The sequence below is a fragment of the Chiloscyllium plagiosum genome, unplaced genomic scaffold, assembly GCF_037043375.1.
Source record: "Chiloscyllium plagiosum isolate Xiang-an unplaced genomic scaffold, Cpla_swu_hap1 HiC_scaffold_32, whole genome shotgun sequence".
NCBI lineage: Eukaryota > Metazoa > Chordata > Chondrichthyes > Orectolobiformes > Hemiscylliidae > Chiloscyllium > Chiloscyllium plagiosum.
In genome coordinates, this window is record NW_028270170.1 from 379,204 (window position 1) to 667,561 (window position 288,358).

Below are 288,358 nucleotides of genomic sequence, written 5' to 3' on the forward strand. Positions count from 1 at the left end.
CAGCAGGTCTGGCAGCGTCTGTAAGGAGAGAAAAGAGCTGATGTTTTGAGTCTAACTGGCCCTTTGTCAGTTTTGTTACTCTTGTTGTAGAAGGTGGTCACGAGAAGGGGTAGATATGGTGTTGGTGTGGGAATGTGCTCCTTAACACTGTTTTTGTCTGGCCTCTGCTTTTTTCTGACTGCAAGTCTCAAGTTGCTTGGTGACTTCCCAGATGTTCCTCTTCCACTTTGGACGTTCTTGAACCAGTGATCCCCAGATGTCTGCAGGAATGCCACACTTCACCACTGAGGCCTTAAGGGTATCACTGAAGTACTTTCTCTGTCCACCTGAGGCTTGCCTGTCATTTCAAAAAGCTGGGAGTAGAGCATCTGCTTGAGGAGTTGTGTTTCGATCATGTGGGTAATGTGCCCAGTCCATCATAGTCAGTGCATCGATGCTGGGGCAGTTGGCCTTGTCAATGATGCTGGCATTTGTGTGACTTTCTTCCCAGTGGTTTTGCAAGATTTTGCGCAGGCATCATTGGTGGTACTGCTCCAGTGCCTTGAGGTGTCGTTTCTCAGAACCATATAGGAGGTGGGAAACATCACAGCTCTATATACCATGTGTGAGAAACAAAACTCATATTAATAAATTTCAGTCCAAGTCAAATTCTGAAGCAGTGAATTTTATTGATACGTACTTGCAAGAACGGGTGCCTAATGAGTAAGTACCCCAATCTGAGGGTTACATTCTGATTTATGCTGTTCAGCTGCATCTCTCGGTCCTCCCCTTTCACCCCATTGGTTACTTTTGCTGTAGCGCGTAGCCTATCACAAGCTTTAGCTTCACTCCACCTTTGTCTAGTTTCTCTCCGCCTCTGCTTACTTCTCCCATTACTCTAAGCCTGTCGCCCCTTACTCTTATTTATCTCATCACTTATATGTGACTATCCTGGCATAGTTTGCTGTCTTCGTGCGATCATCCTGCCAAACTAAATTCCATCAGTTGGTCACATTCTTCCTGCGACTGGCACACTATTCTCCTGTTACTGGTACACCCCGCTACAAGGTTGCTCTGCCCTATTAGTCATAGATAATGCTACCTGTTTTCGCTTATTCTGTTCTCCTATGCCTGGTACATCCCGCTACACGGTCGCTCTGCCCTATTAGTCGTAGATAATTCTACCTGTTTTCGCTTCTCACTGTTTAGTTTTGACATGCACAGCCTAATTTTATAATGTAAACTTTTGCAGAAGCAACACCTGTTCCCTTATTCTGCACAATTTTAACCCTATACCTTACAATCCCCTCCTTTTCTTCTTGGCTACTAAGTGTTGTCTTCTTCATTTGTCTCATACGTTGCCTTCCAGTTCGCTAGCATCATCCCTGAGACTTCATTTATAGTGGCTAATTCCTTAAGGTCAACCATCCCCTCATTGTTCAAGAGGTTGAGTTCCTCTGCCTGATTACCTTTTAGAGGCATTTGTTTTGCTAAGGCCATCTCAATTAGCCACTGGGTTAACCTTTGTACACAAGGTATGATACAACAGCCAATTGCTGTCAGTACCCCTGCTATCACTATCAGAGAGGTGAGGATGGAGACTCCCTTCCATTTCCCAAACCATGATTCCAGCCATCTCTTGAGTGATGTGTCCACTCCTGAATTCTCAGCCAATTCTTCCGCCAAGATGGTCAATCCTCGCAAGGCACGAGAGATTGACCGATCAGGTGCTGTATTATTTGGAATAAAGGTACAACAGCTATCTCCTAACATCACACATACACCCCCTTTTTCAGCTAGGATCATATCTAGGGCCAGTCTATTTTCCCAGGCCATGCTGCTGGTTACATTAAGTTGCTCGGAAATACCCTTGACTGCATCTCTAGTGTAATTGATGAATCTTTGCTGGTTGTAAAAATTATCGTTTATCCAATCCACATTCTTGTTGACCGTTACCCACCAAAATAGGGTCGATTCAAATCTGATTGCGGGCCTTGAACTCATCGGGGACCACTCGAGGAGCTCCTATAGAGTCGAGATAAATCCTATCATCAAAGGAAGTATCTAATAATGACCTTTTACTCCTCTCATTCTTTGTTACTACCACCTTCTCCTTCTCAAATGCCAAGGTGAATGGAATTGCCAATTGCACAATTGCACATATCCCTCTCCAGTCAGGAAGTAGGGTAGGTCACAATATTCTGCCTCCACAGTACCACCAGAGATCCGCCCGGGAAACCCTGAGTGCTGAGTAGTTCCCTCCTTTGTCTGTTTCGGTGTCATTCTGAGTTTCTATACATAACCTCAGCTTCCCCAAGTCTCTAGACCAATTTGTACCCTGTCGGCTTATACACGATGTGTGATTCCCGACCGTGGTCAAAAACAAGGGAAGGGAGCTTTCAAATCTGTCTTCTCCAAGGGAGGGAACATTAGAGATAGGGATGTACAATTCCTATCATTCCATGCAGTCTTATCCTGATACCCCACTCGGGGTATTATACATTCCATGCCCTTCCTGTTTCGGTTCCACCCGAGCGGAAAGGGGACTATGTGGGCAACCGATCTACCGGAGGCACATGCATAGCAATTGTTTTTATTCAGAGTTTTAACAGTGTACTTTACCCATTCAACCCAGGCATTTGCGTCCCCATATCCAGTTTCTATTTCAATGGTCTGCTTCAAGTCCTTCACCTCCATAATTTTTACCACCTTTGGGTCGTTGGCAGGGGCAAAAGGTTGATGAATCTTATTATCAAGTTGTTTGGCTCATTTTCCGTTTCCTATGGCTATTCGGAAACAGCAGCCCGAAAAACATTCCCCAGTGGCTTCCATTACTATCTTTAAATCGTTAGTAAGGAGTCGAGACCCGTTTTTACGGGGAAAGGAGTCTTCAGAGGAGGTATTTTTAATGGTGAGATATATCGGGTGGCACTTTCTGTCAGGACAGTCTAGTGCTGGACGAAAGGGGGCTCTATGGATAGTGATGCCAGGTGACAGTTTTTGTGAACCATACCCTGTGCCGGTTGGGTCTTAAGAAGGATTTTGGAGGAAATATACTCTCTCTGATACTTTACATCTGTGCATTTTACTAGGATGCAAGCATCAACCTCTATTACTTGCGGATATCCAGACTCAGGGACCGTTAATAACAAATATGGAGATGACAGCATAATTTGACAAAATCCCAATACTAAGAAAGCTAATATGGTAACCCTAAGCGTCCCCAGCATCCTACAATAGTATTGAAGGACCGAGAGATTTAACATGCAATACAATATATAGGTATCAAAAAGAAACTATCCCGCATCCGCATAAAAATCACTTACTTAAAGTCTTTTGAATCTGAGTTTCAGTGGTTCTTCTGTTGATTCGGCCGTCCAGACTTCTTTCTTAACCGGGGATTCCATCAGTCCTTTAATCCTGGTGTAGTGAGTCCAGCCTTTCTTTGCCGTGCGTATCGCCGTTTCAGTCGTCAAAAGAGCCTGGTACTGTCCCTTCCAATCCGGCTGCAATTTAGTTTCTATCTATGACTTAATTAGGACCCAACCTCCCGGCCGGATGGGATAAACGGCAAATTCAAAGGGCGGAGTCTGTGCCAGTAATCCTTGTCTCCTAAGAAAAGACAAAGAGGAGGACAAGCCCAGTATATACTTCTTTAAGAACAGAGCTTTAGTCTCCAGGGTTGGCAATACTCCTTTCGTTCCCAGATAGGGCAGGCCAAACAATGTTCCCTAAGGGGACAGCCCCATATCTTTCATTGGAGCTGTTCATACTTGCAAAAGGGCTTTGGTAAACACTTAGTCCAAGGGAGTCTTGTTTCTACTATTAATTTAGATAACTGCTTCTTGAGTGTCTGGTTCATTCTCTCAACTTTTCCTGATGAAGGTGGGTGCCAAGGGGTGTGGAAATCCCAGGAGATTCCTAACCCCTTCATCACTCCCTGGAGTATCTTGGAAGTAAAATGAGTTCCCTGATCCAAATCTATACATTCGTGTATCTGGGGATTAAGTGTTCAAGTATTATCTTGGACACCCCACTTGCGGTGGCAGTGGCTAAAGGGTATGCCTCCACCCATCCAGATAGGTGATCAACTATTACCAGCATATACCTCAGTCTTCCCACTCGGGGTAATTCGGTATAATCTACCTGAATGCTCTGAAATGTTCGGAGCCCAGGTTCTTTACCCCTACTGTTTATCAGTCCCCTCTCCTGCCACATCTTCCCAAATGTGCGTGCCATCCTGATGGCATACTTAGAATCTGTATATACAGTTCCTTCTTTGCCTTCCAAGGTCTTAACGGTCCTTCCTAGTGCATAAAGTTCGCAAGTCTGTGCCGACCAATCGTTGGGTAGTCAACTAGCCTCAATAACACTCCCCTCTATTTCATCCACTACTGCATATCCATTGTGTCTTTTACCTTCAATCACTTTGGAGGACCCATGCATGTAGAGGTATATTTCTAAGGTACATTCTTACTTTAGTCTGATATTCTATAATGTCGAGGCAGTCATGTTCTGGGTCTGAGGGAGCTTCATCCTCCCCTTTGCAGAGAAAGGTAGCTGGATTCAGACAAATATCTGTGATCAATGTAAGATCATCCCTCTCTATTAGAATTACTTCATATTTTAGAATTCTAGAGTCCGTAAGCCACCGCCCTGCTTTCTGATTTAATATGGTCCGTACCTGATGTGGGGTTCTGACTATTAAGGCTCCCCCAAAAGTAAGTTTCCAACTTTCTTCTACCAATAAGGCTGTTGCTGCCACTGCCTGCACACACTCTGGCCAGTAATGTAGCTTTCCATTCTTTAATTAACAATGAATTAATGCTAGGAGAAAGTGAGGACTGCAGATGCTGGAGATCAGAGCTTAAAAATGTGTTGCTGGAAATGCGCAGCAGGTCAGGCAGCATCAAAAGAACAGGAGAATCAACGTTTCGGACAAGCCCTTCTTCAGGAATGAGGAGGGTGTGCCAAGCAGGCTAAGATAGTAGGGCGGAGGGACTTGGGGGAGGGGCATTGGGAATACGATAGATGGAAGGAGGTTAAGGTGAGGGTGATAGGCCGGAGAGGGGGTGGGGGCGGAGAGGTCGGGAAGAAGATTGCAGGTCAAGAAGGCGGTGCTGAGTCTGAGGGTTGGGACTGAGAAAAGGTGGGGGGAGGGGAAATGAGAAAGCTGGAGAAATCTGCATTCATCCCTTGTGGTTGGAGGGTTCCTAGGCGGAAGATGAGCCGCTCTTCCTCCAGCCGTCGTGTTGCCATGGTCTGGCGATGGAGGAGGCCAAAGACCTGCATGTCCTTGGCGGAGTGGGAGGGGGAGTTAAGTGTTCAGCCATGGGGCGGTTGGGTTGGTTGGTGCGGGTGTCCCAGAGGTGTTCTCTGAAATGTTCCGCAAGTAGGCGGCCTGTCTCCCCAATGTATAGGAGGCCACATCGGGTGCAGCGGATACAGTAAATGATGTGTGTGGAGGTGCAGGTGAATTTCTGATGGATATGGAAGGATCCCTTGGGGCCTTGGAGGAAAGTGAAGGGGGAAGTGTGGGTGCAAGTTTTGCATTTCTTGCGGATGCAGGGGAAGGTGCCGGGAGTTGAGATTGGGTTGGTTGGGGGTGTGTGGATCTGACGAGGGAGTCGCGGAGGGAGTGGTCTCTCCAGAACGCTGATAGGGGTGGGGAGGGAAATATATCCTTGGTGGTGGGGTCTGTTTGGAGGTGGTGGAAATGACGAAGGATGATACGATGTATCTGGAGGTTGGTGGGGTGGTAGGTTAGGACCAGTGGGGTTCTGTCCTGGTGGTGATTGGAGGGGCGGGGGTTCAAGGGCGGAGGAGCGGGAAGTGGAGGAGATGTGGTGGAGAGCATCGTCAACCACGTCTGAGGGGAAATTGCGGTCTTTGAAGAAGGAGGCCATCTAGGTTGTTCGGTATTGGAATTGGTCCTCCTGGGAGCAGATGCCGCGAAGGCGAAGGAATTGGGAATATGGGATGGCGTTTTTACAGGGGGCAGGGTGGGAGGAGGTGTAATCTAGGTAGCTGTGGGAGTCAGTCGGGTTTATAGTAAACGTCCGTGTTGAGTCGGTAATCTGAGATAGAAATGGAAAGGTCTAGGAAGGGGAGGGAGGAGTCTGAGACGGTCCAGGTAAATTTGAGGTCGGGGTGGAAGGTGTTAGTAAAGTGGATGAACTGTTCAACCTCCTCGTGGGAACACGAGGTAGCGCCGATACAGTCATCAATGTAGCTGAGGAAAAGGTGGGGGATGGTGCCAGTGTAGCTGCGGAAGATGGACTGTTCCACATATCCAACGAAGAGGCAGGCATAGTTGGGGCCCATGCGGGTGCCCATGGATACTCCTTTGGTTTGGAGGAAGTGGGAGGATTGGAAAGAGAGATTGTTCAGAGTGAGGACCAGTTCAGTCAGTCGAAGTCCCAACCCTCAGACTCAGCACCGCCCTCTTGACCTACAATCTTCTTCCTGACCTCTCCGCCCCCACCCCTCTCCGGCCTATCACCCTCACCTTAACCTCCTTCAACCTAACCATCACAAAACCGTGCTGACTATCCCTAATCAAATTATTATTTTCTAGTTGATTATAAATCCTATCTCTTATAACCTTTTCCAATACTTTACCAAAACTGAAGTAAGGCTCACTGATCTATAATTACCAGGATTGTCTCTACTCCCCTTCTTAAACAGGGGAACCACATTTGCTATCCTTCAGTCTTCTGGCACTATTCCTGTACACAATGACGATTTAAAGATCAATGCCAAAGGCTCAGCAATCTCCTCCCTGGCTTCCCATAGGATCCTAGGATAAATCCCATCCGGCCCAGGGGACTTATCTATTTTCACACTCTGCAGGATTTCTAATACCTCTTCCTTGTGAACCTCAATCACACGTAGTCTAGTAGCCTGTATCTCAGTATTCTCCTCGACAACATTGTCGTTTTCTAGAGTGAATACTGACAAAAAATATTCATTTAGTGCTACCCCTATCTCCTCTGACTCCACACACAACTTCCCACTACTATCCTTGATTGGATCTAATCTTACTCTTGTCATTCTTTTATTCCTTAAATACCCATAGAAAGCCTCAGGGTTTACCCTGATCCTCTCCCAACTTCTCATGTCTCCTCCTGGCTCTTCTGAGCTCTCTCTTTAGGTCTTTCCTGGCTACCTTGTAACCCTCAAGGGCCCTAACTGAGTCTTCACATTTCATCCTAACATAAGCCTTTTTCTTCCTCTTGACCAGAGATCCCATTTCCTTCATAAACCACGGCTCCCACGCTCTACAGCTTCCTCCCTGCCTGACAGATACATACTTCTCTACGACACAAAGGAGCTTTTCCTTGAATAAGCTCCACATTTCTAATGTGCCTGTTCCCTGCAGTTTCCTTCCCCATCCTATGCTTTCTAAATAGAATATAGAACATAGAACAATACAGCACAGAACAGGCCCTTCGGCCCACGATGTTGTGCCGAACATTTGTCCTAACTTAAGCACCCATCCATGTACCTATCCAATTGCCGCTTAAAGGTCACCAAAGATTCTGACTCTACCACTCCCACAGGCAGCGCATTCCATGCCCCCACCACTCTCTGGGTAAAGAACCGACCCCTTACATCTCCCCTATACCTTCCACCCTTCACCTTAAATTTATGTCCCCTTGTAACACTCTGTTGTACCCGGGGAAAAAGTTTCTGACTGTCTACTCTATCTATTCCTCTGATCATCTTATAAACCTCTATCAAGTCACCCCTCATCCTTCGCCGTTCCAATGAGAAAAGGCCTAGCACTCTCAACCTATCCTCGTACGACCTATTCTCCATTCCAGGCAACATCCTGGTAAATCTTCTCTGCACCCTCTCCAAAGCTTCCACATCTTTCCTAAAGTGAGGCGACCAGAACTGCACACAGTACTCCAAATGTGGCCTAACCAAAGTCCTGTACAGTTGCAACATCACTTCACGACTCTTGAATTCAATCTCTCTGCTAATGAACGCTAATACACCATAGGCCTTCTTACAAGCTCTATCCACCTGAGTGGCAACTTTCAAAGACCTATGAACATAGACCCCAAGATCCCTCTGTTCCTCCACCTCACTAAGAACCCTACCGTTAACCCTGTATTCCGCATTCTTATTTGTCTTTCCAAAATGGACAACCTCACACTTGGCAGGGTTGAACTCCATCTGCCACTCCTCAGCCCAGCTCTGCATCATATCCAAGTCCCTTTGCAGCCGACAAGAGCCCTCCTCACTATCCACAACTCCACCAATCTTCGTATCATCTGCAAATTTACTGACCCACCCTTCGACTCCCTCATCCAAGTCATTAATAAAATTTACGAACAGCAGAGGACCCAGAACTGATCCCTGCGGAACTCCACTTGTAACTGGGCTCCAGGCTGAATATTTACCATCTACCACCACTCTCTGACTTTGACCGGTTAGCCAGTTTTCTATCCAATTGGCAAAATTTCCCTCTATCCCATGCCTCCTGACTTTCCGCATAAGTCTACCATGGGGAACCTTATCAAATGCCTTACTAAAATCCATGTATACTACATCCACTGCTCTACCCTCATCCACATGCTTGGTCACCTCCTCAAAGAATTCAATCAGACTTGTAAGGCAAGACCTACCCTTCACAAATCCGTGCTGGCTGTCCCTAATCAAGCAGTGCCTTTCCAGATACTCATAAATCCTATCCCTCAGTACCCTTTCCATTACTTTACCTACCACCGAAGTAAGACTAACTGGCCTGTAATTCCCGGGGTTATCCCTATTCCCTTTTTTGAACAGGGGCACAACATTCGCCACTCTCCAGTCCCCTGGTACCACCCCCGTTGACAGTGAAGATGATAAGATCATTGCCAACAGTACTGCAATTTCCTCTCTTGCTTCCCACATAATCCTAGGATATATCCCATCAGGCCCGGGGGACTTGTCTATCCTCAAATTGTTCAAAATATCCAACACATCTTCCTTCCTAACATGTATCTCCTCTAGCTTACCACTCCGTAAATCTTGCCTAATCACATCGTAATTGCCTTTCCCCCAGCTGTAATTCTTGCTCAGTGGTATACTCCTATCCCTTTCTATTACTAAAGAAAACATAACAGAATTGTGATCACTATCACCAAAGTGCTCACTTACTTCCAAGTCTAACACCTGGCCAGGCTCATTACCCAGTACCAAATATAATGTGGCTTCGCCCCTTGTTGGCCTGTCTACATACTGTGGAGGAGAAAGTGAGGACTACAGATGCTGGAGATCAGAGCTGAAAATGTGTTGCTGTGTTTCTATAGGCCTCAGAATAGTTCCAGAGATGTAGAGGAAAGGATAGCAATGATGATTCTCAATAGGAGTGAGAGAGACAGGGTAGTTGTCATGGGGAGAATCGACATTTCGGGCATAAGCCCTTCTTCAGGATTCCTGAAGAAGGGCTTATGCCCGAAACGTCGATTCTCCTTTTCCTTTGATGCTGCCTGACCTGCTGCGCTTTTCCAGCAACACATTTTCAGCTCTGTCTACATATTGTGTCAGGAAACCCTCCTGCACACGCTGGACAAAAACTGACCCATCTATAGTACTCGTACTATAGTGTTTCCAGTCAATATTTGGAAAGTTGAAGTCCCCCATGACAACTACCCTGTCTCTCTCACTCCTATTGAGAATCATCATTGCTATCCTTTCCTCTACATCTCTGGAACTATTCTGAGGCCTATAGAAAACTCCCAACAGGGTGACCTCTCCTTTCCTGTTTCTAACTTCAGCCCATACTACCTCAGTTGACGAGCCCCCAAACATCCTTTCTGCAACTGTAATACTGTCCTTGACCAACAATGCCACACCTCCCACTCTTTTACCATCTTCTCTGTTCTTACTGAAACATCTAAATCCTGGAACCTGCAACAACCATTCCTGTCCCTGCTCTAACCATGTCTCTGAAATGGCCAAAGCATTGAAGTCCCAGGTACCACCCCATGCTGCAAGTTCACCCACCTTATTCCGGATACTCCTGGCGTTGAAGTAGACACACTTCAAACCAACGTCTTGCTTGCCGGGGCCATCTTGCCTCCCTGAAACTTGATTTTGAACCTCCCTACTCTCAACCTTTTCTATACTCGAACTACAATTTTGGTTCCCATCCCCCTGCTGGATTAGTTTAAACCCACCCCAATAGCCTTAGCGAATTTCCCTCCCAGGCTATTGGTACCCCTCTGGTTCAGATGAAGACCATCCTGCTTGTAGAGGTCCCACCTACCCCCAGAAAGAGCCCCAATTATCCAAGAATCCAAAACCTTCCCTTCTGCACCATCCCTGTAGCCACCTTTTCAACTCCTCTCTCTCCCTATTCCTTGCCTCACTAGCACATGACACGGGCAACAAAGCAGAGACAACAACTCTGTTCGTCCTAGCTCTAAGCTTCCATCCTAGCTCCCTGAATTTCTGCCTTAAATCCCCATCTGTCTTCCTACCTCTGTCGTTGGTGCAAATGATAACCACGACTTGGGGCTGCTCCCCCTCCCCCTTAAGGATCCCAAAAACACGATCAGAGACATCATGAACCCTGGCACCTGGGAGGCAACACACCAACCGTGACTCTCTCTCGTCCCCACAGAACCTTCTATCTGTCTCCCTAACTATGGAGTCCCCAATGACTACTGCTCTGCTCCTCTTCCCCTTTCCCTTCTGAGCAGCAGGGACAGACTCTGTGCCAGAGCCCTGTACCCCACTGCTTTCCCCTAGAAAGTGGTCCCCCCAACAGTATCCAAAATGGTATACTTCTTGTTGAGGGGAATGGCCACAGGGGATCCCTGCACTGCCTGCCGGTTCCTTTTCCGTCCCCTGACTGTAACCCATCTGCCTTTTTCTTGTACCTTAGGAGTGACTACCTCCCTGTAACTCCTCTCAATAACCCCCTCTGCCTCCCGAATGATCCGAAGTTCATCCAGTTCCAGCTCCAGTTCCCTAACGCAATTTTCGAGGAGCTGGAATTGGGTGCATTTCCCGCAGATGTAGTCAGCAGGGACACTAGTGGTGACCCTTACCTCCCACATTCTGCAGGAGGAACATTCAACTGCCCTAACCTCCATTCCCACTATTCTAAATTCCCAAAGAGACTGTTGAAAAAATAAGGAATAAAAAAAATAAACTCATTACCTTCCCAAGCTGGTGCACAGATCCTGTTTTTTTTGGTTAGAGGAGGAGGATGGGTGGGAGACACTACCCGAGTAGTGTTTCGGGTAACGCAACCACACAAATATGTGACTTCCCAGAAGTCCTTCGCTCCTCCCTTGCAACTCTCGGCAAATGGAGGCCCAACTCCCGAGGTAAGTCCCTTTTAATGCAGGAAAACCCAGCCTTCCCGGCAGCCCTCGCTTCACCATTCCTTCTCTCCTCGCCGCTCTGGCAAAATGGAAGAAAGTGAACTCACAGAAGAAACCCAGCAAACCATTAGACAGACAGTTGCACCAAAATTAAGCAGGAAAAAGGATGGAATCACACTCAATACACAAGAAAGGAAAGCACTAGAAGGACCAAAAAAGATAAATACATTGTTATCCTACTGCAGGCAAAGAATGCTTGACAGTCATTTTAAACCAAACAAACTACATTGAAAAAGCAAATGCATTGCTTGCAGATACTGACATTTACCAACAGATGGTGATAGATTGACCCCCCCCCCCCCCCCCCCCCCACAACTAGAAAACCGAATCTCAACCCTACTGAAAAAAACTTCAGAAATCTGGAGAATTAAGTAAGACAGACTTCCAAAAAATGAAACCAAATGGGTCCAACATACCATGCTTCTACAGATTACCCAAAATTCATAAACCAGGAGCTCCCCTCAGACTCATAGTCTTGCTACCTGGAACATCAACTTACAAATTAGCCAAGGAGCTACACAAAAGACTAAAAAACTTAGTAGGAGACTCACGCCACTCCACCAACTCCACCCAAGAATTCCTGAAAACCATCAAAGACACCAAGAAAGAAGAGGATGAAATAATGGTCTGTTTTGACGTAACAGCCCTGTTCACATCCATCAACATTAATCTGGCCAAGGAAACACTGATGATACTATTAGAAGACCCAAAGACACATACACCAAACAGACCAACTTCATCAACAAGCAATACCATCAAGCTAGTGGACCTATGCCTTTCCACCCACTTCACTTTCAATAATGAAACCTACAGACAAACCAATGGAACGCCCATGGGGTCTCCAATATCAGGGTTCTTAGCAGAGACAGTAATGCAGAGACTTGAACAAACTGCTCTGCCAACCATCCAACCCAAACTTTGGGCCGCTACGTAGGTGATACCTTTGTCATTGCTAAATGAAACAAATTAGAGGAAACCTTCAAGACCATCAATAATATCCTTGCTGGCATAAAATTTGCTGAAGAGGAGGAAAACAGCAACAAACTGCCATTCTGGGTGTCACAGTAGAGAGAACAGCCGATGGGGAATTTCAAACCAGCATTCACAGGAAAACAACATATACAGACCAAATACTGAACCACCGAAGCAATCATCCCAACGCCCAAAAACAAAGCTGCATTAGAACATTCTTTCAACAAGCCACCATACACTACAGCACAGAGGAACTATGAGGAGCAGAGGAAAATCAATTATACAGCGTATTCAAAATGAACGGGTACCCAATGAACGCAGTCCGCCGATTTCTCAGCAACAAACCCAAACAAGTAAACAAAATGCATCCAGAAACCCTAGCCACTCTCCCCCAAATCAAAGACATCTCAGAAATGACAGCCAGATTACTCAGACGTCTTGGCATCATGGTAGCCCACAAACCCACCAACACACTAACACAGCAGCTAATGAACTTGAAAGACCCTATACAGACAACAAGCGAAACTAATGTATTTTAGGAAATATCTTGCAAGAACTGTAACAAACACTACATTGGACAAACAGGCAAAAAAACTAGCCACCAAGATACATGAACATCAACTAGCCATAAAAAGACATGACCCACTCTCACTAGTATCCTTACATACAGATGAGGAAGGACACCACTTTGACTGGGACTACACATCCATCCTGGGACAAGCCAAACAGAGAGACGCACGAGAATTCCTAGAAGCATGGCATTCCAACCGGAACTCTATCAACAAACACATCGACTTGGATCCCATTTACCATCCCCTGAGAATAAAAACAGGAAATGACATAACCACAGAAAATGACATCACCAACCCAAGGAAACCTAAACACATAAATAGAAAGCGGGTCATAACACTAGTGCTTCACCGGAGGTTCACTGATGATGTTATCTAATATGGTAACAAAATATCTGAAAACAAACCTTCCAGCTCAGCGAGCAAACTTACATCCAGAAAAGGAGGTCTCATTGAATATAGTAAAGATAGTTTATCACAGGATAAAAAGGAAATCCATGAGGGGAGAAGAGAAGTAAAAAACCTCAAGTGTTTTCACTGCAGTTAAGTAGGACACATGAAGTCACAGTGTTGGCTGTTTAAGAAAAGCACTGGAAAAATGGATGCTGTAAAACAAGATAAGTCAATGGGTATTATTAAAGTGGTAAAGGAGATCCCAATGGAAGCCAAAAAGCTACCAAAGAAAGTACAACCTGGTCAGGGGTTGGTTAATAAGACAGTACCACACCTCTTTAAAGAATTTACCTGTGCAAATAAGGTTTACTTATGTACCAGGAAATTAGATTATATATATTAGATTATATTACTTACAGCGTGGGAACAGGCCCCTCGGCCCAACAAGTCCACACCGACGCGCAAACCCACCCAGACCCATTCCCCTACATTTTACCCCTGCCCCTTACACTACGGGCAATTTAGCATGGTCAATTCACCTAACCTGCACATTTTTGGACTGTGGGAGGAAACCGGAGCACCCGGAGGAAACCCACGCAGACACGGGGAGAATGTGCAAACTCCACACACTCAGTCACCTGAGGCGGGAATTGAACCCAGGTCTCTGGCGCTGTGAGGCAGTAGTGCTAACCACTGTGCCACCATGCCGCCCATGAGAAATGTAGGTAAAGAAATTAAAATTTTAAGAGATACAGGAGCAAGTCAATCTTTGATGGTGAGAGATGATTAGGATGGTGTGATCGAAAAGGAGTTTTGTCAGACTAGGTGATAATATATGGAAATCACATTGAGTATTCCATTGTAATAGGTGAGATTGAATGTCTGGTGAAAAGTGGTGAAGTAGTGATAGGAGTAATAGAAAAATTGTCTGCTCTGGAGATAGTTTATCGTTGGAAATGACACAACTGGATCACAAGTGGTAGTGATGCCTATTATGTGAAAAGCCAGTGAAAAATTAATCAACTGAAATGTTACAGGAAGTATATCCTGGGAATTTTCCTGACTATAGGGTGACAAGGTCACAAAGTCACACGTTGAAACTGGAGGAGAAATCAAAGAGTAAAGATAAGGAAGTTGTCTTATATTTAATAAGATTGTTTGATCAAATGTTTGAGGAAAAACAAGTACAGGTGAAGGACAAAATGGATACTTTTAGTTCAGATAGGTTAGTTGAATTACAACAAAAAGATGAAAAGAAATACAGCAGTTGTATCAAAACGCATACACAGAACAAGAATCTGAGTATACACTGTATCCTAGGATATTACCTCCTTAAAAATGAAGTCTTGATGAGGAAATGGAGAACACCACATATTCAGGCAGATGAAAAATAGACAGAAGCTCATCAAGTTGAATTAATGGTGAGTTACAGAGAAGAGGTTGCGATGCTGCTGCTCTTTTAACAAGAATATGTTGTCCATGGCTTTTATTTTCAGAGAGGTCATAAAATATACTCTGAAAAGTCCAAGTTTGAAGGGTTTTAGGGCTAATTTGATTAAGGCTAACAGATACTGCCTCAGGAAAAAGGCTTTCAAGTTAAAACAAACTTGTACAATGAAAGGGGGGTGGACAGTTCTCCCAGCTCAGCTTTATCCTGGTTTACAAAGTTAAAAATCACACAATACCAGGTTATAGTCCAACAGGTTTAATTGGAAGCACTACCTTTCGGAGTGCCGCTCCTTCATCAGATGATTGTGGAGGACAAAATTGTAAGGCACAGAATTTATAGCAAAAACTTACAGTGTGATGTAACTGAAATTATACATTGAAAAATATCTTGAAATACCACCAACACTCTCAAACAAAAACTAACAAACTTAAAAGACCCAGTACAACCCATGGACAACACCAACGTCATCTATAAAATTCCATGCAAGGACTGCCACAAACACTACGTAGGACAAACAGGAAGAAAGTTAGCCACCAGGATACATGAACACCAGCTAGCGACAAAAAGGCAAGACCCCCTCTCCCTCATAGCCCTACACACGGATGAAAAAAACCACCACTTCGACTGGGACAACACATCTATCCTGGGACAGGCTAAGCAAAGACATGCCAGAGAATTCCTAGAGGCCTGGCACTCCAACCATAACGCCATAAACAAGCACATAGATCTAGATGCTATCTATCAACCCCTCAGAAAACGAACAGGAAATGACATCACCACAAACCCCAGGAACCCCATCCAGGAGAAAGATATAAATAGAAAGAAGGAGACAACAGCTTCACTTCACTTGGAGGTTGCCACTGATGATGTTACCTAGCCAGGTAATGAAACATCTGGATATCAAACCTACAGCTCAGCGAGCAAACCTACACCCTAAATCACATGGTGAGATATGTGGGAATAAACTGGGAAATACTAACATGATTATGCAAGATATTGGAAATGTTGTTCCAATCAAGCAACATCCTTGTTGACTTAACCCTCAAAAATTGGCACAGGTTCAAATAGAGATTAAAAAACATGTTCAGAGACGACATAATTGAAGTGAATTGCAGTGACTGGTGTTCACCCATAGTAATGGTGCTAAAAATTAGATGGTACTCAACAGTTATGTGGGGACTATCACAAAGTCAATGCATTACAAAATCTGATTCAAATCCTATTCCACAAACAGAAGAATATATTGAGAAGGTAGGACATGCAACTTACGTTTCAAAATTGGATTTACTCAGTGGATACTGGAGGTACTTTTATCCAAAAGAACAAAGGAAGTTGCAGCTTTTGTGACACAGAATGGACTTAACCAGCTTGAGGTCTTGCTATTTAGTATGCCATATTTCAAAGGCTAACCAATGAGGTCATTTTGGGATTACCCAATCACAAGATAATCTTGTGATTTATAGTCACACATGAAAGGAACGTTTGAAGCATGTAGCAGATTTATTTGCTTGACTTTGGGAGACAGGCTTGGTGATAAACCTGGCTAAGAGTGAGTTTGCTTAAGCTGAAGTCACATTTGTAGGCCATAGCATTGGACATGGATAGATGGCCCCATGGGATGTAAAACAAAGGTTACTGGGAAGTTTCTCATACCATGGGTGAAAAGGGAAGTGTTAGTATTCCTGGGACTGAGTGATTTTTATTGAAAATTCATACTAAATTTTAGTAGCATGGTTGCTCCACTGACTGAAGTGCAGAAAATTTCAGTAGACAGAAGAATGTCAGAAGGCATTTGACAGCCTGAAAGCTGTGCTAACCACTGTTCCAGTGTTAGCCACACATAATTACGCAAAGCTATTCAAGGTGGCTATCGATGTGAATGACATGGGTGTTGATGCTGTAGTCTTACAAGAAATCGATGAGAAGATAGAAAGACCTATTGGGTATTTTTCCAGAAAGTTGAATATTCATCAACAAAAAAAATCCACAATTGATAAAGAAACCTTGAGCTTGGTGTTGTCAGTAATGTATCTGAGATAATTGCATACACAGATCATAACCCTTAACGTTTTGGAAAAATTTAAAGATAAAAATACCAGACTGTTTAGATAGAGTTTATTATTGCAGCTATTCAATTTGTAAATTATAAATGTAGTAGTATGAGAGAACATAATTTCCAATGCGTTGTCACAACTTTGATGACCGATGGTGAAGGTGTTTGGTGGCAGAACATATGGATTGAATTGCTCTGTAGTATTGAATGTTTGCATGCTTGGAGTCAGTGTAATGTACTCACAGTGTAAGATGAAAGGGTTTTAAAAATGAAGCTGCTACATCTTTCTCTCTGGTACAGCTAAAAGCTTGAGTTGTCTTCCTGCTGCCAGAATCGCACGTGACAAAATCTATTTTACTGAATTTGTTTTCACAAAGGATATGTTTATGGGATGTTGCTATATTGGAACAGTTGCTGATTAGTAGTTAAATAATCTATTATTCTGTTATGTATTCCAATAGAGTTAAGGTTAGACCAATTCTTCTTTAATCTGGTCCACTAACCCAATCACAAGGACAGGGATAACATTAATCCTGAATCCAACAATGACCTCTAAGTCTCACACTGAGCCTAAAATCAACAATAATCCTAACTTTATCACAAGGACAGGGATAACAACCTAATAATAACACTAACCTTAACCCTTCTCAGGGACAGCGATAACAGTAACCTTAACCCTAACCCGACACTAATCCTATCACATGCACAGATATAATGCTAACACTACCCTACTGCAAGGTCAATGATAACATTGACCCTAAACCCAACACTAACCCTAAACCCCACAGTGACCCTAAACCTCACACTAACACTAACCCTATTAGAATCATCGAACCATAGAAATGATACAGCACAGAAGGGACCCATTAGGCTCATCTTGACCATGACAACCCAGATGCCCTTTCTAATCCTATTTTCCTGCAAACAGCCTACAGCCCTGCAGTTAACAGCACTTAAGGTACTTTTCAAAAGAGTTTAAGATCTCTGCCTTCACCACCAACTGAGGCAGTGAATTCCAGACACCACCACCCTCTGCATAAAAAACCTTTTGCTGATGTCCCCTCTAATCCTTCTACCATTTTGCTTGAATCTATAACCCATGGATTTCAACTCTCTGTCACACAAGTTCTTTCTTCTTCACTTCTAACAGTTCCCACTTTTTCATGAACTATCCTTTTGCTGTTTACTTTTTAAAATTCATTCATAAAACATGGGCTTCTCTAGCTAGACCAGCATTTATTGCCCATCCTGAATTGCCAAGTGGGCATTTAACAGCCAACCACATTGCTGTGGGTCTGGAGTCATATGTAGGCCAACCAGGTAAGGACCTTTCCTAAAGGACATCAGTGACCCAGATGAGTTTTTCTTGAAACCTGGACTAGGACTCCCAAGTCCCTTTACACTTCAGATTTCTGAATTTTCTCCCCATTTAGAAAATAGTCCATACCTCTATTCTTTCTATCAAAGTGCATGACCTCACATTTCCCATGTTGTATTTCATTTGCCACTTCTTTGCCCACTCTCCTGATCTGTCTAAATCTTTCTGCAGCCTTCTCGCCTCCTCAATACTACCTGTCCCTCCACCTATCTTTGTATCATCTCCCGTGTGGCACCTTGTCAAAGGCCTTCTGGAACTCCAGGTCGATAACATCTGTTGGCTCTTCTTGGTCTAATCTGCTCATTACTTTCCCAAAGAATTCTAACATATTTGTCAGGCATGACTTCCCCTTGATGAAATCATGCTGACTTTGCCCTATTTATCATGCACTTCCAAGTATTCAGAAATCTTATCCTTCACAATGGACTCAAATCGTACCAATGACTGAGGTCAGGCTAATTGGCATGTAATTTCCCATCTTTTGCCTTACTCCCTTCTTATATAGAGGCTTACATTAGCGATTTTCCAGTCCTCTGGGAACCTCCCTGATTCAGTGATGGCTGAAAGATCACTACTAAAGGCTCCACTATGTCTTCAACTGTCTCCTTCCGAACTCTAGAGTGTAGCTCATCTGGTCCAGGCGATTTATCCATTTTCTGAACTCTCTGAGCCTGTCCAAGTCTTTCCAAGCCTCCCCACTTCCTCAACACTATGTCCCTCCACCTATCTTTGTGTCATCTGCAAGCTTAGCAAACATGTCAGTTAGAGTCATAGAAATATACAGCACAGAAACAGAACCTTTGGTCCAACTCGTCCATGCCAAACAGATATCCGAATCTAATCTAGTCCCATTTGCCAGCACTTGGCCCATATCCCTAGAAACCCTTCCCCCTATTCATATATCCATCCAGATGCCTTTTAAATATGGTAATTGTACCAGCCTCCACCACTTCCTCAGGTAGCCTATTCCATACACGCGGCACCCTCTGCGTGAAAAAGTTGCCCCTTAGGTGCCTTTAAAATTTTTCCCTTCTCACTCTAAACCTATGCCCTCTAATTATTGACTTCACATCCCAGGGAAAAGACCTTGTCTATTTACCCTATACACACCCCACATGATTTTATAAACCTCTACAAGGTCACCCCTCAGCCTCCAATGCTCCAGGGAAAATATCCCCAGCCTATTCAGCCTCTCCCTATAGCTCAAATCCTCCAACACTGGCAGCATCCTTGTAAATCCTTTCTGAACCCTTTCAAGTTTTACAACATCCTTTCTATAGGAGGGAGACCAGAATTGCACACAATATTCCAAAAGTGGCTTAACCAATATCCTGTACAGTCATAACATGATCTCCCAACTCCTATATTCAATGCTCTGACCAATAAAGGAAAGCATACCAAATGCCCTTTTCACTATCCTATCTACCTGCAACTCCACTTTCAAGAAACTATGAACCTGCACTCCAAGGTCTCTTTGTTCAGCAACATTCACTCGGACCTTACCATTAAGTGTATAAGTGCTGCTATGATTTGCCTTTCCAAAATGCTGCACCTTACATTTATCTAAATTAAACTTCATCTGCCACTCCTCAGATCAAGATCCCATTATATTGTGAGGTAACCTTCTTCGCTGTCCACTGCTCCTCCAATAGTTTTTTTTCTGGATGGCAAGATATAACTAATAAGATGCCACAGGGTTCAGTCCTTGGACCCCAGCTATTTACAATCTACCTTAACGACTTGGATATTGGGACAGAAGGCTCCATAGCCAAATGTGTGGATGACACAAAAATAGGTAGGATGGTAAATTGCAATGAGAAAATAAGAACCTGACTGATGGATATAGATAGGTTAGGAGAGTGACCCAAAATGTGGCAAAAGGAGTTTAATGTGTTTAAGTGTGAGGTTATGCATTTGGGTTGTAAAAATGGGAAGGGTTATGGAGAGAAGCCATGAAAATGGAGGTGAAGAATGTATCAGTCGTGATCAAATGGCAGAGCAGACGCTATATATATCTTGCTCCTATACCTTAGGAACTTAAGTACATGTAACTACAATAAAAATTTGGGTCAGAGCCTTTGTAACATCTACCCTCACCTCCCACAGTAGCCTGTAATAAACTCATCCAGATCTGGGAATCTGTCCACTTAAGCTTCCAAAATTTCCAATAGCTCCTCATTCCATGTGTCAATCTGCTCAAGAAGTTCAACTACATCTTCCTTCACCCCACTGATATTTAGTTTTTAAAACTTTAAAATGATCTAGACTAAGTGTGGATTAAGGGAAGCCAGCACAGACTTGTCTAAGGAAAATTATGTTTCTCTAATTTGATCCAAGACTTCAATGAGGTACTGTGGTTGAATGTAGTATCTGTGCACTTTACCCTGGTTGGGGGGGGGGAGGTCTAAGACTAGAGCTCACAGTCTCAGAGTATGAACTGACTGAGCTTCCGCAGCCCTCTGTGGCAGAGAATTCCAAAGGTACACAATCCTTTGAATGAAAAAAAACCTCATCTTGTTTCTAAATCGCATCTGCTTATTTTTAAAGAAGGTGCCTCCTGGTTCTAGATTCCCCAACCTATGGAAACATATCACCTAATCTACCCTGTCAATCACTAAGTAATTTCTAAGTTTCAATGAGTTCAACCGTCTTTCTTCAAGATTCTAATGAATCCAAGTGCAGTTTGCCCAATCTCTCTTTGTGAGACGGTCTCACTTTCCCAGAAATAAGTCTGGTGAACATTTGTTGTGCTCCCTCTATGGCAAGAATATCATTCCTGAGATAAGGAGATCAAAACTACATTATTCCAGGCACAGTCTAACCTAGATTCTGTACAATTGAAGCAAGATTCCTGAACTCAAAAGTTTCTTACAATAAAGGCTATCATTCCATTAGCCTTCCTAATAGCTTGTTGCACCTGAATGTTAGTCTTCAATGACTTATTGACAAGAATATCCAGGTCCCTTTGTAGATCTGCACTATCCATCCTCTCAGCATTTAATAAATACTCTGCATATCTGTTTCTCCTAAAGTAGATAATCTCTTATTTTTCAATATTATTCTCTATTTGCCTTGTTCTAGCCCATTCACTAAATTTGTCCAAATTCCCCTAAAGCCACTTTACATCTTCATCACACACACTTAGTTTTTGTTCTCTACAAACTTGTAATTACTTTTAGAACCCACCACAAAATTGTTGATATATGCTGTGAGCAGCTGGGGCCCAAGTACTAATCCTTACTGATGTCACAAAGCTAGTCCTTTTGTTTCTAAAATCTGTTCCTTGGCTCAAGGATACTCTGTCATTGATTTTTTTTTTCAGAAAAGTAATTAGATTAGATTACTAGATTAGATTAGATTACTTACAGTGTGGAAACAGGCCATTCGGCCCAACAAGTCCACACCGACCCGCCGAAGCGCAACCCACCCATACCCCTACATTTACCCCTTTTAACCTAACACTACGGGCAATTTAGCATGGCCAATTCACCTAACCCGCACATCTTTGTGACTGTGGGAGGAAACCGGAGCACCCGGTGGAAACCCACGCAGACACGGGGAGAATGTGCAAACTCCACACAGTCAGTCGCCTGAGTCGGGAATTGAACCCGGGTCTCTGGCGCTGTGAGGCAGCAGTGCTAACCACTGTGCCACCGTGCCACCCACTAATAAACCAGGCCGGGCTCCAATCAGACTGGTTTGGTACAGGGATGAAAAAGATTTTGAGAGGCCTTTTGTTTATATGTAAACAGATGAGACTTCAGGTCAAAAAGGTCATGTTTTAGAAGTGACCTGTAGAACGAAGGGGGAGTGGTCAGCTCTCTAGCTGAGCATTTAGTTCAGTCCAGAACTGGTTGGGAGTTCAACAGTGAGCTGTGTGGAAACTCTCTCTTCTGCCCTTCTAATTTCAACCTGTAAGCAGCTGACCCTTTTTTTGTCCTGTGTTTTAAAGGGGGTTTGCTTATTGGGACTGTTGTGTATATTCGGAACAGCATAATTAAGTCTAGTTTGGATAGACTGAGATCTGTAGGGGTTCTTTATTCTGTTCTTTGTGTTTCATTGTGTAACTTTGTGAATCAATTTTTGTCTGTTTTAAAACCTGGTAGTCAACCTCGCTAACTTACTCCGGGTAATTTTCACTGTACACTTATCGAAACAAATTGCAGAGTTATGGTCTGGGCTGCCTGCTTAAGAATGTTTAAAGTGGTCTGGCCTCGTTCATAACAGGTTGGGGGCTCTTTGCGGGATTTTAAACAGCGAGTGGTAGATGCTAGTGTCTTTATTTCGGGTGTTGGTTTGGTTGGGTCGACAAAGCTTGGAATAGTAATGGTTCTTTCAGTCACCACAAGGTTTCTGGAAGTGGATGCGGTGCCTTTGGAAGTTTTGCAAAAAGTGAATAAGATCAAGCTGCGGGAATTCACAGAGAAGCTGGCTAATTCTGTGAGGAAAGCAGAGATAATTACAGCAGTAGCTCAGCATGTAAACCTGCTGGAGAAACCATCAGAAATTATAAAGATGGCAAAAAATTCAATTACAAATGAAGCAGCTTGAGATAGAGGCAAGAGATAAGGAAAGGGCAGCAGAAATTAAACAGTTTGAATTATGATTGGAAGCAGAAGAGAGGGAAAAAGAGAGAACAAAGAAAGAAAAAGAGCTTTTGAACTTCAAAAACTGAAACTTAAAAAAGAAAGTCAGCTTAAACAGGTGGCGATAACACGGGGATCGAGTTTAAGAGCCGCGAGGTTTTGCTGCAGCTCTACAAGTCCCTGGTGAGACCACACTTGGAATATTGTGTCCAGTTCTGGTTGCCCTACTATAGGAAAGATACAGAGGTTTTGGAGAGGGTGCAAAGAAGGTTTACCAGGATGCCGCCTGGACTGGAGGGCTTGCCTTATGAAGAAAGGTTGAATAAACTCGGACATTTCTCTCTGGAGAGAAGGAGTAAGAGAGGAGACCTGATTGAGTTATACAAGATAATGAGAGGAATAGATAGAGTTAATAGTCAGAGACTTTTCCCCAGGGCAGGATTGACTGGTACGAGGGGTCATAGTTTTAAGATAATTGGGAGAAAGGTATAGAGGAGACATCAGAGGTAGGTTCTTTACGCAGAGAGTTGTGATTACATGGAATGCATTGCCAGTGGTGGTGGTGGAAGCAGAGTCATTAGGGACATTTAAGTGACTACTGGATGTGCACATGGATAGCAGTGTGTTGAGTGGTGTGTAGGTTAAGTTATTATATTTTACATTATGGTGTATTAGTGTTCATTAGCAGAGGGATTGAATTCAAGAGTCGTGAAGTGATGTTGCAACTGTACAGGACTTTGGTTAGGCCACATTTGGAGTACTGTGTGCAGTACTTTAGGAAAGATGTGGAAGCTTTGGAGAGGGTGCAGAGGAGATTTAACAGGATGTTGCCTGGAATGGAGAATAGGTCGTACGAGGATAGGTTGAGAGTGCTAGGCCTTTTCTCGTTGGAACGGCGAAGGATGAGTGGTGACTTGATAGAGGTTTATAAGATGATCAGAGGAATAGATAGAGTAGACAGTCAGAAACTTTTTCCCCGGGTACAACAGAGTGTTACAAGGGGACATAAATTTAAGGTGAAGGGTGGAAGGTATAGGGGAGATGTAAGGGGTGGGTTCTTTACCCAGAGAGTGGTGGGGGCATGGAATGCGCTGCCTGTGGGAGTGGTAGAGTCAGAATCTTTGGTGACCTTTAAGCGGCAATTGGATAGGTACATGGATGGGTGCTTAAGTTAGGACAAATGTTCGGCACAACATCATGGGCCGAAGGGCCTGTTCTGTGCTGTATTGTTCTATGTTCTATGTTCTATTAGGATTAAACCCTGGCACAACATCGTGGGCCAAAGGGCCTGTTCTGTGCTGTACTTTTCTATGTCCTATGTCCTATAAAAGCTGAGGATAGGTTCAGTGAGGAAGAGAGTGAGGATGAGCAAGCCCCTGGTAGTTAGAAGCCTAGTGAGAAACTGTTTAGGTGTGTTCTAGTATTGCCTAAATTTGATGAGAAGGATGTGGAAGCCTTTTTCATCTCATTTGAAAAGGTGGCAATGTGGGTTTTGTTGATCCAAAGCAAACCTGTAGGTAGGGCTAGTGAGGTATTCGCATCACTATCAGAGAAGGTACCTGGGGAGTATGAGGAGGCGAAAAAAGCCATTTTAAGTGCACATGAGCTTGTAACAGCAGCGTACAGACAGCATTTAAGGAATCTAAGGAGGGACCCAGGTCAAACCTATATTGAGTTTGAAAGGATCAAAGAGTAATTTCAATAGATAGATAAGAGCTTTAAAAATTGAGCAAACTTATGATGCCCTTAGAGAGGTAATTATTTTGGAGGAATTCAAAACTTCACTGCTTGAAGTAGTGCGAACTCATGTGGAAGAGCAGAGAGTTAAAACAGCGAGGATAGCAGCTGAAGGGGCTGATGATTATGAGCTGGTCCATAAACCACAGTTTGGCTTCCAGAAACAATTTCAGAGAATGAGGGATAGAAATGGGAGCAAAGAGAAATCCTCATGTGGAAAGGGAAAGGTAGATCTCAGTGAAGATCATAAGGATAACCTATTACAGGGTAAAAAAGAAACCCTTGATGGGGACAAAGAAGTTAAAAAGTGCCGGTGTTTTCATTGTAATAAAGTGGGCCACACGAAATCACAGACTTGTTGGGCTAAGAGAAAGCCAGAGGTAGGAAAATCAGACAAGCCTGGGAGTTTTGTTGGACTAGTAACAAAAAGCATAAGGGAAGTTGGACAACTGCCTCACAGAATACAAGATGATCAGAGGTTGATTAAGCAGGAAATGCCAGATCTGCTTAAAAATATACTTGCAAGGGTAAAGTTTATTCACATAGGCCAGGAGCAGTAGGTAAGGAGGTTACAATATTAAAGGACATGGGATCCTGTAATGCTGAAGGATGAGGAGATATGTACTCCTGAGGGACTATTGCCAGAAAAGTTACAGGTAACAGGAATTCATGGTGAGACAAAAAAAATGCTCAAATACGTAAAGTGAGGCTAGAGAGTCCAGAGAAGAGTGGAGAATTTGTGGTAGGAGTACTGGACAAACTCTCAGCTCCAGGAATACAATTTGTCATTGCAAATGATAAAGCTGATTCATTGGTAGGCGTGCTGCCTACTCTAGTTGAAAAGCCAGTGGAGACATAGTCAACTGAAGACATGAAGAACATTTTTCCAGGAATTTTCCCTGATTTTCCCTGAAACAGGAGAGATCAAAAGGCACAGATAAGGAAGCTGACAGAGTTATCTGAAACTTTCTTTGATCAGATAAGTGGAACAGAGAAGGAGCAAATAGGTAACATGCCAGTATCTTTAGCTCTGCTAAGCTGATTGAGTTACCGCAGAAAGATGATGAGTTAAAACAGTTGTATCAAAAGGCATTTACAGACGAGAGTGAATGCATTCCTGTGTGTTATTACTAAACAAATGATGTCTTAATGAGGAAATGGAGACCATCACACATTCAAGCAGATGAGAAATGGGCAGAGATACATCAAATTGTTTTGCCCGTATGGTATAGAAAGTAAGTGCTGTGAGTGGTGCATGAGCTACCACTTGGTGGTCATTTAGGGGTGAGGAAAACACAGGTTAAAATACAAAGATGTTTTTACTGGCCTGGCCTACACCAAGATTTGGTTGAATTTTGCCAGACGTGTCAGCTAATCAGAAAACCACAGGCAGTAATAAACTCTACACCTTTAATACCTATTCCAGCATTTGAGGAACCTTTCACAAGAGTCTTGATTGATTGTGTAGGTCCTCCACGTCAAACAAAAAGTGGGAATAAGTATTTATTAACAATTATGGATGTGTCGACTTGATTTCCAGAGGCAATCCCATTACACAACATCATAGCTAACTGGGTTGTAGAAGAATTACTTAAGTTTTTTTTTAACGAGGTATGGACTACCAAGAGATATCCAATCAGATCAAGGATCAAACTTCACATCCAAATTATTCAAGGAAGTTAACTTGTGAATAAAGCAATTCAAATCTACTGCGTACCATCCAGAATCGCACAAAGCACTAGAGAGATGTCATCAAACACTAAAGACCATGTTACGGGCTTATGGTCAGGATTATCCAGATGATTGGGATAAGGGAGTTCCGTTTGTACTTCTTGTGATCAGAGATGCACCGAATGAATCGACCAAATTCAGTCCATTTGAATTAATTTTTGGGCATGAAGTAAGAGGACTGTTAAAATTCATTAAGGAGAAATTAATAAGTCAGAATTCAGAGATCACCCATTTGGACTATCTGTCAAATTTTAGAGAATGATTAAATAGAGCTGGAGAGTTGGCTAGACAGCACTTAAAACTATCACAGCATACAATGAAACAAGATGCGGATAAGAAATCACAAATTCACAATTTTGCAACTGGGGATAAGCTATTGGTGTTACTTCCAGCAACAGGTGAGCCTTTAAAAGCAATGTTTAGTGAATTGTATCAAATTGAGAAGAAATTGAGTTACCTTCCACAACAAAATTGAAATGACCTGAAAGAGTTATTCCTATCACATGAGGAGGTATTCAGAAATAAATGGGGCAGCACTGACCTAATTGTGCATGATGTAGATATAGGAGATATAGGAGATGCTGTTCCAATTAAGCAACATCCTTATAGGCATGATCCTCTAAAGTTGGCACAGGTTCAGGTGAAGATAGAGCACATTCTCCAAGATGGCATAATCGAAGTGAATTACAGTGAGTGGAGCCCGCCCATTTTCATGGTGCCAAAGGCAGATGGTACCCAATGGTAATGTATGGACTATCGCAAAGTCAATGCCGTTACAAAGACTGATGCATATCAATTCCAAGGTTGGAGGACTGTGTCAAAAAAGTGGGACAAGCAACTTTCGTTTCTAAGTTGGACCTCTGTCAGAGAGAGCAAAAGCAAATTCGCCTTTTGTAATGCCAAATGGACTATATCAGCTTAAAGTTATGTTATTTGGTATGAAAACGCTCCAGCCACATTTCAGAGACTGACTAATAAGGTTATTGCCAGAACACCCAACTGTGTGGTGTATATCGATGACCTGGTGATTTCTAGTCACTCATGGAAGAAACATTTACAGTATTTATCGGACTTGTTCGATTGACTTCGGAAGGCAGGCTTGGTGGTAAACCTGGCTAAAAGTGAATTTGCCAAAGCCCAAGTCACCTTCCTGGGCCATGTTATTGGACACGGATAAATGGCCCCAAGGGATGTGAAAATGAAAATAATTGAGGAAGTTCCTACGCTTTCGATGAAAAAAAGCAGGACTACGGTTCCTGGGATTGAGTGGATTTTACCTAAAGTTTGTGTCGAACTTTAGCAGTGTGGCTGCTCCATTCACCAAATTGTTAAAAAAAGGGCGAAAAGTTTCAGTGGACAGTGGTTGTCAAAAGGCATTTGACAGCCTAAAAACAGAAGAAGGGACTCGTGCCTGAAACGTCGATTCTCCTGCTCCTTGGATGCTGCCTGATCTGTTGTGCTTTTCCAGCCATACATTTTCAGCTCTTGATCTCCAGCATCTGCAGTCCTCACTTTCCCCTCTAATCTCCAGCACCTGAAATCCTCACTTTCACCTAGCCTAAAAACTGTGTTAACCACTGCCCAGTATTAGCCACACCGGATTACACAACGCCTTTCAAGGTGGCTGTCAAAGCCAGTGATGTTGGTGTCGGTGGAGTGCTCCTGCAGGAGAGTGATGAGGGAATAGAAATACCCATTTGGTACTTTTCCCAGAAGTTGAACGTTCATCACCAGAAATTCAACAGTAGCGAAAGACACTTTGAGCTTGGTGTTAGCATTACAACATTTCAGTGTTTATATTACCAGCAATGCATCTGAGACAATCGTATACACTGATCACAACCCATTGACATTTGTGCAAAAATTTAAGGACAAAAATGCCAGACTGTTTAGATGGAACTCGTTGTTTCAGCCATTCAATTTGACAATTGTGTGTTTGACAGGTCGCAAAAATGTGATTGTCGATGTGTTATCAAGACTCGAATGAGATATGGGGGCATTTGGTGGCAGGTCTGCTGAGGCCTGAAATTGCATGTAGTTGTGCATGTTTGCATGTTTATAGTTAGTATAGTGTAGATATGTGTTTAGACTACTAACCGGACTTTTGTAAGGTTAAAAATGAAGCCATCTATTGGTATTGATGGTGGGAGGGGGTGGGGGGAGTGGAAGTGTCATGAAGCTAGTCCTTTTGTTTCTAAAAGCTGTTCCTTAGCTCAAGGATACTCGGTCTTGATTTTTTTCAGCGATGTAATAAACAAGGCCGGGCTCTGATCAGACTGGTTTGGTACAGAAAGGAAAGGGATTTTGAGAGGCCTTTTGTTTATGTGTAAACAGATGAGACTTCAGGTCAAAGAGGTCATGTTTTAGAAGTGACCTGTAGAACGAAGGGGGAGTGGTCAACTCTCTAGCTGAGCATTTAGTTCAGTCCAGAACTGGTTGGGAGTTCAACAGTGAGCTGTGTGGAAACTCTCTCTTCTGCCCTTCTAATTTCAACCTGTAAGCAGCTGACCCTTTTTTTGTACTGTGTTTTAAAGGGGGTTTGCTTATTGGGACTATTGTGTATATTCAGAACAGTATAATTAAGTCTAGTTTGGATAGACTGAGATCTGTAGGGGTTCTTTATTCTGTTCTTTGGTGTTTCATTGTGTAACTTTGTGAATCAATTTTTGTCTGTTTAAAAACCTGGTAGTCAACCTCGCTAACGTACTCCGGGTAATTTTCACTGTACACTTATCGAAGCAAATTGCAAAGTTATGGTCTGTCTTCTTAAGAATGTTTCAAGTGTTTTGGAAAATATAGGGGTTGATGGATTCTCAGGCACGGACAGCCAAGTTTCTGCTATTGAGACTGGCTGTAACGTAATGAGAGGGACATTAGTTTCCAAGCGATCGATTGTGTTAGGGGACTCTGTAGTCCGAGGCACAGATAGACATTTCCGTGGCCAGCAGTGAAAAAAATCAGACTGGCGTGTTGCTTCCCTGGTGCCAGGATCAAGGATGTCTCAGAGAGGGTGCAGAATGTTCTCAAGGGGGAGAGGGACCAGCAAGAGGTCATTGGAACCAACGACATAAGAAGAAAAAAGGTTGAGATTCTGAAGGGAGATTACAGAGAGTTAGGCAGGAATTTAAAAAAGGTCCTCGAGAGTAGTAAAATCTGGATTACTCCTGTGCTACAAGCTAGTGAGGGCAGGAATAGGAGGATAGAGCAGATGAATATATGGACTTCAGTAAGGTGTTTGACAAGGTTCCCCACGGGAGACTGATTAGCAAGGTTAGATCTTATGGAATACAGGGAGAACTTGCTATTTGGATACAGAACTGGCTCAAAGGTAGAAGACAGAGGGTGGTGGTGGAGGGTTGTTTTTCAGACTGGAGGCCTGTGACCAGTGGTCACAAGTAGAGCTGGATCCACTATCTTTCATCATTTATATAAATGATTTGTAGGTGAGCATAAGAGGTACAATTAGTAAGTTTGCTGATGACACCAAAATTGGAGGTGTAGTGGACAGGGAAGAAGGTTACCTCATATTACAATGGGATCTTGATCAGATGGGCCAATGGGCTGAGAAGTGGCAGATGGAGTTTAATTTAGATAAATGTGAGGTGCTGCATTTTGGGAAAGCAAATCTTGGCAGGACTTATACACTTAATGGTAAGACCCTGTGGAGTGTTGCTGAACAAAGAGACCTTGGAATGGAGGTTCATAACTCCTTGAAAGTGGAGTCACAGGTAGATAGGATAGTGAAGGCAGCGTTTGGTATGCTTTCCTTTATTGATCAGAGTATGGAGTACAGGAGTTGGGAGGTCATGTTACGACTGTACAGGACATTGGTTAGGCCACTGTTGGAATATTGCGTGCAATTCTGGTCTCCTTTCTATCAGAAAGATGTTGTGAAACTTGGAAGGGTTCAGAAAAGATTTACAAGGATGTTGCCAGGATTTGAGCTATACAGAGGTGGAACAGGCTGGGGCTGTTTTCCCTGGAGCGTCGGAGGCTAAGGGGTGACCTTACAGAGATTTATAAAATCATGAGAGGCATGGTTAGGATAAATAGACAGTCTTTTCCCGGGGTGGCGGTGTCCAGAACTAGACAGCATAGATTTAGGGTGAGGGGGGAAAGATATAAAGGAGACCTAAGGGACAACATTTTCACTCAGTGGGTGGTATGTGCATGGAATGAGTTGCCAGAGGAAGTGGTGGAGTCTAGTACAATTGCAACATTTAAGAGGCATATGGGTGGGTATATGAATACAAAGAGTTTGGAGGGATATGGGCCAGGTGCTGGCAGGTGGGAATAGATTGGGTTGGGATATCTGGTCGGTATGGATGAGTTGAACTGAAGGGTCTGTTTCCATGCTGTACATCTCTATGACTCTGAGTGGTCTTTACTTTAGATTACTAGATTACTTACTTACACTTTGGAAACAGGCCCTTCGGCCCAACAAGTCCACACTGACCCTCCGAAGAGCAACCCACCCAGACCCATTCCTCTATATTTACCCCTTCACCTAACACTATGGGCAATTTAGCATGGCCAATTCACCTAACCTGCACATTTTTTGGATTGTGGGAGAAAGCCGGAGCACCCGGAGGAAACCCACGCAGACACGGGGAGAATATGCAAACTCCACACAGTTGCCTGAGTCGGGAATTGAACCCGGTCTGGTCTAGTCCATAATACTGGTCATTGCCTGCCAATGTAAGAATGTCCAGTCATGTGTTAACTAATCATTAATCCAGACCAGCATATTAGCTCCTATCCTGTGTGCTTTAATATTTCCAAGCAGCCTCCTGAGGGAAATTTTATCAAAAACTTTCTCAAAATTTAAGTTTACATCGACAATCCACTCCTGTATCCAGTCTTGGCAACCATGTAATATTCTGCAGTGGCAATTCAATCATACTCAATTTTCTCTGTTTGTCTTTCTCAACCATTTTGCAAATACTATATTCATTCAGGTAGAATGCCCTTAACTTTGTAATTTTGACATCATTCCCTTGGTTGTGTTTTTCCCATCTTCTAGTCTCCCTAGCATCTTTTCAAATCATGTTATCAACTTTAGCTCCTTCCAATTTGAGTTCTCTCTCATGTTTCTAACCCCTGACCTGCTAGTTTAAACCCACCCCAAAAGCACGAGTAAATCTCTCTGCAAGGATCTAATTCCTAATCCCATCAAGGTTTAACCAATCAAGTTTGTATCATACCTGACCAGAATTAGTCCCAATTACTCAGAAATCTGATTCCCCCTCTCAAACTAGTTCTCTAGTCATATATTAATTCTGCTTCATTACCAGGTTATTGGTACTGTAGACCATGCCTTCTGACTGATCTCCCACCCCAGAAGGTTGTCCTGCAGCTGTTCTGTAACATCTTTGATCCTAGCACCAGATAAGCAACACCATCGCATATCACATTTACTGCCACACCTGTCTGATCACCTGAAATGTTTCCTATAACTGTTGCCTTTGCATTCTTCCCCCAACCCCACACAGCTGTGTAACCATGGTGCATGGTCTTGGCTCTGAGGGGTCCAAAAGAAATACTGATTAGCAGATTTCCTTCCCTAAAGGATATTAGTGAAACAGATGGGTACTTAGCAACAAATAATGATGGTTTCATAATCACCATTAAACGAGACTAACTTTTTAAAATTCCAGATTTTAATTACATTTAAATGCCACAGTTGGAATTGAATCCATGCCCCTAGGGTATTAGCATGGTTGTCTGGATTACTAGCCCAGTGGCATTTCCACTACATCACTATCTCTCTGGCATTCTATCATGAAGATTGGTAGATACGGTAAAGATAGAAATCAGCCAAAATCTAATTGATGGATGAACAAGCACAAGAAGCTAATAGCCTTATTCCAGTTCTTGGATTCTATGTCGCATTGAATGTCCAGTTATGATCCCAGCTAAAATTACAACTGAAAAATTCAGATCCTAGCTGGATAGATTTGTTTTTAAAAAAGTCAACAAGGTAGCCTTTCACTAGAGTGGAGTAGATTTGGTTACAACAAATGAAAAGGTATAATGCAAAAGAAAATATAAGAGAACAATCAAGCTGTTCACTTAATTTCAAATGGTTCAAAACACAGGAACAGTCCAATTCTAACAGCATCATTTTACAGATCTGAAAGAGAGAATGTTCACTTCTCTCTCACATCTATAGATTTAATTTAAATGTTTCTTTCAATTTCTGGTCTTGAGGGTTTGCTGGCCTCATCCTTAATTCATCACACACTTGAGTTTAGACTCTCAATTTCAAATGACCCCTTTGGGGTTCTAACCGAATACTATCTGGAACTTTCAAAACTAAATTCCCTACACTGAAGTAACGTATTCCCTTAATGATTCTAAACTGACTCTTTAGGAGAAATAGTTTCATATGTCTAACTTCAACCACAACTTCTGAGAACTTACAAACAAAAACTTTCAAAGCAGAATATTTTCCTTGAGTAATATAAAAAATTGCTAATCATTCCAAAACAGAAAGCAAACTAATGCTAGTCAATGTTTACTCCGTCCGCTTCTAAATCTTTTGCAATACAAGCAAATCCCCATCATCACTCTAGAGAAGAGTCCTTTCACTCTGGTTTCAAAGAAATTCATGGCTCCAGAAATACTTACAAATTAATCATTATACTTCCTCATCCACAGATTCAATCAATAAGCACATCGACCTGGACCCAATATACCGACCACTGCAGTGGACAGCTGGAACTGACAACCGGAAGTGGCAGATTCAAACCACTACAAATGCCGGAGGAAAGATCACAGAAGCGCTTCACAGGAGGGTCCCAAGCACTGAGGATGTCACCTAGACAGGGGACGAAACGTCTGCAACACAAACTCCCAGTGCGGCGAACAGAACCACAACAACTATTCCAGTTTCATCCATATATTTATTCATTGATCATTTAAATGCCCTTAAAGTTGGTGAGTCTACTACTGTTGCAGGCATTGCGTTCCACACCTCTACTACTGAGTGAAGAAACTACCTCTGACATCTGTCCTATATCTACCACCCCTCAATTTAAATCTATGTCCCCTCGTGCTAGCCATCACCATCCGAGGAAAAATACTCTCACTGTCCACCCTATCTAACCCTCTGATTATCTTGTATGTCTCAATTAGGTCACCTCTCAACCTTCTTCTAACGAAAACAACCTCAATTCCCTCAGCCTTTCATTATAATACCAGCCCTCCATACCATACCATACATCCAAGTAAATCTCCTCTTCCAAAGCCTCCACATCCTTCCTATAATGAGGTGACCAGAACTGTATGCATTACTCCAATTGTGGCTGCACTAGAGTTTAGTACAGCTGCAGCATGACCTCATGGCTCTGAAACTCAATCCCTCCACCAATAAAAGATAACACACCATAGGCCTTCTTAACAGTCCTATCAACCTCGGTGGCAACTTTCAGGGATCTATGTACCTAGATGTAGAGATCTCTGCTCATCTACACTACAAGAATCTTACCATTAGCTCAGTACTCTGTATTCCTGTTGCTTCTTCCAAAAAGTGAATCAACTCTCACTTTTCTGCTTTAAACTCCATTTGCCACCTCTCAGCCCAGCTCTGTAGCTTATCTATGCCCCTCTGTAACCTGCAACATCCTTCAGCACTATCTACAATTCTATTGACTTTAGTGTCATCCGCAAATTTATTAACCCATCCTTCTACGTCCTCCGGGTCATTTATAAAAATGACAAACAGCAGTGTCCCTGTAACAGATCCAAAGTGGTACACCACAAGTAACTGAACTCCAGGATGAACACTTCCCATCAACCACACTCTCTGTCTTCTTCCAGCTAGCCAATTTCTGATCCAAACTGCTAAATCACCCTCAATCCCATGCCTCCATATTTTGTGCAGTAGCCTACCATGGGGAACCTTATCAAACGCCTTACTGAAATCCATATACACATCAACCACTTTACCCTCATCCACCTTTTTGGTCACCATCTCAAAGAACTCAATAATTAACTTATTCCTCTTTTATAATCTTTTCCAATACCTTACCCACAACTGAAGACTCACCGGTCTATAATTACCAGGGTTGTCTTGATACCCCTTCTTGAACAAGGGACAACATTGTTGTCCAGTCTTCTGGCACTATTCCTGTAGACAATGTAGGGACGGTATGGTGGCTCAGTGGTTAGCACTGCTGCCTCACAGTGCCAGGGACCAGGGTTCAATTCCAACCTCGGGCCACTGTGTACGTGTGTGGAGTTTGCATGTTCTCCCTGTGACTGCGTAGGTTTGCTCCAGTTTCCTTCCATAATCTAAAGATGTGTAGGTTAGATGAATTGGCCATGCTAAATTGCCCATTGTTTAGGGGTAAATAAGATAATAGGGTAGGGGAACACGGCTGGGTGGGTTATTCTGCAGAGGGTTGGTGTGGACTTGTTGAGCCGAAGGGCCTGTTTCCACACTATCATCATTCATAGAATCCCTATAAAGATCAAAGGCTATGCAATCTCCTCCCTAGCTTCCTAGAAAATCCTAAAATAAATCCCAGCTGGCCCATGGGACTTATCTATTTTCACACCACCTCCTTGAGAACATAGAACATAGAAGAATACAGTACAGTACAGGCCCTTCGGCCCTCGATGTTGCGCCGATCCAAGCCCACCTAACCTACACTAGCCCACTATCCTCCATTTGCCTATCCAATGCCCGCTTAAATGCCTATAATGAGGGAGAGTCCACCACTGCTACTGGCAGGGCATTCCATGAACTCACGACTCGCTGAGTAAAGAACCTACCCCTAACATCTGTCCTATACCTACCCCCCCCTTAATTTAAAGCTATGCCCCCTTGTAATAGCTGACTCCATACGTGGAAAAAGATTCTCACTGTCGACCCTATCTAAACCCCTAATCATCTTGTACACCTCTATCAAGTCACCCCTAAACCTTCTTTTCTCCAATGAAAACAACCCCAAGTGCCTCAGCCATTCCTCATACGATCTTTCTACCATACTAGGCAACATCCTGGTAAACCTCCTCTGCACCCGTTCCAGTGCCTCCACATCCTTCCTATAGTATGGCGACCAAAACTGCACACAATACTCCAGATGCGGCCGCACCAGAGTCTTATACAACTGCAACATGACCTCAGTACTCCGGAACTCAATTCCTCTACCAATAAAAGCCAGTACGCCATATGCCTTCTTCACCGCACTATTTACCTGGGTGGCAACTTTCAAAGATCTGTGTACATGGACACCAAGATCCCTCTGCTCATCCACACTACCAAGTATCCGACCATTAGCCCAGTACCCTATCGAGAAGAGAACCTCAATCCCTTCTCGTCTAGTAGCCTGTATCCCAATATTATCCTATACAACATTGTCTTTTTCCAGTGCGAATACTGACAAAAAATATTAATTTAGTGCATCCCCTATCTCGTTGGGCCTCCACACACACAACTCCTCACTAATATCCTTGATTGACCCTAATCTTTCTCTAGTCATTCTTATATTCCTGATATACCTATAGGAAGCTTTAGGGTTTTCCTTGATTGTACCTGCTAACAACTTCTCTTATCCCCTCCTGGTCTTAGCTCTCCCTTTAGGCCCTTCCTGGCTAACTTGTAACTCTGAAGTGCCCTAGCTGCGCTTTCACATCTGATCCAACACAAGCCGCCTTCTTCCTCTTGACAAGTGATTCAACTTCTTTAGTAAACCATTGCCCCCTCACTTGACCACTTCCTCCCTGCCTGACAGGTACATACTTATCAAGGAGAAAGTGAGTCTGCAGATGCTGGAGATCAAAGTTGAAACTTTATTGCTGGAACAGCACAGCAGGTCAGGCAGCATCCAGGGAACAGGAGATTCGACGTTTCGGGCACAGGCCCTTCTTCAGGAAATCATACTTATCAAGGACATGCAGTTGCTGCTCCTTGAATCAGCTCATTTCAATTGTGTCCATCCCCTGCAGTTTCCTTCCCCATCCTATGCATCCTAAATTCTAATAGGCCATGGGTGTGGGGTCTGATGAATGTGAAAGGAAGGTAGATCTTAAAATAAAAGTGGGCAGCATGGTGACTCAGTGGTTAGCACGATTACCTCAGAGTGCCAGGGACCAATTCCAGCCTTGGGCAACTGTCTGTGTGGAGTTTACATGTTCTCCTGGTGTCTGCATGGGTTTCCTCTGGGTGCTCCAGTTTCCTCCCACAATCCAAAAGATGTGCAGATTAGGTGAACTGGCTGTGCTAAATTGCCCATCGTGTTCAGGGATGTACAGGTTAGGTACATTAGTCAGGGGGTTAAAAAGGATAGGGGAATGGGTCTGGGTGGATTTGTTGGGCCGAAGGGTCTGTTTCCACACTGTAGAGATTCTAGTTTTTAAATCTTGCCTAATCATATCGTAATTGCCTTTCCCCCAGCAATAACTCTTGCCCTGCATTATATACCTACCTATTTCTACTGTTAAAGTAAACATAACCGAACTGTGGTCACTATCACCAAAGTGCTCACCTACCTCCAACTCTAACACTTGGCCGAGTTCATTACCAAGTACCAAATCCAATGTGGCCTCGCCCTTTGTTGGCTGGTCTACATACTGTGTTAGAAACCATCCTGCACACATTGGACAAAAACTGACCCATCTAAAGTACTCAAACTATAGTATTTCCAGTCAATATTTGGAAAGTGAAAGTCCCCCATAACAACTACCCTGTTACTCTTGCTCCTGCCCAGAATTATATGAATTAGAATTTCTACACAGTGTGGAAACAGGCCCTTCAGCCCACACCGACCCTCGAAAGAGTAACCTACCCAGACCATTTCCCTACCGTATATTTACCCTTGACCAATGCACCTAACCTACACACCCCTGAACACTATGGACAATTTAGCATGGCCAACTCATCTAACCTGCGCATCTTTGGATTGAGGGGGAAACCGGAGCACCCAGAGGAAATCCACACAGACATGGGGAGAATGTGCAAACTCCACACAGACAGTTGCCAGAAGCTGGATCGAACCGGTGAGGCAGCAGTGCTAACCACTGAGCCACGATGCCACCCTATCTTTGCTATCATTTCCTCTACATCTCTGAAACTATTCGGAGGCCTATAGAAAATTCCAAACAAGGTGACCTCTCCTTTACTGTTTCTAACCTCCGTCCATACTACCTTAGTGGACGAGTCCTCAAACGTTCTTTCTGCAGGTGTAAGACAGTCCTTGACTAACAATGCCATACTTCCACCTCTTTTACCATCTTCTCTGTTCTTACTGAAACATCTAAACCCCAGAACCTGCAACAACCATTCCTGTCCCTAGCTCTATCCAGGTTTCCGAAATGGCCTCCACATTGAAGTATCAGGTACCAACCAATGCTGCAAGTTTACTCACCTTATTCCGGATGCTCCTGGCATTGAAGTACACACACTTCAAACCACCTTCCTGTTTGCCAGTGAACACTTGCGACCTTGAACCATATTTCTGACCTCATTACTCTCAACCTCCTGGACAGTGAAACTACAATTTAAGTTCCCATCCCTCTGCTGAATTAGTTTAAACCCTCCTGAATAGCATTAGCAAATTTCTCCCCTTGGATATTGGTACACTTCTGGTTCAGTTGTAGACCATCCTGTTTATAGAGGTCCAGAATGAGGCCCAATTATCCAGAAATCAGAGACCCTTCCTCCTGCACCATCCCTGTAGCCACATGTTCAACTCCTCTCTCTCCCTATTCCTCGATGCTGGAAACTTAAAGTGAAATCTGAAATTACTCGAAGTATCTAGGTCAGATATCATTGATGGAGAATTAAATTAACCCCTTTTTCTTCCCACAGCTGTTGCTGACCCGCAAAGCATATCAAACGATTTCTGGTTTTTATTTTGGGGAGGCATTGGCCCAATTATATTATTGCTCGACTATCAGTCCTGATAACCAGGCAGTGCTCTAGGGTCCCAGGTTCAAATCGCATTATGGTAGATGGAATCTGAATTCAATATAAATCTGGAATTGAGAGTCTAACGATAACCATTAAATCATTGTTGATTGTCAGAAAAACCCATCTGGTACACAAATGTCTTTTAGGGAAAGAAACTGCTATCCTTACCTCGTTTGTGACTCTGGATCTGCAGCAATGTGACTGACTTCTCTCTGGGCAAATATGGATGGGCAGTAAATGCTAGACTAGCCAGTAAATCTTCATATTTTGAAATAGCAACAGTAATTTCATGTTATTTTGATCTTACATGAAGCCACAAATCAGAAACCTCTAGGTCAAGCAACACTCCTTACTATCCCTACATCTCCACTTTAGCATCATTGCAACCCGTGATGTGTGGTATACAAAGATATGGAATAGGATTTTTGGATGTTGGCTGATTGACATGAGTGAAAACATATACAGTAGTTGTTTTTCATTCAGTTACCCAATGCAATTCAGGTAGCTCATACATCTACACACAGGAAGACAATGATGAATGGTAAATCTTATTTGTAGCCAGTTACGGAGGAGCAATGACAGATACTGGCAGATGCAGGATTATGGAAAAACCATAAAACTAGAAAGCAATACCTGAAATAAAACAATACAGGTATATGGAGTGGCCAGAATTCAGTTTAGAAATAAATAAGACATACAACCAAAAATTAGCAACAAAATTCCATTCTAATTTTTAGAAATTTGTTTTAATGAATGGTTCAAAAATAAACAATGACTTTTCTACAAAACTTTTAAATGAATCAGGTCAGTTATAAACTCTGAAAATTAACATTTCGAAATATTTAAATACACAAAAAAGTGACGTTGAGGATCATACAACATCAAAATACACGTTTACATATCTCACAACAGTTCAATGCATTTTGCATTATTTAACTACCAGTTCTAATTGTCTGGGCTTCTAATTAAAATATTCAGGCTGCAAGAGGTTTCAAAACACACCACAGGGTCCTCAGAGAGGTGTCATCTCAAAATAAATATTCCAAGCGTAAGCTCACCACTGAATTTTTTTTAAACTTACTGAAGTTTTTAAACAGATCAATATGTACATAATTTCATACAATATTCAAAAGATTTGAGGGATCAATTGTTTGCTATTTTCAATTTTAGGTGCTACTAGAATCTTGTGTGAAATACACTTCCCCTTTACAATGGAAATAACTGGCTCAGTCTAAATAATGACGACTATAGTTACATTCCTGGGAAAACCGAACCAAGGATCATTGCCCAAAACAACACTTGCAACAGGTACAGTGCATGCAACAGCCAGATAGCCCTAAAGTTTGCATTTAGTCCACGCAGGGCTAGATCAATGATGGAAAGGAAGACCATTTTCTTCCAAGATAGAGTCAGCACTTAATAATCTGTAAATTACAATGATGGACGTTATTTAGTTTCTGTTATAGTGTGTAAGCAAATGGTTCCTGTTCAGCAAGTGCTAATCCAGTATATCATTAACAATATCACTCAATCTCTCAACATTAAGTGTGTAACTAGAGCAGAATATTAAGAAATTTAATATGGGGAGGTCTTGAACCTAAAATGTTAATTCTGCTCTGACCAACTGCTGCCGCCAGCAATTCATTTTTACTAAATACTTCCAGCAGTATTTTGATTTTGCACTAAAAGCTACAACACAACAAAGTAATGTCTTACAATATCAAATATTTCATTTTTAAAAACAGTTTCAAAAAGATTAATGAACAGGAATTCAAAAATTTTAAGCTTTAAAAGGATGTGCAAGGGTTTGGGTTACACCATACTCCAACACATTAAACTGCGATGTCACTCAGTGCAATGTTAAATTTCTATTTCATAAAATACTTTATTTATTATTTTCCTTCTCCAAGTGAAGAAGTGAAAGAAATGTAACATTACATTTTAATTGCTGCAGTCAGAGTACTTTTGCTTATAGGGAACCTGCATATTCCAAAAGGGAGCAGAATACTGTCTGCATTATCCACTGACAACTTGCACAGGTATAGCAGTGAATTCCATATTTATCAAGTTTGATATCTGGATTTCTCAACTGTTGGAAAAATGATGCATGCTACATCAATGCAGACTCAGAGGGATACAGTAAACCAATCCAGCACCCTCCAACATCCAATCCCTTACTATAGCTATGTCTCTGATGCCTTTAAAAGCTGGCAAAAGAGGCAGCTCCCCTCCATGTTGACAGTTTGGGTCTTTAGACATTCGACACAAAAGTATTTCTATCTGCTATCAGTATCCAGCGTTAGCTCACGGCATACAACCCAAACTCAACTCAGCTGTTTTTGAACCCTTGATTCTGGTCATGTACATTTTCGGCATAACAGTTAGAACTGGAAAGCTGGTCACCAATGAGAACTGTAGAATGCAGTGATCTTAAGGAATAGCTTGAAAAAAATTAAATTGAAATGAATTTTTAAAAATTGTTTCCGCAGCAAAAAGCTGCATGGTTACAGAAATCAAAAGCACAATACAATAAAGGAGTTTGCGACATCTAAAGTGTATTTAAAAATCAATTTAAATTCAAAAGTATTTTATTGCCGAGAATTAATCAATTTATAAATAAGAGATAAACACACCAAATCCCACAAATCTCCTCACTCAAACCTCACTAGGGTTTAAAAACCAAGCCTCCATTATATAAATAGTCTCTGTTCAGTTTTGCTATATTATGAACTTTTCTATATAGTGATGAATAAATAGAACAGCAAAGTTGACTCTACGTATACATTCCCAAAAATCTTAGCCACCTCTTCCTATGAACAACTTAGTTATTGTCTCTGGCTAAGGACAAAGCTCAAAGCTTTTATCCTGGAATTTTTCCAACCTTGCTATTTTGAATGAATGATAGCAACTTTAATCTGTCGATTATGAAGAATTTTGTTGCTCAATGCATTACACACGCTGTAAAGTCGATTAAGTCTCTTTACTTGACAACTCCCTAATGCTTGTCAGTAAGTGCTAAATGGTGTATTTTCTAGAATTCAACTAATCAAATAAAGTCTGGATTACCCTGCACCAACTCCACACCTTGGTTGCTGACAAAATCTGTTGGTTAGTTTTTTTACTTTTTGAACCAGGAACACAGAAGATACTTCTATGAATAGAGATAGCGTTGTCAACAAGTAATGTCCCACCAAAACTCCTTCTGAAGAACTTCTATCCCTCAAAACAGTAACTGTGCAAAGTCAAAAATCAACAACACTTAATGATGATTAGCACAATTTTGGAAGTGCACTGTGCAGAATGGCTTCATCATCCCTTAAAACAACCTATCTGGGATGATAGCATTTCAAACCAAATGAACTGAAAGGGGCACCAAACAAACCTGCAATGACAGATAGCAATAAATGCTACATCTCTCTTAGCAGTGAATTTCTGTCCACTGCGAGGAAGTAGTAGTAACCAGAGGCAACCACTAGTTAAACTATGCACAACAGCAGCAGGAATAACAGACAGTGTTATTGCAACAATGGGATTATGGCAACATCGTCTTCCAACAAAAGTCTACTGGGTCCAGGATGATATAATTTGGCAACACCAACACCCACAAACCTATTGTTTTCGGAGGAAATTTGAAAGGAAACCTGCCTTTGAGTGTTGTCTTGAGGCTCGATCCTGTGAAGTGATATTCTCATATTGATTCAGCTCTGACTGATCCAACAGTTCAAAATCATCCCCCTCTGCATCAGTGTCCATTTCTGTACCTGAGTGTTCATGATAGGTCTGTGAAGCAAACCTTGGAGGATTGTCCCTCACCATTTGGGCCTCTCGATCTGCTCCTGATAGTGCAGCTGCCATCATATTACTGGCTAGTGCCCCTGCCAGAGTTAAACCTTGGCTGCCTGTGAAATTCAGAGGTGATGGCAGCCCACTGAGGGATATATCTACATCAATATCCTCCTGATCTGAAAACAAGCTCACATCTTCCTGTGCCGAAGCTTGGTAGGGAGCTGTTGGAATACCCAGGCTAGTATCATCATCATCATCATCCAACCCAGCCACATTTGGGTTTATTGATGGGAATTCTGGTAGATCTCTTGCAAATGACTCCTCTGGGTCACTATGACGATCAAGATCTAAGTACAAAAGGAAATTTTGTTTAATGAAGTATTCATTTGACATACTTCTGATGTGTGGTTATTATAAGTATTGCAGTGAACTTACACTCAAAGCAAATAAGAAATAGGAGAGGTAGGCCACACTGTCCTTCAAACCATCATTCAACTAGAACACTACTGATCTTCTGCCTCAACTCCACTTTCCCATTCACTGTCCTCATTCCTCAATTCTGAGAGACCAAAAATCTGTTCCTTGCATACATTTCCAAAGATTTATAATCCTTTGAATGAAGAAATCTCTCCTCATCCTAGTTCTAAATGATCAACTTCTTACTCTGAGATTTTGACCCATCTACTAGATTCCCAGTCAGGGGAAACCATTTCTTAGTGTTCACTATTGATTCCCTGCAAAATCTTGAACATTTCAAAGAGATCACCACTCATTCTTCTAAATGTCAAAGAATATAGAGTCAATCTACTCAGCCTTTCATAGGATAATGAGTACAGAGATAAAAAGTTTCTACATAGAGTTAATTTCGGACTTTGAGAAAACAGAAGTGTGTCTTTTTGATCCCACCCTCTGCTTGGCCTGGAGGAGCTATCTTGCAGCCCCCTATTTTGAATCTGCCACCATTCTGACTGAATTTCTGAGACTGGAAGCTGAAAAGGCCACACGCCCAGTACTAGCAGTCTCCAAAGTCCCTTCCTCAATTTAATGCTATCTCCACTGAAGTCAATCCTGCCACTGGAGTGAGAATGATATCAGTGTGGGGTAGAAGACAGAACAGCTGAAGGTAGCTCAAGAGGGACTAGAGTTTCATGGAATCATTGACATCTAGTCCACCCACAAACCAGATGGAAATAAACTCAGTTTAACAAATCAATTAAAAGCACAGGGGGTCAGTCACTCATGTTTCCTCAATCCAAGCCTTTGAGGGAGAGATAAAGAGGACAACAAAAGAGGAAAAGGAGGGGATGAATGGAATGAGTACATGAGTTGGTGAGAAGGGGGAGCTAGTTGTGATAGGATTTGATTTGTTATTGTCACATGTACCGAGATACAATGAAAAGTGTTGATTTGCATGCTCTACAGGCAGATCATGTCATACAAAGTGCAATAGGTAGCAGAACAGACTACAGAATAGTGTTATTGTCACAGAAAAGATCCAGAGGGAGAGATCAACATTAACATTGGAGAGGCCCATTTAAACATCTGATAACAGCAGGAAACTGTTGTTGAATCTGGGAATCTAGGAGGGAGTACATGAGCGTGCATGCAAATGTTCAGTTGGTGGGAAAAGGGGTGTGTATGTGTTTGGTGGGGGAAAAGATGAGCCTGACTATAATGTGTGGTATAGCATGGCTGTGGACAGAGGGGCTTCACAGAGTCTTGTGCCACAATGGAAGAGAAAGATTGGTTGAAACCTTGATGAATAAATACAATTTTGATGAAGCAAGCTAAAAATGAATATTTTCATATGTAAATTGTTTTATTAATTTGTGGGATGTGAGCATCACTAGTTGGGCCAGCATTTATTGCCCGTCACTAACTGTCCTTGAGAAGATGGTGGTGAGCTGCCTTCTTGAACCATTGCAGTTCACGTAATGTGGGTAGACCCTACCGGTGGGGAGGGAATCCCAGGATATGGTGATCTACAATGTGAACTCTCATAATTATATTACAAATTTTACTATTCTGCCTTATTATGGTTTGGTTATTTTAGGATCACATTAATTTGGGAGCCTTTCTTGCTCATGTAATGTACAACTGCACCCCTTTTCTCCAAAGTCTTTCTTAAACTAGACAAAAAATCTAATCAACGAGGTGGCTGTGGCCCAGTATTACCACCGTACTACTAATCAAAAACTGCATCCAACACTGGCCTAGCCAATGACGTCCACATTGCAGGAACAAAGAAAGAAGGTCTGTATTACTTGTATTAACTGCAATGAATGCTGAAATCGATTGGCTGAGTTGGAGTCTTGACAGTAACATCAGATAAGCAAAGGGAAGACTAATGTTTTGACTCAATTCCACTAATTTGAAGTGGCCTAGAAGAAACTGCATTTCATGACAGATCTATAGTAAATGCTACGATGAATTCATCCCTAAACAAGTGCTTAAAATCAATTCAAAAAGACCCTGAATCAATCAACATGCCATATAGTAAAAGCAATGATTCAGCTTGGGAGGAGAAATAAAACTTAAGTGAATTAATTACTATATTCTATTGTGTGGAACATCATCAGGGCACCAGAATATAGTCGACAAAGCTTGTTTCATAGAATCTGTCAAAATTCACCTGAACAAAAATGTTTGCGTATAACACAATTTTCTACATGAACACTAAAATAACACATTCAAACAATAGTCTATTATAACTGAAAAACGTACCTTCAGAGCCATCTGTTATCGGTGTCTGCCCTCGGGATAAGTTGAAAGTTCCATTGTCAGCATACGATACCTCAGTGTCAGAGTGCTCAGAGTCTGAAATTTCCAGTTCCTTAGCAATTATGGAGTCATCAAGCTTTTCATGCAAAGAACAGGAGGTAAAAAAAAGATATATCAGAACTATTTAATTACAAAAAAAATCTGATATTAAGAATAGTGCTTTTCACAACCACTGAGCATCCCAATACTTGACAGGTAAATTTTCAGTTTAAAAAAGTGGGGTCACAGCTGTAATGTACAAACTAAGGGAACTAATTTGTGTACAGCATGCTCCCACAAATCATGAAAAGTTTTATTCAAAGACAACCAGAAGAAAATAGTTTCAACTTTTTTAAAAAATATTTATTTGTGGTGTGAGCACTAGCTGACCAGCTGGGCATAGGTTTAGAGTGAGAGGGGAAAGATATAAAAGAGACCTAAGGGGCAACTTTTTCACGCAGAGGGTGGTACGTGTATGGAATGAGCTGCCAGAGGATGTGGTGGAGGCTGTACAATTGCAACATTTAAGAGGCATTTGGATGGGTATATGAATAGGAAGGGTTTGGAGGGATATTGGCCGGGTACTGGCAGGTGGGACTAGATTGGGTTGGGATATTTGGTTGGCATGGACAGTTTGGACCGAAGGGTCTGTTTCCATGCTGTACATCTCTACGACTCTATTGCCTCTGAATCACGGTTAGAGTAGTGCTGGAAAAGCACAGCAGGTCAGGCAGCATCCAAAAAGCAGGAAAATCGATGTTTCAGGCAAAACTTTATTGCCTGTCCCTAGATGCCCTAGAAAAGGTGGTGATGACCTGCCTTTTAGCACCACTGCAGTCCACCTGTTGTGGGTAGATCCACAATGCCATTAGGGAGAGAATTCCAGAATGTTGACCCAGCAACAATAAAGGAACAGCGGCATATTTCCAAGTCACGATGGTGAGTGGTTTGGAGGGAAATTTGAAGGTGGTGGCATTCCCATGCATCTGCCTCCCTTATCCCTCTAGATGGAAGTGGTCATGGGTTTTGAAGGTGCTATCTGAGCATCCCTGGTGAATTTTTGCAGTGCATCTTGACACTGCTGCTACTAAGTGTCAGTGGTGGAGGAAGTGGATGTTTGTGGATGTGGTGCCAATCAAACATGCTGCTTTGTCCTGGATGGAGTCAAGCTTGAATGAAGTTGGCCTGCACTCATCCAGGCACGTGGGGAGTACCCCATCACACTCCTAACATGTGCCTTGTAGATAAATGGCAGACAGGCTCTGGGGAATCAGGAGGTGATTTATTCACCGTAGTCCTAGCCTCTGACTTGCTCTTGTAGTACTGTGTTTGAGGCCAATCCAGATGAGTTTCTGGTCAATAATAACCCCATGGATGTTGATAATGGGGGATTTAGTGATGGCAACATCATTGAATATCAAGGGTGGTGGTTAGATTATCTTTTTTTCATGATGATCATAACCTGGCAATTGTGTGGCGTGATTGCTACTTGCCACCTGTCAGCCCAAGCCTGGACATTGTCCAGATCTTGTTGCATTTGAACATGGACTGCTTCGATATCTTAGTCGTCACAAATGGTCCTGAACATTGAACATCCCCACTTCTAACCTCATGATAGAGGAAAGGTCATTCATAAAGTAGCTGATGATGATTGGGCCTAGGACACTACCCCGAGGAACTCCTGCAAAGGCGTTCTGGAGCTGAGATGACTGACCTCTAATAACTACGACCATCTTCCTACGTGATAGGCAAGACTCCAAACACAGAGAATTTGCTCCTGATACCCATTTATTCCAATTTTGCCAGGGGGCCCTTGACGCCACACTCTGGTGAATGCAGCCTTGACGTCAAGGCCTGTCACTCTCTACAACTCTGCTCTTTCGTCCACATTCAAACCAAGGCTGTAAAAAGGTTAGGAGTTGAGTGGCTGTGTCGGAACCCAAACTGGGCTTTCCTGAGCAGGTTAATGCTGATTAGGTGCTGCTTGATAGCACTGTTGATGACACCTTCCATCACTTTACTGATGATCGAGAGGAGACTGACGGGGTGATAAGTGGCTGGGTTGGACTTGTCACAAAGCTGTCCCCGTTTTTTCCTAAAAGCTGTTCCTTTTCTCAAGGATACTGCATCCTTAGCTTTTTTCAGACGGATCATAAATAGCTCCTGGCTCCGAGGTGACCAGTTTGGTACAGAGATAAAAAAGGATTTTGAGAGGCCTTTTGTTTATATGTAAATCAATTAGACTTAAGTCAAAGTGGTCATGTTTTAGAAGTGATCTGTATAATGAAAGGGGAGTGATCAGTTATCCAGCTGAGCAGTTCAGTCCAGAACTAGTTAGGAGTTCAGCTGTGCAGAAAGAGGCTCTCTCTTTCTCTCTGTCCTTCTGCCCATTAACTTCAACCTATAAGCATTTGTTCCATTTTTACTGTTTTTTTTTAAAAGGGGCTTGCTTATTGGAACTATTGTATATATTTGGTACAGCATAATTAAGTCTAGTTTGGATAGTCTGAGTTCTGTAAGCATTCTCTATTCTGTTCTTTGTGTTTCATTGTGTAATTTTGTGAATAAATTTTTGTCTGTTTTAATATCTGATAGTCAACCTCTCTGGGTAATTTTCACTGTACACTTACCAAAGCAAATTGCAAAGTTATGGTCTGGGCTGCCTGCTTAAGAATGTTTTGAGTGGTCTGGCCTAGGTCATAACGGATTGGGGGCTCTTTGTGGGGTTTTAAACAGTGACTGGTACGTGCTAGTGTCGTTATTTCAGGTGTTGGTTTGTTTGGGTAGACAAAGCTTGGGATAGTAATGGTTCTTTCAGTCGCCACAAGGTTTCTGGAACTGGATGCGGTGCCTTTGGAAGTTTTGCAAAAAGGTGAAGACCACCAAGCTGCAGGAATTAGCTGACCAGCTGGGATTGGACTTGCCCGCTTGTGAGGAAAGCAGAGATAATTACAGCAGTGGCTCAGCATTAAACTTGTTGGAGAAACCATCAGAATTTATAAAGATGGCAAATGAAGCAGCTTGAGTTAGAGGCAAGAGATAAGGAAAGGCAGCAGAAATGAAACACAGTCCGAGTTACAATTAAAACCAGAAGGGTGAGATAAAGAGAGAGCAGCAGGCAGAGAGAGAAAAAAAAAAGTGTTTGAATTTCAGAAATTGACCCTCAGCTTAAAAGGCTGAAGGTAACCTTAGCGAAGAAGTCAAAACTTCACTGCCTGAAGTAGCGTGAACTCATGTGGAAGAGCAGAGAGTTAAAACGACAAAGTTAGCAGCTGAAGTAGCTGATAATTATGAGCTGGTCCAAAATCAATTTCAGTCCATGAGGGATAGAAATTGGGGCAAAGAGAAATCCTCAGTGAAGATCATAAGGCTAACTTATGACAGTGTAAAAAAGAAACTCTTGAGGGGGACAAAAGTTAAAAAGCTCCAGTGTATTGTAATAAAGTGGGCCACATGAAATCAGTGTTCGTGCGCTAGGAGAAAGCCAGAGGTAGGAAAACCAGACAAGCCTGGGAGTTTTGTTGGACTAGTAACAAAAAACACAAGGGAAGTTAGACAACTGCCTCAGTGTACAAGATGATCAGAGGTTGATGAAGGAGGAAGTGCCAGATCTGATTAATAAATATACATGCAAGGGTAACGTAGCAGGTGTTTTGGGCATGAAGTAAGAGGACCATTAAAATTGATTAAGGAGAAATTAAGAAGTCAAAATTCAGAAACTACACAATTGAACGATGTGTCAAATTTTAGAGAACGATCAAACGGAGCCGGAGAGACAGCATTTAAAAGTATTATAGCATACAATAAAACAGGAAACGGATAAGAAATCACAAATTCGCAATTGGGGATAAGGTATTAGTGTTACTTCCAGTAACAGGTAAGCCTTTAAAAGCAAGATTTAATGGACCTTATCAAATCTAGAGAAACTATTTGGTTAGGACTCCAGACAGGAATAAGTCTCTCACAGTGCGTCATGTGAATATGTTCAAAAGGTATTTTGACAGGGAAGGAAAGCAAGAGGAGGTGTTAATGATTACAGCACAGAGGGAAGAACCAAGTTCAGAGGATTCTGAATTGGACATTCCTCAAATCAAATTGGACAATGGGGAAGCTGTCAAAAATTGGGATAAGTTATTGAGTTACCTTCCACAAGAAAATCGAAATGACCTGAAAGAGTCATTACTATGTCATGGGGAGATATGTGGAAATAAACTGGGCAGTACTAACCTAATTATGCATGATGTAGATATAGGAGATCCTGTTTCGATTTAGCAACATTCTTATAGGCATAACCCTCTAAAGTTGGCATAGGTTCAGAAGGAGATAGAGCGCATGCTCCAAGATGGCATAATTGAAGTGAGTTACAGTGGCTGGAGCTCACCCATAGTCATAGTGCCAAAGCCAGATTGTACCCAATGGTTGTGTGGACTATTGCAAAGGCAACGCCATTACAAAGACTGATGAATATCCAATTGTGAATCCAGGATTGTGTCAAAAAAGTGGGACAAGCAACTTACATTTCTAAGTTGGACTTGCTCAGAGGCTACTGGCAAGTACTTCTGTCAGAGAGAGCAAAAGCAAGTTCGGTTTTCATAACGCCAGATGGACTATAACAGTTCAAAGTTATGATCAGAGTGGTGCTGGAAAAGCACAGCAGGTTGGGCAGCATCCGAGGAGCAGGAAAATCGATATTGCGGGCACAAGTCCTTCATCAGGATGAAGGGCTTTTGCCCGAAACGTTGATTTTCCTGCTCCTCGGATGCTGCCTGACCTGCTGTGCTTTTCCAGCACCACTGATCTAAACTCTGGTTTCCAGCATCTGCAGTCCTCACTTTTGCCCAGTTCAAAGTTATGCCATTTGGTATGAAAAATGCTCCAGCCACATTTCAGAGACTGACTAATAAGGTCATTGCCGGATTACCCAACTGTGTGGTGTATATTGATGACCTGGTGATTTTTAGTCACTTATGGTAAGAAAATTTACAGTATTCATCAGACCTGTTCTCAGATTAGATTACTTATACAGTGCGGAAACAGGCCCTTCGGCCCAACAAGTTCACACCGACCTTCCGAAGAGCAACCCACCCAGACCCATTTCCCTACATTTACCCCTTCCCCTAACACTACGGGCAATTTAGCATGGCCAATTCACCTAACCTGCACATTTTTGAACTGTGGGAGGAAACCGGAGCACCCGATGGAAACCCACGAAGACACGGGGAGAACGTGCAAACTCCACACAGAGTCGCCCGAGGCGGAAATTGAACCCGGGTCTCTGGCGCTGTGAGGCAGCAGTGCTAGCCACTGTGCCACCGTGCTGCCCTCGATTGATTTCGGAAGGCAGGCTTGGTGGTAAACCTAGCTAAAAGTGAATTTGTCAAAGCTCAAGTCACCTTTCTGGGCCATGTTATTGGACATGGACAAATGGCCCTATGGGATGCAAAATCAAAAGTAATTCGGGAATTTTCCACACTGTCGATTTTACCTAAAGTTCATGCCGAACTTTAACAGTGTGGCTGCTCCATTCACCGAATTGTTAAAAAAGAGCAAGAAGTTTCAGTGGACAGCAGACTGTCAAAAGGCATTTGACAGCCTAAAAACTGTGTTAACCACTGCCCAGTAATAGCCACACCGGATTACATGACGCCTTTCAAGGTGGCTATCGATGCCACTGATGTGGGTGTCGGTGCAGTGCTCCTGCAGGAGATGACAAGGGAATGGAAAGACCCACCGGGTATTTTTCCCGGAGGTTGAACGTTCGTCAACCGAAATATTCAATGGTAGAAAAAGAGACTTTAAGCTTGGTGTTGGCATTACAACATTTCAGTGTTTATATTACCAGCAACACACTGGAGCCAATTGTATCCACTGATTATAACCCATTGACATCTGTGGAAAAATTTAAGGACAAAATTGCCAGACTGATTAGATGGAGCTTCTTGTTTCAGTCATTCAGTGCGACACTTGTGCATGTGTCAGGTCACAAAAACGTGATCGTCGATGGGCTATTGAGGCTCGAATGAGATACGGAGGCGTTCGATGGCGGGTCTGCCACAGCCTGAATTTGCATGTGGTTGTGCATGTTTATAGTTATACACACACACACACACCTAACCAGTTTATTTTTGAAGGGTTTTAAAAATGAAGCCATCTCTTGATATTGATGGTTCATTATCTTTAAGGGGGGAGGTGTCACAAAGCTGGCCCCTTTTTTTTCTAAAAGCGGTTCCTTTTCTCAAGGATATGGTGTCCTTGCCTTTTTCCAAAGGGGTCCTAAACAGCTCCCGGCTCTGAGCTGACAAGTTTGGTATAGAGATGTCAAAGGATTTTCAGAGACCTTTTATTTATATGTAAACAGATGAGACTTCAGACCAAAGTGACCATATTTTAGAAGTGACCTGTATAATGGATGATACACACTACTGATAGTTAGCATTGGTGTTGGAGGGACAAAATATTTGTGGATGTAGTGTTAATCAAGTGGACTATTGTGTCATGGATGCTTCGAGTGTTGTTGGAGCAGCACTCATCCAGACAACAGCATTCTATCACACTCCTCACTTGTGCCTTGCAGATTATGGACAGGCTTTAGTGAATCAGATAATGAATTACTCACTGCAGGATCCAGAGTACAAGTCAGAGGTTTTTAAACCAGAGTATTTTGATCATGGGAAATCAATGAAGATTTTGCCATGGAATGTCAAAGGCCGATGGTTAGATTCTCTTAGATTGCCTCTTGTTAGAAATAGTCATTCTAGAACATAGAACATTACAGTGCAGTACAGGCCCTTCGGCCCTCGACATTGCACTGACCTGTGGAACCAATCTGAAGCCCTATCCTACAAAATTCCATTTTCATCCATATATTTATCCAATGACCATTCAAATGCCCTTAAAGTTGGTGAGTCTACTATGGTTACAGGCAGTGTGTTCCATGCCCCTACTACTCTGAGTGAAGAAACTACCTCTGACTTCTGTCCTATATCTATCACCCATCAATTTAAAGCTATATCCCCTCGTGCTAACCATCACCATCCAAGGAAAAAGGCTCTCACTGTCCACCCGATCTAACCCTCTGATTATCTTTTATGTTTCAATTAAGTCAACTCTCAACCTTCTTCCCTCTAATGAAAACAGTCCCAAGTCCTTCAGCCTTTCCTCATCAGACCTTCCCTCCATACCAGGTAACATCCTAGTAAATCTCCTTCCATAGCTTCCACACCCTTCCTATAATGCAGTGAGCAGAAATGTCTGCAATACTCCAAATGCGGCTACACCAGCCTTTTGTACAACTGTAGCATGACCTTGTGCCTCCGAAACTCCACTAGTAAAACATACTCCTGTTCCCAAAATGCCTGCCTAACACCTTAAAGTTATGCTACTTGTTAGTGACTCTTCAGTTAAGATGAACAGCTGTTTCCTGGACACCCTGTCCATCAAATTTGTTATGCACGTCCTTCCTCTGACTAAGCCACAATGAGCATCCCTGATCAAACCCTGTGACTACAAGTGGAGATTAATTCTTTCCTTCAGAATTTTCTCCAGCAGTTCCATTACTACGAACTTGAGACTCACTTCCCTGAATTCCATGGTTCCTCTCTATCACTCTTCGTGAGAAGTGGAACCATGTTAGCAGTCCTTTGGCAGCTCCCTTGGAGCAAGGGGAATTAAAAATTTGGATCAGAGCCCCTGTAATTTAATCTGCCCTCTCTCACAGCAATGTGAGATAAAACTCACCTAGACCTGTGGATCTGTCCACTTTTTAAGCCCACCAAAACTTCCAATATATTCTCAATCCCTGTGTCGAACTTCTCAAAATCTCTCAATCCCTCTTCCTAATTCCGTACCTACATTCTCTTTCCCCAAAAATGAAGACAGATGTGAAGTATTCATTTTAGCACCCTACCAATGTCTTCTGGCTCCATGTATAGACTGTACCCTTGGTCCCTATTAGACCCTATTCTTTCTCTGTTTACCCTCGACCCCTCTAATCTTTGTGTCAAGGCAGTCACTGTCATCTCAGGTTCAGCTCTTTTGTATGTGTTCGAGTCAAGGCTACAAATGAACATAAGACCATAAGAAATAGGAGTAGACCACCTGGTCCATGCAGCCTGCTCCGCCATTCAATAAGATCTTTTCAAGGACTTAATTCCACTTAACCCTTATTTCCTTTATTGTTCGAAAATCTGTTTTTAAGACAAAGATATTCAACAAGTAGCCTCAACTGCTTCATTGGGCAGGGAATTTCACAGATTCACAACTCTTTGGGAAAAGAAGTTCCTCCTCAACTCAGTCCTAAATCTGCTGCCCCTTCTCTGACTCTGCCCCCTAGTTCTAGTTTCATCCGCCAGTGGAAACAACCTCTCTATCTTATAGAAGCATATAAAATTATGAAGGAATTATACAAGATAGCCCCCTCATTCTACATGAAGTACATTTAATTGACTGAGGACTGGCATCTGCAATTCTGATCACCTCCTGAGGAGGCTAAGATGGATTGTTCACTTGACACCTCAGACTTCAGATTCCACAAGACTTCTTGAGCTCTGGATTCAATGTCAAGTCTTCCCAGGCTAGTTCCTTCCATCGTTTACTACTATGCTGCCACCTCTACCTGGAATGAATATGTCAGTGTCTGGGACATGGTTTGTACAATTGCATGAGTATGATTACGCTTGGCTGTTGCTTGACTAGACCATGAAACAGCTCAAAATTCTTGCACTCATCCCTGATGATAGTAAAGTAGACTATATAGGGTCAACAGTGCTGAATTTGCCATTGTTTTCTTCCAATGCCTAGTTCAATGTCAGATGGTCCATTCTGTCTCAGTCCTTTGAGACTCTTTAGTGGTTTGATACTACAAAGTGTCTTATAGGCGATTTCAGAGAGCAGTTAAGAGTCAGCCACATAGCTGTTAGTTTGGTATCATACGTAGGCCAGAACAAAGACAGCCAATTTCCTTCCCTACAAGGTCATTACTGAACCAGATTCCTTTTCGCAACAATTAACAATGGCCATAATCAGATTTAAAAAAAAATTCAAATTCCACCATCTGTTGTGGAATCATCATAGAATCCCTATCAGTGGAAACAGACCCTTCAGCCCAACAAGTCCACACCAACCTGGAATGTTATTTGGATCTCTGGATTTCTAGTCAAGTGACAAAACAATTGTCATCCCACTAGTTTAACCATTCACTGAGGATTGAAAAAGAGATATTTTTAGAAAAACATAGAAACTAGGAACAAGAGACCATTTGACCTTACAAGTCTGTTCCACAATTCAATGGGATCAAGGCAGATGCTCTAACTTTATGCCATATTCCTGCTTTCTACCTATATGCCTTGATGCCTTTAAAATCCAAATATTTCTCTTTGTTGAATATATTCAATGACTTAGTTTCACACCCTTCTGCGATAGAGAATTCAGTAGGTTTACTATCCTTTAAGTGGAGAATGTTTCTTCATTTCAGCCCTAAATGACTCCTCTCGTATCCAGAGACTGTGTCCCCTGATTCAAGACTCCCCCGCAAAAAAAGGTAAAACATCCTCCTTGGATTTAGTCTGTCCAGTTCTTTTGAAATTTCAAATGTTTTAATCAGATCCCCTCTCATTCTTTTTAAATCTAGAGAATACAGGCCCAATCGAATAAATCTTTCTTCATAGGACAGTCCAGTCATCTCCAGCATCAGTCAGGTGAACCTCTGTTGTACTCCATGGGATGTATATCCTTTAAATATGATGACCAAAACTGCACGTAATACTTCAGAAGTGGCCTCACCAAAGCCCTGCATAACGACAGCAAACTATTACTACGTCACAACTCAAACCCTCTTGCAAAGAAGGCCAATACCATTTTGTGCTCCTAACTGCTGTTGCACCTCCCTGTCTACTTTTTTTGACTGGTGTAGGACACTCAGATTCCTTTATACATCTTAATGTCCCAATGTATAACCATTTAAGTAACACTCTTGCCTTTCTCATTTCTACACTGAAGTGTATAACTTCACGTTTAGCCAAGCTGTACTACATCTGTCATGTTTTTATTCACTCACCTCAAAGTCTCTCTGCATCCTCCTCACAACCCCACCCAGGTTTGTGTGTCATCAGGGAACTTGGAAATTTTACATTTAGTTGCCTCATTCAGGTCATTTGTATGTTTCATGAATAGCTGGGACCCAAGCATTGATCGAGTTACCCCACTTGCCAACATTTGCCACATGAAAAGAGCCCACGAACTTCAAATCTGTTATCAATCAATGCTCAATCCATGCCACATCAACCCTGTCCTACACGTGTTAAGCTTGCTCACGAACATCTTATCAAAACAACCTTATTGAAAGCCTTCTGAAAATCCAAATACACCACTTTAACTGGTTTTCCCCTGTTTTTTCTACCAGTTACATTCTCAAACAAACCACTTGTAGATTTGTTAAGCATGATTTGCCTTTCATAAATCCACACTGGCTTTGTCCAATCCCATTAATGATTTCTAAATGTTCTGTTATCGCATCTTTTATAACGGAGTATAGCATTTCCCCCACTTCTGATGTTATGCTAACTGGTCTGTAATTCTAAACAAAAATTGTGCATGTTAGAAATTAGGAAAGAAAACAAATTGCTGGAAAAACTCACGTCTGGGGAGATAAAACATTTGGAGACCAGTGACCCTTCTTCAGAATTGATTGAACCTGGGAAAAGTTTGGTTTATACATTGAAGGTGGGATGGGAGGAGCAGGGAGGAAGTAAATGATAGGTGGAGATAAAGCCCAGACAGTGAGAGAACAACAGTTGCGGTCAGCTTGGGAAAATCTATAGCTGCTAAATGGGGCCATTACTGGCTGACAATCGGATGGTCATAGTAGCAGCCCATGTAATGACAAGGCCTGGTGTGTGGGAGTTGGGCTAAGGACATGGGGGAAGGTGCTCAGACCCTAAAATTATGTAACTCTATACAGAATCCTGTAGGCTGTAGGCTGCAGGGTCCCCCCCCCCCCCAAGCAGAAAACAAAGCAGAGTCACTGGACACAAAATGTTAACTCTGCTTTCCCTCCGCGGATGTTACCACATTTGTTGAGTTTTCCCAGCAATTTCCGCTTTCAATCTTAATTTTTTTTAAAAGTCTACAACCCTTTTAAATCGATGGGGTTATATTTGCCACCCTCCAAACTCTAGGAACTGCTCCCGAGTCTAGAGAATTTTGTAAGGTGATCACCTATGCAATAAATATTTACAGGGACACTTCCTTTAGTAATCTGGGATATAGGTAATCAAGCTCTGTGGTTTGTCAGCTTTAAACCCCATTAAAATTTCCCCAGCACCATTTTGTTAGTATTATTCATTTAAAAAAAAATTCCACCCTCTTATTAGACCCTTGGTTCCCTCATTTCTGGGAGGCTCTTTGCTGAAGACCAAAGATGTGTTCAATTATTTTGCTTTCTTAAAATTCCCGATTATAATTTCCCTGGCTTTTGACTGTAAGAGACCTATATTTTTAATCTTTTTCCCCTCATGTATTCACATAAGTTATTAAAATCAGTTTTCATGTTCCTTGCTTTACTTCCATACTGTAATTTCCCCCTCTCGATCAAACTTTATGCCCTTTTTGTGGAATTCTAAAACGGTCCCAGTCCTCAGGCTTCCTCTTTTGCCTGGCAACTTTGTGTTTCCTCTCTTTGGATCTAAAACTACCACTAATTCCCTTTGTGCATGATGAATTTTGCAACAAATAAGAATGAATTATTTTTATAATTCATGCAGTTCTTTAAATATGAATTATTGCCTATCTGCTTTCAACTCTTCTGATAAGGTTTCCCACTTCATTCTTGCTAAGTTACACCTCATACACTCATTGTTAATATTTAGATTCTAAATAAAGGGAACTATAATTTGTTGATTTTAGACAACTTCACATAAAAATCACACAAGGGAAAACCTCCAGATGATGATTATAGATTTCACAATAAAATACAACTAAATCTGAATGAACAAGAAGAAAACAGAAATCTTTAGAAAGCTCAAACACTAAGGATAATTAACAACTTAAAACTTCAATCAATCTATTTCAAACGTTACACCGATACATAGAGTTCACAACTTTAGATAGTTTAAAATTTTATAAATTGGTGAGATAATGAGAGCATGCATTGTGGAAGAGGCCTTGCCAAGAAAGAGTAAGCAGGCATCTGAGAATTAACAATACAGGCAGACCAAGGTTAGCATAAGAGGTGAGTATGAGTCACTCGTACACTCAACAATGCCAACAGAAAAACAGCATGATCAGTACCTTAGGGCAGAAGGCAGCTAATTCAGCTTCACTGTCACTTCCATCATCTGCAGTTCTGACAGCTGGTGCTCGGCGACGTACTGAAGCAAGCCAAGGAAAAGATTCTACGGTTAATAATGGCCACACGGAGCTGCTCCTCCATCTCTAATGCATTTAATTTGCTATAGTGATTCCACTGTAGCATCCCACAGCTTGTGTTATTAGTTATATCCCAGACCCACCTCCAGTACTGAGCTCAAAAAGATTTTGCTATTCTGCTTATAACAGGGCATCTTGGACCTTAATTAAAAAATATCAACATCAACATCAACATCTGAGCAACTAATAAGACTTAAGGGATCATTACAGCAATAAATAGTACAGGAAATAGTGAACTTAAATCAGGCACAGATAAGAAATAAAAAGATGAAGAAACAAATGTTGAAAGGAAAGATAATGCTAAAAAATCTCTTCAAAAATATTTACCTCTGCAGAAGTGAAAGTCCAGAGTTTCCTCTCTGGGCCAGAGGGGTTGAACGAAATTGCAGGAATGCAAATCTAACTAAAAAAGGTGCTTATACAAATGAATCAGTCCAATCTTTCTAAAATGATTAATTAAAATGGACTTTGAGCATTTTTCAAAAAAAAAAAGAGCTTCAAGAAAAGCTAACTTTAGCATAAGGCTAATTTTTGCATTTTGCAGTGCTTCTTTTCCTTACTACAAATTGCTGGATGATTGATGCAATACCAATGGGCAGGCACACTAAACTTGATATTGTTTTTCCAGCAAATTATGGTCCATTAACTATAAAGAAGCAGCAATTCATTGTAGAGTGCAAGTAGAGTCATAGAGATGTACAGCACCGAAACAGACCCTTCGGTCAACTCATCCATGCTGACCAGATATCCCAACCCAATCTAGTCCCATCTGTCAGCACCCAGCGCATATCCCTCCAAACCATCCAGACGCCTTTTAAATGTTGCAGCTGCACAGCCTCCACCACTTCCTCTGGTGGCTCTTTCCATACACGCACCATCCTCTGTGTGAAAATGCTGCCCCTTAGGTCCCTTTTAAATCTTTCCTCTCTCACCGTAATCCAATGCTGTCTAGTTTTGGAGTCCTCTACTGTGGAAAAGAGCTTGGCTATTCACACTAGCTATGCCCCTCATGATTTTATAAGCTTCTATAAGGTCACCTCTCAGCCTCCAACACCCCAGGGAAAATAACCCCAGCCTATTCAATCTTCCAACCTTGGAAAAATCCTTGTAAATCTTTTCTGAATGCTTTCAAGTTTCACAACATCCTTCCTCTCGCAGTGAGACCAGAATTGAATGCAATATTCCAAGGTTGATCTTGCTAATCTTTTCTCAAAAGTCATTGTCTCTTACATGAGGTCAATTTGGCTGTTCTTTACTGAATTCATATTTGCTAATTAACTAGCTGTATTCTTAAAACCAACTGTACAAAACTTGTGGTTACTAGTTTTAACATGTGAAGTACTGATCTTCAGAGGATATAGGCTATCATATGCAGACCCAGTCCTGCGATTGATTGTCAAAACAATTTAATCAACAGCAAAAGAACAAAACTTGTAGCAGTAACTTTTTTTAAAAAATGACCAGTCACACCTTTGGCCATTTCCAGAATTTAGTAGAAAATATACAGTGATTTAGTCAAAAGAGGTCTACTAAGGCATCAGCGGATTCTTTATTGACTTTATCCACAAGAGCCAACTGGAACAATGGTAGTTGATACCCTCAAAGTGTGAGCAGGTGGAATAGCTTTAACTGTCGGGGGGGGGTGGCGGTGGGGGAAGAGATCCAGTTGTTATGGCATATGTTGGAGGGCTCAGGAGAGGTGATTAAATTTTCCACAACAGGTACATAAGAACAAGGAACGGGAGTAGGTCATCTGGCCCTTCAAGCCTGCTCTGCCACTCAATAAGATCATAGCTAATCTTTTTCTGGACTCAGCTCCACTTACCCACGTTTTCACCATATCCCTCAATTCCTTCATTTTTCAAAAAAGTACCTACCTTAGCTTTAAAAGCAATTACTGAAGTAGCATCAACTACTTCCCTGGGTGAGGAATTCCATAGATTAACAACCCTCTAGGTGAAGAGGTTCCTGCTCAGTTCAGTTCTCAACCTGCTTCCTCTAATCTTGAGGCCATGCCCTCTGGTCTTAGGATGTTTCCACTGATAGGTGAAACTATCTATTTCTATGTTATTGATTCCCTTCATAAATTTTATTTTTCCATAAGATCCCTCCTCATTCTTCTGAATTCTAATGAATATAATCCCAATCTACTCAGTCTCTCTTCACGAGCCAATCCCCTCAACTCCAGAATCAACCTCGTGAACCTCCTCTGCACCCCCTCCAGTGCCAGGACATCCTTTCTAAAGTAAGGAGACTAAATCTGCACATAGTACTCCAGGTGTAGCCTCACCAGCACTTTGTACAGCTGTAACATTACCTCTCCGATTTTAAACTCAACCCCTTTAGCAATGAAGGGCAAAATTCTATTTGCCTTCTGAACTATTTGTTAGACCTGCAGACCAACCTTCTGCAATTCATGCACAAAGACACCCAGGTCCCTCTGCAAATCAGCATACTGCAACTTTTTAACCACTCAAGTAATAATCTGTTTTGCTGTTAGTCCTACCAAAATGTATGACTTCACACTAACATTGTATTCCATCTGCCAGACCTTTGCCCATTCACTCAATGTATCTATGATCCTCTGCAAAGTTTCACATTCCTCTGCACACTTTGCTCTGCCAACTCCAAATCAACTATATAAATTGTATATAATTGTGGTCACAACACAGATCCCTGAGGCACACCAGTAGTCACTGATTGCCAGCCAGAATAGCACTCATGTAACCCCACTCTTTGCTTCCTGTCAGTCAACCAATCTTCTTTCCCTAACACCATGAATCCTTATCTTATGCAACAACCTCATGTGTGGCATCTTGTCAAAGGCCTTTTGGAAATCTAGGTACACCACCACATCCTCTGGATCCCCGTTGTTCTCCTCGTTTGAAATGTCTTCATAGAATTCCAAAAGATTTGTGAAGCATGACCTGCCCTTCATGGACCCATGCTGCATCTGTACAATGGGACAATTAATAGGAAACAAAATACGGAAGCAATCAGGAATCTAACATCAAGCTAAGGCACAGCAGATAAGGGGACAACTATGAAAAGGTTGAGGGGGGAGTGTGGTGGTGGTAAGTGTAGTCAATGCAGGACTGAGATTTAAAATGCAGGACTGAGATTTAAAATGCACACTGTTACAAAATGAGGTAAATGAGCTTGTAGTGGTTTGAAATTGGCGGGTATGATCTTGTGGACTGGGATGATGTGGGATATGGCTGCAAGGAGAGGAGGGCTGGGAACTAAATATCTCAAGGATTTGTGTCCTATTGAAAGGACAACCAAATGGACAGAGGAGTTGGGGTTGCCTTGTTGGTAAGAAATTAAATTAAATTGATAGCAAGACAGGACATAGAGCAGGAAGGTGTAGAATATGTAGGCAGAGTAGGAATCACAAAGAAAAAATGACCCTGATAGGAGTAATGTATAGGCAGTGACAATGTGGGGCAGAAAATAAATCAGGGAGGTAGAAAAGGCACGTAAGAAAGGCACAATTACAATCATCAATATGCAGGTGTACTGGGAAAATCAGGTTGGTAACAGATCATAAGAAAAGAAATTTATGGAATGTCTAAGAGATATTTTTGGATCAACTTGTGGCAGTCAATTACAGAACAGGCAATTCTCATTAGGAAGTTAAAGTGAAGGACCCCTGGGGGGCAGCAACGATAAGACGACAGAATCATCCTGCAGTTTGGGAGGGTGAAGCCGAAATCAGATGTAATGGTTTTACAATTGAGTGAAGGTAACTACAAAAAACATGAGGGAGGAGATGGTCAGAGTTGAGTGGAAGGGAAGCCTAGTGGGGAAGACTGAGCAGCAGCACGAGCTTATGAGGGGTAATCCAGGAGGCACAGCAGAAATTCATCCCAAGGAAGAAGAAACACGCTAAGGGAGGATGAGGCAACTATGGCTAACAAGTTAGGGACAGCATGAAAGCAAAACAAAAACTTACAATGTGGTGAAGATTAGTGGGAAGCCTCTTAAAAAAAAAGTAGAGGACAACTAAAAAAGCAGAAAGAGGGAAGATGATAAAATTTCAGAGTAAGCTAGCTCGTAATAAAAGAAGATTGCAGGAGCTTTTTTCAAAACATGAAAAGGTAAGAGAGAAGCAAGAGTGGACATTGGACTACTGGAAAACAAGTCTGGTGAAGTACTAATGGAAAGTGGTACAAGAAAATATGATAATGTTTAAGAGGCGTTTAGACTGGCACATGAACAGGCAGGGAATAGAGGGGTACAGACCATGTGCAAGCAGATGGGATTAGTCTAGAATTGCATTGTGGTCAGCACAAACGTGGTGAAGCACCTGTTCTTCTGCGGTACTGTTCCATGTTCTATGTATAAAGAAATGCCAGAGGAACTGAATAGATAGTTTACATCAGACTTCACAGTGGTAGGCACCAGAGAGTGAGGGGGCAGAAGTGTGTATAGCAGTCATCACTAAGAAGAGGTTGCTGGGAAAAGTCTGAAGGCTGTTAAATTAGCTGGAGCAGATGGTCAATATGTCAGTCTTCTTAAGGGAATAGGGGAAAAGATTGTGGAGGTAGTGGTGATCTTTCAGGAATCACTGCAGTTAGGGAGAGTCCCAGAGGGCTGGAAAATGGTTCACGTAACAGGAGATGGGAAATTATAGGCTAGTTAGCCTGATTTCAGTCATTGGTAAGATTTGAGAGTCCATTATTAAGGACAAGATTGCAGAATACTTGGAATTGTGTGGTAAAGTAGGGTTGAGACATCAGGCTTCAAGGGGAGGCCTTGCCTGACAAATCTGTTAGAATTCTTTGAGATAATGAACAAGTTAGACAAAGGAAAGCCAACGGATGTGATCTATTTGGATTTCAGAATGCCTTTGACAAGGTGTTGCGCAGGATGCTGCTAAATAAAACAAGAGTCCATTGTATTAGGGACAAAGTACTTGCTCAGAAAGAAGACTGATTGACTAGCAAAAGATAGTGGGGATAAAGGGGTCTTTTTCAAGACAGCAGCCATTGACTAATGGAGTTCTGCAGGGGTCAATGTTGGGACCTCAACTATTTATGTTATACATGAACGATCTGGACAAAGAAACTGAGGGCATTGTTGCTATGTTTGTGAATGACACTAAGGAAGCAGGGAGGCTGCAGAAGGATTTGGACAGGCTAGAGGAGTGAGCAAAGAAGTTCCAGATGTAATACAATGTGAGAAAGCAGGAGGTTATGAACTTTGGTCAGAAGAAGGGAGACATGACAACTTTTCAAGTGGAGAAAATACTGCAGAAATCTGAAGCACAAACAGACTTAGGAGTTCTCTTTCAGGATTCTGAGATGGTTAACATGCAGGTTCAGTTCGCAGTTCGGACTACATTTGGAAAATCACGAACAGTTTTGAGCCATGTCTGTAAGGATGCTGTGGCCTTGGTTGGGATCCAGAGAAGGCTTACAAGAAAAAAGCCAGAAATGAAGGGTTTGTCATACGAGGAGCAGTCAAGGACTCTGGGTCTGTACTCAATGGAGCTAAAGATGAGGGGGATCTGATTGAAACTTACAGAAAACAGAGAAACCTAGATAGAGTGGACATGGAGAAGATGTTTCCATTAGTAGAAGAAACTAGGACCTGAGGATAAATCCTCAAGAGTGAAGGGACGACCCTTTAGAAATGAAATGAAGAAAAATCTCTTCAGCCAAAGGGTGTGAATCTGTGGAACATATGATCGCAGAAGACTGTGGGTGCCAAGTCATTGAGTATCTTTGGGAGAGGGGGACGGGGAAGCGACATTTTCTTGATTACAAAAGGATCAAGGGTTACTGGGAGAAGGCAGGAGAGTGGGGTTAAGAAGTATATCAGCCATGATTGACTGGCTGGGCAAACCCAATGGGCTGAATGGCTTATTCTGCTCCTGTATCTTATGGTTTTTAATTCAAATACGCTGACAATCAAAATTTATTAGTGATGATAGACCACAAGCTCGAATTAAATGACATGGTCTCTCCCTTAGGCTAGGCTCAGTCAAACTATTTTGTTTATATGTTCAGCCAGGACATAACTTGTGTGAATAAACCATGTTTTAACTCCTTGTATAATGTGCCAAAATAAAAGCAATTAACAATAGCTCTGATATGCCATACTTAATCCTAATCTATATTAGTTTTCATAAAATAAACCAGAGGTTCAGTCAGATAGAAATTAAAGGCATGTCAAATCAGAGTTAATTTCATTATCTCTCCCAGTTACTCACACTGTCTTTCCTGCTGTTTTGCCAACATGTATCCCTTCATGCTGAAATCCAGCCGCTTAAGCACAGGTTCAATTCTGGAATTAATCTTTAGCCCCAGTTGGTGATAACTAGCCAGGGGCCAGAACAGTATACCAATTACTAAGAAAGGAAAATATTGATAAATAAAATGAGTGACAAACCACAGCAGGGACATCTTGAAAGTCAATCAAGTTATCAAGTATTCTTTCTGGATTCAGCAGTAGGAAAGTGTGGAAACAAGTGTTTTTAACATCAAATCTCTTGAGATCCAATCGAGATGAATAAAGGTATTCATAAGCTGAGAAAATTTCCGTGCTTTTGTAACATACAACTGTTCAAGATAATTATCTTCACATGTAACATGGATAACGTATTTTCTACTTCTGCTCCACACATCTTTAGAATTTGATACGTAACAAATCACTGTAATTGGCACATGCTGTCCCACTATAATTCACACTACTGAAACCAGTATTTTAAACAAAGATTCGGTTTTAAATCACAACAGCAGAAATAAAGCTCCCGAACATTGCACTTCATTATACCCTCAGATAAAGCTCAGTTCCTTCAGTCCTTCATGGAGATCAATTTTGATCAGCTATTTGGTCTGCTGACATCAGATATGTCTTAAATTGTTGAGTAATGAGGTAGAACTCAGATAGCCTGACAGGTGTGGTTCAGTTGGTATCAATCTTGTCTGTGAACAAGGTTCTGGTTTGAAGTCCCACTCCAGGATTTGATTTAAAAATGAAGATTGACAATCCAATGCAGTACTGCAGACATCATGCCTGTTAAAGGTACTGGCTTTCAGATAAAACATTAAACAGAGGCCCAATCATCCCTTTCAGGAAGGCTTAAAAGATCCTGTGGGATAGTACTGAAGATGGGCAGGGGAGTTATCCCTGAAATCTTGACGAGTATTTATCTGACAATCAATACCCAATTTTCTGGTCATTACACATATTTGCTGAACATGAACTATCTACTGCATTTCCTACATTGAAACAGTGACTAAAAATACATTTAATTCATTTTAAAGTACTACGAGGTGGTCAAAAAAAGAGTAAATGTATATCGGTCTTTCTTTTCAAACAACTTAATTTCCTATCTTGCTCCTGAACCTATGGCCAGTCACATTACCCACTCCCTTCACTGCCACCACTCACCAATGTGGTTTATGGCACCAAACAAGAGCAGTAGGAGTGCTCGACACCTTTGAATGCAGGTCTAACTGTAGCTGTAAAAATGATTTGTGATTGCTTTTGTTTATGGGTCACTGACCCATTCATAACCCATTATGGGTCATGCACCAGCTGTTGAATAGTCAACTTCTCAAAGAAGTCACAACAGATCCAGTCAACTGTTTCTTTCACACACTTTGCTTTGATGGTTATTGATGCAGGGTGAAGAGGCCACTTGTAGATGCAAAAAGAATTAAGCATGAAGCTGAACGCAAATAAAACCAATGAAGAACTTATGCAAGTATTTCAGCTATCAGTCATAACATTAGTTCCTAAACTCAGCACAGATCAGAATACAGACCTACAGTAGTAAGGTTATTTGCAAGTTATTTGAAAATATATATCATTTTATACAGGACCAACTTATATACAAGTCAGATGTTTTAAAACAGCACTTACAAATGATGTAGGACAGGAAGAGACCAGGAATGTAGCGTCCAATTACAGCCAGGAATGTGAACACACCACACACCAGAAGACAAAACTGAAGAAAACAATTCAGACACAATTAATTCAAACCTTGCATATAAAGCTACTTTCCTAAAAGGGTCGAGTTCCTGGAGAGTTTTGGAATGATTCCTACATCAGTAGTATTATGAGATTCCCAGTGATGCATAACAACAGTTCAGGCACCACAGGTTTGGGTCTGTATTAAATCTAACATCCTGAAGAGTTTATATCAGAACTGCTGTCACTTTAACACACTCTTACCCCGAACCTCTACCCCAAACTCTCCAAGCCTTTCACCCAATCACTTCAACAATCTCTTACCTTCCTAACTTTACTCCTAATGCCACTTGTTTCTTCCCTCACCCACCACACATCCTGATGACTTGATGCACAACCACAATTAATTGTATCGGAACCAATGACCAAATATTTAAAAAGGAATGTTACCTAAGAACAACTTTGAAGGGATTGTAATTCAGCTGATTGAGGAATTTAAAACTCTTTAATACACTTCCATAAAACAGTAGAATGTTTGCTAAAATAATATTTCAAATTTATGGAAGGCAATGGGGCCAACACAATAGATTCCAAGAGTTCATCATTTTAACAAATGTGTACCAACTTTTGCATGTTGTTTCACAGGATGTGGGTGTCCCTGGTCAGGTTAGCACTTACTGCTCATCCTTAATTGCCAGGGGGCAGTTAAGAGTCATCCACTTTGCTGTGGGTCTAGAGTCACATGTAGGCAAGACCAGGTAAGAATAGCAGTTTCCTTTATTTGTGAACAGACAGATTTTACCAACAATTGACAATGGTTTCATAATCATCACTGGACTCTTAATTCCAAATTCTTATTGAATTCAAATTCCACCATCTGCCATGATGGGATTTGAACCTAGGTCCGCAGAACAATACATGCGTATCAAGATTGTTAATCTAGCAATAATACCAGTAGGCCATTGCCTGACTTCGGTGGATTTTTTAATTCACTCGTGGGACGTGGGCATTGCTGGCTGGTCAGTATTTATTGCCTGTCCCCAACTGCCCTTGAGCAGAGTGGTTTGCTAGGCCATTTCAGAGGGCAGTTCAAGGTCAACCATATCGTGTGGGGGTCCAGAGTTACATGTAAGCCAGACCACATAGGATAGCAAATCTATTGTGTTGGCCCCATGACCATAAGTGGATTCATGGTCATCATTAGACTCTTAATTCCAAATCCTTATTGAATTCAAATCCTGCTGCATCTGGATTTGAACCTGTGTCCCCAGGAGATTGGCTGAGTTTCTAGATTAGTAGTCTAGCGATAATACTGCTAGACCTTAGCCTCCCCTAAAATAAATACACACATATTTAACTCAAGAAATTCCAGTAATCCGATACTTTGTTCAAAGCTCTTACCTTACCAGGATTTTGTTTTTTAAAATGGTACAAATTCTTCAAAAACCTCTCTGCACTGAGTGAAAGGTCTGCCATTCTGTGACAAAGTTCAGGTACGCTGAGCAGTTTTGGGTGAACAAGTCCCCAGCTGCACGGGAAGAAATAACCATTATGTGTCAGAATGTCATCAAAACTAAAAATCACTTACAAACACATTCTAAATAGAGGAAGGGTAAGCATGACAAACTATAGTAATTCAGCAGAGCGAAGATCAAGGACTCAGTCTAATACTTTGTGCCCCACATATCATCAGCATAGAAAATGGGTACTGTTTACAATTCGGGCCTGGACTGAGAAGTGGGGACTGCAAACCATTTATGAATTAGGACTAATTTCTTTCCTCAAAAGAGAATTTTGGATAAGAATCAAATTGTAGCAATGTTTATTAAACCAAATATTTTCAAATAAAGTCAAAATGCTGCCAATGCTGAAAATCTGAAATATAAACAGAACCTGCTGGGGAAACTCCATGTCTGGCAGTATTTTCGGATTGACAAAAGACACGGTTAATGTTGCAAAGGTAATGAACCATTCCACTAGGACTCATTTTCCACTCAACTTTAACCTCATTTTTCACAAAATGTCTCTTCGTTGGAACAGTTCTTTGATAATAACCCTGTTTTTCTCTCCAAAGATGCTGCTAGACCTGCTGAGTTTTATAATTAGTGACCCACATTTCTCAGGCACTAGACCTTTGGCAAATTGTTTAGAACATTCCTCTTTACAGAGAAGCAAAAGTTAAGTATTAAACAGAAACATACAAGCTTCAAAAGATGTTAACAGCAAATTCCCCTGAATGGGTGCTAGAGAAAACATGCAGAATGAGATAGGACAAAAGCAATGTTTTCTAGATTTGTGTAGAGCAGCATATATAATCAGCTTTTTGGCAAAATAAAAAAAAATTCACAATCACACAAACGGGATTACTGCAAATGAGACAAAAATCAAAAACATTCCATCCAAAACATTTCTTTCCCAAGCATGACCCACAGGACTTACCACTGCCCGAGCCAATGTGCCCATTCACAAACCCAATCCCCAAAAAACCATGGCATAATAACTTGAATCTAAATTCGGCTGCAACTAAGTTTCTTCAACAATAGGGGAATCAAAAACAAATGCACAAAAAATGTTCAAGTCTTTTCTCAACCTTTAGTCAATGGGATTTCAAATACTTTGATCGGTTATAACTGTTTTGGAGCTAACAAAAGGTACAAACCTAAGTGCACAGGAAGTGCTATATATTCATTCCATGTACTTTAATCTATGACACCCCAGAGAATGAATATGAGACAACCACGAGATGAGTGTGGAATTGATGAAGAAAACTGAGATATGGTTATTGTAGTGATTGGAACAAGTTCAGTCAGGTGGACCTCAGAATATGAATTCCCTGACTGGAGCTGTTAACCTGGTCTAAATCAAGGAGAGCTGGCTAACAGATATAAACAGGAGTGTTAAGGGTCGTGATCAGTCTAGGAGCCAACTCTGAGCTAATTGAGTCAGTGTCATGTAGTGTGTAAATAAATGGTGACTTTGTGATGGGACACTGGCCTTTGTAGAGTTATTTTAGTTACGCATTTCAATTGGCAGGATTTGGTCAACATATAGAAATATTGATTGGAGCCTCGACTCATCACTACATTTATAAATGACTTAATGCAGGAAAGGTGGCTATAAAAACAGGTCTACTTTTAAATTACACAAAGTAAATACTGCAAATTGAAGTTAAAGTTGCAAGGGAATATTGACAAATTAAGTGAGCCAGCAAAATTATAGCTCATGGAATTTAATATGGGCAAGTGTAGGTTATCTGTTCACAGTTACAGGAAGGAAATTGGTCTTTTCTCTAAATGGCAAGATGACAGGAACTGGACAGCAGTTGAGACAAAAAAAAGGTCCAAATAAAGAAATCATTGAAAACTTGTGGAATTAGTGGATTCAGAACTAGTGAACTTCTCAAATACTCTGAACTAGTGGACAGTATAAGTTACTACATTAATGGAATGGTGTATTCCAATCAACTTCAGGTAAAAAGCCAAAGAGGTGGAAGCGATTAAAGTTCTGATTCAATCACATCTGCAATGCTGCATTTTGGTTCTTGGTAGCTCAACTTGGGTAGAATACAACCTTAGGAACACAAATATAAACAGACACCACACAGACCTTCAAGCCTGCTCTACAATCAACTTCACGTGCTGACCCACTCCTTACAGCCCTTAATTCGAGAGGCACCAAAAATCTGTCCATCTCTGTCTCAGACAATGGTACAGTTTCTACAGCCACCCGAATTGGAGAATTCTAAAGATTTGATCAAAAGATTTCCACTCATCTCAGTCCCAATATCTTAATCACTGTCTCTTAAAAAAAAATTGTGTTCTAAATTCTCCACCCAGGGGAAAAAAAAAAATCAATCAATCTTTCAGCGTCTAATCAAGTCCATTCAGAATTTTCTAAGTTTCAATTAGATCACTTCTCATTCTTCCATACTATAGATAGCTTCTCATCATAAGTAACTCTGTCATCCTAGGAACCAAACTAAATATTTACTATACCACATCTATCGCAAGAAATTGATATTTTACCTATGCTTGGTGCAGTCTCACCAAAGCCCCATATAATTGTAGCAAGATTTTCTTATCCTTATACTCCAATTCCTTTGCAATATTATGCCTTCTTAATTGCTTGTTGTACCTGCACTTTTTCATTGTATAATTTATTAAACCTGCCTCATTACACATTACCAGATCTAAAAATAGCCTGATCTCTGGTTGGCTCGACAACATATTGTTCCATGAAACTGCCCTGTAAAATTTATACAGTCTTAAGACCATAAGACATAGGAGTGGAAGTAAGGCAATTCGGCCCATAGAGTCCACTCTGCCATTCAATCATGGCTGATGGGCATTTCAACTCCACTTACCCACATTCTCCCCGTAGCCCTTAATTCCTTGTGACATCAAGAATTTATCAATCTCTGCCCTGAAGACATTTAGCGTCCCGGCCTCTACTGCACTCTGTGGCAATGAATTCCACAGGCCCACCACTCTCTGGCTGAAGAAATGTCTCCACATTTCTGTTCTGAATTTATCCCCTCTAATTCTAAGGCTGTGTCCACGGGTCCTAGTCTCCTCGCCTAACGGAAACAATGCTGTGGTTCTGTTCGCTGAGCTGGAAGTTTTTGTTGCAAACGTTTCGTCCCCTGTCTAGGTGACATCCTCAGTGCTTGGGAGCCCCCTGTGAAGCGCTTCTGTGGTGTTTCCTCCGGCATTTATAGTGGCCTGTCCCTGCCGCTTCCGGTTGTCAGTTTCAGCTGTCCGCTGTAGTGGCCGGTATATTGGGTCCAGGTTTATGTGTTTGTTGATGGAGTTTGTGGAGGAGTGCCATGCTTCTAGGAATTCCCTGGCTGTTCTTTGTTTCGCTTGCCCTATAATGGTAGTGTTGTCCCAGTCAAATTCATGTTGCTTGTCGTCTGCGTGTGTGGCTACTAGGAATAGCTGGTCGTGTCGTTTCATGGCTAGTTGACAACAGAACGAGGACATGCCGCAACCCAAAGGACTAGCCACACTACCATACATCAAGAACATCTCTGAAATGACAGCCAGACTACTGCGACCACTAGGACTTATAACAGCACACAAACCAAAAGCCACTCTCAGACAACAACTCACCAAAACGAAGGACCCGATACCCAGCATGAGCAAAACTAATGTAGTGTACAAAATCCCATGCAAGGACTGCACAAAACACTATATAGGACAAACAGGAAGACAGCTAACGATCCGCATCCACGAACATCAACTAGCCACGAAACGACACGACCAGCTATTCCTAGTAGCCACACACGCAGACGACAAGCAACATGAATTTGACTGGGACAACACTACCATTATAGGGCAAGCGAAACAAAGAACAGCCTGGGAATTCCTAGAAGCATGGCACTCATCCACAAACTCCATCAACAAACACATAGACCTGGGCCCAATATACCGGCCACTACAGCGGACAGCTGAAACTGACAACCGGAAGTGGCAGGGACAGGCCACTATAAATGCCGGAGGAAACACCACAGAAGCGCCTCACAGGAGGCTCCCAAGCACTGAGGAGGTCACCTAGACAGGGGATGAAACATTTGCAACAAAAACTTCCAGCTCGGCGAACAGAACCACAGCAACGAGCACCCGAGCTACAAATCTTCTCACAAACTTTTAACGGAAACAATTTCCTAGCATCCACCCTTTCCAAGCCATGTATCATGTAAGTTTCTGTTACATCTCTCCTTAATCTTCTAAACTCTAATGAATACAATCCCAGGATCTTCAGCTGTTCCTCGTATGTTAGACCTACCATTCCAGGGATCATCCGTGTGAATCTTCGCTGGACACGCTCCAGTGCCAGTATGTCCTTCCTGAGGTGTGGGGACCAAAATTGGACACAGTACTCCAAATGGGGCCTAACCAGAGCTTTATAAAGTCTCAGTAGCACAACGGTGCTTTTATATTCCAATCCTCGAGATAAATGACAACATTGCATTCGCTTTCTTAATCACGGACTCAACCTGCATGTTTACCTTTAGAGAATCCTTGACTAGCACTGCCAGATCCCTTTGTACTTTGGCTTTATGAATTTTCTCACCGTTAGAAAGTAATTCATGCTTGTATTCTTTTTTCCAAAGTGCAAGACCTCGCATTTGCTCACATTGAATTCCATCAGCCATTCCCTGGACCACTCTCCCAAACTGTCTAGATCCTTCTGCAGCCTCCCCACTTCCTCAGTACTACCTGCCTGGATCGGTGGTGCTGGAAGAGCACAGCAATTCAGGCAGCATCCGAGGGCAGGCAAAATCGACGTTTCGGGCAAAAGCCCTTCATCAGGAATACCTGCCTGTCCACCTAACTTCGCATCATCGGCAAACTTCGCTAGAATGCCCCCAGTCCCTTCATCCAGACCATTAATATATAACGTGAACAGCTACAGCCCCAACACTGAACCCTGCGGGACACCGCTTGCCATTCTGAAAAAGAACCTTTTATCCCAACTCTCTGCCCTTCTGTCAGCCAATCCTCAATCCATACCAGTAGTTCACCTCGAACACCATGGGCCCTCACCTTGCTCAGCAGCCTCCCGTGTGGCACCTTATCAAAGGCCTTTTGGAAGTCTAAATAGACCACATCCACTGGGTTTCCCTGGTCTAACCTACTTGTCACCTCTTCAAAGAACTCCAACAGGTTTGTCAGGCACGACCACTCCTTACTAAATCCATGTTGACTTGTTCTAATCAGACTCTGCTCTTCCAAGAATTTAGAAACCTCATTCTTAATAATGGATTATAGAATTTTACCAACAACCAAGGTTAGGCTAATTGGCTTATAATTTTCCATCTTTTGTCTTGATCCTTTCTTGAATAAGGGGGGTTACAACAGCGATCTTCCAATCATCTGGGACTTTCCCTGACTCCAGTGACTTTTGAAAGATCTCAACCAACGCCCCTATTTCCTCAGCCACCTCCCTCAGAACTCTAGGATGTAGCCCATCAGGACCAGGAGATTTAGTCATGTGGCTACTCTTATAGTGTCTTCTTTCTCTTGTTAGCTCTTATTTCTACTCTTACAAATTCTTCATCTTCCAGTCCAAGATCAATTCTTGGCATCATACTTAACCATCTCATACTATCAAAACTATCCCACTACCCTTTTCAAAAGTCAGATGCCCTTGAATATTTAGTTCCCAGTTTTGATTTCCCTGTAACTATGCTACCATAATGGCTTAAGAACCTATATATTAAGCCCTATTTGTTCCGTTAATTCATTTATTTTATTCTGGATACTGCATGCATTTAAGTAAAGAACCACTTTTATTTTGCCCTTTTCACCATTCTCGCTTCATCCCAGCCCCTGACCTTTGATCCTATTTCCTGCTTATTTTTGTGTTTGTACACTCTGCCCCTTCTTATCCCACTCTGGTTATCATTACATAAATAGGGGCCCTGCAATATCACCAAATGCTTTTGCTTTGTAAGAATAGAACAACTTAAGAAAATAAGAAATAGGAGCAGGCGCAGGTTATTTGGCTGCTCAGGCTTGCCCTACTATTCAACAAAATAATGGCTGACCTGCCCCAGGCCTGACTCCTATTTCATGCAGCTCCTCATAGCCCTCAACTCACTGATAATTCAAAATTACAGAGAATCATTTTTAAATACTTTCAGTGATTTAGTCTCCAGTATGCTGTAAATATATAGAATTCAAGACATTCATTACCCTCTGGGAAAAGAGATTCATTTCTACTTTACTTTTAAGATGTAAATGGGAATGGGAATGTAGGGAGATGCCATGGTTCCATAACAATGTCCTATAGTTTGAGATTATACCACTAGTGGAAACATTTTAGGTCCCTTAGAATCATGTACGTTTCAATACAGTCAAGTCTTAGTCTTCTGAACTCTAAAGAATAAAGTAGGTAAATAAATAATGTAAGGTCTTTGCAACCCCTCTCCTGAATCTGCTCTTCTCTGTTTTAAAGCCTTCTCTACAGCCCTAGATTTGCCAGTATTCTGGCCCCAACACAATTCAAGTCAAGCCCATTCTACTGGAATAATTCCCTTCTACCTCAGTACTGCGCTAGTGCCCCTGAATTGAAATCTATTCCTCCTGCTACACATCTTTAAGACACACGTTTAATTTCTTGATTTTATTTACCCTATGCCAGTTTGCCCTTGACTCAGATAGTAATCCCGGGATCATTTTTTTGTATAGAATTCCTACAGTATGGAAGCAGGGCCTTCTGCCCAACAAGTCCACACCAACCCTCTGAAGAGTAACCCACCCAGACTCATTCCCTTATATTTACCCCTGACTAATGCACCTAACCTAGGCATCCCTGAACACTATGGGCAATTTAGCGTGGCCAATTCACATCTTTGGATTGTGGGAGGAAACCCATGCAGACATGGGGAGATTTTACAGACTTCACAAACAGATAGTTGCCAGAGGATGGAATTGAACCAGGTCCCTGGCGCTGTGAGGGAGCAGTGCTAACCACTGAGCCACTGTCTCGCCCGATAATCTTGGATATCTGCTTTTTAATTTAGCTCCTAACTGTTCAAATTCTCCTTTCTTTTCTATCAATGTCACAGGTACCAATGTTGATGATGGGATCTTCGTCTTCCTCTCCAAGTTCCAGTCCAGCCCTGAGGTGTTGTCCTTAACCATAGCATCAAGCAGCAGAGCCTTTGGGACTCATGCTCAGTTGCAGAGAACAGTATCCATCCTTTCAAATTATACAATATTTTGCTTCCTCACTGCATAGCCTGTGTTACAGCCTACATTCCCATTTATTTTTGTGCCAACAGTAAGCACAGTTAAATACCACTTGATCACTTTAATAAAGTTTTCTGATCACCAACAATGCTGCCATGCATACCTGCAGAGATCATCACTGCTTTTTTTCTCCCATACTTTCAACCAGATATTCCAATCTTGGCTGCAACAATAAAGCCTTGCTGATGCAATTCTGGAACAAACTGGTGAAAGGGAAGGGGAAATAATATATAGTACAAACTCCCTTTTTTCACAAAATCAGCTGCTGTATTCATGCAAGGTTTTTGAAGGTCTCAAGGTGGTGACTGAGTGAGTAAGGGGGGGGGGGGGGTAGGTCAACAAGTGGTGGGACAGGATGAGTTTTTGGTGGATCATGGGACAAGTCCTTAGATTGGGCTGTGGTGGAGAGTTCAGTCATGCTGTTCATCATTGGGTTACGCTTGAGATTAAATAGTGTAACGTTTCTAGGGTAAGTGTCCAAGTCTCTGATCTATGATCAGTGTAAGTGACATTTGAATCATGTCTGGGGTAGTTTAAACTTTCCAGGCAATGTGCCAGGACTACATTAGTGTGCCAACATGCAACAGTAATCAAAGTTCACTGTATCCCACTGTAGGGTTGGGAAAATCTGACTCATTAATTGAGGTTGGAAATAATGGAGGCCCCAGCACTAATCCAATATTTACAGCCTGCCAACTTGAAAATTCCATGCTTATTCTTACTCTCTAATTCTGGTTCATTAATTAATCTTCTGTTCATGCTAATGTATTACCCTAAACTCCATCTTGAATGACATCTGATCAAATGCAATTTAGAAATCTAAATAGACTATACCCCCAATTCAAAAACTCTGAAATTTCTGGAAAACTCAGCAGATCTGGCAGCATCTGTAAAGAGAAAACAGAGATAACGTTTTGACCACAGTAAACCTTTTCACGTCTCACAGCAGTTAGGAAAAGGTGATACTAATGTTGATGATAGAAAGTGGAGAGAAAACAAACAAAGGGAGTGAGCAGATGATGCAGAAATAGGTCAGAGAGAGAAAAAAAAGAGACCGCCAAGTAGGTAATAACGTATATTATGAGTGGTTGAAAATGGACTGGCTGTACTTAAAGCAACCTATTTCATGGCAGGACATGGGTGGGGGAAATGGGCAATAGACATAGAAGGTGGTGTTCATGCTTTAACATTGTTAAGCTCTATGTTGAGTCCTGAAGGCTGTAGGGTCCCTACGTGAAAGATGAGGTATCATTCCTCCAAGCTTTTAAGCCTTGTTTGAGCACTGCAAGTAGTACACTCCCTGCTTCCCATTTATTCAGTCTACATCCTTAAAAAGACTAAAAAAAATTCAAACTCAATTCCTTTTTTGTAAAGCCATACTGACTGCTCATGTTATGGCTTTATAAAATTGTATTGTTAAGAGCTCCGTTATAATGGGTTCCAACACTTTCACAATAATCCAGGCAGGTCCGAACTCACAAGTGATTTTATTCATAAGTTGATATGTTTGCAAGTCCAGAACACAATACAGTACAATATAAAATAGCAGTTCATAAGGTGGGAGGTGATGCAGCACAGATTCATCAGAAAGACAGACCAAAAGGGTTAACTTATGAGGACAGATTGTACTACCCAGTTGTACTTGTTTTGTATACAGTATTGTGGCCTGTTTGAACTGTACAAGATAATCAATAGTATGGAAAGAAACTATTTTCTCTGAGTGGGGAAATCAGGACAAGAGGGTGTACCTGTGAAAACAACTGTGCCATTCAGTGCTGATGTCAGTAGCATTTCCTCAAAAAGATCACTGGGTAACAAACTCTTCCCCCAACAATCTGTTGAGGCTTGGAATGAATTGAACATTTCAAAATCAGTGCTAGTCATATTAAGAATTCTGGAATTATGGAAGTTCACATTAAGATCAGCCACATTTTAAATGAATAACGGTACAGACTTGAAAGACTGAACAGTCTCCAACTGTAACTAAGCTCCTATCTCATAGCACTACCACATAAGAAAATACAAACCAGTCTCAATTTTTGACTCAAACATTTGCCCTTAAAAGCAGAAGCTACATTAAAATATAAAGCACACAGTCCTTACATTGTTAAAAAGTTTAACAAGTTCAAAAATGCATAATAAGTAAAATGCAATTCTATACCTCTCAGCATCACTGTCTTCCATGTGCATCACTAAAAAAGAATAAATCATTAGTTAACTCATAATAAACCATTTGAAAAACTAAATTGCGAATGGTGGCATGCTACATTGTGATTTCACCCAGCACATCAAAGGTAGACTATCTCAGGCTCCTTATTTGTGGATACGGACAGCAACCAAAGCAAGTTATCCCTCAAGGTTCAAAAACAGCCTTTAGTGAAATAACTGAAAGCAGAGGCTTCTTCCATCAGCAACCATTTTTAACGTAATTAAAGTTCAAAGATACTTCACAGGAGCATTAGAAAACAAAAAATAACACCAAACTAAATATTACATCAGATGATCAAAAACTTAGCCAAAAATGTAGTAGAAGTAAAGGAATGTGGAAGAGGGTGTGATGAGGGAATCTCAGTGCTCAGGACATAGGCGACTGTAAGTCACAAACGGTGAAATAATAATAATTTGGATTGCATAAGATTTACAGGAGTGCTAACATCTCCAAGGGTTGTGGATTTAGCTATTACACAAATAGGGAGGGAATGGGAGGGGACGTTATGTCAGACTTTGAAAACAATTATGAGAATTTTAAACTTAAGATGTTGCTTGGCCAGGAAACTAGTTCTGTACTGTCCAGGGATCACAACAGTGCCAATGTAACCAAACCATGCAGCTATCTTAACCAAAATCAGCTTTACAAACAATTTGGGTAGCAATACTTCCTGCGCATTCAATTACAAATAAATCATCATTCAATAACTACGCAAGCAAAGCTCTTCACAAATAAACACTTGCCCATTCTGCTTTTTGTTTTATAATCTAACTGACAGACAACATAGAACATAACAGCGCAGTCCAGGCCCTTCGGCCCTCCATGTTGCGCCGACATGTGGAACCAATCTGAAGCTTATCTATCCTACACTCTCCATTTAAATGCCATTAAAGTTGGTGAGTCTACTACTGAAAAAATTAATATGTTGAAATCAAACTCAATTAGCTGTGACCTCTCATTTTCTATTTCAACAAATGTATTTATAACCACACCTGGACTCAAAATTAGCCACGGGGTCATAGCCAATGTAAGCCAAATAGATTTGGTTTTACAAGAGCAAAATACAATAAATGCTGGAAATTTGAGACAAAGATAGAAGGTGCTGAAATACTCAGCAAGATTAGTAGCATCTACAGAGAGAAGTTATTATTTCAGATTGATAAACTTACATCAGAACTAAGTAGTTAGAAATATAATTGATCTTAAGGTGGTGAAATTGGGTGGGGTGGGACAAAGAATAAAAGAGAATGTCTGTGATAGAGTGGAAAAATTATATGAAAGGAGAGTCAGTCATGAAGGGACAATGCAGAAAATGTGTTAAGCAATGTCTGAATGGCAGAATGAATAACAGTTCCTAAGTAAAACCAATGAACAAACAAGGATAACATGAAAATATGCAGAGAAAAATAAGCAGGTTGGGCAGAGAATATGGCCTGAAATTGTCAACCTCAATGTTGAGTATGCAAAGTGCCTGATTAAGAAATAAGGTGTTGCTTCTCCAGCTTACATGAAGCTTCATTGGAAGACTGCAGCAGACCAAAGTCAGAGGTGCTCTCATGCCTCACTGTGGCAATGAGTTGGAAATCAAGCCTTGTCACATCTGAAGCAATCACAGAATTTAAAGATTCTAGAGAAGCACACCAAATTCCCCACTTTATCGGACTTTATATTCTTTTAGACTCTAGCTACAAGTAAGCAATTATGAACCATCATAATTACGAACCATCGGCATGTAACTCTACTAGTTAAAACTGTAGCAACCTTGTAAAACCATCCTTGACAGAGATATACACAGAAAAAACAAAAGCCAGGGTCGTTACGAACAGAAGGAAAGACTGGGAAGGCAATTCAGGGCTGCTGAACAAAATGCTGTTCCTTTTCCAGATGCCCTCATTTGTTTGTTGCAGGTACTTATAAAACTTCTGGCTTACTACTTAAGAGTCACAGCTTATACTAACTGCTGAGGGAAAAATAACCCAGCTTTCCTCCAGCTTAACGGAGCTTTTACTGCAGAGATCAAAGACAGCTCCTGAGATGATGGTGATCTGAAAACTTTTGTTCATAGCCTTAAGTTTTTCAGCTAGCTGAGTAGTTGCTGCAGGCTGAAGGTCTTTGTCATCAATAATCTACAGATCGAATAGCTACTTGTTGCCAACCAAAGCTCCATGAATACACAACCCTTCAGCTCCAGCTCACTTGTAAACCCCAAGTCAACTACTACCGGAACTAGCAGCTGTGTTCACAGTAAGTGCCAGGTTACATGCTTTCAAAATATGCAATCATCCAGCAATTCTTCGTTTTAAACAATTCTTTTCTCATTTCAGTCCATAATTAAAAATGCAGTAAAATAAAAAGATGCTTTTATATATTACTCCACCATTACTCCTGGCTTTTATTGGTAGAGGAATTGAGTTCCGGAGTACTGAGGTAATGTTGCAGTTCTATAAGACTCTGGTGCGGCCGCATCTGGAGTATTGTGTGCAGTTTTGGTCCCCATACTATAGGAAGGATGTGGAGGCACTGGAACGGGTGCAGAGGAGGTTTACCAGGATGTTGCCTGGTATGGCAGGAAGATCGTATGAGGAAAGGCTGAGGCACTTGGGGCTGTTTTCATTGGAGAAAAGAAGGTTGAGGGGTGACTTGATAGAGGTGTACAAGATGATTAGGGGTTTAGATAGGGTCGACAGTGAGAATCTTTTTCCACGTATGGAGTCAGCTATTACAAGGGGGCATAGCTTTAAATTAAGGGGGGGTAGGTATAGGACAGATGTTAGGGGTAGATTCTTTACTCAGCGAGTCGTGAGTTCATGGAGTGCCCTGCCAGTAGCAGTGGTGGACTCTCCTTCATTATGGGCATTTAAACGTGCATTGGATAGGCATATGGAGGATAGTGGGCTAGTGTAGGTTAGGTGGGCTTGGATCGGCGCAACATCGAGGGCCAAAGGGCCTGTACTGCGCTGTATTCTTCTATGTTCTATGTTCTAAAGAAAAAATGAAATGCCATTTTAAAAATGCTTCATTATTTTATTACAAATACTTGATACACAACCAAAGCATAGAAGTTCATAGAAACTGCACAGATTGGAAACAAGCCATTAGGCCCAACAAGTCCAGTCCACTCCGACCCTCCAAAGACTATCCCACTCAGACACATTCCCCTACTCTGTTACTCTATATTTCCAAAGTTTGTGAGAAGATTTGTAGCTCGGGTGCTCGTTGTTGTGGTTCTGTTCGCCGAACTGAGAATTTGTGTTGCAGACGTTTCGTCCCATCTAGGTGACATCCTCAGTGCTTGGGAGCCTCCTGTGAAGCGCTTATGTGATCTTTCCTCCGGCATTTGTAGTGGTTTGAATCTGCCGCTTCCGGTTGTCAGTTCCAGCTGTCCGCTGCAGTGGTCGGTATATTGGGTCCAGGTCGATGTGCTTATTGATTGAATCTGTGGATGAGTGCCATGCCTTTAGGAATTCCCTGGCTGTTCTCTGTTTGGCTTGTCCTATAATAGTAGTGTTGTCCCAGTCGAACTCATGTTGCTTGTCATCTGCGTGTGTGGCTACTAAGGATAGCTGGTCGTGTCGTTTTGTGGCTAGTTGGTGTTCATGGATGTGGATCGTTAGCTGTCTTCCTGTTTGTCCTATGTAGTGTTTTGTGCAGTCCTTGCATGGGATTTTGTACACTACATTACTAAGAAACGATAAGAACATAATCATACTACCAGCAGACAAAGGCAGAATGATGGTCATCCTAGACAAAGCAGAGTACATCCAAAAAGCGCAACAACTACTTGTAGATACCAACACCTACCAAAAGATGGAGTTTGACCCCACCCCACAGCTCACCAATAGGATAAACAACACACTGAGGAACCTACAAAAAAAAACGGACAGATAACCAGGTTTGACCTACAAAGAATGAAACCTGAAAGCAACAACACCCCTAGATTCTATGGACTACCTAAAGTGCACAAACCAGACATCCCACTCAGACCAATAGTATCACTACAAGGGACACCATCACACAAACTGGCTAAAGAACTACAGCAGAAACTGAAACACCTGATCAGCGGATCCAGACACTCTATACAATCAACACAGGAATTCTTGGACATCATCAGAAATATACACATAGATAAGGAAGAAATCATGGTCTCATTCGATGTAACGGCACTGTTCACCTCCATCGACAAAACCCTAGCCAGAGAAACAATAGCTAACCTGCTGGACATACAGAACAGACAACAGGACGGTGAACCTATCAACAAAGACTGCATTCTCAAGCTACTGGACCTGTGCCTCACAACACACTTCACATTCAACAACCAAATATATGAACAAATCAACGGCACACCCATGGGCTCACCCATCTCTGGACTCATAGCAGAAGCGGTAATGCAAAGATTAGAACAACAGTATTACCGCAAATTCAACCCAAACTCTGGGTCAGATATGTGGATGACACCTTTGTAATCATTAAAAACAGAAATAGAGAACACACACCAGATCATCAACGCCACACTCACAGGAATCCGATTCACTAGAGAGGAAGAAAAGGACAACCAACTCCCATTCCTAGACGTGATGGTACAGAGAACACCTAACAGAGAATTCACCACAAAGGTATACAGGAAAGCCACACACACACAGACCAAGTCCTGAACTACGAAAGCAATCACTCCAACACACACAAAAGTTGCATCAAGACACTGTTCAAAAGGGCCACAACACACTGCAATACACCAGAACTGCAAAAAGAGGAAGAAGAACACCTATACAATATATTCGCCAAAAACAGATACCCATGCAATTTCATCAACAGATGCCTAAGGGAAAGACAACGGAACGAGGACATGCCACAACCCAAAGGACTAGCCACACTACCATACATCAAGAGCATTTCCGAACCGACAGCCAGACTACTGCGACCACTAGGACTCATAACAGCACACAAACCAACAGCCACTCTCAGACAACTCACCAGAACGAAGGACCCGATACCCAGCATGAGCAAAACCAACGTAGTGTACAAAATCCCATGCAAGGACTGCACAAAACACTACATAGGACAAACAGGAAGACAGCTAACGGTCCGCATCCATGAACACCAACTAGCCATGAAACGACACGACCAGCTATCCTTAGTAGCCACACACGCAGATGACAAGTAACATGAGTTCGACTGGGACAACACTACTATTATAGGACAAGCCAAACAGAGAACAGCCAGGGAATTCCTAGAGGCATGGCACTCATCCACAGATTCAATCAATAAGCACTTCGACCTGGACCCAATATACCGACCACTGCAACGGACAGCTGGAATGGACAACCGGAAGCGGCAGATTCAAACCACTACAAATGCCGGAGGAAAGATCACAGAAGCGCTTCACAGGAGGCTCCCAAGCACTGAGGATGTCACCTAAACAGGGGACGAAACGTCTGCAACACAAATTCCCAGCTCGGCGAACAGAACCACAACAACTCTATTTCCCCTGACTAATGCACCTAACCTACACATCCCTGAACACTATGACCAAGCTAAATTGCCCAATTCACTTGATCCACATCTTTAGACTGTGGGAGGAAACCAGAACACCCAGAGGAAATCCATGCTGACACGAGGAGAATGTGTAAACTCCACACAGACAGTTGCTGGAATCGAACCTGGGTCCCTGGCATTGTGAGGCAGCGGTGCTAACCATTGAGCCACTGTACCGCCCACAAATTTTACATCCATTCATTCTTCCTTGCTTCTTTCCCCACTTATTCAGTCTTACACAATCTTAACATTTCTAAAACTTAGGGATTAGTTTAGTTTGGGAAACATGGTCAGTGTGGACAAGTTAGATCAAAGAACGTTGCCTTGCTGTATGATTCGCTGACTCATAGGCCTCTGGAATGTAACTGGAGCATTTTTTAACTCAAATGGAATCACTTAACATTGATATAAACCATTTGGGTTAATAAAAATTTATATTTCTTTAATCCTTGATGTCAAGGGCAGTTGTCATTGCCTTTTCAACTGATCAATTTTAGAAAGGAATGAGGCACTGCCAACCCTATCAATGAAGTCTTCCAATTGTGGAAAGGAGTTCAAACCGGTCTTCATGCCACATTCATCTTTATATAATCAATACAATGACTAGGTGATGCACCTGGTTTAGCTACTAACATAATGGATGAACTCCAACTGTTTTGACTAGGTTCAACAAAGTCATTTTCCAATACGTAGCGAATGCCTGTTTCCACTTGACCTTACTTCTCTGGACATTTTTTTAAAAAATCAATCCTGACTGTCCTACTTCTATATGATGTTTTAATAGATTAGATTACTTACAGTGTGGAAACAGACCCTTTGGCCCAACAAGTCCACACCGACCCGCCAAAGCGCAACCCACCCAGACCCATTCCTCTACATTTACCCCTTCACCTAACACTATGGGCAATTTAGCATGGCCAATTCACCTAACCTGCACATTTTTGGACTGTGGGAGGAAACCAGGAAGGACCTGAAGAGAGAGCTAAGAGCAGCAAGGAGGGGACATGAAAGGTCCCTAGTCGGTAGGATTAGGGAAAACCCTAAGGCTTTCTATAGGTATGTTAGGAATAAAAGAATGACTAGGGTAGGAATAGGTCCAGTCAAGGATAGTAGTGGGAAGTTGCGTGTGGAGGCGGAAGAGATTGGGGAGACACTGAATGAATACTTTTCTTCAGTATTTACTCAGGAACAGGGCATTGTCGTCGATGTGAATACTGAGACACAAATAAGTAGAATGGATGGCTTTGAGGTATGTAGAGAAGGGGTGTTGGAAATCCTGGAAAAGGTGAAAATAGATAAGTCCCCTGGGCCTGATGGCATTTATCCTAGGATTCTCTGGGAAGCAAGGGAGGAGATTGCAGAGCTATTGGCCTTGATTTTTATGTCCTCTTTGTCTACAGGAGTAGTGCCAGAAGACTGGAGGATAGCAAATGTGGTTCCCTTGTTCAAAAAGGGGAGTAGGGATAACCCTAGTAACTATAGGCCGGTGAGTCTCACTTCTGTTGTGGGCAAAGTCTTAGAGAGAATTGTAAGGGATAGGATTTATGCACATCTGGATAGGAATAATGTGATCAAGGATAGTCAGCATGGTTTTGTGAAGGGCAGGTCCTGCCTCACAAACCTTATTGAATTCTTTGAAAAGGTGACGAAGGAGGTTGATGAGGGGAAAGCGGTAGATGTGGTATATATGGATTTTAGTAAGGCGTTTGATAAGGTTCCCCATGGTAGGCTACTGCAGAAAATACGGAGATATGGCATTGAGGGTGAGTTGGAGGTTTGGATTAGGAATTGGCTGGATGGAAGAAGACAGAGGGTAGTAGTTGATGGCAAAGTTTCTTCATGGAGTGCCGTCACTAGCGGTGTTCCGCAAGGATCTGTTTTGGGACCATTGCTGTTTGTCATTTTTATAAATGACCTGGAAGAGGGGTTAGAAGGTTGGGTGAGCAAGTTTGCGGATGATACGAAAGTCGGAGGAGTTGTTGACAGTGAGGAAGGATGTGGCAGGTTACAGCAGGATATAGAGAAGCTGCAGAGCTGGGCAGAAAGGTGGCAAATGGAATTCAATGTAGCTAAGTGTGAGGTGATTCACTTTGGGAAGAATAACAAAAAGATGGGGTACTGGGCTAATGGTCGGATACTTGGTAGTGTGGATGAGCAGAGGGATCTTGGTGTCCATGTACACAGATCTCTGAAAGTTGCCACCCAGGTAAATAGTGCGGTGAGGAAGGCATATGGCGTACTGGCTTTTATTGGTAGAGGAATTGAGTTCCGGAGTCCTGAGGTCATGATGCAGTTGTATAAGACTCTGGTGCGGCCGCATCTGGAATATTGTGTGCAGTTTTGGTCGCCATACTATAGGAAGGATGTGGAGGCACTGGAACGGGTGCAGAGGAGGTTTACCAGGATGTTGCCTGGTATGGAAGGAAGATCGTATGAGGAAAGACTGAGACACTTGGGGCTGTTTTCACTAGAGAAAAGAAGGTTTAGAGGTGACTTGATTGAGGTGTACAAGATGATTAGGGGGTTAGATAGGGTTGACAGTGTGAACCTTTTCCCGCGTATGGAGTCGGGTATTACAAGGGGGCATAGCTTTAAATTAAGGGGGGGTAGATATAGGACTGAAGTTAGGGGTAGGTTCTTCACTCAGCGAGTCGTAAGTTCATGGAATGCCCTGCCAGTAGCAGTGGTGGACTCTCCCTCTTTATGGGCATTTAAGCGGGCATTGGATAGGTATATGGAGGATAGTGGGTTAGTATAGGTTAGGTGGGCTTGGATCGGCGCAACATCGAGGGCCAAAGGGCCTGTACTGCGCTGTATTCTTCTATGTTCTATGTTCTATGAAACCCACGCAGACACAGGGAGAATATGCAAACTCCACACAGTCTGTCGCCTGAGGCGGGAAATGAACCCGGGTCTACCTAATGTAGGACATTAGGGTTTTTCTCTACAGACTACCTCATAATTCCTCAGTTTTCTTAAAAGATTCTTCTATTACCCTTTTTCTAAAAATGAAAGAAGTGTGTCTAACTATTTGTGTTCGTTGAACTGTAGGAGGGTCACTTTGAGAACTGTCAAACTCTCTTTCTACCTCACTCTCATTACATCTATCATCTTTCACTACTCAATACAAGAAAGCTAACAGAATGCTATGTTTCATTGTGAGGAGAATCAAAAGCAGGAGTAGGGAGGTTATGCTTCAGTTATAGAGCGAATTGGTAATTCTACATCGTAGAAGGCACATCCATTTCGGATTGAAAACCATGCTGTCGCACCAATCTTCGAGCCACAGTCAGTTTCTGAATTACAATTAACCTATAGCCAGTAGTTCATATTTTGCGGTTCTGCTTTTTAAATTTAGTCTACAACTACTATTACTCTTTAAAACAGAATCTTGGTTTGGTACCAGCCATGTCCTTGGTTTATAGGGACAACAATAACTTCCTTTCTTTTGTATAAAATACTACTATTTGAAGCCCAGGATCCCAAATCCAGTGAAACAGCTTTCATAATATACTCTTCCACCTTCAACAATTTATACACGTATACCCCCAGTGCTTCTGTAGCCCCTTAAAAATTGTGTATTTTTTTAAAAATGCCTCTCCTTAACAAAATGTATGACCTTGCTCTTCTGTGTATTGAACAACTTCTGCATTGATTTACTCATAGAAACATTGGAAATAGAGGCAGATGCAGGCCATTCGGCTCTTCAAGCTTGCTGCGCCATTTAGTACGATCATGGCCAATTATCCACCTCAGTAACCTGCTCTCACTTTCTCTCTATACCTTTTGATTCCTTTAGCACTAAGAACTACATCCAACTCCTTTGGCCACAATCCCTTTGTTTGGCAGAGAATTCCATAGAGCTCACCAATCTCTCACTTCCGTTCTAAATGGCCTACTCCATATCCTTAAACTATGACCTCTGGTTCAAAGTTTGTGCGAAGATTTTTAGAAGGCTTCGCAGGAGGCTCTCAAGCACTGATGATGTCGCCTAGCCAGGGGACGAAACGTTTGCAACAAAAACTTCCAGCTCGGCAAACAGAACCACAACTATGACCTCTGGTTTTGGACTCCCCAATAGTCACCGGGAATATTCTTCCTGTTTACCCAGTCGAGTTCTGTTAGAACTGTATAGATTTCTCGGAGATCCTGCTTCATTTTTCTAAATGCCAGTGAACATAGTCCTAACTGATCCAGTCTCTCTTCACTTGCAAATCCTGCCAAACTAGGAATCAGTCTGGTAAACCTTGGTTGCATTCCCTCCATAGCTAGAACACTCTTCCTCAGATAAGGAGACCATAACTGCAATTAATACTTTGACCAAGGCACTAGACAACTGCACCAAGATTATCTCTGCTCCTGCATGAAGAGCAACATACCATTTGCCTTCTTCACCGCCTGCTGCACCTTTATGTTTACTTGCTGTAACTGATCTGTAAGGATGCTAAGTCTCAATGCACCTCCCCATCTCTATTTATTATCTTTCAGATAATAATCTGATTTTGCTACCAAAGTGCTAACCTCACATTTATCCACATTATATTTCATTTGGCATGTATTTGCCCACTGATTCAACTTTTCCAAATCACACTGAAGCATCTCTGCATTCTCCTCACAGTTCACTGTCTCATCTAACTTTGTATCATCTGGAAATTATGACTTTTACTTCCTTCATCAAAATCAATAGTACGTGAAAATAGCAGTGATCTCTGCAGTACCAGTCACTGGCTGCCACATGGAAAAAGATCCATTTATTCCTACTCTCTCTTTCCTGGCTACCAACCAATTCTCTATTTAATGTTAGTACACTACACCCAATCTCATGTGCTTTAATTTTACATGTTAATCTTTTACGTGGGACTTTATCAAAAGTCTTTTTAAAGTCCAAGTAAGCCACATCCACTGGCTCCTCATCAGATGTACTTAGTTAGATCATTGAACATTTTAAATATATTTGTCACGCATGATTTCCTTTTTGTAAATACATGCTGATGTTGTCCAATCCTGTCACTTTTGTCCAAGTGCTCTACTATTAAACCTTTTATAATGGACTCTAGCATTATTGAAACCACCGATATCAGGCTAACCATCTATAATTCCTCGTTTTCTCTCTACATCCTTTTTTGTTTAAAATATTGGGGGTTACACTAGCTAGCCTCCAATCCATTGGAACTGCTCCAGAGTCCATAGAATCTTGAAAGATGATCACCAACAAATCCACTATTTCTAGAGCCATTTCCTAAATAGTCTGGAAAAAGATTACCAGGACCTGGAGATTTATCAACCCTTAATCCCAATTTCCCTACTCATACGGATTTCCTCCAATTCTGCCCTCTCACTAGACTCCAATGACGTTAGGCGCCATCCTTTGTGAAGACTGGCCAAAATATGTATTTTAGTTAGTCTTTGTTCCCAATTATAATTTGCTTTGTTTCTGACTGGAAAGGATCTACGTTTGAGGTCACTATGCTTTTTCTCTTCAGAAATGGAAGCTTTTATAATCAGTTTTTACATTTTCCATAGCATACTATTGTATTCTATTGTTACCTCTTAAATCAATCCCTTTGTCCTCCTTTGCTGAAATTTAAATTGTTCCCAATCCACAGGCCTGTTTTGTTTAGGACAATTTGTACACCTCTTCCTTGGAACTAATGCTACTCTTAATTTCACGTTGGATCACGTTTCCCATTTTTATGGGCCAGACAGGGATGAATAATTATTACAGTTCCTCCATGTGATCTTTAAATCTTTGTCGTTGCTCAATTACCTTCATTCTTTTAATCATTATTCCCTCAGTTATCATAACCAGCTTGCCCATCGGAACGTACCATCAATCTTGTTTCCTTTATTTAGGTCCAAAATCTTAGTCTCAGAATCAACTACATCATTCCCCACCCTAAATGAAAAATTCTATCATATGATGACCACTTTTCCCCAAAGAGTCTCTCACACAGTTAGATTGGCAATTATTCCTTTCACATTCCGCAATGCTCAATTTCAGACGATCTGTTCTCTCTTTGTATTGTAAATCCATCCCCTACGCACTCCAGGGATTCCTCTTCTATTATACCATTACGGACTTGATACTAATATTCATTTTATTAGCCTGTCTATCGCTATCTATCTCATACTTCCATGTTTTGTGACATCTAATAATTTTGAAGTTGTGTGTAATTTTCAGTCATTAAAATACGAAGAAAAGCAGTGGTCAAAGTAGTGGATCCCAAGGGAAACTCGTTTTATTCCTTCACTCCAGTTAACAAAAAAAAAAATCAACTTTTTTCTCCACAACTGTCACTCAACCAACTTCCAATCAAGAATGTCACTTTCTCTTTTATATCAAATTTGCAAGCATACCAATTCCATAGCACTTTGGCAAACAGTTTTTGAATGCTATCACACGCCAAAGAAACGCATTACCTCAGTTTCCAATGACTTCCAAACGAGTGTTATAAGACTGACTTGCCTATCCTTTCCTGGTTAATATTCTTCCTGACCAAAGGTATAACGTTAGGAACTCTCTGGCACAACAATGATATCCATTGAAGATTGTGACCAATGTTTCTACTATTTCTGCTTTCACTTCTATCAAAAGTTTAGGATGTATTATGTTTGGAGTAGGTGATTTATCAATTTGTACAATGTTGCTTGACCCGCTGAATGTTTCCAGTATTTTTCATATGAAATGAAACTTCCAATAAAGAGAACCCAAAGTCCCTACCTTGGAGTTCAGGCCAGATTTTAGTCTTCCAGGTGTCAGCACATACAATAATTATTAGACCGAATGCAGTGAGGAATACAAGTCTCAGCGAGGTTAGTGCCAGAAACCTGCCAAGGACAAAAGAAAGGTGAAAATTTAAGCAGCTTGTTGAACTAAAATCAGTTCCTAAATACCAGGTCACCACTTGCATTCTGGAGTACTCCTCAAATCTTAACTTGCGGGTCAGACATCGAAACTAAAACAGAAGGGAAAAGAATAATGATATGGAAAGAACATAGAACAATACAGCACAAGAAAGGGACCCTTGGGCCACGATGTCATGCTGAACATGATGCCAAATGCTTTCTGCCTGCACTTGGTCCATATCCCTCCATTCCTTGCATGTTCATTTGCTTATTTAAAAATCTTTTAAACACCCCTGTAGTATCTGCCTCCACCACCAACTCTAGCAGTGCATTCCAAACTCCTACCACTCTGTGTAAAAGACTTGCTACTCACGTCTCCTTTCAAAGTTCTCTTTCACACCTTAAGTGCATGCCTGCTCGTTTCAGACATTTCAACTCTGGGTAAAAGATTTTGGTTTCAACCCTTTTTATGTATCTTATAATTTTATAAACTTCTATCAAGTCTCCCCTCAGCCTCCGGTGCTCCAGAGAAAACAACACTAGTTTTTCTTGCTTCTCCTTTTTGCTCATACTCTCTAATCCAGGCAGCATCTTCTGCACCATCGCCAGGGAGGGAACTGGGAGTGGGGGTGGGATTAGTGATCAAAGAAGATTGGACTTAGATTGGAGATATTAATCAGATTGCATTGGAGCTTATCTGTGTTCTGCTAAGTTACATTATAAACAATAAATTGTTAATTGTTAAGTTATAAGTTTGATGCCAAGACTGGTTATTTCTTCCTAACCAGCCTTTACAATCAAGCAATTCTGGGGTCATCAAATGCTTTCATTTCACTATGTTACCAATCCAATGTTAGCAAATGTGATTCAGTCTGGCTTAGTATCGATTTGCTCAGAGATGCTATTATACACCTCTGGAATAAGTGGGACTCGACCAGGGCTCCTTCATCCAGAATAGGGACATCATCACTGTGCCACAAGAGGGCCTAGTCCCTGTATCATAAAAGATTAACATTTATTAGTAACATGCGAGACAGTTTAGACTGAGGGCTAGCAACTGATTTAACATAACATTATCAACAAGTCTGAAACAAGGCCCTGTTGCCTGGTACATCTACAATCAATGGATCGGTGTTTATTTTAACATCTTTGGCATACAGTAAGTTTGCAACTCCAGTATTTCATAACATCAAATACAGACGTTGCCCTGATAACACAGGATGATAATAAATGAATATGTAATGAGGATCCAAAATGGCAGCGATCTGATAGGTCTGCTGTGCTGGGGCAAGATGGAGACTAATAAAGGTAAAGGTGTCAAAGGATCGCAGCAAGCAGACCACTCCCTACAGCATGGAATGCACCTGCAGCCACAGCCTCGACTAAGGGGCTTGGAACCAGAAGACTAGTAGACAGTGAAGTGGAAACTAGAGACTGTAAAGAACAAGGTCATGAAGTCAGCATTACCAAGGGAAGAGTAGGCAGACAGCAGATGAACAAAAGAAAAACTGGTGGTCTGAAGTGCATATGCTTTAATACAAGGAGTATAGTGGGTAAGACAGATGAACTTAGGGCTTGGATTGGTGCCTGGGAGTATGACATTATTGCGATCGCAGAGACTTGGTTGAAGGAAGGGCATGATTGGCAACTAAATGTTCCAGGATATAGATGCCTTAGACAGGATAGGGAGGGAAGTAAAAGCAAGGGAGGAATTGCATTGCTGGTCAGGGACGATATCATGGCTATGCTAAAGGAGGGCACAAGCAGTGAGGCATTACTGGGTGGAGTTGAGAAATAGGAAGGGTGCAGTTACATTATTGGGGCTGTATTACAGGCCTCCCAACAGTGAGTGTGAGGTAGAAGAACAAATAGGTAAACAGATTATGGAAAGATGTCGAGGCAATAGGGTAGTGGTGATGGGAGATTTTAATTTTCCCAACATTGATTGGGATACACATAATGTCAGAGGTCTGGATGGGGCAGAATTTGTAAGAAGCGTCCAGGAGAGTTTTCTAGAGCAGTATGTCAAAAGTCCAACTAGGGAATGGGCCATATTGGATCTGGTGTTGGGGAATGAGCCAGGCCAGGTAGAAGTTGCAGTGGAGGATTTCTTCGGTAATAGTGACCACAATTCTATAAGTTTTAGAATACTCGTAGACAAAGATGAGAATGATCCCAAGGGAAGAGTATTAAACTGGGCCAAGGCCAATTATATCAAAATTTGGCAGGAGCTGGGAAATGTGGATTGGGGGCAGCTATCTGTAGGGAAGACCACATTTGATATGTGGGAGGCTTTCAAAGACAGGTTGAAGATAGTGCAGGATAGGCATGATTCATGAACCGTGGATGTCATGAGAAATTGTGTGACTAACCAAGAGGAAAAGGGAAGAGTACATAAGGTCCAGGCAGCTAAAAACAGAACTAGCTTTGGAGGAATATCAGGAGAGTAGGACTAATCTTAAATGAGGAATCAAGCGGGCTAAAAGGGGTCATGAGATAACTTTAGCGAGCAGAATTAAGGAGAATTCCAAGGCCTTTTATTCATCTATAAGAAGCAAAAGGGTAACTAGAGAAAGGATTGGTCCACTAAAGAATAAGGAAGGAAGGTTTTGTGTCAAACCTGAGAAAATGAGTGAGATTCTCAATGATTACTTTGCATCAGTGTTCACTGAGGAGAGGGACATGATGAATGTTGAGATTAGAGATAGAAGTTTGTTTACTCTGGATCACGTTGACATAAGGAGGGAGGATGAGTGGGTAGGCTAAAGGATATTAAGGTGGACAAATCCCCAGGACTGGATGGGATCTATCCCAGGTTGCTGAGGGAGGAGAGAAAGGAAATAGCTGGGGGCCTGACAGATCTTTATAGCATCCTTAAACACAGGTGAAGTGCCAGAGAACTGGGGAGTTGCTAATGTTGTTCCCCCCTGTACAAGAAGGGTAGTAGGGATATTTCAGGTAACTACAGACGTGAGCCTGATGTCAGCAGTGGGAAAGTTGCTGAAGAAGGTACTGAGGGAATAGAATCTATTTATATTTGGAAGAGAATGGGCTTATCAGTGATAGGCAACATGGTTTTGTGCAGGGGAAATCGTGTTTTACCAACTTGGTAGAGTTCTTTGAGGAAGGGATCAAGTTGACAGATAAAGGAAGGGCTATAGATGTCATGTACATGGACTTTAGAAAGGCATTAGATAAGGTTCCCCATGGTAAACTTTTGGAGAAAGTGAAGTCACATAGTGTGCAGGATCTTCTAGCTTCATGGATAAAGAACTGGTTGGGTAACAGGAGACAGAGATTAATAGTCGAAGGGAGTTTCTCGAAATGGAGAAAAGTGACCAGTGGTGTTTTACAGGGATCAGTGCTGGGGCCACTGTTGTTTGTAATGTGCATAAATGATCTGGAAGAGGGCATTGGTGGTCTGACCAGTAAATTTGCAGATGACATGAAGATTGGTGGAGTAGCAGAAAACAGTGGACTGTCAAAGAACACAGGAGAATACAGATAGACCGGAGAGTTGGGCGGAGAAGTGGCAGATGGAGTTCAATCCGGGCAAATGTGAGGTGATGGATTTTGGAAGGTCTAATTCTAGGGCGAACTATACTGTAAACAGAAGAGCCTTGGGAACAGTTAATGAGCAGAGAGATCTGGGAATTCAGGTCAATTGTAGCCTGAAGGTGGCTGCACAGGTGGATAGAGTGGTCAAGAAGGCATATGGCAAGTTTGCCTTCATCAGACAGGCTATTGAGTATAAGAGCTGGCAGAGCATGTTAAAATTGTACAAGACTTTGTTTCAGCTGTACTTCGCTGTATGTTTCTGGTCACCACATTACCAAAAGGATGTGGACACTTTGGAGAGGGTGCAGAGAAGGTTTACAAGGATGTTGCCTGGTATGGAAGGTGTTAGCTATGAAGAGAGGTTAAGTAGGTTAGGATTGTTTTCATTAGAAAAAAGGAGACTGAGGGGGGACCTGATTGAGGTCTACAAAATCATGAAGGGTATAGACAGGGTGGATAGAGACAAGCTTTTTCCCAGGGTAAAGGTTTCAATAACGAGAGGTCACACTTTCAAGGTGAAAGGTGAAAGGTTTAAGGGGTATACACGCGGTAAGTACTTCACACAGAGGGTGGTGGGCGTTTGGAACACGTTGCCAGCAGAGGTGGTAGAGGCAGGCACTATAGATTCATTTAAGATGCGTCTGGACAAATGCACGAGTAGGTGGGGAGCAGAGGGATACAGATGCTTAGGAATTAACAGCTTTAGACAGTACATTTGGATCGGCTCAGGCTTGGAGGGCCAAGGGCCTGTTCCTGGGCTGTGAATTTTCTTTTGTTTCTTTGTTTATGATCTCACAAGTGTGGTGCACCAGAAAACAGAACCATTCTATAAGAAGTGGCGGCCCTTTTTAAATTACACAGATATGGACCTGTCAGCAATATTGACCAGCTGTGGGGGCAGTCCAGGGGCCCTCTTTTGAGGGGGTGGGGGGCTTGATAAATATGGGTGTTATAACTGATGGTCCTGTAGATTGAAGTCTTGGTGGAGGTGCTGCAAGTGTTGTATTTTAATTTAATTTTTGTTTGATTTAATTTGAGTTAAATTAATTCAGGATGATTTAATCTAATTTGACTCATTCTAGGTTGGATTAGGCTGGTCTAGTACAATCTGGGCCAACCTAAATTGATTTGCCAAGTACAGTTACTTATTGAATCTTAATGTGAAAAGATTGTTTTGTATTTTTTGAGATAGTTTTGGTTTGTTTATAGAGGAGGAGGTAGTTTACTGTTAATGGTTTTATAATATAAGATTGTTATATTGTTTTTCATTTTGTATTTTTATAATTTTGTAAAAGAATAAAAACAAATTAACAAAAAAGTATGTAAAAGCAAACAAAACTAAATTGGATTCAAATAAATGACCTTGAGATAGAGGATTATAAAAAAAGCAGTGGTCAAAGAATCAAGGAGATAGATTTTGAGGATGTCTTTAAAGTTACAGAAAGAGTAAAATTAAAAGTATTTTAGGGCAAGAATTCCAGACAATTAAGACTTTTTTTAAAAAAATAAGGATAGACACAGTTAGAGGAGCAATGAGTTTATGTGGAAATGTGTTTGGAATTAATTTTGGAGACAGGGTGAGTTAATGCCATGGGTAGATTTCAAAATGAGGATTTTAAATTGAGGTACTTGGATGGACAATGAAGGTCAGTTAAAAATTAGGGCATTGAGATAAGCAAGACATTTTTTCTTGTGGAAATAAAATCATAACTCTGGAAAGTATCATCCATGTAGACAGAAATAGATTTAGGATTTCAAGTTGACCCCAATATTTCTAATGCCAGGATCCCTAAGTCTTTATAACCACCTTCGCAAACTATGATGCTCATTCAATGATGTGCACGTATACCTCAGTTCTTATAGATGTGTGCATCACTAGCCTCCACTATAACTTGATAATTTCCTTTCAAATTTTGTTTGTGTCCCTTCAATGGGCTGAGTATTAGTTAAGTTGTTTACTGATGTTATTGACAAAATCAACCCTAGGTTTCTATTCTTAAGACCATAAAGCTCCTCATATCTGCTCCTCCATTCAATAAGACCATGGCTGGTCTGTCATTCCTCAGGTCCACTTTCCTGCATTTTCCCTGTAACTTTGATTGCCACACAGATCACAAGGCCAGAAGAGAAAACAGCAGAATTAAGCCAATTAACTCATCGAGTCTGCTCCACAATTTGATCATGGCTGATGAATTTCTCAACCCCATTTTCCTGCCTTCTCCCTGTAACTCATGATCCCCTCACCAATCAATAACGTATCTCAATATACTCAATGACTTGGCCTCCACAGCCTTTTGCTGCAATGAGTTCCACAGATTTGCCACCCTCTGGCTCAAGACATTCCTCCTCATCTCAGTTTTAAAGGGTCAGCCCTTCAACCCGAGACTATGCACTCAGATCCTAGTCGCTCCAACTAGTGGATATATCTTCTCGACCGCCATTCTATCCCAAACTGTCAGTATTTTGTAAGTTTCAATGAGATCCCACCTCATCATTCTGATCTTGATTGAGTACAGACCCAGAGTCATCAACCACCCATGTTATAGTTACCTGCTTTTTGAATAGGAGGTATCACATTGGCAGTTTTCTAATCCTCCGTACTTCTCTAGAATCCAAGGACTGTTGGATTCTACTATCTTTGTAACGAATTATTTTACTACCCAGGGATGCAAGTCATCAGGGCCAGGCTCTTATCTGCCTTGCACTCCCATTAGTTTGTCTTTCTAATACCACTTCACAAGTGCCATCACCATCACTAAATTTCTTCCCTGTACTCTTTAGTATTAAAGATGTGTTCAAAGTATTTTACACTGTAAAGTCTGGTGCAAAATATCAATCTAATTTCTCTGCTATTCCTTGCTCCCTATAACTATCTTCCTGGATTCATTTTCGAAGGGGCCGATGTTCACTTTGACACTTCTCTTCCTTTTTATCTATTAAAAGAATGTTAGTCAGTTTTTATATTCCTCACTAGTTTGCACATATGGTTTATTTTTTCTCTTTATCATCTTTTTAGTCCTCCTTTGCTGGATTCCGAGTTTATCCCGGTCTTCCAGTTATTAGTGATTTTTGCCTCCTTATTTGCTTTTTCTTTCAAGTTAATACTCTTTTTAATTTCCTTGGTTAGCTATGTACCTCATTTAGAACTACACCCTTTAAATAATAATATTACCTATCCTCATTATTCCTAGCAAAATGTATCACTGTACCTTTCACTACATTTAAATTTAATCTTTTGCATGTCTGCCCCTAAATTTTATTTAAGTCCATCATTATTCCCCCCACAGTTCAGTACACTGGTGATACATATCAATGATTTAAAGACATAAATGAAATAGTTCACAGATTATACAATAGGTGACAGTGAAGAAATAGGTAACAGTGATATTACAGAAAAGTGGCCAATAGAATTTAGTATGAGATAATGTACTTGGGAAGAAAGAAACTAAGAGAAAACATGATAAAAAAAACTATAAGCGAGTTTTGAGAAGATTTGTAGCTCAGGTTAAGGTTCTGGATGTAGGTTTGCTCGCTGAGCTGGAAGGTTCACTTCCAAACATTTTGTCATCCTACTAGGTAACATCTTCAGTGGACCTCCAGGTGAAGCACTGTACATGATTCCTGCTTTCTATTTATATGTTTGGGTTTTTTTGGGTTGATTATGTCATTTCCTGTGGTGATGCCATTTCCTGTTCTTTTTCTCAGGAGGTGGTAGATGGGGTCTAACTTGATGAGCTTGTTGATAGAGTTCTGGTTGGAACAAACACATTCCTGTTTGTCATTTTATAAACGACCTGGATGAGGGCGTAGAAGGGTGTTAGTAAATTTGCACACGACACTAAGGTCAGTGGAGTTGTGGATAGTGACGAAGGATGTTGTAGTTTACAAAGAGATATAGATAAGCTGCAGACCTGGGCTGAGAGATGGCAAATGGAGTTTAATGCGGACAAGCGTGAGGTAATTCACTTTGGTCGAAGTAACCGGAATGCAAAGTAATGGGCTAATGGTAAGATTCTTGGTAGTGTAGATGAGCAGAGGGATCTCGGTATCTAGATACACAGATCCTTGAAAGTTGCCACCCAGGTTGATAGAGTTGTTCAGAAGGCATACAGTGTTTTAGCTTTTATTAATAGAGGGATCGAGTTCCAGAACCATGAGGTTATGCTACAGCTGTACAAAACTCTGGTGCAGCTGCACTCAGAGTATTGTGTACAGTTCTGGTCACCGCATTATAAGAAGGATGTGGAAGCTTTGGACAGGGTGCAGAGGAGATTTACTAGGATGTTGTCTGGTATGGAGGGAAGATCTTGCGAGGAAAGGCTGAGGGACTTGAGGCTGTCTTCATTAAAGAGAAGAAGGTTGAGAGGTGACTTAATAGAGACATATGAGATAATCAGAGGGTTAGATAGGGTGGACAGGGAGAGTCTTTTTCCAAGTATGGTGACGGCGAGCACGAGGGGGCATAGCTTTAAATTGAGGGGTGATAGATATAGGACAGATGTCAGAGGTAGTTTCTTTACTCAGAGAGTAGTAAGGGTATGGGATGCTTTGCCTGCAACGGTAGTAGATTCGCCAACTTTAAGTCTTCATTGGACAAGCATATGGACGTATATGGAATAGTGTAGGCTAGATGGGCTGCAGATCGTTGTGCTGACCTGTCATACCATCGAGAACGAAGGGCTTTACTGTGCTGCAATGTTCTATGTTCTATTGAGTTACACCCCATCTACCATCGCCAGAGAAAAAGATCAGGAAATGGCATCACCAACCCAAAGAAACCCAAACATATAAGTAGAAAGCAGGAATCATGTACAGTGCTTCGCCTGAGGCCCATTGAAGATGTTATCTAGTAGGGTGACGAAATGTCTGGAAGTGAACCTTCCAGCTCAGCGAGCATACCTACATCCAAAAACTTTCTAAGCAATGCAGAGGATCACAGGGAGCTTGGAATGTATAAGGTAATGGGGCAGGCACATAAACTTGTGAAGCTGGCCTCCCAAATATACTCTTTTTTGGAGGAGGTTCAGACTGTCGAAAAAGGGAGTTTATGCATAAACAATGCATTACCCAAGTCATGTCATAGAGTTAATCACTGCTAACACTCAGGTACTTCAAACTTTGATGAGCCAACACATTTAATGCTGTTTTGCTAACTAACAACATTTGACAAGAGGGAGGCTGGAAGAACACAGCAAGCCAGGCAGCATCAGGTGGGGGAGAAGTTAAACGTTTACGTGTAACGATTCCTAAGTATTTTCACCATTTTGTGGTTTTAGCAAGGCAGGAAGTTTTTAGAATACAGAACAATATAGATGGGTTGGTCAAATGGACTAAACATTGAGGAGAAAGTGAGGTCTGCAGATGCTGGAGATCAGAGCTGAAAATGTGTTGCTGGAAAAGCGCAGCAGGTCAGGCAGCATCCAGGGAACAGGAGAATCGACGTTTCGGGCATAAGCCCTTCTTCAGGAATGAGGAGTTTGTCCAGCAGGCCAAGATAAAAGGTAGGGAGGAGGGACTTGGGGGATGGGCGTCGGAAATGCGATAGGTGGAAAGAGGTCAAGGTGAGGGTGATAGGTCAGACTGGGGTGGGGGCGGAGAGGTCAGGAAGAAGATTGCAGGTTAGGAAGGCGGTGCTGAGTTCGATGGATTTGACTGAGACAAGGTGGGGGGAGGGGAAATGAGGAAACTGGTGAAATCCGAGTTCATCCCTTGTGGTTGGAGGGTTCCTAAATGGAAGGTTCGGTTTCAGGCATTTCGTCGCCATACTAGATAACATCAGCAGTGAGGCTCCAATGAAGTGCTGGTGTTATGTCCTGCTTTCTATTTATGTGTTTAGGTTTCTTTGGGTGTTTTGTGATGTCACTTCCAGTTATTTTTTTCAGAAGATGGTAGAGTCAGACTGGTTCTATTTCTAAAGTGGAATTTAGAAGATATTTCATGGATTGACTGCCTTTAGGTTATACATTCTATTTTGCTCAAAAAATGTACGTGCAAATATATTACAAATGAGGTTCTGGGATTTACACATTAAAGAACAGAAACTAGCAAACCTATTCTAAAAAAGATGAACGATTTAATCTGGTTTGTTCAATATATCATTTCAGCTGCATGACACTAATCTTTTGCAATCATTTCTGTCTCATGATCTTGCTTCACAACCACCTAATGAAGAAGCAGCGCTTCGAAAACTAGTGCGTCCAAATAAACCTGTTGGACTATAACCAGGTGTTGAGAGATTTTGGCAGCGTGTCTAATAATCAGGAAGCACAGTTATATGGCGTTTTCGAGAGGATTAGAGATTTTTTTCCATCTACACTGTTTCTTAAAAGATCGGCCGAGCCAGGAACTTTCAGGACTTGTAAGAACTACGTACATGAACACTTGAAATGCCATAAAATTTAAGGCTACCGGTTAAGAGCTGGAAAATGGAATTGTAATAGATGAGTGTTGGATGATCGGCACGGACACGAAGGGCCTCTTTCTGCGTTGTAAAAATTCTACAACTGTCTTTGACACTAAGGTACTGGTCACTATTTTTCGGGGGCAGAGAGAATTCTTTTCCAACCAACAACATAGTCCCATCCGCACCGCCTCCCATACCGTCCCATCCCGGACCACCACCCCGCCTTTACCAGAAGCTGGCGTTGACGCTGAAGTATAGAACCAGGCTGTGCAGCGGCCTCTCCCACACCAACACACTCTGCCAGTAAGTGAGCACGGGCTCGTAGTGACCTAGGATGCGGAGTAGCTGCTGCTGCCGGAGCCGTTGGTCAGGCTCGGTTTTTGGGCCTGGAGTTGGAGCCGAGGCCAATGTCCAGTCGCTGCCCTCAGGCCCCGCATTCACTCGCTCGGCATCCATCTTGGTGACGCACAGACCACAAATGAATATTAATCGACGTCATGAATATTGATAGCAAATATGAATATTAATTAACTACGTTGATATTATTGACAAAATGTAAATAAGCATTTGCTCGGCTCGTGAAACAGGTTTAGAAAGTTGTAAGACACACGTCCCGGTTTTATTTTGCTAAGCACGTTGTCTATCTTCGAGATGAATCTGAGCTGAATCGGATAATTGAGAATGGATCCATTTGACAATGCGCCGTCAACGGGCTTTGGTGTTGCTCTGCGCATGCTCTGTGTGGTTGGCGGGACGAGCGGCGGCGATGCCTCGGGAAATTATCACTTTGCAGCTCGGCCAATGCGGCAATCAAAGTAAGGCAGTAGCCGGCGGGGAACGGGGCTGTGAATGGTAATATGGTGGGCGAGCTGGTTAGTTATTGGATATTCCGTATTGCCTTTAGTCGTGGTGTGGAGGAGGATAGTGTGGGCCCGGCTCGGGCCTGATATGAGGCCGCGGCGGATATTAACACCCGCGGGTCGAGTTACAGTTAGTGAGGGGCCAGCATAGAGCGCAGCCCGGCAGAATCCAACAAGTGCCCTCCGGCCATGTGAATTCCTGTGGTACACCAACTCTCTTGCTACTACGAATATCTGCTCTAAAACTCAACAATAGCCTTTATATTGTAAGGCGGATTTAGGACAGGAACATTTCTTCAGTGGTTCCAAGCAGTTAGAAGAGGCTGGTGCAAATGATTGGGTTTAGATAATAAACTGAAATGAAGTGAAGCTACTGGAAAGGCAGCTGGATCAAGGGACAGCCAGAACAGCGGGTTAACGAACAAGACATTGCTATCTCGAATGAATGAAGGGAAGGGTGGAACATTGAAATACACGAGTCTAGAAGTGACAACTATCTGAAAGTTGTTAACAGCAGGACACAATATTTTTTTGAGATGGAAGTAGCTTTTGTAACGAAAACGTTCAACTTATGACATTGGTTCGTGCAAAATGCCAGAGATGAACGTAGCATAAGAAATGGGAGCTGTAGTAGACTATTCGGTTTTGTCAAGTTTTCTCCACCGCTCAATCTGATCAGTGACCTCAACACCATTCTGCTGCTTGTGTATTATATTACTTAATTTTCTGAGAGACAAAACGCAACCCAGTGGGGCATGAAATCCCAAAGATTCACATCCCCGTGAGTGAAGAAATCTCTCTTCATCTCAGTCTGAAACAATCAATCTCTTATTCTGCAACGATGTCCCCATGTTTAGATTCCCCAGCCAGAGGAAACAACTTCTGAGAGAACCCTATGAAGACCTTTCATAAACTTGAATGAAAGGTGATTTCATAGAAACGTTTTGTTAAATTCCGAGAGTGTAGACTGAATTTACTCAGCCTTATACTATTTGACAACATTCTCCTCCCAGGAACCAATCAAATGAACCCACTGTACTACCTCCAGTACAAGTATATCCTTATTGAAATATAAAGAGACCAAAGAGACTTCTTTATCCTTGCAGTTCAATTCTCAGTTCAATCTAATCTAATCTAAACTTCTCTTTTAGAAAGTGGATATCTTCCCTACATTATAGTCTATCTGCTATCTTCGAGCGCACTCACTTAACTTGCCTGTATTTTGGCAGCTTTTCTCACAAGTTCTCACAGTTTACCCTTCAAACTGACTTTTTATCATCAGAAAACTTTGATACATTACTCTTGTTACTTTTTATTAAAGATATTAATAAAAGTTTTAAATAGTCAAGGCCCCAAACCCAGATTAACAGTCTGGAGGACACAGCTTGCCATACTGAAAATGCCCTTTTGTATCAATGTCTGCTTCCTGTTTGTTAACCGATCCTCCATCCTTGCTAATATTATTCCCAACTCCATGACTGCTTATCTTATTGCCCTTTTTTGTGACAACTTATCAAATACGTCACGTTAGTCACAAGGTCCAATTGAACTGCATTCCAGGTTGCTGAAAGAAATTCTTTTTAGATAGCAGCGGATCTTGATTCAAGTCCAAGGGTATGTAGTGACTTCTCTGAGAGGGTTGATTAGAAAATATCTGCTTTATAATCTTCTAGCCTTTGCAAGATATGGCAGACGTGCCAGAGGAATGAAGGGTGGCAACTGTGTCATGCTTTATTCAAGCAAGTGTGCAAGGGCATTCCTAATAATTACAGGCTGGACAGTTTAAAATTTGTAGTATATAGAATTTTATAAACAAAAATTGAATAAATAAATTCAAAAAGCACTTAGAAAGCTTTGAGGCTTAACAAATGTACTTAAAAGTTTTGATAAAGAAATAGAGAATGTTCATGAATGGAAAGTGATAGAAGTTACCTGTATGGATTTTAAGTAATCCTTTAGTAATACATCATTAAAAGGATGGTTATCAAAATTGAGGTTCATGAATTAGTAGTATCAAATGGAGTAAAAGGAATTGGCTTGGGAACAGAAAATACCCAGTGGCAGTTTTTCAATGTGGAAGATGGTAGATAGTGATGTCCAGTAAGATTTGGTGGCAGGACTGCTGCTTTTCTCATTTGGATACCATAGGTTGCTCATAAGTTGACTATCAATGCTACAAAAAATTCCCCCAACAGAGGACTTGTACTCCTAGTATAAAATGTGAACAGTTGGTGTAGGTGGTCACCATTTTGAGATGTAAGAGAAAGAATGTAACATTTGTAATTCAAATTAACTTAACATTTTATTTCTGAAATAATTCTACAGGGATAGCTTTAACGAATTCATATTGTTTAAAAATCATCAAATGAATTTTCTTTGGCATTTGACACAGTTCATTTAATTCATTCTGATAGGCTCATCATAAAGATTCTACTCTGGGTCAGATTGATCACTTTCAGTATCATAATTATCCACCTGCAAGAAATTATCTTCACTTCATTTATTAAATTGGACAGACAAATATTTTGTGCATTGATAACATCGCATTATTTGTTGAAGCAGCCTTTCAAATCGTCAAGCAAGGCAGCACCCATATTTTCACTTTGTGAAGGTTTTTGTCAATCATTCACCTATTCTATTAAAATCAAACATGATCATTGAATGGTTTGATGCAGCATTGGTTCAAAGATTGGACTATGGATGTCAGGCTGTCCTGGTATGACTGCATTTGGTGTTATTTCTTCACAGGCATCTCTTGAGTCTCGTTGGTAAAATAGGATCTGAATCTATCCCATACAAATATGATGCACTCCTTTACAAATGCATATTTTACATGTTATTGCCATTCATTTATGTAGTGTGAATGTTACTTGCCCCCTATCAGCCTGAGCTTAGATGTTAGGAGAAAGTGAGGACTGCAGATCAGAGTCAAAAAGTGTGGTGCTGGAAAAGCACAGCTGGTGAGGCAGCATCCGAGGAGTAGGAGGGTTGACATTTCAAGCATAAGCTCTTCACCAGGAGATTCAAGCATAAGCTCAAAACATCGCCTCTTTTCCTGCCTGACTGGCTGTTTTTTTTCAAGCTTGGATGTTGTCCTTTCTTGCTGCACATGGGCATGAGTGCTTCAGTATCTGAAGAGTCTGATCTGATGCTTAACATTGGGTGATTATCAGCGGACATACCCTCTCCTAACTTTATATTTGGAAACCCATTGATGTAACAGCTGAAGATGACTTGGTATTGGAGTTTACTCTGAGGAACAAAGACAACGAACATTACAACACAGGAACAGGCCTTTCAAGCCTGCGCCGATTCAGATCCTCTATCTAAACCTGCCACCTATTTTCTAAGGATCTGTATCCCTTTGCTCCCTGCCCATTCATGTATCTGTCTAGATACATCTTAAATGATGCTATTGTTCTCACCCCTACCACCTCCGCTGGCAATGAGTTTCAGGCAATCAAGAACTTTCCACGCATATCTTCCCTAAACTTTTCTCCCCTCATTTGAACTCGTGACCCCTAGTAATTGAGTATTCCACTCTGGGGGAAAACGTTTCTTGCTATCCACCCTATCCACACTTCTCAAGATTTTGTAGGCCTCAATCAGGTCCCACCCCAACCTCCCCCTTTCCAATGAAAATAATTCTAATCTACTCAACCTCTCTGCATAGCTAGCACCCTCCATACCACATCCTGGTGAACCTCCTCTGCAACCTCTCCAAAGCATCTTCATTCTTTTAGTAATGTGGTGACCAGAACTTTCCCCGTATTCCAAATGTGGCTGATCCAAAGTACTATACAACTGTAACGTGACCTGCCAAATTTTGTACTCGCGGTGGCACAGTACTTAGCACTGCTGTCTCACAGCGTCAGAGACCCGGGTTCAATTCCTGCCTCAGGCAACTGTCTGTGTGGAGTTTGCACATTCTCCCCGTGTCTGTGTGGGTTTCCTCTGAGTGCCCTGGTTTCCTCCCACAGTCCAAAAAATGTGCAGGTTAGGTGAATTTGCCATGTTAAATTGCCCGTAGTGTTAGGTGAAGGGGTAAATGTAGGGGAATGGGTCTGGGTGGGTTGCTCTTTAGAGGGTCAGTGTGGACTTGTTGGGTCGAAGAGCCTGTTTCCACACTAAGTAATCTAATCTAATCTACCCCATCCGATGAAGGAAAGCATGCCGTATACCGCCTTGACCATTCTACTGACTTGCATTGCCACTGTCAGGGAACAATGGACCTGAACATCCAGATCTCTCTGTATATCAATTTTCCCAGGACTTTTTCATTTACTGTATAGTTTGCTCTTTCAAAATGCATTACCTCATATTTGTCCAGATTGAACTCCATTTGCCATTTCTGCCTAACTCTCCAATCTATCTATATTCTGCTGTATTCTCTGTCAGTCTTCCTCACTATTCGCTACTCCACCAATTCTAGTAACATCTGCAGACTTTGAAGTGCTTTGAAAGGCTGGTCATGCCATTAATGCACTCCAGCCTTCCCACTACTCTTAACCCACTCCAACTTGCCTATTGGACCAACAAATCCATGTCAGATGCCATATCACGTGCTCTTCACTCCTCCCTAGAACATCTTGACACTAAGAACAGCTACCTAAGAATCCTACTCATTGACTACAGTTCAGCCTTCAACACTATTATCCCCTCGAGACTGATTGCTACACTTAGTGATCTCGTACTAAGCCTCACTCTCTTTGTAATTGGATCCTCAGTTTCCTGACCCACAGACCACAATCAGTGAAAATTGGGGACAACATTTCATAGTCACATACACTCAACACTGAAGCCCCCCACAAGGAATGTGTACTCAGTCCCCTACAGTGCTCCTTGTATACCCATGACTGTGTCGCCAAATACCAGACTAAGGCCATTTGCAAGTACACTGATGACGCCACCATAGTTGGTCGAATCTCAGATGGCGATGAAACAGACTACAAACAGGAGGTGGGAGACCTGGAAAAATGGTGCACTGCGAACAACCTAGCTCTCGATGCCAGCAAAACCAAGGAACTCATATTGACTTTTGGCGAGATGTCACTCATATCCCCCTCCACATTAATAGTACAAAGGTGGAACGAGTAGAGCATGTCAAGCTCCTGGTAGTGGTTATCCACATCAAGCTTTCTTGGACTCTTCATGTGGATGCACTGGTTACAAAGGCCCAACAACGTCTCTTTTTCCTCAGACAGCTGAGGAAATTTGGCAATACCCTTGCCAACTTTTATAACTGCGCCATTGAGAGCATTCTGTTTGGATGAATCACAACCTGGTGTGGCAACTGTACCATTCAAGATCGGACACAGTTATAGAGAGTGGTGAACTCGGCCTGGACAATCACAAAGGCCAACCTCCCATCAATAGAATCCATCTACCAGGCCTGCTGTCAAGGAAAGGTCACCAGCATTCTCAAAGATCCATCCCACTCTGGCTATGTTTTTCTCCAACCTGTACCATTGGGGAGAAGGTACAGAAGCCTGAACACGCGCACCAGCCGGTTTTGCAACAGTTTCAATCCTACTGTTGTTAGAATACTGAGTGGACTCACAAACTCTTAACATTCGCCTGTACCTGTGTTTGATCCACTAAAACCACAGTTATCTTTCTTTGTGCTAGGTATGACTCCAAAAAACTGAGGTTTTCCCCTTTTATTCCTGTTGACTTCAGTTTCTCTAGGACCACTTGTTGCTATATTTTTAATATGGTCTTGGTGTCACCAGCAGTCATTCTTGTTTCATAACTGGAATTCAGCTCTTTTGGCTATGTTTGAACCAAGGCTGTAATGAAATCAGGGGCTGAGTGGCCCTGGCCGGACCCAAACTGGGTGTCAAGAGCTGACTGTTAGCACTCTAAATGACCTCTTCCGTGCTTTGCTGAACATGGAGAGTAAACTAGATTCTGGATTAGTGGTGCTGGAAGAGCACAGCAATTCAGGCAGCATCCGAGGACAGGCAATAGAGTAGTACTTGACCGGGTTAGAATTGTTTCCTGGCTTTTCTACATATCCATTTTCTACAATTTCTGATAGCTGTAATGCTGCACCATCTACATTTACCTTTAAACTTGCTTTGTCCTTTGTTCTTTTGCAAGTGGGCCCATTTCCATTAGTTTGAGCACCATGCGTTGTCTGCTTTGTTTGGGCATGATTTAAGTTTCCATGCATCATCTTGGCAACATAACGCATATTACTTGCTGGATCCCATGCACGGAGAATAGCCCTTAAAGTGAGTTTATTAGCTGAAAAGGAGTGTTAATTTGATTTATATGTCGAATATAGTCCAAACATGCATTTTGGGGACAAGAAAATAGTCTTTCATATCGGGGCAATCTGCATACTACAATTTACGTTAAATGTCTTGAATATTGAAATACAAAGTAATATTTTGATATTTACTAATAATACCAACTTGGAGGTGTGATGACAGTGAGGATAGTACCAATTAACTGCAACAAGACATAGGTTAGGAGAATTGGCTGACAAGTGTCATGAAATTTAAGTATGAGGTGACACACTTTGGCAAAAGAGATAAGGCAAGGCAATCTAGTCTAAGTTGAACAGTTCTAAAAAATGTACAGGGATAAGGAACCCAGGATTTTGAGTCCATAGTTCTTTGGAGGTGGTAGGGCATATTGAGAGGACAGTTGGTAACAATTATAAATATAAGGTAATGAAAGATGCATAAAGATTGAGTGAGGCTTGTGCTACAGTATTGTATTCAATTCCGGTCATCATACCATAAGGAGAAAGTGAAGATTATTGAGAGGGAGGAAAGTAATTTGCCAGAAACGTTAGAGAGATTAGGGGTTTTAGTGACACTGAGAAGCTAGGAATTGACTTGGAGCAGGGGAGATTAGGGAGGAATTTGATAAGAGGTATAAAAAATTATGGTGCTGGAAAAGCGCAGCTGGCCAGGCAGCTTCCGAGGAGCAGGAGAATCGACGTTTTGGGCATAAGCCCTTCTTCAGAAAAGAGGCTGGTGTGCCAAGCGGGCTGAGATAAAAGGTGGGGGGGGGTGGAGTTTGGGGGAGGGACGCTGGGAATACGATAGATAGAAGGAGGGGAGGGGGAGGGGGAGGGTGATAGGCCGGAGAGGGGGTGGGGGCGGAGAGGTCGGGAAGAAGTTTGCACGTCAAGAGGGTGGTGCTAAATCCGGGGGTTAGGACTGAGATAAGGTGGGGGGGAAGGGGAAATGAGGAAGCTGGAGAAATCCACATTCATCCCGTGTGGTTGGAGGGTTCCTAGGTGGAAGATGAGACGCTCTTCCTCCAGGCATCGTGTGGTCAGGGTCTGGCGATGGAGGAGGCCAAGGACCTGATGCCCTTGGTGGAGTGGGAGGGGGAGTTAAAGTGTTCAGCCACGGGGTGGTTGGGTTGGTTGGTGCGGGTGTCCAAGAGGTGTTCCCTGAAACATTCCGCATGTAGGCGGCCTGTCTCCCCAATGTAGAGGAGACCACATTGGATGCAGCGGATACAGTAAATGATGTGTGTGGAGGTGCAGGTGAATTTGCGATGGAGATGGAAGGGTCCATTGGGGCCTTGGAGGGAGGTGAGGGGGGAGGTGTGTTTTGCACTTCATGCGGTTGCAGGGGAAGGTGCCGGGAGTGGAGGTTGGGTTGGTTGGGGATGTGGACCTGATGAGGGAGTCGCGGAGGGAGTGGTTTTAGATTACTTACAGTGTGGAAACAGGCCCTTCGGCCCAACAAGTCCACACTGACCCGCCGAAGCACAACCCACCCATACCCCTACATTTACCCCTTACCTAACACTACGGGCAATTTAGCATGGCCAATTCACCTAACCTGTACATTTTTGGACTGTGGGAGGAAACCGGAGCACCCGGAGGAAACCCACGCAGACACGGGGAGAACGTGCAAACTCCACACAGTCAGTCGCCTGAGGCGGGAATTGAACCCGGGTCTCTGGCACTGTGAGGCAGCAGTGCTCACCACTGTGCCACCGTGCCATCCACGGTGGCACAGTGACCGTTCCGGTCTTTCCGGAATGCTGATAGGGGTGAGGAGGGAAATATATCCCTGGTGGTGGGGTCTGTTTGGAGGTGGCGGAAATGACTGAGGATGATACGATGTATCCGGAGGTTGGTGTGGTGGCCGGTGAGGACCAGTGGGGTTCTGTCCTGGTGGCGATTGGAGGGGCGGGGGTTCAAAGGCGGAGGTGCGGGAAGTGGCGGAGATGCGGTGGAGAGCATCGTCGACCACGTCGGAGGGGAGATTGCGGCCTTTGAAGAAGGAGGCCATTTGGGCTGTTCAGTAGTGGAATTGGTCCTCCTGGGAGCAGATGCGATGGAGGCGAAGGAATTGGGAATATGGGATGGCGTTTTTACAGGGGGCAGGGTGGGAGGAAGTGTAATCTAGGTAGCTGTGGGAGTCAGTCGGGTTTGTAGTAAATGTCTGTGTTGAGTCGGTCGCCCGAGATGGAAGGGGAGGGAGGGGTCTGAGACGGTCCAGGTAAATTTGAAGTCGGGATGAAAGGTGTTAGTAAAGTGGATGAACTGTTCAACCTCCTCGTGGGAGCACCAGCCTCATTCCTGAAGAAGGGCTTATGCCCAAAACGTCGATTCTCCTGCTCCTCGGATGCTGCCTGGCCTGCTGCGCTTTTCCAGCAGCACACTTTTCAACTCTGGTCTCCAGCATCTGCAGTCCTCACTTTCTCCTGTATAAAAAATTGTGACCAGTTTGGATAAGGTAGACAATGTTAACTGATGGTAGAAAGACTAATGGATACAGATTTAAGTCAAGAGAAACAGGGTTGTTGCAAGGAAAAACCTTTTTTCATGATTGTCATCAACTGTGCACAAGATTGGAGGGAGTGGAAGTACTGGGTGATTTCAAAAAATATATTGGATGTGTAAGTGGAAAAAAACTTTGGGATGTAGTGGGTGAATGAAACTGATCATATTCGTCTACAGTGAATTGAACTAAATTCAATGGATTGAGTGGCTATCTGTTGTGTTGTAATGACTCTCCTACTCTGTTCATTCCAACCATTTCCTGGTGATAGTGAGTTCCATATTCCTACTGTTGTCTGTTTATAAGTTTCATGAGATGTGGGTGTCATTGGCTGGGCCTGCATTTATTGCTCATCTGAGTTGCCTTTGAGAAGGCGATAGTGAGCTGCTTTCTTGAACTTCTGCAGTCCTCAGTTATAGGAACACCCACAGATGCTGTTAGGGAGGTAGCGCCATGATTTTAACCTTGCAACTCTGACAAAACAGTGATATATTTCCAAGTCAGGATGGTAAGTGGCTTGGAGAGGAACTTGCAGGAGTGATGTTTCCATATATCTGTTGCCTATGTCCTTCTAAATGGAATCATTCATGGTTTGGGAAGATGCTGTTGAAGGATCTTTGGTGAATTTCTGCAGTTCATCTGGTAAATAGTAAAGACCGCTAATGCTGAGCATCAGTGGTGGAAGGAGTTAATGTTTGTGGAAGTGGTGCCAATCAAGCAGGCAGCTTTGTCCTGGATGGTGTTAAGCTTGAGCATTGTTGGAGCTGTGCTCTTCCAGACAAGTGGGGATTATTCCATCATATTCCTGATTTGTGCCTTGTAGATTGTATGAAGAGTCAGGAAGAGGATACATTTCAGAATTGTGAGCCTCTGACCCACCCCTTAGCCACACTTTTTTTTTTACGACTAAGCCAATTCAGTTTTTCGTCAATGGTAGCCCTCAGGAAGTTGATAGTGGTGCGTTCAATATGGTAATGCCATTGAATGTTAAGGGTTACTCTTTAGATTCTCCGTTGTTGGAGATGGGCATCGAGTGGCATTTGTGTTGTGCAAATATTACTTGGCATTCTTCAGCCCAGCAAAGATGTGGCACTGTAAGTAGTGACATATAAACGTTTCACTGTATTCATTTGAGTACGTGTCAATAAAGCTAATTCAATCCAACATGGAATCTGACAGGCAGGCATAGAGTCATAGAAATGTACGTCATGGAAACAGACCCTTCGGTCCAACTCGTCCATGTCAACCAGATATTCCAACCCAATCTAGTCCCACCTGCCAGCACCTGGCCCATATCCCTGCAAATCCTTCCTATTCATATATCCATCCAGATGCCTTTTTAAATGTTGCAATTGTACCAGCCTTCACCACTTCCTCTGGCAGCTCATTCCATATACATACCACCCTCTGGTGAAAATGCTGCCCCTTAGGTCTCTTTTATATCTTTCTCCTCTCACCCTAAACCTATGCCCTCTAGTTCTGGACTCCCCCACCCCACGGAAAAGACTGTCTATTTATCCTATCCATGCCCCTCATGATTTTGTAAACCTCTATAAGATCATCCCTCAGCTTCCGACGCTCCAGGGAAAACAGTGCCAGCCTGTTCAACCTCTCCCTATAGCTCAAATCCTCCAACCCTGGCAACACTCCCTAGGACCTTACCATTAAGTGTATGCGTCCTGCTAGGATTTGCTTTGTAGACAGTGAAAAGAGGAAGATGTGCTTTCTCAAACTACACGAGGACCTGAATGACCATTAGTCCCAGAAGTCAACTATTCCCAACTAAAAGCAAAGGTTCAGCAGCAACATTCACCATGGGCACAACATTCAATAAAAAGGTATCCCCGCCCCTGGAGCATGTGGACACCAGGACAACTAGGAGAAAGTGAGGACTACATGCCGGAGATCAGAGTCAAGAGTGTAATGCTGGGAAAGCACAGCAGGTCAGGCAGCATCCGAAGAGCAGGAGAATCGACGTTTCGGGTATGAGCCCTTCATCAGGAATCCTAAAACGTCGATCCTCCTGCTCCTCGGATGCTACCTGACCAGCTGTGCTTTTCCAGCACCACACTCTTCGACAACAAGCAATAACAAATTACACACGCGCCCTTAGAAGACCTAGGCACTTTAAAGATTGTGTGGGCAGAATACAAAGAAAAAAAAACATATCCTGCTAATGCATAATGAGTTGCATTAGACACCATAAATGTGCTTAACTTGAAACTTCAAATTATATTGCATGCAGGTTTATCTTTTTATAAAATAAATGTTTGGAGCAGTGCCTTTGAGCATTGTGGCTTGCCATAGTCACAGAAGCTTGAGAGCAGAAGCCATTTTGCCCACCACTTGAGCAGGTTTAGATTTGAAGTGTTTGTCAAGGGGTTGCAGTGTTGGAGGTGGTGGGAAGAGAGTTGCATATGAGAATGAAAATTTTAATATTGATATGTGGCAAGTCTAAAACCAATTTACTATAAACTGTGTAAGGGCTTCCTGATTTATGCTCATACTTAGGAATGCAATCCCCTATAGTGGTATGATTTTAAAGATCTGACATACAACATTTTGTGTACTTACAAATAGCTCCTTTGTAAATATTTTCCTGTGTTGTGTTATGACTTGTGTACAAATCAACTTGCAAATGGAACCTGGGGACTGCCTGTGGCAGGAAATTTTATAGTTCAGTTTTTTTTTCCTAATCATTCAACTTTTCCTAACACCTAACCTGTTTAATGAGGGTTGTGCTGAAATTGAAAGTTGTGTTGCTAAGGGAAGGAAGGGATAGAATTTAATCATCATCACCACTCTTCCTTCCTTCCTGTTTCTAAGACTGCTTGACAAGTTTGGATAAAATGATGATGTCTGCAAGAGTAATGTGACATTTGTATAGAGAGAAAAAGTAACATTTTTTCCAACTCTTTAAATTGAAGTTATTTTTTGGTTAATATATTCTTGCTGAAAATGTCACCTCTGGAAAGGGATTTCTAAAACAAAAAAAAAGGACGTTTCATTTAAATGTAAAGATATACTTTGGAGACTACTTTCATTGTGATCTTCATGTGTTTTCACAGTTGGCTTTGAATTCTGGAAGCAGCTTTGTGCAGAACATGGTATCAGCCCTGAAGGAATTGTTGAAGAATTTGCCACTGAGGGTACTGACAGGAAGGATGTCTTCTTCTACCAGGTAGCCTACATGTCCCCTTCTATATCATATTAAAAACCAAGGTTTGGTTTTTCGTGGTCTCTACTGTATCAGCATCATTGTCTTCTCTTTAATGCATAATCAACTTTGATCCCCTGATAATCTTATTCTTGACTTCTCCTGTTTCTGACACACATGCTGTTCCTTGGCAACATCATTCACAAATATAGCTTCAGGTTGTTCATGTGTGTTGATGACTCCAAGCTCTACCTCACTACTTTCTCATGTCCATCACTCTCTTTAAATCATCAGAACACTTAAATGACATCCAGTGCTGTGCGCGTGTGTGTGTGTGTGTGTGTCTAAACTTATATATATAAAAATATATTATAAAAAGAGAATATGCAATATAGACAAGAGTTTCTAAAATCATCATAAATTGTTGTAAAAACTCAATTGGTTCACTTAATATCCTTACATGGTCTGGCCCATATAGGGCTCTGGAGCTGCAACAAAGTTATTGAATCTTAACTGTCGTGTGAAATGATCTAGCAAGTCACTGATGTTAGGATGAGATGTGAAGGCTCAGGGCAATTGAGAGTTACAAGGTAGCCAGGAAGACCTAAAGAGAGTGCTATGACAAGCGAGGAAGGGACATGAGAAGTTGTTGGCGGATAAGATTAGTGAAAACCCTAAAGCTTTCTATAGGTATATAAGGGATAAAAGAATGACTAGGGTAAGATTAGAGCCAATCAAGGACAGTAGTGGAAAGTTGTGCATGGAGTCAGAGCAGATGGGGGAATTGCTAAATGAATATTTTTTATCAGTATTTACATTGGAAAAAGACAGTCGAGGAGAATACTTAGAAACAGGCTACTAGACTAGATGGGATTGACGTTCACAAGGAGGAAGTGTTGGAAACTCTGGAAAGTGTGAAAATAGATAAATTCCCTGGGCCAAATGGGATTTATCCTTGGATTCTCTGGGATTTCAGGGAGGAGATTGCCGAGTCTTTGGTTTTGATCTTTGTATTGTCGTTGTCTACAAGAATAGTTCCAAAAGACTGGAGGATAGCAAATGTCATTTCCTCTTTCAAGAAGGGGTGTAGAGACAACACTGGTAATTATAGACCAGTGAGTCTTACTTCAGTTGTGGGTCAAGTGTTGGAAAAGGTTATAAGAGATAGGATTTATAATCATCTCGATAGGAATAAGTTGATTAGGGCTAGTCAACACTGTTTTGAGAAGTGTAGATCTTGCCTCACAAACCTTATTGAGTTCTTTGAGAAGGTGACCAAACAGGTGGATGAGGGTAAAGCCATTGATGTGGTGTATATGGATTTCCGTAGGGCATTTGATAAGGTTCCCCCCGGTAGGCTATTGCACAAAATACAGAGGCATGGGTTGAGGGTGATTTTGTGGTTTGGATCAGAAATTGGCTAAATTAAAGAAGGCAGAGTGGTGGTTGATGGGAAATATTCATCCTGGAGTTCAGTTACTAGTGCTGTGCCGCAAGGATCTGTTTTGGGGTCACTGCTGTTTGTTATTTTTATAAATGACCTAGATGAGTGTGTTGAAGGGTGTGTTAGTAAATTTGCAGATGACACTAAGGTCGATACAGATGTGGATAGTGCCGAAGGGTGTTGCAGGTTACGGAGGGACATAGATAAGCTGCAGAGCTGGGCTGAGAGGTGGCAAATGGAGTTTAATGCAGAAAAATGTGAGGTGATTCACTTTGTAAGGAGCAACCGGAATGCAGAGTACTGAGCGAATGGTAAGATTCTTGGTAGTGTAGATGAGCAGAGATCTCGGTGTCCATGTACATAGATCCCTGAAAGTTGCCACCCAGTTGATAGGGCTATTAAGAATGTATATTAGCTTTTATTGGTAGAGGGATCAAGTTTTGGAACCATGAGGCTATGCTGCAGCTGTACAAAACTCTGGTGCGGCCACATTTGGAGTATTGTGTGCAGTTCTGGTTACCGCATTATAGGAAGGATGTGGAAACTTTGGAAATGGTTCAGAGAAGATTTACTAGGATGTTGCCTGGTATGGAAGGAAGGCCTTATGAGGAAAGGTTGAGGGACTTTAGATTATTTTCATTAGAGAGAAGGAGGTTGAGTGGTGACTTAATTGAGACATACAAGATGATCAGAGGATTAGATAGGGTGGACAGTGAGAGCCTTTTTCTTTGGATGGTGATGGCTAGCATGAGGGGATATGGCTTTAAATTGAAGGGTGATAGGTATAGGACAGATGTCAGAGGTAGGTTCTTTACTCAGAATAGTAAGAGCATGGAACGCACTGCCTGCAACAGTTGCAGACTCGCAAACTTTTAAGGGCATTTAAATGGTCATTGGATAAATATATGGATGATATTGGTAGAGGAATTGAGTTCCGGAGTACTGAGGTAATGTTGCAGTTGTATAAGACTCTGGTGCGGCCGCATCTGGAGTATTGTGTGCAGTTTTGGTCGCCATATTATAGGAAGGATGTGGAGGCACTGGAACGGGTGCAGAGGAGGTTTACCAGGATGTTGCCTGGTATGGTAGAAAGATCGTATGAGGAAAGGCTGAGGCACTTGGGGTTGTTTTCATTGGAGAAAAGAAGGTTGAGGGGTGACTTGATAGAGGTGTACAAGATGATTAGGGGTTTAGATAGGGTCGACAGTGAGAATCATTTTCCACGTATGGAGTCAGCTATTACAAGGGGGCATAGCTTTAAATTAAGGGGGGGTAGGTATAGGACAGATGTTAGGGGTAGATTCTTTACTCAGCGAGTCATGAGTTCATGGAATGCCCTGCCAGTAGCAGTGGTGGACTCTCCCTCATTATGGGAATATGGAGGATAGTGGGCTAGTGTAGGTTAGGTGGGCTTGGATCGGCGCAACATCGAGGGCCGAAGGGCCTGTACTGCACTGTATTCTTCTATGTTCTATAATGGGATAGTGAGGTTAGGTGAGCTTCAGATTGGTTTCATGGGATGGTGCAACATCAAAGGCAGAAGGGCCTGTACTGCGCTGTAATGTTCTATGTTCTATTTGTTTCAACCATATATCTGTGCTCTTGCTGAGGGTACCTGTTCTCACATTTATTGCATCACTTTGTTCCACCTTGCCTCAATTCTTTTGCTGAAAATCTCCAAGCTGGGGTATTCCAAAACACATTCCAAAACAAGTCCCACATTCCATTTTTCATAAATTTAAGATCATCCAGTACTCTGTATCTTAAATCAGACCAAATCCCATTTGCCCATTACCCCTGTCCTTGCTGATGTAAATTGGCTCCTTCTTGTTTTCAAATCCTCCCATGGGAATACTGGCCTCTCCTTACCTCTGGACAAACCATGGTGAATGAATCAACAATTGTTGAATGTCAAGGGGTGTTTGTGTACCTGATGCTCGTGTGTCATAAATTAGTATGGACTCTTTATCAATGTTTGAGTTGTGAATGGCACTATGCATTTATGAAATCATCAACAAACCTCCCCACTTCTGACCTTATGATGGAGGGAAAATAATTAATGTAACAGCTAAAAATAGTTGGGCCTAAGATCCATCGCAGCTCAGTACTGTGTTTATTAGTTAGGGTATTTTTAGAGTATAGATCTCTGATGCAACGACAACTAGTGCATATATTTATATGGGGGCTTTTCAATAGTAAAACATGAGATTTTTCATCGCAATGTTGTCCAAACAAAATAATGAGAGAAATTAGAGCAGTGATCAAAAACATGCTAGAAGAAGTCAGTTTTTCTAATGCCACTTTAAGAGGAGAGATGTTGGTGATGGAGATATGAAAATTAGATACACGAGAGACTAGAATTGGAGTAACACAAAGATATACAAGGATTGTAAAGCTATACTTTTTATCACAGAATTTATTTCCATCTCGAACTGCCCTTGAGAAATTGGTGGCGATCTGCCTTGAATTGTTGAGATTCATTCGTTGTAGGTAGAGTCATAATGCTTTTCGAGAGGGCATTCCAGGATTTAGACTCTGTAATATTGAAGGAATGGCGACATTTCCAAGTTAGGATGGTTAGTCCATTGGATGGTAACTTGTGAAGATCTGTGACCCCTCAAGAGGGGCCTCTTGGTTCGAGATCGTTCAAAAGAATCGACAAATGCGGTCTGTACAAAAGCAGGGGTCATTAGTTTATTGAAATAAGGTACCATGAGGTTGAAGCTTCTGTGTTCTGTGGTGAAGTTGTGCAATTACGTTTGAAAATTGCACATTATTTATATGTTTTTTTAAGAAATAGTATAGCCTTAATTACAAGAAAGACCAATCACCTATAATGTGACATGATTTACAGCAAGTTAATCCAATGATATTTCCTTGGAAAGGGTTCTTAATTACAAGAAAAGTCCAATCAACTGTAATATGGTGACATGATTGAAGACAGGCTAATCCAATGGTATTCTTTGGAAAATATATCTTATTTACGTAAATTGTCATGCCGTATATCAGTTCAAGGTCAGTTAAATGGTCAATTAATGTGTCAGTATTCATTTTATGAAAACTCTATTGTCCTCTTATCTTTGAATTTCAGCTTAATTCTGCAAATCAGCAGTACAGGTTCACAGGCCATTTTATAGTATTCTTTTTAAATCGAGAAACCATTTCGTGGTAAATAAAAATCTACATATACTTGTTGCCTAAATTCAAATTTTAGATCCTTACTTGCAGATGGTGGTATTTCCATATATCTGCTGTTCTTGTCCTTCTCTGTGATAGTGGTCATGCTTTTGGAAGGTGCTGTCTAATGAGCCTTGGTGAAAGGGATAAGATCATGAAAAGACTTGAAAATGAGAATTTTTAATTGTATAACACCAGTGTTATTATACCTGCATCAAATTGAGTACAAGTTGCTCAACTGTCTTTAGGGCAGTTAGAAATGAACAATAAATGCTGGCCTGTGGAACGTGTTGCATGTTAATCAGACCACCCTAAGTTTTTTTTTTAGATTAGATTACATTACACTGTAGAAACAGGCCCTTCGGCGCAACAAGTCCACACCGACCCGCCGAAGCGCAACCCACCCATACCACTACATTTACCCCTTACCTAACACTACGGGCAATTTAGCATGGCCAATTCACCTGACCTGCACATCTTTGGACTGTGGGAGGAAACCGGAGCACCCGGAGGAGACCCACGCAGACACTGGGAGAACGTGCAAACTCCACACAGTCAGTCGCCTGAGGCGGGAACTGAACCCGGGTATCTGGCGCTGTGAGGCAGCAGTGCTAACCACTGTGCTGCCCACAAGTTATCGCCACAACATAGGTAGATGACAAGAAGACGTTTATCAGCCATAATCTAATTGAACAACACAAACGACTCAACAGTCTAAATGATTTACCGAGTATCTGAGTGTCCTGTAACAACACCAAGCCTCATGCCTGTAATATGGTTGGGGCAAGTTTGTTCAGGTTACCTTCCTGCAAAATAGCTTTGCTATTTGGATTTGGTTTACCATTTAATTGCATTTCACTTAGCCATTAGGATTCTAATTCTACAGAACGATCTTCATCCAGTTTTCTAATTCTGAACAAAATGGAATTCACATACTGTCGACAATTTAACTGATTTAATTGGCAGGCTAGGCAATATCTGTGGTGACAAAGAGAGTGAACTTTTAATCAGAACATCATCTAGCCAGGTGGATACACTTGCCCAGACTGGTTTTAATTAGATTTCATTTAGTTGTGGAATAGTATTCAGTAAAAATTGAACAGTTAAACTGTTAAAGCAGTAAATAGTTCTAAAACCCAGCTCCATCTTATAAATGGAATAGAATGCTTTTAAAGAAGAGGAATGTAAAAGTATACTCAATACACAATTGAATAGCTTGCTTTTAAAATGCTTTGAAATACAATCTGCATTAATTAATGTTCCTACTTGATGGCAAGTGAAAAATGATCATGAAATCAGTACTGAAGAAATTCAAATGACTGGCAGCACCTATATAGAGAGAAAAACCGTGTTTCAAGTCCAAAGTCATTGACGAATCATATTGGAGTCAAAATATTAACTCTTGTTTAATTCTCCACAGATTATCTCAGGTACTCAGCATCTACGGTATTTTCCTTTCGCTTTGGTAAAATTGTTAAATGTTGATGAACTGTGGAGATTTGTCAGGAGAGGGTGCTGCAGAACATACTTGTCTTTTCACAGTCTGTCAGGTCCTCCTATGGCTTTTTACTATTCACGCAAAGATGCTGGTCTGTATATATGTTTTAACCTTTTTATAATTAAAATTTTAATAGTTAAATCTCCATGCCTGTGGCTGAGAATTCTGATTTGTGACATTTAGTTTCTTGGTTTATAAAACAGTGGTGAAAGATCTTAGCCAGGACTTGCTTTGTTCTGACAATCCGTAATCTAGGAAAGATTGTTGGCATTTTTAAAAGGGAGTTTTTGCTCAGTATTCACACAAGCTCATTATTATATTGATGAATGTAAACATTTGTTGTGAACTAATTAAATCACTCAGCTCTTTTAGATTTCAATTTTATGATCAAAACTTTGCCTTAAAAATATCTAGATATTTGAGTCGTAAATAGGGTACGCAAAAACGGATACCTGGGCAATTTCATCAACAGATGCCTAAGGGAAAGACAACAGAACGAGAACATGCTGCAACCCAAAGGACTAGCCACACTACCATACATCAAGAGCATTTCCGAACTGACAGCCAGACTACTGTGACCACTAGGACTCATAACAGCACACAAACCAACAGCCACTCTCAGACAACAACTCACCAGAACGAAGGACCCGATACCCAGCATGAGCAAAACCAATATAGTGTACAAAATCCCATGCAAGGACTGCACAAAACACTACATAGGACAAACAGGAAGACAGCAAATGATCCGCATCCATGAACACCAACTCGCCACAAAACGACACGACCAGCTTTCCTTAGTAGCCCCACACGCAGATGACAAGCAACATGAATTTGACTGGGACAACACTACTATTATAGGACAAGCCAAACAGAGAACAGCCAGGGAATTCCTAGAGGCATGGCACTTATCCACAGATTCGATCAATAAGCACATCGACTTGGACCCAATATACCGACCACTGCAACGGACAGCTGGAACTGACAACTGGAAGCGGCAGATTCAAATCACTATAAATGCCGGAGAAGCGCTTCACAGGAGGCTCCCAAGCACTGAGGATGTCACCTAGACAGGGGACGAAACGTCTGCAACACAAATTCCCAGCTCGGCGAACAGAACCACAACAGTAAATAGGGTATTTTCATTAGTGCAAGTAAAAATTAGTTTATCATCATTAAATGTTTCATCTATCTCATTTATCATGTGATTTTAAATATTGAAAGAGGTTTAACTAAACAGAAATAATTTAATAATTACATTAGTACCTTCTCAGTAAATTCAAAGAAAATTAAAGCTTTTAAAACATGCCTTTCAATCCCTATGTATAAAATAAGTTTATTTAATTTTAAAAGTCTCCTCAAAGGACCACAAATGGGCACAGTCAGTGAAATTTTTCTATGGCAGTTAATGTATTATCGGGGTGGGTCCTATTCGCGGATAGGGATAGCTTCCAGAACAATGTTTCCCAGATCATGAGAAGTTAATTTACACTGAAATATTTGCACTTGAAACTTCATAATGTTTTTTGTATTGATTTGACTATTTTCAAGCAAATGATGCAACCTAAATTAGATTCTTGACTTATTTCTTGAGCTGACCGCAGAATTATGTTCAAACATGGTGGCTCCAATTTTAGGAATTGCTATTGCTTCATAAATTTTCATTTCCCTTATTACTTTAAGGGCCTCTTGGCAATTAACTTCTTGTCTGTGAGTAGAATCTGGGATCTGAGTGTCACCAGTTTGTTTGCAGCTTGTATACTGCTACTTCACAATCCAGTATATGAAATAGCTAAATTATTGGAAAAACAGTCACAGATTATTGCAAACACTTCCGACAGTTTCAAAGAAACATTTTTTACAATATGAATGCATTTGCCCCATTTAATCTTTTAATAACTTGTTTCTGTCTTATGCTCGCAAATGTCCCTCAGGGAAGGAAACCTACCATCCTCATGATAGGTGGGTTTCCTACCATGACCTAGCAAGTCAGTAAGTTATATCAATTACTATGAAGTCTCAACACAGAAATGCAACCGGACAGACAAGCTAGTACTGATCTAGGCACCAGAAAAGACAATGGCAGAAACAGCTTGTCAATGTTGCAGAGATATAGATTTGGGAAGGAATTGCCCTGGGATTTCTCAACAATTACTCCAGAACTCAAGAAGTTTTACGACCTCAGGTTAAACATGGGCAAAGAGACCTCCTGCTGATTAGCATGTACTGTTTTCCCTCAGTTGATGAATCAGTACTGCTCTGTGTTAGACATCACTTGGAGAATGCACTGAGAGTGGCAAGAGCACAAAATGTATTCTGGGTGAGGTGGGGTGGGTGGGGGGGAGGGGTGGTTTCAATGTCCACATTCAAGAGTGACTTTGCAGTAGCAGTACTGATCAAGCTGGTTAGGTCCTAGAGGATATACTTGCTAGATTTGGTATGTGGTAGGTAGTGAGGGAGAATGAGGAGAAAGTATATTTGACCTCATCCCTAACAATCTGCCGGCTCAGAAGCATCTGTCCATGACCATGTCGGTAAGAGTGACCATTTTGCGGAGACAAAGTCCTGCTTTCACATTGAGAATGCATTCCATTGTGTTTTGTGGTATTATTACCCTGCTAAATAGAACAGACAGATCTAGCAACTCCAGACTGGGCATCCATGAAATGCTGTGGATCAGCAGCAGCAGTAGTATTGTAATCCAACACAATCTGCAGCCTTATGGCCCAACATATTCCTACACTCCACCATTACCATCAAGACAGAGGATCAACCATGGTACAATGGAGAGTGCAGGAGGGCATGCCAGGAGCGGTACGATGCCTATCTAAAAATGAGGTGGCAACCTATTGAAACTACCAAACAGGACCACTTGTGTGCCAAATGATAAACAGAGTTAAGCCATCCTATAAACAATGGATCAGATCTTAACTCTGCAGTGTTGCCATATCCAGTCTTGCTCCACAAATATCCCCCTCCTCAATGAAGGAAGAGCCAGACACTGTGCAAATAATAAAGCTGAAGCTTTCAGCAATCTTTAGCCAGAAGTGCTGAGTGAATATCCATCTTGGTCCCCTCCAATGGTCCCTAGCATCAGAGGTATCAGTCTTGAGCCATTTTCTTTCACTCCACTTGATATCAAGAAACTGGATACTGCAAAGGCTAAGGGCCCTGACAACATTCCAGAATTATTACTGATAACTTGTGCTCCAGAACTTGCTGCACCCTTAGCCAATCTTTTCCAATACAGTTACAACAAAGCAGGACAAATCCAAACTGACCAATTACTGCCCTGTCAGTCTATTCTCGAATATCAGTAAAGTGATAGAAGATGTCATCAACAGTGCTATCAAGCAGTACTTAGCAATAACCTACTCACTGATGCATAGTTTGGGTCCTGCCAGGGCCAGTCAGCTCCTGACCTCATTACAGTCTTCGTTTAATCATTGACAAAAGATTTTAATTCCTGAGGTAACGTGAGAGTGGTTAGCCCTTGACAGCCAAGCAGTATTTAACCAAGTGTAAATCAAGAAGCCCTAGCAAAACTGGAGTCAATTGGTATCAGAGGGCAGAGTTTCCGCTGGTCGGAGTCACACCTGGCACAAAAGGTGGTAGTTTGAGGTCAGTCATCTTAGCTCCAGGACACCTCTGCTGGAGTTTCTGGGGGTAGTGTCTTAGGCCCAACCATCTTCTACTTCAACAATGACCTTCCTGCCATCATAAGATCAGAGTGGGGATGTTTGCCAATAATTGTACAATGTTCAGCACCATTTGCAACTCCTTAGGCGCTGAAGCAAACCACGCCCAAATGCCACAAGATCTGGACATTATCCAGGCTTGGGCTGACAAGTGGCAAGTAACATTCATGCAGGCAATGACCGTCTCCAATAAGAGACAACCTAACCACTGCCCCTTGACATTCAATGAAGTTACCATCACTGTTCTGGACTTGCCTCATAAATACAGAGACTACAAGAGTAGGTCAGAGGCTAGGAGTGCTGCGGTGAGTAACTTACTGCTGATTCCCAAAGCCTGTCCATCAACTACAAGGAATAAGTCGAGACTGTGATGTCATACTCCCTCCTTGAATGTGTGCAGCTCCAACAACACTAAGGTGCTTGACATCATCCAAGACAAAGCAGCCTGCTTGATTGGCAGCATGTCCACATGCATCCACTGCCTCCACCACTGACACACCATATCAACAATGTGCCCTATCTACAAAGTGCACTGCAGAAGTTCACCAAAGATCCTTCAACAGCACCTTCCAACCCCCCACAACCACTTCGAAGGACAAAGACACCAAATACATGGGAGCACCACCACTTGCAAGTTGCCCTCGCAACCACTCACTATCCTGACTTGGGAATATGTTATTGCGCCTTTCCTATCATTGGGGTCAAAATCATGGAATACCTTCCCTATAGGCATTGTGGGTCAACTGACAGGAGTTTGACACCAGTGGTTCAACAAGACAGCTCACCACCACCTTCTCGATAACCAAGGACAGCCAGTGATGCCCATGAACCACAAATGAGTACAAAAAAACTCTCCTAAATAACCTGATTTGTCTAATTTAGCAATTTTCCTCAATTCTGTGAAAAAATATCTTTAAAATCCTTTTCTTTCTTGGTTTCTTCCTCCTCTCCCACTGTTTTGGAGGTGAGCAGATCTTTAAAATTAGCTTCTTATGTGGGTTTTTGTAGCAACTCTGATACCACAGTATTTAAAAAAAACACTACCTGACCACAGGTTAATTAATCTTTGACACAAATATGTTAAACCAACTGTGACTGCCATTGAGATGATACATTTGTCTGGTACAAGAGACTACCTGCAACCAAGTGAGCCTGCTCAATGAGCTTATGGTGAAGAGTTCTTGGTTGCCATATTTTCCCAAATCTGAGTTCCCTTAACACACAATGTACAGTTGCACATTGGCTATGCTAGTGTAAAAGCTGGACAAGCAGCTTAGAGGTTTTGAATTAAATCTTATCATAGCTAATTATGAAATATTGTTTAGTAAACCTGGTAACTTTTACAAAGCATCAAAAAGAATGACCACTTTGAAGAAAAAAACATCTCACTTGTTCATACACATTTACCTCAATCCTCTTGAGCAAACTGCTCAGTATCAGCAATGTGTCCTATCTACAAGATGCATGCAGAAATTCACCAACCTGTTAAACTGATGTGAAGTTGCTCTGTTTGTTTAATTGTATATTTACAAAACCACTCATTGCATTTGACATTCTTTTATGATTCAATGCGTGGTAACTTTAATCTATGTTTGTTTAGGCAGATGATGAACATTATATTCCAAGGGCTGTCCTACTGGATTTGGAACCTCGTGTGATTCATGCAATCCTGAATTCACCTTATGCAAACCTGTACAATCCAGAGAATATCTATCTGTCAGAGCACGGAGGAGGTGCAGGCAATAATTGGGCCAGTGGCTATTCTCAGGTGGGTATTGCTTAAAATCGTAACAAAACTACAACCCAGGGGCAATCAATTATTAAGAAAATGTAAATGAAATCAGGCGGAATCAAATTTGTGAAAGAGATATCTTGTTTAACTAATTTCTTAATGTTCTTTGAAAAAGTAAAAAGAAATGAATAAAGGGGAATGTGAGGATTTGTTATAGTTAGATTTCCAGAAAGTATTTAACAAAGTGCTGTATCAAAGATTACTGCACAAAACAAAAGCTCATGTTGTGGGTGGTAACACATTGACATGGATAGAAGATTCTTTGGCTATTAGGAAATATTGGAGTTTCCGCAGTGGAGTGGCTAGGGCCTCTGACTTTTACAGTCTGCTGCTGGAATGACCTCCTGTACTCTTCATTGAACCAGGGTTGATCTTCCAGCTTGATGATAATGGTAGAGTGGGGAGGATGATGGGCCTTGAGATTACAGATTGTGGTTGAATACAATTCCTGCTTTTGCTGATGGCCCTTAGTGCCACATGGTTGCCCAGACTTGAGTTAATAGATCTGTTCAAAATCTGTTCCAAACAACATGATGCAGGGTATCTTCAATAGGACTTTGTCTCATAAGATCTATGCAGAGGTCACTCCCACTGTTGCTTGAGTAGTCTATTGGACAGCAATTTTGGCATAAAATGTTAGTAAGCAAAATCTCAAAGAGTTGACGGTGATGTGCATGGAGGTAGCGAGGACTGCAGATGCTGGAAATTCAGAGTCGATAAAATGTGGTGCTGGAAAAAGCAAAGCAGGTCAAGCAGCATCCGAAGACAATAGACAATAGGTGCAGGAGTAGGCCATTCAGCCCTTCGAGCCTGCACCGCCATTCAACATGATCATGGCTGATCATTCCTAATCAGTATCCTGTTCCTGCCTTATCTCCATAACCCTTGATTCCACTATCTTTGAGAGCTCTATCCAACTCTTTTTTAAATGAATCCAGAGACTGGGCCTCCACTGCCCTCTGGGGCAGTGCATTCCACACAGCCACCACTCTCTGGGTGAAGAAGTTTCTCCTCATCTCTGTCCTAAATTGTCTACCCCGTATTTTTAAGCTGTGTCCTCCGCAGGGAAGTCGGCGTTTCGGGCAGGACCCTTCATCAGGATGGTGATGTGCTTGCCATTGTTGCTTCCAGTGCCTAGGTTGATGCTGGGTAGCCTGTCTGTTTTATTCCTTTTGTTAGACTTTTATAGTAGTTTTTGATATGACTGTGTTAATGGCATGTTTGGCCATTTCACAGTTAATTATACGCTGTGGATCTGAATTTCATATGTTGGCTAGGTTACGTAAAGTCAAAACGTTTATTTGTTGGATTCTTTTTCCTGAAAGAAGCTTGATGGGTTTTTATGATGACCAACAATGCAAAATGCATGGTTGTCATTAGATTGGTTTTTAATTCCAGCTTTTTAAATTGAATGATACTATATATCTTGAACTCATGTTCCCAGAATATTAGCTGGATCTGTATACTACTAATGTATTTTTCCATCATGCATAATTACATTACCAATATACCCACTGGTTGGCATTCTGCATTGTGGTTTATAAATGGGTATATCAAAGAACAGTACTGAACAATAACGGCCCTTTGGCTCACCAAGACTGTGCTGACATATGATGCCTTTCTAAACTAAAAACCTTTTGCCTCTGTGTGGGTCGAGATTCCTCTATTCCCTGCCTATACATACATCTGTCAAGATGCCTCTTAAACGTTACTCTTGTATCTGCCTCTACCATGAACTCTGGCAGTGCATTCCAGGCACTTACCAACCTCTGTGTTTTAAAAAAAACTTACCTCTCACATCTCCTTTAAACCTACCCCCCTTTACCTTTAAACCTGTATCATTAGTAAATGACATCTCTAACCTGGGAAGAAGACTCCGATTATTCGTGCCTGTCATAATTTTGTAAATTTCTATCAGGTTACCCATCATCCTTTGACGTTAAAGTGAAAACAAATGAAGTTTGGTCAATCTCTCTCTTAGTTAATACCCTCCAAACCAGGCAACATCCTGGTAATCTGTTTCTGTACGTCCCTCCAAAGCCTCAGCATCCGCTAGTGGTGTGGCAACCAGAACTGTACACAAATGTGGCGACTGCTTTTCGTCATTTATATAAATAATTTTGATGTGAACATAGGAGATATGGTTAGTAAGTTTGCACATGACACCAAAATTAGAATTATAGTGGACAGCGAAGAAGGTTACTTCACAATACAACAGGATCTTGATTAGCTAGGCGAATGGACCAAGGAGTGGCAGCTGGAGTTCAATTTAGATAAACGTGAGATGCTGCATTTTGGAAAAGCAAATCAGCGCAGGACTTAATGGCAAGGTCCTGGGGAGTGTTGCTGAACAAAGAGACCTTGGAGTGCAGATTCATAGTTCCTCGAAAGTGGAGTACCAGGTAGACTGGGTAGTGAAGAAGGCATTTGATATGCTTACCTTTATTGGTCAGTGCATTGAGTAAAGGAGTTGGGAGGTCATGTTGCGGCTGTACAAGACATTGATTAGGACACTTTTGGAATATTGCGTTGAATTCTGATCTCCCTGCTATAGGAAGGATGTTGTGAAACTTGGAATGGTTCAGAAAAGATTTACAAGGATGTTGTCAGGGTTAGAGGGTTTCAGCTATGGGCACAGGCTGAATGGGCTGGGGCAATTTTCTCTGGAGCATTGGAGGCTGAGGAGTGACCTTATAGGGGCATGGATAGAGTGAATAGACACTGTCTTTTCCCTGGGGGTGGGAACCTAAAACTAGAGGATGTATGTTTAAGGTGAGGGGGAAAGTTTTTAAAAGGAACTAAGGGGCAATCTCTTCACACAGAGGGTGGTGTGTGTCTGGAGCAAGCTGCTAAAGGAAGTGGTGGAGGCTGGTACAATTACAGCATTTAAAAGGTATCTGAATGGGTACATGAATAAGAAGGGTTCAGAGAGATATGGGTCAAATGCTGACAAATGGGACTAGATTTATATAAGATATCTTGTCAACATGGACAAGTTGAACTGATGGGTCTGTTTTCATGCTGTACAGCATTACGACTCTACAACTCTATAACTAAAATTCTGTGCAGCTGCAATGTGGCTTGCCAATTTTTATACTGTATCCACTGACCAAGGCCAAGCATGTGGGCGGCACGGTGGCACAGTGGTTAGCACTGCTGCCTCACAGCGCCAGAGACCTGGGTTCAATTCCCGCCTCAGGCGACTGACTGTGTGGAGTTTGCACATTCTCCCCGTGTCTGCGTGGGATTCCTCCGGGTATGGGTGGGTGCGCTTCGGCGGGTCGGTGTGGACTTGTTGGGCCGAAGGGCCTGTTTCCACATTGTAAGTAATCTAAAAAAAAATGCCATATGCTTTCTTGACCACCTTATCTACTTGTGTTACCATTTTCAGGGAACTGTGGACCTGTATGTCTCGATGCTTGTATATGTTGCTACTGAGCATTCTGTATTTACAGTATACTTCCCTCCTGCATTAGCTCTCCCAAAACGCATCATCTCATGTTTGTCTGGATTAAATTCCATCTGGCATTTTTCTGCCCAAGTCTCCAGCCAGCCTATATTCTGGTGTCCTCTGGCAATCCTCCTCACTATCCACAGCTCCCCCAGTGTTTGTGTTGTCTACATTCTCCTCTAAATCATTCTCCTCTGTCCTGGACGTACCTAACAAAGTGGATCCCCAGAAAATAAGCTGCCAGTCTTGTGTCTCTCTCTCAACCAAATCTCTGTTATCGCTACAACAGCATTGTTTTATAATATATATATATATATATATATATATATATTAATGAATGAAGTGGCAAATGGAAGAAATTGTGGAAAAGTGTGAGGTTGTGCACTTTGGTAGGAAGAATAGAGACATACAGTATTTTCTAAAAGAGGAAAGGCTTCAGATATCTGAAGCACAAAGGGACTTGGAAGACCTAGTTCAGGATTTTCTTAAGGTTAACATGCAGGTTCAGTTATCAGTTAGGAACACAAATGCAGCGTTCAAGAGGGCTAGAATACAAGAGCAGAGATATACTGCTGAGGTTGTTTAAGACTGTGGTCAGACTGCATTTGGATAATTGTGAGCAGTTTTGGACCATGTATCTAAGGGTGGATGTGCTACCTTTAGAGTGAGGATCCATAGAAGGTTTGCGAGAATGATTCCTGGGTTGAAGGGCTTGCGGTATTAAGAGCGGTCTGTAATTGTTGGAATTTAAAAGGCTGAGGGGCTTCTGATTGAAACTTACAGGTTACTGAGAAGCCTGGATAGAGTAGACATGGAGATGATATTTCCACTAGTAGGAGAGACTAGCACCTGAAGGTATAGCTTCAGAATTTAAGGGGTGACTGTTTAGAACTGAGGTGTGGAATTTCTTCAGCCAGATGGTGGTTAATCTGTGGAATTCATTGCTGTAGAGGCCAAGTCATTGAATGCATTTGAGTCGGAGATAGGTTTTTGACTAATAAGGGGATCAAGGATTATGGGGAGAAGGCAGGCGAATGGGATTGAGAAATACATCAGCCGTGATTGAATAGCAGAGCAGATTTGATGGGCTGTACGGCCTAATTCTGCCTCTATATCTTACAGTCTAATACAAACTTTAACTTTATCTGCCTTATCTGTCATACTCCTTGTACATACTTTCAGAGTTTATTTATTGTTACAGAAAAAGAAATTGCTGGCAAAACCCAGCAGGTCTGGCAGCATCTATCGGAAGAAAGCGGAGTTTGATGAAGAGTCACCAGCAATTTCTGATTTTGTTTCAGATCCCCAGAATCTGCAGTTCTTAGTTTTATTTATTGTTTGTTAGCTGCTTTGTGAGAAATCCTTTATTTTAAAGATGTGGTCAAGTCCTTTCTTTTTTTCTTTGAGTAGGGTGAAAAAATCCACGAAGATATTTTTGATATTATTGACCGAGAAGCTGATGGCAGTGACAGTTTGGAGGTGAGTCCATACTTTTAATTGGTTTCTGAATATTCCATTGAATTTTATACAATCATTTATAACAAGCTATGTGATTGATCAGCAGTCACCTCCTCAGTTAACTGTTTTAACATTTCAGTCAAGCAGATTAATTCCTGAGCCTTTGAGTTCTTTAATGATGAGACCATTATACTAAGTAGAGAGAGTTATGGAATGACTATTTTTATTTAAATACTCAACTGTCTTATGATTGGCATTTCAACCCATTAAACCTATGACACAGTAACTTAAAGTAAAAGTAAGAGTTAATTGATTCATTTATGAGATGATGCTGGGTCACTAACCATAAGAAAAACTGTAGGCAATCCCTGGGTTTGTCACACATTTTTTAACAGAACCTGAACCTTGATACCAACAAACATCCTGACTTCAATTTGCAAGGGATTTCACATTTTGACATGAGCTATTTATGGACACTGCTTTGAGTGCATCAGAGATGTTGGGAATGTACAAATTGAGTTTATTGGTGGAATTCAGTCTGCTATGATGCTTTGTGTTGTATATTAAATTATATGCATCTGCTCAAACTGTAGTGGTGTGCAGGAGCTATTGAGTTTAATTTACATTTAAATCAAGATACTGAATATTGTAGTATCATTACCCAGAATCAGCATCTAGTCAGCATCAAATCAAGTATGTTTATGCTTTCCACCTGGTCTCTTCACTGAAATCTGAGTCTGAGAGGTGCAAGGAATACTATCCATGAGTCAAAGTTTTAACCTGGCTTCTGAATCATTTTCCAAATACCAGCAAGATCTGAAATGGTGAGCTTCAGTTGGGTTTCAAGAAAGCAAAAATAATGTAATACGGAATTAGAATAGTTAGGTGGTGCAGATGTGATGGGCCAAAAGGCCTTTTTCTGTGCTGTACATTTTTGTGATACTGAGCTACAGACCCATCAAACAAATGACACGGATAAATTACATAATATGAACTATTGTAAAGATTTGGCTTGAGGATTATATAAAGTCATACAGTACAGAAACAGACCCTTAAGTCCAACCGGTCCTTGCCAACCATAATCCCAAACCAAACTAGTCCCACTTGCCTGCACTTAGTCTACATCCCTCCAAGCATTTCTTATTCATGGGCTTATCTAGATTTCTTTTAAACGTTGTAACTGTACTTGTATCCAACACTTTCTCTGGAATTTCATTCCACACATAAACCACTCTGTCTTTTTTAAATCTTTCTCCTCTCACACATTAAAAATGTGCTCCCTGGTCTTGAAATCCCCCACCCTAGGCAAAAGACACCTTATCAACACCTCTCATGATCTTCTAAACCTCTGCAAGGTCCCCCCATAACCTTCTATGCTCCAGTGAATCAAAATAAAAATCTTATACTACTGAAGTGTAACAACTGTAAGAACTCTAGAATTAAGATATGTGTAGACCTTTCCAAACCTTCTGTTAACACAACTCCATTTTAAAAGGAAATCACGTGTTTATTTTTAGAATTAAAGTGAAAAATTTTATTCTACTGAAATATAACAACTGTAAGAGACTTAGAAATAATCTTAGGAGCAGCTGCAAGATCCACACTACTCTCAGTTTGCCATTTTAGAATACATGCAATATCTACAGTCAAGAACAATTCTTAGTTTAACCAAAACCCATTGACATTAGTGCTATATTACTCTGAGTCAAGTTTTTGGGTTCAAAGTTGAACCCCCAAAATTCAAACACATAAGCTAGGGTAATCTCCATTATAGTCACAGTCAAAGCATGGAAGCAGACCCTTCAGTCCAACTGTCACTCTCCCCGGCCCCACAACCCTGGGGTGAGCATCACTTCTGCAAATGATGTCAACCCCCACCACACCCACTCCAGTTGTAGTCTCCGCTCCCAGCTCCAGCCCTATACCAGGTCCTAGCACCCAGCCCTGCCGAGTTTTTACTATCCCCCCAAACCTCCCCTCACTGAGGATGAACGATCAGTCCTCAGCAAAGGCCTTCCCTTCATCCCCCTCCGTTCACGCATCAACAAATTCAATACATGTTTGACGTTGAACACTTCTTCCGCTGCCTCCGCCTCTGAGCTCACTTTTTCAATCAAGACTCCCGCCCATTTTCTAAAGACCCCTTTGCCCACCTCCAACACACCCCATCCATCTGGACACCCCGTGCCAGTCTGTTACCTGTCCTCAACTTCTTTATTTCCAACTGCTGCCTAGACATTAACTGCCTCAGCCTGTCCACCCCCCCCACCCCAAATCCAACCTCTCACCCTCACAACGCACAGCCCTCCACTCCCTCTGCTCCAACCCCAAACACACCATCAAACCAGCAGACAAGGGGGGTAATTGAGGTAGTTTGGCGCACTGACCTCTACACCACTGAAGCCAGGCGCCAACTCGAAGACACCTCCTCCTATTGCCCCCCTCAACCACGACCTCACCTCCCAAACCACCACCTCCCAGACTGTACACAACCTCATCACCTCAGGGGATCTCCCACCCACAGCTTCCAACCTAATGGTTCAGGAACCCTGCACCACCCAATTTTTCCTCCTACCCAAGATCCACAAGCCTGACTACCCGGCTGACCTATCGTCTCAGCCTGCTTCTGCCCTACCAAATTCATCTCCACATATCTCAATACTGTCCTGCCCCCCATACCAGATACTCCCCACATATGTTGGGATACCACCCATGCCCTCCACCTCCTCCAAGACTTCTAATTCCCCGGCCCACAACACCTCATCTTCACCATGAACATCCAGTCCTTATACACCTCCATCCGCCATGACCAGGGCCTTCAAACCCTCCCTTTCTTCCTCTCCCAACGTCCCCACCAGTACCCTTCCACTGACACTTTTATTCGTTTGGCTGAACTGGTCCTCACCCTCAACAATTTCTCCTTCGGGTCCTCCCAATTCCTCTAAACGAAAGGGTAGCAATGGGCACTCGCAAGGGCCCCAGCTATGCCTGTCTCTTTGTCGGTTACATGGAACAATCTGTCTTCCGCAGTTACACCGGCACCACTCCCCACCTTTTCCTCCGCTACATTGATGTCCTTGCTATCGCAAGGACAGACTGATGGGCAGAGGGGGTGGGGTGGCCATGTTGGTAAGGGATGATATTCAGTCCCTTGCACGGGGGGACCTAGAATCAGGGGATGTAGAGTAAGCTTTTTTAGGTATGTGAAAAGCAAAAAAATGGTGAAGACTAAAATTGGGCCCTTGAATACAGAAACAGGGGAATATATTATGGGGAACAAAGAAATGGCAGAAGAATTGAATTGGTACTTCAGATCTGTGTTCACTGGGGAAGACACAAGCAATCTCCCTGAGGTAACAGTGGCTGAAGGACCTGAACTTAAGGGAATTTATATTTGCCAGGAATTGGTGTTGGAGAGACTGATAGGTCTGAAGGTCAATAAGTCCCCGGGGCCTGATGGTCTACATCCCAAGTTACTAAAGGAGGTGGCTCGAGAAATTGTGGATGCATTGGTGATTATTTTCCAAAGTTCAATAGATTTGGGATCAGTTCCTGCGGATTGGAGGGTGGCTAATGTTATACCACTTTTTAAGAAAGGTGGGAGAGAGAAAGCAGGAAATTATAGATCAGTTAGTCTGACCTCAGTGGTGGGAAAAATGCTGGAGTCTATTATAAAGGATGAAATTACGACACATCTGGATAGTAGTAACAGGATAGGTCAGAGTCAGCATGGGTTTATGAAGGGGAAATCATGCTTGACTAATCTTCTGGAAATTTTTGAGGATGTAACTCTGAAGATGGACGAGGGAGATCCAGTGGATGTGGTGTACCTGGACTTTCAGAAAGCTTTTGATAAAGTCCCACATAGGAGGTTAGTGAGTAAAATTAGGGTGCATGGTATTAGGGGCAAAGTACTAACTTGGATTGAAAGTTGGTTGGCTGATAGGAAACAGAGTAGTGATAAACGGCTCCATTTCGGAATGGCAGGCAGTGACCAGTAGGGTACCGGAGGGATCAGTACTAGGACCGCAGCTTTTTATAATATATGTTAATGATATAGAAGATGGTATTAGCAATAACATTAGCAAATTTGCTGATGATACTAAGCTGGGTGGCAGGGTGAAATGTGATGAGGGTGTTGGAGATTACAGGGTGACCTGGACAAGTTAGGTGAGTGGTCAGATGCATGGCAGATGCAGTTTAATGTGGATAAATGTATGGTTATCCACTTTGGTGGCAAGAACAGGAAGGCAGATTACTACATAAATGGAATCAATTTAGGTAAAGGGGCAATACAGAGAGGTCTGGGTGTTCTTGTACATCAGTCAATGAAGGTAAGCATGCAGGTACAGCAGGTAGTGAAGAAGGCTAATAGCATGCTGGCCTTCATAACAAGAGGGATTGAGTATAGAAGCAAAGAGGTTCTTCTGCAGCTGTACAGGGCCCTGGTGAGACCACACCTAGAGTACTGTGTGCAGTTCTGGTCTCCAAATTTGAGGAAAGACATTCTGGCTATTGAGGGAGTGCAGCGTAGGTTCACAAGGTCAATTCCTGGAATGGCGGGATTACCTTACACTGAAAGATGGAGCGACTGGGCTTGTATACCCTTGAGTTTAGAAGACTGAGAGGGGGTCTGATTGAGACATATAAGATTATTAAAGGTTTGGACACTCTGGCGGCAGGAAACATGTTTCCGCTGATGGGTGAGTGCCGAACCAGAGGGCACAGTTTAAAAATACTGGGTAGACCATTTAGGACAGAGATGAGGAGAAACTTCTTCACCCAGAGAGTGGTGGCTGTGTGGAATGCTCTTCCCTAGAGGGCAGTGGAGGCCCAGTCTCTGGATTCATTTAAGAAAGAGTTGGATAGAGCTCTCAAAGATAGTGGAATCAAGGGTTATGGAGATAAAGCAGGAACAGGATACTGATTAAGGATGATCAGCCATGGTCATATTGAATGGTGGTGCAGGCTCGAAGGGCAGAATGGCCTACTCCTACACCTATTGTCTATTGTCTATTGACTTAAGGTTGGGGTGGAATGTGTTGGTGAAGTTGATGAAATGTTCAACCTGCTCCCACGAGGAGGTCGAACAGTTCATCAACTTCACCAACACATTCCACCCCGACCTTAAATTCAGCCAGACCATCTCTGACATCTTTCTACGCTTTCTGGATCAAAAAATTCCTGATGAAGGGCTTTTGTCCAAAACGTTGATTTTTCTGCTCCTTGGATGCTGACTGACCTGCTGTGCTTTTCCAGCACCACACTCTCGACTCTTCAGTCCAACCAGTCCATGCAGAACATAATCCCAAGTTAAACTAGTCCTGCTTGCATACCTCTGGCCCATATCCCTCCTGCTTGCGTCAAAGGCTTCATTAAAATCCAAGTAAACAATACTTTTGGTAACTTCCTCAAAAAACTACCAAGTTTGTGAGACACTATTTTCCTCACACAGAACCATGCTGATGATCCCTTATCAACTTTTCCCTCTCGAAATGTCCATAAATCCTATCTTTTATAATCATCTTCAACCAATTACCCACAACTGAAGTCAGACTCGAATGGGAGTGTTGCATTGTCAGAGATGCTTTTAGTTAAATTAGACATTACAAATGCATATGATGAAAACATTGACCAGTTGTGTCACTTCCATTGGAAAAAGATAGCTGAGGGAGTGATCTAATTAATAGAAGCATTTAAAAATCATGGGAGATTTAGATATACTTAGTACAGAGAAACATTTTCTCTGGAAGTCGTCAATATAAAGTAGTAACCAAGACATTCAATCGGGAATGCAGAAGCAACTTTAAGCAGGGTGTGGTGCAGATGTTAAACTCACATCCACAGAGAGTGATTGAGGTGACTGGTATAGAAATATTTCTATGGGAAAGCTGAATAACTACATAAAGGAGATGGGAATGAAGGGAAACAATGTTGGATTTAGATGAGGAAGAATGGAAAGCGTCTTAAGTGGAGCATAAATGGTTGTGCCAAATGGCCTGTTTCGGTGTCATTGCCTCCCCCTACATTCAACAAAGGAGAGCTAATGGACGTGATCTACAGCTAACTTTGTTTTATCTGGCACCTTATGAACTGGCACACTCGATAAACCGGCAAAAATTATATGCCTGAAATACCAAACGTTTACTGTATTATTGCTACTAAATAGGACAGACTTCAAACAGATCGAGCAACTCAAGACTGGGCATCCATGAGGTGCTGCAGACCATCAACAGCAGCAGAATTGTACTCCAGCACCATTTGTAACCTTGTGACCTGGCATATCCCCTATTTAACCATTGCTATTAAACCTGGGCTCAACCCTCTTCAATGGAGAGTACAGGAGGGCGTGCCATGAGCAGCATCAATCATATCTGAAGTTGAAGTTTCAATCTGGTGAAGCCATCAAATATTGTAAGTGACAAGTCATAACAGAGCTAAGCAATTCCATAACCAGCGAATCAGACCTAAGGTCTGAAGTCCTGCCACATCGGGTTGTCAATGGTGATGGATGATTAAGCAACTCACTGGAGAAGGAAGCTCCATAACTATTCTCATCCTCAATGATGAAAGAGCCCAGCACATTTGTGTTTTCATAGCAATCTTCAGTCAGAAGTGCCGAGTGGATGATCCATCTCTGCCTCTTCCAGTGGTTTCCAGCATTAAAGATACCAGTCTTCAGCCAATTCAGTTCACTCCATGTGATATCAAGCAACGGTTAGAGACATTGGATACTGCAAAGGCTACGGGCCCTGACAATATTCCAGCAATAGTCTGAAGATTTGTGCTTCAGAACTTGCCGCTTCCCGAGACAAGCTGTTCAAGTACAATTACGATGTTGGCATCTACCTGACAATGTGGAAAATTGCCCAGGTTTGTCCAGTACACAAAAAGCTGGACAAATTCTATCTGGCCAATTACCACCCCATCAGCCTACTCTCAATCATCAGTAAATTAATGGAAGATGTCATCAACAATGCTATCAAGCAGCATCTGTGCAGCAACAATCACTTCAGTGGCCTCCTGTTTGGGTTTGTCAGGGCCACTCAGTTCCTGACCTCATTACAGCCTTGGTTCAAACAGGGACAAAAGAGCTGAATTCCAGAGGTGAGGTGAGAATGACAGCCCTTGACATTAAGGCTGCATTTGATCAAGTGTGGCATCAAGGAGCTCGAGCAAAACTGGAATCAATGGATATTTGGGGGGACAAATTCTCTGGTGGTTAGAGTCCTAACTGACACATAGTGAGATGGTCGTGGTGTTGGTGGTCAGTCATCTCAGCTCCAGGGCATCTCATCAGGAGTTACTCAGGGTAATGTCCTGCTTCATCAATGACCTTCCCTCCATCATATGTCTGAAGTGGTGATGTTCGCCAGTGATTGTGCAATGTTCAGCACCATTTGTGACTGCTCAGACACTGAAACAGTCCATGTCCAAATGCAACAAGATCTGGACAATATCCAAGCTTGGGTTGATAATTGGCAAGTAATATTTGTGCCACGCAAATGCCAGGCCATGACCGTCACTAATAAGAGACGATCTGGCCACTGCCTTTTGACATTAAGTAGTGTTACTATCAGTGAATCCCCCACAGTCAACAACGTGGGAGTTATCATTGACCAAAAACTCAACTGAACTCATCGCATAAAGACAGTCAGAGGCTAGAACGTCTGCAGCGAGTAATACACCACCTGACTCCCCATCATAGCCTATCCACCATCTACAAGGTACAAGTCAGGAGTGTGATGGAATACTCTCCACTTGCCTGGATGAGTGCAGCCCCAACAGCACTCAAGAAACTTGACACCATCCAGATCAAGTAGCCCACTTGATTGGCTTTATGCCCATAAAATCCCCTCCTACACTACCAAAGTTCAGTAGCAGTAGTTTATACTACCTACAAGATGCACTGCAGAAATTCACCAAAGATCCTCTAATAGCACTTTCCAAACCTATGACCACTTCCAGGTAGAGGGACAAGGGTAGCAGATGTGTGGCTTGAGGTGTGTATACTTCAATGCAAGAAGTATACGAAATAAAGTAGGTGAACTTGAAGCGTGGGTTGGTACCTGGGATTTCGATGTTGTGGCTATTACGGAGACATGAGTAGAACAGGGACAGGATTGGCTGTTGCAGGTTCCAGGGTTTAAATGTTTGAGTAGGGTCAGAGGTGGGGGTAAAAGAGGGGGAGGTGTGGCATTGCTTGTCAAAGATAGTATTACAGCGGGGGAAAGGACGATGGATGTAGACTCGCCATCTGAGGTAGTTTGGGCTGAGGTTAGGAATAGGAAAGGTGAGGTCACCCTGTTAGGAGTTTTCTACAGGCCGGAGGAGAAAGTGAGGTCTGCAGATGCTGGAGATCAAAGTTGAAACTTTATTGCTGGAACAGCACAGCAGGTCAGGCAGCATCCAGGGAACAGGAGATTCGACGTTTCGGGCACAGGCCCTTCTTCAGGAATGAGCAGAGAGTGTTCAGCAGGAGAAGATAAAAGGTAGGGAGGAGGGACTTGGAGGAGGGGCGTTGCAAATGTGATAGGTGGAAAGAGGTCAAGGTGAGGGTGATAGGTCGGAGTAGGATGGAGGCGGAGAGGTCAAGAAGAAGACTGCAGGTCAGGAAGGCGGTGCCGGGCTGGAGGGATCCGGCTGAGACAAGGTGGGGGGAGGGGGGATGAAGAAACTGGTGAAGTCCAAGTTCATCCCCTGTGGTTGGAGGGTTCCCAGTCGGAAGATAAGACGCTCCTCCTCCGACCGTCGGGTTGTTGTGGTTTGGCGGTGGATGAGTCCAATGACCTGCATATCCTCGGTGGAGTGGGAGGGGGAGTTGAAATGCTGTGCTACAGGTTGGTTGGGTTGGTTCGTCCGGGTGGCCCAGAGGTGCTCTCTGAATCGCTCCACAAGTAGGCGGCCTGTCTCCCCAATATAGAGGAGGCCACACCGGCTGCAGCGGATGCAGTAGATGATGTGGGTGGAGGTGCAGGTGAATCTGTGGCGGATATGAAAGTTTCCTTTGGGGCCTTGGAGAGAAGTGAGGGGGGAGGTGTGGGCGCAAGTGTTGCACCTCCTGCGGTTGCAAGGGAAGGTGCCGGGAGTGGAGGTTGGGTCGGTGGGGGGTGTGGATCTGACAAGGGAGTCGCGGAGGGAGTGGTCTCTACGGAAAGCTGATAGGGGAGGGGAGGGAAATATATCCTTGGTGCTGGGGTCTGTTTGGAGGTGGCGGAAGTGACGGCGGATGATGCGCTGTACATGGAGATTGGTGTGGTGGTAGGTGAGGACCAGTGGGGTTCTGTCCTGGTGGCGGTTGGAGGGGCGGGGCTCAAGGGCGGAGGAGCGGGAAGTGGAGGAGATGCGGTGGAGGGCACCGTCGACCACGTCGGGGGGGAAATTGCGGTCCTTGAAGAAGGAGGCCATCTGTGTTGTACGTATTTTGAACTGGTCCTCCTGGGAGCAGATGCGGCGGAGACGAAGGAATTGGGAGAATGGGATGGCGTTTTTACAGGGGGCAGGATGGGAGGAGGTGTAGTCCAGGTAGCTGTGGGAGTCGGTTGGTTTGTAGTAGATGTCCGTGTTGATTCGGTCGCCTGAGATAGAAACAGAAAGGTCTAGGAAGGGGAGGGAGGAGTCCGAGACTGTCCAGGTGAATTTGAGGTTTGGGGTGGAAGGTGTTAGTGTAGTGGATGAACTGTTCAACCTCCTCGTGGGAGCACGAGGTAGCGCCGATACAGTCATCAATGTAGCGAAGGAAAAGATGGGGGGTGGGGCCAGTGTAGTTGCGGAAGATGGATTGTTCCACATACCCTACGAAGAGGCAGGCATAACTGGGGCCCATTCGGGTGCCCATGGCTACTCCTTTTGTTTGGAGAAAGTGGGAGGATTGGAAAGAAAAGTTGTTCAGGGTGAGGACCAGTTCGGTCAGTCGAAGGAGGGTGTCGGTGGAAGGGTACTGGGTGGTACGGCGGGAAAGGAAGAAGCGGAGTGCTTTGAGTCCTTGAAAGATCAGTCCTCAGCAGAGGTCTCACCTTTGTTCCCACACGTTCTCGGGTCAATGAATTCAATACACGGAGTGACACCGAACAATTCTTCCGCCGCCTTCGCCTCCGCGCCTTCTTCTTCAATCAAGACTCTCGCCCACCCTCTGACGACCCCTTCTCCCACCTCCAACACACCCCGTCCACCTGGACACCCCGTGCTGGCCTCCTACCTGTCCTCGACCTCTTCATAGCAAACTGCCGCCGCGATATTAACCGCTACCTGAACTCCCCCACCCCTCCCACCCACTCCAACCTCTCACCCTCGGAACGCGCAGCCCTCCACTCCCTCCGTTCCAACCCCAACCTCACCATCAAACCAGCTGACAAGGGAGGCGCAGTAGTAGTTTGGCGCACTGACCTTTACACCGCTGAGGCCAAACGCCAGCTCGCAGATACCTCCTCCTACCGTCCCCTTGACCATGACCCCACCCCCCCACCACCAAACCATCATCTCCCAGACCATCCATAACCTCATCACCTCAGGGGACCTCCCATCCACCGCCTCCAACCTCATAGTCCCACAACCCCGCACCGCCCGTTTCTACCTCCTGCCCAAAATCCAAACCTGACTGCCCCGGACGACCCATCGTCTCAGCCTGCTCCTGCCCAACCGAACTCATCTCGGCATACCTCGACACGGTCCTGTCCCCATTAGTCCAAGAACTCCCCACCTACGTTCGTGACACCACCCACGCCCTCCACCTCCTCCAGGATTTCCGCTTCCCCGGTCCCCAACGCCTCATCTTCACCATGGACATCCAGTCCCTGTACACCTCCATCCCCCATCACGAAGGACTCAAAGCACTCCGCTTCTTCCTTTCCCGCCGTACCACCCAGTACCCTTCCACCGACACCCTCCTTCGACTGACCGAACTGGTCCTCACCCTGAACAACTTTTCTTTCCAATCCTCCCACTTTCTCCAAACAAAAGGAGTAGCCATGGGCACCCGCATGGGCCCCAGCTATGCCTGCCTCTTCGTAGGGTATGTGGAACAATCCATCTTCCGCAACTACACTGGCCCCACCCCCCATCTTTTCCTTCGCTACATTGATGACTGTATCGGCGCTACCTCGTGCTCCCACGAGGAGGTTGAACAGTTCATCCACTACACTAACACCTTCCACCCCAACCTCAAATTCACCTGGACAGTCTCGGACTCCTCCCTCCCCTTCCTAGACCTTTCTGTTTCTATCTCAGGCGACCGAATCAACACGGACATCTACTACAAACCAACCGACTCCCACAGCTACCTGGACTACACCTCCTCCCATCCTGCCCCCTGTAAAAACGCCATCCCATTCTCCCAATTCCTTCGTCTCCGTCGCATCTGCTCCCAGGAGGACCAGTTCAAAATACGTACAACACAGATGGCCTCCTTCTTCAAGGACCGCAATTTCCCCCCCGACGTGGTCGACGGTGCCCTCCACCGCATCTCCTCCACTTCCCGCTCCTCCGCCCTTGAGCCCCGCCCCTCCAACCGCCACCAGGACAGAACCCCACTGGTCCTCACCTACCACCACACCAATCTCCATGTACAGCGCATCATCCGCCGTCACTTCCGCCACCTCCAAACAGACCCCAGCACCAAGGATATATTTCCCTCCCCTCCCCTATCAGCTTTCCGTAGAGACCACTCCCTCCGCGACTCCCTTGTCAGATCCACACCCCCCACCGACCCAACCTCCACTCCCGGCACCTTCCCTTGCAACCGCAGGAGGTGCAACACTTGCGCCCACACCTCCCCCCTCACTTCTCTCCAAGGCCCCAAAGGAAACTTTCATATCCGCCACAGATTCACCTGCACCTCCACCCACATCATCTACTGCATCCGCTGCAGCCGGTGTGGCCTCCTCTATATTGGGGAGACAGGCCGCCTACTTGCGGAGCGATTCAGAGAGCACCTCTGGGCCACCCGGACGAACCAACCCAACCAACCTGTAGCACAGCATTTCAACTCCCCCTCCCACTCCACCGAGGATATGCAGGTCATTGGACTCATCCACCGCCAAACCACAACAACCCGACGGTCGGAGGAGAAGCGTATTATCTTCCGACTGGGAACCCTCCAACCACAGGGGATGAACTTGGACTTCACCAGTTTCTTCATCCCCCCTCCCCCCACCCACCTTGTCTCAGCCGGATCCCTCCAGCCCGGCACCGCCTTCCTGACCTGCAGTCTTCTTCTTGACCTCTCCGCCTCCATCCTACTCCGACCTATCACCCTCACCTTGACCTCTTTCCACCTATCACATTTCCAACGCCCCTCCTCCAAGTCCCTCCTCCCTACCTTTTATCTTCTCCTGCTGAACACTCTCTGCTCATTCCTGAAGAAGGGCCTGTGCCCGAAACGTCGAATCTCCTGTTCCCTGGATGCTGCCTGACCTGCTGTGCTGTTCCAGCAATAAAGTTTCAACTTTTCTACAGGCCTCCTAATAGTCCTAGAGCCGTAGAAGAAAGGATTGCGAGGATGATTCAGGAGAAGAGTGAAAGTAATAGGGTGGCTGTTATGGGGGACTTTAACTTTCCAGATATTGACTGGGAAAGCTATAGCTCAAGTTCGTTAGATGGGTCGATGTTTGTCCAATGTGTGCAGGAGTTTCCTGACACAATATGTAGACAGGCCAACAAAAGGTGAGGCCATACTGGATTTGGTTCTGGGTAACGAACCAGGCCAGGTGTTGGAGAAAGGTGAGCACTTTGGGGACAGTGACCACAATTCGGTGACTTTTACTCTGGTGATGGAGAGGGATAAGTGTACACTGCAGGGCAAGAGTTATAGCTGGGGGCAGGGAAATTATGATGCGGTGAGGCACGACTTAGGATGCGTGGCTTGGAAAAGTAGGCTTCAAGACAAGGGCGCAATTGATATGTGGAGCTTGTTCAAGGATCAACTATTGAGTGTCTTTGATAAGTATGTACCTGTCAGGCAGGGAGGAAAGGGTCGTGTGAGGGAGCCGTGGTTTAATAAGGAATTGGAATCCCTTGTTAAAGGGAAGAGGATGGCCTATGTAAAGATGAGGCATGAAGGTTCAATTGGGGCGATTGAGAGTTATAAGGTAGCCAGGAAGGATCTGAAGAGAGAGCTAAGAGCAGCAAGGAGGGGACATGAAAAGTCCTTAGTTGGTAGGATTAGGGAAAACCCTAAGGCTTTCTATAGGTATGTCAGGAATAAAAGAATGACTAGGGTAGGAATAGGTCCAGTCAAGGATAGTAGTGGGAAGTTGCGTGTGGAGGCTGAAGAGATTGGGGAGACACTGAATGAATACTTTTCGTCAGTATTCACTCAGGAACAGGACATTGTTGCCAATGTGAATATTGAGTCACAATTAATTAGAATGGATGACTTTGAGGTATGTATGGAAGAGGTATTGGAAATTCTGGAAAGGGTGAAAATAGATAAGTCCCCTGGGCCTGATGGCATTTATCCTGGGATTCTCTGGGAAGCAAGGGAGGAGATTGCAGAGCCATTGGCCTTGATTTTTATGTCCTCGTTGTCTACAGGAGTAGTGCCAGAAGACTGGAGGATAGCAAATGTGGTTCCCTTGTTCAAGAAGGGGAGTAGGGATAACCCTAGTAACTATAGGCCGGTGAGTCTCACTTCTGTTGTGGGCAAAGTCTTAGAGAGAATTGTAAGGGATAGGATTTATGAACATCTGGATAGGAATAATGTGATCAAGGATAGTCAGCATGGTTTTGTGAAGGGCAGGTCGTGCCTCACAAACCTTATTGAATTCTTTGAGAAGGTGACTAAGGAGGTGGACGAGGATAAAGCGGTAGATGTGGTGTATATGGATTTTAGTAAGGCGTTTGATAAGGTTCCCATGGTAGGTTACTGCAAAAAATACGGAGGTATAGCATTGAGGGTGAGTTGGAGGTTTGGATTAGGAATTGGCTGGCTGGAAGAAGACAGAAGGTAGTAGTTGATGGTAAAGGTTCATCTTGGAGTGCAGTTACTAGCGGTGTTCCGCAAGGATCTGTTTTGGGACCTTTGCTGTTTGTCACTTTTATAAATGACCTGGAGGAGGGGCTAGAAGGTTGGGTGAGCAAGTTTGCGGATGATACGAAAATCGGTGGAGTTGTTGACAGTGAGGAAGGATGTGGCAGGTTACAGCGGGATATAGATAAGCTGCAGAGCTGGGCAGAAAGGTGGCAAATGGAGTTCAATGTAGGTAAGTGTGAAGTGATTCACTTTGGTAAGAGTAACAAGAAGATGGGGTACTGGGCTAATGGTCGGATACTTGGTATTGTGGATGAGCAGAGGGATCTTGGTGTCCATGTACACAGATCTCTGAAAGTTGCCACCCAGGTAAATAGTGCTGTGAGGAAGGCATATGGTGTACTGGCTTTTATTGGTAGAGGAATTGAGTTCCAGAGTCCTGAGATCATTGTTGCAGTTGTATAAGACCCTGGTGCGGCCGCATCTGGAGTATTGTGTGCAGTTTTGGTCGCCATATTATAGGAAGGATGTGGAGGCACTGGAACGGGTGCAGAGGAGGTTTACCAGGATGTTGCCTGGTATGGTTGGAAGATCGTATGAGGAAAGGCTGAGGCACTTGGGGCTGTTTTCATTGGAGAAAAGAAGGTTTAGGGGTGACTTGTTAGAGGTGTACAAGATGATTAGGGGTTTAGATAGGGTTGACCATGAGAACCTTTTTCCACGTATGGAGTCAGCTATTACGAGGGGGCATAGCTTTAAATTAAGGGGTGGTAGGTATAGGACAGATGTTAGGGGTAGGTTCTTTACTCAGCGAGTCGTGAGTTCATGGAATGCCCTGCCAGTAGCAGTGGTGGACTCCCCCTCTTTATGGGCATTTAAACGGGCATTGGATAGGCATATAGAGGATAGTGGGCTAGTATAGGTTAGGTGGGCTTGGATCGGCGCAACATCGAGGGCCAAAGGGCCTGTACTGCGCTGTATTTTTCTATGTATGGGAATACGCAACTTTCAAGTTCCCCTCCAAGCCTCTGACTTGGAGATATATCGCTGTTGCTGGGTCAAAATCCTGGAATTTCCTCCCTAATGGCATTGTGGGTCAACCCACAACCGCAGTTCAAGATGGCAGCTCACCCCCACCTTCGGGCTGGGTAATAAATTTTGACTGGCCAGCGATGCCCACATCCCACAAATGAATTTTTTAAAAACTACCACAAAGAATTCTAACAGATTTGTCATGCATGACCACTATTTTATGAAGCTGACTCAACTTTGTTTTATAATGTACTACCAAGTACTCCACAATTTCATTCTTAATAATGGACTGTAAAACCCTGCCAATGAGAGAAGGCAGACTAACTGGATTATAATTTCCCATTTTTTGCCTCCCTCCTTTCTTAAACAGGAATGTTACATTAGCCATTTTCCCTAAATGGGATCCTCCCTAATTCCAGTAATACCTGAAAACTTACCAATGCCTTCTCAATCTCCTCAGCTATGTCCTTTAGAACCCTGGGATGTAGTCCAGTCAGTTCGGGTGATTCATCTACCTTCAGATCTTTTACTTCCCCACCACTTTCTCCTTAGCACTGGGCACTGCATTCACCTCTGCCTCCTGACGCTCTTGAAGTTTTGATATGGTACTGGTGACTTCCACCATGAAGACTGATGCAAAGTAACTATTATCTATTCCCCATTACTACTTCTCCAGCTTAATTTTCCAGTCATCTAATATCCTTTCTTACCTTTTATATATCTTATCAAACCCTTACTCTTTTTTTATGTTATCAGCTGACTTACCCTCATAATTCATATTGTGCCCCCTAATTGCTTTTTAGTTGTCCTCTGCTGATTTTCAAAGGCTTCCCAGTCCTCTGGCTTCCTACTGATCTTCATTACATTTGTATACTTGTGTTTTCCTTTTAGGCTGTTCTTGAATTCCCTCATTAACTATGGTTGCCTTGCCCTCCCCTTTTAAAATGTTTCTTGTTTCTGAGGATGAATTTCTGCTGTGCCTCCCGAATTACTCCCAGAAACTTCAGCCGTTGCTGCTGTACCATCTTACGTGGTGGGTTCCCTTTCCAATCATTCTGGCCAGCTTCTCCCTCCTATCTTTTTAGTTACCTTTACTCGATTGTAATACCATTACATCTGATTCAGCTTCTTTCTCCAGCACAGCTGTGCTCTCCTTCATCAGTACCCCCGGCACCCCTCGCACTTTTTATCCTTTGCTACCTTTGCTGAATGCATTAGTTCTAGGGATATTTAACACCCAGTCCTGCCCTTCAGGTCTCTGGTTTAGCGACAACATCTTACTTTCACGTAGTAATGTGTGCCTGTAATTCACCCGTCTTAGTTACCATGTTCGTATACATGTACAGTAACTCTCCTTTAGACCAAATTACTTTCTCCCTTACTCTGACTCTATCTTACTATTCTTAACTTATTATTCTCTATTCGACTTAAGGGTCATAAGATCCAGGCAAAAATGATTTCAGATCACAATCTGATAAGCAATCATCGCATTGAATGACAAAGAAGGCTCGATAGGCCAAATAGCCTTTTCTTGCTCAGTTTTCTCATGTTCTTAGGCAACTTGCCACATCTCTCCCGTAACCCTCCTTAATAAAAAGTAACTGAGATGGAAGCTGAGGTATGGTAGAGTACCACATTAGACAGTTTCTTGCCTTGTAGGCCTTTCAAAAAGGTTCACACTTTCTATGTATTAACAAGGTAGAAGATTTTTGACATTGTATTTATGCATTGTAATTGTTATAAACTAATATAATCTGAAGGGATATCTGAGAGCTAATGAAATGAAGCACAGATGATGGATATACTATATTAATTAACAGTAACGTGGTTTGAATGGTTGTATAAATATGGGGAGCCTGTAATCATTAGGATGCAAATTTTATGGAGTGTGGTTATCTGAAAGAAAGGTCTTGCTGAAAACATGCACTTGAATTCTGTTTAAATGCAATTACCTTTTGGTATGTAACATAATACTGATTAAAATTTTCTTTATAGAGCATGTTGATTTTGAGTTTGGACTCTGCCCATGAGTTTAAATTGTATCATAGTTGGTGTTAACCTTGTGTAGCCAATTTGTACAGTAGCATTTTCTACTGATTTGTTGTGTTTTTGTTTATAGGGCTTTGTTCTGTGTCATTCCATTGCTGGTGGGACAGGTTCTGGTCTGGGGTCCTACCTCCTAGAGAAGTTGAATGACAGGTGAGTGACAAGCACTTGCTGTGAATATGAAGCATTAGCTACTCATTTGACTCCATGCTAAAATGGGAGAACACAATGTAGTTTGGGCGTAATATAGAAGAACATGAGTAGTAGGAATGTACCATACAACCTTCACATTTACTTTCCCTATTTACCATATCCCTTGTTTCCTTTAATTTCCAAAAATCTATTTATTTTAGTTATTATTATAGCTCTAACTTCCAAAGCCTTCTGCAGAGAATTTGAAAGATTTTCAACCCTTTGAATGAAGAAATTTCCCATCTCAGTCCTAAATGGCTAGTGCCTTTATTCTAAGACTGTGGCTTCAATTTCTAGACTGTACAACCAGTGAAAACTGCCAGTCAATGTCAGCAGTATTAGAATCAACTACTAAGGAAGTAATAGCAGAATGTTTGCAAAATCATAGTCTAATCAAGTAGAGTTAATAAGGCTTTATGAAAGGGAAATAGTGTCTGACTAATTTCCAAAAAGATTAGATTCCCTCCAGTGTGGAAACAGGCCCTTTGGCCCAATCAGTCCACACCGACCCTCCGAAGAGTAACACACCCAGACCCATTTCACTCTGACTTATGCACCTAACACTATGGACAATTTAGCATGGCCAGTTCACCTAACCTGCACCTCTTTGGACTGTGGGAGGAAACCAGAGCACCTGGGAGGAAACCCACGTAGACATGGGGAGAATGTGCAAACTCCACACATAGTCATCTGAGGCGGGAATCAAATCTGGGACCTTGGTGCTGTGAGGCAGCAGTGCTAACCACTGAGCCACTGTGCTGCCCCAAAGTTTTGGAAAGAATTCTGAGGGATAGGATCTATGACTATTTGGCAAAGCATACCGTGATTAAAGGCAATCAGCATGGCTTTGTGAGGGGCAGGTCATGCCTCCCAAATCTTATTGAGTTCTTCGAGGAGGTGACAAGACAGGGTCGACGAAGGTCAAAGTAGTGGATGTGGTGTATATGGACTTCAGCAAGGCATTTGATAAGGTTCCCCATGGTAGGCTCATTCATAAAGTCAGGAATTATGGGATACATGGAGATTTGGCTGTCTGGATTCAGAATTGGTTGGCTGACAGAAGGCAGAGAGTGGTTGTAGATGGAAGGTATTCTGCCTAGAGGTCTGTGTTCAGTGGGGTCATGCAGGACTCTGTTCTTGGGCCTCTGCTCTTCATAGTTTCTATAAATGACTTGGACGAGGAGGTTGAGGGGTGTGTTAGTAAATTTGCAGATGACACAAAGGTTGAAGGTGTCGTCGATAGTATTGAGGGCTATTGCAGGCTGCAGCGTGATGTAGACAGGATGCAGAGCTGTGCTGGGAAATAGCAGATGGAGTTCAACCTGGATAAATGCAAAGTGATGCATTTTGGAAGGTCGAACTAGAATGCTGAATATAGGATTAAAGACCGGATTCTTGGTAGTGTGGAGGAACAGAGGAATCTGGGTGTGCAAGGACATAGATCCCTCAAAGTTGCCACCCAAGTGGATAGGGTTGTTAAGAAAGCATATGGTGTTTTGGCTTTCATTAACAGGGGGATCAAGTTTAAGAGTTGCGAGGTTTTGCTACAGCTCTACAACTCCCTCCACACTTGGAGTATTGTGTCCAGTTCTGGTTGTCCTACTATAGCAAAGATACAGAGGCTTTGTAGAGGGTCCAAAGAAGCTTTTACCAGAATGCTGCCTGGACTGGAGGACTTGTCTTATGAAGAAAGATTGAAAAAGCTCGGACTTTTCTGTCTGGAGAGAAGGAGGAAGAGAGGAGACCTGCTCGAGGTATACAAGGTAGTGAGAGGAAAAAAATAGAGTCAATAGCCAGAGACTTTTTCCCCAGGGCAGGATTGACTGGTACGAGGGGTCATAGTTTTAAAATATTAGGGGAAGGGTATAGAGGCAATGTCAGAGGTAGGTTCTTTATGCAGAGAGTTATGAATGCATGGAATGCATTGCCAGCGGTGGTGGTGGAAGCAGAGTCTTTAGGGACATTTAAGCAACTGCTGGACAGGCACATTGAGAGCAGTGAGTTGAGGGGTGCACAGGTTAAGTTGTTATATTTTACATTAGGATTAAACCTCAGCACAACATCGTGGGCCAAAGTGCTGTATGCTGTATTTTTCTATATTCTATTAATTTATTAGAGTTTTTCAAGGGAGTCTCAACCAGAGTGGAAAGAGGGCAGCCATAGATGTGTTGTATTTGGACTTCCAGAAGGCATTTGACAAAGTATTTTTCAAAAGATTAAGTCATAAGATAGGAGCCCAGAGTGTTGGTGGTACTATATTGGCGTGGATAGAGAATTGGTTGATGGGCAGGAAGCAGAGAGTGGGAATAAGGGATTCTTTTTCAAGTCAGTGACCCGTGACCAGGATGGTCCCACAGGGATAAGCGCTGAGGCTGCAGCTGTTAATAATGTATATTAATAACTTGGAGGAAGTGAATGCTCTGTAGTCAATTTCAAGGCAACACAAAAATAGGTGGAAAGACAGATTGTCAGAGGGACACAAACAGTTTACAGAAAGTTATATTAATAGGTTTAAGTAAGTGGGCAAAAAGTTAACAAATGGAGAATAATGTGGGGACAATGCAAATTGTTTCTTTTGGAAGGGAGAACAGAATATTAAATGGAGAAGAAACTGCAGAAAGTTGCAACACAAATGGATTTGTCGGTACTTGTGTATGAATCACAGAAAGCTAGCAGGCAAGTGCAACAGGCAATTAGAAAGGCTACTGGAATGTTAGCCCTGATTCCAAGGGGGTTGGAGTATAGATGAGTAGGGAAGTCTTATTTGAAACTGTACAAGATGCTGGTGAGACCATATCTTGAGTACTGACAGCAGTTTTGGTCTCCTTATTTTAAGAAAAGATATCATTTCATAAAAGACAGTTCAGAGAAGGATCATTCGGACTATCAATATGGAGGAATCGTCTTATAAGCAAAGGCTAAGCTATCTGGGACGCTACACATTGAAGTTTAGAAGAATGAGAGGTGATCTCATTTGAAGTGCATAGGTTTCTTAAGGGGTTTGACATGTTTAATGCTGAAAGGGTGTCAGCCCTTCATGGGAGAGCCTAGAACAGAGGCTATAATCTCAATGTAAAGGGGTGCCAATTTAAGACTGAGATGAGGAATTTCTTCTGAGGCTTGAGAGTCTTTGGAATTCCTTGCCACAGAGAGCTCGAGGACAGACACCTTGTACGTATTTAAGGCTGAGGTAGATGGTTTCTTGATCAGTAAGGAAATCAAGGGTTATGGGAAAAATGCAAGAAAGTGGATGTGAAGATTGTTGGCTCAGCCATGATCCTATTAAATGGGAGAATAGGCTTGAGGGACTGAACTGCCCACTTCTGATCCTATTTTTTTATGGTCTTATGACCTTATGGTAAAGCGTTCTCAGAATTGTTTGTTTCAATGGGACCATCTTATGAGAGAGTTTAGGACCATTCTGCTCGGTCTCTTCTAGGATAGTTGTTTTATCCAGGAATTAATCTAATCAACCTTTGGTCCCTCCCTTACTTAGGTATGGAGACAAAAATTATACGCATTATTTCAAGTATATTCTCAACAACGATTTATGCTATTTGCAGCAAAACTTCCTTGCTCTTGTATTCCAACCTGCTTGGAAAGACTAACATAACATTTCCTTCCTAATTGAAATTAGGAATTCCTGTACTTTAAATGACTCTTGGGGAGCATAAAGAACACGAATAGCAAAGATTTTTCTACTCTAGGGTGGGGGAGTTCAAAACTACGGGACATATTTTTAGGAAGAGAGAAGAAAGATTTAAAAGGCACGTGAGAGGCAACTTATTCACACAGAGGATGGTTCTTATGTGGAATGAACTGCCAGAAGAAATGGTTGCTGCAGGTATAATTACATTTAAAAGATGTTTGAACAGATACATGAATAGGAAAGGTTTAGAGAGATATGAGCCAAATGCAGGCAAGGCAACTGGGACTACTTTAAGTTGAAAAACTTGGTCAGCATGGATTATTTGGATCGAAGGATCTGTTTCCGTGATCTGTGATTCTATACAAGGACTGTTAGATAGCTGAATACCATTTCATAGTTTTTTTTATATCTACTTTTCCATTCTCCCTGTCAATGTGAATTGTTTCATATTTTCCAATGTTATATTCCATCTGCCATCTCCTTGATCATTCACTTAATAGCTTATATCCCTTTAAAGCTTAATTGTGTCCTTATTATTCAATTTCTCACCTAGCTATATTATCAACAAGGTATTATCAAACTTGGGTATGATACACTTGATCCCTTCACCTAAGTCATTGGCTTAGTGATTAGCTAACAAAAACTGTATCAGGTTCGTGTTTTCCTTTTCATAAACTGACCATAACAACCTAAATATTCTAAAATGCTCAAACCTATTTGTGTTAAATCCCTGCAGGTACCCAAAAAAACTGGTGCAGACTTACTCTGTGTTCCCTAATCAGGATGAAATGAGTGATGTTGTGGTGCAGCCTTATAATTCGCTGCTGACACTAAAGAGATTGACACAGAATGCAGACTGCGTGGTAAGTAACTGTAAATGGGATGGTTGAACTTGGTGCAGTACTTTCTGGATGGTTTACTGTCTTACAGTCAAGTATGGGAATGAGCTAGTACAATAGTATGCCAAATTGCACAAGTCGTTAAAGCGATGCTGTTTTGGTTTTTAAAGGTTGTTCTTGACAACACTGCGTTGAATCGGATTGCAACAGACAGGCTTCATATTCAGAACCCATCCTTCTCTCAGATCAACCAGCTGGTAGGTAAAGGCTAATGCTCAATTGTTTTGGGTGTACTCTTCAAGCCTGACCCACCATTCCATAAGATCATGGCTGCTCTGCTTTCGTGCCAGCTCCTCATTCCCCATCAATTTGTTAGTATTTCAAAAAGCTGTATATGTCGTCTTCAAATACTATTGTGATCTAACCTACACAGCTCTCTGGAGTTTCTATCTGAATTAGAATCCCTACTGCGAGGAAACAGGCCCTTCGGCCCAACAAGTCCACATTAACCTTCCAAAGAGTATCTCACCCAGACCCATTCCCCTACATTTACCCCGACTCATGCATCTAACCTACACATCCCTGAACACTATGGTAAGCTTAGCATGGCCAGTTCACCTAACCTGCATATCTTTGGATTGTGGGAGGAAACCAGAGCACCCGGAGGAAACCCATGCAGACACTGGGTGAATGTGCAAACTCCACGCACACTGTTGCCCAAGGCTGGACTCAAACCCGGGACCCTGGAGCTGTGATTCAGCAGTGCTAACCACTGAGCGACTGTACTGCCCCTGTTGGTGAATTCGAGTTTTAAATGAGTGTCTCCTTATTCTGTTACCATGTACCCTAGTGCAAGTTTCTCCCACTAGTGGAAACATTTTCTCAATACCTACCTGTTAAATGCCCTTACAATATTTTATATTTCAATAAGACCGCACCTCATTCTTCTAAACTCTAATGAACAAAGGCTAATCTGCTCAGCCATTCTTGATAAATCACCTGCATTCCAGGAATCAATCTCCTGAATCTGTTTTGAACTACCTCCAATACCCATATATCCTTTTTTTAAATATAGGGAGCAAAACTGTAAACTATACTCCAGGTGTGGCCTCAACAAGCCCCTGTACAGTTGTAATACAGGTTCCCTATTTTTAAATTCCAGACCCTGCCCAATAAAGGCCAAATTTCCAGTTGCCTTCTTACATACTTGCTGCATCTGCATGCTAGTGTTTTGTGTTTCATGCCCAAAACCTTTTGTGCTACACCATTTTGGAATCTTCCCTCATTTAAGTAATAATCCACCTTTTGATTTTTCTTATCGAAGTGCATGATTTCACTCTTTCCTACTATAGACTCCAAATGCCAAGAGTTTGTCTACTCTCAACCTGTATACATCCCTTTGAGATTCTTTTATCTTTGTCACAACATGCCCCCCCCCCACCTATTTTTGTATCATCAGCAAAGTTGGATATATTACAGTCTGTCCCCTCTTCTATATCATTATTATAGGTGATAAATAATTGAGGCCCTAGGACTGATCCTTATGGCACTCCAATTGTTACATACTTCCAACCTGAAAAAGACTCATTAGTCCCAACTCCGTCTTTTGGATTATGTTATCTTTTCCAACTATCCTGTTATTTCTTCCTTAATAATGGGCAGTGACATTTTCCCAATTACAAGTTTTAGGGTAACTGGCATGTAATTCCTACTTTCTGTCTCCCTCCCACTTGAATAAGGACATCAAGTTAGCAGATTTTTGATCCGCAGGAACCCTCCTGCAGTCAAATGAGTTGTGGAATATTTCGACCAATGTCTCTGCAATCTCTATAGCCACTTTCTTTTAAAAGCCTTGGATGCAGGCAGTTAAGACCTGGTGACCTGTCTAACTTCAAATAGTGTCATTGTATCCTGCAAAAAAAACATAAAATAATACAGCACAAGAAGGACATTTGTTCCATAACTGTGGTTGACAAGGCCCTCAACGTATCACCCATGCTTCCGCCCTTGCCCCTTCCCATTACTCATTATAGCATGATTGCCCCCCACCGTTCTCACTTTTCACCCTGTGAGCCTCCACATTCAAAGGATCATCCTTCGCCACTTCAGACAACTCCAGCAGAGAGTCACAAATACATCTTTCCCTCACTGCACCATCTGCATTTTGCAGGGATCGTTCCCTTTGATCACCACCATCATCCCTTCCCATGCAACTGCAGTGCAACACCTGCCCCTTCACCACCTCCGTGCTCACCGTCCCAGGGCCTAAACAGTCTTACCAGGTGAAGCAACATTTCACTTGTACCTCCTCCAACCTTGTGTTTGCTGCACCGAATGTGGCCTACTCTACATTGGAGAAACCAAACAGACTGAGTGACTGCTTTGCAGAACACCTCCGGTTGGTGCACAAGCTTGACCCCGACCTTTCCCGTAGCCACTTGTTTCAACACAGTGTCTTGCTCGCAATGCTGTCTTGTCTGTCCTCGGCATGCTGCATTACTTCAGCAAATCACAGCGCTAACTAGAAGAGCAACATTCCATCTTCAAACTAGGCAGTTTACAATCTTCTGAGCTCAGTATTGAGTTCAAAATTTTCAAATTAAGAACCATTCCTTCTCTTTCTTTTAGCATTGTTTGTTACATTCTCTGTCACCCTCTCTCCCCTTCCCCTATCCCATTAGGACTGTCTGTTGTTTCCAGTGTGGCAGTTAGACACACCATTGTCCTGCCTTTCTCACATTCCAATCACATAATCTGAATTGTCAACATTCTTTCTCCCCAGCACTCCAAACGCCCCACCCCTTCCCCCAATTGTTGCATAAGTACTTCCCCCTCCACACTTTACTTCAACTCTGATGAAGAACCCTCTAGACTTGAAACATTAGCTTGCTTTCTCTCTTTGGATGTTGCCTGACCTGCTGTGTGCTCTAGCATTTTTTTGTTTTCAACTGGGGACATTTTGCCCATTGAATCTGAGGGAACTGTTATGAGGAATAATTCGGTTGATCTCACTTTCTTGTTTCCTAAACCCCTGCAATGCTTTTCTTCAAGTATTTATCCAGTTGTCTTTTGAGGGTAATTAGTTACTCCCTATCAGACAATCCAATCCTAATTACTTGTTATACAAGTTGTTTCCTCATCATCGTCTCTGATACTATTGTTAGTCGTGTAATCCTTCTGGTATTAGCCCTATAGACAATAGACAGTAGGTGCAGGATTAGGCCCTTCGAGCCAGCACCACCATTCATTATGACCATGGCTGATCATCCTCAATCAGTATCCTGCTCCTGCCTTATCCCCATAACCCTTGATTCCATTATCCTTAAGAGCTCTATCCAACTTTTTCTTGGAAGTATCCAGAGACTTGGCCTCCACAACCTTCTGGGGCAGAGCATTCCATACACCCACCACTCTCTGGGTGAAGATGTTTCTCCTCAACTCTGTTCTAAGTGGCCTACCCCTTATTTTTAAACTGTCCTCTGGTTTGGGACTCACCATCAGTGGAAACATGCTTCCTGCCTCCAGAGTGCCCAATCCTTTAATGATCTTATACATTTCAATTAGATCCCCTCTCAGCCTTCTAAACTCAAGCGTACAAAAGCCCAGTCGCTCCAATCTTTCAGCGTAAGATAGTCCCGCCATTCTGGGAATTGACCTCGTGAATGTATGCTGCACTCCCTCAATAGCCAGAATGTCTTTCCTCAAATTTGGAGACCAAAAGTGCGCACAATATTATAGGTGCAGTCTCACCAGGGCCCGATACAGCTGCAGAAGGACCTCTTTGCTTCTATACTCAATTCCTCTTATGAAGGCCAGCATGCTATTAGCTTTCTTCACTGCCTGCTGTACCTGCATGCTTGCTTTCTTGACTGATGTACAAGAACACTTAGATCTCGTTGTACTGCCCCTTTTACTTAACCTGACTCCATTTAGGTAATCTGCCTTCCTGATCTTGCCACCAAAGTGGATAACCACACATTTATCCACATTAAACTGCATCTGCCATGCATCCGTCCACTCACCTTGCCTGTCTAGGTCACCCTGTATTCTCCTAATATCCTCCTCACATTTCACCCTGCCACCCAGCTTTATGTCATCATCAAATTTGCTAATATTACTTTTAATACCTTCATCTATATCAGTAATGTACATTGTAAAAAGCTGAGGTCCCAGCACTGATCCCTGCAGCACATGACTGGTCACCGCCTGTCATTCCGAAAGGGAGCCGTTTATCACTACTCTTTGTTTCCTGTCAGCCAACCAATTTTCAGTCCATGTGCCCTAATTTTACTCACTAACCTCCTATGTGGGACTTTATCAAAGGCTTTCTGAAAGTCCAGGTACACTACATCCACTGGATCTCCCTTGTCCATCTTCAGAGTTACATCCTCAAAAAGTTCCAGAAGATTAGTCAAGCATGATTTTCCCCTTCATAAATCCATGCTGACTCTGTCCTATCCTGTTACTGCTATCCAGATGTGTCGTAATTTCGTCCTTTATAATTAACTCCAGCATTTTTCCCACCAGTTGAGGTCAGACGAACTGGTCTATAATTCTCTGTTTTCTCTCTCCCTCCTTTCTTAAAAAGTGAGACAACGTTAGCCACCCTCCAATCCACAGGAACTGATCCTGAATCTATAGAACATTGGAAAATGCATCCACGATTTCTCGAGCCACCTCCTTCAGTACCCTGGGATGCAGACCATCAGGTCCCGGGGACTTATCAGCCTTCAGACCTAACAGTCTCCAACACCATTTCCTGCCTCATATAAATTCCCTTCAGCCACTATTACATCTGGGAGATTGCTCGTGTCTTCCCCAGTGAAGATAGATCTAAAGTACCAATTCAACTCTTCTGCCATTTCTTTGTTCCCTGTAATAAATTCACCCGTTTCTGTCTTCAAGGGCCCAATTTTAGTCGTAACCATTTAATTTTCTTTTCACATACCTAAAAAAGCCTTTACTATCCTCCTTTTATATTTTTGGCCAGTTTACCTTTGTACCTTATTTTTTCTTTGCGTATTTCCTTTTTTGTTATCCTCTGTTGTTTTTTAAAAGCTTCCCAGTCCTCTGATTTCCCACTCATCTTTGCTATGCTATACTTTTTCCCTTTTGTCTTTATATGGACCTTAACTTCCCTCATCAGCCACGGTCATTCCTGCCTCCCCTTAGGATCTTTCTTCCTTTTTGGAATGAACTGCTCCTGCATCTTTGCATTATACCCAGAAATACTTGCCATTGTTGTTCCACTGCCATCCCTGCTAGGGTATTGTACCATTGAACTTTGACCAGCTCCTCCCTCAGAGCTCCATAGTTCTCCTTATTCAACTGAAATTTTGTCACTTCCGATCCTACCCTCTCCCTTTCAAACTGCAGATTAATGCTCGTTGTATTGTGGTCACTACCTCCTAATGGCTCCTTTACTTCGAGGTCCCTGATCAAATCCGGTTCCTTGCACAACACCAGATCCAGAATTGCCTTCTCCCTGGTAGGCTCCAGCACAAGCTGTTCTAAGAATCCATCTCGGAGGCACTCCACAAATTCCCTTTCTTGGGGTCCAGTACCATCCTGATTCTCCCAGTCTACCTGCATGTTGAAATCCACCATAACAACTGTAGTAATATCTTTGCGACAGGCCAATTTCAGCTCCTTATTCAACTTACACACTACATCAAGGTTACTGTAGATAACTCCCATTAGGGTCTTTCTGCCCTTCGAATTTCTCAGCTCTATCCATACTGACTCTACATCCCCTGATTCTAGGTCCCTCCACGCAAGGGACTGAATATCATTCCTTAACAACCGGGCTAACCCATCCCTTCTGCCAGTCAGTCTGTCCTTACGATAGCATGTATAGCCTTGAATATTCATTTCCCAGGCCCTGTCCACTTGAAGCCACGTCTCAGTTATCCCCACAACATCGTAACTGCGGATTTCCAAATGAGCCTCAAGCTCATACACCTTATTTCTAATGCTTTGTGCATTCATATATAATATTTTTAATTTGGTACTCCCCTCACCCTTCCTATCAATCCCTATTTCACCTCACCTTATGGCATGATCCTTTTTTGAGTTTTCTGCTCCATTGATTCCGTTGTCTTTCTTGACTTCTCTTGTTCTAACTTTCTCTTTAACTTCCTTTTTAAATTTCCAGTTTGTCCCCTTCCCCCCCACCCCCCTGCCATTTAGTTTAAACACTGCTGTGTTGCAGTGGCAAACCTACCTGCCAGAATGCTGATCCCCCACCTATAAAGGTGCAACCCTTCCATCTTGTATGATTTATCCTTACCATTAAACATACCTCAGTGATCCAAGAATTTAAATCCTTTCTTCCTGCACCAGTTCCCCAGCCACACATTCAAGTCCATTATCTCCCTGTTCCTGTCCTCTCCAGCCCGAGGAACTGGAAGCAAACCGGAGATAACCACCCTGGACGTCCTGCTTTTCAGCCTTCTTCCGAGTTCTCCGAAGTCCCGCTGTAGAATGTCCCTCCTCTTCTTCCCGACGTCATTTGTGCCGACATGCACCACCACGCCTGGCTCTTCACCTTCGCCCTTGAGGATTTCCTGCTCTCTGTCTACGATGTCCTTAATCCTGGCACCAGGAAGGCAACATCCTCAAATCACGCCTGTTGCCGCAGAAACCCCATTCAGTTCCTCTCACTATGGAGTCCCCTATTACCACGGCTTTGTGTGATGTCTGACTCCTCGGCTCTGCCTCCATGCCAATTTCTGATTGGCAGACCTGACCGCCTCTCGGACTGGCAGTGACGTCTGTCTCTACGATTTCCAAGAGATGCAACCTGTTCCTGACAGGTACTTCCCCTGGGGTCTGTTGTACTTGTCTCATCTCTGTCTTCCTCATCGTCGTCTCCCTTCTACTCTCTTCTGGTATGCTCGGTGTAATAACCTCATTGAAGGTCCTGTCCAGAACACACCTACGTAAAAAACACCCACCCACCTTCCCAACAGCCTCTGTGCTCTGACTTCACTTCCGCCCAGCTCCCATCGCTCTCTGCTGCAAAAAAAAAGCCCTTAGACATTGTAAACGGTTTCTCCTTGCTTACTCAAACTATCCAAACTCTTCTTTCAAATATTTTCTAAGCCTTCTCTCAGGGGACTAATCCCAGTTTTGCTAGTCTATCCCTGTAATCTCTCAACTCTGAAACCATTCGAGTAAATTTTATAACCTAAATGAATGAGTTGAAAAGGATAAATCAGTAGTGCTGGGTAGCTATGTAGCAAAATTTGAATAAATCAGTTTATTAGTGTAGAGATACTAATCACATTGATGCTTTTCCAGCTAAGGATATCATCATGCTGAAATAAAAACAGAGTTTAAAAAATCATGAGTGTTTCAAAGAACATCATAATCTGGTCATCAAAACAGTTAATAATAACTTCCACCATTGTGAGCTATTACTAATTGGGCAAAGTCAAACTTCAGAATGTTTCTAAACTTGCATTCTGGTTATGTGTTTGTCCTGGATGGGGTTCCTGGGGTTTGTGGTGATGTCATTTCCTGTTCGTTTTCTCAGGGGTTGATAGATGGTATCTAGATCTATGTGTTTGTTTATGGCATTGTGGTTGGAGTGCCAGGCCTCTAGGAATTCTCTGGCATGTCTTTGCTTAGCCTGTCCCAGGATAGATGTGTTGTCCCAGTTGAAATGGTGTTTTTTTTTCATCCGTGTGTAGGGCTACGAGGAGAGAGGGTCGTGTCTTTTTGTGGCTAGCTGGTGTTCGTGTATCCTGGTGGCTAACTTTCTTCCTGTTTGTCCTACGTAGTGTTTGTGGCCGTCCTTGCATGGAATTTTGTAGACGACGTTGGTTTTGTCCATGGGTTGTACTGGGTCGTTTTTGTTTGAGAGTGTTGGTGGGTTTGTGTGCTACTAGGATTCCGAGGGGTCTTAGTAGTCTGGCTGTCATTTCTGAAACTTCTTTGATGTATGGTAAGGGTTTCTGGCTGTGTTTGGTCTGCTTGTTGTGGTTTGTTCTTGAGGAATCTGCGCACTGTATTTTTTGTGTATCCGTTCTTCTTGAATATGTTGTATAGGTGGTTCTCCTCTGTTTTCTGAAGTTCGTCTGTGCTACAGTGTGTGGTGGCTCATTGGAATAGTGTTCTGATTCTGCATTCTGGTCTTTCTGACCTGTTGCACAAGCCCAAATCATATGAGATATCTTGACTAGTTAGGATGAATTCATGAGAGACAGTTGAGTAGGCCTGTGACTGAAATGTTGACTTGTATTTAAAACGGAGATTGGAATTTTTTTAAAAAAAGAGAAATAGGCTAAATTTTTGAATGTGAAGAAATAATTAAGAGAGTAACTTTGACGTCAAAAAGAGAAGGAAGAGGTGTTTAAGAGCCAGCGTGGACTAAGTGGTAGAAGATACTGTAGCCACTGAGAAAGTAAGGAAATTGCTCACAAGTAGAGAGTCATAAAAATAGAAGAATGAGTGTGGTGGTGGAAAGAAATACCTTCTATTAATCCAGTATTCTTCACAATCCGTGTGTTCCTTTGTGATTCACAGCTATTTATCATATATTATGAGGATGTTTGGCCTATCATATATGCAAACTCTTCAACTGAGTTTACCTAATTAATTCAGTTCCACTCCTCTTTCTTCCGAACCTTTCCCTTCAAGAATTTATCCATTCCCCTTTGAATGTTACTATTGAACCTTTTTAGAAGAGTGTTCCAGGTACTTATTATGCACAGCTTAAATAATTGGTCCTTGGTGTTGCCTGTTGTTCTTTTCCTTAAACCTTTATCCTCAGATTATTGACATCTTTGCCACTAAAAGCAATTTTTCCTTATTTTCTTGAACTGTAAATCGAATTTGTGTAGTTTAGTCATGGTTGGAGTCCTTCGTGCTTTTGGTGACCTCAGTAAAATCACCCCTTAATGTTTACTGTTCTAATGAAAACAATCCTGTCTCATATACTGTCCTTTCATCCTGCCTTAAGTAAGGATGTCACATTTTATCACTTTGCAATCCTCTGGAACTGCCCCCATATCTAAAGGAGGTCACAAGATTATGGCAAATCCCTTCTGCTATATCAATCCCATATTCCCTTTGTAACCTAGGACGTAAGCGATTCAGAACAGGTGATTTGTCTACTATAATTCATAGTCAGCCTTTCTGTTATATTCTATCTCAATTTCACCCTATCCTTTTTACCAATATCTTGTCTGATTCCTCTTCATTCGTGAATGCACAAAAATACTTAAATATTGTAGCCTTCCCCAGCATCTCTAAGCATAAATCACCCACTTTGTCCTTAATAGGACTCATAACATTGCTTAAAGCCCCCTTACTTTTTTGATGCACATAGAAGACCTTTATTTATATTGACTTGCATTCTATTCTCACTTTGCCAATCCCATTTTCCTCTTCACCTACCCTTGGTGACTTATTGTATTTGATCTACTTCTCAACTTGAAGAATTCAACTGATATGCATAATTCATCCTCCTTTTTTTTTGTTTCATTATAATCTCTTCATCCAAAGAGAGTTGCTTTTTGTACTCAATTTTTTTGTCCTTTTTGGTATGTACCTAGCCTATACCTGAAGCATGTCATCTTTAAAGATCACCTATTGTTCAATTTTAGCTTTTCCTGTCAGACTTTGTTTCCATTTTATCCTGACTAGATTTTTTCTTGTATTGAAGTTAGTCCTTTTCTTTCAGTTTAGATATTCTACTTTAAATTGTTCTTTGCTCTTCTGCATTATAAGATCTAACCTTATGATGATCATTCTTAACTGAGTGTTCCCTAACAGTCACTTGATCCACACAGCCCATCTGGGTTCCACAGCACCAGATTTAACAAAACCTCCTTTCTGGTTGACCAAGATCATAATGAACAAGGAAATCCTTCAGAAAATATTTCAGACATTCCTTGTCCTCTATATCCTTGATTGTAGCAGTATCTCAATCAATGTATGGATAATTAAAGTTTCTACATAGAATTAGTATATAGTTCTTGCACATTACTGTGATCCTTTGCAGATTTGTTTTTGTCTCTGTTTGAATGCCTTTAGAATATACACTAGAAATGTGATCAAAATTTTAGTCCATTTGGTTTGAGGTGAGATGCTATGTTCTTGTTCCTTCTGAAAGACAATCCGCCCTTTCTAACAGTAAATAGCTTTCACGAATTAGCCCTACCATATCAAACTTAACTGCTTCCTCGTGGAGTCTGTTTTATCATGGCGTGTACTTGAAGGCATGTACTGTGTTTCTAGGTGGCCAAGTGTTATCATGAAAAGACCGAGTAGTGCAATTAACAGAATAGGCAAAGCAGAGAATAAGCAGAGGAAGAGTATTACGTAAATGTTTTCGGAGCAGTCATGATGATCTCTCTGGTCCTTCATAATGCGAAATAGGAGTTGCTGATTCCTATCTTCAACACAATCATTGCTGTTAATTCTGATGTCTTTTTGAGGTACATGTAGGAGGTATGCTTGGATTAATGTGATGTACTGCGACACACTCTTTAGTTTCAAGTATCACTATATCGCTGCAGTGTGACCTTACAGCATTGCTACATGATTTTTTAAATAGGTTTCCACCATCATGTCTGCAAGTACCACCACATTGAGGTACCCTGGATACATGAACAATGATCTGATCGGACTAATTGCCTCTCTCATTCCCACTCCAAGACTGCACTTTCTTATGACCGGCTACACTCCACTTACTACTGATCAGTCGGTATGTGCTCATTGATAATATTTATTTGTTGAGGTTAGACTTGCATTTAAATAATTATTATTCATTTTTGTTCATACCTGGGCATAAGCATCACTAATGTTTAATTGATGATTAGCTCCATTTGACAGTGAATTATGGTTAAAGAGTCAGTATACTTAACTTCTTATAACAGATACTAGATGTCAAGTGCAGATGATATGCCGTTCTCTTCAATAAAATAAATCAAATATTGTTGTCTTTACAAGCTATGGCACTTGTTAATTTTCATTTTTCTATATTGTTAGTTGTGGAGTGGATTGAAAAAAGGACTGTTTTAAAAAGTAAAGATTGTGGAAGAGGCCTAAAAGGGAAGGCAGATGAACTCGGCATGGTTAGGAACATAGGACTGGGATATCATAACAATTACAGAAACATGGGTCAGGAATGGATAGGACTAGGAACTTAATGTTCCAGGATACAACTCTACAGGAAGGACAGAAAGGGAGGCAAGAGAGATGGGGCAGTGGTGTTTTTGATAAGGAATAGCCTTACAGCTGTGCTGAGGGAGGATATTCCTGGAAATACATCCAGGGAAGTTATTTGGGTGGAACTGAGAAATAAGAAAGAGATGATCACCTTATTAGGATTGTATTATAGACACCTTAATAGTCAGAGGGAAATTGAGAAACAAACTTGTAAGGAGATCTCAGCTATCTGTAAGAATAATAGGGTGGTTATGGTAGGGGATTTTAACTTTCCAAACATAGACTGGGACTGCCATAGTGTTAAAGGTTTAGATGGAGAGAAATTTGTTAAGTGTGTACAAGACAATTTTCTGATTCAGTATGTGGATGTACCTACAAGAGAAGGTGCAAAACTTGACCTACTCTTGGGAAATAAGGCAGGGCAGGTGACTGAGGTGTCAGTGGGGGAGCACTTTGGGGCCAGCGACCATAATTCTATTAGTTTTAAAATAGTGATGGAAAAGGATAGACAAGATCTAAAAGTTGAAGTTCTAAACAGGAGGAAGGCCAATTTTGACGGTATTAGGCAAGAACTTTCAAAAGCTGATTGGGCGCAGATGTTCGCAGGTAAAGGGATGGCTGGAAAATGGGAAGCCTTCAGAAATGAGAAAACGAGAGTGCAGAGAAAGTATATTCCAGGAAAGGCTGGTAGGTATAGAGAATTCTGGATGACTAAAGAAATTGAGGGTTTGGTTAAGACAAAGAAGGAAGCATATGTCAGGTATAGACAGGATAGATTGAGTGAATCCCTAGAAGAGTATAAAGGCAGTAGGAGCATACTTAAAGGGAAGTCAGGAGGAGATAGCTTTGGCAAATAGAATTAAGGAGAATCCAAAGGGTTTTTACAAGTACATGAAGGAAAAAGGGTAGCGGGGGAGAGAATAGGGCCCCTCAAAGATCAGCAAGGCGGCCTTTGAGTAGAGCCGCAGGAGATGGGACAGATATTAAACAAGTATTTTGCATCAGTATTTACTGTGGGAAAGGACGTGGAAGATATAGAATGTAGGGAAATAGGATGGTGACCTGTGGAAAAAATGTCCATATTACAGAGGGGAAGTGCTGGATGTCTTGAAACACATAAGTGGATAAATCCCCAGGACCTGATCAGGTGTACCCTAGAATTCTGAGGGAAGCTAGGGAAGTGATTGCAGGCCTCTTGCTGAGATATTTGTATCATCGATAGTCACAGGTGAGGTGCCGGAAGACTGGGGGTTGGCTAACGTGGTGCCACTGTTTATAAACGGTGGTAAGGCCAAGTCAGTGAACTGTAGACCAGTGAACCTGACGTCGGTAGTGGGCAAGTTGTTGGAGGGACAGGATGTACATGTATTTGGAAAAGCAAGGACTGATTATGGATAGTCAACATGGCTTTGTGCGTGGGAAATCATGTCTCACAACCTTGATTGAGTTTTTTGAGGAAGTAACAAAGAGGATTGATGAGGACAGAGCCATAGCTGTGATCTATATAGACTTCAGTAAGACGTTCAACAAGGTTCCCCATGGGAGACTGGTGAGCAAGGTTAGATCTCATGGAATACAGGGAGAACTCGCCATTTGGATATAAAAGTGGCTCAAAGGTAGAAGATAGAGGGTGGTGGTGGTAGAGGGTTGTTTTTCAGACTGGAGGCCTGTGACTAGTGGAGTGCCACAAGGATCGGTGCTGCGTCCACTACTTTTCATCACTTAGATAAAGGATTTGGATGTGAGCATAAGAGGTATAGTTTGCTGATGACACCAAAATTGGAGGTGTAGTGAACAGTAAAGAAGGTTACCTCAGATTATAAGGGATCTTGATCAAATGAGCCAATGGGCTGAGAAGTGGCAGACGGTGTTTAATTTAGATAAATGTGAGGTGCTGCATTTTGGGAAAGCAAATCTTAGCAGGGCTTATACACTTAATTTTTGATTAGATTACTTAGTGTGGAAACAGGCCCTTCGGCCCAACAAGTCCATACCAAACCGCCGAAGCGCAACCCACCCAGACCCATTCCCCTACGTTTACCCCTTCACCTAACACTAAGGGCAATTTAGCATGGGCAATTCACCTAACCTGCACATTTTTGGACTGTGGGAGGAAACCAGAGCACCCGGAGGAAACCCACACAGTGGAAGAATGTGCAAACTCCACAGTCAGTCGCCTGAGGCGGGAATTGAACCCAGGTCTCTGGTGCTGTGAGGCAGTAGTGCTAACCACTGTGCCACCGTGCCGCCCACTTAATGGTCAGACAATGGCTAGTGTTGCTGAACAGAGAGACCTTGGAGTGCAGATTCATAGCTCCTTGAAAGTGGAGTCTTAGATAGATAGGATAGTGAAGAAGGCGTTTGGTATGCTTTCCTTTATTGGTCAGAGTATTGAGTACAGGGATTGGGAGGTCACGTTGCGGCTGTACAGGACATTGGTTAGGCCACTGTTGGAATATTGCGTGCAATTCTGGTCTCTTCCTATCGGAAAGATGTTGCGAAACTTGAAAGGGTTCAGAAAAGATTTACAAAGGTTGGAGGATTTGAGCGAGAGGGAGAGATTGAATAGGCGAGGGCTGTTTTCCTTGGACCATTGGAGACTGAGGGGTGACCTTATAGAGGTTTACAAAATCATGAGGTGCATGGATAGGATAAATAGACAAAGTATTTTCCCTGGACTAGCGGGCATAGGTTTAGGGTGAGAGGGGCAAGATATAAAAGAGACCTAAGAGGCAACTTTTTCACTCAGAGGGTGGTACGTGTATGAAATGAGCTGCCAGAAGAAGTGGTGGAGGCTGGTACAATTGCAACATTTAAAAAGCATTTGGATGGGTACATGAATAGGAAGGGTTTGGAGGGATATGGGCCGGGTTCTGGCAGGTGGGACTAGATTGTGTTGGGATATCTGGTCGGTGTGGACAAGTTGGATGGAAGGGTCTGTTTCCGTGCTGTACATCTCTATGACTCTATGATTGCTTTTTAAAAAGTGAAGCAAGCTACCAGCACTTATGGTTGGGAACAGGTAGCTAGTTAGTCTATGGAGTTGTAACCAGTTGTTGAAACAAAGGCCTTCTGCCTGCCAACAACTATGTGATTGTCTCCCAGCTAGCTGAACACATTGTGGATGTAAACAATATAGGCAGAAGCCTTCAGCACTCCAGAAGAGGAGGATGGTTTCCTTTTGCTCTGCAGTTTTTAAAAACAAAATCTGAAACCATATTATTTTTTCTCACCAGTTTCAGTAAGCTGTTGCTTTTAACTAATGAGTCAGTTTATAATTTTGTGAGCAAGTCACTCTCAGACAAGAGGCACGGTGGGTAGTTTGGCGCACTGACCTCTCTACCGCTGAAGCCAGGTGTCAACTCACAGACACCTCCCCTTCCAGCCCCCTCAGCCATGACCTCACCTCCCATCAGCCCACTCCTGGCACCTTCCTCTGCCACTGCAGGAAATGCAAAACCTGAGCCCACACCACTTGCCTCACCTCAGCCCAAGGCCCCAAAGGATCTTTCCACATCCGACAGAAATTTACCTGTACCTCCACCAATGTCATCTACTGTATCCATTGCACCCGGTGTGGTCTCCTCTACATCAGGGAGACAGGACACCTACTTGTGGATCGTTTCAGAGAACATCTGGGACTCCCGCACCAACCAACCCCACCACCTTGTGGCTGAACACTTTAACTCCCCATTCCATTCTGTCGAGGACATGCAGGTCCTGGGCATCCTCCATCGCCAAACTCTTACCACTCGACGCCTGAAGGAAGATTGCCTCATCTTCAGCTTCGGGACCCTGTAATCACACTGGATCAATGTGGATTTCAACAGTTTTTTCATGTTCCCCTCTCTCCAAATTATCCCAGCCCAAAGCCTCTAACTCGGCACCACCTCCTGACCTGTCCATTACCTTTCCCATCTATCTGCTCCATCCCCCTCTCCAACCTGTCACCTTCTTCCTTGTCTTCATCTACCTATCGCGTTCTCAGCTATCTTCCCCCCCCCCCCCCACCCCCCCCGACCCCAACCCCTCCCATTTATCTCTCAGCCCCCTGGCCCACAAGCCTCATCCCCGATGAAGGGCTTATACACAAAATATCGATGCTCCTGCTCCTCAGATGCTGCCTGACCGGCTGTGCTTTTCCAGCACCACACTCTCAACCCAAAGGATCAGCTCTGGCAAACCTGTTGGCAGAGTCCGTTGAACTGCCTTCTCAGTTTTTCTCTCCACTCATAAAACCAGTAGTTTCTCATCTGCCTGGAGCTGGAGCGGTTTATAAGTGGGAAGGGTTAGAGTTTTAACAGAGAGTTATATGATGAAAGTTCTTAGTTTTTGTTTTCCCTTTACCTGTAGCCAGAATCTATTTATTTGTAATAAATTGTCATTTCCATTAAGTGCAGACACCTGGTGTGTGCTTTTTTGTTAATCTGGGTCTACAATATAGGTGAATTGGGGAATATTTTATACTTTGATAAAATCTTTAACATTTGTGACCAAATCTGGAAATAGTGGAACTTAATTTCCAGCTTGCTACCCCAGTGAAATGTAACACTGACTTTGGGAAGCATGTTGCTATCGCAGTAGTATTGCTACTGTGTAGATTAAATTCCCTACAGTATGGAAACAGGCTATTTGGCCCAACAAGTCCACACCAACCCTCTGAGGAGTAACCCACCCAGACCCATTCCCCTACCCTATATTTACCCCTGACTACTAACACTACGGGCAATTTTAACATGGCCACTTCACCTGCCCTGCACATTCTTTGGATTGTCGGAGGAAACCCATGCAGACACTGGGAGAATGTGCAAACTCCACACACACAGTCACCCGAGGCGGGAATCAAAGCCAGGTCCCTGGCGCTGTGTGGCAGCAGTGCTAACCACTGAGCCACAGTCCCTGCTGTGAAGACTGAATTTTAAATAAGCATTATTAAATTTTAATTTATATTGCAGCATTATCAAAATGGTGCAGGAACAATCTCATTCTACCTCTAACTCATTAATGCTTCATTCAGTTTTGACACATCTTGAGGGTGAAAGATCATGTGATGTTCACCAAGTGCTAAGGTTGCTTCAAATGTGAGCACATTTCATCCTTTATAAAAGGGCCAGTTCCATAATAGCTCATCTAATTTTTTTGTGAGCGAACCCTATCTGATCCTATATCAGTGGCTGTATTTAACTAGACACTGATGCACTGTTTGGGAGCAGCAGACGTTCCAAAGGATAATACCATTCTGCTGAATTCACCTCTTTTGTTATGTTGGAGCACTGTAAATAGAACAAAGGTTCTGGTGCCTCACTGAGGAAGGTTTTGAAGGCATTGAAGGGAATGCAGAAATGGTTTACTCAAATAGTTTGGGGATGGGGCATCTTAGTGATGAGGAAAGATTGGAGACATTGGGACTATTTGATAGAAAATTTTAAAATAACGAGAGATCTGGAGAGAGTAATTAGTGTTCCCACACCCAAACAGATTGAGAACCATAGGGCATAGTTTTAAAATATGTTGCAAAAAAAGCAAATGCAAAGTGAGAAAATCTTTTTCACAAGGCAAGGAGTCAAAGATTGGAATGGGTGTCTGGAAGTGTGGTGGAGGCAGGTTCAATTGAGGCATTCAAGAGGGCATTGGGTGGTCATTTAAATAAAAATAATGTGGAGGGTTCCAGGAAAATGACAGGAGATTAAAATGCCAGGATGAACTGACTGGCCATCTTTTGTAGCATAAATTGGTAATTCTGTACGCATCACTAAAATTAGTATTAACGCCAGCTCTGGGATGAAATTCCTACTTCTCACCTGTCTTCTGTCACCTTTATGTAATGGTCTGAATAAAGTGTTACAGTTATGTAGTACCTTTAAAAGTAAAATGCACCATGGCTGTATGAACATTTCTGCTGTAATTTTTGTTTTCAATTATACTGGACCTTGAATGCCAAAACAGGACATTATTTTAATTGACAAGTAGCTAATGCATAATTGTAATCATTATGATGTTGGAGAAAGACAAAAATAGTTAAAACCTGTTTTCCAAGTATGTGTAATAGAGTCTTTCTTTGTGTGTCTTTTGAAGTTACTTTTATTTGGAGTTTGGGATGATATGCTATTTGATTGAACTTTAATGACTGGCTGCAAAATTGCACAAGATCAAAGTGCTGTGTGATGGCATGGATGGTTGGTAGGCAAACCACAATCCCCCTAAAAGAACCTGCAATTTAGCATGCTTTAAAAATAAAATTTGGTGACAGCAGATGTTTAGATTTGGAATATGCCTGAAATCTGCAGAATTCTTTGTGTGATATGTATGTAAGTTTTCGAATCACTCAGGTGGGAGATCACCTTGAGACAGTGAATAAATTGTGATGACACGTCAACACTTGAAGACTTTAAATCTTGGAACATTTTTTAAAAATTGACTCCAGTTACACATATATCTGTAATCTATGTCACAGTTTTCATGCTTGTGCAGTCACTGCCATATTTAGTAGTGTATGTAGTCCTGCTGATGAAAAAGAAACTGATGAATGTATGAAAGTGAAAAGTGAGAGTCTCATCTTGGCTGTTTTGGTAGGATTGTAATCTCTTGAGTTAGGTATTATGAAATGATTTATACAGAAGGGGTCAAAGTGTTTTTCTCTGAGTTGCTTCGTTTGAACCTCTTTTTGGTATAAGTGAAAGAGATGGCAGTTATAGGAAGGGGGATAAAGTCTCAGATATAGTCACATAGATGGGTTAACTCCAGGAAAGGTAAGAGAGGTAGGCAGCTAGTGCAGGAGTCTTTTGTAGATATTCCCATTTCAAACAATATGCTGTTTTGGAAAATGTAGGGGGTGATGGATTCTCAGGGGAACGTAGCACGAACAGCCAAGTTTCTGGTATTGAGACTGGCTCTAATGCAACGAGGGGTATGTCGGGTTCCAAGAGATCAATTGTGTTAGGGGATTTTCTAGTCCGAGGTACAGACAGACATTTCTGTGGCCAGCAGCGAAAAAGCGGAATGGTGTGTTGCTTCCCTGGTGCCAGGATCAAGGATGTCTCCAAGAGGGTATATTAGATTAGATTAGATTACAGTGTGGAAACAGGCCCTTCAGCCCAACAAGTCCACACCGACCCGCCGAAGCGAAACCCACCCATACCCCTACATTTACCCCTTACCTAACACTACGGGCAATTTAGTATGGCCAATTCACCTGACCCTGCACATCTTTGTGATAGTGTGAGGAAACCGGAGCACCCAGAGGAAACCCACGCAGACACTGGGAGAACGTGCAAACTCCACACAGTCAGTCGCCTGAGGCGGGAATTGAACCCGGGTCTCTGGCGCTGTGAAGCAGCAGTGCTAACCACTGTGCCACCGTGCAGAATGTTCTCACGGGGGAGAGGGGCCAGCAAGAGGTCATCGTCCACATTGGAACTAATGACACAGGAAGGGAAAAGGTTGAGATTCTGAAGGAAGACTACAGTGGTTAGGCAGAAATTTAAAAAGGAGGTCCTTGAGAGTAGTAATATCTGGATTACTCCAGGTGCTCCAAGCTAGTGAGGGCAGGAATAGGAGGATAGAGCAGATGGCTGAAAAGCTGGTGTATGGGAGAACGATTCACATTTTTGGATCATTGGAATCTTTTTTGGGGTAGAAGTGACCTGTACAAGAAGGACAGATTGCACCTAAATTGGAAGGGGGCTAATATACTGACAGGGAAATTTGCTAGAACTGCTCGGGAGGATTTTAAACTAGTAAAGTGGGGTGGGGGAGGGGGAGGGGAGGGGAGGGTGGTGGGACCCAGGGAGATAGTGAGGAAAGAGACTGGTACAGTTGAGAACAGAAGCGAGTCAAACAGTCAGGGCAGGCAGGACAAGGTAAGACTAATAAATTAAACTACATGTATTTCAAGGGAAGGCAGATGAACTCAGGGCATGGTTAGGAAAATGGTACTGGAATATCATAGCAATTACAGAAACATGGCTCAGGGGTGGGCAGGACTAGCAGCTTTTCATGTTCCAGGATTCAAATGCTACAGGAAGGACAGAAAGGGAGGCAAGAGAGAGAGGTGGGGGCATTTTTGATAAGGGATAGCATTACAGCTATGCTGAGGGAGGATATTCCCGGAAATACATCCAGGGAAGTTATTTGGGTGGAACTCAGAAATCAGAAAGAGATGATCACCTTATTAGGATTGTATTATAGACCCCTTTAATGGTCAGAGGGAAATTGAGAAACAAACTTGTAAGGAGATCTCAGCTATCTGTAAGAATAATAGGGTGGTTATGGTAAGGGATTTTAACTTTCCAAACATAGACTGATACTGCCATAGTGTTAAATGGAGAGGAATTTGTTAAGTGTGTACAAGACAATTTTCTGATTCAGTATGTGGATGTACCGACTACAGAATGTGCAAAACATGACCTACTCTTGGGAAATAAGTCAGGGCAGGTGACTGAGGTGTCAGTGGTGGAGCACTTTGGGGCCAGCGACCATAATTCTATTAGTTGTAAAATAGTGATGGAAAAGGATAGACCAGATCTAAAAGTTGAATTTCTAAATTGGAGAAAGGCCAATTTTGACGGTATTGGGCAAGAACCTTCAAAAGCTGATTGGAGACAGATGTTCGCAGGTAAAGGGATGGCTGGAAAATGGGAAGTCTTCAGAAATGAGATAACGAGAATCCAGAGAAAGTATATTCCTGTTAGGGTGAAAGGAAAGGCTGGTAGGCATAGGGAATGCTGGATGACTAAAGAAATTGAGGGTTTGGTTAAGAAAAAGAAGGAAGCAGATGTAAAGTACAGACAGGATAGATCCAGTGAATCCTTAGAGTATAAAGGAAGTAGGAGTATACTTAAGAGGGAAATCAGGAGGACAAAAAGAGGACATGAGATAGCTTTGGCAAATAGAATTATGGAGAATCTGAAGAGTTTTTACAAATACATTAAGGATAAGAGGGTAACTAGGGAGAGAATAGGGCCCCTCAAAGACCAGCAAGGCGGCCTTTGTGTGGAGCCGCAGAAAAGGAGGGAGATACTAAATGTGTATTTTGCATCAGTATTTACTGTGGGAAAGGATATGGACGCTATAGACTGTAGGGAAATAGATGGTGACATCTTGCAACATGTCCATATTACAGAGGGGGAAGTGCTGGATGTCTTGAAACGGGTAAAAGTAGATAAATCCCCAGGACCTGATCAGGTGTACCCTAGAACTCTGTGGGAAGCTAAGGAAATGATTCCTGGGCCTCTTGCTGAGATATTTGTATCATCAATAGTCACAGGTGAGGTGTTGGAAGACTGGAGGTTGGCTAATGTGATGCCACTATTTAAGAAGACTGGTAAGGACAAGCCAGGACTATAGACCAGTGAACCTGACATTGGTGGTGGGTAAGTTGTTGGAGGGAATCCTGAGGGAAAGGATGTACATGTATTTGGAAAGACAAGGATTGATTAGGGATAGTCAACATGGCTTTGTGCGTGGGAAATCATGTCTTACAAACCTGATTGAGTTTTTGAAGAAGTAACAAAGAAGTTTGATGAGGGCAGAGCGGTAGATGTGATCTATATGGACTTCAGTAAGACATTCGACAAGGTTCCCCATGGGAGACTGATTAGCAAGGTTAGATCTCACGGAATACAGGGAGAACTAGCCATTTGGATACAGAACTGACTCAAAGGTAGAAGACAGAGGGTGGTGGTGGAGGGTTGTTTTTCAGATAGGAGACCTGTGACCAGTGGAGTGCCACAAGGATTGGTCCTGGGTCGTCTACTTTTTGTCATTTGCATAAATGATTTGGATGCAAGCATAAGAGGTACATTTCGAAAGTTTGCTGATGAAACCAAACTTGGAGGTGTAGTGGACAGCGAAGAGGGTTACCTCAGATTACAACAGGATCTTGACCAGATGGGCCAATGAGCTGAGAAGTGGCAGATGGAGTTTAATTCAGATAAATGCGAGGTGCTGCATTTTGGGAAAGCAAATCTTAGCAGGGCGTATACACCTAATGGTAAGGTCCTAGGGAATGTTGCTGAACAAAGAGATCTTGGAGTGAAGGTTCCTAGCTCCTTGAAAGTGGAGTTGCAGGTAGATGGGATAGTGAAGAAGGCGTTTGGGATGCTTTCTTTTATTAGTCAGAGTATTGAGTACAGGAGTTGGGAGGTCATGTTGTGGCTGTACAGGACATTGGTTAGGCCACTGTTGGAATTTTGCGTGCAATTCTGCTCCCCTTCCTATCGGAAAGATGGTGTGATACTTGAAAGGGTTCAGAAAAGATTTACAAGTATGTTGCCAGGGTTGGAGGATTTGAGCTATAGGGAGAGGCTGAACAGGCTGGGGCTGTTTTCCCTGGAGCGTCAGATGCTGGTTTGGTTTCATCAGCAAACTTACGAAATGTACCTTATAGAGGTTTACAAAATTATGAGGGGCATGGATAGGGTAAATAGGCAGTGTCTTTTCCTTGGGGTCAGGGAGTCCAGAACTAGAGGGCATAGGTTTAGGGTGAAAAGGGAAAGATATAAAAGAGACCTAAGGGGCAACTTTTTCACACAGAGGGTGGTACATGTAGGGAATGAGCTGCCAGAGGAAGTGGTGGAGGCTGGTACAATTGCAACATTTAAGAGGCATTTGGATAGGTATATGAATAGGAAGAGTTTGGAGGGATATGGGCTGGGTGCTGACAGGTGGGACTAGATTGGGTTGGGATATCTGGTCGGCATGGTCGGGTTGGACCAAAGGGTCTGTTTCCATGCTGTACATCTCTATGACTGTATTTGCATTGTACAATTCTTCAAAAATTCTGGGACACAGGCATGTGGGGAACTGAAGTTCGTAACAAATATGCAGCTGCCAACAGTTAGTCGAAAGTGAGGACTAGAGATGCTGGAGATTAGAGTCGAGAGTGTGGTGCTGGAAAAGCACAGCAGGTCAGGCAGCATCTGAGGAGCAGGAAAATCGACATTTCGGGCAAAGACCCATCATCAGGAATGAATCAAACATGCTGCCTGACCTGCTGTGCTTTTCCAGCACCACACTCTTGACTGCCAACAGTTAATGACAATGATGGAAAGTGGAGGCATCGTTTTGGTGGAGAATAAGAACAGCAGAAAGATAAGGGGAAATCAGCAAACAAAGTTAATTTGGCTGGCAGGATTGTGGGTTTGTGAAATGTCACTATATGAGAGAGTGGTATGCATAAAGAAAGGGAGATATTGCTAAACCTTATAAAAACACAAGTTAGCTGGAATATTGTGAAATTTTGGGCCCCTTATCAAAGGAATGATTTTCTGACATTGGAGGCATTCCAGAGAAGGTTCTCTAGGTAATGTTTGGGGGTGGGGTGGTTGGTTGGTTCCATGAGGAGAGGTTGAATAGGTTAAGCCTGTACTTGTTGGAGTTTAGAACAATGGGAGGTAACCTTATTGAAACGGTAGGGATTTCATACTTCAGACAAAGATGTGGAGTGTAGTATAGAGTTCTTTACCACAAAGGCTGTTAAGGCGAGAGCATTAAGTATATTCAAGGCTGAGAGATTTTTAATCAGTAAGGCAATCAAGAGTTATGGGAAAAAGGCAAGCAAGTGGTATTGAGGATTATCGGATCAGCCATGATCTCACTGGCAGAGCAGACTAAATGGACTTCTACTTCCAACATCTTATTGTCTAATGCCATACCACCACATAGCAGAGTTGAACAGAATAAAAGACTGGGTAATCCTTGCCAGGATATTGGTCACCTTTCAATTCAGGTGCAACCCGTCCTTATACAATTCACTTCTACCCCAGAAGAGATCCCAATAATTCAAAAAAGTGAATCCCACCCTCCTGCATCGGCTCCTCAGCTACGCATTCATGTACCCTATCCTCCTATTTCTAATCTCACCAGCACATGGCACCAGGTGTAATCCAGATAATTCTACTCTTGAGGACCTACATTTTAAACTCCTGCCTTATTTCCTACATTGTGTCTGCAGAACCTCATCCCATTCTCGGGGCGTTCTAGCTAGGTGGATAAAGAACTGGTTGAGCAACAGGAGACAGAGTAGTAGTTGAAGGGAGTTTCTCAATGGAGAAAGGTGACCAGTGGTGTTTGACAGAGGTCAGTATTGGGGCCACTGTTGTTTGTAATGTACATAAATGATCTAGAAGAGAGCACTGTTGGTATGATCAGCAAGTTTGCAGATGTCACAAAGATTGGTGGAGTGGCAGAAAGCATAAGGGACTGTCAGAGAATACAGGAGGATATAGATAGACTGGAGAATTGGGTGGAAATGTGGCAGATGGTTTTCAATCCAGACAAATATGAGGTGATGCATTTAGGCAAGTCTAATTCTAGAACGAATTATACAATGAATGGAAGAGCCTTGGGAAAAGTTGATGGGCAGAGAGATCTGGGAGTGCAGGCCCATTGTACCCTGAAGGTTGCTGCACAGGTGGATAGAGTGGTCAAGAAGGCATATAGTATGCTTGCCTTCATTGGATGGGGTATTGAGTATAAGAGCTGGCAAGTCATGTTAAAATTGTACAAGACATTGGTTCGGCCGCATTTAGAATACTGTGTTCAGTTCTGGTTGTCACATTACCAAAAGGATGTGGACGCTTTGGAGAGGGTGCAGAGAAGGTTTACAAAGATGTTGCCTGGTATGGAAGGTGCTAGCTATGAAGAGAGGTTGAGTAGGTTAGGTTTATTTTCCCTAGAAAAAAGGAGATTGAGGGGGAACCTGATTGAGGTTTACAAAATCATGAAGGGTATAGACAGGGTGGATAGAGACAAGCTTTTTCCCATGGTGAAGGATTAAATAACGAGAGGTCATGCTTTCAAGGTGAGAGGTGGAAAGTTTAGATTAGATTAGATTACAGTGTGGAAACAGGCCCTTCGGCCCAACAAGTCCACACCGACCCGCCGAAGCGAAACCCATCCATACCCCTACATTTACCCCTTACCTAACACTACAGGCAATTTAGTATGGCCAATTCACCTGACCCTGCACATCTTTGGATGGTGGGAGGAAACCGGAGCACCCGGAGGAAACCCACGCAGACACTGGGAGAACGTGCAAACTCCACACAGTCAGTCGCCTGAGTTGGGAATTGAACCCGGGTCTCTGGCGCTGTGAGGCAGCAGTGCTAACCACTGTGCCACCGTGCCGCCCACGGGGGATACATGCGGCAAGTACTTCACACAGAGGGTGGTGGGTGTTTGGAACATGTTGCCAGCAGAGGTGGTAGAGGCAGGCACTGTAGATTCATTTAAGATGCGTCTGGACAGATGCATGAGTAGGTGGGGAGTAGAGGGATACAAAAGCTTAGCAATTGACCAACAGGTTTAGACAGTATATTTGGATCAGTTCAGGCTTGGAGGGCCGAAGGGCCTGTTCCTGGGCTGTAAATTTTCTTTGTTCTTTCTTTTCCTATGTCGCTGGTATCAATGTTTACAACAACCTTCTGCTGATCTCACTCCCATTTTGAGGATATCCTGCACCCTGTCTGAGACATCAATGACCCTGCATCAAGACAAACATATCTTGGCCCTAACTAAAGAGTCTGCTATCACAATCAATTGATTGGAAGTTGATAAACCCCTCATTACTGTAGAGCCAGACTTAGTACCAGAAATCTGGCTGTCGGTGCTATATTCCCCTGAGAGGCCAGCGCGCACCTCTTTTTTTCCCCCCCCAAATATTATCCAAAGCAACATACTTGTTTGGGATGGGGATAGCCGCAGGAGACTCCTGCACTGCTTGCCTACCTCCCCCACCTTTCCTAGCAGTAACCCTGTATTGCCTGACTGTATTTACGGTTTTTCTACCTTCCAGAAACTGCCATCCACCACACTACCTTGTTCCTGTAAATTCTGCATTGCCTCTAACTGCCATCCCAACCAATCTATGTGATCATTCAAATAGACTTCCCGTAGACATAATATCAATCAACATTGAAATTCTCCCTAATCTCCCACATTCGACAGGAAGAGCACATCATTCTGCTAATATCCAATTGAAGTCATTTAGTTCAAATGTAAGAGATGGAAATGGCCTATTACATGTGTAGTTGCATGTTTTGTTCTTAGGTACCAAGTGTGCGGAAAACAACAGTCCTGGATGTCATGCGAAGGTTGTTGCAGCCAAAGAATGTGATGGTGTCCACTGGCAGGGACAGACAAACTAATCATTGTTATATTGCAATTCTAAATATTATCCAGGGAGAGGTGGACCCTACTCAGGTATGACTATAGCATTTTGTTAGAAGTTTACGTTTTTATAAATTCCGTGTGTAGCACTTTACCTCAACATGAGAATGTCCCACAATGCTTCACAACATGCCCAATGGAAATAGTTGGCTTGATACAAATGAGGCCAACGTTTATAAAATGAAGGTTCTACAGGGAAGAAGACAGGTAAATGCACTTTGTGTATATATATTTATTTATATCAAGTACCTAGCATCATTCAATGCAAAGCTCGATACAGGTAGTTCTTCTATACCGCAATGATGTGTTCTTGTGCAACCCCACATTATAGAAAACTCAAGCTTTAGAAATAGCGCTTAAAGTGTTAATATAATTGTGTCACAGCCAACACTCGTTTTAAAAGTTTGTGCTTTAGAAAGTGTCTCTAATTCGTCAATTGCTTTACAACAAATTCACGTTAACGAAATGTGTGTTATAGCAGAATGACCTGTAGTCTTTTGTTTTCACAAATGTTCTGGAAATCTGCTCCACATTATTAGGTTCCAAGCATCAAAGTACAGTTTCCACCTTTTTTTTTTTTGCAATAGTTCCAAATAAGACCACTTGCATTGTAATTATTTTGAATATAAACTCACAAGGGCGTAACATACCCACTTCCCACTCTTCCACTGGACCCATATTTCACCTTCAATCTTCTCACTCCCCCTCGGCTTTTCATCTGCCCGCACCTCCCCCATCAAAAATCCAAATGTAGTTAGATACTGCTTGCTTTTTGCCCATGATTTGCCCTTTTGGAGCTGATGGGTTTTTGTTTTAATTTGTTCATGGAATGTTAGCCTTTCTTGCCAATCCCTCTGCTGTTCAGAAAACATTGACAAGCCGCCACCTTGAACTGCTGCAATCCATTTGGTGGAGGTGCAGCCAAAGTGCTGTTTGGAATATTCTTGGGTTTTGATCCAGCTTTGACCAGTTGATGGACTTGCATTTCTCTGCTGATCCAAATTGTTGTGACTGGTGGAGGTTGCACAGTGACTGCTCATATCTAATGTTTTACAGTACTGAAATCTAGTACTTGCAATTGTATTCTGAACAATTTCAACAATCAATGATGAGTAAGCAATCAAGGATACAATAATTTTTTGATTAAGAAAAACATGACTTCCATATCTAAAAAAGATATTTCAGAAAAGCTGTCCAGTGAAAATACATGGGTTCATATTAGAAAAAAGGAATTGTACTGTAGACCCCCCCCCCCACCAAATAGTCAAAGGGAAATTGAGGAACAAATATGGATTTCAGATTATATGTAAGAGTAACAAGGTTATAATAGTAGGTGACTTTAATTTTCCAAAGATTGACTAGGATTACCATAGTGTTAAAGATTGGGTGGTGAAAAATTTGTTAAACGTGTTCAAGAAAATTTATTTTATCAATATGTAAATGTTCCCACTAGAGAAGAAGTAAAATGTTACCATCTGTTGGGTAATGAGACAAGGCAAATGACTGAAATTACAGGGGAAAATGTTGGGTCCAGTGATCATAATTCTATTTGTCTTAAAATAGCCATGGAAAAGAATAAGCCTTCCATTAAAAATTAAGGTTTGTAATTGGAGGAAGGCAAATTTTAATGGTGAGACACAAGAACTTTCAAAAATTGATTGGAGTAGGTGGCAGAAGTGGCAAAGGATGATGCAATGTATCCAGAGGTTGATGGGGTGGAAGACCTTTGTTGTGATGGAGGGATGGGGTTCAAGGGTGGAGGTGAGGGAAGTGGAGGAGATACGTTAGAGGGCATCGTCGACCACATGCAAGAGTAAATTGCAGTCTTTGCAGAAGGAAGCCATCTCAAATGTTCTGTGGTGGAATTGGTCCTCCTGGGAGCAGATGTGGCAGAGGCAGAGGATTTGGGAAGAAGGGAAACAGACCCCACCACTAGGGATATATTTCCCTTCCCACCCTTGTGTGTTTCGGACAGATCATTCCCTCCACAACCCCCTTATCAGATCCATGCCCCCCACCAGCCTATCCCCCACTCCTGGCACCTTCCCCTGCCACTGCACCCTCAGTCCCCACCCCACCCACCTCCGCCCCCAAAGGATCCTTCCACATCTCTCAGAAATTTACCTGTACTTCCATACACGTCATCTACTATATCCGTTGCACCTGATGTAGTCTCCTCAGCATCGGGGAGACAGGATGCCAACTTGCAGATCGTTTCAGAGAACATCTTTGGAACACCCGCACCAACCAACCTCACTGCCCCAAGGCTGAACACATGAACTCTCCCTCCCACTCCACCAAGGACATGCGGGTCCTGGACCACCTCCATCACCAAACCCTAACCACCCGACGCCTGGAGGAAGAATGCCTCAACTTCCTGCCTTGGGCCCCTGCAACCACACGGGATCAATGTGGATTCACCAGTTTGCTCCCCCCACAACCACCTCATCCCATTCCCAAACCTCCAGTCCTCCCTCTTTGATCTGTCCATCTTCCTTCCCAACTATCCACTCCACCCTCTTCTCCAACCTATCACTTTCACTCTCACTTTCATCTACCTATCGAATTCCCAGTTACCCCCCTCCCCCAACTCCCATTTATCTCTCAGCCCCCCCCACTCCCATTTATCTCTCAGCCCCCGGCACACCAGCCTAATTTCTGATGAAGGGTTTATGCCCGAAACGTCGATTCTCCTACTTCTCAGATGCTGCCTGACCTGCTGTGCTTTTCCAGCACCACGCTCTTGACTCTGACCTCCAGCATCTGCAGTCCTCACTTTCCTCTTCCAAACTGTGATAGGTATATTGTCAGCATAAGGATCCTATTATGTTATGTTCTTTAAATAGGTACACAAGAGTCTGCAAAGAATAAGGGAACGGAAGTTGGCCAACTTTATTCCATGGGGTCCAGCCAGTATACAGGTGGCACTTTCACGCAAATCTCCTTACTTGCCTTCAGCCCATCGTGTAAGTGGCCTCATGATGGCTAATCACACCAGCATCTCCTCCGTAAGTACCAATACTCTTCTAACTGCTTTCATTAATGTTACAGTTTAAGACCAGTGAATCTAGGCATAATAGTATTCATTGGACTTGATTTTTGTTGGCTGGTATTGTGCTTGTGCTGCAAAGAATGGAGGGAAAAGTAATTGACCATAATTGACAAACATGCATTATGCAACCAAGGATGGGGCAATAAATGTTATGTTTTTCCTTTCTGACCTGCAAGTGCCTGCTTTAGAAGAGACATGGTAAATGAATGGGAACTGAGCTTCCAATAATGAAATAATAGAATTAAGGTAGTTATCCAAATTGAATTTTATAGTGCTAACAGTTTCCCCTTTTAATTCTTCATTTCGTCCCACAGCTGTTTGAGCGAACCAGCAGACAATATGACAAGCTTAGAAAGCGAGAAGCTTTCTTGGAACAGTTTCGCAAAGAGGACATGTTTAGGGAGAACTTTGATGAGCTGGACACTTCTCGAGAAATTGTGCAGCAACTGATTGATGAATATCATGCTGCTACCCGTCCTGACTATATCTCCTGGGGCACCCAGGAGCAGTAAAATATAACTTTACAGAGTTACAGAGACAACGTTACAGAGTTATTCTGATTTGATAAATAACAACTATATATATCTGTGTCTGCTATTTGTGTTAAAATTTCCTTTGTATAAAGAAAATAATTCAACATCGCAAAACACGGCAAATGTGCAACATGCCCTGGGTCAGGCCAATACTGGTCTCGTGTGTAACACAGCTGTCCCATACGATCACTAGACACATTGAGAGAAAAGTTGTGTGAAACCTGGTAATTCTGACATTATTCAGATAGCTGTATCTGTATAACTGAATTTCAGTTAGTTTAGTAATTCACTATTCTGTAATTTTGATTACAGTGTTGGCATGAGCAACATAAATGTGGAGTCAGCTTTAAGTGTATACATTGAGCTGCCCAACCCCTCTGTCAGTGTGCAATGTACACAGGCTGTGAAACTTGTGAGACAGCACATCAGAGGAAGTGTTTGAATCACTCCAAAAAGATATGCATTGATGCTTCTGTTAAGAAAAAGCGTCCAATTTCTTCATAAGCTCTTTTTTAAAAAAAACACACCTTCAATAACTTGCAACTTCCTTTTTATAAATTTTGGTGAGACTGTCATTCAAACAATATCAGATGAGACTATTTATTATTGATCTCACTTTCCCACTGACTTACTGTTTAATGAATATACTGACTTATTTAAATTGAGAGATTTAATGTTTCAGTCTGCCGAGGGCATTATGTACCTGGTCTCAGCTCCCTTCAGAACGTTTGGAGTGACTGAGACAAGATGAACTGGTCACATTTGCTTCCCATCGATGGAAAAGTGCAGGTACAGTGAGCTTAGCCCAAACTTCTGAACGACCTGGCGGTCACCAGGATTGTTGATACACTTGATCAGTGAGACATTAGTAAAGCATACTGCTCACTCGTTGAAGCAGCTGTTGGTTTATTAAAGGGCTCCAGAAGCCTATATTTTAAATTCAACTGTATAAATTTTAATTGACATGCATTTCAATTTCATTTGTGGTTTCTGTAGACTCCAGGGTAGTCACAAAAACTTATCTATCAGTGATCCCTTCAACAACGATGCCCTTAAAAATGTTTGGACCTCTTTCACTTCTGCTAAGCTTGTGCTTTGCTTATTGAGTGTGTGGGAATCTCTTCAGAGAGGTTCGTACATAATGTATTAAGCAACTCAATGATGCATTCTAATAAACAGTTTCTATTGAACAGTATTTGCGTCCCTCACTTGGTCTGAGAAGTCTCACTCTCCTTCAGCCCAGATATCCACAATCATATGGATTTTTAGTAGTTTTGAAGGGCTTGCATTTCAAAAATATCACTGAATACTTCATTGATTTACTTAAGTGTTTGATATTTGTTACACAGCAGTAAACAATTTGATACTTTCTATTCGTTCTTGGGATGGAGGAGTTAAACCCCTTTTGAGCTTTAATCTTTTATGAATTATAGCAATTATGAGCAGCATGGTTCAGCAGTCCTTCAAATATTCAAGTCTAGGACAAAGCAAACATGAATTCCTTGGAATTTTTTAACTATCCACTACATAATTCTGACAACCTATTGCCACCAAATATGAAGGATCAATTTCTGTCCATGAACCTACCCATCATGGACTGCAGCATCTCAAGGGCAGTTAAGGATGGATAATAAATACAGGCTGAGCCCACAATGCATTGACCAGAAATTGAAATGGATCTGGTATATTAATGTTGTGGCTACAAGGACAGGTTGAAGGTTGTGAATTTTGCAATAGGTAACTTGCATCCTAGCACCCCACAGCCTGTCTACCATCTACATTGTCTAAATCAAAAGTGTAATGGGATATCTCCATTTGTCTGCATGTGTGTGTCTCTAACAAAATTCAAGAAGTTTGACACTATCCAGAAGAAAGCAGTACACTTGACTGGTATCACAAATCATTGATGTGTTGGCTAAGACCAGCATTTATTGCCTGTGGCTAATTGCCTTTACAAAGGTGGTGGTAGGAGTGTGAATTCTCTACCACATAAAGCATTTGAGACAAAAATATTTATTGTTTTCAAAAATGAGTCATATAGTTTTTAGGGCTAAAGGGACCAAATGTTATGGGGAGAAAGTAGGAACAGAGTACTAAGTTGGATGATCAGCCAATATCATTTTGAATGGCAGAGCAGAATGGCTAAATGGCCTACTCCTCCTATTTTCAGTTTCTATATAAGTTTCTTGAACTACTGCATCCACGTTATGTAAGTATATTCATGGTGCTATTAAGGAAGGAGTTCTAGAATTTTGATAGAAACATTCAAGGATTTATTTTAGATTCCGTACAGTATGAAAATGGGCCCTTTGGCCTGACAAGTCCACATTGACCCTCCAAAGAGTAACCCACCCAGACCCATTCCCATACCCTATATTTACCTCTGACCTAATGCACCTAACACTATGGGCAATTTGGCATAGCCAATTCACCTGACCCACACATCTTTGGATTGTGAGAGGAAACAGTTGTAACAAAACTTCATTGATTTTACACTGCAACCTCCTAGTAATAAAGGGCAAAATGCCAGTTGCTTTAAATACTTGCCACACCTGTATGCTAATCTTTTGTTTCAAACTCAAGAATGGCAGGTCCCTCTGTGGTGTACTTTTGCTTTCAGCCTCTTTCCATGTAAGTAATACTCTGCCTTTTGATCCTTCTACCAAAGTGCATGATCTCTGTCATTCCTACATTAAAGTCCATCTGTCAGTTTTTTGCCCACTAACTCAACCTCTCTATCCCCTTGAAAATTATTTATTTAGATGGTGTTACTGCCACTGCATCCATAGTGTAGGGTGCGAATTTGATGATAGTGGTTGGAATCCCAGCCAAACAGGTTATTTGGTTGATGTCAAGCTTAATATTTGCTGTAATTGCACTCATTCAAGAAAGTGGCTAGTAGGATTACACAGCATGGAAACAGAGCCTTCAGTCCAACTCGTCCATGCTGAACATATCCTAAATAAATCAAGTCCCATTTGCCAGCATTTGGCCTGGATTCTTCTAAACCCTTCCTATTCATATACCCAAGATGCCTCTTAAATGTTGTAATTGTACCAGCTTCCACCACTTCCACTGGCAGTTCATTCCATACACACACCATCCTCTTTGGAAAAGTTGTCCCTCAGGTTCATTTTACACCTTTCCCCTCTTCCCTTAAGCCAATGCCCTCTAGTTTTAGACTCACCCCACCCTAGAGAAAAGACCATGTCTAATTATACCATCCATGCCCCTCATGATTTTATAAAACTCCATGAGACCACCTCTCAGCCTCCCATACTTCAGAGAAAATAGCCCCAGCCTATTCAGCCTCTCCCTCCAACCCTGGCAACATCCTCATAAATCTCTTCTGAACCCTTTCAAGTTTCACAACATCCTTCCTATAGGAGGGTGACGAGAATTGCACATAATACTCCAAAAATGGCCAAACCAATGTCCTATACAGTTGCAACATGACCTCCCAACTTCTATACTGAATGCATTGACCCATAATGTCAAGCATCCTAAACACCACCTTCACTATCCTGTCTACCTGTGACTCCATTTTCAAGGAACTATGAACCTGCACTCCAGGGTCTCTGTTCAGCAATACTCCCCAAGACCCTAGCATTAAGTGTATAAGTCCTGCCCTGACTTACATTTTGGAAAGGCAACACCTCACATTTATCTAAATTAAACTCCACCTGCTACTCATTGGCCCATCTGATCAAGATCCCATTGTACGCGGAGGTAACCATCTTTTCTGTTCACTACACCTCCAATTTTAGTTTCATCTGCCAAACTACTAACCAACCCCACCCCCCCCCCCCCCCCAAAAGTTCACACCCAAATAATTTATATAAATGCCAAAAAGCAGTGGACCCAGCATTAATCCTTGTGGCATAACCTGAGTTATTTATTTGGAAGCACAGCTTACAAGACACATGTTGGACTATAACCTGGTGTTGTGACCTTTAACTTTGTCCACCCCAGTCCAACACCGGCATCTCCAAGTCATGGTCTTATAATGTTACTGAGGAACCCCTGCAGCTACATCCTGTGGTAGTAATGATTGACCTCCAATAAATTACAACCATCTTCCCTTTTATCCAGGTATGACTTTAACCGCCTATGAGAGCCCCTCCTATTAACTTTTGTTTTATTCTGACTCCTTGTTGGCGAAGGCAATACTTCTCACTTGCCCTTGAATTCAGTACTTCTTTATATCTTTGGTCCAAAGATGTAATGTAGTTTCCACTTTGTTCCCACCTTTACCCATTGATCCTTTGATCTTTTGCAAGGAAATCTTAATGCACTCAGGCTTCCACTGACAAATTCTTCATTTTTCCTGTGGCATATGTTAGGCTAACAGGCCTATTGTTTTCTGTTTTGGAGTATAGCTTAGAGATTTAAAATAACTGTATATTAGTAAATAAACCAGTAAATCTAATGCAGCCCATTTTCTAGTACTAAAATAAGTTGTTTTAATTTTGATAGTTTTTACATATTGCACAAATTCATCTGTACAGCATAGTGCAGTAAATGTACATTTCAATAAAGAGGGAACATGCAGTATACCGTTAAATAAAAAAATTATTTTCATTGCATAGTGAGTTTAAGATTCAATATGGAAGTCCCTGTGTAAAACTAAAGCTGCCAGCAGCTTTAAACAATTGAGTTTGATAATTGTAGTTGATGCTGTTTCTTTGTAGCTTCAGAAGTATACAAATTGATATAATAAATTACCTCCTGATTCTTCAGAATTTGGTACATAGTTCCCCGTATACTGCTTAAACTCTGTCTATATTGAGCAGTAAAAATGCACAGTAACCAAATGTTTCCAGACTGGTTACTTCATATTCTACCAACAGAACAGCAGCATACTATGGATGCTGGAAATTTGAGATAAAAACAAATGCTCAGTAGATCAAGCAACATCTGTAGAGAGAAACAAAGTTGACATTTCAGGTCAATGATCTTTCATGATCCTGCCTGACTGCTGAGTATTTCCAGCACATTTGTGTTTTCTTTTGTTATCAGCAGTCCTTGAGCTCTTTGGGTTTATATAATAGAGTTGCAATCTTTTTAAAAGGAAAGCAGTAAGTTCATGGAGTTATGATTCTCAAGTTAGGGTGGATAGTGTTTTAAAAGCAGAAAGACAATTAATTTTCAATGTTTCATGATTTCTAGGTACAGATTAATATTAATCAAGACAGTGACAATTTCACCTCATGTAGTATCCGTGATGAATCATAAACACTGTCTGAGATTTAAGTATTCTAATCCCGGCTTGGTTCCTCTTGCTCTTCCATCACCCGGTACACTATCAGTGCCAAAGCAATTGTTGTCCACTTTATTTATATGAGGAGGAATTGGAATTGGGATTCTTTGCAGCAATTACAGCTCCTGTTGATATCCCAGGTAGCTTGTTAATTTAACAATTATGTACCGGGGAAGATTTCACTGGAATACTTCACATTTTTATATAAATAAAAGAGGCATGAACTGTTTTGCTCTTCCGCAGCCCCAGACTTTAAGGCCTTTGTCTGAGAACAGCACAGGATTCTTTCACTCCACTTGCTGCCTTCAGGATAGTTCAATAAGCCAAGACCTTTGATTCTGACACCTCAATTTTCTGACTAAGAGAAACTTTTGTTACTCAGGTGGCTTATAATGTGTTAAATCTTTTAAGTGAAGTTGAACCAACCAAAAGTTGGTAAAAAGGGACCAACTTCTTGCTGCAAGAACTTGTACAGAGATCGTTGGCAAGAATGAAAGACTAAGTTAAAATGAGGCATACTATCTATGTATGGTGTGCTAAGGCCTAATAATGCTGTAGTAATGAGGAAAGTGAAATGTTTCACCAGTATTTCTCCCACTGTGCTCTGCTATGTTAGATGCCCAACAGGGTTCAAGCTTCTTCTGTGCTGGAATCACTGTGCAGGTTACAATGGTGACTGTTGGACAGGCTACCTGTTATGATTGGTCTACTTCGATGATCACCAGATCGAGTCGAGGTTTTGAAGTGATTGGCGTTGTAAATTGTAATCAGCTGGACAATCTCTTGTGCCTAAGAGTTTTAAAAAAATCAGAAAAGCAATCAGAAACCATTTCTTCACATCAGCCAGCCATGTTGTAACTCACTAAGAGAGACTGTCTAATGGTATATTGTGGAGTGGAGTCATGTGCATGTGTATGTGTGAGAGAGAATCTAATCAAAATTTAGAAGAAGATAGGTGAAAAGGGAATTCAGATTTAATTATCGTCCTGTGTACAATCATTATGTTGACTGAAGCAAGGAGGGAGCTGGGAGTAGTAAGTGTTTATCAATTCAAGATGGAGTTTCCAGGTAACACAAAATGTGCTTAATGGTCTGGGACATAGTTTTGTATTTTTGAATGTGTGATACAACTCATGAATACAACCCAGAGAATCACCTTTGTATTTCTGTGCTTGTCCAAGTATTAGATGACACATTTTACATACAATATTCTAACTAAATCATTTTTTTAAAGTATGTTTGTATATGACTTTAGCAGCTTGCCTCATCATAAAGGGTCCATGGGAATTGCTCAGTCAGATTATACTCTATGAAATTATTCAGGAGTTATTTACACATGGGCATTGATTGTGGGAAGTTCAAAGCAATGGGAAAGATGGCCTGACTATAATCATTTCTAATAAGGGAAATTAGGGATGGTATCAGATCGAAGGAAGGAGCATGCAAATTGGTCATAAACCGAGTAGATCCAAGAATTAGGAACAGTTCAGATTTCAGCACAGAGATATATAGCACGGAATCAGACCCTTTAGTCCAAGCCCGAGGCCTCTTAAATGTTGCAATTGTACTAGCCTCCACCACTTCCTCTGGCAATCCATTCCACACACACACCACCCTCTGCATGAAAACGTTGACCCTTAGGTCTCTTTTATATCTTTCCCCTCTCACTCTAAACCTATTCCCTCTAGTTCTGGACTCCCCCACCTCAGGTAAAAGACCTTGTCTATTTACCCTATCCATGCCCCTCATAATTTTATAAACCTCTATAAGGTCACCCCTCAGCCTCCGACACTCCAGGGAAAACAGCTCTAGCCTATTCAACCTCTCCCTCTTGCTCAAATCCTCCAAACCTGGCAACATCCTTGTAAATCTTTTCTGAACCCTTTCATGTTTCACAACATCCTTCTGATAAGAAGGAGACCAGAACTGCACACAATATTCCAACAGTGGCCTAACCAATGTCCTGTACAGACGCAACATGACCTCCCAACTCCTGTACTCAATACTCTGACCAATAAAGGAAAGCATACCAAACACCTTCTTCACTATCCTATCTACCTTTGACTCCACTTTCAACGAGTTTTGAACCTGCACTCCAAGGTCTCTTTGTTCACCAATACTCTCTACAACCTTACCATTAAGTATATAAGTCCTGCTAAGATTTGCTTTCCCAAAATGCAGCACTTCCCGTTTATCTAAATTAAACACCATCTCCTCAGCCCATTGGCCCATCTGATCAAGATCCTGTTGTAATCCGAGGTAACCCTCTTCGCTGTCCACTACACCTCCAATTTTGGTGTCACCTGCAAACTTACTAACTGTACCTCTTATGTTCACATCCAAATCATTTATGTAAATGTCAAAAAGTAGAGGACTCAGCACCAATTCCTGTGGCACTCCACTGGTCACAGGTCTCCAGTCTGAAAAACAACCCTCCACCACCATCTTCTGTCTTCTACCTTTGAGTCAGTTCTGTATCCAAATGGCTAGTTCTCCCTGTATTTCCTGTGAGATCTAACCTTGATAACCAGTCTCCCATGGTGAACCTTGTCGAACACCTTACTGAAGTCCATACAGATCACATTTACCGCTCTGCCCTCATCAATCCTCTTTGTTACTTCTTCAAAAACTCAATCAGGTTTGTGAGACATGATTTCCCACACACAAAGCCATGTTGACTATCCCTAATCTATCCTTGTCTTTCCAAATACATGTACATCCTGTCCCTCAGGATTCCCTCCAACAACTTGCCCACCACCGATGTCAGGCTGACTAGTCTATAGTTCCCTGGCTTGTCCTTACCAGTCTTCTTAAATAGTGGCATCACATTAGCCAACCTCCAGTCTTCCTGCACCTCACCTGTGACTATCGATGATACAAATATCTCAGCAAGAGGCCCAGCAATCATTTCTCTAGCTTCCCACAGAGTTCTAGGGTACACCTAATCAGGTCCTGGGGATTTATCCACCTTTACCAGTTTCAAGACATCCAGCACTTCCTCCTCTGAAATATGGACATTTTTCAAGAAGCCACCATCTATTTCCATACATTCTATATCTTCCATGTCCTTTTCCACAGTAAACACTGATGCAAAATACTCATTTAGTTTCTCCGCCATCTCCTGCGGCTCCACACAAAGGCCACCTTGCTGATCTTTGAGGGCGTTTATTTGCTCCCTAGTTACCCTTTTGTCCTTAATGTGTTTGTAAAAATCCTTTGGATTCTCCCTAACTCTATTTGCCAAAGCTATCTCATGTCCTCTTTTTGTCCTCCTGATTTCCTTTTAAGTATACTCCTACTGCCTTTATACTCTTAAGGATTCACTTAATATATTCTATCTACACCTAAACACATGCTTCCTTCTTTTTCTTAACCAAACCCTCAATTTCTTTAGTCATCCAGCATTCCCTATACCTACCAGCCTTTCCTTTCACCCTAACAGGAATATACTTTCTCTGCACTCTCCTGATCTCATTTCTGAAAGCTACCCATTTTCCAGCCATCCCTTTACCTGCAAACATTTGCCCCCAATCAGCTTTTAAAAGTTCTTGCTTAAAACCGGCAAAATTTGCCTTTCTCGAATTTAGAACTTCAACTTTTAGATCTGATCTATCTTTTTCCATCACCATTTTAAAACTAAGGAGGAAGGTAGATTACAAGAATAAACTTGTGCAAAACACACAAACATGTTATGAAAGCTTCTAGAGGTGAAGTAAAAAATATTACTGAAGACAAATATAGATCAATTATAATGTTGAACAAAGATAGCAAACTAATTAAATATTTTGAATCATAAGTACAGAAAATGCTTTTCAGCCCATTGGGTCTGCACAGACAGAAACTGCTCTAAATCTACACTCGTCCCACTTTCTAGTGAAGACACTGATAGGTCAGCAAAATGGACAGGCATGTGGCAGACTGAATTAAATTCAGAGACATTTGAAGTTATACATTTAGGCAGAAGTGATAGGGAGAACCAAAAGACTTAATGGCACAATCCTAATCATAGTGCAAGATTAGAGGGACCTCAGTTGCATAGTTATGACTGATCTTGGGCTTCATAAATAGAGATATTCAGTACCAAAATAAGGAAGCAATACTGAACCTTTTATAAAGCTCTAACTATGCTGCAATAGAGCTTTATGTCCAGTTGTGGTCACCACACTTTAGGAAAAATGTAAAGGTTCTCGAGGTTGCAGAGGAGATAAACCAGAATGATTCCAGGGATGAGGTTTAGGTTGGAAAAATTGGGTTTTGTTTGCCTTGGCGCGAAGGAGATTGAGGGAGATTTGATCACAGTTTACACAAAGACAACAAGTAGATGCAGAACAAGTGTTACATTGAGATAGTAAAAGGGTGAGGGGACTCTCAATTTCAGGTTTTGAGTGAGAGATGCAGGGGAATGAGGAATAGTATTTTTGTGCAGTGAGTGGTAATAATTTGGAATTCATTGCCCACAATGGTGGTGAAAATGAGAATAATGATTTCAAACATAATTGACACTTGAAGGAAATAAACCTACAGGGATAGACTGGAGGAATGGGACTGACCAAGATTGATATGCAGTGATGGACTCAATGAGCCAAATGGCCACCATCTATCCAATAAATGTTTCAATATTTGTTAGCGAAGAAGAAATCCATGAGCTCCTCATGCTTTATTGGACATTACATGGAGTAGAGAGATGGACGAGACAATGTGTGTGTTCGTGTGATTATCAGAGTTTATGTGATCAAGCTGCTTTATGAACACCATTAGGTCCTACTCTCATCTTTCAGCATCAAATGCAAGAGAGTCCCCATCCTCCTTTTACAAAGGAAGCTGGGGGTCCTCTTGCAATTGATGCTGAAAGAGATAAGAATAGGACCTAATTGTTTATAAAGTCTACCCAGAAATATGGATGAGCTCAAGTTTGCTGAAACTGCAGGGTGAAAGTCAATCAGATGAACACTGAAGTTGGTTAGTTTGGAAATAACAAAACACGAATGAGGATTTTGGCAGCAGATGTGGAGTCAAGCTGTAGGCTATTTAAATATGGAGGATATTGGTTAAGCCCGATTCTGGTGACTTTCAGGATGAGAAACTCTAGTTGCTTTCCCCTCTGGCAGTGAATGGCAGCATCAGTCAGACTTGCGGGAATGGAGATAAGGGTTGAGGTGGAGGAATGATCAGGATGACAGAAGAGGTTTAACGGAAATGATGTGAGCTTGTGATTGAATGAATCAGCAACTGTAGAAACACAGTATTCTTTGCCATACCTTGCAGGACTCAAATAGCAAGTCCTTTTTCCTCAGAGTAATTTTGAAGGTGTTCCTTTCTGTCACTTCAAATGATGAAATCTGCCGATAATCAAAATTCTCCACAGACTCCACATCTCCTTGTTTGTAGAGAGCAAGACCCTTTGCTCCTACTGCCAACCACAGCGTCTGAGCCACGCTCACTGCCGAATTCTGCAATGCATTCAGACGGCAGACTTTATCTACTCTTAAAACAGTCATTTGGTCTGGTTCTACTAGTATGAATAAATATTTACTTTTAAGACGCAAGGCATAAATTTTACTTATACTTAATGAACTCAGTTGCCTTTTTCTCCCGTTTTCTGGGCATATTTTCATGATTGAATTTTATAAATGATGAATTCATAATTAACAACACTTTACAGTTATATAGCAACTTGATCCATTACAGTACACTTCAAAGGAGTGTAATCAGATAATATACCACACCTCCAAAGATTACATTATGGCAGATAGACAGAGATTTACCACACGGAAACAGACCTTTCGGTCCAACTCATCCATGCCATCCAGATACCTTACAGAAATCTAGTCTCATTTGCCTATTCATGTACCCAGCCAGATGCCTTTTAAATGTTGTAATTGTACCACCCTCCGCTACTTCCTCTGGTGACACATTCCATACACGCACCATCCTCTGCGTGAGAAAGTTGCTCCTTAAGTGCCTTTTAAACTTTTCCTCTCTCACTTTAAACCAGTGCTCTCTAGTTTTCCTCCACCCCGGGGTAAAGACCTTGCCTATTTAACGTAACCATGCCCCTCATGATTTTATAGACCTTTGAAAGGTCACCCCTCAGCCTCTGATGCTCCAGGGAAAAGAACCCCAGCCCATGCAGCCTCTCCCTTTGGCTCAAACCCTTCAACCCTGGCATAAATCCTTGTAAGTCTTTTCTGAATTCTTTGAAGTTTCACAACATCCTTCCTATAGCAGGATGACTAAACTCTTGATCTAAAAGACAGGTTTTCAGAAAGTTCTTAAAAGGAGGAGAGGAAGGGGGAGAGAATTATGATGGAAATTCAAGAATGTAGGATTTGGACAGCTTAAGGCAAAGTTATCCATGGTAGGCTGAAGGAAATATGTATGTTCAGCAGTCTAGAATTACAGGAACCTGGTTCTTAAAAATGTGGGAAGACCATGGAGAGGTTTGAACATCAAAGTAGAAATTTTAAATAAGGACATGTTTCAACCAGTAACCAACCTACAACAGTGAGCACAGGTGTGAAAGACGGATAGGAGTTTATCAGAGTTAGGATATGGCCAGCAGAAATTTGATGAGCTCAAGTTTAGAGACTACAAAGTGACAGTTGGCTAGAGAAAGACTGGAATCGTTTAAACAGGAGGTAACTAAAGCATGAATAGGAGCCTCTGCAGCTGATAGGCTGAGGAGAGTGAGAGGGCAGGAAGTAGGCTATTTACCTATAGAGGGTATTAGACAAGCCTGACAGCTTTTTTTTTCTTCTCCAGTCCAGCAAAACAGAGGACAGTACATCCCAGAGTAGCATTAGAAGCTTTTTGGAGAGATTCAGACATGACAAAACATTAAATTGTATGTGAATGAAGACTTGGGCTAGCTCTGCTGGAAAGAGGTCATAAAATGGAAGCAGCTATGTCTTAAGGTGACTTTTATTATAATGATCAAAGTCAAGATATCTCACTAACTAGATATCTTTTGTTTACATCTTTCTAGCAATTAAATTCTAACAACAGACTGACCGTATCATTGGTGGATTTTCTTGGCTGAGTTACGCATAGAATTACTATCAACAGGTACAAGTCATGACTAGCAGTTACTAAGCCCATCGGCACTACTGGGTTTTATATGAACTCAGCCAGCAATACATTATCCAGCTTTCCCATGCAATTATTTACTAGTTAGACTTCAGTTCTTGTGAACCAAAGACGGCCAATAAAACAGGATAAAATTACTAAGCAATTGGAGAAACATGAATTTATTGGGGCTAGTTAGTACAGATTTCAAAAAGGCAGTTTCCCTTGATCAAATGATTAACATCAGTTTCTTGAAATAGCAACAAAGAAAGTAGATGAAGAACATATTTTGCATAAATCTTTCAATGTGTTTCATACAACTGAGACACATAGAATGATGAGATCTTGACTGACACAAGGAGAAAGAAGAGCAGAAGCCAAAATGTTGAGATGAAAAGGACTGTTATCAAACGGAAAGGGTGTGATGACTGTGGCTTCACTTGAATTAAATCTTAGTTTTATGGAAATGATTTGGACTTGGGAATTGAGGAGTGAAATTAGAATAAGTTGGTACCTTTAAAGAGGTCATAGGTAGTGACTTGGAGAAGAATTAGACTGGGTATCCTATTGTGGGTGGCACAGTGGTTAGCACTGCTGCCTCACAGCGCCAGAGACCCGGGTTCAATTCCCGACTCAGGCGACTGACTGTGTGGAGTTTGCACATTCTCCCCGTGTCTGCGTGGGTTTCCTCCGGGTGCTCCGGTTTCCTCCCACAGTCCAAAGATGTGCAGGTCAGGTGAATTGGCCATGCTAAATTGCCCGTAGTGTTAGGTAAATGTAGGGGAATGGGTGGGTTGCGCTTCGGCGGGTCGGTGTGGACTTGTTGGGCCGAAGGGCCTGTTTCCACACTGTAAGTAATCTAATCTAATCTAATCTAAAGGGTACGAAAAACAAGTATGGGAATTGAATTAGACAAGGTAGAAAACAACAGGGGAATGGCAATGAACAACCAACTAGGTCATATTCATTTACAGGCAGTGAATAAGTAGCATTTTTAGCTGAAGTCCTATTGGTTGGAACAGGCGAGCCAATCTTGAGTGTACAGAAGAACCTCGATTATCCGAAGGACACAGCGGGCAGCATTTCGTTCGGTTAACCAATTCCAGATAATCAAATGCCATATAGTAGTTTAGCCAAGCGTCGGAACCTTGCAATCTTGACGGATAATCCAATATTCAGATAATCGAGGTTCTTCTGTAATTGGTTTCATAAACGGCAGTTAAGAGTTCATCACGTTTATGTGTAGCATATCCAATAAGGGTGGCAGATTTCTTTGCCCATTGTCATCCGTGAACCAGATGAGTTTTAAAACAATTTACAAGTTTCATGATTTCCATAACAGAGACCAAATTTTTTTTTTAAAGATCATGATTTATTTAACTAAATTTAAACTCCCAAAACTAAATTTAAACTCCCAAGATTTAAGGGCAGAATTTATCCTGCCCTCTGGATTACTAATTCAGTAATGTAACCATTAGTTAATGTACTGTATTGAAATGTATAGGAAGTAACTGGATGGGCATTATACATTGTGAGGGGCAAGTGTAGGATTAGATTTGGTGGCATGTGAGAGGGTACAGGAAGTGTGCTGGAGATCGAATTGGGTAGAAGAGTGGGGAGGTGGCATGTCAGAGTACAGGGAGTGAGAGGAGGACCAGGTGAGATACATACCAAGAAACCTGCACAGACCTCTAGGCAAAATGGCCTCATTTTGTACTTCTGCACTGTAATTACAATAATTGGCATCATCAGTGCATGAATTACAAAGTTTCACTAATTTGAACAAATATATTGAAATCAGTAGAATGGGAAAGATGGTCATTAATCAGAATCTTAATTTTTATTACTTTTATTACTTTGAGAGAAGGATGAGATTTACAACTACGGCCGCTCTGATTTTTTTCATAGATTATGTACTAATGACATCCTCAGCCTGAACGTGTAAAGACATTAAATATAGTTACAGGTGTTCAAAGAACATTCTACTGATACAGAAACTTAGCTCAAAGCAGCTTTGTATTCCCTGTAAAATGCATTAAAATTAATTTTGAAATGGAAGCTTTGTCTTAAAGGTGGGCTGGGGATACAGCCACTTAAATCAGTACATAAACATGAATTATTTGTATATGTATGGCTGTGAACAATTAACCACATCTGTTTGCTTATACAATTTAATATGAAATCTGTTTCAATAGATGACTGCAATCTGAGGGACTCAGTTTAAAGCAGGAAGCAGTCACTTGGAGCAAGTTGTGGTGACAGGTTTAGATTAACAACAGAGGCTTTAAACTGGATCATCTGATCAGACTGATTCAATCAAGTCAAACAATAATGTCAGAACTTCTCCACGATCTAATTGGAATAAAAAGATCAATGGTTGAGGATGAAGGAAGCTTTGTGTGAGATCAGGAGTTGATGGTAATATTGCAAACCTTCTGCAAGCACTCATCTCCTGTCCTGACTGAAACTCTCCTGATATTCATTCTCTCAGTTCCTCTTGTCATACTGGGAGAGAATATACTGGCTGAAGTCAGAATTGCAATATATCAAAAATTCTGGGTTTGAGGTTATGTTTTGCTTTATCTGCAAATAGGTCACAAAGAATAATGAACAGAATTACCAGTAAAAAAGTGAGGTCTGCTTCAGAAACAGAAGATCACCTTAGACAGTGGCTGGATGCTACAGATGTCTACATAATATTATTTACAATGTTTTTTTAAAACACACAAACTGCACAAATTCTGATGCAAAGACAAATAAATTATCCAATGCACTTACCATAAACGCCCCTACTTCGAACAGTGTAGCTCCATATCCAGACCATTCCCTCACTATGCTGAGGTATGTTGTCATAGCTTCCAGTTGGGTCATTCCTGGAAGCTGTTTCCATTGTTCAACGATTGTGGCCATTAAAGTCGCTGCCTCCTCTTTGAGCCGTACTTTTAACAGTTGTTCTTCCTCAAGTTTCTGTTTCTGGGTTGTGCTGCCCCACAGGCTGCTCGCCAGAGTTCCTGGCAGTAAGTGACTCAGACCCTTACTATTTGTGGAAAGTAAAGCCTTTACAGATTGCTGGACCCGAGCCTGGAGAATATGCATAGGAAATAACTCCTGAAGTTTAGGTAGTGGCACATGTGTGGTGAAATCGCGGATTGTAAACTGCAGTCTCAGGGCAGCCAGGGCCAGCAGAGTTTCTTCAGATGCAGGAAAATAGCCTTTTGTTACCATCTCATGGACCTAGTCATAAACAAATCACATTTCTTAGATATAATAATAACCAGAGGATTCAAAATTGGGGCCATACTCCCAAGAATATAGAAAAACTTCGATAGGTCAATGGCATTAGTCAGGGATAGTCTAGACTCTGCAGCACTGTTATGACATTAATAACGAGTTCTCATTTTCTGGAAACTTATGTACAATGTTTCCACAAGAATTAAAGTCATTGGAGCTGTTTTATAATATTTTCAGACAAATGAGATCAGCAAATGAGTTGTACATTTCAGACAAATAGGGTGAAAAAGGTATTCTGTGATGTATTATCTAAAAATGAATTGGAAAATGTACCAATACCTTTGGACAGGGAAGCGAGAAGTTAGAGTTCAATATTGAGGATTCTCGTACAGTTCCAGAGATCTACAGAGTACGTAAGAAGGAACTTTTCCTCAGGACCAGAGGACATCAGTGTAAAGTGACTAATTAAAGAAGCAAGAATAAGGAAACATTTTTGTTTATCCAGTAAATGGTTAAGATTTGAAGTGCACCCCCTTTAGGGGGATGGAGGCAGAGTTAATCATTTCAAGAGTGAATTTGATAATTGTTAGAAGTGTTACAGAGAAGGTAGGGGAATAGAAATCATTGAATCATACAATGAGAAAAGGTTCTTGGCCCATTTAGTCTGTACTGCCAAAGGTACACTAAATCTACACTAGTCCCATTTTCCAGCACTAGCCCATAGCTGATCAGCATCAGACATCAGGATCAAATGTCTGCTGGGTATTCCTACTATTTTCTGTTGTTAGAACCTTAGAGTAGTTACAACACAGTAGGAAAGAGGCCATTCAGCCATCATGTCTGTGTCAGCTGAAAAAATACTAGCCTCTCATTCTAATCTCACTTGGGCCTTAGATGCAGATACAGTTCTTGTTTAAATGAGTTGAGGTTGTTCACATCAACCTCCAAACTAGGCAGCAAATTAAAGGCACCTGTCATCTCTAATCTTTCTACCCAACATCTTAAGTCTGTGCACTTCTGCTAAATGACCGCCTCACAAGAACAAACTGGTCTTCTCTGTCTACAATATTCGATCCCCTCATTGTTTTGACCATCTCAATTAAGTCACTCCTCAGCCTTCTAAGGAAAACAATGCTAGCCTATCCATGTTTTCCTCATACTTGCAATTTTCAAGTCGTGGCGACATTCTTATAAATAAAAGCAAAACATTCTTGTAAATCACCTCTGGATTCTCTTTATTATATCCTTCCTGTAAATGGGTGGCCAGAACTGTACACAAAAATCCAGCTGTGGCTCAACCAGTGTCTGGTACAGTTCTCACATTACATCCCTGCTCCTGTTTTCAAGAATGAAGGCAATTATCCTTATTCTTTATCACCTTGTGTACCTGTCCCGCCACCTTCAGGGATCTCCGGTGTCTCACTTCCTCTACCCTCTCAACAGCCTCCTTTTATTAGATATTCTTTTGGTTTGTTTGCCCTGCTCAAATGCATAACCCCTATTTCTCTGGATTGAATTCTATTTGCTGGTTTTTCACCCACTTGATCAAACCACTAATATCAATTCTGAGGAAGGTTCACCAGACCCAAAACGTAAAGTCTGATTTCCTTTCACCAGTGGGTGGCACAGTGGCTCAGTGGTTAGCACTGCTGCCTTATGGCACCAGGGTCCCAGGTTCGATTCCAACCTTGGGCAACTGTCCGTGTGGTGTTTGCACATTCTCCCTGTGTCTGCATGGGTTTCCTCCAGGTGCTCTAGTTTCCTCCCACAATCCAAAGATGTTCAGGTCAGGTGAATTGGCCATGCTAAATTATCCATAGTGTTAGGTGCATTAGTCAGAGGGGGGTGGGTTAATCTTCGGAGGGTCGGTGTGGACTTGTTGGGCTGAAGGGCCTGATTCCACACTGTAGGTAATCTAATCTAATCAGTGCTGCTAGACCTGCTGAGCTTTTTCAGCAATTTCTGTTTTTGTCACTGATATTATCCTGCCATTGACAGCTATCTTGTTCACAATAAGTTACACACTAACTTTTGTATATTCTGCAAATTTCCCAATCATGCCTCTGATATTTATGTCTAAATTATTAACATATAAAACAAACAGCAAAGGACCCAAAGCTGAGCCCTATGAAACACCACTGGAAACTGCTTTCCATTTAAAAAAATAGCAGTCGACCATTTGGTGGGCTGCACGGTGGCACAGTGGTTAGCACTGTTGCCTCACAGCGCCTGAGACCCGGGTTCAATTCCCGCCTCAGGCGACTGACTATGTGGAGTTTGCACATTCTCCCCGTGTCTGCGTGGGTTTCCTCTGGGTGCTCCGGTTTCCTCCCACAGTCCAAAGATGTGCAGGGTCAGGTGAATTGGCCGTGCTAAATTGCCCGTAGTGTTAGGTAATAAGGGGCAAATGCAGGGGTATGGGTGGGTTTCGCTTCGGCGGGTCGGTGTGGACTTGTTGGGCCGAAGGGCCTGTTTCCACACTGTAATGTAATGTAATCTAATCTAATAACCCTTTGTTTCCTATCAATAAGCCAATTTTGGATCCAACTCATCACATTTACGTATATTGTATGGGCTTTAACTTTTCTAACCAGTCTGCCAAGGGACCTCATCAAATACTTTACTACAATCCATATTGACAAGCTCCACTGCACTATTCTCATCAATCGTTCTTATTATTTCCTCAAAAAAATTAAGTAAATAAATATGACCTTCCCTTGACAAAACCATATTGACTATCCCCGATTAATCTGTGCCTTTCCAAGTAACAGCTAATCTTACCCTTCAGTATTGATTCCAGTCATTTACCCATTTCAGTGGTCAGACTGACTGCTCTATAAATTTTTGAATAATGGTTTGCGGATTTTCAATCCTCTGGTACCTCATCTGTATCTAGTGAGGAAAGAAAAATCATCCTCAGAGCCTCTGCTATTTCTTCTCTGGATTCCATGAACAGCCTTGGATACAAGAATTCATTCGGCTCTGATGATTTATCCACCCTCAAGGAAGTCACTTCCCTCTCATTGTGCTATTTTATCTAAAGTTTCATACTAGATGGGTAGAACTGATACAAGGGTGATGACTTTGATGGGATTGTACTAAAGGCCCCCAAATAATCAGAGGGAAATCAAGAAGCAAATATGTAGGAAGAGCACAGCTGTAAGAATAATAGGGTTGTAATAGCAGTGGATTTTAACTTTTCAAACATAGACTGGGATTGTCATAGTGTTAAGGGAGAATCATGGGGAGAAATTCATTAAATGCATTCATGCTTTTCAATTAATATATAGATACCCTTTCTAATGAAAGGGCAAAATTCGACTTCGTCTTGGGAAATAAGACATGGCAATGGCTGAGGTGTTAGTGGAGGAGCACCAAAAGATAGTTGCAGTCCACAAACTAAAGTTATAAATTGAGGAAAAGCCAATTTTGTTGGTATTAGACAGGATCTTTGAAAAGTTGACTGGGGGAGGCTGTTCACAGATAAAAGGACTCTGGCAAGTGGGAGGCTTTCAAAAGTGAGATAATGAGAGTACAGGGCTAACATGTCTCTGTTAGTGTGAAGGTCAAGGCTAACAGCAGTAGGGAACATGGAATGACTAGAGATATTGAGGCTCCAAACAATAAAGTGGAGGCAAATGTCAGGTATACATAGCTGGGATCAAGTGAGTCCCTTGAGGATTATACGGGGTGTAGGGGTTCACTTAAGAGGGAAATCAGCAAAATGTGTACATGTGATAGCTTTGGCAGATAGGGAGAATCCAAAGAGATTCTGCAAGTATATTGGGGGCAAAAGAGTAAGTAGGGAGGAAATAGGACCCCTTAAAGATCAATGAGATCATCGATGTGTGGAACCACAGGAGATGAATGAGATCATAAACTAATATTTCACATCAGTATTTACTGTGGAGAAACATGGAAGCTAGGGAACTTGGCAAAATAAATAGTGATGTCTTGAAAAGAGTCCCCATTACAGAAGTGGTGCTGGCAGTCTTAAAACTCAAAGATTGACAAATCCCCTAGACATGATCAAGTATATACCAGGACATTGTGCAAAGAAAGGGAAGAAATTGTGAGGTCCCTAAAAGAGATATTTTTATCATTAACAGCCAAAATTGAGGTGACGGAAGACCAGAGAATGGCTAATGTTGTGCTATTATTTAAGAAAGGCTGCAAGGAAAAGCCGGGGAACTATACATTGATGAGTGGTGGGCAAGTTATAGTCATACAGCATGAAAACAGACCCTTCGGTCCTAACAGTCCATGCCAACCACGTTCCCAAACTAAACTCGTCCCACCTGCCTGCACTTGGCCCATCTCCCTCCAATTCATGAACATACTCAAATGTCTTTTAAACATTGCAACAGTTTCTCATCCACTGTTTTCTCTGGCAATTCATCCCACTCACAAACCACTCCCTGTATAAAAACTGCACCTTGTTCTTTTTAAATTTTTCTCCTCTCATTTAAAAATATGCCCTCTAGTTTTGAACTTCCCTACCCTAGGGAAAAGACTCTTCATTCACCTTATCTATGCCCTTCATGACTTTATAAACCTCAATAAGGTCAGCACTCCACCTCCTACTCTCCAGTGAACAACCTCCAAGCCTATCCTGCCTCTGCTTATAACTCAAACCCTCCATTGCCTGGTAAATCGTTTCTGAACCCTCTCCAGTTTAATAATATCCTTCTTGCAACAGGTTGACCAATTTACTCCAGAAGAGACCTCACCAAAATCCTATAGAACTTCATCATGACATCCCAACTTTTATACTCGAAGATCTGAGCAATAAAGGTAAGTGTGGTAAATGCCTTCTTAACCAACCTGGCTACCTGTGACACAAATTTCAACAAATTATGTACCTGACCTCTAGGTCTCTCTGTTCTACACTAACCAGGGCCCTACCATTAATTGTATAAGTCCTGTCCTTATTTGTATTACCAAAATACAATAACTCACATTTATCCAAATTAAACTCCATCTGCCACTCCTCCACCCATTGACCCAATTGATCAAGATCTCTGCCATCTTGATAACGTTCCTCACTTGTCCACTATACCAATGATTTTGGTGTCATCTGCAAACGTACTAACCATGCGTTCTATATTCTCATCTAAATAATTTATATAAATGACAACAAAAATGGGCCCAGTAACAATCCCTGTGTAACACTGCTGGTTACAGGCCTCCAGTCTAAGAAACAACTCTCCACCACCCCTCCTCTGTATCCTATCATAAAGACAATTTTGTATCCAATTGGCAAGCTCACCGAATCCTATGAGATCTAACTTTACTAATAGTTTACCATGCGGAATCTTGTCAAAGGCTTTACTGAAGTCCAAGTGAACAATGTCTACCAATGTGCCTTCAATAATCATTTTGGTTACTTCATTGAAAAACTCAATTAAGTCTCTGAGACACTTTCCTCACACAAAACCATGCTGACTGTCCGTAATCGTTCCTTGCCTCTTCAAACGCACGGAAATCCCATCTTTCAGAATCACCTCCAACAATGTACCCACCGCTGATGTCAGACTCTCAGGTCTATAGCTTCCAGGCTTCTCCTTACAGCCTCTCTTAAACAATGGGACAATATTAGCCACCCTCCAGTCCTCTGGGACCTCACCTGCGTTTGTTGATGATACAAATATTTCTGCAAGAGGCTCTGCAATTTCCTCCCTAACTTCCCACAACAACCTGGCATATACTTGATCAGATCCCTGAGATTAATCCACCTTTATATTTTCTAATACCTCCAGCACTACCTCTGTAATGTGAACCATGATCAAAACATCAATATTTATTTCTCTAGCCTCCATTTCTTTCTCAACAGTAAAAACTGATACAAAATATTCATTTAATATCGCTCCCCTCTTCTAAGGTTCAACACAAAGACAACATTGTTGATCCTTAAGGGATCTTATTCTCTCTCTCTGGTTGCTCTCTTGCTCTTAATCTATCTGTGGCATCTTTTTGGATTATCTTTAACCTTATCAGTCAAAGCTATCTCATATCCCTTCTTTGCCTTCCTGATTTCCTTCTGTACAATGCCCCTACAATCTTAATAATCTTCAAGAGACTGATTCCAGCTGTCTATATCTAATACGTGATCCTCTTGCACTTTGATTCATCTTTATTCATCCATTGTTCCCTAATCTCACCAACCTTTCACTCTAACAGGAACATAATGGCTCAACTCTCGTTATCACACTTTTGAAAGCCCCCCACTTGTCAGTCATCCCTTTACTTGTGAACAGTCTACTCCAATCAACTTTTGAAAGTTATTTCACACCCTTAAACTTTGCCTTATTCCAATTGAGAACTTTAACTTTTATCGAAGGATTATCATTTTACATAAATATTTTAAAAACAATAATATTATGATCCCTGGGCAGAAAGTGTTTCCCTACTAATACTTCAGTCACTTGCCCTGTCTTATTTCCCAAGAGAAGGTCAAGTTTTGCTCCTTCTCTAATAGAAACATTTAAATATTGATAAAGAAAATGTTCTTAAATACCTTTAACAAGCCAGTCAATTTTATTATTCTTACAATCCTATTATTCTTATATAAATATGAATCTCTCTACATGTTTGCTTCTCAATGTCCCTCTGAATATTGGGGGGCCTTTAGTACAATTCCATCAAGGTGATCAACCCCTTCTTATTTCTAACTTCAATCCATATAGTTTCACGAAATGATCACTCAGAAATATCTAGTAGTAATGTTTACCTTATTCAAAAAATGTCATTCCCTCTCTTCTATCCTTAGTATAACATCAAAAACCCAAACATTGAGTTGCCAGTCCTGTCCTTCCTTCAGCCAAGTTTCTGTAATAGCTATGACTCCCAGTCATGCACTGAGTCCATCAACCTTACGTGTAAGATCCTCTTGTATTGAAAGATGTGCAGTTTAATTCTTCAGTTACTTCATTCTGACTTGCTCTTGTTGGTCTTTTCTAATTAACTTGTTCTCTTCTGATTCAGAAACATCCTCATCTTTCTTTATATTTTCACTGTTACTTAGGAAGTTACCCCCATCAAAAAGTGTACAAGCTCCTGAAATAGAATTGCAAATCTCCCGCCAGGATATAGATCCATTTCCATGAATTCGACTGGGACAACACTACTATCATAGGGCAAGCCAGACAGAGAACAGCCAGGGAATTCCTAGAGGCATGGCATTCATCCACAAACTCCATCAACAAACACATCGACCTGGACCCAATATACCAACCACTACAGCGGACAGCTGAAACTGACAACCGGAAGCGGCAGGGACAGACCACTAAAAACACCGGAGGAAACATCAAAGAAGCGCTTCGCAGGAGGCTCCCAAGCACTGATGATGTCGCCTAGCCAGGGGACGAAACGTTTGCAACAAAAACTTCCAGCTCGGCGAACAGAACCACAACAACGAGCACCCGAGCTACAAATCTTCGCACAAACTTTGAATCCATTTCCAGTTCAGGTAAAACCCATCCTTCTTGAACAAATCTCTTCTGTCCCAGAAGGGATCCTATTGATCAAAGAGTTTGAATTCCTGCACATTGCACCACCTCTTTGGCCATTGATTTATCTCCCCTACCCTTTTATTCTTTCCCTTATAAGAACTTAACACTGGAAGTAAACCAGAGATTACCACTTTTAATGTTCTGTTTTTTTAACCTACTTAGCCTACATTCACTTTGCAAAGCCTTAACCCTTTCTGTAACTATCATTCCTACCAATGTGTACAACAACTTCCTGCTTCTCACTCTCTCCTTTGACAATATGCTTCAAACGTTTTGAGAAATCCTTAACCCTGGCACCAAGAAAGCAACATACTATCCTAGATCCATGCTCACTGCTGCAGGATCTCCTGTTTGTGCCCCTGACAAGAGAGTCCCCTATAACAATTACTCTTTTACATCTTGACAAAACCTGTTTAACTTGAGCCAAACACAGGCAAATGGGACTCGTTCAGTTTAGGAAACGTGATCTGCATTAACGAGTTAAGCCAAAGGGCCTGTTTCTGTGCTGTATGACTCAATTACTTCTCTTTATCTAGAATGTCTGCATCATCACTCTCCTTTATAAAGTCAAAGACAAAACACTTTGAACCCTGCCCACATCTGCATCCACCAAATTACCATGTCAATTTCATATAGGCCCAACCCTTTCTTTAGTTATCCTCTTCCCTTAATGCACTGATTAAAAACAACTTTGGATTTTACCTTAATATTTTTCATAGGCTCTCTTTGATTTCCTAATTTTGCTTCTCATTTCACCCCAGTACTTTCTATACTTCTCTAAGTTTACTCAAGTGCTACTTCTTTTGAAATTGTCATAAGCTCTATTTTTCTGCTTTATCTTATTCTTAATGCTTCTTCTGAATTCCTCAGGAGACTCTAGATTTGACATGTCTACACTGTGACCAAACCTCTCTTTTTAAATGCTTTCCACTGATTTCTCATGGTTTTCTTCGAATACCTGTAACTAGTCCACCTTTTCCAGATGATCTGTCAGTTTTGTAAAGAGTGCCATCCCCAGTTCAGAACGTTTACTCCTGTTCTATCTTTATCCCTTTCCATAATGATGTTAAATCAAACTATCATGATCACAATCTCCAAAATGGTCATCTACCTGCCCAGGCTCCATTTCATGAAACTATTTCTTGGTTTGCATTCTCTCATACTGGACTTATTGCATGTGGCTAAAAATATTATCTTGAATGCAGTTCAAGAATTTTGTGCCCTCCGTTTTTCACAATGTTCATATCCCAGCTGACATTTGGGTGGTTTAAGTTCCCAACTATTATCGCCCAATTGTCTTTGCACCCAGAAATTTGCTGGCATATCTGTTCCTCTAGCTCCCTCTAGAGGGAGGCTAGAGTAGACACCGGCAGTGTGGCTACTCCTTTTCTGTTTCTGAGCTCAAGCCATTCTGCCTCATTTGATTCTTCATCGTTCCTCGTAGATGTGACTGATTCTTTAAACAATTTTATCAGACTGAATCCTGGGATGGCAGGACTAACACATGAAGAGAGACTAGATTAGTTGGGACTGTATTCACTGGAGTTTAGAAGAACAAGGGGCATCTCATAGAAATTGCATAAAATTATAACAGGGTAGATCCAAGAAGCATTGACCAGGGAGGCCAGAGCCAGGGGTCACAGTTTAAGGGTATGAAATAGACCAGCCATTTAGGACTGAGATGAGGAGAAATTTCTTCAGCTGAGTCATACAGATCTACAGCACAGAAAAAGGCCCTTCAACCCATTGTGTACATATCAGTCAAAACCAAACTATTCTAATCCCATTTTCCAGCACTCGGCCCATAACCTTATATGCCTTTTCACTGCAAGTGCACCATTTAAATACCAATAGTCTTATTGCACAAAAACAGATCCTTCTATCCAATTTATCGTGCCAACCAGACATCCTAATCTGACCTAGTTCCATTTGGCCCATATCCCTCTAAACCTTTCCTATTCATGTACCCATACAGATGGTTTTTATCTGTTGTAATTGTACCAGCATCCATCACATCCTCTGGCAGCTCGTTCCCTGTACGCACCACCCTCTGCGTGAAAATGTTGCCCCTCAGGTCTTTTTTAATCTTTCCCCTCTCACTATATACCTACGTCATCCACCCCCCCCCCCCCCCCCACACCCACCCACCCGCCCCCCCAACCCTAGTTTTGGACTCTCCCACCTTAGGAAAAAGACCTTGACTATTCACCCTATCCAGGCCCCTCCTGATTTTATAAAGCTTTATAAGGTCAACCCTCAGCCTCCAATGCTCCAGGGAAAATAGCCCCAGCCTATTCAGCCTCTCCCTATATAACTCAAACCCTCCAAACCTGGCAATATCCTTATAAATCTTTTCTGCACCCTGTCATGTTTAACAACATTCTCCCTATAGAAGGACAACCAGACCTGTACACAGTATTCTAAAAGTGGCCTCACCTTCTTAAATGTTATGTGAGTTTCTACCTCGACACCCCTTACACTCAGTGACTTTTACATTCCCACCACCCTCTGAGTAATAAGATTTTATTTTATCTCCTCTAATCTCTGCCCCTTAACTTAAATCTATGTCCCCTGGTCTTTTATCCCTCCGTCAAGACGGAAGGTCTCTTTCTGGCTACCTTATCTATGCCTGTCATAATTTTTGACATTTAATCATGTGCCCCTCCAGTCTCTCTGCTCTAAGGAAAACAATCCCAATCTGTTCAATCTCTCTTCATAACTGGAACTCTCCAGCCCAGGCAACATCTTGGTAAATCTCCTCTGCACCCATCCCTATAAAGTCAACTCCAGAATGGCACATAACAACTGTGGCTTAACCAATGTTTTTCACAGTTCCAGCATAAGGTTAATGCTCTCAAACCCGAAGCTTCAGCAAATACAGGCAAGTGACCTACATGCCTTAACCACATTATCCACTTGGATCCATGTTTTGAAGGAGAAAGATATAGCTTTTAGGGTTAAAGGATCAAAGGTTATGGGGCAAGTGTGGGAACAGGGGACTGAGTTGGATGGTCAGCCATGATTATACTGAATGGCAGAACAGGCTTGAACAGCCTACTCCTGTTCCTATTTTTCATGTTTTCAATAATGCCACCCTTTTTATCCCCTTTTCCATCCTGACTGAAAACTCAAAATCCAAGGATATTGACCTCCCATCCATGGGACTAGATTAATTTAGGATATCTGGTTGGCATGGACGAGTTGGGCCGTAGGGTCTGTTTCCATGCTGTACTTCCTACATAACTATATATATGGAAATACATCTGGATCCCAGCTCACAGGCTTTATGGATCATACTCCTTGTATATTTTCAATGCTGCAAAGTTTCTGAGCAGTACATGCTTTAACCCTTACGTCTGGAGTCACCCACTAACTTTCAGCCTCCCATTCTCTGTTTTGCCAATCTAGTTTAAACTCTCCTCAACTCTCCCCTAAATGATATTTATCCCAGTCCAGTTCAGGTCTAGATTAACTGGCTTGTACAGGTTTGAGAATGTGGTGCTGGAAAAGCACAGCAGGTCAGGCAGCATCTGAGGAGCAGGAGATTTAACGTTTCGGGCTTGATTCCTGTTGAAGGGCTTAAGCCCAAAACGTCAATTCTATTGCTCCTCAGATGCTGCCTTTTCCAGCACCACACTCTCGACTCTGATCTCCACCATCTGCAGTCCTCACTTTCTCCTGGCTTGTACAGGTTCCACGGATGCCCAGAAATCAGATGCTCTGGCTCCTTTACCAATTTGCCAACCAAGTGTTCAATTACTCAATTCTCCTACCTCTATGCTCAGTAGGAAATGGGACTGGGAATAATCCGGACACCAAGATTGAACCTGCTTTTCAATGTCCTACCTAGCTCCAATCCCTACTTAAGTCTTTAGTACCAACTTAGACCATAACCTCTGGCTGCTCACTCTCTCCTAATGGATGTCCTACAACTACTCTAACATTGTTTACCTTGGCACTGTTTTGCGTGTCTGTGTGCGCGTATGGGGAGCTGATAACCTAGTGGTTTTTATCACTCGGCTATTAACCCAGAAACTTAGATAATGTTCTTGGACCCAGGTTTGAATCCTCCATGGCACATGGTGGAATTTGATTAAATTCTTAATTCAAGATTTTTGTTGTAGTGATGATCATGATACTACTGCTGATTGTCACGAAAAGTCCATTTCATTCATTAATCTCCTTTAGGGAAGGAAGCCTGCTATCCTCAACTGGTCCAGCCTACATATGACTCCAGACCCACAGTAATGTGGCTGACTCTTAACTGCCCTCTGGGCAATCAGTGATGGGCAGTAAATGCTGGCCTCACCAGCAATGTCACATCCCACACATGATTTTGTTTTTTAAAAACCTTATTACTGTTGCTGCTCCCTTCTTTTTCTGCCACATTACCCACCGTACAGAGTACTGCCTGTGGAGCCACTGATGATTTTAGCTGCACTCTTCTGAGGAACCATCGGCCCCACCATTAACCAACATGAAATCCTGATTAGCAAGTATAGAAGACTCAAAGAATTTTGTCTGCTTCTCTAGACTGCCAAATGATCACCCATTTCTTTGCTCTCTGTACATTTCTAATCTGTGGTGTGACCAGCTCAATAACATGCGATCCACGTAGTCCTCTGCCTCACGGATGCAAACAGTGACTCCAGCTGCTGCTCAAGTTCTGAAACCTGGAGCTCAAGCTTGTGCAACTGCTGACACTTCCTGCAAACGTGTTTGTCGAGGATGCACTGTGCATCTATGACTTTACACACAGTGTGTGATTAGCTTTCCACCTGGTCCAACTGACCTGCCATCAATAATTGTAGTAAGCAGTTTTTAAAGTTAAGATAGAAAACACTACTCATTTCTTCCCCTGTATTAAAGAACCAATTACAGTCAGCTGAAAGTGGTAAAAAAAAGGAGCACCTCCTCCTCCTGCCCTTCACCAAACTCCCACTTCAAACTTGATAAAAACTAAAATTGCACTCAGCATAGACTATTTATATTTTCTGAAAACAAATGACTCCAGCTTTTAAAAAAAGCAGATTAAGCCATCCACTAATTAACTAGCTCCAGCTTCTCTCTGAGCATATAAACTACTGAACTAAGGCTCCAATGAAACATGTTTATTTCAGATTTGCAGCTCCTGTGTATTTTGTTTTATTATTGTAATTAGATGAGTTGTGCTTGCAGTGAGCAGACATGGTCACAACTGGCCTCCTGAGCTGTAACTATTTTATAATCCTTTGAATTTATAAACTATTAGTATTTATGGCAAAAGCCAACCATTAGCTACAACTCTGATGTTTTACATTTAGCTTCATGATCAGTTTACAGTTGTTTATTTCAGCAGTGATAATGCAGATGTACTAAGGAACAACAAAAAAAAGAAATATAAACATGTTTTTGCCAAAATAAAAATGGAACATTTGATATTTAAAGTAGAAAGTCAGAAGATTTACCTAAAAGGAAGCTTATGCAATGTACTTGTTTTTAAATCAAAGTAATACAACACACTATTTGGAAAATGTTGGACCCACAGATTGATGATCATTCAGAATGGATGGTCACAAAGGTAGTGGGGAGGGAACACTGGGACAAAAGCCAGGTGAGCAAGTCATAGGCACGCTAGCATTCTGGCAGGTAGAGAACCATTTGTTACTCTTGCAGGAGTGGTCTAAACTCTTAAAAACACTCAACCTCTCCTTTTGGAGCCCTTCCCTTTGGGACCCACCATATTCACTCTCAAAATCAATAATGTAAAGATGGTATTACACACTGAATAATACAACATAGTAACACGGCCTTCGATCCACCATGGCTATACTGACCATAATGCCAGTCTAAACTAATCCCACCTGCCTGCACATGGTCCCTACTCCTCTATTCCCTGCCTGTTCATGTGTTTGTCTAAATGCCCGTTTAAATATTGCTATCTCATCTACTTCTATCACCTCCTCTGGCAGCACATTTTAGGTACCTAACAGCATCTGTGTAAAAAGGTTCCCACATACATTTCCTTTAAACTTGCCCCTCTCACCTTAAAACTATCCCCCTAGTGGTTGACATTTCCATCCTGGGAAGGAAAAAAGTCTGATTATCCACCCTATCCATGCCTCTCGTAATTTTATGTACTTCTATAAGGTTGTCCCTCAGCCTATGATGTTTCAGTGAAAACAATCCAAGTTTGTCCAATCTCTCTGTATAGCTAATACACTCCAATCCAGACCATATTCTGCTAAACTCTGCCCAAAGCTTCCACATCCTACCTATAGTATGGTGAACAGACCTGTTCATAATATTACAAATGTGGCCTAACTACAGTTTTAAACAGCTGCAACATGACTTGTCAACTTTTATGCTCAATGCCACAAAAAAAAGAATAGAACATTACAGTGCAGTACAGACTCTATGTTGCGCCAGCCTGTGAAACCAATCCGAAACCCATCTAACCTACACTATTCCATTCTCGTCCATTTGCCTGTCCAATGACATTTAAATGCCATTAAAGTTGGCAAGTCTACAACTGTTGCAGACAGTGTGTTCCATGCCCCTATTACTCTGAGTAAAGAAACTACCTCTGACATCTGCCCTATATCTATCACCCTTCAATTTAAAACTATGCCCCGTTGTGCTAACCATCACATCCTAAGAAAAAGGTTCTCACCGTCCACCCAATCTAACCCTCTGATTATCCTGTATGTCACAATTAAGTCATCTTTCAACTTCTCTCTAATGAAAACAGCCTCAAGTTCCTCAACCTTTCCTCACAAAACTTTCCCTCCGTACCAGGCAACATCATTATAAACCTCCTCTGAACCCTTTCCAAAGCTTCCACATCCTTCCTATGATGCGGTGACCAGAACTGCACGCAATACTCCAAGTGTAGCCACACCAGAGTTTTATACAATTGCAGCATTACCTCATGGTTTCGAAACTCGAACCCTCTACAAATGAAAGCTAACACACCATTTGCCTTCTTAACAACTCTAACAAACTTAGGTGGCAACTTTGAGGGGTCCACTTACATGGACATGGAGATCTCTCTGCTCATCTACACTACCAAGAATCTTACCATTAGCCCAGTACTCTGCTTTCCTGGTATTCCGTCCAAAGTAAATCACCTCACACTTTTCTGCATTAAACCCCATTTGCCACCTCTGCAGTCTATGTCCTACTGTAACCTACAACATCTTTTGGCACTATCCACAACTGTACTGACCTTAGTGTCGTCCACAAATTTACTTGCCCATCCTTCTACACTCTCATCCAGATAGTTTATAAAAATGACAAACAGCAGTGGACCCAAAACAGATCCTTGCAGTACACCACTAGTAACTGAACTCTAAGATGAATATTTCCCATCAACCACCATCCTCTGTCTTCTTTCAGCTAGCCAATTTCTGAACCAAACCACTAAATCACCCTCAATCCCATGCCTCCGTATTTTGTGCAATAGCCTACAATGGGGAACCTTAGCAAAAGCCTTACCACACCAACCGCTTTACCATCATCCACCTGTTTGGTCACCTTCTCAAAGAACTCAATAAGGTTTGTGAGGCACAACCTACCCTTCACAAAACCGTGTTGACTATCCTTAATAAAATTATTCCTTTCTAAATGATTATAAGTCCTACCTTTCCAACTCTTTACCCACAACCAAAGTAAGGCTCACTGGTCGATAATTACCAGGGTTGACGCTACTCCCCTTCTTGAACAAGGGAACAACATTTGCCAACCTCCAGTCTTCTGACACTATTCCTGTAGACAATGACGACAAAGATCAAAGCCAAAGGTTCGGCAATTTCCTCCCTGGCTTCCCAGAGAATCCTAGGATAAATCCCACCCAGCCCAGGGGATTTATCTATTTCACACATTTCAGAATTTCTAACACCTTGTGAACCTCAATCCCATCTAGTCTCCCAGCCTGTTTCTCTGTATTCTCCTCAACAACATTATCTTTTTCCAGTGCGAATACTGACGAAAAATATTCATTTAGCGCTTCCCCTATCTCCTCTGACTCCACGCACAACTTACCACTACAGTTCTTGATTAGCCCTAATCTTACTCTAGTCATTCTTTTATCCCTTATATACCTATAAAAAGCTTTCGGGTTTTCCCTGCTCCTATCCGCCAACAACTTCTCATGTCCCCTCCTCGCTCGTCTTAGCTCTCTCTTTAGATCTTTCCTGGCTACCTTGTCACTCTTAATCGTCCTAACTGAACCTACACATCTCATCCTTACATTAACTGCTTCTTCCTCTTGACAAGAGATTCAATTTCCTTAGTAAACCACAGTTCCATTGCTCGACCACTTCCTCCCTGCCTGACAGCTACACACTAATCAAGGACACACAGTGACTGTTCCTTGAATAAGCTCCACATTTTTATTGTGCCCATCCTCTGTAGTTTCCTTCCCCATCCTATGCATCCTAAATCTTGTCTAATCACACTGTAATTGCCTTTATCCCAGCTGCAGCTCTTGGCCTCTGGTATACACCTATCCCTTTCCATCGCTAAAATAAACATAACCGAATTGCAGTCATTATCACCAAAGTGCTCACGTACTTCCAAATCTAACACCTGGTCAAGTTCATTACCCAGTACCAAATCTAATGTGGCCTCACCCCTTGTTGGCCTGTCTACATACTGTGTCAGGAAATCCTCCTGCACACAATGGACAAAACTGACCCATCTAAAGTAACTGAACTATAGTATTCCCAGTCAATATTTGGGAAGTTGAAGTCTCGCTCCTATCGAGAATCATCTTTGCTATCCTTTCCTCTAAATTTCTGGAACTATTCGAAGGCCTACAGAAAACTCCGAACAGAGTGACCTCTCCTTTCCTGTTTCTAATCTCATGCCATTCTACCCGAGTTGACGAGTCCTCAAACGTCCTTTCTGCAGCCATAAGATGGTCGTTGACCAACAATGCCACACTTCCACCTCTTATACCATCTTCTCTGTTCTTACTGAAACACCTAAACCCTGGGACGCGCAATAACCATTCCTGTCCCTGCTCTATCCATGTCTCCGAAATGGCCACAATATCGAAATCTCAGGTACCAACCCATGCTGCAAGCTCACCCACCTTATTCCGGGTGCTCCTGGTGTTGAAATAGACATACTTCAAACCAACGTTTTGCTTACCGGTGTCCTCTTGCAACCCTTAAATCTTATTTTGGACGTCCCTACTCAATCTCCTCTATACTCAAACTACAATTTAGGTTCCCATCCCCCTACTGAATTAGTTTAAACTCTCCCGAACAGCATTAGCAAATTTCCACCTACGATATTGGTACCCCTCTGGTTCAGGTGAAGGCCATCCTATTTGTAGAGGTCCCACCTACAACAGAAAGAGCCACAATTATCCATGAATCTAAAACTCTCCTTCCTGGATCCTCCCTGTAGCCATGTGTTCAAATTCTCTCTCTCCCTATTCATCGCCTCACTATCACATGACATGGGCAATAAACCAGAGATAGCAACTCTGTTTGTCCTAGATCTAAGCTTCCACCCTAGCTCCCTGAATTTCTGCCTTAAATCCCTATCCTTCTTCCTACCTATGTCGTTGGTGCCTATGTGGACCATGACTAGGGTCTGCTCCCCAGCCCCTGCAAGGATCCCGAAAACACAATCAGAGACATCACAAACCCTGGCACCTGGGAAGCAACAGACCAACAGTGAGTGTCTCTTGTTCCCACAGAATCTCATGTCTGTCCCCCTAACTATGGAGCCCCCACTGACTAATGCTCTGCTCTTCTTCCCCATCCCCTTCTGAGTAACAGGGACAGACTCTGTGCCAGAAACCTGTGCCCCACTGCTTACCCCTGGTAAGTCCCCCACCCCAACAGTATCCAAAATGGTATACTTGTCGTTGAGTGGAAGGGCTACAGGAGATCCCTACATTGCCTGCCGGTTCTCTTTCCGTCTTCTGACGGTAACCCATCTACCTTCACCTTGTACCTGAGGTGTGACTATCTCCCTGTAACTCCTCTCAAACACCTGTCCCACCTCCCAAATGATACGAAGTTCATCCAGTTCTAGTTCCTTAAAGCGGTTTTCGAAGAGCTGGAGTTAGGTACACTTTCCGCAGATGCAGTCAACAGGGACACTAGTGGTGACCCTTACCTCCCACAATCTGCAGGAGGAACATTCAACTGCCCTAGCCTCCATTCCCATTATTCTAAATTCCCAAGACTACTGAAAACTAAAAGACGATAGCATGCATTTCATAAGTCCTCTTTGCCACCTTATCCACTTGTGTGGCCACTGTCTGGGGGCTATGATCTTGTACCCCAAGGTTCCTCCATATATCAATGATCCTCAGGGTACTGCCAATTACTGTAAACCTTTACTCTTGCATTTGACCTCCCAAAATGCATCCCCTCACATTTGTCCAGGTTAAACTCCATCTGCCATTTCTCCACCTAACTTTCCAACTGATACCTGTATCACTCTCCACAACTCCACAAATTATCATGGAGACTGCAAACTGACTAATCAGACCACCCACATTTTCATCCAAGTCATTTAAATAAATTACAAACAATAGAGGTCCCAATCCTGATCCTTGAGGAATGCCACTGGGTGCAGACCTCCACAAGTACCTTCTATCTTCTGTGACCAAGCCAATTTTGTATCCAATTTACCAACTTGCCGTAAATCCCATGTGACTTCATCTTCTGGTCCAGCCTACCATGAGAGACCTTATCAAATGCTTTAGTCAAATCCATGTAAACAACATCCACTGTCCTACCTTCATCAATGATCTTCATCTCTTCCTCAAAAAATTCAATTAAGTTTATGAAACAAGACCTCCCATCATAAAGCTACGCTGACTATCCCTAATAAGTCCATTCTTTTCCAAATGCAAGTAAATCTTGTCCCTAAGAATCTTCTTCATTAGTTTCCCTACCACAATGCAAGGCTCACTGGCCTATAATTTCCTAGAGTACCCTGTTGCCCTTCTTAAACAAATGAGCACCATTGGCTATTCTCCAGTTTTCTGGGACATCAGGTTGAAGAGGATACAAATATCTCTGTCAAAGTGCCAGCAATCTCCTCCCTTACCTTCCTCAGAGTCCCAGGATAGGTCCCATTAGTCCACGAGGACTTATCTACCCTAACGTTTTTCAAAATACCGAACACCACTTTCTTCTTAATATTGACATGATTTGATTAGATTAGATTACTTACAGTGTGAAAACAGGGCCTTCGGCCCAACAAGTCCACACCGACCCGCCGAAGCGTAACCCACCCAGACCCATTCCCCTACATTTACCCCTTTATCTAACACTATGGGCAATTTAGCATGGCCAATTCACCTAACCTGCACATTTTTGGACGTGACGTGAATATCAACATTCCCCTCCCTAATCTTATCATCCGTGTCATTCTCCTTGGTGAATAAGGACATCACACACTTCCTCTGGTTCCACACGTAAATTCTCTCCTTTGTCTTGAGTAAACCTACCCTTCCCCCTTGTTCCTAAAATGCCTTAGAGTTCTCCTTAATCCTACTTGCCAAGGTCATAGACCCTTTCAGCCTTCCTAATTTTTTGATTACATTTTTTCCTGCTTCCTTTATATTCCTCATTTCCTAATTTTTTCTACGATGTGAAGATCTTTATTACAGCAACCTACAGTGTTTCATGTTCGTCCTTTCTGCATCGGTAAAACCCCTCTTCCTGTCAGCTATCCCAAATATCTAATCAGCACAATTTAGCACTTGAAAAACGTCCCTCTAATAAGGTGTAAAGATGTAAACTGAATCATAGGTGCTATAGACATAGACCAATAGAAACAGTTGGCCACAGGATCAGATCTAATTGATGTCTTAATAAGACTGATATTGAAGAAATTGATGAGGAGAAAGAATTGATAATTAACATTGTTGACCAACTGTCACAGCTGACCAAACAATGGGGTAACCCAATGACCATCCTGGTGCTAACTTCTTACCTGTTCAAACAGAAGAGCGAATTCCAAGTTATTCTTTGGAATATTATCCGAATCCAGGAAACAGTACAATTTAAAATAAAGCTTCCACTGGTTTTCTGGCTCTTCCACATTTATAGCAAGACTGGAAGAAAGAAGTAAAAACTCTAAGTACAAACAAATGGGCCACTCTCTCCTTGATACAAAGCATGGCTAAGTAACAGATTATACAAACCAATAGTTGCTTGATGATGCAGGACTCAAATCTTGCAGAAAAATAAAAGCTTTCAAAATTTTCCTCTTGCATTCTTCAGGACGAATGTTAAGAATGCTCAGTTTATATGGGGATCACAATTTAATATATCTCCCCGATCAGAGAATTTTCAAGGTATATAGTCACTTTGTCCTTTCAAGGTAATTAGTCACAATAATTTCCTGACAACAGACATTGACTAATCAGTTGAGTAATTCCCTATTTCCTTCCTCACATTCTTCAAGAACAGACAGGTAATTTTCTAACTTCAGGGATAGATTCAAGCCAAGAGATAACAGCAAGTGCATCTGTAATACATGCACCCACTTCCCTTAAAACCCTATAATGGAAGCTGTTTTGTCCTAACCCTGACTTTTTGCTTGATCACCATTGTTTTGCCACATTCCTAGTTGTGCTAAAAGCATTGTGGTGACAGGGTGAAGAGTCGTCCTTGAGCCTTCCTATCCCAGACATAAGCAGGACAGAGGCAGAAAGATAGCAGCACCCTCATCTGGTACCCTCTCTCTCTCCTGATTAAAGGTCCCCTCATTTCCCAACTCACTTCACAGGAGGACATTAATTTCCACCCTATTTTAATATTTTTTGGGATATATTTAATGTTATTCTATTTCAACTGTAAGTACCAACAGTAATTCTGGATGTAGGTTTGCTCGCTGAGCTGGAAGGTTCGTTTCCAGACATTTCGTCACCCTACTAGGTAGCATCTTCAGTGGGCCTCCGGGAGAACCATTGTTCGTGATTCCTGCTTTCTATGTTTGGGTTGGTGATATCATTTCCTGTGGTGATGTCATTTCCTGTTCTTTTTCTCAGGGGGTGTAGATGGGGTCTGACTCGATGTGTTTGTTGATAGAGTTCCAACCAGACCTTTATCAACGAACACATCGAGTCAGACCCCATCTTCCACTCCCCTGAGAAATAGAACAGGAAATGATATCACCACAGGAAATGACATCACCAATCCAAAGAAACCCAAACATATAAATAGAAAGCAGGAATCATGAAAAGTGCTTTGCCTGGAGGCCCACAGAAGATGTTACCTAGTATGGTGACAAAATGTCTGGAAATGAACCTTCCAGTTCAGCAAGCAAACCTATATCCAGAACCTCAACCTGTGCCAAAATTCTTCTCAAAACTCACCAACAGTAATTATCATTGACAATATCACCATTCCGTTTTCAAGGATGACTTTTACAATCTTTTCTAATTTCTCTTTGTACTCCATTTTGATAATTGTCACCCTTTTCCTTATCTTTTGCATTTCTCATTCCAAAGCTTCTTTTTAAACACTACCTAGTGATCTTCTGATGTTGCAATCATTAACAGATTTGCCAAGTTTACAGTGAATAATCTCTAACTCATAACATTGAAGTCAGACTCAATCTAGAATCTTAACTGTTTCAAGTTTCTGTCCTTTAATCACCTACAATGAATGGCCATTATTAAATAAATGCTCACCAACGGCACAGTGGTTAGCACTGCTGCCTCACAGCACCAGAGACCCGGGTTCAATTCCCACCCAGGACAACTGTCTGTGGAGTTTGCACATTCTTTCTGTGTCTGCGGGTGCTCCGGTTTCCTCCCACAGTCCAAAAAAAAATGTGCAGGTTAGGTGAATTGGCCATGCCCTTAAATTGCCCATAGTGTTAGATGAAGGGGTAAATGTAGGGGAATGAGTCTGGGTGGGTTGCTCTTCGGAGGGTCGGTGTGGACTTATTGGGCCGAAGAGCCTGTTTCCACGCTGTAAGTAATCTAATCTAATCTAATCTGAACTGTTAATGGAGCCTGGTTTATTACTAGGACATGGCCATATTTTGATTTGAAGATATATTGTTGCAGGAAACAATATTAACTACCTTTTAAAATGCTCGTCTGCTTATCTCAATCTATATATAACTTAAAGTAGAGGGCTCTTGAGATGTAATGGTAGGGTCCCTACAACTGAGCCAGGAGGCCTGGGCTCAAGTCACACCTGCTCCGGAGGTATGTAATATCTCTGAACAGGATTGATTGGCAATTATCAAATTTGAAGTCCCTAGGTGTGCACACAACTCTCCCAATAGTCTTAAATCCTTTTCTTCATTCTATCCATAATGTTTTGCCTTAAACATTTTATTGAAGCTTTTCATTTTGCACTCATCAGGACAATTTAAAAGAATTACCACCTTAAAAGGAAACAACATTTATACTGTATGATAGGATAATGCTGATTTGTTAGCAAGTGCGTAGTGTTTGGTAGATATATGGCCATGGAGAATGCACAAGTTAACTGCAGGCTTTATTTGCATTTTAAACCAGACAGGTTGACACTTGTTTAATTTTTTGCTCTGAGAAATAGGCCAAAGGCTGACATTTGTTTTATTGCTTTCAAACAGGCACAATATATGTCTGTGTCTTAACTGCAAAGCTTTCAGTAATTATAAGTAAGCCACACTGTGAGCCTGTCTGACAATCCAAAACTGGTTGTTAGTATAATAGTTTAACACAGTACTAAACAATATAAAACTTGGATATTTACTTTTCAAACCTGGTTATAATGTCCGCTACAACAGTGTCATCTGCCACGAGCCACTGATCAGTTAAGTTCTGTTCAAAAAGAGCAAACCGATTTCGACTTTGTCTTAAACCAAGTGTCACCAGCAAACTGTTCACAACCTGCAGTGGAGCAAAGGAAAGAAGTGAGCTTAGGTTGGTCACACTGGCATGTAGATGGCAATGTGTGATGGGTTACTGTGTGTGCCATTTCATATCTGCAGCAAACTCAGTGATACATTTGGGAACATTGAGAAAATGAAAAGCATGTGACTTCCCATTGAGCCTGGCACACCTGGCCATAATCTGTTGTGACAGCATCAGACCAAGAATGGGGACCCACATTTGAATCCAGTGCAAAAGAGTTAACTACTCCTGGTCAGGCCACACTGCCTTTGGATGATAGAGGAGAAAATGAGCTCGGGGTTCTGCTCTAAATCAGTGGGAAAGATAGAAACAAAAACAATTACAGCACAGGAGATGGCTATTTGATCCATCGTAACTACACTGGCTGTAAATGAGTGATCCGGTCTGGTCTCAATGTTATGCTCTTGGTCTGCATCCTGTAGGTTACAGAACTCCAACTGTAATGTCTAACTTTGTTTTTTTGAAAAGCAGTGATGAGGGTTGTTACCTCACTTTAGGGCTGTAAATTCAAGATGCTCACCAACAACCTGGTTGAGGGTGAAAACATTGCACCTCAACCCTCTTCTAATCCTTCCACTAATTACTTTAAAACTATATCCTCTATTAAAGAAATAGGTCCTTCAAACTCACTCTAAGACCCTCAACCTTACACAGCAACCCCTTTCCCTAGGGCAACAGCTGGAGTCACTGTGGTCGACAACCAGTAGAACTGGGACAGGGGAGAAGCTATCAAACCCCATTCAGACCATAGCACCCCTCACTTGGATAGTTCTTAGCTTACCATCCTTCTGTGGCATATAAGAAATATTTCTTCTCCCAGACACATTTACTCCTTTACTGGTACATCAATGGCTGTATCGGTGCTTAGTCCTGCTTCTGTCCCATCTGGAAAACACCATAACCTCGGCCTCCAATTTTCACCTCTCTCTTATCGGTAAATCTCAGCTCTTTCTTCAACTTTCCTGTTTGTACTTTAGAGGATCAGTGAAAGTTCATTGCATGTCTTCAACCCTATTGGCTCCATTTGCTTACACTCCACTTCCTGTTAGGGTGGTGTCCCATTCTTCTAGTTTCTCCAGCTCTGTCCCATCAGTTTGGATATTGCAACTTTCTGATATCTAGCTTTTACCTTAATCAATAATTACACTCTCCCTGAATGGCCACCCCTCAGGGTCTTTGATCTCTTTTTGCTCTGTTTTGTTCACTTCTGCTCTCACCATTTCACCCACTTCCACAGAACCATGATAGTGTTCTCCCTGGCCTAATTTTCCACCACACCAATCTCCATGTTAATCTCCACCATTTCCATTATCTCAGCTGTGATGCATATCCCACATCATACCCTGCCTTCCCATCTCAGTAATCCATAGGGACCACTGCCTTTGTGATACCCTGGTCCATTCCTCAAGGACCCTCATGACTTTTATTCTTCCCATGCCCATTCCCATTCAAGTACAGGAGGTTCAACCATACTTTTGCATGTCTCATTGTCTGAGATCCAAAACACTCCTTCCTGGTGAACGGCAATTTACATCTCCATTCTCCAATTTTGTACACTGAATTCACTGCTCATAAGGCAGCCTGTTTGACACTGTGAAGACCATATTCAGGTTGGGTGACTACATTGCAGAATATCTCTATTAATTTCAAAAGCATTGTTTTCAGCGTCTGATCACCTATCATTTGAATTTTTCATTTCATTCTCAGGCTAACCTCCCGGTCCTTAGCCTCCTGAAATTTCCCAATGAAGCTCAAAGCAAGTTTGAAGAACAGCAACTTGCCTTTCAACTAGACGCTATACAGCCTTCTGGACTCAAAGCACAGAGTTAACACTTTCTGTCCATAATCTGTGCCCCACTTTGTTAGCTTTTCTCTTACCTCTCCAGCTGTTGAATGCGAACTAATGGTGATCCTGCAAAATTTGGAGCCAGCGTAATGAATGGTGCAACTCATCTCCTCTCGCCGCATCAAGACCAGAATTTCTTCACAAGATGGTACACGTTTTCTGCATTTGGTTCTCACTAATGAATCTGCGATGAATTCTGCATATTTATATACTTCAGTCTCTGGAAATTGGTCCTGTGACCTATAAAGATAGAAAATATGTACAACAAAACATAAAAAATTAATCGTAAACTTAAAAAGAGGTGATTTCCACCCCATATGTGACTCAGAAGAGCTTTCAATTACTGGTGAAATGATTATCATCTTCCAATAAAGGATTAGTGCTCAACATTTGGAGAACAAGAGTGACACATGCTGTCAATGACTCAGAATGAGCAGGTTTTTGATCTACATTTCTGTGCAATATCACTACAGCTAAGCAGCACACAAGCAAAGGGGGGAATAAATTTCACAAAGTCCCCATTTCTGGATATCCCTCCAGGTATTATAGATCAGGTGCAAACCTCTTTTGTTTAAAAACATATTTTTAATACCATTTTAATTGTTTAAAGGCTTCAATGTTAGGAGTGGAGGTTGGAAGCTATGAAATTCTTAGACTGTACAAATCGTAGCTTCACAGAATAATTACAGCACAAAGGAAACCATTTGACCATTAACGCTGGTCTCTCTGCAAGAATAACTCAGTCCCACTCCTCCTCTCTTTCTCTGTAACCCTGAAGTACTTTCTCTTCATAGAATCCCTACAGTGTGGAAACAGACCATTAACCTTTTAGGGTCCACACTGGCCCCCCTGCATTTCCCATAGCTAACCCACCGAGCCTGCACATCCCTAGACACTATGGGACAATTTTAACATGGTCAATCCACCTGACCTGCACATTTTTGGACTTGGGAAGAAATCAAAACACCCAGACAAATCTCTCAGAGACACAAAGAGAATGTGCAAACTCCACACATAGTCACCCCTGGCTGAAATTGAGCCTGGGTCCCTGGCACTATGAGGCAGCTGTCATTACCACTGAGCCATCATGCAGCCCCAGATAATTATGCAATTGTCTTCTGAAAATCATAATTGTATCTGCCTCCATCGTACACTCAGGCATTGCCTGCCCAAACTCCTCGTCATAGTCACTGGAATTCAGTTTATTTAAAATGCTTCAACATACACAGCAAGACAAAAATACTTTATGAGTAATTTACATAAAGTGCTCACAAAGGAAGAGGAAACTGATAAAATGTCTGTAGACGTGGAGATAAGAAAAGTAACGAATGGGGTGAAAATGACGAAAGTAATGAATGCAGAAATGACTGAAAACCAGTTATAGTAGATAAATAACCAGCTCTGGATTCCTTATATCCAGGCTGCCAAAGATGGGGGGAATGGAGATATCGAAGGACTTGCTATAATCTTCCAATTTTTCACTTGAAATGGGAGAATTGCCAGAGGGTTGGAGAGGGACAAGTGTTACATGTGTTTTTAAGGGTGTAAGGCATTTTGATAAGTATAGGTCACTCAGTATGACATCAGCAGTAGGTAAGATTTTAGAAATAAGAATCAAAGAAAAAGCAACTGACACTTGGAGAAGTTTGAGTTAATTATGGAGGATCAATGCAAATTTGTAAGAGGCAAGTTGTGTTCAATTAATCTAATTGGAGTTTAACTGGAGTTTTTTTTAAACAAATTAACACAGAAAAGGCTGGCTAACCAAATTCAGGCCTATAGAATAAGAGTGCCGGATGTCACCTTGAATAAAACCTTGTCTGAAGGGCAGGAAATAGCAAATTGTGATAGTTTATTTTTACACTGGAGGATGAAGCACCAAGGTGTTACCAAACAGCCAGTACTCGGATTACTTTTTTTTCGATACAAATAAGTTTGATATTCAAATAGAGAGTAAAATTTGTAGGTTCACTAAATTTGGAGTGTTGCTGACAATCAGGATGATATCAAACAACTGCAACAAGTCATAAATGGGGTGGCAGAATGGGCAGAAAGGGGACAAATGGAAGTGAGAGGTGATGCACTTTGACAGAAGGGATAGGAAGTGGCAATAGAGATTCAATTGCCCAGTTCTAAAGAGCCTGAATGCATGTACATTGGTCTTTGAGGGTGCATTACGGATTAAGAGCAGTTAAGCAAAAGCTATGGGATTTAGGGCTTCAGAATTAAAGCAAGAGATACAAGGCGGTGAAGACAACCTTTTTTTAAATACAGTGAAGACTGATGATGTGAAAGTCACTGTGCACAAGAATAAGAATAGATATGAAGAATTATTTCAAAAAGGAATTACAGAGAACCAACGTGGACTTGTTAAGTCAAATGGCCTGCTTGAGCTTTAGATTAATTTAGATTACTTACAGTGTGGAAACAGGCCCTTCGGCCCAACAAGTCTACACCGACCCATCGAAGAGCAACCCACCCAGACCCATTCCCCTATATCTAACACTACGGGCAATTTAGCATGGCCAATTCAACTAATCTGCACATCTTTGGACTGTGGGAGGAAACCGGTGCACCCGGAGGAAACCCACGCAGACATGGGGAGAATGTGCAGACTCCACACAGATAGTTGCCCAAGGCAGGAATTGAACCCGGGCCTCTGCTGTTGTGAGGCAGCAGTGCTAACCACTGTGCCATGGCTATGAATGTGGGATGCTTTTCCAATGACAACTGACAAAATTAAAACTCTTCACATTTAATCAAAAGTTTAAATTTTCTTCTGTACAATTTTTACTCTATTCCGTGACCACGTGCATCTGGATATTCAAACATTTCGCTTCTGTAATCTGGCAATGGAAACATGGAGCAATTTTTCCTGCAGTGTAGTGACTCTGCATTTGTATAGTCTCACCGTTTAATGTGGAACCGAAGGTATTTGAGAACAGTGTTACTGGGGAGGAAGGTAACACTCATGCAAGTCAGTAGCTGCCAGTTTCGCAGATCACTGATGCTTCCCACATGTGGGGGGTTGCTTGTCTGCTTAATCAGTTGACAGTAGATTTCATCACGGAGAGCCTCCAGGTCAAGGCAGGTTTGCAGTATACCCTGAATGAGAGGGATTGGATCTTGTTCGGTCTCTAGATGCTGCAGTGAATTGAAGACTTTGACAGCTTCATCATGGAGTGTTGTATAGCCTTTAGTATTCTTGACTAGAAAAAAAAAGCAACAATACAACATGACCAGACTGTCATGATAGTTCTCTACCATTTGTTTTCAATCCCACAATGTAGTATATCACCCTTCTCCTTACCCTCCACATCTTCCCGATCTTTTTCTCAAACTTTCTGAATTATTCCAAATATGTAATTCAACAATAAAGTTTTCCATTTGATATTAATCTATTATTTCAGGGTTTTAACAAGAATCATAGTCACAGAGTCATTCAGAAACAGACACTTCAGTCCAACCAGTCTAGGCTGAGCATAACCCTAACTAAACTGGTCCTATCTGTCTGCGCTTGGCCCATTTTCCTCCAAACATTTCCTATTCATGTAATTATCCAAATCTCTTTAAACATTGTAATTGTACCCACATCCACCACCTCCTCTAGAAGTTCATTCCACACAGAAAGCACTCTGTGTAAAAAAAAAAAGTTGCCCCTCATAATTTCTTTAAATCTTTCTCCTTTCACCTTAAAAATATGCCCACTTGTCTTGAAATTCCCCATCCAAGGGAAAAGACACCTGCCATTCACCTGATCAATACCATCATGATATTATAAACCTCTGTAAGGTCACCTCTCAACCTCCTATGTTCCAATGAAAAAAATCCCAGCCTATCCAGCTTCTCCTTATAACTCAAAGCCTCCATTCCCAGCAACATCCTGGTAAATCTTTGCTGAACTCTCTCCAGCTTCATAAGATCCTTCCTATAACAGGGTGACCATAACTGGATACAGTATTCCAGAAGAGGCCTCACCAACATCCTGTACAACCTTAACATGACGTCGCAATCTTGCACGTAAAGGTCTGAGCAATGAAGGCAAAAATGCTAAACACCCTCTTAATCAGCTTGTCTGCCAAGGGATGCAAACTTCAAAGAATTAGAGTTTCTCTGTTCTACAGCACTACCCAAGATCCTACTTTTAATTGTAGAAGTCCTGTTCTTTTCTTATTTTACCAAAATGCAATATCTCACATTTATGCAAATGACCTCTATCTGCCAATCTTCAGCCAATTGATCCAATTGGTCAAGGTCTCTTTGTAATCTTAGATATCCTTCTTCACTCTCCACTATACCACCAATATTAGTGTCATCTGCAAACTTACTAACCATGCCTTCTATATTGTCTAAATCATTTACATAAATGGCAAACAAAAGTGGAACCAGTACCGATCCCTATGAAACACATCTGATATCAGGCCTCCAGTCCGAAAAACAACACTTCAACACAACTCCCTTTGTCCTGCCGTTAAGTTAATTTTGATTCCAACTGGCAAGCTCACCCTGAATCCCATGTGATCTGATTTCACTCATACGTCTACCATGTGGAACCTTGTCAAAGGCTTTATTACAGTTAAAGTAAACAATGTCTACCAGCGGAAGTTTACAATTTATTTGCAGAAGTTTACATTCAATAACCAAAGAAGAGCTTGCACTTACGGTGGTGAGCCCCTATTCCATAGGGGAATGGAAGCAGAGGAGAATAAAGTGGGTTCTGAGTGTGCTGGAGAATAGGATTCCATTTGTAAATGTTTTCCAGGACTTCAGAATTAGTGCAGTTCTCCTGGAATAAATAAGCATTATTTTCAGGAGCTGGGGTCAGGAGTTCACCTCAGTCAGAATCAGACAAGAGAGGAGGCAATTCCATAAAATACCTGATGGGAAAATCAAAAGCTAAAGACTGCACTTGCTGGAAAAATACAGCAACTTAATCAGAATCCATAAACAGAAAAAGCAAGAGCTAAAAAGAAAACTCCAAATTCTGAACTTGGTCAAAATGAATTCTTTAAATTGCATCCTCGGTTATTTAATATCAAATGCCTGCTCTTCAATAGATCACTATGTCAATGAGGAATTATGGATCCTTTGGAGAATACCTCAATGTCTTGAATTAGGAGCAGTGTTGGTGTCTCCACAGGAGCTTTACAATTGATGACATTCTGAATAGCACAGGCCCACTGAATGCATTGGTTCAGGTGCTTTGTATACAGTTGGTAGTGATGTTTCCGTCCATACACTGTGATGTTCCAGTAGCCTGAAAATAACCATGAAATTATCAGAACTAATTTCCTGTGTTTATTCAATAAGGTAAAGGTCACGGCACTGTGTAACTGTACAAAGCTAGTGTTTACTCAGGATAAGGATCACTCACGGTGTAAAAGTACAGGGTCAGTGTTTATTCAACAGGGTAAGGGTCTCTCACTATAACTGTACAGAGTCAATGTTTATACAGGGTTAAGGGTCACTCACTGTAACTGTACAAAGTCAGTGTTTATTCACACATTGGTATCATGTTGCTGATCAGTGAAATTTTTAGTTACACAAGGAATTAACAGCGAGATGAGAAAGAGAGGAGAACCTAGGCAATAACAGAATACAAATAAGGAAATGACAGAAATATGCCAGGTCATTGACTAAATAACATTAAGAGATTCTAGAGATTTATGAATCTTAAGAATTGAACTCCATATGAACAAAAAAGTTTTTGAAGCGAAATTTCAGGGTAAATGAAAAAAGACATTTCAAAGCAGAGGATATGTGAAGCAAGAGGTCACCCATGGACAGGAGGATAATCATAAATATTAACTATACAGCATAAATAGGCCATTTGGCACAACTAGTCTCTGCTGGAGTTTATGGTCCATTCAAGTCACCTCTGCTTTTTCTACTTTAACCCTATCAATGTGGGCGGCACGGTGGCACAGTGGTTAGCACTGCTGCCTCACAGCGCCAGAGACCCAGGTTCAATTCCCACCTCAGGCGACTGACTGACTGTGTGGAGTTTGCACATTCTCCCCGTGTCTGTGTGGGTTTCCTCCAGGTGCTCCAATTTCCTCCCACAGTCCAGAAATGTGCAGATTAGGTGAACTGGCCATGCTAAATTGCCCGTAGTGTTAGGTGAAGGGGTAAATGTAGGGGAATGGGTCTGGGTGGGTTGCGCTTCGGCGGGTCTGTGTGGAATTGTTGGGTCGAAAGGCCTGTTTCCACACTGTAAGTAAACTAATCTAATCTTATTGTAAACTCTGTTCTTCTCTCCCTCAGATACCTATCTAGCTTTCCTGGAAATGTACCTATAACATTCACAGAATCATAGAATTCCTACAATGTGGAGACAGGCCCTTTGGCCCAAAAAGTCCACACCAACCCTCTGAAGAATAACCCACACAGACCCATTCCCCTATCCTGTTACTCTATATATAACCCTGACTAATACACATAATCAACACATCCCTGAATACTATGGGCAATGTAGCATGGCCAATTCACCTAACCTGCACAAATTTGGGCTGTGGGAGGAAACCGGAGCATCCACAGGAAACCCGCACAGACACAGGGACAATGTGCAAACTCCACACAGTCGCCAGAGGCTGGAATTGAACACAGGTCCCTGGCACTGTGAGGCAGAAGTGCTAACCACTGAGCCACCATATCACCCTAAACATCAACCATTCATCCACTGTGAACAGATAAAAGTGCATCAGACAAATGGAAGTACAGCCAACAGATCAGCTGAGGATTTGAGAAAGAGAGGCATTCTCTGGGTACCAGTCATGTCAATCGACCTGACACATTTCTCAAGAGGAACATGAACACATTAATAGATACACTTCTGGACCCATCAAAGAGAAGTTTAAAATACTTTCCCATTTTGGCCTTCTCACTAAACCAAGAGACTCATACCTAACATTCAAGAGGGATTTTAGGCATTCCAAGGCCTTTCTCACTCTCCAAATAGATGGATGACACTACAGCATTCTTTCCTTTACTGGATGAGGTTTTGAATACAAGAGTAGGGATTAATGTTGGAAGGGTTCTTTTGGTTTTGTTTTCCCCCTCAGAACAGTGCAGTTGAGGGCTGAATTGAAGTGTACAAACTTATGAGGGGCTTGAACAGAGAGCACAGGGAAGACCTCTTTTCTCCTAGTGGAGGGTTGAGGATGTCATTTATCAGGGTAACAGATTAAAAGTGATTGGTAGAAAGATTAGAAGGGACATGAGGAAAACCTTTTTCACCAAGGGTGGCAGGTAACATTCCACATTCTGCGCATGCTGATCAGCACACTGACACACCGACTTCTAGTTTGGGAAATGGGTACACAGTTGGTGGGAGTCTGGAATTTTCTTCCCAGTTGAATGGTTGGGGTGAAAACCCTCAACTTATTTGACAGGAACCTGGATCTGCACTTAAAGCAAGGCTATGGGCCAAGTGCTGGAAAGTGTGATTAGAATGAGTGCTAGTTTACTCAGCCAGTACAGACACAATGAGCTGAATGGCCTCTTTCAGTGATGTAATTTTCACATGGTTCCTACATCCAGCACAAACAAGCAAATCCAGAGATGATGCATAAACTCCTTGCACCCTGCCTATGCCTTTGCTGCTAAGGTGCTCTATCCTTAAAGAAAATGGGCCATTTCCACACCTCCTATCACTGATCTTGTACTCCATTCACTTTCAGCTTCTTCTCATTTCCCTTGACTCCTTGATTCTCATTTCTCTGATAGACATGCAACCCAAGAACATTACTGTCACTGTTTTCAATTTCTAGTTTGGGGGTTTGATTTGGTGAATAATGCTTTTATATACACAAAAGAGCCACAAATGCTTCATATTGCTACCTGCTGCCAGTTGTTACAGGATCGAATATCCATTCGGAATCTTTACCTGTTCCCTTGTATGTGCCCTTATCAGGCCAGAGTACAGAGCATAGACTGGTCAGGACCAGCATGCCAAGTCGCTTTGCATTCAGTTCATTATTGGTGTAATAATCCAGCGAATCCTGTGTCAGCACAAACCAATGTTTCCGAACCCTTAGCCAAGGTGCCTTCACATTATGCTGTACCTCTTTAAACAGCCAACCTAGCAATGAACAAGAGGAACAGATAAGAAATGGGCATCATCATATCTGGAACTTAAGATTTAGGAACAGAGTAGGCCATTCTGTGCTTCTCCATCATTCAATAAGAAAACTGGGATTTTTTTAAGCAGCAGCTGACTAAATTGATCACAAAGGTAAATAGACAATACATATAAAAACACACAGCAAGAATTCAAGGGATATAAAAAGAAAGGATAGCTAATATAAGTGTTGGAGGATGCAACTGGAGAATTAATAATAGGGAACAAGGAAACAGCAGATAACTTAAAGCAGTCTTCACAATGGAGGACTCAATAAACATCCCAAAGATAACAGATAAGCAAAGTGCAAATGGAGGAAAGATCATATCACTGTGTCTATTGTGTGGGACTAAATATTTTGTAATGGGATTAAAAACAAACTGGTCACCAGTACTTGATTGCCTGCATCCAAAGGTTTTAAAGGAAGTGGCTGTAGAGATAGTGGAGGCATGGCTTGAAGTATTCCAGAACTTTCTGTTTCCAGAAAGTTCTGGTTGACTTGGAAACCACTAACATGATGTTCCTGATCAAGAGAGAGGGAGATGGAAACTAGAAAACTACAGGCCATCACATCATAGGATTAACATCTTGTCATTGAGAAAATGCTAGAATCCATTACTAGTGAAGAAATAGATCATAAAACATTCGGACCAAATTAGTCATTCGGCCCATTGAGTCTGTTCTACCATTCAATGATGGCTGATATGTTTCTCAACCCCATTCGCCTGCCTTTTCCCTGTAACCTTTGATCCCCTTACTAATCATGAGCCTATCTATCTCTGTCTTAAATACATTCAATGACTTGGTCTCCACAGTCTTCTATGGCAATGTGTTCAACAGATTCACCACTGTCTGACTGAAGAAATTCCTCTTCATCTCCATTTTACAGGGTCATCCATTCATTCTGAGGCTGTGCCCTCAGGTCCTAGGCTCTGATACTAGTGGAAACGTCTTCTACATGTCCACTCTATCCAGACCTCTCAGTATTCTGTAAGTTTTAATTGGATATCCCCTCATCCTCCTAAATTCCACTGAGTAAGTACAGCCTCAGAATCCTCAACCACTCCTCAAATAACAAGCCCTTCATTCCCAAGATCGTTCTTGTGAACTTCCTCTAGACTTCCTTCAAGGCCAGCACACCTTCCCATATATACAGGGCCCAAAACTGCTCACAATATTCTAAATGTTGTCTGACCGGAGCCTTGCATAGACTCAGCAGTACATCTCAGCTCACATATTCTAGCCCTCTTGAAATGAATGTCACCATTGCATTTCCCTTCCTAACTGTCAAGTGAACTTGCATGTCAGCCTTAAGAGAGAATCCTGAATTAGGACTCCCAGGTCCCTTTGTGATCCAGATTTCTTAAGCCTTTCCCCATTTAGAAAATAGTCTACATCTCTGTTCTTCCTACCGAAGCGCATAACCTCACACTTTCCTATACTGTATTGCATCTGCGACTTCTTTGCCCATTTGTCTAGCATGTCCAAGTCCTTCTGTAGCCTCTCTGCTTCCTCAACACTAGCTGTCCCTTGACTTATCTTTGTGTCATATGCAAACATAGCAACAACATCCTCAGTTCCTTCATCCAGATCATTAATGTGTAACGTGAATATTTTTGCCCTTAGTACCGACACCTGCAGAACTCCACTAGTCACTGGCTGACATCCCTGAAATAGACCCCTTCATCCCTTTTTCTGCCTTCTGCCAGTCAGCCAATCCTCTGTCCATTCCAGCATCTTGCCCTTAACACCACAGGCTCTTATCTTATTTAGCAGCCTCCTGTGCAGCACCTTGTCAAAGATCTTAAGGAAATCCAAATAGATCACATCCACTGACCCTCCTTTGTCTAACTTGCTCATTACCTCCTCGAAGAATTCTAACAGATTTGTCAACTATGAACACCTCTTGACAAAGTCATGCTGACTCAGCCCTATTTTGCCATACAATTTTAGAGTCTGTTATTAAGGATGAGATTGTGTAGTACTTGAAAGAAGTTTCAAGTACTACACAATCTCATCCTTAATAACAGACTCTAAAATTGTACCGATGACGGAGGTCAGGCTAACCAGTCTGTAACTTCTTGTCTTCTGCCTCCCTCCCTTGATTCTTAAACAAGGGATCCTCCCTGACTCCAGTGATTCCTGAAAGATCACCAATGACTCCACAATCTCCTCAGCTATCTCCTTTAGAACTGTGGGGTGTAGTCTATCCAGTCTGAGTGATTTATCCATTTTCAGCTTCCCCAGCACCTTCTCCTTAGTGACGGCAACTACACTCATCTCTGCCCCCCGACCTCCTTGAAGTTCTGGTATGCTGCTGGTGTTATCCTCTGTGAAAGGTGATGCGAGTACCTATTTAGTTCCTCTGCCATTTCTTTGTTCCCCATTACTACTACTCCAATCAGTTTTCCAACAGTCCAAAACACTCTGGCCTCTCTCTTACATAGAATTTTTTAAAAACTCATAACTCCTTATATATTATTAGTAATTAACTCTCATATTTCATCTTGTCATTGCTTTCTTCACTGTTCTCTGCTGGTTATTAAAGGCTTCCCAATCCACTGCCTTCCCACTCATGTTCATATTGTAGGCTATCTCTTTTGTTTTTATGCTGTTCCAGACTTTGCTTGCCAGCCACAGTTGCCTTGTTCTCCCCTTACTTTGATTTCTCTTCCTTGGGATGAATTTCTGCTGTACCTTCCAAATTATCTCCAGAAACTCCTGCCATTGCTGCCTACCATCTTCCCTGCAAGGTTCCCCTTCCAGTCAAGTCAAAGTATATTTAGAAAAGCTTAACACAATCAAAAGTCAATATGGTTTTGTGAATGGGAAAACATGTTTGACAACTTGGCTAGAATTTTTTGAGGATATTACAGAGTTGAAGAAGTGGAACTGGTAGAAGGCATTTGACAAGGTGGCACATAAAAGGGTATTGCACATGACAGGAGTTAATGATATTGAGTATACTGTAGTGACATTTATTGAGAATCGGTAAACATACAGAAGACAGAGTTCGGATTAACGGGTCTATTGCAGGTTGGAAATACATCGCTAGCAGAATGCCACAAGGATCAGTCCTAGAGCCTCAGTTATTTACCATCTACATTAATGATTCAGAGGAGGGGTTAGAGTGTTTCCAATTTCACTGATGATATAAAAATAGGTAGGAGAGCATGTTGTGATGAAGAGATAGGAACCTCCAAGGGGATATAGAACGGTTGAGTGAGTGGGCAAAATCTTGGCAGATGGAGTTTAATGTAGGAAGAATCAAAGGTGAACTATTGTTTAAGTGGAGAGAGACTCCAAACAAAGGGCTGTTTTGGCCCGCATATTTACTGAAGGAATACAATGACATTGGAGATATTATAGCCAATACAGAAACATGGCAATGTAGGGAAGGACTGGCAGGGTGCCATGAGGGTGGAAGGAAGAGGAGGGGGAGTTCCATTTTTGATTAAGGGGAGTATCACAGCAGTAATCAGAGAAGAAATAACTGAGGCTTTGTCGGCGGATCTAAGAAATAAGGAGGGGATGGTGACGTTATTGGGATTCTATTATAGCCCACCAAATAGTCAATGGGAATTAGAGGAACAAATAGGCAGAAAAATCAGGGAAACTTGCAGGAGGAATAGAGTTGTCACAGTAGGGGATTTTAATTTTGCTAACATAGTTTGGGACTGCCAGAGCGCTAAGGGCTTAGATGGGGTGGAATTTGTTAAGTGCATTCAGGAAAGTTTCCTCAAGCGGTACATAGAGGTTCCTACTCGGGGAGGGGCAAAATATGACCAACTCTTGGGAAATAGGGTACGACAGATAACAGAGGTGACAGTGGGGGAGCATTTCTGGACGAGTGACCATAATTCTATTAATTTTAAAAGTTATGGAAAGAGACAAAACTGGTCCACATGTTCAAGTTCTAAATTGGGATAAGGAGAATTTTGATGAATTAGACAGGAGCTTAAAGGGGTTGATTGGAGTAGTTTGTTTGCAGGGAAAGGGACCTCCGGCAAGTGGGAGGCCTTTAAAAGTGAGATAGCTAGAGTCCAAGGTCTACATGTTCCTGTGAGGGTGAAGGGCAAGGTCGGCAGGAGTAGGGAACCCTGGATAACAAGATATTGAGACTTTGACCAGAAAAAAGGAGGAGGCATGGCTCAGTTACAGACAGCTGGGATCAAGGGAACCCTTGATGGTATACAGGGAATACACGAGTTTACTGAAGAAGAAAATCAGGAGGGTGAAAAGGGGGCACAAGATAGCTTTGGCGCAGAAGATTAGGGTGAATCCAAACAGGTTCTTTAAGTATATTAAGGAAAAAGAATAACTAGAGAAAGAGAGAATAGGACTCCTCAAGGGCCAAATTGGAGATATATGAGTAGGACCACAGGAGATGGGCGAGATTCACAATGAATATTTCTCCACTGTGTTTAACATGGAGAAAGTCATGAAGACTTGGAAACTTGGGGAAGTTAGAGATGATATCGTAGGGACAGTCCATAGCTCAGTAAAGGAAGTGTTGGATGTTTTAGAATGTATGAAAGTATATAAATCTCCTGTTCCTGACCAGATATATCGAAGAACACTGATAGAGGCTAGAGAAAAAACTGTAGGGTCCCTGGCTGATACTCTTGCATCATCATTAGCATGGGTGCAGTCCCAGAAGACTGGAGAATAACGAATGTTGCATCATTATTCACAAAGGGCTGCAAAGAAAAGCCTGGGAAGTACAGATCAATAAGCTTAACATCTGTGTTGAGTAAGTTACTTGACAAGATTCTGAGAGATAATGATTTGGAGATGCCGGTGTTGGACTGGGGTGTACAATGTTAAAAACCACACAACACCAGGTTATAGTCCAACAGGTTTAATTGGAAGCACACTAGCGTTCGGAGCTGTATTCCTGATGAAGGGCTTTTGCCCGAAACGTCGATTTTACTGCTCCTCGGATGCTGCCTGAACTGCTGTGCTTTTCCAGCACCACTCTAATCTAGACTCTGGTTTCCAGCATCTGCAGTCATTGTTTTTACCTAGCTTTCGGAGCGCCGCTCCTTCATCAGGTGGTTGTGGAGGACTCAATTGTAAGGCACAGAATTTATAGCAAAAATTTACAGTGTGATCTAACTGAAATTATACATTGAAAAATACCTTAATTGTCTGTTGAGTCTTTCATCTGTTGGAATACCATGATAGTTTCACTTCTTTCATGTGTAAATCACAAAACTTTTTTTAAAAAGTTGCATTCTCAGGTTAACTGTAAAAATTGGTGTTAGCTAGACAATGTGTTGAAGGTGTTAGCCCCGTGTTCTCTGTCTATGCCATGATGTTTAGATTGATTCTAATCTAAAAAGTGAGATAACAGAGTTTTACATGAATTCATGCAGTTTTTGAGCAAAGTACAATGTAACTTTGCAAGTACAAATTCACCCCACAAAATATATGCATGTGTGTGCATGTGGGTCCATCTGGTTGGGGGCTTGACTGTGTGAGAGAGTGTGTATGTGTGTGTGTATGTGAGTGTAGAGTGTCTTAAGTCTGTGAGGGGGTCCATGTGAGAGCGTGGGAGTGTGTGTGTGTGTCTGAGGTTGGGGGGGGTTGTGAGTGTCTGAGAGAGAGTGTGCATGTGTGTGTGCATGAGTGTAGAGTGGTCTAAGTCTCTGAGAGGATGTGTGTGTGTGCATAGTGTAATGGTGTCACCTGTAGTGTGACATGAACCCAAGATCCCGGTTGAGGCCCTCCCTATGGGTATGGAACTTAGCTATCAGCCTCTGCTCGGCCACTTTTCGCTGCTGCCTATCCCGAAATCTGCCTTGGAGGATGGTCACCCGAAGAACCGAGGTCGAATGTCCTGGACCGCTGAAGTGTTCCCCAACTGGGAGGGAACCCTCCTGTCTGTTGATTGTTGTGCGGTGCCCGTTCAACCGTTGCCGTAGCCTTTGCTCGGTTTCCCCAATGTACCATGCCTCAGGGCATCCTTGCCTGCAACGTATAAGATAGACAACGTTGGCTGAGTCACATGAGTACTTGCCATGTACATGGTGGGAGATGTCCCCACGTGTAATGGTGGTATCCATGTCCACATTCTGACACGTCTTGCAGCGCCTACCGTGACAGGGTTGCGTGGAGTTGTCCTGAAAGCCGGGAAGCTTGCTACGAGCAAAAATCTGTTTCAGGTTTGGCGGTTGTTTAATGGCAAGCAGTGGCGGTGTGGGGAAGGTCTGGGCGAGTCTTCCCCACACCGCCACTGCTTGCCTTTAAACTACCGCTAAACCACAAACAGATCTTTGCTTGTAACAAGCTTCCCGGCTTTCAGGACAACTCCACGCAACCCTGTCACGGTAGGCACTGCAAGACATGTCAGAGTGTGGACATGGATACCACCATTACACGTGGGGACATCTCCCACCATGTACATGGCAAGTACTCATGTGACTCAGCCAATGTTGTCTATCTTACACATTGCAGGCAAGGATGCCCTGAGGCATGGTACATTGGGGAAACTGAGCAAAGGCTACGGCAATGGATGAATGGGCACCGCACAACAAACAACAGACAGGAGTGTTCCCTCCCAGTTGGGGAACACTTCAGCGGTCCAGGACATTCGACCTCGGACCTCCGGGTGACCATCCTCCAATGGCAGATTTCGGGACAGGCAGCAGCAAAAGGTGGCCGAGCAGAGGCTGATAGCTAAGTTCCATACCCATAGGGAGGGCCTCAACCAGGATCTTGGGTTCATTTCACACTACAGGTGACACCATTATACGATGCACACATACATAGACACTCCTATACACATACACACACACAAACGGACACACATATACACAGACAAGCACACAGATACACACACACCCTTACAGACACACACACTCACACATGCATCTTCTCAGAGACTTAGACCACTCTACACTCATGCACACACACATACACACTCTCTCTCAGACACTCACAACCTCCCCACCCCAGACACACACACTCCCAAGCTCTCACATGCACCCCCTCACAGACTTAAGACACTCTACACTCACATACACACACATACACACTCTCTCACACACTCAAGCCCCCAACCAGACACACCTACACACACACAAAGACCCACATGCACACACATGCATATATTTTGTGGGGTGAATTTGTACTTGCAAAGTTACATTGTATTTTGCTCAAAAACTGCATGAATTCATGTAAAACTCTGTTACCTCACTTTTTAGATTAGAATCAATCTAAACATCATGGCATAGACAGAGAACACAGGGGGCTAACATCTTCAACATATTGTCTAGCTAACACCAATTGTTACAGTTAACCTGAGAATGCAACTTTTTTTAAAAAGTTTTGTGATTTACACATGAAAGAAGTGAAACTATCATGGTATTCCAACAGATGAAAGACTCAATAGACAATCAAGGTATTTTTCAATGTATAATTTCAGTTAGATCAGACTGTAAACTTTTGCTATAAATTCTATGCCTTACAATTGTGTCCTCCACAACCAATTGATGAAGGAGCGGCGCTCCGAAAGCTAGTGCTTCCAATTAAACCTGTTGGACTATAACCTGGTGTTGTGTGATTTTTAACTGAGAGATAAGATATACATGCATTTGGAAAGACAGGGTTTGATTAGGAGTAGTCAGTGTGGCTTTGTGAGTGGATAACAAGCCTCACCAATTTGTTAGAGTTCTTTGATGAAGTGACCAGGAAGGTTGATGAGGGCAGGGCAGTAGTCTATATGGATTTCAGTGAGTCCTTTTATAAGATTCTACATGGTAAACGGCTCTGGAAGATTAGATTACATGGAATCCAGGGCGAGCTGGCAAATTGGATACAAAATTGGCTTTATGGTAGGAAGCAGATGGTATTAGTGGAGGATGCTTGTTGGACTGGAGGCCTGTGACTAGTGGAGTGCCTCAGGCGTCACTGCTGTTTGTTATCTATATCAATAATTTGGTTGAGAATGTACAAGGCATGATTAGTTCACTGATGACACTTAAATAGGGGCTGCATGGTGGCACAGTGGTTCGCACTGCTGCCTCACAGCGCCAGGGGCCCGGGTTCAATTCCTCCCTCGGGCAGCTGTCTGTGTGGAGTTTGCACATTTTCCCCGTGTCTGCGTGGGTTTCCTCCGGGTGCTCCGGTTTCCTCCCACAGTCCAAAGATGTGCAGGTTAGGTGAATTGGCCATGCTAAATTGGCCATAGCGGTAAGGTGCATTAGTCAGGGATGAACGTAGGGGAATGGGTCTGGGTGGGTTGCACTTTGGAGGGTCAGTGTGGACTTGTTGGGCCGAAGGGCCTGTTTCCACACTGTCGGGAATCTAAACTAATCTAAAATAAGTGGTATCATGAACAGTGAGGAAGATTATCAGAAATTGCAGCGGCACCTTGATCAGCTGGGGAAGCGGGCCAAGAAATGGCAAATGGAGTTTAATATAGATAAGTGTGAGGTTTTGCATTTTGGAAAGTCAAATCAAGGTAGGAGTTTCATGGTGAATGGTAGAGCCTTAAGGAGTAGAGTAGAACAGAGGGATCTTGGGAGTTCAGATTCACAGTTCTCTGAAAGGTAGAAGGGCAGTGAAGAAGGCTTTTGGCACACTGGCCTTCATCAGTCAGGTAGTGAATACAGAAGTTGGGAAGTTATGTTGCAATTATACAGGACATTGGCGAGTCCGCACTTAGAGTAGTGCGTTCAGTTTGGATCACCTTGCTATAGGAAGGATGTTATTAAACTGGAAATATTGCAGAAGAAACTTACAAGGATGTTGCCTGGTCTCAATGGTCTGAATTCTAGGGAAGAGGTTAGACAAGCTAAGACTTTTTTTTTCTTTAGAGGGTAGGAGATCGAGGCGATCTTACAGAGTTGTATTAGATTGTGAGAGGCATGACTAGGGTGAACACACTGTCTTTTTCCCAGGGTTGGGGAATCAAGGACTAGAGGGCATCAGTTTAAGGTAAGAGGGGAAAGGATAAACAAGAACCTGAGGGGCAACTTTTTTACACAGAGGGTGGTATGCATATGGAATGAGCTGCCAGTGGAAGTGATTGAGTCGGTCAAATTAACATCATTTAGAAGGCACTTGGACAAATTCATGGATAAGAAAGGATTAGAAGGATATGTACAGGGAAATGGTGTTAGCGTGGGTGGACATTTTGGTCAGCATGGACCTGTTGGAGCCAAAGGGCCTGTCACCGTGCTGTAGGACTCTATGCAGGCGGCTCAAAAGAGACTCACTCAACTAATTCCTGGGAATGAAGGTAATTAGGTTTGGCCTTTATTCCTTAACGTTTATAAGAATGAAGAGTGATCTTATTGAAACACACAAGGTTCTGAGGAAGCTTGACAGAGTAGATGCTGAGACGATGTTTCAGTATAGCGTACAAATACATGCTATACTGTGGGCGGCACGGTGGCACAGTGGTTAGCACTGCTGCCTCACAGCGCCAGAGACCCGGGTTCAATTCCCGCCTCAGGCGACCGACTGTGTGGAGTTTGCACATTCTCCCCGCGTCTGCGTGGGTTTCCTCCGGGTGCTCCGGTTTCCTCCCACAGTCCAAAGATGTGCAGGTCAGGTGAATTGGCCATGCTAAGTTGTCCGTAGTGTTAGGTAAGAGGTAAAATGTAGGGGTATGGGTGGTTTGTGCTTCGGCGGGTCGGTGTGGACTTGTTGGGCCGAAGGGCCTGTTTCCACACTGTAAAGTAATCTTTAAAAAAAAAACAGAAAAATAAGATATTTTCAGGATAGTTTCCTAGAACAATATGTTGTGGATCCAACTAGGCATCAGGCTATTTTGGATCTGGTGAAGTGTAATGAGATAGGTTTAATAGATTACCTTGAAGTAAAAGATCCCTGGGAATTGAGTCCATAACATGGTACAATTAAGCATTCCATTAGGAGGGCAGAAGTTGAAGTGAAAAAAAATGTGCTCAACTTGAATAAGAGTAAATTACAAAGGAATGCTTTATATGCTTTCCATTTTCCTTCCAAACTGAAAAATCTTGCACTTTCCCAAATTACATTCCATCTGCCAGTTCTTTGCACGTCGACTTAATCTACCTATATTCCATTATACAATCTCAGTGCAGGCTGGAAGGGAATTTGAGGGCCTTAACCCAAAAACAGTGAAGAAATGGAGACATATTTTCAAGGAAGAATAGCTTGGGATTTGGAAGTGAATTTGTAGGTGGTGATATTCCTATCTATCTGCTATCTTTGTCCTTCTATATGGTAATATTTCTAGGTTTGGAAGGTGCTGTTTTCCCAAAATGTGTTGGTGGAGATGGGAATGAGTGTTTGTGGATGTGCGCAATTTTGTTCTGAATGGTGTTGAGTTTCTTTAATGTTGTTGGACATGCACCCATCCAGGCAAGTGGAGAGTATCCATCACACCCTTAACTTGTGACTTGTAGATGGAGGACAGGCTTTGTGGAGTCACAAGGTGAATTACTCAATTACTCAATACTCAATTCCTAGGCCCTGAACTGCTCTTATAACCACAGTATTAATATAACTAGCTGAAAATGTGTTGCTGGAAAAGCGCAGCAGGTCAGGCAGCATCCAGGGAACAGGAGAATCGACGTTTCGGGCATAAGCCCTTCTTCAGGGCTGAGTGAATTAGAAGGAAAATGGCATCTCACAAAACTACTCAAATGAATTCAATTTATATATATCTGACTGCTCAGTCAATATGTATATATAAACTGCATCATCTGCTGACATTTCTGCCACCTACAAACGGACCCCACCACCAGAGATATATTTCCCTCCCCACCCCGATCCCCTTTTCGCAAAGACCGTTCCCTCCGACTATAACTAGTCCAGTTCAGTTTCTGATTAACCCTCAGAATCTTAATAGCGTGAAATTCAGTGATGGTAATGCCATTTAATATCAAGATTCTCTTTTGTTGGAGATTGTCATTGTCCAGGACATGGCTGACTCTGCACTATTCCATACTATACATTTATAGGCGAAAGTGAGGACTGCAGATGCTGGAGATTAGGGTGGTGCCGGAAAAGCACAGCAGGTCAGGCAGCATCCAAAGAGCAGGAGAATCACTGTTTCAAGCAGAAGCCCTTCATCAGAAATGATGGTGGAAGCCTCGGGGGTGGAGAGATAAATGGGAGGGGGTGGGGATGGGGAGAAGGTAGTTGAGAATGCAATAGGTGGATGGAGGAAGGGGTAAAGGTGATAGGTTGAAGGGGAGGGTGGAGCAGATAGGTGGGAATGAAGATTGACAGGTGAGACAGATCATGAGGATGGTACTGAGCTGGAAGTTTGGAACTGAGGTAAGGTGGGGGGAGGGGAAATGAGGAAACTGGTGAAGTCCGCATTGCTACCATGGGTTGAAGGGTTCCGAGATGGAAGATGAGGCATTCTTCCTCCAGGTGTTGGGTAGTGAGAAAGTGGCAGCGGAGGAGGCCCAGGACCTCCATGTCCTCGGCAGAGTGGGCAGGGGAGTTGAAATGTTGGGCCACGGGGCGGTGGGGTTGATTGGTGCGGGTATCCCAGAGATGTTCCCTAAAGCCCTCTGCGAGAAGGCGTCCTGTCTCCCCAATGTAAAGGAGACCGCATTGGCAGCAATGGATGTAATAAACGACATTTGTGGAAGTGCAGATGAAACTTTGATGGATGTAAAAGGCTCCTTTGGGGCTTTGGGTGGAGGTGAAGGCGCAGGTTTTGCAATTCCTGCGGTGGCAGGGGAAGGTGCCAGGACGGGAGGGTGGGTTTTTGGGGGGTGTGGACCTGACCAGGTAGTCACGGAGGGAACGGTCTTTGCGAAAAGGGGATCGGGGTGGGGACGGAAATATATCTCTGGTGGTGGGGTCCGTTAGTAGGTGGCAGAAATGTCAGCAGATGATGCAGTTTATATATACATATTGACTAAGCAGTCAGATATATATAAATTGAATTCATTTGAGTAGTTTTGCGAGATGCCATTTTCCTTCTAATTCACTCAGTTCCACTAGGCCAAAATTTGCCTTCAATACATCATCAGGAACTGAGATTCAGCCTCAGAGATGAAAATAGACTCTTGCATCACTGCAGTTTTTGAAGTAAAATAGTGGGTTTCTATTTCTCAGTTACTGGGGACTTAGCAACCAGACAGTGAGTTTGTCTATGTGTGAGGGGATAGGAGGTACAAGCACCTGTTCTTTCTGATGTCAGTTTGTGCAGATCACATCAGAGAGATTCTCAGTGACCATTTTGAACTCAACAGTATCATTTAAAATTATCCTTACTATATTAAAAACAGTCATTTCAACAGAGTGATAAAAATGTCAGGAAAGTTGAATGCCACAAAGATCTGTTTTGGGGCCACTACTGTTTGTCATTTTTATAAATAACTTTGACGCAGGCATAGGTGGATGGGTTAGTAAGTTTGCAGATGACACTAAAGTCAGTGGAGTCGTGGACAGTGTGGAAGAATGTTGGAGGTTGCAGGGGGACTTGGATAATCTGCAGAGGGCTGAGAGGTGGCAAATGGAGTTCAAAGCAGATAAATGTGAGGTGATTCACTTTGGAAAGAAAAACAGAAAGGCAGAATACTGGGTCAATGGAAAGATTCTTGTAGTATGGATGTGCAGAGGGATCTTGGTGTCCATGTACATAGATTCCTGAAAGTTGCCACTTAGATTGATAGTGCTGTTAAGATGGCATACAGTGTGTTAGGTTTTATTGGTAGAGGAATTGAGTTCCGGAGCAGTGATGTAATGCTGCAACTTTACAAAACACTAGTGTAGCCTCATTCAGAATATTTTGTAGACTTCTGGTCGCACCATTACAGGAAGGATGTGGAAGCATTGGAAAAGGTGCAGGGGAGATTTACCAGGATGTTGCCTTGTCTGGTGGTGGGGGGGGTGGAAGGTCTTAGGAGGAAAGGCTGAGGGACTTGGCTCTGTTCTCCTTGGAGAGAAGAAGGCTAAGAGGAGATTTAATAGAGACATACAAGATGATGAGAGGATTAGATAGGGTGGACAGTGAGAGTCTTTTTCCTCAGATGATGACATTGGCTTGTACGAGGGGGCATAGCTGCAAATTGAGGAGTTATCGATTTAAGACAGATGTCAGAAGCAGGTTCTTTACTCAGGGAGTGGTAAGGGCATGGAATGCCCTGCCTGCCAATGTAGTTAACTCAGCCACATTAGGGTACTTAAACAGTCCTTGGATAAGCATATGGATGATGATGGGATAGTGTAGGGGAATGGGCTTAGATTAGTTCACAAGTTAATGCAACACTGAGGGCCGAAGGGCCTGTTCTGAGCTGTTCTATGAAAGAGAAGAGGACATGGATGGCCCACATACCAACTGCCCAGTGACCTTTTCAATGATCCTAAAAAATGAAGCCTTATGTATTGAGAGAATCAGAATTAGGCCATTGTTTTAAAACTGGAGTATAGTTCTAGGATGGGCTAGGAAAAGAAGTTTCAGGTGTGGAGATGGGGTTGGGGGAATTTAGACAACTGAAGTCCAAACACTGTTGGTGGTCACAGGGAAGATCTGGACTTATTCACAAGGAACTCTTTTTCTCATCTACAAAGTCACTGTTAATGTGTACTAAGGACATATGACCCTAAGATGGGTTTATTAATAGGACTCTCAGGGATCAGGCGAGCACTTCAGGCCCTTAATCCAGAACAGCTCAAATGGGGCAAAGGCCTTTATCCAGATGTTTTCACTTGGTGCTGTTCATTGTCCACCTTTGAGTTGCTTTCTGCGGGTCTGCTTCACACATTTGAGTGTGTGGTTCTTGAATCACATGTCCAAAGAAAACCACAGTAAAATAGAAATTTTCCCTTTACTGCCTATTATCTTCCCTCAACCTCAACAGCTTGAAGCTGAAAACATCTATTTCTCTAATACAAAACAGTTAGAATGATTTATTCAACAGTAGCTCAAATTGAATATTGCTGACACTTCTTCCCAGATCAGTAACAGAATAATTACTGTATCAACTCAATCCAGCCCACATACCTTGCATGATGATGCCCTGGTCTACACCAGTCACCGTTTCTCTCTTCACTTTTTCTTTGATCAGGCTCCTCCTTTCCTCGGGAATCTCTTCTCGTCTGAAACGACACCTTCAATCCTCAGAATGAATCATTTATTAGCAATGTCAACGTAACTTACAATATATCACTAATTAGAACTGAAATGGTAGCATAGTGGTAACGTTAGTATACTTCAATTCCACAGGTTGGCCAATGCCTTGAAGACATGAGTCTACGTTCCATAATGGTAACCAATGGAATTTCAATTCAATTAATGGATGAAAATGGAATAAAAATGTATTCTCTAATAGTAATCATAAAACTACAGGAATTTCATCCAAACCTAGCTGATTCTGTCAAGCCCTTCAGAGAAGGAAATTTGCTTACACAGCCCACATACATACAAATTAGCAGTAGGCCATTCAGCCCATTAAGCCTGCTCTGCCATTCAAAAAGTTAATGCTGATCTGACTTTAGCTTTAATGATAGTTTCCCATCAATCCCTGAAAACCATACACAGATAGATCGTAAAACATTTTAAAACATTCAATGTCACCACGAGTATCTGGGGAACAGCAAATTCATTGAACAAATTTATTGTGTCTGCCTGTACTGACTAGCATACAAGTAACATCTCAGAAATAGTTGTGAATCATGAGGTGATAAGGAGAGAGGAACGTAAAACAATCAATCATCAGGAAAGGAACTGAGAAAATTAGGAGAACAAAATCTGACAAGTCTCCAGATTCGGATGGACCTCATCCTAAGGGCTTCCAAGAAGTCAATAATGAAATAGTAGATACATTGGTTTTAATTTTTAAAAATTCCCTAGGTCTGGAAAGATCCAATCAAAATGGGAAATAGTGAAGAGAGTCAAAGCAGACAGGAGGTAGATGCGAATGTGAATTTCAGATCAGCCACATTCGTTTTGTATGATGGAGTAGGTTCAAGGAGCCAACTGAGCTTTTCCTTTTCCTAATTTGTATGTATATAAAGTTTCAAAGACTCATCATAGTGTCATAGAGATGTACAGCATAGAAACAGACCCTTCGGTCCAACCTGTCCATGCCGACCAGATATCCCAACCCAATCTAGTCCTATCTGCCAGCACCTGACCCATATCCCTCCACTCTCAAAGAAATTTCTCCGCATATCTGTCTTCTTTCTAAACTGTGTTTCCGAGTCTAGAAGTTCCCATAGAGCAAACATCCTTTCTGCATCCATAACATGGCAATATATAGGAGCAGTATTAGGCCATTCTGTCCACTGAGTCGCTCCACCATTTGATCATAGCTAATATGTTTCCCAACCCCATTCTCCTGCCTTTTCCCCATAACTTTTGATCCACTTACTTTTGATCCAAGAACCTATCTTTATTTTAAATACACTCAATGACTTAGCCTCCACTGCACTCGATGGCAATGCATTCCATAGATTAACCACCCTCTGGTTGAAGAAATTCTTCTTTGTCTCAGTGCTGTGAATGTTATCACTTGGGGTCCTGTTCACACAGATTCACTGATGCTAAGGCAAATGTTCTTAATTGCCTTGTCAGGGTTTTAGAATGTCGAGAATGCTTTACAGAAATAATTAGTCTTGTTCCAAATCGGGTTGTTATCTTTTAAAATGTTCATGTGTGAGAAAGAGAGAGCAAGCGAGCGGGACAGGCACACAGAGACTTAGCGCTAACTCTCTGCAGGTTGCACATTTGTTTTTTGGTGTTTTGTGTCTGTGCCCTGTAGTGATTGGGGTTGGTGTCCCTGTTGATCAGTAGTTTTGTGAAAATTTAAAGCAGGTAGGATAAATATGGGGAGAAAGTGAGGTCTGCAGATGCTGGAGATCAGAGCTGAAAATGTGTTGCTGGAAAAGCGCAGCAGGTCAGGCAGCATCCAGGGAACAGGAGAATCGACGTTTCGGGCATAAACCCTTCTTCAGGATTCCTGAAGAAGGGCTTATGCCCGAAACGTCGATTCTCCTGTTCCCAGGATAAATATGGGTGTAACTCTAGGTAAGATGAAAGACAAATGTCCCCTAACTGAAATAATAAGTCTGTATCCTAATTATGAGAAACAATTAACGAAAATATCAGCTGCAGCTGCTCAACAGAATAAGGATTGGCCTCTAGGAGGCACACATGATTTAACTCAACTCATTAAAATTGAACAAGGGATTTGGGAAAAAATAAAGGGAAGTAAGCAGAAAGAAGCCATATCAGCTTGGAAAAAAAGTTGCTAGGAAAAAATGGGAAAAATCCATGCAATCATCATGGAGACAAAATTGCATTAAACGGGGAATTAGTCCATTAATGGAGGAAGGATCTGAACTAGACTGGGCAGAACTAAAACGCAAATGTGAAGCATATGATTTAGAAGCAGAATTGGAATTAGCCAGAGAGAAAATTAATAAAAAGGAGAGCAAAGATTTCGAACCTAAGCTGAAACGTCAGGGGCCCCAATGAAAAGGAAAACCAGTGAATAAGAACAAGCTGCAGCTGCGCAGGACCAGACAAATGACAGAGACTGTTCCTTATACCCCACCCTCCCCTCTCTTATAAAGAATCCTGATCCATCTGTGGATGAGGAATGGGATTCTGATTTGGCGAAGGAAATATTTTATGCCTCTCCTCCTTCCAGCCGACCTCCTCAAAACTCACCCACAGTACAGGCCAAGGCAAACACGTTTCATAAAACAAAACGTCACCTGAACCCCTCTCCCTACTCTGGGACCAACGTGCCAACGCCCATGCCCTTCCCCCAATGAATCATTTGTCACTGTGTGTTAGGAGTGTTAAAATTGCATTGATAAGTGAATTTAAAGCCACTGATTTTGATCAAACCCAACTGCTGCTTTTAAAACCAGTTCGTACTCTTTAACCAGGCGGTGAAAGAAAATGATGCACTGCTGAAAGAACCAAAACCTTGCTAGTTTTTCAAAAAATCCATTTCAGTTCAACTTTAAAACAAGTGGAAGTGCAAGTCAAATTCAAACTAATACAATTTAAGATTCTACTTGGAAGGATAAGACCACCGTACAGGTGGATAATTACAACTCTGCCCTCGGATTAGTATTTACAGACAGCCTGTGGCATTCTACTGGCACCACATTTAATTCATTCAAGATTAAAGTACACATGGCTTCTACACGATTATTTTAAAACTGCACCCAGATTCTCCCAGCTATCCAGAAGGGATTGGCTGCCTCCAATATAACTTTACATCAAAATGTAGACGTCTATACCTCCCATTCTGCACTATCCTTGCCTACCTCGAAACGTACTCCACTCAGAATCCACTTCTCTCCTTAAATACTGCTCTAACATTAACCCCGTTACATTCCTGTAGGAAGAACTTCTTAAACTGCCTGATCCTCCTCATGATTGTGTTCTCATAAACCACGTCCTGATCTTACAGATCAGAATCTTGTTAACCCAGACTTTACACTTTATGTCGATGGTTCTTCTTCTATCTCTCCAGAGGGCAAACGCATGTCAGGATATGCGGTAGTCACTTCGTCCCAGACATTAGAAGCTTACTCTGTCGACCCACCCTGCTCCGCTCAGCAAGCTGAGCTCCTTGCTCTCCCCATGCCTGCATACTTGCTGAAGGAAAGTCAGCTAATATCTATACTGATTCCCGCTACACCTTTGGATGTGCCCATGATTTGGTCAACTCTGGCAGCAGCGTGGCTTCCTTACCTCATCAGGAACCCCTATTCTCAATGCTACCTATGTCGCCAATCTCCTCAGAGCTATTCAACTTCCCCCTCAATTGGCAATTATCAATTGTTCTGCTCACTCCTCTGATGCTTCCGATGTCATTAAAAGCAACAACGCTGCTGACGTAGCTGCTAAGAAAGCAGCTTTTGAGCAAAAAGACATGGTTACTCAAATGACGAATAGGAAACCAAAGGGAGACTCTCCTATTTCCTCTTCTGACACTCTGACCATGTCTGATCGAGAGCAAATACAGACCCATCTGATGAGGAAAGACAAAGATGGATGAACCATGGTTGTTATGTAGTTACAATAAGCTTTGGGTTACACCGGTAGGATAGACATGTCTGCCCGACTTGCTTTTGCCTATTCTAATTGATTACGTTCATACGCATACACCTGTAGGTAAGGAGGGAATGGTGGACAGAATTCTCCAAACTTGGTGGAATCTCCACCTGCAAGAAAAAGCAAAACAAGCAGCTGCAAGTTGCCTAATTTGTCACAAGTATAATCCCGGGAAAGGAGTAAAGTGTCCACCAGGCACGCCAAGTGCACCTTTTGATACTATCCAGTTAGATTTTATCGAGTTACCTAGATGTCATGGTTGTAAGTATTGCTTAGTGATAATTGATGTATTTAGTAAATGGATTGAAGCTTATCCCTACTGACTGCACAGCAACAACTACTTGTAAAATTCTATTAAGGGAAATCATACCCAGATTTGGAATACTAGTAAAGGTCTCTGCTGATAATGGCCCCCACTTCTGTGTGGAGCTAAACAAGGAACTATGTAAAAACTTGAATATGAATCAAAAAATCCATTGTGCCAACCATCCCCAAGCAATGGGAATTGTAGAAAGAGCCAATGGTAACCTAAAAGGTCAGCTAAGCAAGTTGGTAGAAGAAACAGACTTTAAATGGATGCAAGTACTCCCAACTGCCCTTTTTAATATGAGAACCATGACACAGAAAAAGACAGGATTCTCAGCGGCTGAACTAATATATGGATAGCCCCTGAGGACTCCTTGGTCTGCACCATTAACTGCCCAACACCCTGTTGATGTGCATGTCATGGCAGAAGAAATGCACTGGTACCTGATTAAGTTAAGCAAAGCTTTGCAGTCTTATCATCAACAGGTCAAAGAAGCCTATGGACGTACCAGAGAAGGAAGAAGAAAGAGCTCCAAAGTTTAAACATATTAACCCTGGTGACTTCGTACTATTGAAAGACTTTAATCGTGAAAAATTGTCCCCCACTGGAAAGGTCCTTATCACGATGTAGGTTTGCTCGCTATGCTGGAAGGTTCATTTCCGGACGTTTCGTCACCCTACTAGGTAACATCTTCAGTGGGCCTCCGGGTGAAGCACTGTCGATAATTCCTGCTTTCTACTTATATGTTTGGGTTGCATGTGGTTGGTGATGTCATTTCCTGTGGTGATGTCATTTTCTGTTTTTTTTCCAGGGGTGGTAGATGGGGTCTAACTTGATGTGTTTGTTGACATAGAGTTCCAAACACATAGATAGAAAGCAGGAATTATTAACAGTGCTTCGCCTGGAGGCCCACTGAAGATGTTACCTAGTAGGGTGATGAAATGTCTGGAAATGAACCTTTCCAGCTCAGCAAGCAAACCTACATCCAGAACCTCAACCTGAGCTATAAATCTTCTCAAAATTCGCTAGGTCTTTATCAAGTTCTTCTGACAACTGAAACTGCAGTAAAGGTAGAAGGACGGTCAACATGGGTCTACAAAGGACATTGCAAGCTTGTAGCCCCCTCACAGTCCTAGTGTTAGTACTGATATAGGCATCCGATGAAAACCCAACTCAAGTACATGTGCCAGATATAACCAACCCATCTGTAATAGATCAGATCAGCTCAAACTCCAATGTGACTGTATAAATGAAAACTGTACTAATACCATTAGAAGGTATGAATGCAGCTGCCCAGCTGAAACCCATTTAAACTACTCACATTGCATATCCAAACATCACTCTCGACCTTACTGTCATTCTCGCAACACTTCTATGCTGGTCATCATGACATGGCACAATTCCATAACCTCATCCATTCCATCAATCGAAAGCTGCTACCTTGAGATGCTTGTCTGTTCCCCTTTCAAAATGAACTATACAGTGTGCAGTATTGAGCACATAGTACCGAAATCACCAAACTCTAAGGCACTTATTGCCACGAGACTGACTACTTATACCTTCTCAACAGAATCCTCTCCTATCCGACCTACCGCCACTGACAGAAATACCTTTACACATTTCCTGTATTCAGTAGCTACAGTAATTAACAAGACAAGGTGGAAAAATGAAGAAATACCAAAAATACTATGCACTCCCAATCCTCCTTCTGTTACTAATGTTTTCTTTATTCAAGCTAAACCCCTTGATCCATGTGTTATCTGCTCACTCTTCCATCATTCTGATGTACGGTGTATAAATAAGATTCACCCACTTATGCACTCCCTCATTTGTGATGGAAACACCCATTCATTAAAAGAATGACATCACTGTGTGAAGTGCACTAACAAACCTGAAAGATTCAATGTTAACGTTGTTCCACTGTTAGAATGGTGCATTGAAAGATCTTCCAGTACCCATGACATGGGGCAAATAAAGCAAAAACTGTGCAAAAATATTATCAAAAACACTGGTCGAACTCCTGCTCTCCATCTGTTAATACACTTGGACAATCAAACATTTGATAGCACTCACTGTTTACAAGATTCAGCTCTCGCTCTGAGTGGACTCATCATTCACTCACAGAAGTGCACCCTTGGAACTCCTTTTAGCCTTTATTGGCTATACAAAAAACAAAGCCTACCCATAGTTACCCAATGACTGGTATGGACATTGTGCCCTTGTACGCACCTTACCACTTTTCACCCTCCACCATGAAATGCCTGAAGTAGATGATGAATGGAATGCCCACCACCAGGTGAATCAATATGGAACAAAAAGTAGAGGAAAAACAAAATGGGACTTACACAACATCTTCCATCAACAAACCTGGTGGTCCAGGTTGCTGGGAGGCCTTATTCCTGGCTGGGGTGCTGAGATGGCCCTAGATCAGATAAGTGACCTTCCATATAATATCGAGAAACTTGCCAACTTAACTGCCCACACTTTAAAACTGGTGAACAAAGAGTTACAGGAGACTCGGATGATGACACTTCAGAATTGGCTAATGCTAGATTTCCTCCTTGCTAAAGAAGGAGGCGCTTGTTCAGTCATTGGCCTGCAAAGTTGCACCTACATCCATGATTTCTCGAAAGACATTTTGGACAACACAGATGTTATCAACAAAACAGGTCAAGACGCAGAGAAGATACCTGTCCCACCGTCATCCAATTCATGTGGATGGAGTTTTACTTGCTGGCTACAGTCCCCATGCAGATAGATCGTGTGGGACATACTGATAATCCTTGGTCTCATCCTAGAATATACATTGTCGTCCACTTGTGCACGAAATGGACCGTACGTTGCTTTTCACCTAAGCCAAAAAGGAATCTGATTAATCAACCCTAGTCTCCCCCTCTACCTCCATGCCTGAACTTTCATGCTGAAGTCCAGTATTTTTCAGACTCTGCTGCTCCGGACGATGACTCCCAAAGAAGGCACTTGACTTATTAAGAATATAAATCAACTGAATGGACTAATTATACTTGTATGAGCCAAGTTAGTGTCATGAAATGACAAAAAGGAGAGAATAAGAAAGTCTATAGCCTTAAAACTTGTCTTTAAACATTTAGATTAAATTGTAATGCTGAATTATAGAACGCATTTACTGCATTAGAAAATTTTGAACTCGGATTTCACCAGTTTCCTCATTTCCCCTCCCCCCAGCCTGTCTCAGTCAAATCCATCAAATTCAGCACCGCCTCCCTAACCTGCAATCTTCTTCCCGATCTCTCCGCCCCCACCCCAATCTGTCCTATCACCCTCACCTTGACCTTTTTCCACCTATCACATTTCCGACGCCCCTCCCCCAAGTCCCTCCTCCCTATCTTTTATCTTAGCCTGCTGGACAAACTTTCCTCATTCCTGAAGAAGGGCTAATGCCCGAAACGTCGATTCTCCTGTTCCCTAGATGCTGCCTGACCTGCTGCGCTTCTCCAGCAACACATTTCCATCTAGAAAATAGACAGGCAGGAAGGCTGAGAAAAATGGGGGGGATCTCAAGGAATGCAGAAGATAGGGACATCTGGGCTCACCAAGTGATAGCAGGATGCTGTAAGGCAATTAAGAACATTTGCCTTAGCATCGGTGAAGCTGTGTGAACAGGACACCAACTGATAACATTCACAGCCTTTCTCTTGTGAAATTAATGAGTGTTTGATTCTGATCCTGAAACGAAACTCGGTACTATCAAAAGCTTTGTAACTAAAAGGCATTTGGATGGGTATATGAATAGGAGGGGTTTGGAGGGATATGGGCCAGGTGCTGGCAAGTGGGACTTGATTGGGTTGGGATATCTGGTCAGCATGGACGGATTGGACCGAAGGGTCTGCTTCTGTGCTGTACATCTCTATAACTCTATAACAGTCAGATGCTGCCAATTATAATGAATTCTTATTATCCCTTGCAAGCAGGGCAGACACAGAGAGAATAAAAACCTTTGCTGACTCGAGCGTTCAAAAGGACAGAGAGTGAGAGACCATTTTAGCTGTTGGAGCCAGTAGAAAATTAACTCTTCGTGCTTATCTGCTATGGATTGAATTTAATTGCATTTTGGGACTTTATGATGATATTGAGTAGCCATTACCGGTTATTAAATACAAATTCTGTAAAAGGTAATATTGATGAAGCCTTAACTTGCTGTTCTTGCAGACCACTCTACAGACCTTACAGACTGCCCCACTGTCAATTCTAACTAATCAGATCTTATGTCTTATTTGAATTTGAATCACAACCCTGAAATGAAAGCATGCTAATTCAAAAACTAATCAGTCAGTTTAAATGCAACCTTGTAGTAACGTCTCAGCCTCAGGTACAGAATGATTCAGTACTTAAAAAGCAGGTGTCTGCTCCTAGCTGAGAAATTATTGTAAGCCTAACATTGAAGAGATTCTGGCACAATGTGTCAGGAAGCCATTTTATGGTCAAAGGTTTGCCCTCCTTGCTAAGAAGCCATTTTGTAAAATAATTGTATCAGACATGTGATGTGTGCAAAGTTACCCTATGAACTCTCCAATTAGCTTAGACTGGTACCTCTTTATGATAGGAGTTTATCTCACTAGCAGGCACCCAACTCAGCTGGATATGTTTTTCCCACCTGATGAATGGCTTAGGGCCTGTAGGAGTGATTAGTTCGGCATACACAGACCTGTCAATTAACTTTTCTTCCTTACGAATTATTGTCTTTCACTGTTATCTGTCTAATTAAGAACCTGCATTTTTTTTAAACTTTTGTATAAAGGAAACCACTTTGTATCAGTACATCGGAGTACCTTGCTGGAGCACTTGAACAGCTCGTATCCTACTCTCCTAGGTTATTAGAATTTAGTTAGTTTAGCTTATAGGTATCAATGTTACATTGTAACAGTGATGCTATTGGTAAATAAAGGGGATGACTAAAATTAAACTAATCCGTCTGTAAGAGGGAATTTTTTTATTCCAGACATCCAAAAGAGTACGATCTCCTGGATGAACCAAGAGAGAGGCTTACAGGTCTGAGTTCATAAGGGATTGCCTGGGCCGTCTCAAATCTGTACTTTAACAGTGCTAAAGGGTCACCTCTTCACTTTGACACTGTCCTCAGATCCTTGTCTCTCCTATTAGCGGAAACATCTCCTCCACATCCACTCAATCCAGGCCTCTCAATATTCCATACATTTCAATCAGATCCCCTTCATTGTTCTAAATACCATCGGGTACAGACCCAGAGTGCTGTACTGTTCCTCCTATAACAACCCTTCACCCAGGATCATTCTTGTGAACCTCCTCTGGACCTTCTTCAAAGTCAGCACACCTTTCCTTTAATTAAGTGGCCCAAAACTGCTCACACTATTCCAAATGCGATCTAACCAGAGCATTATACAGCCCAAGCAGTGCATCTCGGGTCTTATATTCTAGCCCTCTTGAAATGAATGCAAACATTGCATTTGCCTTCCTAATTGCCAAGTGAACCTGAATGTAAACCTGAAGAGACTCCTGAAATAGGTCTCCCAAGTCCTTTTATCCATTTAGAAAATAATCTATGCCTCTATTCTTCCTATCAAAGTGCATAATGTTACACTTTCTCACATTGTATTCCATCTGCCATTTATTGGACCACTCACTTAATATGTCTGTAGCCTCCCCGCTTCCTCAACACTAGCTGTCCCTCCACCTTATCTTTGTGTCAACTGTAAACGTAGCACCAGTGCCCTCAGTTCCTTCCTCCAAATCATTAATGTATAATGTGAATAGCTGCGATTCCAACATTGAGGCCTGCAGAACTCTACTAGTCACTGATTGCCATCCTGACAAAGACCCCTTTATCTCTACTCTCTGCCTTCTGCCAGTCAACCAATCCTCTATCCATGCCAATACCTTGCCCCAACACCATGGGCACTTAGAACATAGAACATAGAACATAGAAGAATACAGCGCAGTACAGGCCCTTTGGCCCTCGATGTTGCGCCGATCCAAGCCCACCTAACCTACACTAGCCCACTATCCTCCATATGCCTATCCAATGCACGTTTAAATGCCCATAATGAAGGAGAGTCCACCACTGCTACTGGCAGAGCATTCCATGAACTCACGACTCGCTGAGTAAAGAATCTACCCCTAACATCTGTCCTATACCTACCCCTCCTTAATTTAAAGCTATGCCCCCTTGTAATAGCTGACTCCATACATGGAAAAAGATTCTCACTGTCGACCCTATCTAAACTGTACTGCCCAGTGGTTAGCACTGCTGCCTCACAGCGCCTGTAGACCCGGGTTCAATTCCCGACTCAGGCGACTGACTGTGTGGAGTTTGCACATTCTCCCCGTGTCTGCGTGGGTTTCCTCCGGGTGCTCCGGTTTCCTCCCACAATCCAAAGATGTGCAGGTCAGGTGAATTGGCCATGCTAAATTGCCCGTAGTGATAGGTTAAAGGGGTAAAGGTAGGGGTATGGGTGGGTTGCGCTTCGGCGGGTCGGTGTGGACTTGTTGGGCCGAAGGGCCTGTTTCCACACTGTAAGTAATCTAATCTAATCTAATCTAATCTAAACCCCTAATCATCTTGTACACCTCTATCAAGTCACCCCTAAACCTTCTTTTCTCCAATGAAAACAGCCCCAAGTGCCTCAGCCTTTCCTCATACGATCTTCCTACCATACCAGGCAACATCCTGGTAAACCTCCTCTGCACCCGTTCCAGTGCCTCCACATCCTTCCTATAGTATGGGGACCAAAACTGCACACAATACTCCAGATGCGGCCGCACCAGAGTCTTATACAACTGCAACATTACCTCAGTACTCCGGAACTCAATTCCTCTACCAATAAAAGCCAGTACGCCATATGCCTTCTTCACCGCACTATTTACCTGGGTGGCAACTTTCAAAGATTTGTGTACATGGACACCAAGATCTTTCTGCTCATCCACACTACCAAGTATCCGACCGTTAGCCCAGTACCCCATCTTTTTATTACTCTTACCAAAATGAATCACCTCACACTTAGCTACATTGAACTCCATTTGCCACCTTTCTGCCCAGTTCTGCAGCTTATCAATATCCCGCTGTAACCTGCCACATCCTTCCTCACTGTCTACCACTCCTCCGACTTTCGTATCATCCGCAAACTTATCACCCAACCTTCTAACCCCTCTTCCAGGTCATTTATAAAAATGACAAACAGCAATGGTCCCAAAACAGATCCTTGCGGAACACCGCTAGTGACAGCACTCCAAGATGAACCTTTGCCATCAACCACTACCCTCTGTCTTCTTCCAGCCAGCCAACTCCTAATCCAAACCTCCAACTCACCCTCAATGCCATACCTCCGTATTTTTTGCAGTAGTCTACCATGGGGAACCTTATCAAACGCCTTACTAAAATCCATATACACCACATCTACTGCTTTCCCCTCGTCCACCTCCTTAGTCACCTTCTCAAAGAATTCAATAAGGTTTGTGAGGCACGACCTGCCCTTCACAAAACCATGCTGACTATCCTTGATCACATTATTCCTATCCAGATGTTCATAAATCCTATCCCTTACAATTCTCTCTAAGATTTTGCCCACAACAGAAGTGAGACTCACCGGCCTATAGTTACTAGGGTTATCCCTACTCCCCTTCTTGAACAAGGGAACCACATTTGCTAGCCTCCAATCTTCTGGCACTACTCCTGTAGACAACGAGGACATAAAAATCAAGGCCAATGGCTCTGCAATCTCCTCCCTTGCTTCCCAGAGAATCCTAGGATAAATGCCATCAGGCCCAGGGGACTTATCTATTTTCATCCTTTCCAGGATTTCCAACACCTCTTCTCTACATACCTCAAAGCCATCCATTCTACTTAATTGTGACTCGGTACTCACATCGACAACAATGTCCTGTTCCTGAGTGAATACTGACGAAAAGTATTCATTCAGTGTCTCCCCAATCTCTTCAGCCTCCACACGCAACTTCCCACTACTATCCTTGACTGGACCTATTCCTACCCTAGTCATTCTTTTATTCCTGACATACCTATAGAAAGCCTTAGGGTTTTCCCTAATCCTACCAACTAAGGACCTTTCATGACCCCTCCTTGCTGCTCTTAGCTCTCTCTTCAGGTCCTTCCTGGCTACCTTATAACTCTCAATCGCCCCAATTGAACCTTCATGCCTCATCTTTACATAGGCCGCCCTCTTCCATTTAACAAGGGATTCCAATTCCTTATTAAACCACGGCTCCCTCACACGACCCTTTCCTCCCTGCCTGACGGGTACATACTTATCAAGGACACTCAATAGTTGCTCCTTGAACAAGCTCCACATATCAATTACACCCTTGCCTTGAAGCTTACTTTTCCAGGCCACACATCCTAAGTCATGCCTCACCGCATCATAATTTCCCTGCCCCCAGCTATAACTCTTGCCCTGTAGTGCACTCTTATCCCTCTCCATCACTAGAGTAAAAGTCACCAAATTGTGGTCACTGTCCCCAAAGTGCTCACCTACCTCTAATTCTAACACCTGGCCTGGTTCATTACCCAGAACCAAATCCAGTATGGCCTCACCTCTTGTTGGCCTATCTACATATTGTGTCAGGAAACCCTCCTGCACACATTGGACAAACAGTGACCCATCTAACGAACTTGAGCTATAGCTTTCCCAATCAATATCAGGAAAGTTAAAGTCCCCCATAACAACCACCCTATTACTTTCACTCTTCTCTTGAATCATCCTCGCAATCCTTTCTTCTACGTTTCTAGGACTATTAGGGGGCCTGTAAAAAACTCCTAACAGGGTGACCTCACCTTTCCTATTCCTAACCTCAGCCCAAACTACCTCTGATGGCGAGTCTTCATCCATCGTCCTTTCCACAGCTGTAATACTATCTTTGACAAGCAATGCCACACCTCCCCCTCTTTTGCCCCCACCTCTGACCCTACTAAAACATTTAAACCCTGGAACTTGCAACAGCCTCCTGCGCAGCGCCTTGTCAAAAACCTTCTGGAATTCTAATAGATTTGTCAGACATGAACTCCCATTGTCAAAGCCATGCTGACTCTGACCTATTTTACCATGCACTTCCAAGTTCTCAGGATCTTACCAACAACTGAGGTCAGGCTAACCACCCTGTAGTTTCCAGTCTTCTGCCTCCCCACCCTTCTTGTTACATTAGCCAATCTGGAATCCTCTAGATCCACCCTATCAAGTACTTGCAGGATGTTCTATGTCTGTACAAGATCACCTAATTCTTTTAAACTCCAATTGGTGCAATCCAACACTCCAGTAGCTCAATCCGTCCAAACTTTTCTCAAAGGATAACCATTCCCATTCGAAGTACCACACAAGTGACACATCTTTGAAAAGCTCTAAAGCATTTATTTCCTTTACGTAAGGAGACCAAAGTCATACATGTTACTTCGGATGTGGTCTCGGCAATTTTTTATTCAAATGTAGCAAGATATTATTTTTATATTCCAATGCCCTTGCAATAAATGACAACATTATATTTGCCTTCGTGATCACTTGCTGCATCTGCATACTACCGTGACAGTCACATTCCTATATGCTGCAGAATTGTACAATTTCTCTCTATTTCAATAGTTTGCTGCTTTTCTATTAATAGCCATTTTGGCTATTTTGTATCTGGTAATGTGCAATGAGACAAGTTCAGTAAGTGATCTCAGAGTAAACAATTCTCTAGGAAACAATGTCCATAGCATGGTACAACTTAGCATTCAAATTGAGTGTGAGAAGCTCAGGTTGGAAACAACTGTGCTAAATTTAAATAAGAATAATTACAACTAATGACAGCAGAGCTGGCTGGAGTTGACAGAAAAGGAGTTTAGCATCATAAATAATGGCAGACATTTAAGAAAATAGCTCACACAAAGATATATTCCAGTGACAAAGGAGGATTCTAGAGTGGATAAACTGACCATAGTTAACCAAGGAAGGTAGGATAGTATGAAATTTAAAGAAAGGACACACATGGTAGCAAGGTTAGTGATATGCAAGAGAATTAGTAAAATTTTAAAAACCAACAAAAGATGATCAAACAAAAAGAGAAAGTATATAAACGGTGACGGTAAACTAGCAAGAAATATAAAAATGAACAGTGAACTTCTTTAAACATATAAATAGGAAGAGAGAATTCAAAGTGAACAGACCGCTGAGAGAATGGAGCTAGGGAAATAATAATGGAGAACTAGAAAATGACAGAGAAACTGAATCAATACTTTGCATCAGTCTTCACAGAAGAAATCAGCAATAGCATTCTAAAACTACAAAATAATCAAAAGGAAAGGGAGATAATTAAAATAACGACCACCAGAAAAAAGTACAAGGGAAACTAATGGGGTCATAGACAGATAGGACCCTATACCTACTATATTAATTGATTAGATTACTTACAGTGTGGAAACAGGCCCTTTGGCCTAACAAGTCCACACCGACCCGCCGAAGCGCAACCCACCCAGACCCATTCCCCTACATTTAGCCCTTCACCTAACACTACGGGCAATTTAGCATGGCCAATTCACCTAACCCGCACACTGTGGGAGGAAACTGGAGCACCCAGAGGAAACCCACGCAGACACGAGGAGAATGTACAAACTCCACACAGTCAGTCGCCAGAGGCAGGAATTTAACCCGGGTCTCTGGCGCTGTGAGGCAACAGTGCTAACCACTGTGCCACCGTGTCGCACTGATAGTAACCTCGCAGGAATCCTTAGATTCTGGCAAGGACCAGAGGATTGAAAAACTGCCAATGTAATACCCTTATTCAAAAAGGGAGTGAGACAAATATCAGGTAACTACATTCCAGTCAGCTTAATATCTGTCACTGGGAAAATGAGTCTATTCTAAAGGATGTAATGGTACAGCATTTAGAAAATATAACTAAGCAGGATCAGCTTGGCTTCATGAGGGAAAATCATGCCTGACAAATTGATTAGAATTCTTTGAGGAAATAACAAACAGGCTAGATAAAGTCAAACCAGTAGATGTAATATATTTGTGTTCCAAAATGCACTCAATAAGGTACTATACAAAAGGCTACTTAATAAGAGCCCATGATTTTGGCAGTAGTATATTAGAATGGATAGAGGAATTACTAACTAATAGAAGAGACAGTGCTGAAACAACGGGGCATTTTCAGGATAGCAACCTGTAATGAGTGGAGTATCACAGGGATCAATGTTAGGACCACAATTATTTAAAACATACGTTAATGACTTGGAAGAACAAAATGTACATCCTATAGCCAAGCTTGTGGATTACTGTACACAAAATTAGGTAGAAAGGCAAGGGGTGAGAATGACACAGAGTCTACACAGGGATATAGTGAGTGGGTAAAATCTTGACAGATGGAACATAATGTGGGAATATGAGAGGTTATGCTTTTTAGTAGGAAGTATAAAGCAGATGAAAGACTGCAGAATGCTACAGCACAGAGATCTGGAAATCCTCATGTATGAATCATAAAAAGCTAGCATCCTAGATCAACAGATAATAGAAAATGTAAACAGAATGTTGTAATTTATTTCAAAGGGAATAGACTATAGAAATAGGGATGTCATGCTAAAATTATGCAAGGAGGTAAAATAAACCTAAAACAAACAGTTTTGGTCCCCTTAATGAAGGGAAGAAAGTACCATTTTGGCAGTCCAAAAGAAGTTCACTAAGTTGATTCCAGGTATGGAGAGATTTTCTTTTGAGGAAAGGTCGAGTCGATTGCACTTGTATTCGTTGGAGTTTAGAAGAATGAGAACAGACCTCATTAAAGCATAAGAAATTGTTACGGCACTTCACAGGGTTTATGCGGAGAGGTTGTTTCACTTGTGGGAGAGTCTAGGGGCAGAGATCATCTCAAGGGATTATCCGGTTTGGACAGACATAAGGAGGAATTTCTTCTCTTGGAGAGTTGTTAATCTGTGGAATTCTTTGCCACATAGAGCTATTGAGGCTGGAACATTAAGTATACTCTTGCTGATACAGAGTTTTAATCAGATAGGGAATCAAGGATTATGGTGAAAAAGCAGGTAAATAGAGCTGAGGATTATCAGATCAGTCATGATCTCATTGAATGGTAGATGGACTCAATGGGGCGAATGGCCTTAGATTCCTACATCTTATAGAATATTGTCAGGGCCCAGAGCCTTTGCTTTATCCAGTGCCATTGCTTTTTGTAGTGCCTTCAACCATGTCTTGATATCACTGTGAATCAAATTTTCTTAAGTCTGACTTCTTTTATGGTGCAGCCATTGGGAGGAAACTGATCAAAAATGGTTCATTCACTTCTGGCAAGAGCGGCTGCAAATCTCAACTAACACTGTAGTCAATTCAACTACCAATAGAATACTGGCAACTAAATAGTTAGTATATCAGAGGGTGAGGCAGTGAGAGCCTCAGCCTCAAGTGAAAACAGCTCCAACAACAAAATGCAATAACACTAGTTCACAATATGGGATATTTCATGATTCCGAAATTTGTTACCTGTCTGAGGTATCAGTGGCCAATGACTGAGTTAGGTTCAGATCTGAAGATGCCTGAATTAGAAACAGAAACTATTTAGCATCATAAAACAGACACAGCCACATTTAACTGTAATAAAAGCAAAATATTAATTATGTGCAAATTCTGAAGTAAAAACAGAAGTACTGAGAAATTCAGCAGGTCTGGCATGATCTGTGGAGAGAAAAATAGAACTAACATTTCCAGTCCAAGATATCCTTTCTTCTGATCTTTGGTAAACTTGACTATACACCATTTCATAACATAGTGGCAAGGATGACTGGAGAGTGACTAAGGTTATGCCTTTGTTTAAGAAAGGCTACAAGGAGAAGCCAGGGAATGATAAACCTGTGAGACTGATTTTGCTGGTGGCAAAGTTGTTGGAGGTGGTTCTGAAAGATAGGATTTATATGCATTTGGAGAGGCAAGGAATAATTAGGGATAGTCAGTACTGTTTTGTGTGAAGGAAATCATAACTCTCACACTTGACTAAGTTTTTTGAGGAAGAAACCATGACAATTGATGAGGGCAGAGTAGTAGACATTGTCTACTTGGATTTTAATAAAGCTTTTGACAAGGTTCATATAGCAAACTAATTAGTAAAGTTAGATCACAAGGGAGTCAGAGTGAACTTGCTAATTGGATAAAAAATTGGCCTAATGGCAGGAGACAGAGTGGTGGTGGAAGGTTGTTTTTCAGACTGGAGGCCTGTTATTAGTGGTGTTTCACAGGGATCGCTGCTGGACCTACTTTTTTTGTCATTTATATAAATAGTTTAGATGAGAACATAGAAGGCACGTAAGTTTGTGGATGACACTAAAATTGGTGGTATAGTAGATAGTTTGATTTGATTTGATTTTGACCTTTTTTATTCATTCACAGCACAAGGACGTTGCATTTATTGCCCATCCCTAATTGCCAAGAGGGTAGTTGAGAATCAACCACATTGCTGTGGGTCTGGAGTCACACATTGGCCAGTTTCCTTCCCTAGTGGGCGTTAGTGAACCAGATGGGTTGTTCCTGACAAGTAACAATGGATTCAAAATCAGTATTAGATTCTTAATTCCAGATATTTACTGAATTCAAATTCCACCATCTGTCATGGCAGGATTTGAACCCGGTCCCCAGAACGTTATTTGGATCTCTGGATTAACAGTCTAGTAATAATAACACTAGGCCATTGCCTCCCACATTTGATTTATTACCACCACAGTACAGCGAAACGTTTTGCTTTGCATGCAGTACAGGCAGATCATAGGGTGGTGGAGCAACCAATACAAAGTTACAGCTGTAAAAAAGGTGCATAAAAAGCAAGATCAACATTAGATTTGAAATTTGACAGGTCCATTCAGATGTCTAATAACAGCAGGGAAGAAGCCGTTCTTGAATCTGTTGGGAGGTATGTTCAAACTTTTGTTTATTCTGCCTGATGGAAAAGGTTGGGAGAGATGGAAGAGGTCTTTGATGATGTTAGCTGCCTTTCTGTGGCAACGAGAAGTGTAGGTGTAGTAAATGGATGGTAGATTGGCTTGCATGATGGGTCTGGGCTGCAATTTCTGTAGTTTCTTATGGTTTTGGGCAGAGCAACTGCCATACCAAGTCATGATGCATGCAAATAGATTCCTTTCTATGGTGCATTTATAAGGGTTGGTGAGTGAAGAAGGTTATCTAAGATTTGAACCTTCTCAAGCTTCTCTTCATCAAGTGAACAGTCCCAACCTCTCCATCCATCTATCTACTTAAATTCCTCACCCTTAGAACCATTTTTATCATCTTAACTGGTTGGAGGAAAGTATAGAGGGGATGTCAGAGGCGGGTTCTTTACACAGAGAGTTGTGAGAGCATGGAATGCGTTGCCAGCAGCAGTTGTGGAAGCAAGGTCATTGGGGACATTTAAGAGACTGCTGGACATGCATATGGTCACAGAAATTTGAGGGTGCATACATGAGGATCAATGGTTGGCACAACATCGTGGGCTGAAGGGCCTGTTCTGTGCTGTACTGTTCTATGTTCTCTCTACTGAAGACTTGTGCTCCAAACAAGCTTTTCAATACAGTTAAAACACTGGCATATCTATCCAACAATGTGGAACATTGCCCAAGCATGTCCTTTATTAAAAAAGCATTCTCTAATGCCATCACATCCTTCCTAAAGTGTGAAGAAAGTCATGACAAAAGATGAACTGTTTTTCTATCTCTAGATGCTGCCTGGCCTGTTGACTTTCTCTAGCATTCTCTGTGTTTGCTCCTAAAGTATAGTCTCTATAATGGGATACAAGGCCAGATAAGGCTAAATCATTCTTAGAGTTACAGAGTCATAGAGTCCTATTGCTCAGAGAGAGGCCCTCCGGCCCAAATGGGTCCATGCCAACCAAACTGTCCATTCACGTTAACCTAATTTCCCTGCACTTAGCCCATATCTTTCTATTTTGTTCTCTTTTTCTTAATCCTTGACACTGATTCAGCTCCCTCAGAGCCAGCTCTTAAAGTGAAGAGGATGTCTGAATCTCCTAGTTTTTTTGTGTGTGCAAGTATTGGACACAGTGGAAAACAACAAGTATGTAAATATTTATTTATATTTCACCACCAGGAAGAGAGGAAACACCTGAATGACTAGCGAAAAGCAGTGTCCTTCTCAGAGGGCAGTGCTGCATGATCAAACAGTAAAGGGGAGGGCAGGGATTAAATCAAAGTAGAGTTGGAGGGGGGAATTAAGCGACCCTCAGACAGGTGTGTCCCTGAGAAGAAGCCGCGGGGGTAAAGTGTGTTCAAAGTGTCAATGATCAATGTGTCCTGCAATTCACACTAATTCTCACAGTTAGCTGCGTTCTTCAACAACGCATGAGCAGAGTGATCCACCGTTAAGAATAGCCCATATCCTTCTAATCCTTTCCTATCCATGTATTTGTCCAAATGCCTTTTAAATGTTGTTAATGTACCTGCCTCAACCACTCCACTGGCAGTTCATTCCATTTTCGTACCACCCTCTGTGTAAAATTGTTGCCCCTCAGGTTTCCTTTTATCCTTTCCCCTCTTACCTTAAACTGATGCCCTCTAATCCTCCATTCCCCAACCCTGGGAAAAAGATTGAGTGCATTCGACCTATCCATGCCTCTCATGATCTTATACACTTCTATTAAATCCCTCCACAGTCTACTACACTCTAAAGGTCCTGCTACAATTTCTGATAACCTTCCTCATTGTCAACGATACCATCTATTTTAGTGTCATCTGCAAACTTACTAATCATGCCTTGTACATTCTCATCCAAATCATTGATATAAACAAACAGAAATGGGCCCAGCACCAACACTTGAGGTATACCACTAGTCACAGGCCTCCAGTCCAACAAACATCCTTCTACTACTAACCTCTGCTTCCTACCATCAAGCCAATTGTGTATCCAGTTTGCCAGCTCTCCCCAGTTTCCATGCAATTTAACCTTTCAGAGTAGCCTACCATGCAGAACCTTATCAAAGGCCTTACTGAAATCCATATACTACGGCTACCACCCTGCGCTCATCAGCCTTCCTGGTCACTTCATCAAAGAACTGCAACAAATTTGTGAGGCATCATCTCTCTCACAAAGCCATGTTGATTACTCCAATCAAACCTTGTCTTTCCAAATGCATGTATATCTTATCCCTTAGAATCTTCTCAAGTAACTTACCCACCACAGATGTTAGGCTTATTGGTCTACAGTTCGCAGGTTTTTCTTTTTGAATAATGGCACAACATTCACTACCCTCCAGTCTTCCAGGACCTCACCTGTAGCTAACGATGATGCAAATATATCAGCCAGGGCCCTGCAATTTATTCTCTAGTCTCTTGCAGAGTTCTTGGATATATCTGGTCAGGACCAGAAGATTTATACACTTTCATACATTCTGATATGCCCAATACCTCCTCTACTGTGATATGGACTGTCCCTAAGATATCACCACTAATGTCCTCAAGTTCCCAAGTCTTCATGTCTTTCTCCATGGTAAACACAGAGGGGAAATATTCATTGAGGATCTCGCCAATCTCCAGCAGTTCCACAAACAGACGTCCAATCTGGTTGTTGCAGAGTCCTATTCTCTCTTTCTCCAATAATTCTTTTTCCTTTATTATACTTAAAGAACTCTTTGGATTCTCCCTAATCTTCTGAATCAAAGCTATTTCATGCCACCTTTTCACCCTCCTGATTTTCTTCTTCAGTAAACTCGTGTATTCCCTGTATATCTTCAGGATTCTCTTGATGCCAGCTGCATGCACACAAGCCATACCTCCTCCTTTTTTCTGGTCAAAGCCTCAATATCTTTTTTTATTCCAGGGTTCCCTACTCCTGCCAATCTTGCCCTTCACCCTCACAGGAACACGTAGGTCTTGGACTCTAGCTATCTCACTTTTAAAGACCTCCCACTTGTCGGACGTCCCTTTCCCTGCAAACAAACTACTCCAACCAACCCCTTCAACTCCTGTCTACTTCCATCAAAAAATCACCATGCCCCATTTTAGAACTTCAACATGTAGACCAGTTTTGTCCCTCTCCATAACTTTTAAAATTAATAGAGCTATGGTCACTGGTCCAGAAATGCTCCCCCACTGTCACCTCCTTTACCTGTCCTACCCTATTTCCCAAGAGTTGGTCGAGTTTTGCCCCTTCCTGAGTAGGAACCTCTATATACCGCTTGAGGAAACTTTCCTGAACGCACTTAACAAATTCTACCCCATCTAAGCCCTTAACGATCTGGCAGTCCCAGTCTCTGTTAGGAAAATTAAAACCCCCTACTATGACAACTCTATTGCTCCTGCAAGTTTCCCCAATTTCACTACATATTTGTTCCTCTAATTCCCATTGACTATTTGTTTTGTACAAGCCTACATAACCTCCATCTTCGAATACTCTGTATCTTTACATATCCTAATTTTGTTAGCCAGCCTTTTATGTAGTACTTTGCTAGACAGCTTCTTAAAGTCCATTTTTGCAACATGCACTGCATGCCCTTCATCAACCCTTTTTGTTTCATCAAAAATTTTGATTAATCAAACACAACCTGCCTTTTACAAATCTGTACTTGCCCTAATTAGTCAAACCTCTCCAAGTGCCTGCTGATTTGTTGCTTGATTCACTGCCCAAAAGAGTCCTTCAAGAAGCAGAAAACATCAGCACACTTTTTTTTAAAAACTTGAATATGCATCGAAAGTGTTTCAGTCTCCAGGGCTACAGATGCTGAGCTACAAAGTGGTATTAAGTTGTCCCGGCCCAAACAGGATGAACCAAATGACTGTCTTGTGTGCTGCAAATGTCCAAGATCCTGGGAGATGGAATCATTCTGAGCACAGATAGAAACATTACAGTCAAATTCCACTCAGTCTTTGATACCTTATATTTAGAATGAATCTCATTCATTGAGAAAATGGGTGGCAGTAAACACATCAATACAATACGGAGTGGCCACTAATACTGACAGTAACAGCAGTAATTCAACAGCATTTATTCTTCAACTAAAACAGATCTAATATTTCTCTCAATAGAGAAAGAACAAATGGAATATGCAGGGATGGGCTCAGGAACTATCAAGGATTAGCAATAAATTTCTGCCAGGGGGCCAATAACATCCACCTTAGTCTCTAAAACAAAACCCCGTCAACTCCAACACAGCAACATTCCAAGATCCAAAAGCCAAATTTAATATTCCCCAGGCAACCCGATCTGCCAATTCTCCTCCAAATCCCCCAACCCCAAATTTGCCCCCAGTCCCTCAGCACACTTCCCCAAATCTCAATACTCCCACAGTCCTCTTCCCCCAGTCCTCCATACAATGCTCAACTTTCCCTCGTTCCCTGTGCCCCCAGACCCCGCTCCCTCATCCCCCGTGTCCCCAAACCCCGCTCCCTCATCCCCCGTGTCCCCAAATCCCGCTCCCTCATCCCCCGTGCCCCCAAATCCCGCTCCCTCATCCCCCGTGCCCCCAAACCCCGCTCCCTCATCCCCCGTGTCCCCAAACCCCGCTCCCTCATCCCCGTGTCCTCAAACCCTGCTCCCTCATCCCACCGTGTCCCCAAACCCCGCTCCCTCATCCCCGTGTCCTCAAACCCCGCTCCCTCATCCCACCGTGCCCTCAAACCCCTCTCCCTCATCCCACCGTGCCCCCAAACCCCGCTCCCTCATCCCACCGTGCCTCCAAACCTCGCTCCTTCATCCCACCGTGCCCCCAAACCTCGCTCCCTCATCCCACCGTGTCCCCAAACCCTACTCCCTCATTCACCCGTGCCCCCAAACTCCACTCCCTCATCCCCCCGTGTCCCCAACGCCTACTCCCTCATCCCCCCGTGTCCCCAAACCCTACTCCCTCATTCACCCGTGCCCCCAAACCCCACTCCCTCATCCCCCGATCCCCAAACCCTATTCCCTCATTCCCCGGGACCCAAACCCCGCTCCCTCATCCCACCGTGCCCCCAAACCCCGCTCCCTCATCCCACCGTGCCCCCAAACCCCGCTCCCTCATCCCCCCCCGTATCCCCAAACCCCACTCCTTCATCCCACCGTGCCCCCAAACTCCACTCCATCATCCCACCGTGCCCCCAAACTCCACTCTCTCATCCCCCGTGCCCCCAAACCCGCTCCCTCATGTCCCCGTGCAGCCAAACCCCGCTCCCTCATCCCCCGTGCCCCCAAACCCCACTCCTTCATCCCCCGTGCCCCCAAACCCCGCTCTCCCATCCCCCGTGCCCCCAAACCCGCTCCCTCATTCCCCGTGCCCCCAAACCCGCTCCCTCATGTCCCCGTGCAGCCAAACCCCACTCTCTCATCCCCCCGTGTCCCCAAACCCCACTCCTTCATCCCCCATGCCCCCAAACCCCGCTCTCCCATCCCCCGTGCCCCCAAACCCCACTCCTTCATCCCCCGTGCCCCCAAACCCCGCTCTCTCATCCCCGGTGCCCCCAAACCCGCTCCCTCATGTCCCCGTGCAGCCAAACCCCGCTCTCTCATCCCCTGTGCCCCCAAACCCGCTCCCTCATCCCCCGTGCCCCCAAACCCCGCTCTCTCATCCCCCGTGCCCCCAAACCCGCTCCCTCATCCCCCGTGCCCCCAAACCCGCTCCCTCATGTCCCCGTGCCCCCAAACCCCACTCCTTCATCCCCCGTGCCCCCAAACCCCGCTCTCTAATCCCCCGTGCCCCCAAACCCCACTCCTTCATCCCCCGTGCCCCCAAACCCCGCTCTCTCATCCCCTGTGCCCCCAAACCCGCTCCCTCATGTCCCCGTGCCCCCAAACCCCACTCCTTCATCCCCCATGCCCCCAAACCCCGCTCTCCCATCCCCCGTGCCCCCAAACCCCACTCCTTCATCCCCCGTGCCCCCAAACCCGCTCCCTCATGTCCCCGTGTCCCCAAACCCCACTCCCTCCAGCCCCTCCCCCACCACTCCCACCCCCTCGGCCCAAGCCCGGTCCTTGCCCTCAGGCGGTGCCGAGCCCCGGGCTCTCTCACCGGCTCCTCCTGCAGCTCCTGAAGCTCCTCTGCCTTTTCGGTTTCTCCATACTCGCGGCGGGACAACAAAGTGAAGCCTCTCCGGCAACACGGCCACAAACACAGGGCCCGCAGCGGCATCGGCCTTGGCCTCGGGGCCTGTCCGTGTCCCTCACTCACACTCTCTCTCTCTCGGACTCGGAGCGCGTACAGCCCGGTACAGGAGAGGGGGAGGGGGAGGGGAAACCGCGGGCCAGGCCCAGCCCAGCCCAGCCCAGCCCAGACCAGACGAGACTCCCAGAGAACAGAGCGCCTCCCCGGGGGAGGAGAAATGGAGAGGGAGAGGCGGTGAGAGAGGGTGGTGAGAGTGGGGGGGGGTGAGAGGGGTTGGGGACGAGGGGGGTGAAGGGGGGCAGGGGGGTGAGAGTGGGGGGGTCGAGTTGGGGAGGCAGGGGGGTGAGAGTGGGGGGGGGGGGCAGGGGGGTGAGAGTGGGGGGGGGGGGCAGGGGGGTGAGAGTGGGGGGGGGGGGCAGGGGGGTGAAAGTGGGGGGGGGGGCAGGGGGGTGAGAGTGGGGGGGGGGGCAGGGGGGTGAGAGTGGGGGGGGGGGGGCAGGGGGGTGAGAGTGGGGGGGGGCAGGGGGGTGAGAGTGGGGGGGGGCAGGGGGGTGAGAGTGGGTGGGGGGGGGGCAGGGGGGTGAGAGTGGGGGGGGGGCAGGGGGGTGAGAGTGGGGGGGGGCAGGGGGGTGAGAGTGGGGGGGGGGCGAGAGTGGAGGGGGGGGCAGGGGGGTGAGAGTGGAGGGGGGCAGGGGGGTGAGAGTGGGGGGGGGGCAGGGGGGTGAGAGTGGGGGGGGGCAGGGGGGTGAGAGTGGGTGGGGGGGGCAGGGGGGTGAGAGTGGGGGGGGGCAGGGGGGTGAGAGTGGGGGGGGGGCAGGGGGGTGAGAGTGGGGGGGGCAGGGGGGTGAGAGTGGGGGGGGGGGGCAGGGGGGTGAGAGTGGGGGGGGGCAGGGGGGTGAGAGTGGGGGGGGGGGCAGGGGGGTGAGAGTGGGGGGGGGCGAGAGTGGAGGGGGGGGCAGGGGGGCGAGAGTGGAGGGGGGCAGGGGGGTGAGAGTGGGGGGGGGGGCAGGGGGGTGAGAGTGGGGGGGGGCGAGAGTGGAGGGGGGGGCAGGGGGGCGAGAGTGGAGGGGGGCAGGGGGGTGAGAGTGGAGGGGGGGGCAGGGGGGTGAGAGTGGAGGGGGGGCAAGAGTGGAGGGGGGGGCAGGGGGGTGAGAGTGGAGGGGGGGCGAGAGTGGAGGGGGGGGCAGGGGGGTGAGAGTGGAGGGGGGGCGAGAGTGGAGGGGGGGGGAGGGGGGGCGAGAGTGGAGGGGGGGGGAGGGGGGGCGAGAGTGGAGGGGGGGGCAGGGGGGTGAGAGTGGAGGGGGGGGCAGGGGGGTGAGAGTGGGGGGGGCAGGGGGGTGAGAGTGGGGGGGGGGCAGGGGGGTGAGAGTGGAGGGGGGGCAGGGGGGTGAGAGTGGAGGGGGGGGCAGGGGGGTGAGAGTGGAGGGGGGGGCAGGGGGGTGAGAGTGGAGGGGGGGGCAGGGGGGTGAGAGTGGAGGGGGGGGCAGGGGGGTGAGAGTGGAGGGGGGGGCAGGGGGGTGAGAGTGGAGGGGGGGGGCAGGGGGGTGAGAGTGGAGGGGGTGCAGGGGGGTGAGAGTGGAGGGGGGGCAGGGGGGTGAAAGTGGGGGGGGGCAGAGGGGTGAGAGTGGGGAGGGGGGGCAGGGGGGTGAGTGTGGGGGGGGGCAGGGGGTGAGAGTGGTGGGGGGGCAGGGGGGTGAAAGTGGGGTGGGCAGGGGGGTGAGAGTGGGGGGGGGCAGGGGGGTGGAAGTGGGGGGGAGGCAGGGGGGTGGAAGTGGGGGGGGCAGGGGGGTGAGTGTGGGGATGGGGGGCTGCAGGGGGGTGAGTGTGGGGGGGGCGGGAGGGTGAGAGTGGGGGGGGCAGGGGGGTGAGAGTGGAGGGGGGGGCAGGGGGGTGAGAGTGGAGGGGGGGCAGGGGGGGTGAGAGTGGAGGGGGGGCAGGGGGGGTGAGAGTGGAGGGGGTGCAGGGGGGGTGAGAGTGGAGGGGGGGCAGGGGGGTGAGAGTGGAGGGGGGGCAGGGGGGTGAAAGTGGGGGGGGCAGAGGGGTGAGAGTGGGGAGGGGGGCAGGGGGGTGAGTGTGGGGGGGGGCAGGGGGGGTGAAAGTGGGGTGGGCAGGGGGGTGAGAGTGGGGGGGGCAGGGGGGTGGAAGTGGGGGGGAGGCAGGGGGGTGGAAGTGGGGGGGGGCAGGGGGGTGAGTGTGGGGATGGGGGGGCTGCAGGGGGGTGAGTGTGGGGGGGGGCGGGAGGGTGAGAGTGGGGGGGGCAGGGGGGTGAGAGTGGGGGGGGGGCAGGGGTTGAGAGTGGAGGGGGGGCAGGGGGGTGAGAGTGGAGGGGGGGCAGGGGGGTGAGAGTGGAGGGGGGGCAGGGGGGTGAGAGTGGAGGGGGGGCAGGGGGGTGAGAGTGGAGGGGGGGGCAGGGGGGTGAGAGTGGAGGGGGGGGCAGGGGGGTGAGAGTGGAGGGGGGGGCAGGGGGGTGAGAGTGGAGGGGGGGCAGGGGGGTGAGAGTGGAGGGGGGGCAGGGGGGTGAAAGTGGGGGGGGGCAGAGGGGTGAGAGTGGGGAGGGGGGGGCAGGGGGGTGAGTGTGGGGGGGGGCAGGGGGTGAGAGTGGTGGGGGGGCAGGGGGTGAGGGGGGGCAGGGGGGTTAAAGTGGGGTGGGCAGGGGGGTGAGAGTGGGGGGGGCAGGGGGGTGGAAGTGGGGGGGAGGCAGGGGGGTGGAAGTGGGGGGGGCAGGGGGGTGAGTGTGGGGATGGGGGGGCTGCAGGGGGGTGAGTGTGGGGGGGGCGGGAGGGTGAGAGTGGGGGGGCAGGGGGGTGAGAGTGGAGGGGGGGCAGGGGGGTGAGAGTGGAGGGGGGGCAGGGGGGGTGAGAGTGGAGGGGGGGCAGGGGGGTGAGAGTGGAGGGGGGGTAGGGGGGTGAGAGTGGAGGGGGGTAGGGGGGTGAGAGTGGAGGGTGGGCAGGGGGGTGAGAGTGGAGGGGGGGCAGGGGGGTGAAAGTGGGGGGGGCAGAGGGGTGAGAGTGGGGAGAAGGGCAGGGGGGTGAGTGTGGGGGGAGGCAGGGGGGGTGAGAGTGGTGGGGGGCAGGGGGTGAGGGGTGGGCAGGGGGGTGAAAGTGGGGTGGGCAGGGGGGTGAGAGTGGGGGGGGGCAGGGGGGTGGAAGTGGGGGGGAGGCAGGGGGGGGCAGTGGGGTGAGTGTGGGGATGGGGGGGCTGCAGGGGGGTGAGTGTGTAGGGGGCAGGGGGGTGAGAGTGGGGGGCAGGGGGGTGAAAGTGGGGGGGGCAGGAGGGTGAGTGTGGGGAGGGGGGCAGGGGGGTGAGTGTGGGGGGGCAGGGGGGTGAGTGTGGGGGGGCAGGGGGGTGAGAGTGGGGGGGCAGGGATGTGAAAGTGGGGGGGGGTGCAGGGGGGTGGAAGTGGGGTGGGGGTGCAGGGGGGTGGAAGTGGGGGGGGGGTGCAGGGGGGTGGAAGGGGGGGGGGTGCAGGGGGGAGGAAGTGGGGGTGGGGGCAGGGGGGTGAGAGTGGGGGGGGGCAGGGGGGTGAGAGTGGGGGGGGCAGGGGGGTGAGTGTGGGGGGGGGCAGGGGGGTGAGAGTGGTGGGGGGGCAGGGGGTGAGGGGGGGCAGGGGGGTGGAAGTGGGGGGGGCAGGGGGGTGAGTGTGGGGATGGGGGGGCTGCAGGGGGGTGAGTGTGGGGGGGCGGGAGGGTGAGAGTGTGGGGGGCAGGGGGGTGAGAGTGGGGGGCAGGGGGGTGAGAGTGGAGGGGGGGCAGGGGGGTGAGAGTGGAGGGGGCAGGGGGGGTGAGAGTGGAGGGGGGCAGGGGGGGTAGGGGGGTGAGAGTGGAGGGTGGGCAGGGGGGTGAGAGTGGAGGGGGGTCAGGGGGGTGAAAGTGGGGGGGGCAGAGGGGTGAGAGTGGGGTGGGGGGGCAGGGGGGTGAGTGTGGGGGGGCAGGGGGGGTGAGAGTGGTGGGGGGGCAGGGGGGTGAAAGTGGGGGGGGCAGAGGGGTGAGAGTGGGGTGGGGGGGCAGGGGGGTGAGTGTGGGGGGGCAGGGGGGGTGAGAGTGTGGGGGGGGGCAGGGGGGGTGAGAGTGGTGGGGGGGCAGGGGGGTGAAAGTGGGGTGGGCAGGGGGGTGAGAGTGGGGGGGGGCAGGGGGGTGGAAGTGGGGGGGAGGCAGGGGGGTGGAAGTGGGGGGGGGCAGTGGGGTGAGTGTGGGGAAGGGGGGGCTGCAGGGGGGTGAGTGTGTAGGGGGCGGGGGGGTGAGAGTGGGGGGGTGGCAGGGGGGTGAGAGTGGGGGGCAGGGGGGTGAGAGTGGGGGGGGGCAGGAGGGTGAGTGTGGGGAGGGGGGCAGGGGGGTGAGTGTGGGGGGGCAGGGGGGTGAGAGTGGGGGGGCAGGGGGGTGAGAGTGGGGGGGGCAGGGGGGTGAAAGTGGGGGGGGGGGTGCAGGGGGGTGAGAGTGGGGGGGGGCAGGGGGGTGAAAGTGGGGGGGGGGGGGTGCAGGGGGGTGAAAGTGGGGGGGTGCAGGGGGGTGAAAGTGGGGGGGGGGTGCAGGGGGGTGGAAGTGGGGGGGGGTGCAGGGGGGAGGAAGTGGGGGCGGGGGCAGGGGGGTGAGAGTGGGGGGGGCAGGGGGGTGAGAGTGGGTGGGGGCAGGGGGGTGAGAGTGGGTGGGGGCAGGGGGGTGAGAGTGGGGGGGGCCAGGGGGGTGAGAGTGGGGGGGGCAGGGGGGTGAGAGTGGGGGGAGGGCAGGGGGGTGAGAGTGGGGGGCGGCAGGGGGGTGAGTGTGGGGGGGGCAGGGGGGTGAGTGTGGGGGGGGCAGGGTGGTGAGTGTGGGGGGGGCAGGGTGGTGAGTGTGTGGGGGGGGCAGGGGGGTGAGTGTGGGGGGGGCAGGGGGGTGAGTGTGGGGGGGGCAGGGGGTGAGAGTGGGGGGGGCAGGTGGGTGAAAGTGGGGGGGCAGGAGGGTGAGTGTGGGGAGGGGGGGCAGGGGGTGAGTGTGGGGGGGGGGCGGCAGAGGGGTGAGTGTGGGGGGGGCGGCAGGGGGGTGAGTGTGGGTGGGGCAGGGGGGTGAGTGTGGGGGGTGTGCAGGGGGGTGAGAGTGGGGGTGTGCAGGGGGGTGAGAGTGGGGGGGGCAGGGGGGTGAGAGTGGGGGGCGCAGGGGGGTGAGAGTGGGGGGCAGGGGGTGAGAGTGGGGGGGGCAGGGGTGTGGGGGGGGCAGGGGTGTGGGGGGGGCAGGGGTGTGAGGGGGGCAGGGGGTGAGAGTGGGCAGGGGGGTGAGAGTGGGTGGGGCAGGGGGATCAGAGTAGGGGGGCAGGGGGGTGAGAGTGGGGGGGCAGGGGGGGCGCAGGGGGGTGAGAGTGGGGGGGTGCTGGGGGGTGAGAGCGGGGGGGTGCTGGGGGGTGAGAGTGGGGGGGCAGGGGTGTGAGGGGGGGCAGGGGGGTGAGAGTGGGCGGGGGGGCAGGGAGGTGAGTGTGGGCGGCGGGGGCAGGGGGGTGAGAGTGGGGCGGGCAGGGGTGTGAGAGTGGGGGGGGCAGGGGGTGAGAATGGGGGAGCAGGGGGTGAGAGTGGGGGGGGCAGGGGGTGAGAATGGGGGAGCAAGGGGTGAGAGTGGGGGGGGCAGGGGGTGAGAATGGGGGAGGCAGGGGGGTGAGAGTGGGGGGGGCAGGGGGTGAGAATGGGGGAGGCAGGGGGGTGAGAGTTGGGGGGGCAGGGGGGGTGAGAGTGGGGGGGCAGGGGGTTGAGAGTGGGGTGGGCAGGGGGTGAGAGTTGGGGGGTGCACAGGGGTGAGAGTGGGGGGGGCAGGGGGGTGAGAATGGGGGGGGCAGCGGGGTGAGAGTGGGGGAGTGGGGGGGTGAGAGGGGGAGGCAGGGGGTTGTGAGTGGGGGGGGCAGGGGGGTGAGAGTGGGGGGGGCAGAGGGGGTGAGAGTGGGGGGGCAGGGGGTTGAGAGTGGGGGGGTGGGTGGGGGGAAGGGAGGGGGGTGAGAGTGTGGGGGAGTGGGGGAGGAGAGTGGGGGGTGGGTGGGGGTGAGAGTGGGGGGTGGGTGGGGGGTGAGAGAGTATTAATGATCTTGACCTTGACATGTGGAACAATTTCAAAATGCTCACGACACAAAACTTGTAAGGATTGTAAACTATAAGAATGGCTGTGTGGAACTCCAAAAGGACGTTGACAAGTTGGTGAGTGGGTGGAAAGATGGCATGTGAGGTTCAATGCAGAGAACTGTGAGGTTATCGCACTTTGGTGGGAAGAACATTAAAGATAATATAAAATAGAAGGTACAATTCTAAAAGGGGTGCAGGAGCAGAGGGATTCAGATGTATATGGGCACACATCAGTCAAGACAGTAGGACAAGTACAAAGTTAAAAATCACACAACACCAGGTTATAGTCCAACAGGTTTATTTGGAAGCACTCGCTTTCGGAGCACTGCCTCTTCATCAGGTTGTTGACAGGTAGCGAGTGTAGTTAATGGAGCATGGTGACCTCGGCTTTATTATTGGGGACATGGAGTAGAAAAGCAAGGAATGTTGTTGAAAATAGAATTGTAGAATCCCTACAGTGTGGATAGATGCTATTCAGCCCATCGGGTCTGCACCAACCTTCCAAAGAGCATTCCATCCTATCCCTGTGCCCTGCCTTAACCATGGCTAATCTACCTAATCTGTACATCCCTGTAAACTACAGGGCAATTTACATAGCTTATACAAGACACTTGTTGGACCTTAGATGGAGTACTGTGTACGGTTGTTGGCACCACATTGTAAGAAAGATATGAATGCATTGGAGGGAGGGTAGAAATGATTTACAAGAATTCTTTGAGGGATGAAGAACTTCAGTTATAAAGATAGATTGAAGACTTTGGGCCTATACTCCTTGGAGGGAAAAGGCTGATTTGATAGCAGTTTTTAAATCAAGAGCAGGTTGGACAGAGTAAGTTGGGAAAAGGGTAACAATAATCAAGTGCATCATAATCCAGTTAATCTCATTCCTCTGCTCTTTCCCTACAGCCCTGTGCATTTTCATCTTCCACCTTAATAGAAATTGTATCCACAGTCCAGTCAGGCATGGTGGAACTGAGAAATAAGAAAGAGATGATCATAGTTTGGGTTTGTGCTATAGATTCCCCAGTAGGGTTAAAATCAATGAGGTAAAAACAATGACTGCAGATGCTGGAAACCAGATTCTGGATTAGTGGTGCTGGAAGAGCACAGCAGTTCAGGCAGCATCCAAGGAGAAATCAACGTTTCGGGCAAAAGCCCTTTTTTTATTTCAAAAATATACTTTATTCATAAAATACTTTGATCTGTACAACTGGACATGCCATACATATGTAAACATTCCATTTGTTTGCATACCGAAAACAGAGTAATCATTCCTACTTACAGGTCTGTACGATTACATTTTTAGCTGAGGCGTCAGCAGAGCGCAAATGACTGCGCGGGCCCCCTGTTCTTCTTTAGGCAGGCAGATGTTACACGGTGGTCTTTCCCCACCGCGCCTTGGCGGCAGCTGCCCCAGGCTTCAGCGCGTCCCTCAACACGTAGTCCTGGACCTTGGATTGTGCCAGTCTGCAACACTCAGTCGGGGTCAACTCCTTCATCTGGAAGATCAACAGGTTTCGGACCGCCCAGAGAGCGTCCTTCACCGAGTTGATGACCAGGCACAGTTGATGTTCATCTCGGTGTGCGTCCTGGGGAAAAGGCCGTAGAGCACAGAGTCCCGCGTCACGGCGCTGCTCGGGACGAACCTCAACAAACACCACTGCATTCCTCTCCAGACTTCTTCTGCGTAGGCACATTCCAGAAGGAGGTGTGTGACAGTCTCGTCCCCCCGCAGCCACTTCGAGGGCAGCATGCGGTATGGCTGAGAGTCCGGGCGTGCATAAAGGATCTCACAGGCAGAGCCCTTCTCACCACCAGCCAAGCCATGTCTTGGTGCTTGCAAAAGCCCTTCATCAGGAATAAAGGCAGAGAGCCTGAAGCGTGGAGAGATACGCTGGAGGAGGGTGGGGGTGGGGAGTAAGTAGCATACAGGACAATAGGTGAGTGGGGGAGGGGATGAAGGTGATAGGTCAGGGAGGAGAGGGTGGAGTGGATTGGTGGAAAAGGAGATAGGCAGGTAGGACAAGTCCGGACAAGTCATGGGGACAGTGCTGAGCTGGAAGTTTGGAACTAGGGTGAGGTGGGGGAAGGGGAAATGAGGAAACTGTTGAAGTCCACATTGATGCCCTGGGGTTGAAGTGTTCCGAGGCGTTCTTCCTCCAGGCGTCTGGTGGTGAGGGAGTGGCGGTGAAGGAGGCCCCATGTCCTCGACAGAGTGGGAGGGGGAGTTGAAATGTTGGGCCACGGGGTGGTGTGGTTGATTGGAGCGGGTGTCCTGGAGATGTTCCCTAAAGCGCTCTGCTAGGAGGCGCCCAGTCTCCCCAATGTAGAGGAAACCTCATCGGGAGCAATGGATACAATAAATGATATTAGTGGATGTGCAGGTAAAACTTTGGATGTGGAAGGCTCCTTTAGGGCCTTGGATAGAGGTGAGGGAGGAGGTGTGGGTGCAGGTTTTACAGTTCCTGCGGTGGCAGGGGAAGGTGCCAGGATGGGAGGGTGGGTTGTAGGGGGGAGTGGACCTGACCAGGTAGTCACGGACGGAACGGTCTTTGCAGAAGGCGGAAAGGGGTGGGTAGGGAAATATATCCCTGGTGGTGGGGTCGTTTTGGAGGTGGCGGAAATGTCGGCGGATGATTTGGTTTATGCGAAGGTTGGTAGGGTGGAAGGTGAGCACCAGGGGCGTTCTGTCCTTGTTACGGTTGGAGGGGTGGGGTCTGAGGGCGGAGGTGCGGGATGTGGACGAGATGCGTTGGAGGGCATCTTTAACCACGTGGGAAGGGAAATTGCAGTCTCTAAAGAAGGAGGCCACCTGGTGTGTTCTGTGGTGGAACAGGTCCTCCTGGGAGCAGATATGGTGGAGGTGGAAGAATTGGGAATACGGGATGGCATTTTTGCAAGAGGTAGGGTGGGAAGAGGTGTAATCCACCTCCTCCAAGACTTCTGTTTCCCCAGCCCCCAGCGCCTTATCTTCACCATGGATATCTAATCCCTCTACACCTCCATCCGCCATGACCAGGGTCTCCAAGCCCTCCGTTTTTTCCTCTCCAGACGTCCCCAACAGTACCCTTCCACCAACACTCTCATTCGTTTGGCTGAACTGGTCCTCACCCTTAAAAATTTCTCCTTTGAATCCTCCCACTTCTTCCCGACCAAAGGGGTAGCCATGGGCACACATATGGGCCCCGGCTATGCCTGTCTCTTTGTTGGCTATGTAGAACAGTTGATCTTCCGTAATTACACCGGCACCACTCCCCACCTCTTCCTCCGCTACATTGATGACTGCATTGGCGCCACCTCGTGCTCCTGTGAGGAGGTTGAGCAATTCATCAACTTCACCAACACATTCCACCCTGACTTTAAATTTACCTGGACCATCTCTGACACCTCCCTCCCTTCCTGGACCTCTCCATCTCCATTAATGACGACTGACTTGACACTGACATTTTATACAAGCCCACCAACTCCCACAGCTACCTGGATTACACCTCTTCCCACCCTACCTTTTGCAAAAATGCCATCCCGTATTCCCAATTCCTCCGCCTCCGCCGTATCTGCTCCCAGGAGGACCAGTTCCACCACAGAACACACCAGATGGCCTCCTTCTTTAGAGACCGCAATTTCCCTTCCCACGTGGTTAAAGATGCCCTCCAACGCATCACGTCCACATCCTGCACCTCCGCCCTCAAACCCCACCCCTCCAACTGTAACAAGGACAGAACGCCCCTGGTACTCACCTTCCACCCTACCAACCTTCGCATAAACCAAATCATCCGCCGACATTTCCGCCACCTCCAAAAAGACCCCACCACCAGAGATATATTTCCCTCCCCACCCCTTTCCGCCTTCCGCAAAGACCGTTCCCTCCGTGACTACCTGGTCAGGTCCACGGCCCCCTACAACCCACCCTCCCATCCTGGCACCTTCCCTCGCCACCGCAGGAACTGTAAAACCTACGCCCACACCTCCTCCCTCACCTCTATCCAAGGCCCTAAAGGAGCCTTCCACATCCATCAAAGTTTTACCTGCACATCCACTAATATCATTTATTGTATCCGTTGCTCCCGATGCGGTCTCCTCTACATTGGGGAGACTGGGCCCCTCCTAGCAGAGCACTTTAGGGAACATCTCCAGGACACCCGCACCAATCAACCACACCGCCCCGTGGCCCAACATTTCAACTCCCCCTCCCACTCTGTCGAGGACATGGAGGTCCTGGGCCTCCTTCACCGCCGCTCCCTCACCACCAGACGCCTGGAGGAAGAAAGCCTCATCTTCCGCCTCGGAACACTTCAACCCCAGGGCATCAATGTGGACTTCAACAGTTTCCTCATTTCCCCTTCCCCCACCTCACCCTAGTTCTAAACTTCCAGCTCAGCACTGTCCCCATGACTTGTCCGGACTTGTCCTACCTGCCTATCTCCTTTTCCACCTATCCACTCCACCCTCTCCTCCCTGACCTATCACCTTCATCCCCTCCCCCACTCACCTATTGTCCTGTATGCTACTTACTCCCCACCCTCCTCCAGCTTATCTCTCCACGCTTCAGGCTCTCTGCCTTTATTCCTGATGAAGGGCATTTGCCCGAAACGTTGATTTCGGTGCTCCTTGGATGCTGCCTGAACTGCTGTGCTTTTCCAGCACCACTAATCCAGAATATAGATTTTCCCAGTAGTCAGCGGGAAATTAAGGAACAAATTTGTAAACCGATAATAGGGACTGCCATAGTGTTAAGTGCTTGGATGGAGAGGAATTTGTTAAGTGTGCACAAGAAAAGTTTCTGATTCAGTCTGTGGATGGACCTACTAGAAAAGGTGCAAAACGTGACCTACTCTTGGGAAGTAAGGCAGGGCAGATGACTGATGTGTGGGGGAGCACTTTGGGGCCAGTGACCATAATTCTATTAGTTTTAAAGTCGTGAAGGAAAAGGATAGACCAGATCTAAAAGTTTAAGTTCTAAATTGGACGAAGGCCAATTTGACGGTATTAGGCTACAACTTTCAAAAACTTGGAGATAATGAAGACTGTAGATGCTGAAAAGTCAGAATCAATAAAATGTGGAGCTGGGAAAAGCACAGCAGGACAAGCAGCATCAGAAGAGCACAAGAGTTGACATGCTGATGAAGGATTCTGTCAAAAACATTGATTCTTCTGAGGCTGCTAGACCTGTGCTTTTTCCAGTTCCACATTTTATTGGCCCCAAGAGTTTTCAAAAGTTGATTGGGGGCAGGTAAAGGGATGGTTGGAAAATGGGATGCATTCAAAAATGAGACAATGACACAGTACATTCCTAATATGGTGAATGGCAAGGCTGGTAGGTTTAGAGAATGTTAGATGACTAGAGAAATTAAAATTTTTGTTAAGAAAAGGAAGTATATGTCAGGTATAGACAGCAGGGATCAAATGAATCCCTAGAAGAGTATAAAGGCAATAACATTATGCCACTATTAAAGAAAATTGGTAAGAAAAAGCCAGGGAACTACAGAACTGTGACTCTGACATCGATGATGGGCAAGTTATTGGAGGGAATCCTGAGGGACAGGATTCACATGTATTTGGAAAGAGCTGAAAATGTGTTGCTGGAAAAGCGCAGCAGGTCAGGCAGCATCCAAGGAACAGGAGAATCGACATTTCGGGTATAAGCCCTTCTTCAGGAAACGTCGGGCATAAGCTCTGAAGAAGGGCTTATGCCCGAAACGTCGATTCTCCTGTTCTTTGGATGCTGCATGACCTGCTGCGCTTTTCCAACAACACATTTTCAGCTCTGATCTCCAGCATCTGCAGCCCTCACTTTCTCTCATGTATTTGGAAAGGCAAAGACTGATTAGGGATAATCAACATGACTTTGTGCGCGGGAAATCATGTCTCACTAACTTGATTGAGTTAAAAATCACACAACACCAGGTTATAGTCCAACAGGTTTAATTGGAAGCACACTAGCTTTCGGAGCGACGCTCCTTCATCAGGTGATTGTCATCCGAAAGCTAGTGTGCTTCCAATTAAACCTGTTGGACTATAACCTGGTGTTGTGTGATTTTTAACTTTGTACACCCCAGTCCAACACTGGCATCTCCGAATCATAACTTGATTGAGTTTTTTGAAGAAGTAATGAAGAGGATTGATGAGGTCAGAGCAGTGGAGGTGATCTATATGGATGTCAGTAAGGTGTTCAATAAGGTTCCTTATTGTAGACTGGTTAACAAGGTTAGTTCACACGAAATACAGGGAGAACTACTTATTCGGATACAGAAATGGCTCAAAGGTATAAGACAGAGGGTGGCGGTGGAGGGTTGCTTTTCAGACTGGAGGCCTGTGACCAGTGGTGTGCCACAAGGATCGGTGCTGGGTCTACTGCTTTTGTCATTTATATAAATGATTTGAATGTGAACATAGGAGGTATGGTTAGTAAGTTTGGAGATAATACTAAAATTTGAAGTGTAATGGACAGCGAAGAAGGTTACCTCAGAGTACAGTGGGATCTTGATCAGATTGGCTAAAGAGTGGCAGATGGAATTTAATTTAGATAAACGTGAGGTGCTGCATTTTGCCAAGACAAATCAGGACAGGGCTTATACATTTAATGGTAAAGTCCTGGGGAGTGTTGCTGAACAAAGAGACCTTGGAGTGCAGGTTCATACTTCCTTGAAAGTGGAGTTGCAGGTAAACAGGATAATGAAGAAGGTGTTTGATATGCTTGCCTTTATTGGTCAGTGCGTTGAGTAAAGGAGTTGAGAGGTCATTGGTTAGGCCACTTTTGAAGTATTGCATACAATTCTGGTCTCCCTCCTAAAGGAAGGAGGTTGTGAAACTTGAAGGAGTTCAGAAAAGATTTACAAGGAAGTTGCCAAGTTGTATGGTTTGAGCTGTAGGGAGAGGCTGAATAGACTATTTTTCCTGGCGTGTCGGAGGCTGAGGTGTGACATTATAGTTATATAAAATGAGGAGCAGAATAGGGTAAATAGGCAAGGTGTTTTCACCAGGGTGGGGCAGTCCAAAATTAGAGAGCAAATGTCTAAGGTGAGAGGGAAAAGACATAAAAGAGATCTAAGGGGCAACTTTTTAATGTAAAGGATGGTGCATTGTATGGAATGAGCTGCCAGAGGAAGTAGTTGAGACTGGTACAATACAATATTTAAAAGGCATCTGAATGGATATATGAATAGGAAGGGTTTAGAGGGATTTGGGAGAAAGTGAGGACTGCAAATACTGGAGATCAGAGTCGAAGGGTGTAATACTGGAAAAGCACAGCCAGTCAGGCAGCATCTGATGAGCAGGAGAATCGATGTTTCGAGCATAAGCTCTTCATCAGGAGGGATATGGGCCAGATGCTGGCAAATGGGACTAGATTTATACAGGATATCTGGTCTGCATGGACGGGTTGTTTCCATGCTGTATGATTCTATTAAGTACCCACTGCATTAAATAAACCTTTTCTCATGCTAACTCTAGCTCTTTTCATACAATCCGTACAGTGCGGAAACAGGCCATTCGGCCCAGCAAATCCGCACAGACCCTCCAAACAGTATCCCACCCAGACCTACTACACTACATTTATCCATGACTAATGCACCTAACCTAGGCACCCCTGACACTATGGGCAATTTAGCATGGCCAATTCACGTAACCTGCACATCTTTGGATTGTTGGAGGAAGCCGGAGCACCCGGAGGGAACCCACACAGACACGGGGAGAACGTACAAGCTTCACACAGACAGTGGCCCAAGGCTGGAATCGAACCCGGGTCCCTGGCACTGTAAGGCAGCAGTGCTAATCACTGAGCCACTGTGCAGTTTCTTTTAAATTCCACACTCTGGTCACCACCCCTCCCATCCCTTTCTCCCAGATAAACTCTTAACCCTCTCAGCAGAACAATCCTAGTTCCTCAATCGAACCTCCTGGCTTGATACCTGCAATATTACACACAGGCAGGGGTTCCATTGGGGACCCTTTGGCCTCAGCTTGGGAATCAGCCACAACCACATTTTAGAGTTTGGTTAACTCCATGAGTTCCTGGTTTCTCAATCCAAGAGCTGCCAGACATCTATCAGCATCACCAGGAGCAGTGGGCACTGAAGACAGTCCATAACCAGGACCCATTGAGAAATCTGGACGTTGTGAGGTGGCTTCACTTAGGCGCATCTGGCTGGCGTTGGCAAAGAGGGACATACAGCAATTGGATGAAACAAGGGCTGGACTTTTCTGGTGAGGATGCCTCCAACAGAGACTATGCCTCCTCCACAGCCACTTGTCCCGTGGAGTGGGCCAACTCCACCATGAATGAAATACCACATTTGACAGGGGGTGAAATAGCTCCCTATGTGGCATTCATGGATCAAAATTTGAAGACTCATCTGATATATCTTGATGCCACTGAGACAATCAAGCTGAGGCTGGTGGTGTTCCAATGATTGTGCTGATCTTGTCCTTGTAGATGGAAATGGTCATAGGTTTGGACCCTTTAAAGACTCTTGGTGAATTTGTGCAGTGCATCTTGTAGATGGTACACACCACTGCCACTCAATGAATATTTGTAAATGTAGTACAAAGCATTTGTCGTGGATGGTGTTAAGCATCTTGAGTGTTGTTAATCTATCACATAGAGAAAGTGAGGACTGCAGATGCTGGAGATCACAGCTGAAAAACATGTTGCTGGAAAAGTGCAGCAGGTCAGGCAGCATCAAAGAAACGTCGATTTTCCTGCTCCTTTGATGCTGCCTGACCTGCTGCGTTAATCTATCACACTCCTAACTTGTACATTGTAGATAGTGGACAGGCTTTGGGAGTCAGAAGGTAAGTTACTCACTGCAGGATTCTCAGCCTCTGACTTGTTCTTGTAGGACTATTATTTTGGATAGTCCAATTCAGTTTCTGGTCAATGGAATCCGCCAGGATATTGATAGTGGGGATTCAGTGATACTAATGCCATTAATGTCTGTAATCCTCACCAGGTGAAGTGACTCATGTGGTGAGGGTTGGATTCTCTTTTCACAAAGCTAGTCCATTTTTTTTGAAAGGCTGTTCCTTGGCTCAAGGATTCCCTATCCTTGATTTTTTTTTCAGAGGGTAATAAACCAGGCCGGGTGTCAATCAGACTGGTTTGGTTCAGAGATGAAAAGGATTTTGAGAGGTCTTTTGTTTATATGTAAACAGATGAGACTTCAGGTCAAAGAGGTCATGTTTTAGAAGTGACCTGTAGAATGAAAGGGGAGTGGTCAGCTCTCTAGCTAAGCAGTTTAGCTCAGACCAGAACTGGTTGGGAGTTCAACAGTGAGCTGGGTGGAAACTTTCTCTTCTGCCCTTCTAACTCCAACCTGTAAGTATCTGACCCTTTTTTGTACTGTGTTGTAAAGGTGGTTTGCTTATTGGGACTGTTGTGTATATTCAGAACAGCATACTTAAGTCTAGTTTGGATAGACTGAGATCTGTAAGGGTTCTTTATTCTGTTCTTCATGTTTCATTGTTTAATTTTGTGAATAAATTTTTTTGCCTGTTTTAAACCTCACTAACTTAATCCAGGTAATTTTCACTGTACATTTACCGAAACAAATTGCAAAGTTATTTAAGAAATATTTGAGTGGTCTGGCCCAGTCCATAACACACTCTTGTTCAGATGTCCGTCACATGGCAATTCTATGGCACACATGTTACTTGGCACGTGTCAGCCCAAACCTACATACTGTTCAGATCTTGTTGCAATTGAAGATGTACTACTTCAGAATCTGAGGAGTCGCAAACGGTGCTGAACATTGTCCAATCATTGGTGAACATCCCCATGTCTGATATTATGATGGGGGGAGGCCTTTGGTGAAGCAGCTGAAGATGGTTGAGCCAAGGATACCACCCTGAGGAACTCCTGCAGAGATGTCCTGAAGATGAGAAATGGGCTTTTCTAAATTTATTAATTGGATGTGAGTGTCATTTGCTAGACCAGTATTTATTATCCAACCTAATTGTTTAGAGACCACATGAGTCACTTCACCTGGTGAGGATTACAGACATTAATGGACCAGGTGGATTTTTGCAAAAGTGGTTACATGTTGGCCATTTGGAGAGCTTTTTTCTCCTCTGTTTCAGGTCTTATTGAATTTAGATTTCACCACTTGCTGTGATGGGAATTGAACCCACATCCCCAGAACATTAGCCTGCAATTCTGGATTACTATCCAGTGACTTTACCACTATACTACCAACTAATAATATAAGAAATAGGAACAGAATAGGCCATTTGGTCCACTGAACCTGCTCCTTCAATTATAAAGTCATGGCTAATCTGCTTGTGGCCTAACTTCATTTTTCTGCCCGCCTCCCATAATCTTTAGTCCCAATGTAGATTAGAAATCCATCTTTAACTAGCCTTCAATATTCCACCTTCACTGCTTTCTGGAGTACAGAATGATAAAGACGAATGAGGGAAGAAGTTCCTCCTCACCCCTTGTTCTGAAACTGCACTGTCCCCATCCCCCTCCCCCTCCCCAACTCTAGACATGCCCAAAATGAGCAATACCCTCTCAGCATAACCCTCAGGGTACCCTCAGATTCCTATTTGTCTTAGTAAGGTCATCTCTAATTTTTCTAAGCTCCAATGCGCATGAACACCACCTGCTCAAATGTTGCTCATAAGACACCACCTTCATCCCAGAAATCAGCCAGATAGATTTTTGAACTGTAAAGGAATTAAGGGTTATGTGAGTGAGTCTACAAAAAGATCAGTCACGATCTTATTGAATGGTGGAGTAGGCTGGACAGGCCAGATGACCTACTCCTCCTACTTCTTATGTACCTTCTCTGAACAGCATCCAATACAATTATGTTCCTGTTTAAGCTGTGTCCAGATTGGAATCATGATTTGGAGATGCTGGTTTTAGTCCAAAAGGTTTAATTGGAAGCACACTAGCTTTCGGAGCGTCGTTCCTTCATCAGGTGGTTGTCCTGATGAAGGAGCGGCGCTCTGAAAGCTTGTGTGCTTCCAATTAAACCTTTTGGACTATACCCTGGTGTTGTGTGATTTTTAACTTTCCAGATTGGAAGAGATAGTGTGTTCTCCTCTGTTTTCATTCTCAGTTTAATAGGGTTTTGAATTTAAAAAGGTGTATTTGTTGATCGATATTTGTCACAAAAACATTTTCATACCACACGCAGATTAAGTTGTGTATGGGAGCATTTCATTACAAGATGGCAGATAAAAATAGACACATTCAGCCTTTAAAATTTGATGTCTCAGCGTTGCCTTGTAATGAGGTAATTCTAGGTATTCTCTAATTAACCTGCTCAGATATTATTTCACACTGTTATTACATCCAAGACTTGTACCTGGGCCTTATGGCTGAGAGGTGGGGACAACACCACTGTACCACAAGAACTCTCCCCATCCCTCAAAGTAATTCTTTGCTGAGTTAAACTCTGGACACAGTAACAGCTATCACATTCTTCAGTTTCTCATTTGGCCTTTATAGTCTTGCATTAGGGTTCTGGATTTTGTTTAGTTTATTCTGGGATCAGACATCAGGAACGATTCAGGACCTGGCACCTTGTCTCTCTTTAAGCCATGATATATCCTCTCCACATCTACCCTGTCAAGATCTCTCAGGATCTTATGTTTCAATTAAGTCACCACAGACACTTCTGAACCAATGGATACAAGCCCAGCCTGTCAAATCTTTCCTCATAAAAGATACCACTCATTCCAAAGATTAGTCTTGTGTATGTTCTCTGAATTGCATCCAATACATTTCCACAATTTTAAACAATGTGACCAATATTGTACACAGTTCTCCAGATGTTGTTTTGCCAGCACCCTGTAAAACTGAAGCATAACTTCCCTACTTTTGTATTCAACACCCCTCATGATAAATTATAGCATTCTGTTAACTTTCCTAATAATGTACTGTACCTGTTCACCTTCTGCGATTAATGCATGAGGACACCTTGATTTCTCTGCATCTCCGAGTTCTATAGCCTCCCACCATTTCGATAATATGCTTTTATATAATTTTTGCCAAAATGAACAATTTTACATTTCCACATGATACTCCACTTGCCACATCTTTGCCCGATCACTTAATCTATCTACATTATTTAGTTGCCTCCTTATATCCTCTTCAAAATTTACTACTACTTTTCTTTGTGTCATCAGGAAATTTGGAAACCATTCCTTCCATCCCTTCATCCAAACCAGTTAGATAAATTATAAATAGTTGGTGCTGCAGCAGTGATTTCTGTAGCACATCAATCATTACATCTTTTAAACTTGAGACATGCCCATTTATGCCTACTTACTCTTAGCCAGCCAATTTTCTATCCATAGGTAAAAACAAGGACTGCAGATGCTGAAAACCAGAGTCTAGATTAGAGTGGTGCTGGAAAAGCACAGCAGGTCAGGCAGCATCCAAGGAGCAGGAAAATCGACGTTTTATGCAAAAGCTCTATTCCTGATGCTCCTCGGATGCTGCCTGACCTGCTGTGCTTTTCCAGCACCACTCTAATCTAGAATCTTCTATCCATGTCAATATGTAACCCCATAGCATAATTTCTTTATTTTCCATAATAACTTTGGAAGCGGCCCTTTATCAACTACTTTGTGGAAATCTAAATACAGTATATTTGCTTGTTCCCTTTTAACTACAGTACATGTTATCTCTTCAAAGAATACAAGTAGATTGGCTAACCATGACTTCACTTGCAGAAAAAACATGTTACCTTTGCCTGATTACTTTGAATGTATCTAAGTGGCCTCCAATAATGGCCTTAATTATGCTAGTTTTCAATTTAATGGGACTGTCCCCAAATCAAGGGAGTTTCAGAAAATTAAATGTATCAAATTTCTCAGTAGCCATTTCTTTTAAGAGTGTAGGATGAAGGCCATTAGGATCGGGGCACAATTTACTCTGTGCCATTTTTCTGGTGATTGTTATTTTCCTGAGCTCCTCCCTCCACAGTTTTATGATTTATCAGTACTTCTGGGATGTTACTTGTATCCTCCACAATGAAAACTGATACAAAATACCTGTTCATTTGTCTGCCACTTCTCTATTTTAATTCATTAATTCTCCAGTCTCAAATTCTATACATGCTTAACTCTATCTCTCTCACTGGTATCTGACTTGCCCAGCAGTAACATTAGCTGGGACTTTCTTTTTATATATAAATTATTTATTGTGGTGAGCTGACTAGGATGAAGAGCTGTTGATCTTATGAAGAATGGTTAGAACATAGAACATAGAACAATACAGCACAGAACAGGCCCTTCGGCCCACGATGTTGTGCCGAACTTCTAACCTAGATTAAGTACCCATCCATGTACCTATCCAAATGCCGCTTAAAGGTCGCCAATGATTCCGACTCTACCACTCCCACGGGCAGCGCATTCCATGCCCCCACCACTCTCTGGGTAAAGAACCCACCCCTGACATCTCCCCTATACCTTCCACCCTTCACCTTATATTTATGTCCCCTTGTAACACTCTGTTGTACCCGGGGAAAAAGTTTCTGACTGTCTACTCTATCTATTCCTCTGATCATCTTATAAACCTCTATCAAGTCACCCCTCATCCTTCGCCGTTCCAACGAGAAAAGGCCGAGAACTCTCAACCTATCCTCGTACGACTTCCTCTCCATTCCAGGCAACATCCTGGTAAATCTTCTCTGCACCCTCTCCAAAGCTTCCACATCTTTCCTAAAGTGAGGCGACCAGAACTGCACACAGTACTCCAACTGTGGCCTAACCAAAGTCCTGTACAGCTGCAACATCACTTCACGACTCTTGAATTCAATCCCTCTGCTAATGAACGATAATACTCCATAGGCCTTCTTACAAACTCTATCCACCTGAGTGGCAACCTTCAAAGACCTATGAACATAGACCCCAAGATCCCTCTGTTCCTCCACCTGACTAAGAACCCTACCATTAACCCTGTATTCCGCATTCTTATTTGTTCTTCCAAAATGGACAACCTCACACTTGGCAGGGTTGAACTCCATCTGCCACTCCTCAGCCCAGCTCTGCATCATATCTAAGTCCCTCTGCAGCCGACAACAGCCCTCCTCACTGTCCACAACTCCACCTATCTTCGTATCATCCGCAAATTTACTGACCCACCCTTCGACTCCCTCATCTAAGTCATTAATAAAAATTACAAACAGCAGAGGACCCAGAACTGATCCCTGCGGAACTCCACTTGTAACTGGGCTCCAGGCTGAATATTTACCATCTACCACCACTCTCTGCCTTCGACCGGTTAGCCAGTTTTCTATCCAATTGGCCAAATTTCCCTCTATCCCATGCCTCCTGACTTTCCGCATAAGCCTACCATGGGGAACCTTATCAAATGCCTTACTAAAATCCATGTACACTACATCCACTGCTCTTCCCTCATCCACATGCTTGGTCACCTCCTCGAAGAATTCAATAAGACTTGTAAGGCAAGACCTACCCTTCACAAATCCGTGCTGGCTGTCCCTAATCAAGCAGTGTCTTTCCAGATACTCATAAATCCTATCCCTCAGTACCCTTTCCATTACTTTGCCTACCACAGAAGTAAGACTAACAGGCCTGTAATTCCCGGGGTTATCCCTATTCCCTTTTTTGAACAGGGGCACAACATTCGCTACTCTCCAGTCCCCTGGTACCACCCCTGTTGCCAGTGAAGACGAGAAGATTGTCTATCCTCAAGTTGTTCAAAATGTCCAACACATCTTCCTTCCTAACAGGTATCTCTTCTAGCTTACCAGTCCATTTCACACTCTCCTCTTCTACAATACGGTCCCTCTCGTTCGTAAATACTGAAGAAAAGTACTTGTTCAAGACCTCTCCTATCTCTTCCGACTCAATACACAGTCTCCCACTACTGTCCTTGATCGGACCTACCCTCGTTCTCGTCATTCTCAGGTTTCTCACATACGCATAAAATGCCTTGGGGTTATCCTTGATCCTATCCGCCAACGATTTTTCATGCCCTCTCTTAGCTCTCCTAATCCCTTTCTTCAGGTCCCTTCTGGCTATCCTGTATCCCTCCACTGCTCTGTCTGAATCCTGTTTCCTCAACCTTATGTAAGCCTCCTTCTTCCTCTTTACCAGACATTCAACCTCTCTCGTCAACCAAGGCTCCCTCACACGACCATTTCTTTCCTGCCTGATAGGTACATACATATCATGGACACGTCGTATCTGCTCTTTGAAAAAGTTCCACATTTCCACCACATCCTTCCCTGACAGCCTAAGCTCCCAACGTATGCTCCTCAAATCCTGCCTTACAGCATCGTAATTTCCCTTCCCCCAATTATAAAATCTACCTTGTTGTGCGCACCTATCTCTCTCCATAACCAAGGTGAAAGTCACAGAATTGTGGTCACCATCACCAAAATGTTCACCCACTAACAAGCCCACAACTTGTCCCGGTTCATTACCGAGTACCAAATCCAATATGGCCTCCCCTCTGGTTGGACAATCTACATACTGCGTTAGAAAAGCTTCCTGGACACACTGCACAAACACCGCCCTATCCAATCTACTTGATCTAAAGAGCTTCCAATCAATATTTGGGAAGTTGAAGTCGCCCATGACTACGACCCTGTGGCTTCTGCACCTTTCCAAAATCTGTTTCCCAATCTGTTTCTCCACATCTCTGCTGCTATTGGGGGGCCTATAGTAAACACCCAACAAGGTGACTGCACCTTTCCTATTTCTGACTTCAGCCCATACTACCTCCAGAGGCAGATCCCCCTCAAACTTCCTTTCTGCAGCCGTTATACCATTTCTAATTAGCAATGCCACCCCCCCTCCTTTTTTCCCACCCTCCCTAATCTTACTGAAACACCTGTAACCAGGAACCTCCAACAGCCATTCCTGTCCCACATCTATCCAGGTTTCCGTGATGGCCACAACATCGTAGTCCCAGGTACCGATCCACGCCTTAAGTTCACCCACCTTATTTCTGATACTCCTTGCGTTGAAGTATACGCACTTGAGCCCATCTCTGTGTCCGCAAGTAGTCCCTGTCAGTGCTACCTTCTCCACAGCCTTCCTACAGTCTTGGGCATCCTGACAAACAGCTAACCTACTAGGTTGATTAGGTTAGATCTGTATCTGGGGAAGTTCAGTAAAATCAAAGATAATAATCTTGGAATATAAGATCTTTGAGAGAGTGGGACAGGAGAATACCCAGTGGATGTTCCCTTTTGTAGGGAAGATTAAAACTAGAGGATAGTCAAGACATGAGATAAGAGATAATAGCAGATATTTACACATTACACAGATATAAGGTTGTGAGCCTTGTAGTGCTAAAAACTCAATGAACTGTTATTACAGGCACTTGGTAACCACACTTCAATCCGATCATGTGTGACTTCAGACCGAAGCTAAGCATTTCAAATGCATTGCGGTAAGGTTCTCTCAGTGAAATGCTGCAAGTGCATTAAACTCAGTAAGAGACTGATTGGAATTATTAATATTCAGAGACTGTGAGCTTTATATCATTAGGTCACATATCATTATATATGATAGCATTCTGTGTATGTCCTTTAATGGTATGTTGAATATCTGCCTTGAGACAGAAACGCAACATCTCCCTTTTTACAAAAAGAAATCCCAAACGCCATGGGTTTCAACTCAATAATTATACAGATTTTATAATACTATTAACACAACTAATAATTCAGATTTCAATATAACATTTTAAACAACTTGTTCTGATTTAAAACCATGAAGGGTATGGATAAGGTGTGTTTTCCCTAGGTTGGGGCTTTTCAAGACTAGGGGCTATATTTTTAAGGGGAGAGGAGAAAAATTTTGAAAAGACACAAGGGACAATTTTTTTTACACAGAAACTGGTTTGTGTGTGGAATGAATTTCCAGAGAAAATGTGGATCTGGGTTCAGTTACAACATTTAAAAGACATTAAGTAAGTACATGAATAAGAAATATTTGGTGGGATATAGGCCAAGGCAGGCAGGTTTGGACTGAAGGGTCTGCTTCCATGCTATGTGACTATATGATGAGCACATAAGTCATCATAGTCCTCTGGATCATAAAACTGCACTCTCATTAGAGAGAGATGGCAACTGTTGGCAGTTCACCCTAAGTCACCAGACTTTTATGGTGAAGGGAAAGATTGAGAAAGAGAGAGTCCTTCCCGGTGACCTCAGCCAGTGTGGGAATTGAACCCAAAGTGCAGGCATTACTCTGTAATGCAAACCAATTGTCTAGCCAACTGAAAAAACAACTGTGGATGCTGGAAATCAGAAACAAAAGTTGAAATAACTGGAAAATATTCAGCAGATCTTGTAGTATCTGTGGAGAGAAAGCAAAGTTCTGAAGAAGGGTCACTGGACCCAAAACGTTAACTCTCTCTCCTCAGACCTGCTGAGTTTCTCCAGCAATCTCTATCCTTAGTCCAACCAGTTGGAACCAGGTGAGCTATCACCCTAAACAGTGTCGAGAGTGTGGTGCTGGAAAAGCACAGCCAGTCAGGCAGCATCCGAGGAGCAGGAGAATTAACATTTCAGGCATCGAATTGAATTGAATGTACTGTCACGTGTACCGAGGCACAGTGAAAAGCTTTGTCTTGCGAGCAATACAGGCAGATCACATAGTTAAGTAGCATAGATAGTAAATAATAGGTAAACAGCGGCAAAAACAAAAATACAGGTACAGGTGAATGTTAAGAA

At 43.3% G+C, this 288,358-nt stretch overlaps 3 protein-coding genes and 1 pseudogene across 10 annotated transcripts; 1 reads left to right on the top strand and 3 right to left on the bottom strand.

Moving 5' to 3' along the window:
* Nucleotides 1-41,083: 41,083 nt before the first annotated feature.
* On the bottom strand, nucleotides 41,084-98,850 carry retreg3 (reticulophagy regulator family member 3). The gene is made up of 9 exons (XM_043721583.2): nucleotides 98,581-98,850; nucleotides 88,266-88,372; nucleotides 75,965-75,995; nucleotides 66,446-66,572; nucleotides 64,997-65,081; nucleotides 63,339-63,476; nucleotides 56,984-57,063; nucleotides 44,663-44,795; nucleotides 41,084-42,285 (listed from the first exon to the last, which is right to left on the bottom strand). The coding sequence occupies exons 1-9, from the start codon at nucleotides 98,805-98,807 to the stop codon at nucleotides 41,762-41,764; spliced, it is 1,452 nt and encodes a 483-aa protein (XP_043577518.1). The 5' UTR covers nucleotides 98,808-98,850; the 3' UTR covers nucleotides 41,084-41,761.
* Nucleotides 98,747-179,493, top strand: tubg1 (tubulin, gamma 1). Its single transcript, XM_043721584.2, has 11 exons — nucleotides 98,747-99,166; nucleotides 111,039-111,151; nucleotides 122,542-122,709; nucleotides 127,595-127,663; nucleotides 144,760-144,839; nucleotides 149,264-149,390; nucleotides 149,537-149,623; nucleotides 159,931-160,080; nucleotides 174,594-174,746; nucleotides 177,560-177,721; nucleotides 178,080-179,493. Exons 1-11 carry the CDS (start codon nucleotides 99,049-99,051, stop codon nucleotides 178,275-178,277), a joined length of 1,425 nt encoding a protein of 474 aa, XP_043577519.1. The 5' UTR covers nucleotides 98,747-99,048; the 3' UTR covers nucleotides 178,278-179,493.
* A 3,253-nt stretch (nucleotides 179,494-182,746) lies between these two features.
* plekhh3 (pleckstrin homology, MyTH4 and FERM domain containing H3) lies at nucleotides 182,747-264,781 on the bottom strand. Of its 8 annotated transcripts, none has more exons than XM_087977680.1 (13): nucleotides 264,533-264,780; nucleotides 257,038-257,090; nucleotides 240,169-240,263; nucleotides 225,972-226,166; nucleotides 223,186-223,343; nucleotides 222,749-222,872; nucleotides 220,998-221,295; nucleotides 218,119-218,326; nucleotides 216,080-216,216; nucleotides 213,315-213,435; nucleotides 193,402-193,857; nucleotides 188,817-189,008; nucleotides 182,747-184,347 (listed from the first exon to the last, which is right to left on the bottom strand). In XM_087977680.1, the coding sequence occupies exons 1-13, from the start codon at nucleotides 264,650-264,652 to the stop codon at nucleotides 184,189-184,191; spliced, it is 2,316 nt and encodes a 771-aa protein (XP_087833806.1). In that variant the 5' UTR covers nucleotides 264,653-264,780; the 3' UTR covers nucleotides 182,747-184,188. The 8 variants fall into 8 exon arrangements, with proteins under 8 accessions (XP_087833806.1, XP_087833805.1, XP_087833808.1 ...); XM_087977679.1 differs by having other exon boundaries at nucleotides 240,169-240,275; XM_087977686.1 differs by lacking the exon at nucleotides 182,747-184,347 and adding an exon at nucleotides 192,295-192,347 and having other exon boundaries at nucleotides 188,884-189,008; nucleotides 240,169-240,275; nucleotides 264,533-264,781.
* On the bottom strand, nucleotides 259,771-259,924 carry LOC122539220 (5.8S ribosomal RNA; annotated as a pseudogene).
* Nucleotides 264,782-288,358: the final 23,577 nt, after the last annotated feature.

Bases quoted from the DNA above. Each gene is read 5' to 3' on its own strand.
- tubg1 (XM_043721584.2), top strand. From the start codon at position 99,049: ATGCGCCGTCAACGGGCTTTGGTGTTGCTCTGCGCATGCTCTGTGTGG. The intron at 99,167-111,038 runs GTAAGGCAGTAG...GTGTTTTCACAG, and splicing joins CGGCCAATGCGGCAATCAAA to TTGGCTTTGAATTCTGGAAG. The intron at 177,722-178,079 runs GTAAGTACCAAT...TTCGTCCCACAG, and splicing joins ATCACACCAGCATCTCCTCC to CTGTTTGAGCGAACCAGCAG.
- retreg3 (XM_043721583.2), bottom strand. From the start codon at position 98,807: ATGGATGCCGAGCGAGTGAATGCGGGGCCTGAGGGCAGCGACTGGACA. The intron at 75,996-88,265 runs GTAGGGACTTTG...ATTCTTTTTTAG, and splicing joins AATCTGGCCTGAACTCCAAG to TGATGCACATGGAAGACAGT. The intron at 66,573-75,964 runs GTATAGAATTGC...CTTCCCGTGCAG, and splicing joins GAAGACAGTGATGCTGAGAG to CTGGGGACTTGTTCACCCAA.
- plekhh3 (XM_087977679.1), bottom strand. From the start codon at position 264,652: ATGCCGCTGCGGGCCCTGTGTTTGTGGCCGTGTTGCCGGAGAGGCTTC. The intron at 222,873-223,185 runs GTATTCTCCAAA...TATTTATTCCAG, and splicing joins TCCTAATTCAAGACATTGAG to GAGAACTGCACTAATTCTGA. The intron at 216,217-218,118 runs GTAAGAGAAAAG...GCTCCACTGCAG, and splicing joins CGCATTCAACAGCTGGAGAG to GTTGTGAACAGTTTGCTGGT.